Source organism: Heptranchias perlo, chromosome 17 (genome assembly GCF_035084215.1).
Source record: "Heptranchias perlo isolate sHepPer1 chromosome 17, sHepPer1.hap1, whole genome shotgun sequence".
NCBI classification, from domain to species: Eukaryota; Metazoa; Chordata; class Chondrichthyes; order Hexanchiformes; family Hexanchidae; genus Heptranchias; species Heptranchias perlo.
In genome coordinates, this window is record NC_090341.1 from 9,794,998 (window position 1) to 10,020,643 (window position 225,646).

At 41.7% G+C, this 225,646-nt stretch overlaps 5 protein-coding genes and 1 long non-coding RNA gene across 10 annotated transcripts; 3 read left to right on the top strand and 3 right to left on the bottom strand.

Annotated features, from left to right (window-relative positions):
- Nucleotides 1–18,607: 18,607 nt before the first annotated feature.
- On the bottom strand, nt 18,608–29,047 carry brk1 (BRICK1 subunit of SCAR/WAVE actin nucleating complex). Its single transcript, XM_067998446.1, has 3 exons — nt 28,890–29,047; nt 22,522–22,604; nt 18,608–20,476 (listed from the first exon to the last, which is right to left on the bottom strand). Exons 1-3 carry the CDS (start codon nt 29,005–29,007, stop codon nt 20,450–20,452), a joined length of 228 nt encoding a protein of 75 aa, XP_067854547.1. The 5' UTR covers nt 29,008–29,047; the 3' UTR covers nt 18,608–20,449.
- A 379-nt stretch (nt 29,048–29,426) lies between these two features.
- On the top strand, nt 29,427–34,349 carry LOC137334029 (FANCD2 opposite strand protein-like). Its single transcript, XM_067998449.1, has 2 exons — nt 29,427–29,810; nt 32,732–34,349. Exon 2 carries the CDS (start codon nt 32,732–32,734, stop codon nt 33,269–33,271), a length of 540 nt encoding a protein of 179 aa, XP_067854550.1. The 5' UTR covers nt 29,427–29,810; the 3' UTR covers nt 33,272–34,349.
- Nucleotides 32,700–97,332, bottom strand: fancd2 (FA complementation group D2). Of its 3 annotated transcripts, none has more exons than XM_067998448.1 (44): nt 97,233–97,331; nt 94,736–94,876; nt 93,583–93,650; nt 92,753–92,856; nt 90,367–90,427; nt 90,215–90,267; nt 89,388–89,466; nt 86,825–86,949; nt 85,199–85,286; nt 83,280–83,384; nt 82,717–82,811; nt 81,975–82,083; nt 80,861–80,896; nt 79,241–79,387; nt 78,187–78,321; nt 77,940–78,071; nt 76,506–76,613; nt 76,183–76,292; nt 74,942–75,002; nt 73,682–73,801; nt 72,117–72,190; nt 69,159–69,305; nt 68,918–69,018; nt 64,906–65,021; nt 63,780–63,888; nt 62,381–62,482; nt 61,410–61,528; nt 60,024–60,164; nt 59,568–59,684; nt 58,008–58,136; nt 56,599–56,717; nt 55,744–55,854; nt 52,053–52,180; nt 50,833–50,932; nt 49,369–49,491; nt 47,727–47,820; nt 46,880–46,951; nt 46,365–46,403; nt 44,201–44,275; nt 42,861–42,935; nt 41,100–41,246; nt 39,978–40,052; nt 38,516–38,605; nt 32,700–32,920 (listed from the first exon to the last, which is right to left on the bottom strand). In XM_067998448.1, the coding sequence occupies exons 1-43, from the start codon at nt 97,273–97,275 to the stop codon at nt 38,516–38,518; spliced, it is 4,323 nt and encodes a 1,440-aa protein (XP_067854549.1). In that variant the 5' UTR covers nt 97,276–97,331; the 3' UTR covers nt 32,700–32,920. The 3 variants fall into 3 exon arrangements, 2 of the variants coding, with proteins under 2 accessions (XP_067854549.1, XP_067854548.1); XM_067998447.1 differs by lacking the exon at nt 32,700–32,920 and adding an exon at nt 34,760–36,859; XR_010966045.1 differs by lacking the exons at nt 32,700–32,920; nt 38,516–38,605; nt 39,978–40,052; ... (1 more) ...; nt 42,861–42,935; nt 44,201–44,275 and having other exon boundaries at nt 46,377–46,403; nt 47,713–47,820; nt 97,233–97,332.
- Nucleotides 97,333–98,025: 693 nt separating this feature from the next.
- emc3 (ER membrane protein complex subunit 3) lies at nt 98,026–118,370 on the top strand. The gene is made up of 8 exons (XM_067998450.1): nt 98,026–98,193; nt 101,818–101,875; nt 103,515–103,608; nt 105,416–105,520; nt 106,230–106,311; nt 108,334–108,413; nt 111,801–111,883; nt 113,154–118,370. Exons 1-8 carry the CDS (start codon nt 98,039–98,041, stop codon nt 113,280–113,282), a joined length of 786 nt encoding a protein of 261 aa, XP_067854551.1. The 5' UTR covers nt 98,026–98,038; the 3' UTR covers nt 113,283–118,370.
- Nucleotides 118,371–132,277: 13,907 nt separating this feature from the next.
- usp4 (ubiquitin specific peptidase 4 (proto-oncogene)) lies at nt 132,278–209,176 on the top strand. 3 transcript variants are annotated; one of them, XM_067998451.1, is made up of 22 exons: nt 132,278–132,473; nt 141,024–141,151; nt 146,203–146,333; nt 148,541–148,667; nt 155,530–155,675; nt 162,407–162,468; nt 170,147–170,299; nt 171,571–171,697; nt 171,856–172,029; nt 175,231–175,389; nt 176,280–176,504; nt 177,335–177,418; nt 180,325–180,419; nt 181,280–181,480; nt 189,565–189,671; nt 191,270–191,521; nt 193,928–193,998; nt 197,254–197,369; nt 199,916–200,065; nt 204,130–204,233; nt 204,338–204,426; nt 208,267–209,176. In XM_067998451.1, the coding sequence occupies exons 1-22, from the start codon at nt 132,385–132,387 to the stop codon at nt 208,405–208,407; spliced, it is 2,931 nt and encodes a 976-aa protein (XP_067854552.1). In that variant the 5' UTR covers nt 132,278–132,384; the 3' UTR covers nt 208,408–209,176. The 3 variants fall into 3 exon arrangements, with proteins under 3 accessions (XP_067854552.1, XP_067854554.1, XP_067854553.1); XM_067998452.1 differs by lacking the exon at nt 132,278–132,473 and adding an exon at nt 138,671–138,733; XM_067998453.1 differs by lacking the exon at nt 170,147–170,299 and having other exon boundaries at nt 132,280–132,473.
- On the bottom strand, nt 150,408–219,123 carry LOC137334033 (uncharacterized). The gene is made up of 3 exons (XR_010966046.1): nt 218,801–219,123; nt 214,798–214,928; nt 150,408–151,938 (listed from the first exon to the last, which is right to left on the bottom strand). It is a non-coding gene; the product is annotated as an uncharacterized lncRNA (long non-coding RNA).
- Between the last annotated feature and the right edge of the window lie 6,523 nt (nt 219,124–225,646).

The following is a 225,646-nucleotide window of genomic DNA, read 5'->3' on the forward strand; positions in this document are numbered from 1 at the left end:
CACTTTGAGACATCCTGAGGTCGTGAAAGGCGCTATAGAAATGCAAGTTCTTTCTTTCTTTATGCAATGGCACCAGCCCCCTCCACCCTCCACCTCGCCACCACTGAGAAGCCGTGTGGCTTTCTTATGCTTCACTGACTGATAAACACTGCAAGAAATGTTTGGAAATTCGTTCTGCAAACAATAGAAAGAAAGGAAGAAAGACTTGCATTTACATCATGCTTTTCATTACCTCAGGACGCCCCAAAGCGGTTTACAGCCAATAAAATACTTTTGAAGTGTAGTCACTGTTGTAATGTAGGAAATCCATGAATTAGGAGGTGGGAGAGTATTGAAAGCTGAAAATGTTAAAAGCACACATTCCGTGTTTGGCTCAACTCGGGTTACGCGAGTCAACATTCTCAGCAATCACTTTGCTGAAGTCAAAACACCGTTCATAACTGCTGGACGAAAACCTAGAACATAAGAAATAGGAGCAGGAATATGCCATACGGCCCCTCGAGCCTGCTCTTCCATTCAATCAGATTGTGGCTGATCTTCTACCTCAACTCCACTTTCCTGCCCGATCTCCATATCCCTTGATTCCCTTAGAGTCCAAAAATCTATCCATCTCAGCCTTGAATATACTCAACGACTCAGCATCCACAGCCCTTTGGGGTAGAGAATTCCAAAGATTCGCAACCCTCTGAGGGAAGAAATTCCTCCTTATCTCAGTCTTAAATGGCCGACCCCTTATCCTGCGACTATGCCCCCTAGTTCTAGACTCTCCAGCCACGGGAAACAACCTCTCAGCCTCTACCCTGTCAAGCACCCTCAGAATCTTATATGCTTCAATGAGTTCACCTCTCATTCTTCTAACTCCAGAGAGTATAGGCCCATTCTACTCAACATCTCCTCACAGGACAACCCTCTCATCCCAGGAATTAATCTAGTGAACCTTCGTTGCACTGCCTCTAAGGCAAGTATATCCTTCCTTAGATAAGGAGACCAAAACTGTATGCAGTACTCCAGGTGAGGTCTCACTAAAACCCTGTACAATTTCAGCAAGACTTCCTTACTCTTGTACTCCAACCCCCTTGCAATAAAGGCTAACATGCCATTTGCGTTCCTAATTGCCTGCTATACCTACATGCTAACTTTTTATATTTCTTGTACGAGGACACCCAAGTCTCTTTGAACACCAACATTTAATAGTTTCTCACCATTTAAAAAATATTCTGTTTTTCTATTCTTCCTACCAAAGTGAATAACCTCACATTTCCCCACATTATACTCCATCTGCCACCTTCTTGACCACTCACTTAACCTGTCTATAGCCCTTTGCAGACTCTTTGGGTCCTCCTCACAGCTTACTTTCCCACCTAGCTTTGTATCGTCAGCAAACTTGGATACATTACACTCGGTCCCTTCATCCAAGTCATTAATATAGATTGTAAATAGCTGAGGCCCAAGCACTGATCCTTGCGAAACCCCACTAGTTACAGCCTGCCAACCTGAAAATGACCCGTTTATTCCTACTCTCTGTTTTCTGTCCGTTAACCAATCCTCTATCCATACTAATATATTACCCCCAACCCATGAGCCCTTATCTTGCATAACAACCTTTTATGTGGCACCTTATCGAATGCCTTTTGAAAATCCAAATATACTACATCCACCGTTTCCCCTTTATCTACCCTGCGAGTTACATCCTCAAAAATTTCTAATAAATTTGTCAAACACAATTTCCCTTTTGTAAAACCATGTTGACTCTGCCTAATCATATTATGATGTTCTAAGTGCCCTATTACCAATTCTTTAATAATGGATTCCAGCATTTTCCTGACGACTGATGTCAGGCTAACTGGCCTGTAGTTCCCTGTTTTCTCTCTCCCTCCTTTCTTGAATAGTAGGGTTACATTTGCTACCTTCCAATCCGCTGGGACCGTTCTAGAATCTAGGGAATTCTGGAAGATCATAACCAATGCATCCACTATCTCTGCAGCCACCTCTTTTAGAACCCTCGAATGTAGGCCATCAGGTCCAGGGGTTTTATTGGCTTTTAGTCCCATTAGTTTTTCAAGTACTTTTTCTCTACTGATAATAATTACTTTAAGTTCCTCACTCTCATTAGCCCCTTGGTCCCCCACTATTTCTGGTATGCTTTTTGTGTCTTCTACTGTGAAGACAGATACAAAATATTTGCTTAACACACCTGCCATTTCCTGATTCCCCATTATAATTTCTCCTTTCTCAGCCTCTAGGGGACCAATGTTTACTTTTGCTACTCTCTTCCTTTTTATATACTTGTAGAAGCTATAACAATCTGTTTTTATATTTCTTGCTAGTTTACTTTCATATTCTATTTGCTCCCTTTTTATCAATTTTTTGGTCGTCCTTTCCTGGTATCTAAAACTTTTCCAATCCTCAGGTTTGCTACTCTTCTTGGCAACATTATAGGCCTCTTCTTTTAAGCTAATACTATCCTTAACTTCTTTAGTTAACCATGGGTGGATCACTTTTCCCGTGGAGTATTTATTTCTCGATGGAATGTATATTTGTTGAGAATGTTGAAATATTTCTTTAAATGTTTGCCATTGCTTTTCAACCTTCATACCCTTTAATTTATTTTCCCAATCTACCTTAGCCAACTCGCCCCTCAAACCTATGTAACTGACTTTATTTAAGTTTAAGACTCTAGTTTCAGACTTAAGTACGTCACTCTCAAACTCAATGTGAAATTCTATCATATTATGATCATGCTTTCCTAGAGGATCCTTTACTAGATTACTAATTAACCCTGTCTCATTACACAATACAATATCTAAAATAGCCTGTTCCCTGGTTGGTTCCATGACATATTGCTCTAGGAAACTGTCTCGAATGCATTCCACGAACTCATCCTCCAAACTACCTTTGCTAATTTGATGTGCCCAGTCTATATGAAGATTGAAGTCCCCCATGATTATTGCATTACCTTTGTTACAAGCTCCTATTATTTCATGATTAATACTCTGTCCAATGGTATAGCTACTATTAGGGGGCCTATAAACTACTCCCACCTGTGTTTTCTGCCCCTTGTTATTTCTTATTTCCACCCATACTGATTCTACTTCCTGATCTTCCGAGCCAAGATCCTTTCTCACCACTGTCCTTATGTCATCCTTTGTTATTAGGGCTACACCCCCTCCTTTTCAATTCTGCCTGTCTTTTCTAAACATCATGTGCCCTGGAATATTTGGTTCCCAATCTTAGTCACTTTGGAACCATGCCTCTGTAATGGTTATTAGATCAAACCCATTTATCTCTTTTTTGCAACTAATTCATTTATCTTGTTACGAATGCTCCTTGCATTCAGATAAAGAGCCTTTCATTTTGACTTTTTACCATTTTTTCCTGCTTTGACCTTACTTGTTGATGCTTTACTATTGGTAAACTCTCTGTCCCTTCCTACTACAGTCTGCTTATCTTTACCCAAATCACCACACTGCTCTGTTGCCTTGACTTTTCTCATTAGATTTCTAAATTTCCCCTCAACTGACCCCTTCCGCCCCCTTTTTAGTTTAAAGCCCTATCTACAGCCCTAGTTATTCGATTCGCCAGGACACTGGTCCCAGCCCGGATTAAGTGGAGCCCGTCCCAATGGAACAGCTCCCTCTTTCCCCAGAAGCTGCACTAAGATGTGCCGTGTCTGATGAATCCATGACAGAATTGCAAACCTTGGTGAAAAAGAAAGACTGGAAAGTTTTGAACTGAACAGTGGTAGATATTCGTTAAGTGAATATACTTATTTGAAGTACATTTACCTGTATTTTCAGAGTCCACGTAAGGCTTTTTCCACTAAAATTAGCACATGTGGCTAAAGTTGTGTCACTGAACCCACATTCTATTGGACAACACTGCAGTAAGGGATGCTGTTCTGAAGTTGGGGGCCAAGTAAAGAAGCTTTAATTTGCATCAAACCAAATTATAAATCTCTGAGAATTTGTTCCTTTTACCAGCAAGATTTTTCTTCAGCTCTAATGTTCAGGAGTCAAGGAAGCTCAGATTGTTTAAGTGAGATGTCTGACTGGAAACAATCTGATAAATCTTGCTGCAACTTTTTTTAGACAGTCACTTTGCTGGGGTGGCTAGGTTTATTTTCTAAACAGCATGCAATTTAGAAGCAATACATCCCTATGAATCAGACTTAGGTCAGTTATCAACAGTGGAACAATGTGAATTACAGCTGCCCCCTCCCCCCACCCCCCACCTTTTTAGTGGACATTTGCTTGACATTGTGAGTCATTGCAAACTTACAAAAAGAACTCCCTTTGAATGCAGGCAACCTCCTGAAAGCCAATCAAGATAAAACGAGAGAGGAAAAAACTGCAAATCTGAAATAATGACAGAAAATGCTGGGAACACACAGCAGTTCTGTCAACTACTGAAAAGAGGAAAGTCAGGTTAATGTTTCAGATGGAGGCCCTTGCTCACAACTCAATTCTGATCAAGCATCTGTAGCTGAAATGTTAACCTGTCTTTTCTCTTTTCAGATGCTGATGGACCTTTCTGTATATTCCAGCGTTCGCTGATTAAAGGGTAAACTTTGTTACAGTTCAGGAAACTGTATCTGTGGAGGGGAGAGGCTGTAGTTAAAAGTAAAACAAAATGTTTCTTATCTTCATGAAGGAATTCCTTATCTATAGGTCCACTTTCTAATCTACAGATTTATTCTGAATAAGTATAGATTGCACAATGCCAGTTCTTTATCTAACTCACAATATGTCACATTAACACTAGAAAACAGAATGGTCTGTTAGGAATATGACAGAGACATAATCTTAAAATTAGAGCTAGACCATTTAGGAGGGAAATCAGGAAGCACTTTTTAACATAAAGGGTGGTAGAAATTTGGAACTCTCTCCCCCAAAAGGCTGTGAACGCTGGGACAATTGGAGATTTCAAGACTGTGATTGATCGATTTTTATTAGGTAAGGGTATCAAGGGATATGGAGCAAATGCGGAAAAATGGAGTTGAGGTGCAGATCAGCCATGAGCTAATAGAATGGCGGAGCAGGTTCAAGGGGCTGAATGGCCTCTCCTGTTCCAATGTTCCTAGAGAGCAATTTCCCTTTTGAGATTTTTTAGATCATTTCCTGATAAATGTTTGTTCTGGAGAGAAGAGCAATCTATGTCTTTGAAGCCCATGTTAAATTCATATAACATCTGAACACAAAGAAGTACAGATAAGGGAGACCATTTGGCCCATCTGGCTCATCCTTCCTTAGAAGCCAATGGTTCAGCTATTACAGCATCTAATTGCCTCTTGAATAATTCCATAGGTTTTCTCCTGCACCATCCAACCAAAACAATACCGGGTGCTGATCATTCTTTGTGTAAAGAATTGTTTTCTGATATCCTGAACTTGTTTTTTAACAGTTTTTAACCTATGTCCTCTTATCCTGCAGTTGTAGTTTACCATAAAATAGTTTTCCAGATATCCTTTTGCTATTCTGCATATTATATAGGCCCAACCATCTTCAGCTGCTTCATCAATGACCTTCCCTCCATCATAAGGTCAGAAATGGGGATGTTCGTTGATGATTGCACAGTGTTCAGTTCCATTCGCAACCCCTCAATTAATGAAGCAGTCCGAGCCCGCATGCAGCAAGACCTGGACAACATCCAGGCTTGGGCTCATAAGTGGCAAGTAACATTCGCGCCAGACAAGTGCCAGGCAATGACCATCTCCAACAAGAGAGAGTCTAACCACCTCCCCTTGACATTCAACGGCATTACCATTGCCGAATCCCCCACCATCAACATCCTGGGGTCACCACTGACCAGAAACTTAACTGGACCAGCCACATAAATACTGTGGCTACAAGAGCAGGTCAGAGGCTGGGTATTCTGTGGTGAGTGACTCACCTCCTGACTCCACAAAGCCTTTCCACCATCTACAAGACACAAGTCAGGAGTGTGATGGAATACTCTCCACTTGCCTGGATGAGTGCAGCTCCAACAACACTCAAGAAGCTCGACACCATCCAGGACAAAGCAGCCCGCTTGATTGGCACTCCATCCACCACCCTAAACATTCACTCCCTTCATCACCGGCGCACTGTGGCTGCAATGTGTACCACCCACAGGATGCACTTCAGCAACTCGCCAAGGCTTCTTCGACAGCACCTCCCAAACCCGCGACCTCTACCACCTAGAAGGACAAGAGCAGCATGGGAACAACACCACCTGCACGTTCCCCTCCAAGTCACACACCATCCTGACTTGGAAATATATCGCCGTTCCTTCATCGTCGCTGGGTCAAAATCCTGGAACTCCCTTCCTAACGGCACTGTGGGAGAACCTTCACCACACGGACTGCAGCGGTTCAAGAAGGCGGCTCACCACCACCTTCTCAAGGGCAATTAGGGATGGGCAATAAATGCTGGCCTCGCCAGTGATGCCCACATCCCATGAACGAATAAAAAAAATTATATATACTTCTATAAGAAAACCTTTCATCCACCTTTGTCCAAGGTGGAAGAAACTAAGAGGGTGAAATTCATCTTGGGCATTAACACAAGACGGGTGATAGTGAATCGGCAGCCTAGTTTACACTGCGTCTGATTTTCGTTTCCATTGCCTTCAAATCTGACTGAGCTTAATTCACCCCCTATGTGTCGCAGCAAGACCAACCCAACTGAGTCATCATTGGCAGCTCAGTGACATTTGTGTCCCGGATTCAACTTTGATCTAAAAGCAGTTTCCTTGGAGGTGATTTTAATCAGCTCACCCTGATGAAATCACAAAGAATATACTACTTACAAAATGGTCCAACAGGATAGTAAGGTATATCAACTTTTAACTGGAATCAAAACATTAGTAAGCCAAAACACTTTGGCTCCTTCAAAGAGGTACTGTAGTAAGCCGAACATCTAGATACGCGTTGTTGGTGGCTGAGACTCCATGCCAGAAGTGTGCAGTCAGAAAATCAGACCTCTCATCTCTTAAACAAACAGGCCAACTTTTAGTGAAGGTTTTGGGTGTGTTGGTTAAAACTGCTATTTAATACTAAGCAAAAACCATGAACAAAAATGCAATTTTTGGCACAGTAATAACATACTTTTTAAAAATTCATTCATGGGATGTGGGCGTCGCTGGCGAGGCCAGCATTTATTGCCCATCCCTAATTGCCCTTGAGAAGGTGGTGGTGAGCCGCCTTCTTGAGCCGCTGCAGTCCATGTGGTGATATAAATAGCAAATGCACACCTGTACAGGTATGTGAATACAGTGTTGTAGTAGTTGTGGCACTGGACTAGTAACCCAGAGATTGTGAATTTAAATCCCACCATGGCTAGTTGTACTACTGAATTGAATTCAATAAATCTGATAATTTGTAGACTGGTATTGGAAAAAATGACCATGAAAGCTACCTGACTGTTGTAAAAACCCACTAGTTCACTAATGCTGTTCAGAGAAGGGAACCTACCATCCCTACTAGGTCTAGTCTACATGTGAATCCAATTGGAGGGGGCAATTGCTGGAGAACCTATTCATCCAACTTGTATTATGCCACACAGCTAAAGTGACATAATCGTAAGTGAGTTCATTTGATCCTTCTACTCTTCCTGGAAACCCGTTACAATCAATTTTTTTTTAAATCACCTCTTTCGTTTTCTCCATTTTATGTATAAATTCCATGTTCAACAGGGCACTTTCTACCGGTGCTGTTCCAATGCTTCTATTTCGACAGTCACTAACAACTCTTCATGCAGTTTCCCCTTCTTTCATGTGGGGAAACGACCTAGCCTTCACTTTGTTCCTGATAGTGACGAACCGGATTCTTTCCCCTCAGTCTGGTTCAGCAAGAACTGATTCGAGTACACCGTAAAGTTCAACACAACTTTAATAGCAGGTCTTAGTCTGTAGCTTCAATTCAGATTCCTGAGAGAATCTGAACGATTCTAACAGAATAAGGAGACAAAGACAAAGACAAAAACTCATACCTTTACACGTAGGGATTCTCAATAGTATGGCAGACATCAGGAATTCATTACACGTTGAAACGTAGAACCGTAGAAGTTTACAGGACAAAAGGAGGCCATTCGACCCATCGTGCCTGTGGCAGTGATTTGCCAGAGCAATCCAAACGTAATCTCACTGCCCTGCTCTCTCCCAATCACCTTGAATCATTCCTCTGCTTAAAATGTTTATCTGCTCTTCCCTTAAAAGGGGCAATGATGTCGGCCTCAACTATTCCCTATGACAAGCATTTCATCCTCTAACAACTCTCCTAATCTCGCTCCTCGCTCTCTTAGCGACAATTTTAAATTCATGAGCCCCTGTCACTGACTCCCTAACTAGAGGGAAATAGAATTTCCCTATTCACCCTTATCAAAACCCTTCGGAATTTTCAAAATCTCTATTAAACCTTCGCTTATCCTTCTCTGCTCTACTGGAAATAACCCCAGTATCTGAAGTCGCTCTCCAAAGCTATAGTTTCTCATCCCTGGCATCATTGTGGGTATGAACCCATTCTCTGACATGGCTGTACCCACTTTGTCAACCACAAACTTTATTTCTCAAGCAATGACTTGAGTACATAACCTAGGCCGGAGCGAATATTGACACCACTGTGTCAGCCAGTGAGCGGAAACGGGACTTGTAGTTTTAATTTACAGAGTCTCCGAACTCGTGACCGAAATTACAGCAATTAGAATCTCCTGAGTACAGCAGGTTTATTTCTCCAGCAGAATGCAGTGAGTGGAGGATAGTTACATAATACAAATTGATGATTTCTCCAGCAGAATGCAGTGAGTGGAGGATAGTTACATAATACAAATTATGTGCGTAAAATCAATCCCAGTCACTTACAGCAGCGCAATCTCCAGGCATGATTGATGGGGGAGTTACCTAATCATCTCTATTCTGGCCGGGAATAGCAGTGTCACTATATGCTGCCAATCTAGGCTGATATTCCATGTGCAGTACTAAGGGAGTGCTGTATTGCCTGCGGTGCTGCCCTGGAATGATTAAACCAAAGTCCTGTCTGCCTGTTCAGATATATATTAAAGATCCCATGACATTATTCCAAGAAGCTAAAGAGCTCTTTCAGTGTCCTGGCCAACATTCCTTCCTCAATCCCATAAAGAAAACATTAGCCAGTCATTCATCTGATGGCTGTTTGTGGGATGTTGCTGGCACAGAATGACTGCTGCCTTTACCTACATAACAGTCACTATGTAAAGCGCTTTGAGACATTTCAATGACATGTTAAGGCACTATGAATGCACTACAGTCTATTGAGTCATTACCAAGGAAGACTATCTTTAAAAAAGAGCAATGCACTGCTATAATCATGCACTGAAAGTATCGAGTCACACCAAATCACAAAGACAGTTTTGTTAAACAAGTAAATATTCAGTCAGTCCGTCAGACCACTGTCGCAGATCAGACATGACTCTACAGCTCTAAACACTCAATTTAGAAACATACAGGCTTTAAAGGAAACATCGCCAAGGAAGAAAACATTTTATGCAATCACGATCACACAGGAACAGTGCCTAACTGCACTGGCTAACTGCAGAATTACTCCAGGGTTTTCTTGAGAATTTTTATTTTTTTGATGAACAACCAGCTTACCAGAGTTCAAGTGCAGCAATGAATGAAAACACTGGGACTCGCACAATCAGACTAGTGTTCAACGGGAGATATAATCTTCTCCATATCCAGGAAGTGGGTAATTTCCACCAACAGCTGCTGCGTGCACTGACCCCCCTCTCTCTCTCTCTCTCTCACTCTCTCTCTCTCTCTCTCTCTCGCTCTGCTGCTCTCCAGTTTACACTTTCACCTCTCCCTTATTTCATAATCATACAAGATTGTGATTTAAAGTGGCACCAACGAACTGTACTTCCTGACTTTTGAACAATAAAGTACCAATGTCTAGAAATACACTGCTGAATAAACATGTAAAGTTTCCTATTGCTCCACACAACCTTTCAAACACTTTAAAAAAATTGTATAAGAGCAATCATTTTTAAATTACCCTCAGGGCCCTTAACAAATATTATGTGCCAGACACTGAAATTTGAGCTTGACATGAAAGTGTAAAACAACACTTTGTTGGGAGGATGGTTTATTCTATTTTTCTCAATTTCTCTCCCAAAGGCCCGACCCTTTCTGAGGTGCAGTTCAATGTGTGTCACCAGCACTCTTGATACCCCTCCAAAGTGGGGCCTGGACAGTAAATGTTGGCAGGCTATTCAACCACAGAGGCATTACAGCTGAGCCTGGTCCTGCCTTCTCCCAATGGCCACACCTGCACACTTTGCAGCAGGAGTCGCTGGATAGCAAGTAGGAGCAGAATTCCTGGCTGATTTATCAATCCCCCCCGCCTCCCTCCCTAACCAATTGTAGTAAATCCAACTCAACCGTAGCTGAAATAAAAACAGAAAGTGCTGGAAACACTCGACAGGTCAGGCAGCATCTGTGGAGAGAGAAACAGAGTTAACAACGTTTCAGGTCAATAATCTTTCATCAGAACTGGAAGGTGTTAGAGATGAACAGCTTTAAAGTAAATGCAGAGCCAGGAAAAAAGGGGGCAGGAAAAGAACAAAAGGGGGAGTTCTGTGCTAGGATGGAGGGCAGGAGTGATTAAATGACAAAAGGGATGATGGTGCATGGCAAAAGGGGGTGATGAGGGAAGTAAGGGTGGAAATTGCAGAGGCGCTGGCCACAATCTTCCAATCCTCCTTAGACATGGGAACCATGCTAGAGGACTGGAGGATTGCAAATGTTACATCCCTGTTCAAAAAAGCGGAGAGGGATAAACCCGGTAACTACAGGCCAGTCAGCCTAACATTAGAGACAATAATCCAGAACAAAATTAAATGGCACTTTGAAAAATATGGGCTAATAAATGAAAGCCAGCACGGATTTGTTAAAGGAAAATCGTGTTTGACTAACTTGATGGAGTTTTTTGATGAAGTAACGGAGAGGGTTGATGAGGGTAGTGTGGTTGATGTTGTGTACATGGACTTTCAAAAGATGTTTGATAAAGTGCCACATAATAGACTTGTTAGCAAAATTTAAGCCCATGGGATTAAAGGGGCAGTGGTTGCATGGATACGAAATTGGCTAAGGGACAGAAAGCAGAGAGTAGTGGTGAATGTTTCTTTTTCAGACTGGAGAGAAGTGTACAGTGGTGTCCCTCAGGGGTGAGTGTTGGAACCACTGCTCTTTTAATATATATTAATGACCTAGACAGGGTATATAGGGCATAATTTCAAAGTTTGCAGATGACACAAAACTCGGAAATGTAGTAAATAGTGAGGAGGATAATAAGACTTCAGGAGGACATAGACAGACTAGTGAAATGGGCAGACGCATGGCAGATGAAATTTAACACAGGGAAGTATGAAGTGATACATTTTGATAGGAAGAATGAGGAGAGGCAATATAAACTAAATGGTACAAATTTAAAAGACATTCAGGAACAAAGACCTGGGGATATATGTACATAAGTCTTTGAAGGTGGCAGGACAGGTTGAGAAGGCTGTTAAAAAGGCATACAGGATCCTTGGCTTTATAAATAGAGGCATAGAGTACAAAAGGAAGGAAGTTATGCTAAACCTTTATAAAACACTGGTTAGGCCCCAGCTGGAATATTATGGCCAATTCTGGGCCCCAAACTTTAGGAAGGATGTCAAGGCCTTAGAGAGGGTGCAGAGGAGATTTACTAGAATGGTACCAGGGATGAGAGATTTCAGTTACGTGGAGAGACTAGAAAAACTGGGTTGTTCTCCCTAGAGCAGAGAAGGTTAAGAGGAGATTTGATGGAGGTGTTCAAAATCATGAAGGGTTTTGATAGAGTAAATAAGGAGAAACTGTTTACAGTGGCAGAAAGGTCAGTGAGTAGAGGTCACAGATTTAAGGTAATTGGCAAAAGAACCAGAAGTGAAATGATTAAAATCATTTTTAGGCAGCAAATTGTTATGATCTGGAATGCACCACAAAAGGGTGATGGAAGCAGATTCAATAATAACTTTCAAAAGGGAATTGGATAAATACTTGAAGGGGAAAAATTTGCAGGGCTACGGGGAAAGAGCTGGGGAATGGGACTAATTGGATAACTCTTTCAAAGAGCCGGCACAGGCACGGTGGGCCGAATGGCCTCCTTCTGTACTGTATCATTCTATGATTCTATAATGGGACAAGTATAGAAACAAAAGATGGGGTTATAAAGGAGGGAAGCCTAGAAAATCTGGCAAAGAGGAGAAGGCTCCCACGGCCAGGGAATGTGGCAGAAGAAAGGCAGGTAGACCTCAGGGGCACAGACCACCCTGCCGGCCAAGTACAGACAAGTACATCCCCACCCCCAAGCACCAACCCACACCTCCTCCACCTCCCATTGGCTCTGGTTCAGTCAACCTCCATTACCAACACCGGCTGTCCGACAGAAAGTCAGAGCAGCGGTTAAGGTCTAAAGTTGTTAAACTCGATGTTAAGGCCGCAAGGCTGTAAAGCTGAGTGCGAACCAGCAATCGAAACTGGTGTGTTCCCATTCCACAGAGCTGAGTGATACACCAGGCGGTGCATTCACCAACTAAACCATCAGGCTGCTGACACCTGGGGATAGATCTCCACTGGTGGTTCCCCCAATCATTCACTGTAACTTTAGCAAAAGAGCCACAGAAACCCCAGGGAAACAACCTAAATGCCGTTTACACCGTTTTCCTTGGGTTTCCACAGCTCTTCCGCCGAAGGACAATTGGGAGAATCCACGTGGAAGTTCACGTGTCGTATTTTTCTAAGAGTTTTTTAATCTACTCTGTGGCGTGTGGAGTGAACAGAAAAATGTTTGTTTTTGTGGTGCAGAATCATTTTTCATGCAACTTTTATCAACATGTAACACATTTACAAAGCATGACAAAGGGTTTGCCAGCTGCATTTCAGGGGAAATAGTGCCTTTTAAAAGCAAAGTACTAGAGAAAGAATGGAAAGGGCATGGTGTAAATGTTACAGATTTTCATTAATAACTTAATAATCATGAGTCCTAACTTTCTAAATCTTGAAGATTGTGTCTATTGTGCTAGTAGAGCTATGTCAAATAAATTCTGCTAAATTTAAAGACAATGGGTATTAAAGGGGATGTGTCAGGGACAGTAGGAGTTAAAGGGGATGTGTTAGAGGCAGTAGGATTAAAAGAAGAACTTTATATTGCACCTTTCATGACCTCAGAACGTCCCAAAGTGCTTTACAGCCAATGAAGTACAGTAAGAGTTAAAGGGATGTGTCAGATGCAATAGGAGTTAAAGGGGATGTGTCAGATGCAATAGGAGTTAAAGGGGATGTGTCAGAGGCAATAGGAGTTAAAGGGGATGTGTCAGAGGCAATAGGAGTTAAAGGGGATGTGTCAGAGGCAATAGGAGTTAAAGGGGATGTGTCAGAGGCAATAGGAGTTAAAGGGGATGTGTCAGAGGCAATAGGAGTTGAAGGGGATATATCAGATGCAGTAGGAATTAAAAGGGATGAATCTACAACAATGGGAATTTGAGTGCATAAATTTAGAGGCAGTGGAAGTATGAAGAAGTGAAATGTTTACGGAAATGGGAGGATGTGGGGCGAATTTAGAGGTAGCTGGAGTTTGAAGGGATGAGTCTAAAGGCAGGAGAAGCTTCAGCGAGTGAATCTACAGAGATTGGGAGTGTGAAGTGAGGAAGGGGTGGGGGGTGTAGGGGGAAGAAATTCAACTCGCGCTGGTTTCTGGTCCAAAATGGGCAGCGCAATCGAAATGGACGCCCAAAGAGGTTGGTGAGAGGCCCAAGCTATAAATTGCCTTGGGCCTCATTTGAAATAAACCAGTGAGCTGTGGATGCCAATTGGGCGTCCTGACATAGCGGGGCCATAGGAATTCCAGCCGGCTCCAATGCCAAGCCAGCCGTAAGTGGGGGGGGGGGGAGGCTAAACAGAGGGGGCTAGCCCAGGCCGGCAGTGACCTGCAGTATTTTCGTGTGGAGCAAGGAGAAGCACTCCTGCTCCACAGAAATTAAACTTTGAAAAACTTTTCTTACCGTTCTTTTTGAGCGGCCTCCAGCGGACCCTTTAAGGACTACTGGTTAGGCGGCTCAAGACCCAGAACAACCGGGCATAGCATGAGCTCCGTCCATTTGCTGACCAATTTCGATCGGGGGCCTACAACAGGCGCTAGGACACCGATTCGCGTTTGCCAGGTGCCCAATGATTGTTTCAGGCGGGCGCCCTGCACAGAAGTCGCCTGCTTCCAATGTGGCAGCCGGAGCACTTCCGGTGAAAATTGGGCGCGGGAGATCATGACTAAAAATTCGACGCCCCGCCCTCCCCAAACCTCGATTTAAGGGGCGCAAAAATGTTGAATTTCCCCCCTGGGAGTTTGAAGGGATGAATGTAGGGGTCCTGGAGTTTGAAGTTGTGTATCTTGGGGCAGTGAGAGTTTAAGATGATGAATCTAGAGATAGGGGGAGATTATGGGGTGATTCCAGAGATGGTGCAAATATGATGTAATGAATTTTAGGGGTAATTGCAGACAGAGAGAGTTTGAGAGGGGTTAATTTAAATAACCAGTGGACAACAAAAAATAAAGCAATCCTTTGGGCCGGGTAAAGAAAAAAACAGATGTTGAGTCTGAGTTTCCTTTCCACTACCCCATAATACGAAGCCACCAGATATTTCAAACAGTGTTACCTCTGTTCATGCACACTTGAACCATGCAATGAAGGTCTCTGCCACTCACCACCCACCCAGACAGTTTACCTGTTTCACAGATCACCAAGAGGAGGTTGCTGGGTCTCCACTCTCCCAGGTGAGACCCGAGTGCACGTGTTGGGTGAAGTTGGACTGTGGGGCTGTTCAGGTATCTGGACTTTAACAATTTCTTTGAAGCACCAAATTACAAAAATAAAGATTTGTCCAATATGGTGCGTAAGCAACACACACAAGGATTGGGTCCATTGCAATCAGGTAAAAGACTAAAGTTCATTCCAGATAAGCCAATACCTGGCCCAGGCATAGAATTCAATGGATCAAACTGTTTCTGTGGAATTTCTGGTCCAAGCATAACTAAAATTTTGTATTTAGAAAGGAAGACCTTGCATTTATATATCGTATCACATCTCCAAAATATCACAAAGTGCTTCACATTACAACAACTTGCATTTAAATAGCGCCTTTACCGTCCCAAGGCGCTTCACAGGAACATTATCAGACAAAATTTTATACCAAGCCGCATAAGGTGATATTAGAACAGGTGACCAAAAGCTTGGTCAAGGAAGTAGGATTAAAGCAGCAACTTAAAGGAGGAGAGAGAGGTAGAGAGGCGGAGAGAGGGGTAGAGAGGTTTCGGGATGGAATTCCAGAGCTTAGGGCCTAGGTCGCTGAAGACACGGCCGTCAATGGTGGAACGAAGGAAATCTGGGATATGCAAGAAGCCGGAATTGGAGGAGCGCAGAGATCTTGGGGGGTTGTAGGTCTGGAGGAGGTTACAGAGATAGGAAGGGGCGAGGCCATGGAGGGATTTGAAAACAATGGTGAGAATTTTAAAATCGAGGGGTTGCCTGAACTGTAGTCATTGTTACTGTACAGGCAAAGCTCAGTGCTCTAGATATCGTCCACTTATTGCTGAATTCAGCTCGTAGACAGTGGCGCATCTAAAAATCTAGAGAAATGAATAAACATACTGGGGAATTTCAAGAATGAAATATGAATATCTGTGTACACTATATAGTGACATTATACATTAGGATTAACAGTAGCAAATCTATGAGACTAGTCACTGGAGTTAGAGGAGTGAGCCATGAGAAATATAAACTGGGGCTCTTCAACATTAAAAAAGAGACATCTCAGAGGGGGCTTTATGGGATATATACTTAATGGGATATATGGGGCATAGAAGATGCTTAATGGGATGGAGAAAGTGAGTCCTGAACAATACTTTCAGATAACAGCAACAAGGCAGCAGGACAAGAGGGCACAGGGTCAGAGTTGTGTAGGACAAATGCCAGCAAGCATTTCTTCACAGTGAGTGATCAACATCTGGAGTGAGTTTGCTGGAAGTATGGTTGAGGCTGGGACTCATTTAAGAAACAGCTGGATGTTGTAATTGGAATGCTCTAGGGTGCATTTCTGCAAGGATGAGATCAAAGGGGCTGAAGGGCCGCCTTCATCTGGTGATCTTGCAATGCATTAGTACAACACATAACATTTGTAGTGTACTGTATAACATTTTTACTGAGTAATATTAGAAATAAAAAGAAATGGGTACAAATTTAATGATAGTATATGCAACTTGTATTGAGTGAGGCCAAGAGCAAAATACAGATTTCACTGGATTTTTGTAAAACAGTTGGTTCCGCACCAGAATTTTAATCCATTTTCATGAATCGTAAACATCTCAAAGCTTTGATAATTCTCATAATTTGACAAACATATCTGTGGGAAAAGCTTATACAGGAAATCAGAATTTCACAGCTCTTTTCCACTAGCCCCAGCTCATGAATTGCAACAACTTGCATTTATATAGCGCCTTTAACGTAGTAAAAAGTCCCGAGACGCTTAAGCATTGCCTTGCAAAGCAGAAATTCTCTAAAGTCGTCTTGATTTTTGAAGAGGAAAGTGGGTGAAAGTTCAAAAGGACACCTTTGAAAGTCAAGTACGTCTTTAGTAAACCTTTTTGATCTTGACTTAAGTTGCCCCTCTACTCATTTTTTTCCCTCTGGTTTGGTGCCTTTTTTTTCATGGCTCAGTGACTGAAGCATTTTTTCTATGATTATTATAGAAAAGTTGCCAAGTGTCAAGGTAACAAGGCTGCAAGTTATTTTTTTATTCTGTGTGAGAAACCCATTCATTCAAACAGTAGACTTCTATACAACTAAAAGCCCATCAGTAACATTATAATACGCATCTCTCTCCCTTTCCAGAATCGAACATTTTGATCGAGATATTTTGTATACACTCTCAAAGTTCAGGAAGACTTTTTTAAAAAAAATACTTTATTTCAAATACCACCGATGTTGTCATTTTTCCTGTCAGCTGATTGATTTGCTGTTTAGAAACTGACTGTAGTGACAATACGTTAAGAGGACTCAGGACTAAAGAGACCATTGCAGTCCAAAAACTACCATGCACAATCTCTCATGCTCTGCAATTGCTTTCATCCAGTTCCCTCTTGAATTTGTTACTATGCAGAATCAAAGGTTTCACGTACTCCCCATCGGCTGTGGTTAAATCTAATCTTCCCCCTTCCGTAGCTGGAGTCTGTACTCCCTTGCGGTAACATACAGTGCAAAAGGCATAACAAAAGCAATACATCAAACAGGCAAGAGGCAGAGATCATTGTGAATTCCCTCCTCACCATAATATTCTTATCCTTCATTCAGTCGTGCACTATTCCAAGCCCAGGGTATCGACTGGCAACCTGTTGCAAGGCCTCTGCTACCATCCTTCAGCCAACCTTTTCAAGGTTTTCAGGTACGCCAAAGGCCAGTGATTTCTTTCCCTCCCTGTGGGAATATACCCAATCTCAGCCTGCTGCCATTCCCCAAGAACTCAGAAACCCATCTCTCACTACTGTTGCATAATACATTGATGTACTAATAGAGTGCCTTTTTTAAAAAAAAAACAAAAGCAGTCACCTCTTATCTCTCTGACCCTCATTGTTTGACCAGTATAATCTCTTGGTCCCACTCAGCTACCAATAACTAATGGGTAGTTGCCTCAGGTTCCCTGATATCTAGTCACGTCAACATAATAAAACATTCTTTCCAGTGTTGTCACAGATAGCACTTGCTATTACTCATCTCTCCCTTCCTCAAATGGAGGAAAAATTCCACCCAGGATTTTGAATCAGGTCAACAGGCTGCTGGAGTGAAGATTTCAACACAAAGGCCTTTGTAAATACTCCGTAAGGATGGACTTCGATGTGCCCAACACGGAGAAAATGCCTTCAGGAAAGGAGGGGAGGAAAGAAAGAAAATGATTTTGGAAAAAATATTGCAGAACTTAAAAGTATTTCTATTTATAAAATGCTTATGTTGACAATGCTCATACACTTCCTGTCCATTAAAAACAATGGGCTGCACTGTAATAGTAACTATTTGCCGTTCCTGCACAGGATGGCATTACTACCGCTAGAAATATAAGAGCTAGAATTCTTGTTTGCTCACAGGGGTGGTGCTGTAACTTCTCAGGCAGTTACAACTAAACAAAGAGACATAACATTTCCACTAACTAACTTGAGTATCGCCACAGAAGATTCATTAATTATATTTTTTTAAAATTGGGTTGTCAGCATTGCAAAAAAAAACAATAGTTTTTACTCTCGGGTACCTAAAGGCAGAGGAAGTTGCCCTGCAAGTCTCAAAGCCACTTGGGTAAATACCACTGCCTTTAGTGGATGGAAGCCAATCTGTTACTCAGACTGTCAAAAGTGGTGTTCCATGAGGATCGGTGCTGGGACCACTGTTGTTCACCATTTACATAAACATCTTGGACTCGGGAATCAGAAGTACAATTTCAAAATTTGCGGACGACACCGAATTGGGGGAATATAGTTAACACCGAGGAGGACTGAGACAAAATACAGGAAGACATTAGTAAACTCGCAGAATGGGTGTGTAATTGGCAAATGAATTTTAATATCGATAAGTGTGAGGTATTACATTTTGGTAGAATAAGGAGGTCACATACTGCTTGGATAATAAGAGTCTAAATGGGGTAGAGGAGCAGAGGGATCTCAGGGTACAGATACACAAATCACTAAAAGTAGCGACGCAGGTTAATTAGGCCATTAAAAAAAAGCAAATCAAGCACTAGGGCTCATTTCTAGAGGCATGAAATTAAAAAGCAGAGAAGTTACGTTAAACTTGTATAAACCTTGGATAGACCACACTTGGGAGTAATGTGAACGGTTCTGGTCTCCATGTTATAAAAGTAGGAGAAGGTGCAAAAAAGATTTACTAGAATGAAACCAGAACTGGGATAAAAGAAAGTTATGTCAACATGGAACAGGCGAGATGTAATTTTTAAACATCTTATTTTCAGCCAGTTTTTATACTTTCAGACATTAGTGGCAAAATTGCTGCCACACTACTACATGCTTTCCACTCAGTATTTCTTAGTGTTAGCTGTGGTGCAGGGGGTAGCACTCTTGCCTCTGAGTCAGAAGGTTGTGGGTTCAAGTACAACTCCAGGCACTTGGGCATAAAATCCAGGCTGACAGTGCAGTACTGAGTGAGTGCTGCATTGTCGGACATGCAGTCTTTCGGAGGAGATGTTAAACCGAGGCCCCGTCTGCCCTCTCAGGTGGACGTAAAAAATCCCAGGGCACTATTTCGGAGAAGAGCAAGGGAGTTCTCCCCGGTGTCCTGGCCAACATTCATCCCTCAACCAAGAACAGATTATCTGGTCATTGCTGTTTGTGGGATCTTGCTGTGCGCAGATTGGCTGCCATGTTTCCTATATTACAACTGACTACAATTCAAAAAGTACTTCATTGGCTGAAAAGTGTTTTAGGACATCCTGAGGTGAAAGTCGCTCTAGAAATGCAAGTACGATCTTTAATCTTTGTGGAATCACTAGTACTGCAATTCGACTACCAAAATAAAAAAGTATATATTTAAAAAGGTAGGTACTATTCTTGGTGAATAATAAGCTATAACTGTGCACCTGCTCCACTTCCTAAACAACCGAGTTGCAGCAACACATGGGGCACTCCAGATGATCGAGAGGAAAGTGAAATTAGCCAGGTTTAGAGGTCATTAGAACTTTTCTAACAATTCCTCCTCTGCTCTGCCCTGTCCACCCCCCCTCCCGCCCCAAGAAAAACATTTCCTGCAGGTGGATGATGGTACAATATACCCATCTAATAATACAAAAAAAAGTTTTTTTTTCTACATTTTTATTTTCAATATATAGTGAACCACACTGGAGCAATGAAAATAAACCATAAAATGCTAATTTATTTGTAACACCCACCTTCCCCCCCAAAACCAGAAATTGTTACATATGTAATGCTTCTAAGAAACACTGCAGTTATCGCCTCATCCAGGAGCCAGCTGGATAACTGGCAGGCTTAACATTACAAATGGTTAGACATTATTTAATCAAGAATAAAATGGAAAGACAGGGCTCCACTTGCGTTACACTTGGTTAGAACACAGTTCTTGAAATCTTGGGGAAAAAAAAACACACCACAGAGTTGGCACAATTGTCCCCCTCCCTCCCCCACCCCATTCATTGTTTAATCCAGTGCTCCCTCTTTACAAATGTGGGAGCCAATGCAGCATGGAACTCGCAGTCTGAATTATTCAAACGCTCTTGTTAAAAGCTTTTAATGATCAAAGAGTTAGATAGAAAGGAACAAAGTTTGATGGCTAGGCATGTGATAGTATCCGTTCATCTCTGACATGATTACATCAAGTCCCCACTTCCAAGCAGTTCTTGAGACGCACTTGCTTTAGGTCAGGGTCTCCCCCTTGGTAACCTGCCAATCAAAACAAAAAAAAGTGTATCGTCAGCACAAAACACTCAGCGCAAACAATATCATTCATGGTTAAGCCGGACTCAGCTCCCCCAATGACTCTCCACCTCCCACCCAAAGAATGGTCACTTAGTTGAATATCTAAAAGCTAAGTTATAGTCCAGCAATTTTATTTTAAATTCACAAGCTTTCGGAGACTTCCTCCTTCCTCTCCGAAAGCTTGTGAATTTAAAATAAAATTGCTGGACTATAACTTGGTGTTGTAAAATTGTTTACAATTGTCAACCCCAGTCCATCACCGGCATCTCCACATCTAAAAGCTACACATTGAACCATGCTCCAGTGATGCCTTCAGAAGAGGAGAAAGGGCGGAGAAAATTAAAATAAAGCCAGTTAAGTCACACCACCATATTGTCAGTAGATTTGTTCTTTCCATTCAAAGAAAAACAGAAAACAGAAACATGACAGTAGCAGTCCTGCTATGGGGTTAACATTATTCCTACACCTGTGAGATCCGACTCTCTTACGGCACAAATGCAGCTTGACCCTGTTCCTCAGGTAGTTACAGACTGTGAGACACACGTTACAAGGTTCGCTGTAAATGCCTTTATCTTTTGTTTGGGTCTCGCGACTGTGGCCTGTGGTGTTAATGCACTGAAGTGAAGTCGGCCACAGTCTAGACAGGCTTCAGAAATAAAGACCCGTTGTGTCCTGCGCCCGCAGGGTCCCATCTACTGGCACTGTGCGCTTTTGGGCACTGCGCATCCACAATATTCTGACAGTAAAATGTCCCGCCATGCTTCCAACAGTGATGCAGATCATTTGAAGTTTAGGATGGGGGTGGGCCAAGGAACAGCATGTTATGAAGCACGGTAAGTGGGCCTGTTTGGAAATCTGATACTGAACCTCACGAGCACAGAACATTAAAACAGGTGAAGATTACACTTACAGTGTTAACATCTACACAGTTCACAGTTCAAAATGTGCCAGGTCACATACGTACATCCCACCCTCCCTCAAAACAGCGAACTTAACGAATGTACTGGGTTAAACCTTTTCTATGATTAGTCAACAACTTCATTATCATTGTAACATGCGACCACCAGGATGGCAGACAGCGAACTAAGTGGACCTTAGTAATTACTAGATGAGAAAAGACCATGTCTGACAGTATATATTCAGCACTTTTCTGCAGGATTACACACAAGTGATTTATTTTAATGAATTGCACTAATATTTGTTAAATGGGCTCATAAAATAGTCCTGCATCTCTCAAATTCTCTTACTCAGGATCAAGTGCCAACCACTTTTCGATGCTGCTAAGTGAGGTTGACGCTGAGTATTTACTGTCGGTGATCTTCGAAATGAAACTCTTTCATCGCTGGGATTTGAGGCCAACCCAGACCAGAGCGCTGAAAGTCCCCTTTGTCTACAGGCTGTCAAGGTCCTTTTGTGAACAGAGTTTGAGCAGTTGTTAGTGGGCAAGGACTTGCAGCACAAAACTATGCCAGAGACCACTGGGCAGTCAGCAATGGAAATGGGAGAATTTCACAGAGTGCAGGAGAGGTGCTCTTCTGCAGGTGAGGTTAAGACACATTGCTGGGGCAATAACTGCTATACTTGACTTGGAAGTGCTCGACGTCGATACCAGGTGCCCAAATCGAAAGTTCAATTTCTCATCAGCGAGCCCAAAATTCAAGAATGAAAAGGTTTAAGGGTATTACAAGAGAGGCGAAAATAATAAATTATAGGGGGGGGTGGGGATACTGAATTTCCAAGTCACAAACGCAATATCCTGTGAAGCCCTTAACATGTGACAATGCATTGAATGAAATGTCCATCACAATATCGGCTGAACTCATTCAAAAACCTCAATGGTTTACTAGAACGGATTTTGCAAAATCACAAAAGATAATTGTTTGCTCTGTGCAAATATGGAGAGGAACAATTGCTCAAAGCTACGATTTACTGTAGTTCCAGAGAATTAAACTTTTTCCACTCAATATAATTTTTCCATGGTATAATAAATTCAACTAGGTCCCTCTTACCCTTGCTTCGATGTATTCAATCCTTCGTTCTAGTGCTGTCAGTTTTTCATTCAGTGTAGCTAGCCGGGAGCGGCAGGACATGTCTGTAAAAATGAAAATACCACACTTTAGATTTCAGTGTACATGAAGTATTCCTTTTGTAGGCACAAGGCTCCAAATTAACACCAACACTAAACCCAAGTTGTCTATATTTTGTGTGACAGACACACCGGCAACACTAAAGTAAACTTGTTTAATACCTTAAGGCCAGTCAGTGGCCATGAGGACCCAGTAAAAAGAAACAAAGACTTGCATTTATATTGCGCCTATCATGACCCTACTCAGATAGTAAAAGATAGTAAAAAGAACCAGGAAGTTTATTTTGTGCTGCAACTGTAATTGTGAAACCCACGTGTCAGGAGCTGGCAGCACGAGCATGGCATTTAGAGCACTATAAAACCAGCTCTAGACTGCGGGAATGCAACTTGTTTCAATACACCAGAGTTCACTGCCATGTCAACGCATGCTCCCTGCACGCACCTGCCCCTCGTTGAACATGCACTTGTGAGGAATTGTATTTTACAAGAAAAACAAAATATAAAGAAAAGGATATTTTTCTAAAAATTTATAACCGCAGACCAATAATCAGTATCGGCCCTAGAATTTCAGTTAAGAGCAATGATGCGTGTATGAAATGTTCACACTATATTCACTTGGACTGTGGAAGAACTGATGTTAATGAGACTGATGGCGGTGGCAGTAATTTGAGGTGATGAATTAAGAATATTGCACAAGTGTAATGACACAACATTAACGTGCATTGGCTTTAGTATGATTTTTCTTGTTGAGTATTGGTGCCAATGTGCTAAATATGCTTAGTAACAGCACTGGTAACTGCTTCAAAGTTGAATTGTAAAGGGGGGAAAAGAAAGACTGCAAACAGATAGCAGAAACTTCCAACAGGGACAGAGGGGAAAAATCCTGGATGAATCATGTGCATCCCCAGCATTCCCGTGGCAGGTTGCGCAGCAACACGTGCTAAAGGCCTAGAATACATTGTGGTGTGAGATGGGAGCAGGAAAGTTGGTTGTCTCTCCATCTCAGTGAAAACAGGAAGATAGCTAAATACATATTTACATTAATTTTTTAAATGTCTGTCCGAAGCATTAAACACTTTTGATCTCCATCTCTCTCTTTCCCCCCTCCCTCTCAACAGAAGTATCAATTTGAAAATACCAAAATAATCCATTCATCTTGATCTTGTAACAATACACAGATTTCATGAAGCATCGAGAATCCATTAACTCACTCCCAGCAAAATCACAGCCTGTGAACAGGGTTTAAAAACAAAGTGTTGGAAACAAACAGCAGGTCTGTCTGCATCCATGAAGAGAAATCATAGAATGATACAGCACAGGAGGCGGCCTTTTGGCCCATCGTGCCTGTGCCGGCTCTTTGAAAGAGCTATCCAATGCCCTGCTCTTTCCCCACAGCCCTGCAATGTTATCCCCTTTGTGTATTTATCCAATTCCCTTTTGAAAGGGATTATTGAATCTACTTCCACCACCCTTTCAGGCAGTGCATTCCAGATCATCATAACTCACTGCGTAAAAAAAAACTCATCTCACCTCTGGCTCTTTTGCCAATTTACCTTAAATCAATGTCCTTTGGTTACCGACCCTTCTGCCACTGGAAACAGTTTCTCCTCATTTATTACATCAAAACCCTTCATGATTTTGAACACCTATCAAATCTCCCCTTAACCTCCTCTGCTCTAAAAAGAATAACCCCAATTTCTGTAATCTCTCCACATAACTGAAGTCTTTCATCCCTGGTTCCATTCTAGTAAATCTCCTCTGCACCCTCTCTAAGGCCTTGACATCCTTCCTAAAGTGTGGTGCCCAGAATTGGACCCAATACTCCAGCTGGGGCCTAATCAATGTTTTATGAAGACTTAGCATAACTTCCTTCCTTCCTTCTGTTCTCTATGCCTATATTTATAAATCCAAGGACCCCGTATGCCTTAACAGCCTCCTCAACTTGTCCGGCCACCTTCAAAAGATTTGTGTACACACACCGTCTCTCTGTTCCTGCACCCCCTTTTAAACAGTACCCTTTAGCTTATATTGCCTCTCCTCACGTTAGCTTAATGTTTCTCATGTAGTTCCTCTGGACTGCTGATCAGTGTCTAACCCCAAGGGACTACATCAGAAACATTAAAATCTGAAATGAAAAAAAAACAGGTTAATATTTCTGATGGGAATCCTTTAGACGAGAGCTAGACCCTGATGAACACTGATCTGCCTTCTCTCTTTTCAGAAGCCGACAGATCAGCTCTTTGCTTCCAGCACTGTTTATTTTTTGATTCAGATTTATACCCTTGTATTTTTTTTTTCCCTTTTTATTTCTACTGTAGACAGGGTCACTGCGACCGATCAGGCAGATGAATCTGTTAATTACAGCCTTTCACGTAATTCTCTGTCCTTTCATTTCGCCTTGTGCACGGCAGTTTCATCTAAAGCCAACACGAACAGAAACTTATTTGTGTTCAAATCCCTCCATGGCCTATCTCTGTAACCTCCTCCAGCCCTACAACCCTCCGAGATCACTGCGCTCCTCCAATTCTGGCCTCTTGCACTTCCCTGATTTTAATCGCTCCACCATTGGCGGCCACGCCTTCAGCTGCCTTGGCCTTAAGGTCTGGAATTCCCTCCCTAAACCTCTCCTACTTTAAGACACACCTTAAAACCTACCCCCTTTGACCAACCTGTCCTAATATCTCCTCATGCGGCTCGGTGTCAAATTTTTGATAGTGTTCCTGTGAAGCGCCTTGGGACGTTTTACGATGTTAAAGGCGCTATATAAATGCAAGTAGTTGTTGTTGATTTATTTACACCCAACAGATTCAGTCTCCTCATTCCCTGCACTTTATAAAAAAGTTAGAAACTTGTCCCGATAAGTCGAAAAAGCTTTTTCCATTAAGCCACACGGAAATAGGAATACCTCATTAAAAAAGAAAGTTTTGGAAACAGATGTTTTTGCAACAGAGCTTTGCTGTTTTTACAACTCAGTCACCCAGCACCACATGGTCGCAGTTCATATGAGGCTTTTTTTTTCTTTCAAAGCAGCTGCCAATATTTAAATACTGTATTGATGTCAATCTTTTCAATCAGGAATCATTTTTTTCCACACAAAGGGTAGTAGAAATCTGGAAGTCTCTCCCCAAAAGGCTGCGGATGTTAGGACAATTAGACCTTTCAAGGCAGAGATAGATTTTTGTTAAGTGAGAGTATCAAGGGATATCAGGCTAGGGCGAGTAAACGGAGTTGAGGTGAGGACCAGCCAGGCTCGAGGGGCTGAATGGCCTACTCCTGTCCCTACTGCAAGAACATACTGTGAACAGCTCAATGTAGACTGCTGGCTCCTCCTTGGGTTTTCTTTCTATGTAGTTACTGGAGAAACAAAATTAAGTTTCTTAAAAAAAAGTTTCACTGACTCAGTGGGTAAATGCCCTGCCCTGTGCAGTAGTGAGTAAAACAGGCTAGAATGACCTCGGGCTGAATTGCTGATCTGTACTGGGATGGCTGATTTTAGTCAAGACAGGAGCAGAGGCATTATACTGTCCTGAGCCTGGCAGGGCAAAATAAATCAGCCAGGGCTTCTGCTCTTGATCATTATCAAATGACCCTTGCCAGGAAATACTTGTGTACAGACAAGGATCTTTCAACTTTGGCAGAGGTGTAAAACGGGCGATAGTGGATTGGCCGCCCATTATATATCCCATCTGATTTTCCTTTCCATCAAAGTCCATGGGAGGGCCGATCCGCGGCCACCTGTTTTACCCCCTCACCGAAGCTGAAAGTTCTGCCCGCTGTCTACACATCGCACCTGGGCGAGGTGACAGAGAGCAGCGGTCGCCCTTGGAACTGTACCCTAGTAAGAATCAGCACTCTCAAGAGGAGGAGGAAAGAAAACTGGACAACAAAAATCATTAACTAGGCCTCTCTCTACGAGCCTCCTATAATCACTTACGAGGATGTCAGAGAGCAGAGCACTTTGCAAAGTGCCCATCCTTCTTTTAACACCCCCTCTCCCCACAGATACCGTACCATAAATTAATCTTGTTTGAAACCACGGCATTGTATCATTTCACGGTATAAAACAGTCAGTGCACTAATGCTCTTTTTATGCCAAAATGTAAATGGAGAACAACAGAAGACGTTCAATTTTTGGGGGTAGGGGTAAAATTGGGAGAAAAGATTAGGGATCAATCTTTGGAGCTAGAGGGGAGTCGAAAAGTAAGTAAATATTTGAATTTCTCTTACTGATTTGTAACCCCCTTTTTTTTTACGACACCCGAATTAACTTAAAAACTGAATACTTTTGTAGGAAAGAGATTAAGACATCTTTATTGCAAAAGACATCAAGACCTGTCTTGTAAGAATAACAGGACTTCTGCCCTGGTTGCAAGTTTAAAACATAGGATCGCCTGTTGTTTGCATCTGCCTTCCTGAGTCAGTTCTCAACACAACTAATGAGGAACTGACCCATATCGTTTCATGAGATAAAGTGAAATGAATTGCTTGACTGGAACCACTCCACTCCTCAGCGAAACACACGTCTCAGACTTCAGAGCGGCAAGTCACATGTCCGTGCTTATAGCTCACTCAAGTGAGACTCTCACCTCAGCCAAGTTGATGGAGGACAGGAGAGGGGAAAGTGGGGGAAGAGTTGGAAATCAGAGAGCAAGTCTTAATTGATTCTCACAAATATCCAAACAGTGTGCTACAGGAAGGTACAGGCAGAAAGACAACACTTCAAAACTAGGAAATTTCATTGCGACTAGGAAAGCAATCTTATTTCAAGACATGCTTTTCAAGGCCCTCTTTCCCGTATAGACCTTCCCTCGTACAACTACCACACTTCCTTGCAAATGTAAAACTCAGGATTCGAGAAACTTACACACTGTTAACCCAACGAGCATGCTCAATTTGGTGTCAGTTGATGGCACTTTCACCTAGAGTCAAAAGGTTGAGGGTTCACTAGAAGATCGATCGCATAATCAGCAGTGCAGTACTGAGGGAGTGGTTGGAAACTGGAGGCAAGAAATAAATGGATGACGAGCTTTTGTGTCCAGCCAACAGGGTGAAGTAGGAGCTAAAACAGCTTTTGTTAATATGGAACATTGGACACACTGGTGTTATAGAATTAAGAGAATTTTCTCTTTGCAGATACTCAGTTTGGTGGATCACAGTGCACTGCAGTTTAGGGCCTGGTTAACTTAAGGTAGCAGGCAATTCGGAAAACAACCAGCATTGGGACATTCAACAGGTTCTTTCATGTGTGAAAGAATCCCACAATGCTTCTGATTTTTTAGCATTATATTTTTGTATGAGCACGACTATCTCTAATATATACAGTTATTAAGTCTATTTATTACAGATAATTTAAAACATATTCAAGACCACCCCTCCCCACCTTAGTGAGTGAATGCACTGTGTGGTGCAATACTCAATGCTACAGACCAGGTAAGTCTCAGGTTTAATGTCTAGACCTTGTTGAATTTGCCGATCTCAGCCTGGGTGGCAGTTGGGGTGATACAGGGGTTGCTGAAGCCAAATGTATAAAGATCAGTTGCAAATAACTGCGATGCTGCCAGGGTCAAATAGAACAGTTGCAGCACGGAAGGAAGCCATTTGGCCCATCGAGTCCATGCAAGAGCAATCCAGCAAGTCCCACTCCCCCGCCCTTTCCCTGTAGCCCTGCAATTTTTTTCCCCTTCAAGTACTTATCCAATTACCTTTTGAAAGCCACAGTTGAATCTGCCTCCACCACCCCCTCTGGCAGTGCATTCCAAACCATAATCATTCACCATGTAAAAAAGTTTTTCCTTCTGTCACCTTTGGTTCTTTTGCCAATCATCTTAAATCTACATCCTCTGGTTCTTGACCCTTCCGCCAATGGGAACAATTTCTCTCTATCTAGTCCCTTCATGATTTTGAATACCTCTATCAAATCGCCTCTCAACCTTCTCTAAATAGCTGCTAACAATCACTATCTAGGTTCACACATGATGAACAGGTACTTGGGTGAGGTTTCAACGGGCAACTGATATCTAAGGAACCGTAACCGGACAAGACGTCAACAAATTGGAATTTCTCTTCCTTCCCCCTCGCCCAACCTCTGCCCCTTTAATCGATAACTGGAAATTAGATACAATTTTATTTTCCCACTACCGTCAAGTCAGAGACAAACTAACACAGGATATAACCCGAGCCAGGCCCTAGACCCCAGCACTACTGGGTCCCACCAGATTGAGTGGGTGTAATGGGGAAGCTCTCCTTTGGTGACTGCTGGTTATTTATTATTCACTGGCTGCTGCTCCTTACCGAATGAATTGAGGAAATCCGCTATCTTTTTGATGCTACTGGTGATAACCTCAATGTACTCTCTGTTGGCCCAGTCCTGGTGTATCTCTCTCTGCACCGGATCGCCCTGCCCCGCCATGTCTGAAGCACAACCACGTCCCCCGACCCCACCTGCAATCGCTCCGCTGATTGGCTTCGCATCGCCCGTCCAAGACACAGAATAAATCGAACAACCAGATTGGTCACATCTAACCCAGAAGTGCGGATTAGCCAAAGATTATTGGTCAGAAGAGCAGCCGGCGAGACGACGGATGAAACAGGAGTTTCTATTGGTTAAACGTGAAGGCGGGCGCAAAAGACTTTGGCGCAAAATAAGAATCCGATTGGTCAATAGGTTAGCAAGTGGTTAAATCTAGATTTCGATTGGTTTTATTGAAGAAGCAACAAGATTGGTTTAACTAGCGATTTAATGAATGGGTAATTAACAATGGGTAAAAGGCGAGAACAATTCAATTGGTCAAGTTGTCATTGGGTTAAACGTGGTGGTGGTAGTAGTAGTAGTAGTAACTGGTCGCAAGTTCATTCATAAACATAGAAATAGTAACACAGATTCATCCGACTAGTTAAACTCTCCGGCACCAGTTGAAGTCTGACGGGCTCTACTTGGAACGTTCGGTTTCTAAAATTTAGTATTAAAGTTCTAGAACGTTATAACACATAATGTTCCTCCATTGTGACGTCAGTGTCAATGTATCGAATTGTTGCTACAGAGTCAAACATTAACACTCTCAGTCTTCAGGTAACTAAGCAACCTAACAAAATTACGCCACGACTCATCGAAGCAGACAAATCTTATAAAGAGTCGTAGAAGGTGGGATTTGAAAAAATAGCCCTACCTTCTTTAATTTATTTTTTTCATCCTGATCTTTTGATCAATTAAAGGTGAGTGTTAACTAAAACGTTTATTGTTTCATGTCATTTCATACCGAATCGTGCTCTAATTTACTGTTTCTCGGTCCCCAAACCTACAACACTCCTTCCCCCCCCCCACCCCATAACCTGCAGACTTTTGAAATTCAAGCCACAGCATCACCTCGCCATTACTTCAACAACTTCTATAATAGCGCTTCTCACATAAGCAGAATGTCTGGGAGCGCTTTACAAGGGACACAGTTTGACAACAAGCAAGAAATGGAGAAATTTGCGGAAGGCGAACTGAAGCATGGCTAAGGAGACAGATTTGTAAGGAGGTTTTGAAAGCAGGGAGAGAAGTATTGAGGAACAGTGGTTTCAGAAGAGAATTCCAGAGGACATGGTTAAAATATCACTTCATTATCATGTCTTTTATCACAATCGTTTCGCACTTGGTGGTGTTCTGAATTTTTTTTATTCGTTCACGAGATGTGGGCGGCGCTGGCAAGGCCGGCATTTATTGTCCATCCCTAATTGCCCTAGAGAAGGTGGTGGTGAGCTGCCTTCTTGAACCGCTGCAGTCCGTGTGGTGAAGGTTCTCCCACAGTGCTGGCCTGAATTACTAGCCTTGACCCTTTATTTGGATTTGTCAGCACATTTAAACAAAAACGATTTGTAGCAAATAAGAAAGTACATTATTCTGTGCTTTATTCCCTTTCCAACTGCTTTTTAGATCTCCCTATAATACACAACACACACTTTAAGAGACAGGCTGGGGGTAACCTGCTCCCAGCCCTTTACCAGTGCTGTTGAATAAACAGTTGGCAAGAGCCTGAGTCACTTCCTCCCCCACCCCCATTTTCCAATTCTTTTTCCTAATTTTCTCTCATTCTCCCTCTTAGCTTTTCCAATTTCACTTTTGTAGCTCTGGTTTATACAACTTGCGCCTTTAACGTCCCAAGGTGCTTCACAGGAGCGTAATCAGACAAAAATTGACACCGAGCCAAAGAATGAGACATTAGGACAGATGACAAAACACTTGGTCAAAGAGATAGGTTTTAAGCAGCATCTTAGAGGAGAGAGGTGGAGAGGCAAAGAGGTTTGGGGAGGAAATTCCAGAGCTTAGGGCCTGGACTGCTGAAGGCATAGCTGCCAATGGTGGGGCGAAAGGTGTGGGGGATATTTATATTTGTCCTGGCTTTCCTTTAGAAGTTCTCCCTGGTTTCCTGTTTATTTATTTATTTATCCCTCAACCAATATCACTAAAGAGCAGATTGTCTCATTGCTGTTTGTGGGACCTTGCTGTGCACAATTTGGCTGCAGTGAAACCTTCCATTACAACTGTGACTATGCTTCAGAAGTGCTTCATTGGCTGTAAAGTGCTTTAGGACATCCTGAGGTAGTTAAAGGCACTACATAAATGCAACTTCTTTCTTTAAAATTTCATTTGGCATGAAAATATTCCATTGGTTAAAACGTTTCCAAGTTTCTCTCCTCCTTCCCCCATGGCATTGATTCCTTTCTAGTTATGCTTCCACTGGCACAATTCACCCAAGTACCAGTAATCTTTCCAACCCAGGGTAGCATCACAGCCACATCCTGTCCTGTCTTGTAGCAAAAACAGAAAATGTTGGAAACAACTCAGCAAGTCAGCCAGCATCTGTGGAGAGAACAGTTAAGTTAATGGACCATAATTTGCTGTGGCAGGGCATCTAAATTTTTGGCGTGGCAAGTTGCTGAAAGTGCGAGCTGATAACGTCGCAGTGAGGGAAACCGGGCATCTGGGACCCGAGTGAACAGGGCAAGCAACTGTGTATCTCCTTAACCAATCAGATTGGAGGATTGTGAAATTAACAGCGCAAGGAAGTGTAAATTAGAGAGGGTGAATTCAACGTCAAATCAGGTACAAAAAAATAAAAAGAGGGAAAGATTGGATTGAGAGAAAAAAAACAAAGGAAAAGTTTTTTTTTAATTTAAATTTTACATTTTAAAAATCTCCAACAACAATTAAAACCTGAAGGAATGAGACTCCACACATGTAATAGTTAATTTTCAGTGCCAGAGAGGTTGACTGGAGTAATTAACACTTATTACACCCTTAAAAGGGTACTTAGACTGAAATGGACAAGACTTGACTTTCTGTGGCGAGTTTAGTTCCTATCTACCGCGCAAATACAGCAACTTCACGCCATTCAATGCATTTCAATGGTGAGGCAGACGGCGAGATGCCGTTTTTGAAGCTAATGGTGGAGCGGTGCATCACGGACAGTAACTTTTGGATTTCAGCGTTTAACTGCGCATCTGCTCCTCGCCTGAAGTTGCTGTAGCATTTGCGCATAAATAATGGCAAGAGCCATTAGCCTCACCGTTATTTTGACAGCAAATTCTGGCCCAGTATTTCAGGTGTGGAGCCTTATCTTACCTATCGTTCACACGCGCACACACACACACACATCTCCAGCAGGGAGTACTGGATAGCAATCAAGAGCAGGAACTCTGGCTGATTTCCCTCTCCCTAATCCTGTATTGTTGCTACATTGTCAAACCTTAATACTCTCACATTTCAGGTCTGTTACTAATTCACCAACCAATGGAAACAATGTCACCATTCAGCCACTCAAATGTTTTAATAATTTTGAAAACTTCTATTAGATCCCCCTCAACTTACTTTGTTTGTGTAAAAGCCTCATCTTTCAAGCCTTTCTTCATAATTACAACTTCTCACCCTTGGTGTCGTTCTAGTGACTTCACCATGCCCTTTCCGTTGCTCTAATACACTTCTGATAAGGGGTGCCCATGACTGCACACAATACTCCCAACTATGGCATATGGTCAGTGTTTTTTTATTAGCTGCACAACCAGTGCAATTGTTTTTTTTTCTCATCACAAGCATTAAATGAAAAGTTGATAACTGACTTTTTTTTTCCTTTTCATGAACTTTACGATTGAAGATGACTGCATATCAGCTGTGGGATCCATGGACTCCATTTGAGGAGAGTTTCCAATGGGTCGGATACAGTACAAGTTCCCTCAGGGAACTAGATGGAGCAGAGACAGTTCAGATGCCCTCCCCGTCAGACCAGGAGGTGGCCCTCTACCTGCAAGATGACGTCGTAACCGATGACTGGAATCTCCTGGACCTACTTGTGGAAACAGGAAAAGTCACTCCCGAAACGTGGTGTTACACTTCAGAAACTGAACACAACACCACCACAGTCGTATACAAACCTCAACCCGTCAAACTCAGCTCTGTCGATTCAGTATTCGGGAGAGCCATCACCACCGGAGCCCCAAAACTGGCGGGGGGCTTCCAAGCTTCCGAAGGATCGGCTTTCACTGAGATTATCAGTGTTGGTTCCCCCACACCCATTTTAGCTGGGCGATTTAAAATTAATCTCATCGTGATGATTTACAAACAACTATTAAGGATTGTCACCTTGATTTATACAGCTTACCAGAAATGTTTTTACGTCTTACAACATTCAATTTGATACTGGCAAAATTTGTGTCTTAAAAGACATTTTTGATTTTTTTTTAAAACTTAAAATAAATATTCTTTTGTTCCTATTGCTCCTCCCTACAGATCCCTTCAGCTAGGGCAGCAGGATACACGTTGACCTTTTCCACAACTGCTGTAGCTAACAATTAGGATGGGCTGCCTTTTTCCTTACAGGGATACCAGCTTGTGAGGCAGCATAATGTTTCTGCTCGGTTTCCAACCGGGGCCCTTTAAGCATATTCCTTCAAAATAAAAATCATGAACAGCACTGGGCAGGAAGTGGCTTAACATTAAGTTACTATTGCCACTATTTGTGTGTTCAGGAAAAGTTTCATCAGGAGCTGAATGAGTTGTGTGATTTCATAATTCCTTTTTTTTTTCCTGAGAATCAACCGACCCTAAACCATAGTTGGCTATAACTACAATGTCCCATCTGTTTCTACACAGACAAAATACAGCCAATAGGGATGAAATTCAACAAATTATTAGATAAGACCATTTTTTAAAAAAATCAAGTTTTAGAGAAGACAGACTTTAGGAACAACCAAAATAAAACTGGCATTTTTATTACTTTTTATTTCCATCAGTTTTATGTTTTCTAAACATGATTCCAAGACATTGGAATTCATCCACAACTGAAAAAAAATCATTTATTAACAATTAGGATGTGGCTGTCTTTTTCCTTACAGGGATACCAGCTTGTAAGGCAGCATAATGTTTCCGCCCGATTTCCAATGTGCAATGCCAAACCAACTGTGGGCAGTTACCAGGTTTGGAGGCCGGGCATTCCAAGCATAAGGTGCTGAATAACCTCATCCATTCAATATTGAAAGTAAATGTTCTATATTTGCAGTAACACATTCAGATGAAATACACAGTACGGTACATTGGAATTTTACACCCATTCCCCATCTAAGTACATAATCAAACCTAAGCCCAAGGGGCAGCATTGTGTTGCAGTGCAATGTAATGTAGCTCCAATATATTGTGCTACGGAGCATCTGCACGATTCCCCACAGTGGTATATGGATAACTTGCCATTGTAAGACGTCGGAGAGAACAAAATTATAGGTCCACTAATAATTCTAATAAAAGTTCTGTTTTAATAGCACTCCATCACTTGCTGTGTGGGCGACCTGCAATAACCTTGCCTCCTCATAGCATTTCCTTGCTTCTTGTTGCTGAAGGGCAAGAAAAAGAGAAAACAGCACAGAGTTCAGCTGGGTCAATATTCCACAGCAAGGTGGCTTATGAGTGAAGGCACGTGCAAAGGTAAGTTTACCAATGGCCACGGGTGAAGGATAGATTGATCCCAAACAGGCCCTGGACTGGGTGTCACTGCTTCATGACCAAAATGCTCTGGTCAATGACCAAATTTAAGAAATAGTTTAGGAGTAATTTTTCAAGCAAAAAAATATCTGATAATGTTCATCCCAATTATTTGAAAGGGGATGTGCAAAAAAAATCTCAGATAAAAACAGTCAATTAAATGACTTTATTAATTTTTATACAGCAGCATAACTTAACAAAACATTAGTTTACAATTGAGTCAGATAACCCATACAATCAAAAACAAACACACTTTGTTGAGCAGCATAAAAGGGACTGCAGGACCTCATCTATTATTGAAAATAATTGTTCTGTATTTACAGTAACACATTCAGATGGAATTCAGAGGGCAGTGCAGTGGAATTTTGCAGCCAGTTCCCATCTAATCAAACCTAGTCCGAAGGGCAACATGGTGTTCCTGTGAAATGTAACTCCAATATATTACACTGGAATCCATCATTTTAAAAAATGTATATCAACTCCCCTGTCTAAGTATCCTCCCTAGCCTGCCCGATATGACCTCTGATCTCCAATTCAAATTAAATGAATATTTAAAATTTCAGGAAAGTGACTCTCAACAGCAAAATCTGATACACTGTCCTATGGTAAGATGGCAGCAATGTGACTTCACCAGAAACACGTCATTAGTTTTTAGTCTGTACAGTCTACTAATAATTCAGTCAGTACGTGGGCTAAGAAAATTTGAATTATCCAATAATTTGGATTAAGCAATGTAAATAACACAACAAAGTGGAATTTGGTGCTAAAAATCAGAATCATCAGATCACTCGAAATGAACTGACTTTAAATTAAGAGTAGATAATTAAAATTTACAGCACACTCTGTTTATACTTAGGTCACCTGGGTCTCCAAGACCTCTTTTTTTGTAAATTACATAATTAAGATTGGCTACATCCTGTGTAAAACCCTATGACATTATTTTATATAAACAACAAATATCAGGTCAGGGTGCAGAAAACATTTCACGAGTAGCTCAGCCTCAAAATCTACAAATTTATAATGTTTATTGATCTTATCTGTAATGATGTTGGGTCACAAGTGGCATATTAATACATCAAACAAATATGAAGTGTGCTTTTTAAGTCGCGAAAGAGCCACTTAATGCCAGTACTTTCGACTGTTCATTCCACAGTTCAGAACTATTGAACGTTAGTTAGTGAAGTACCATCCAATAGTGATAGGTAAGCTGCTCTGGCTGAGGCAGTCACCAGAGTCTGCCTCAAACTGAGGTTAGTTACCAAATCTTCAATGGATCTAAAGGAGAATAGGCCCATGGGAGATGGTCTGTGCACACAAATGGCTAGTTAGTGAGTCCATAGATTAAATCAGATTTATTTCAATGGTCCTTCCACACCACCCATGGCAGAAAGGGTAGGGCAGGAAAACGGCTCTCTCCCCTAAGGTACCAGCTGGTAGGTGGTGCGTGAACACAGATCAGGGATGACTCTCCCGTCAATTTTTCCTTCCTTTGTGGAAATGCTTGGCATTCACTTGGCGCTTGTCCATAACAGCAGAACTGAGAGATTAGCACGGGGAATCGTGGACAGAAACGCATACTTCACCAATTCATGCCAGAGGCATTTGTGCTGGGTGCTGAGGAGGCCCAATGGATTGGTTTATTGATGTACCACCATGTAGGAGGGAGGCAAGGAATACAGGCTGGGAGTCACTCCTCTGCATAAGGGAAAATCAGTGATGAGTAGCACCTGTCCCATGTTTGCACACCGCTTGCAGGCCAGTTACAGAGCAATGTAGGCATCATGGTCAGATGTGCTTTGCTCCCCACAGCACGGTGCGCTGGCACTCTGCTCCACACAGCCAGTGTTCTGCTCTCCACGCTGCAGTGCACCAGTGCTCCCATGGACTGTATTGTTTAAATGCAAAATTTCAAACATGAAATTGATGGCACAATAAAATAAATGCAAATGCTCTGACCAGAAGTGTAAGAAAAATTCATAGTAATAAAAATGGAGGAAACAGCAAGTAAGATAAGGAAGACAGTCCTTCACTATAGGAATTGAAGTCCCCTTCATGCTGCATTATATGATTTTACATATTTCACAATATATTAATTCCCCAAGTTGACTTTTTTCCCACTTGAGTGATTTGGCAAGTTCTCTTTTTCTGGGCATATTTACATGCAGACCAATGAGCTGCATTACACAAATAGAAGATGGGACATAACACTGTTGACTATTCCTTAGTCTCAATCCATAACTCCAGTACTGACCTGGAATAAGGGAAAGGAATACAAATGAATTAGGACGGTTAGTCAACAACTTTGAAATTAATAGGGGTTTCAGGTAAGAGAAAAATATTTTTATTTCCTTAAAAAAAGACCAGAAATTCAAACTAACTTCCTTCTCTGTTCTCTTTCAACTTCCCCACCTAAACACACCTTTTTGTTCACTCCAGGTTTCTGCCCTCCTTGGGATTCACATCATAACCTGACCATGATGCCTACATTGCTCTCTAACTGGCTAGCAAGCAGCGTGCAAACATGAGATAGGTGCGACTGATTTTCACTGAAATCCACTGATTTTCCCTTATGCAGAGGAGTGACTCCCAGCCTATATTCCTTGCCTCCCTCCAACAGCTTTAGCAGAGATTTGGGCCTGCCATGATGGGTTTAAAAAAACCTCCTTGGTGATACATTAATAAACCAATCCATTGGGCCTCCCCAGCCCTCAGCACAAATGCCTCTAGCCTGTCATCAATAGTTGGAAGTGTGACTTAGGGTGACGCTGGGTACAAAAATATATACTTTTTTCTTTGTCCTTCAGATTATGGACAGCACTGGCGATTCTGCATTTATTGCCCATCCCTAGCTGTCCTGAAAAAGTGATGTTGGGCCTGCTTCTATTGTTTTTACAACTGTGTGGCTTGCTGGACCACTTCACAGGGCATCAAGAGTCAACTATGGAGTGTGGGACTTGAGTCACATGTAGGTCAGACTGGATAGGGGTAGCAGATTCCCTTCACTAAAGGATATTAGTGACAATCCAGCAGCTTTCATGATAATTTTAATCTTAACGCCAGCCTGCAAATGACCAGATTTTTTGAATTAATCTCTCACATTGCCATGGTGGAATTTGAATTCACAATCTCTGGGTTGCCAGTCCATGAACAATAACATACACTAAACTCCTAACCCGAAGGAGGGAAAATTTAAATACATTATTTTCAGATTATTTATGGGGAAAGAGCAGGGGAGTGGGGCTAATTGGATAGCTCTTTCATAGAGCTGGCACAGGCACGATGGGCCGAATGGCCTCCATCAGTGCTCTATGATTTACTGGGAGGCTTGATGGTGCTTTCACGTGCTGTACCACCACATGATAGTTCTTGAACATCTGATCTGTGGTCTCCTACCTCAGTTGCCTCATCACAGAAAGGCATCCAGTGAAGACCAAACAATCCAACATGATACGGGAGGCAAGTCACCCCAGCCCACTCTTGATTTGGGTTTGATTTCCTCTGTTAGCGCACTACTCAACATGCTTGTATAAAATCCTTTTGTGCATTACTTCAACACAGCTGTTGACCCGTTTATTTTAAATAGGTGAGCGGTTGAGTTAAAATAGTCTATAAAGGAATTCTATAATGACTGTTACACAGTAAGGCACCGGCGGAAATTAAACCTTTTAGTAGTTGTTGAGATACGTCTCAGGAAGCCTACAGATGGCAAGGGGACAAAGAACTGTTGACCTCAAAATTGGTCCCAATTATGAAGAAAAAAGGAACCCCCTAAGACTTGAAAACTGTCCAGCACTTTAGGAAATAACCAGATGACATGCACCGAGTGATATATGTGCATTCTGAAATTTAATTAGTAAGGAGCTTCCAGTTGCTTTATGCAGTGGCGCTGTGTACAGTAAATACAGACCTAATCACTGTCAGAGTCTTCAGCACTTCCTTCATCATCCCTTGTAGCTTTCCTTGTGTCTGACTCACAATCCTCCTCCTCCTCAATCTCCTGCAAGAAAACAAACAAATTCTGTAAAGCTTTCTCCGTCCCCTCTGTAGATACCAAAGTAAACCAAGATTTCCACGTTTCAGTCGATATGTCTTTATGGATTACTGAAATATTAAATATTCAGACTGGAAGCTTTACTGACACACACTATTTTGCTGCAGTCTATCAGATAAACAAAAGTCCGAGGCTCTGATTGTCCTGGTCCCCTCCCCACAAAGGGCGCTCTGCTGTCCCGCATGAGCCATCGGCGAATTTGATGTACTGTGCTATTAACATGGCCCAATTGCAGCCCCTGGTGCAGGTACCACCCCCGGCAAAGCCTTGCGCCAGAAAACAGGGGAGAATAACGCAGTGCAGCTGCAGGTCTGGCCGCTGACTTCGGGGCCTTCTGGCTGCTGCTGGAAATCAGCAGCTAGAAGGTGTCAAGGCCCGAAGAACTGGTGGCAGTTTAGGAAAGAAGAATCTCACTTACCCTGGGTCTTCTCTTCAGCTTGCTGCAGGACCCCCTCAAATCTTCTGATCTGAGAAGGCGCCTGGCACAAGCCAGTGTGCCAGGGAACCCTTGCATCTGAACACCCCACGGACGCTACTCCAGGAAACTGAGATGGGAGGCTGGGAACATCCTCTCCGGCCTCATCAGCCCTACCCTGCAGCTCAGGGGAAGTCCCAGAAATTCTCAGGTGACATAAAAGGGGCAGAGACCCAATGTTAAGGGTCCCCACCCCCTTTTTCCTGACCATTGCTCTGGGACACGGGTGTTCCCTGGTGTGATTATCCCTCCCTCTCTCCACCGGAATATGTGGCCTCTCCTTGGCACCTTCTTTCCACTTCATGGTTGAGATCAGAAACGTATATTGTAGGAAATCACAGACATCAACCTGCATCCTTCCACTTAGTAGCGTGGAAAGAGCAAAACCAATTTGAGTGCCCTCACCATCACCCTGGCTGAGAGCAGCTAAAACAGTGACTAGGATCAAACCCTGGACCGCTCTAGTCTGCATGGCTTAGTATCACACTATAGGGCACACTTACCTGTACAGCAATTGTGGGGGGGGGGGGGGGGGTTCATTTTTAAAATTATACTATGACAAAGTAGCTGGCTGTTAATATCCCTCATTGAATCATTCTTGTATATTTAAGGCACCATCTGAACCTTTGTAACTTGCTCCCTGGTATGAATTATTCCAAATACAAGTCTTTGTAATCTACTGATTGAATTACTGTCTGATAACCATACCCAAGTTTTAATTGGTTTTAGTTCTCTTCCCATCAGCTGATGCAATATTATGCCTTGAGCAACACTAGTGTTTTTTGCACAATTACAGCAAGTTATTTTACTGTGACGTTCCCCCCCCCCCACACAAGAGATTACCTCTTCTGCATCATCTTCTGGTAACTGTGAGTCTTCATCATCCCCAATCTCCTGCTGGGACAAGATCTCTTCTCCCTGTGTGAAAACAAGAGTCAAATCAATGAACCGCGGAAGTGTTTGCTCCAGCGAAGATTTCATTCTAAAGTGTTGCTCAGGTCAAACATACACACAATTTTCAAGTGGGTAGACGGGGGTAACTGTCTCTCTGGAACAAGCCACCAGGACATGCATGAAAGCAACCCATGATGACCCATCCTTTGATTTACTCTCCAGCCCTGTTGTGAAACACCTAGCTTTTCGTCTTCGCATCTTCAACATCAGGAACTCACTATACGCCCATATCCTGCCAGCAAACCAGATTCCCCATTGGGCTGTCCTCCTGTTTTAACAACATTTTGATTTGATACCACACAATGGAGGAAACTTATTGTCCCATTTGACTATGCACAGTACAAGATATTGCGATTGTTTGCCACAGTTACACATCTGGAGTGTACCACAGCTTTAAGTTTTGCATCATTATTTAAGAAGCATGGGTAGTACAATGATGACATTACCGAGCTCCCCCTTGCAGCCAATTCCAGACCAATGCTGGAAGTGGCCTTAAACCCCCCCCCCCATCATTCAAATGATTTAATTAAAATTGAGAAACTTGAGGGGGGGGGGGTGACAAATGTCCATCATGCAAGTCACCAGCAAGGCTGAAAAGAATAAAACAAGATGATGAGGTAGATGAGGAAGTAATGATTAGGTGATGCCTAACATGATGTACATCTAACCATAGTCCATAATTGTTGAAAAAAAATCTGCAGATTGTAGAAGAAATGAAGATTGAAGGGCATAAGAAAGTCACCAGTATTGAGATGCTGGGGAGAGTTAGAGCAGAAGATGATGCAATGATTCTTGATTTCAACACAGCGAGGAGGGAGGGAGGAGTGTGTAGGAAGGAATATTTGTGGCTTAGCAGGAACTAGCCTAACTTTCTAACCCAGCAATTTTTACATCCAAAAGTATGGTAACAAAGAGCAACTGAGACACATTGATAAGCACGTGACAATGCAGCAGAATACCGTTCCACTTTAATGAACCTACAAACATAAATCTACGCTTACTTATTCTTACCTGCAGGTCTCTGTTTTTGAGGTTTCCTAGCCAGAATGCCTCTTGGCACTTGTTGATGGTTAACATTGCTTTGACTCGGTACACAAATAATTCCAACAACTTCTTCAGCAGTGGGACGTGATTGGTGAGACTAGTATCCTGGTTGATCTACAAATTAAGCCAGCAGGGATGGGAAGAAGACATTGAATTGACAGTAAAGCCCAGAAATCCACGTACTCCTGATTGACACTACAGTTATAAACATCAAAATGCACTAACAAGGCAACATTACCTAAAGTTTACTCACTATTAATGTTAGACGAGGTATTACCCTTGTACTAGTAGGGCACTCGAAAATATTAACTGGATTCTCACCCATTTTCTTGAGAAGTAACACCTCCAGCCCAGATGCTCTGTGGACATTTAACTGCATTACAGATTCCAGACAATAGGTTGGATTTTCTGATCCACGCTACTTTAACACTGATGGTACCTCATTTAAAAATTACCACTGACATTAAAATATGGCTGATTGGAAAATTTAGGCTAATGTAACCAGAATTCACTTGTGACTTATTCACCATAATATTCTGATTTCTTGGCAATTGTAGCCATTCTATACAGTGACACTTCCAATGTTTAGTCCGCTAGCACATCAAAATGTTTTTTCTGTTATAATGTAGCGACAATTATGTTAACAATAAAATGTCGAACCTTGCAATTCTCAATATTTATAAATCACTGGTTGGGCCTCAGCTGGAGTATTGTTCCAATTCTGGGCATCACACTTTAGGAAGGATGTCAAGGCCATGGAGAGGGTACAGAGGAGATCTACTAGAATGGTACCAGGGATGCTGGACTTCAGTTACGTGGAGAGACTGGAGAAGCTGGGATTGTTCTCCTTAGAGCAGAAAAATGTAAGGGGAGATTTAATAGAGACGTTCAAAATCATGAAGGGTTTTGATAAGAGTAAATAAGGAGAAACCGTTCCAACTGACAGAAGGGTTGGTAGCCAGAGGGCACAGATTGAAGGTAATTGACAAAAGAACCAGAGGTTAGATGAGGAGAATAGCTTTTACGCAGTGAGTTAAAATGATCTGGAATGCACCAACTGAAAGGGTGGTAAGAAGCAGATTTAGTAGTAACTTTCAAAAGGGAATTGGATAAATACTTGAAGGAGAGAAAATTTCAGGGCTATGGGGAAAGAGCTGGAAAGTGGGACTAACTGGATAGCCAGTACAGGCACGATGGGCCGAATGGCCTCCTTCTGTGCTGTAAAGTTCAATGATTAAATTTCTGTACATCTAACCATAGTCCATAATTTGAACAATCCTCAGTCTCTATAGAGCTCCATTCCATCCACCACCTTAGATGACGTGTTTACAATAACTTTGCTAGGGTGGCATAGTTGATTCAGACACTGAATTTCAATCCAGACTGATGAAGATTTTGTCTTTGCTGGCTGCAAGCATGAAAAGTGAAATGAGTTTTGGCAGTCTTGATGCAGAGGTAAAGGTAATGGTACGAACACAGATATATTTTCCCACATCTTCCTCATTGATATCACCGAAATGAGTTTCCAGGATCCTCATAGCTTGTAGTATTTAAATTGATTAAACTAATCCAATAAAAAAAATATATTGCAAAATAAAGTAACAGTGGAGGTTATACATTAATCTTTAGATATTCTTGAATTAAGTAGTTAATTCAAATGTGTAATAAGAAAGCTCGCTGATACCAACTATTTCCAACTCCAACAAGTCCTCTGTGCTACAGGCGTACCTTGGTATGTCCACACATATGGTGCAGCTGACGAGTGCTCAGCTGTAGGGTTTTCAGCAAACTCTGAACATCATCCTTTAAGGAAAAGAGAATAGCCTCAGTGTACAGATTTAAGTTTTGGGAAGAAAGAAGGGAATTTGTTAGAATTTATGAATCAGAGCAGGAGCTATATGAAAGTGAATTTGTAACATCGCTGTCCCCCGACCCCCCTTTAAACTACAATAAAACTCTTGCATCAAATTAAAATATAAGTCAAGATTTTTTTGGTCGTAACAAACAGCAAGAAATGTTCTACAGCAGCCCAATGAGACAACACAGAGTCACTTCTCCTGAGTTTGTGCACTTAGTTTCTAACCTCAGATGGCCTCTACAGAAGAGGCACTTCCCACAGGGATACAAGGAAATCTGTACGGTGAGGCAGTGCAGGATGTGGCTCCTAGCAGACAGTTACAGAGCAGTATTGGCAAAGGCCTGGGAGCAGATTCCCTGCTGCCTCCTGGCTGAGGGAATGGAAAGTGAAAATTGTAGGAATATAAAGTAGAAATACTTAATTATTCCATACATTTCTCCAATTCTACTTTTTAATGTGATGCAGAGATAATTATTGAATATCTAAACATAAACACATGGAAATTCTGCCTTGTCTGTAACAATCTTCAGCATTTGTTCGAACTTTGCTTGTATGAAACCCCGGGTTCAATCCCTGGCATCTCAATCCACTTCAACTCTCAAATTGTAGGTATCAGTCTTGGCTCATTGTGGCACTCTTGCCTCTGAGTTAGAAGGTTGTGGGTTCAAATCCTACTCCAGAAATTTGAGCACATAATCTAGGCTGAAGTGTCTGTAGTAGAGGGAGTGCTGCACTGTTGAGGTCCTATCTGCCCTCTCAGGTGGATGTAAAAGATCCCATGACACTATTCGAAGAAAAGCAGGGGAGTTCTCCCAGGTACCTTGGCCAATATTTATCCCTCAACCAACATAACTAAAACAGATTATTCGGTCATTATCACATTGCTGTTTGTGGGACCTTGCTGTGCGGAAATTGGCTGCCGCGTTTCCTACATTACAACAGTGACCACATTTCAAAAGTACTTCACTGGCTGTAAAACACTTTGGGACCTCCTGAGGTCATAAAACGTGCTATATAAATTCAAGACTTTCTTTACCTCACTCAGACATTAACTGCAGATTTCAATCAATTTCTGGTCTCTTTTGACCCCTTTTCAAAGTGTCCATTATTAGATTACATTTAAACCACCTGAACCTCGATTAGTTTATAGCTTTGTTCTCAATTCCTACTTATTTTCTATTGAACTTGCATTCTTTGCTGGAAATCATACCCTGTGCTTCTTGAAGCTGTAGTCGAGGAGTGGCATGCCTTGCTTAAGAAAAGATTCAATGAAGAGGCGTCCATGCTGCATCACAAAAATATAACCAGGCATTAGAATAAAATACTGTAACAATTTCACCATCATAGAACTAATCTCTATAAAAACTGTACAGTATGTGTAAAATCAAATAATTAATTTTTATGTTCTTTATGGCAGCCTGGTACTTTGGTGTTCCACTATGGCATGCTGCAAGTAGTAGTTAGGCCAACAGTTCAATTCCATAATCCCCACAGACATTCAAAATCTTGGTCACACACAATGAGGAAAAAACAGCAACTACAGTTCAGGCAGTATTCTCGGAGGAGGGAGCAGAGTCACTATCTCCTGTCTTCTCTCATTACTTCTAAAAGCAGGTTCAAGGCCAGTTTTGAGACATTACAGAACACTTGTTTGTCCATCTTAAGTTTAGACAACAGACAATTTACCTAGATGATAAGATTAGAACACTTCACTTGTTTTTCTAAATTATATATTTTTTAACCTATTAGCAGCATGGGACATTAATGTGAAGCATTAGACCGGTGTTACTAATTGTAGATACAATTGCAGAAGTGTCAGCAGTCTTACCTTTGGGAAGGAAGGTTTTGGTTTTGAGCCAACACCAAGACATAATCTAGGCTGATACTCCAGAACAGTACTGAGAGTGTGCACATTGTCAGATAAAACCTGAAGTTGAGGCCTTGATACCTGCTCAGGTTGAGGTTATAGGTGTAATTGGAAGATTATAGGATTGATCTTCTGGAAGGATAAGATTAAGTGGAACAAAGGGCCTTTTCCATCTGAACCTACTTCTGGTGGGCCTTATAAAGTTGGTTGCAAATGGGAAATGGCATGTATTGGGTGGGGGGGGGGGGGGGGGGGGGGAGTAGAGGAGAGACAAAAAGGAAAAAAAAACACCTCATCACCATTATAAGAACAAAAGAAATAGGAGCTGGAGTAGGCCATACGGCCCCTCAAGCCTGCTCCACCATTCAATAAGATCATGGCAGATCTTCTACCTCAACTCCACTTTCCCACCCTATCCTCATATCCTTTGATTCCCTTAGTGTCCAAAAATCCATTGATCTCAGTCTTGAATATTCTCAACGACTGAGCATCCACAGCCCGCTGGGATAGAGAATTCCAAAGATTCACAACCCTCTGAGTGATTGGTCAATCCTCTTTTGCGTGTTCCATTAAAAAAAGGGGAAAATCCTAGCCATTTCCTCTTCCAATTTTCAACTCATTGGCACTATTGTGAACTTTGGAAAGAGATTATACTTTAATGCCATAGCCACACAGTCGTAGTTATGTAAACTGTAGAATTTCACCTTTCGTGAGCTTTTTGATTACCATAACAATCACAGAGATCTCAATATCATGGGATGTGAGCTTGCAATCTGGTTGACATGCCAGTGCAGTACTAAGGAAATGCTTCATTTTTAGAGGCATATAGAAAGAAAGAAATAACTTACATTTATATAGCGCCTTTCACGACCTCAGGACAACTGAAAGTGCTTAACAGCCAATGAGGTACTTTTGAAGTATAGTCACTGTTGTAATGTAGGAAACATGGAAGCCAATCTATGCACAGCAAGGTCACAAAGACAGCAATGAGCTGGTGACCAGATAATCTGTTTTAGTAATTTTGATTGAGAGGTAAATATTGGCCAGGATACCGGGGAGAAATCCCCTGCTCTTCTTCAAATAGTGTCACGGGATCTTTTGCATCCACCTGAGAGGGCAGACGGGGCCTCAGTTTAATGTTTCATCTGAAAGACGGCACCTCCGACAACGCAGCACTCCCTCAGTATTCCACTGGAGTGTCAGCCTAGATTATGTGTTCAAGGCTCTGGTGTAGGTCTTGAACCCTCACCCTTCAGACTCAGAAGCGAGACTGTGTCAAGGCTGGTCGGTCATCTCACTGCAGTTTGTAGGATGTTGCTGGGGAGAATGGCTGCTGCTTTTGCCTACATAACAGACCCTGCACTTCAAGGAACTAAGTAATTCATTATATAAAGCGCTTTGAGATATTTCAATGATGCGATAAGGCACTATATAAATGGAAGTTCTTGTTTTCTTTTTAAAACTAGCACCTCATATATCAAAACCAAAAAAAATATAAGTTGATTACCTTGAGACAAACACCCAAGACAGGCCTGCTGTCAAACACCTGTATGGTAATAAAGCATTAATGAACATAAAAACAGATTTGTTCAAAGTATGACCAATGCAAACAGAAGACAATACAGTATAGAAACTAAAACTGGGGTTCACAATAAGAAGCCAGAGAAACAGATAGCACAGTCAAATGACCTGTTGTAGCATTAGCATGTGGCACCATACCAATGCTTCAATCTCCTACTCTCTTAGGTTCTTGATGTCACCTGCACTGGTGCAGGGAGAAAGTGAGTAAATAGAAAATCAGGAATGCAAGTCCCAAGGCTTGCATTCCTGATTTTCTATGTCATATGTCCTTGCCTCTGACATATGTCCTTGCAACTGGTTCAGAGTGACACAGGCAAAGACTTGGGAGGAGCTCAATCACCTGCGGTCTCAGCCAGATACTTTGTGACGATCAGAGGAATAGTGAGGCAAAAATAATGGGGGAATTGCATACCCTCACCAAAACATAAATCACTCTGTTACCTTTACAAGATTTACTAGAATATGGAAATCCCGTACAGCTACATTCCAACGCAGCAGCTTCTCTATCTGTACCTGAAACCAAATGCGAGTCAGTTAAAGTAGAAAGGGTTTTATAAAAAATATATAAATAGGTATCAAAACAGTCGCAATTTTCTCCTGTGCTATGTCATCCCTTTGTTAGGAGATGAACAGCTCCCTTCATCTCCTTCACATAACAACCTTGGAATACAGCCTCTTGCTTGTGAATGGCAGTAAATGCCTTCACCAATGCAGTTTTATGCTCATAACATATTTCTACTGCAAATATTATTGTACATCATTCCAAACCCTTGTATGAACAGGTTGCATAACAATTCAGTTGTCAATGTATGTCTGGTACACGGGGATGAGATCAGACAAAACAAATGAGACAAATGGGCGTGATCCTGTCTCACCCGGAGTACATAATATAACAAGAACCAATAGAAAAAGTTTACAAATAAAAATGTTTCTCTGCCTTCCCTTGATGTGGAGATGCCGGTGATGGACTGGGGTTGACAATTGTAAACAATTTTACAACACCAAGTTATAGTCCAACAATTTTTATTTGAAATCTACAAGCTTTCGGAGGCTTCCTCCTTCGTCAGGTAAATTCCCTTGATGTCATCTCCATGTCACATGCTATTCCTGTGAATGCCAAGTCAACCCTAAATGTATTAAATCCTTAAAAGACACTCCAACTGGTGGTCTTTTATTCAATTTTTACCATTTTGCTTTTTGCTACTGGCGACAGGTTTCATTCCACATGACCAGAACTGAAGTGCTAGAAGACTGTGAAATGTCAAGAGACCAACCTGGTCTGCATTACCTCATTTGAATCAGACTGCATGCCAGCCGGAATACCCTTTACCGACTTGTCCAGTTCCCTCATCATCACCCGGTAGAAGACCAGGAAAGTTTGCCTGTAGAGAAATTAAGCAGTTTATTTCCGAGTTTTCCTAACCTCAGTCCCCTTCTTCACCTTGAAGTCTTTTCACAACAAACACCGACTGAAAAAGGGTGGAAAACTGAATACAGCGCCTTCCTGATGGTACTCTATATGTGGCCACAATGAGAGTGGCCTTGGGACACTCATCCTCCAATTTTCCTTCCATTTCTATCAGTAAATGTTTGGATTCCACTTGTTTTCTCTCAATGGCCAGTGAGATTGGGTATCTACTGCAGGAGACCATAGGCACACGCATCAGTTTCCTGCCATTCGATGACACAGCTCAATTCAGCTCCGATGCACCCAGATTAGGCATAATTAAAGTGAACCGCCATACTAACAGCAAACTATAATTTAAATTGATTGCTTAAAGCTTACCACTATATATGCTCTTCCACTTGGGAGGGCTAGATGGTCTCAAGACGCATTCTTCTCTATGACCACCAATGCTAATTATAAGATATTAAGGGGAACAGATAGGGTGGATAGAGAGAAACTATTTCCGCTGGTTGGGGATTTTAGGAGTAGGGGGCACAGTCTAAAAATTAGAGCCAGACCTTTCAGGAGCGAGATTAGAAAACATTTCTACACACAAAGGGTGGTAGAAGTTTGGAACTCTCTTCTGCAAACGGCAATTGATGCTTGCTCAATTGCTAAATTTAAATCTGAGATAGATAGCTTTTTGGCAACCAAAGGTATTCAGGGATATGGGCCAAAGGCAGGTATATGGAGTTAGATCACAGATCAGCCATGATCTTATCAAATGGCAGAGCAGGCACGAAGGGCTGAATGGCCTACTCCTGTTTCTATGCTACTGTGATTGGCTGATAGCATGTGCAATTAAATCAAGTCAAGCCAACTAATTCAAGTTTACGTCATCGTATTGCTAGTATTCTCCACTTCCCATGCCATTATTTCAGAGAATGTAGGCAGGCAAGCAACTTATTCCCAGGTCATTCCACACCAGTCAATTAACCTCCTCCTTGGCAATTCTCCAGATAACTCACAGCTTAGAAACATATTGTGCTGGGAATGGCCAATGAGAGCTCAAGGTCTACCATTTTGCTGCTCAAAACCATGTTGCCTCTTCTGGTGTCCCCCCCTTGGCTGATAGGATTTGATTCCCACCACCCACTATTTTCACCTTAAGGTGTTGGCTCACAATGGGGTACAGTTTCACAAGCATCTTCAGCTCTTGGGTACTTCATCCAGGTGAGTCCGGAAGACGGTGAGTGTCGGTGTGCTGATTCTGTCCTCATCGGACATCTGCACACTTTCCAGCAGGTATCTATGGACAATGATCGGAAGCAAGAATATTCTCATCCCTCCATATACTTAAAAGCATGGAGGCCAATTGCAGCACCCCACCATCTCCCCCAGCTGAGATCAGCTAACTTAAGCACAGGCTGGGGTTTCAACCAGGCAACGCGACATCAGGGAGATGAATTGTGTGATTTTAACTAATGTTTACACCACAACTTCAAAAGCGCCAGTCTTGGCAGATGCAACACTCCATTCACACCTGGTCAGTGTTGGAAACGTGACTGAGTTGCCATCCTTGGTCGAGTTCAGTAGCTCGGGAATGCCCACACCAGCGATTTCCTCCACAGATTTCAACACGTCGCCCGTGTGCTTCAGGTAAATACTGCAAACACAGTAAAAACAAAAATTAGCCATCAGGTTACTGAACGTTCACCTGACGCTGGGTTACCTAACATAGTAATACTTTATATAATTTGAGAACTTTTTTGTTTTATTCTATTCCCCCTCCACACATTTCCCAGTAAAAGGGGGAAAGCAAGCAACGTTCTCTAGACCTGTGAATGCAGCTATTTAAAAGGAAATTAGCAGTGTGAGTGATAGGGAGCAGTGCAGTTTTCAAAATGTCCTTTATGGTTTGGGAAGTATATAGACGCCACATAACAAAAAGCAGATATTTACACATAGTTTCAATGAATGTTTCAGGCAAAAAATAAATTTATACACACACATCCCCCCAACCCACCCACAAGAGTATCTACAAATACACCAACTCACTTCTCCCAAATGTATGTTACGTACCCGAAAAGATATCACACAGATTCAGTGCCACAATGCATTGGTGCATGAACATTTTGGGCTGAAGGGTGGTAGAATGTGCTTCTGTCTAGTAACTAGTTATATATGGTAAGTTCCAGATCCCTGAAAGATCATCAAGTTGAAGGAAGGAAGAAAAACGAAGAAAGGAAGAGAAGAAAAAATACTAAAAAGTATTCGGGACTTCTTAGTTGCTGGTTAACAAACTGCGCCACAAGTTGCCACGATACGTTGGAGCCCCAGCATGCTATAGATTGGATGGTCCTGGGTGTATATCAGAGACCGATGAACACTAATTTTCTGATCTCAAGTAACAGTTTTGTTGTAGGACCAACCAGAGGTCCTGACAAATACCCACAAGGAGGTTGGGCACTTTCGCACACACCCTAGCAGCTGGTATCAGAGTGCCCTTCATCTAAACTTTTCCACTAACAAAACAGTCACAATCAAACTAACGTTTATCTCATAGGCACTAATATGGTCTGACACTTGCCTTCAGAGACAGACGAAAAGCGGTCCATTTTCATTGCCTGAGGGGGTGGTGGAGACAGATTCAATCGTGGCTTTCAAAAGCGAATTGGATATGTACTTGAAGGGGAAAAAAAATTGCAGGGCTACAGGGAAAGGGCAGGGAAGTAGGACTAACTGGATTGCTTTTGCAGAGAGCTGGCACGGGCTCGATGGGCCGAATGGCCTCCTTCTGCGCTGTAGCCATTCTATGATTCATTTTTTGGACACTAAGGGAATCAAGGGATATGGCGATAGGGCGGGAAAATGGAGTTGAGGTCGAAGATCAGCCATGATCTTATTGAATGGCGAAGCAGGCTCGAGGAGCCGTACGGCCTACTCCTGCTCCTATTTCTATATGTTCTTATCCCAGGTGATTAATTTGATTACTGGTTGTACTTACCATAGCAGGGTTTGCAGAGCTTCATTGTATTTATTGCCTTTCTCTTTTTCCCCACTGGGTAGAACCCAGGATTGGCACAAGAAGCCTCGGGCTATTGATGCTGAAAGTAGAACGTTAAGAGCAATTACTACAACCATTTGAACAATCAGGAAATCTTTATAATATAGATATACATATCAAAACTAACAAAATAAATCTCATCATATACGTTACTAGCTACAGGGCTCAGTGGTAGCATTCTCGCCTTTGAGTCAGAAGGTTGTGCGTTCAAGGCCCACTCCAGGGACTTGAGCACAAAGATCTAGGCTGGTACTCCAGTGCAGAACTGAGGGAGTGCTGCACTGTCAGGGGTGCGTCTTTCGGATGAGACGTTAAACGAGACCCCGTCTGCTCTCTCAGGTGGACGCAAAAGATCCCATGACACTATTTTGAAGAAGTTCAGGGGCGATATCCCTGGTCAATATTTATCCCTCAACCAACATCCCAAAAACAGATTATCTGGTCATTATCACATTGCTGTTTGTGGGAACTTGCTGTGAGCATATTGGCTGCTGCATTTCGCACATTACAACAGTGATTACACATCAAAAAGTACTTAATTGGCTGTAAAGCGCTTTGGGATATCCAGAGATCGTTAAAAGCACTATATTAAATGCAAATCTTTCTTAATTAACAAAATAAATTAAAAATGCACTCACAGGGACAAGAGGAGAAAAAAAGGCAAGATCTTCTCAGAATAAATCTGAAGCAACAGAAGGGAATGTTAGGAAGTGGATGCTGTGTAACTTACATCATCGTCGTACATTTATAACACCGTCAGGCCCATGAAATGCAGGATGTACGTGGCCTCACAGCGAGGGGAGCACTTAGGAAGTAGTTGAAAAAGCAAAACTGTGCACTGATGCTCAAAAATATTGCACTGTGAAGTGGCAGCATACAAACTTGCACTCATGTTGCATCAACGAGCCGAGACAAACAGCTGTGAAGAAGCCAGCTGCTTACCAAAAGAAATAGAGACACAGCCATTCCCCCATCTGATTGCACTCAAAATTTCAAAGCAGCACTGGCAATGGAACAGGCCTCTCAGAGATTGTTCGTGGTAGGAAAATACTTCAGGTTCCAGCTGCCTTCTTCCTTTATTATCCTACAATCTTGCACTCTCCTACCTCCCCAACCCAAATTGTAAACACGATGCCAAAGACAGAAGAGTCGGGACAAACCTATTTTCTCCTTGCACTGGTTGTCTGGAGATCTCTCTGCTATGACAAGCAGCAGCTGGGTAAGCATCACCGCAGAGGCACAGCGGGGAATGCTGCTGTGGAAATTCTGCAGGTACCGGAAAGTCTGCCTGTAGGGATAGAGATGGTATTTCGTTAGCTACACAAGACTGCATTTTCTAAAGGGACTGATAATGTAGATTTCACTTGCTTTGTTACCGGCAAAAAATTCCAATGTTCAACATTTTAAAAGTGAAATTAGAGAACTGCTCCGGTGAGGGACAAAAAATTGAAAATATAATTAGAGGGAAAGTCAGTAATCTCTAATGCACCACCGTACAGCCAGATTAACAGTAACTTTTGCATGTGGTGTAGAGAGAGTTGGAAGGATGGGGAGAAAATATCTTAGAGGAGGAAAATAAAAACATTTTAAAACTCGGTTACAGAAAGGCTTTTTTTTGTTTCTTTTAAATTAGATTTGATCTGGGTTTTCTTACGAACAGTGAAAATTATTGATCTCTGCTGGGCCACTGTGGCAGAGATAATGATTAAAACAAAAGTTAAAATTGCAAACTAGATCAAATTGGGAGCAGTGGCAAATGATGAATATCATTGCGCACAAATTCAAAAGAATTTCTCAGCGTATTATTAAAAAAACAAACAGAATGTTGGGATGCATAGCAAGGGGTTTAACGTACAAGTCTAGAGAGGTCATTTTAAAACTGAATTTAGCCCTGGCGAGACCACATCTGGAGCTCTGCATGCAGTTTTGGTCTCCCTGTTTCAAACATCGATTATTGGAGAGGTACAGAGAAGCACTACACCGTTGATTCCAGAATTTAAGGGAATGATGCATGAGGAAAGACTCTGGGTCTTTTCTCTCTTGAAAAGACTAAGAGGGTACATGATAGAAATGTTTAAAATTATGAAATTTAGTAAGCTTTTCTGTCATGTACAAAATTTAAGCAGGACCGGTCATATTTACAAATTAAAGACAACAAAGGAAAATAGAAAATGGAACACTTTTTTAAAAAACTAACAGGGTGACCACCGCACAGTCCTCGTGGAGACGAAGTTCCGTCTTCGCACTGAGGATACCATCCAACGTGTTGTGTGGGATAGATTCAGAACAGATCCAGCAGCTCAAAACTGGGCATCCATGAGGCGCTGTGGGCCATCAGCAGCAGCAGAATTGTATTCCAGCACAATCTGTAACCTCATGGCCCGGCATATTCCTCACTCTACCATTACCAACAAGCCAGGGGATCAACCCTGGTTCAATGAGGAGTGTAGAAGAGCATGCCAGGAGCAGCACCAGGCGTACCTAAAAATGAGGTGCCAACCTGGTGAAGCTACATATGCATGCTAAACAGCGGGAGCAACATGCTATAGACAGAGCTAAGCGATTCCACAACCAACGGATCAGCTCAAAGCTCTGCAGTCCTGCCACATCCAGTCGTGAATGGTGGTGGACAATTAAACAGCTAACGGGGGGAGGAGGCTCTGCAAACATCCCCATCCTCAATGATGGCAGAGTCCAGCACGTGAGTGCAAAAGACAAGGCTGAAGCGTATGCAACCATCTTCAGCCAGAAGTGCCCAGTGGATGATCCATCTCAGCCACCTCCCGATATCCCCACCATCACAGAAGCCAGTCTTCAGCCAATTCAATGCACTCCACATGATATCAAGGAACGGCTGAGTGCACTGGATACAACAAAGGCTATGGGCCCCGAACACATCCCGGCTGTAGTGCTGAAGACCTGTGCTCCAGAGCTAGCTGCGCCTCTAGCCAAGCTGTTCCAGTACAGCTACAACACTGGCATCTACCCGACAATGTGGAAAATTGCCCAGGTATGTCCCGTCCACAAAAAGCAGGACAAATCCAATCCGGCCAATTACCGCCCCATCAGTCTACTCTCAATCATCAGCGAAGTGATGGAAGGTGTCGTCGACAGTGCTATCAAGCGGCACTTACTCACCAATAACCTGCTCACCGATGCTCAGTTTGGGTTCCGCCAGGACCACTCGGCTCCAGGCCTCATTACAGCCTTGGTCCAAACATGGACAAAAGAGCTGAATTCCAGAGGTGAGGTGAGAGTGACTGCCCTTGACATCAAGGCAGCATTTGACCGAGTGTGGCACCAAGGAGCCCTAGTAAAATTGAAGTCAATGGGAATCAGGGGGTCAAACCTAGCACAAAGAAAGATGGTAATGGTTGTTGGAGGCCAATCGTCTCAGCCCCAGGACATTGCTGCAGGAGTTCCTCAGGGCGATGTCCTAGGCCCAACCATCTTCAGCTGCTTCATCAATGACCTTCCCTCCATCATAAGGTCAGAAATGGGGATGTTCGCTGATGATTGCTGATGATTGCAGTGTTCAGTTCCATTCGCAACCCCTCAGATAATGAAGCAGTCCGAGCCCACATGGAGCAAGACCTGGACAACATCCAGGTTTGGGCTCATAAGTGGCAAGTAACATTTGCGCCGGACAAGTGCCAGGCAATGACCATCTCCAACAAGAGAGTGTCTAACCACCTCCCCTTGACATTCAACGACATTACCATCGCCAAATCCCCCACCATCAACATCCTGGGGGTCACCATTGACCAGAAACTTAACTGGACCAGCCATATAAATACTGTGGCTACAAGAGCAGGTCAGAGGCTAGGTTTTCTGCGGCGAGTGACTCACCTCCTGACTCCCCAAAGCCTTTCCACCATCTACAAGGCACAAGTCAGGAGTGTGATGGAATACTCTCCACTTGCCTAGATGAGTGCAGCTCCAACAACACTCAAGAAGCTTGACACCATCCAGGACAAAGCAGCCCGCTTGATTGGCACCCCATCCACCACCCTAAACATTCACTCCCTTCACCACCGGCACACTGTGGCTGCAGTGTGTACCATCCACAGGATGCACTGCAGCAACTCGCCAAGGCTTCTTCGACAGCACCTCCAAAACCCATGACCTCTACCACCTAGAAGGACAAGGGCAGCAGGCACACGGGAACAACACCACCTGCACGTTCCCCTCCAAGTCACACACCATCCCGACTTGGAAATATATCGGCGTTCCTTCATCGTCGCTGGGTCAAAATCCTGGAACTCCCTTCCTAACAGCGCTGTGGGAGAACCTTCACCACATGGACTTCAGCGGTTCAAGAAGGCAGCTCACCACCATCTTCTCAAGGGCAATTAGGGATGGGCAATAAATGCTGGCCTCGCCTGCGACGCCCACATCCCATGAACAAAAAAAAAAATCCCACTTTCCAGCACTTGGTCCATGGCCCTGTAGGTTGCAGCACTTCAAGTACACATCCAAGTACTTTATAAATGAGTTGAGGGTTTCTGCCTCTACTATCCTTTCAGGCAGTGAGTTCCAGACCCCCATCAACCTCTGGGTGAAAAAATTTCTCCACCGTTCCCCTCTAATCTTTCTACCAATTACTTTAAATCTATGCCCCCTGGTCATTGACCCCTCTGCTAAGGAAAATAGGTCCTCCCTATCCACTCTATCTAGACCCGTCATAATTTTATATACATCAATTAAATCTCCCTCAGCCTCCTTTGTTCCAAAGAAAACAACCCATCGTATGTACTCCTGAGCTTGAATTGTCTTTTTGGGCCCTATTCCAGTGAATAGAATTCATGCATTTACGCTATGGTCATAACAATGAAATGTTCCTCATAATACCTGAAGAGCTCTTCCAGTTCCAATTCACCATCTCCTGCTTTGAGTCTGTTTGCCAGGACACCAAGGGCTAACTTCAGTAGTTTACGGTTTTCATGCTGGGCAAATCCATTCCTGTATGTTAAAAAAAAAACACTAACTTGGTTACTGTACCAGTAAAGTCTCCAGTTCCTAATCCTATCCCAATGAGAAATCAATTCTTGTATTTTGCCACTTCCTAATCGTAGAAACTCCATCTTCTCTTTACCTCTCCTTGCTCAATTTTGTGCAGATATTATTTTTTATCAGCTGTACTGATGGATTAGCAGATGTGTCAGTAAACAGATCTTCACAGTTCAAAATAAATTCTAAGATGTGGTTAGAATACTGTGGAACCTTGATTATCTGGTATAGTGGAAGAGACCACCACCCCCCCCCCCCACAAAGCAGATAACGGAATTTGCCGCCGCTCGGTTATGTTGTTCTGCTGGCAAGGTCCAGCTAGTGCTTGAACAGTTGATCTAACAGCTGATCACCCAGCTCAAAGCTTCAACTCCAGACCCAAGCAAGCCAGCCATAAGCACGGCAACCGAAGCCCCCAAAGTACAGGGATGATCAATATAGGTAGCGTGTGCTCACTTCCAGCAATCAAGTCTCCACACCACTGATCTCAATGAAGGTGCTAACTTTGAAAATTAATACACAGCCTGCCTTTTTAAGCACAGTACTGTGCCCATGAATGGAACACATGCTGAAAGTAACACCAGCCACTACTTGATTATGAGTTTTATTAAACTTCTCTGTATATTTCACTCACCCAGTGCAACTCGTCAATTCCATTTCAACTAGCCTCTACCACGTAGCAGACTCTGTACCTACCAAGCAAAGAGCGTGTTCAAGATCTGAAGTAGTAACTGGTAACATGCAGCCATCCGCTGATGTTCTTTCACATCTGCTCCCAGAACGTCCACCACACCATTGTTCTCAGCCAACATCACCTGCACACCAAAAACAGCGGCTAATTAAAAAGGAAAGCATTCAGTCTGGCATAAAAGAATCTTGTGCAGTCTTCAACACATTTCACAAATCTAAAATAAGGAATTCGCCTTTCTAAATATTCACTGAAGTTTCATTAAGATTAAATTAATTCCAGGTAACATATAAAGTATTAAGACTCCAGCATGCTGTGCCACTCCGTGGGAGGATTTGGCCTCGTGATTCCTAACTTGATAAATTTCCACTCTTAGTCACACCTTTTGCAGAAGACGCAAGCATCGACTTCCCACAGGGGCCACTTTCACACTCTACCTCACGCACAGTTAGAAAGTGGAACTGAGAGGGTCAAGGATGCACATTCCGACTTGGCTCAGATATGGTCTTGAGTTACAATTACCCCCAGCTTTCTTCCTTCATCTCTTAAAGGCAGTAACTCGTGCTGAGGTAGAGGTCCACCACCGGTCTTTGGTACCTGACTCAAGTTGTCCTGCGTCATGTATGAGCCCAGGTAGTGAGTGTCAGATGGTTGTTTAATCATGGGGACCTCATAATAAGCGTGAACTTGTCCTAACCTAACTTCCATGTATGTGTTTTCCAAAAGGGATCACTGGATTCCAATCAAGTTTGTCAAACCTGGCTGATTCTTCCTGTGATTAGCCCACATGTACTCAGATCAATTGTGGAGGCTCTGCTATCACCAGGCTACGATCAACGAAGTCAGCACAGAGTAAGAAATTAATCTGGGACTTTCTTGGAATGCACATTTCAGTACCACACCGTGTGGTGCAAATCCCTAATGAGCTATCAGTGTAATATTGTCTCAGCAGCATTTTCAGGTTTAAAAAATGTTTTTGTTTTATTCCATTCTTCCCTGAAGCCCTCCCGCTGATCCCAGCCACAAACACATGTCGGAGTCCTGGCCAGATATTTCTATAAATAGATACTGTAAACCACGCAAGAGCAACTTATGGCAAGTAACCCTTCAATTTTCCATCCTTTCCTGTGGGACTGTGCCTTCCTCTGCTCAGTCCCTTACCACAACAACACAACTGAGGTTGGAAAACATCACGTGGGAGAATCAAAGGAGCAAACTCACATCCTTTTAAATTAAACCTTTATTTTACGTTTTGAAGAAAAATCCTATATCCTACTGATCAGGGACAAACAACTCACGATTTAGAAAGAATTGTAACCCACCTGCCTTCAGGATTCATGAGCTAACTTCTTCAAATTTCAACATCCCATTGCATTCCCCTGGCTAATTATATGTCTCCAGAGACACCCGTCTTTACCTGAAAATAATTGTGAGCATTTTCCAGGTGGTTACACAAGGGATTGAGCAACTCTACAGTAAATTGAGCGAGTTCTTGGGGAGTCATTTGGCGCAAATGCGAAAATCCAACATCTCTGTCTCCTTTAACCTGCGTGAAGAGGAGAACACAGTACAACGTGCTTCTAAAGATATACAGAATTTAATCCTCATTTTTTCACAATGCAAACGAGACAGAAGGCAATACAAGCACATTGAAAGAAATAAAGACTTGCATTGATAGAGCACCTTTCATGACCACAGGATGTCCCAAAGCACGTTACAGCCAATTAATTACTTTTGAAACGTAGTCACTGTTGTAATGTAGGAAATGCGACGGCCAATTTACGCACAGCAAGGTCCCACAAACAGCAATGTGATAATGACCAGATAATCTGCTTTTTTTTTTTTAAAAGCAAAAGCGACGTTGGTTGAGGGATAAATACTGGCCAGAACACCAGGGAGAACTCCCCTGCTCTTCTGCCATGGGATCTTTTACGTCCACCTGATGGGACAGACGGGGGCTCGGTTTAACATCCCATCTGAAAGACGGCATCTCTGACAGTGCAGCACTCCCTCAGTACTGCACTAGGATGTTAGCCTAGATTTTGTGCTACAATGAAAATATACAACAAAGCAGCTTGCATTTTTATAGCTCCCTCACATAAGGGACTATATTGGAGCACTGAACATGATTGAAGAGATAGTTTTTTTTTTAAAAAAAGGTTTTTGAAGGAAGAGAGAAGCCACAAGTAACTTTGGTAGAGAGTTTCAAAGAAGGATTAATGACTAAAATGACGACAATTATATGTGAGAATGTTCAGGATCTTTTTGCTGCAATGTTAAAATGTAACTTTGTTTTTTCACTTCCTCCCATTTTTAAAGCTACTTTTAATGCTATCTATATTTTCTCCCCTTCTTGCTTTATTAAGTAATTCAACAACTGAGAGATGCAGGCAATCTGTGCCCAGACCGCTGCTATCGCCACTTGAGTTGGCTGCCTTCCAATTTTGGCTTTCTGGCCTTCTCAGGAGTAAGTGCATCAATCTGCCTTGAATCTCCCTCCCCTCATGCTCTCAGCAACAGCCTGGCTGAAATGAGGGAGTTATCATGTGGGAAATATTAAAAGATGAATCTATGTTCTCTCATAGGCACATGGCATTAGTACAGCAATGTGTTGTGGCCCTGAGCCACCTTTAATTGAAATAGCTAATGTGCAAAGTAAGTAGAACAAGTCAAGTTCAAACAGTTCATTAGTTCTAACGAAACAAAAGATGAGCGACTACAGCATCAGTCTTTCTCATGTATCAAGTAAAAATAGAACAAGGGACATTTGGAAACAATTTACAAAGCTGCACCCAAGGGTACATAATATTACAAGTATATTATAAACTATTTATGGCTGTAATCTGGTCTTATAGTTAACATGCTGTAATCTTTCTCATATTGTGCTTCCATATCCAGAGAACATATTTTATCATTAAAAAAAAATCAGTAATATACTTATTATCATGAGCTTTTCCAGTTTGAATGACATACATACCTTTAGGAAGTTTATTTTCTTGGTAGCAGTTGCCACCAGCATGTAGTCCAATTTACGAGACAAATCCTCCAGAAGAAACACTAGTTCTGCTGATCCCAGTTGTACAACCCCAGTAACCTACAAGACAAGACAAAACGATCTTCAATACTGACATTGACCTACCAATCAACTTGGAATTAGCAGTCATTTTTGATCAATTTAACCTACTCCTGTGTAACTAGGTTTATACTATTAATATGGTTAAATTGGCAATGTTACATTATACAGCTAATTATCTCAGAATTGGATTGTATCGGTCATGATCATAATTTTAATATTTGCTTGCTTAAGTAGAAGTATATTACAGTTAAATTAAAAAATGGAATAAAGTGCATAGAATCTTTTTTAACTGACTAATGAATTTCTAAAACAATTTTCCTGATTAGCAAACAATGTGAGGACTATCCATACACTGACCTTGGTGTGTAGCTCAGTGTCCAGCAGAGACTTGGTCAACAGGCCACATTCTAGGACAAAAAATATGTCTGTATCCAGCTCTCTAAAGTGAGCTCTGTAATTGGACAAGTTAACAAAGACCTTCCCCTCTTCAGTGTTTTCCTGCAGAATACATGATATTGTATGAAACATCACCCAGATATGTATAGAATACACACTCACAAATGAATATTTTTGAAAAGTGAATTGTGGATCATCACTCATTAATTTTCACTGTTTTATATTGCAACCAGTGTGGACATCTTCAATGATATATAAAGCACTGGCCAACAACATCCACCACGTTAATCGCCCCCCGTTCCAAAAGAGGATATAACCACTCCATGCAATCTATAACAATTATATTTTAAAAAAGGACATATGGGAGTCATTTCAAGGAAGTACATTGATCTTGGGCACATGTACACTGAAGCAGCAATACAATGCACCATGGAATGGTGGGACAAGAATTTACACCTGCAAATTTATCCAAGTGCGAAGAGGTGCTGAATGAGGCACACGGGGCTCGATTTTCCCGGGAAAATGCAGGTGTGTTGGGGGCGGGGGGCTCTGAAGATCGGGGAAATCCCGTTTGGGTTCGGAAGCCGGATCCAACCCGCCGACTTCCGTGTTCGCCACGGATGCACTTGTGTGCGCACGGGCGTCCTGAATCCAGAAGTCCCGCCGGCAATTAAAGCCGGTGGGATGATAGTTAAAGAGCCAAATGTACCTTATTGAGGTACTTAAGGCACTTGTGACATATTAGGTAGTTGGAACGATTTAACAACTTACCTGGGGCGGCTTTCCCACGGCTTCTGATTCAGCCGGATCAGGCAAAAAGAAACGAAAGAAATTAATTAAAAAACCACTGCATAAGGTTAAAACACAAAATCAACCCACTTTTCCACCCTGCCCCGATGTTCGATGTCTCCCTCTCCGATGTCCCCCTCTTCACCCCCCTGATCTTGCCCTCTTCACCACCTCCCCCCACCCCTGATCTTCCATTCCAGCACCGGATGACGTCTCACTCTCTCCCCCCCCGCCTCGCGTTGCAGCTCCTGATGGCAGCCAGCCTGTCAATCAGGCTGGCTGCCGGGCGTGAAACCCGGAGAGCACATTAATCATCATCAATCACAATGCGATCACGTCGGAAACGGTAAGTTTTGTTTATTCGGGTTTGCCACGTGCATCTTCACCCCCGCTCCCACTGCCAACCCGCCACCATTTCAAAATGAAGCCCACGATCTCACCACAGGAAAAGCGGGATAAAGAGAAAGGGAGAGTGAGAGTCACTGTTTCACAGCAGCAGGGTACCAGTGAAGTTCAGAGCCTCAGAGCCAAACACCTGCCTGCCCTTGTTAACTGTACCTTCCCTTGTGTACTCTCAGCTTGCACCTGACTTTCTTCTGTAGGCTCCTCAGTCTGAGAGCTGTCTGTAGAGGAGTTCTTGTTGCCCTCAGATTTCTGCTTCTTCTTACCCTTTTGATCTTGAAGGAAAAATACAAACAAAAAAAAATGAACTCCCATCAGGGTCTGAACTTACTGGTATTAGACTCTTACGCCCAGGAGTTTTATTACAAGTCTATTGGTACTTTCTTTTTGGTTAATTTCCCCCCTCACTCTCCTAAAGACATTGGTTTCTTGGTAGGCTTCAGTTCCAAAGGCACCAGCCACCCTCTGGTACGCTGGCCCAAGTAGCCAGTCCTTATCTGTGAGCCAAGACAGTGAGCACTGGCAGGCCATTCAACTGGGAAGGGGAATCACAGCAGAGTTCGATCATTTTCTCAACAACATCTACATTCTTTCCCACAAGAGTCATTGGATAGTGGTCAGCAGCAAGAACCTCTCCCTACTGCCACCTCGGCTGCGATCATCTAACTCAATGTAGCTGGTGATGGAAGCTTCGGATCCCCCTGCTGTATAGAGCTCAGCTGTTCACTGGATAGACTCACCGGGCAAGCAGGCGAACTCGCCTTTCATTTGGAATTAAGTAGTTACTTCAGAACAGCCTGCAAACCAATCCAGAGACACTTTACCCCCACTCCCCAAACATTGGTCTCTTGGTCACAGACGGAGGGGAGGAAGAAAATAGGAGATTGTGTCAACTGAAGTCACACTGGTAAGCTGGCACAGAGTGTCACTGCCTAAGCTCTGGGACTAGGCCATCGACCACCCTCTTGCCACAGATACTGCATAACCTGCATAAAAATGGGGATGGATAAGGGAGGCCATTTGGCCCATCATAGCTGCACTGGCTCGCAAAGAACTTCCTATTTAGTCTCATTTCCCAAGCCTTTCCCCAAACTACCAGAAACTTTACTTTTTCAAGCTTTGGTCACCTTTCTTTCCTTTCTTAGCTGGTGCTGCAGGTGCCACGGTTGGAGGAACCTCAGTGATCTCAGAATCAAAGTTTGCCAGTGGAGGGACATATCCAGGGGTTGCTGAATTGTTAAAGGAAATGGCTGTAGGTTAGAGCCTTCAAAATGAACAGCAGTAGCATTTTAAATACCAAAATAAAATTACGCACAGTTACAATGAGGAAAAAGAATAGCTTCTATCTGGTATCATTTTCAGATTAACCTCGGAGGACCACGTGTTCCAAAACATGTGCCCTTTTAACTCGGAGACGTGAATTTGTATCCAGTTCAAACTGATAGAACTAGTAGAAAGACTTCCATTGTAAGAATCTCAAAGTTTCAGACAGACTCAATCCAGTTCATAGCAGACATACTGGGTGCCCATTTTTATCCCCATGTGCTCAAAATCAGAGTGCAGAACTTACCACCCTGTTCCCTCCTTCATTACAACTGGTCCCTTCAGGCAAGTGACCAAGGCTCCCACTGGAAACAGGCAGGAGCTTCATTGTACAATGCAAATCGAAGTCCTAGGACGTCAATAGGAACCCAATCCATATTTTCAAGTACCAATGGGCTGAGTGCATGCTGGTACTTGATGTTGAGTGGTCTAACCAGCGGTTCCTTTAAGAAGGCTGCTCCAAAAGCAGGACAGGTAGGCTTTTTTTTTAAAAACGTGATCTTTGTGGGGCCAAGAAGAGGCTGATGCCTGACCCTTAGTGGCCTCCTCCCCCCTCCCCTAACTTGTCTGGCTCATCTCTGCTGTGAAATTTTCCATTCCTCCCTCCACACACCCACACCCCACCCCCAACAATTGGCGAGCTGTTCTGAATGTGCAGGCAGCTCACCACAAGTATAGTAATAAGGCCCACCAATCAAAACTGTTCAGGCCTCCAACTGCTTTCATCAACTGGTCAGCAGGCTCGTTCTGCTGCCTCTTGTCCAATAAAAGGAGTCACATCAAAATCGGCCCCACTGTGCTTCATTTGGTGCTAGCCAGCGATAAGTTGGCAATTTCAGTTTGAGATCACACAGAATGCTGAAGCTGAGTTGGTGGGACTGTAAACAGGAAGAATGGAAGAGTGACTGTAGGCTGATAGCCCATTGTCTCACCTGAAATACTGTGTGGAGACTTCAAAAGGAGAAAGAAATAAAATGAAGTAGTGTAATAGAAAATCTACATCACTAACCTCTTCATTTCAGGTCTAGTACAAATATGGCTTTCACACCACTCCACAAATACCAACCCATGCCACACACAATCATCCAGAAAACCTCAAGAGTGGTACAGATGCACATCCATATAAAATGTTGTGCACTAGACACTGCATGCAGGCAAAATAGCCCACCATGTGCAGCCAGAAGAACATAAACCATACTGAACCTGCTATACACTTCTCCAGCAACACTTGCAGCTGTGTAATGTTCTGCAACCGGAGGAGTACCTTTCCCTTCATCTCAGTGTCGTGCTGCTTACAAAACGCATTCACAACCTGGAAAGCAGACAGAAAAAATAATTTACTGGTGACAACTACGTAGTCCGACATCCAGTATTGGATGAGCAGAAATTGCCTCCAACTAAATATTGGGAAGACCGAAGCCATTGTCTTCGGTCCCCGCCGCAAACTCCGTTCCCTAGCCACCAACTTCATCCCTCTCCCTGGCCGCCAACTTCATCCCTCTCCCTGGCCGCTGTCTGAGGCTGAACCAGACCGTTCGCAACCGTGACTCCTATTTGGCCCCGAGATGAGTTTCCGACCCCATATCCGCTCCATCACCAAGACCGCCTAATTCCACCTCCGTAACATCGTCCATCTCCGCACCTGCCTCAGCTCATCTCCTACTGGAACCCTCATCCATGCTTTTGTTACCTCTAGACTCGATTATTCCAATGCTCTCCTAGCCGGCCTCCCACCTTGCACCCTCCGTAAACTTGAGCTCATCCAAAACTCTGCTGCCGGTGTCCTGACTCGCATCAAGTTCCACGCACCCATCACCGCTCGCTGGCCTACACTGGCTCCCAGTCTGACAATATCTTGATTTTAAAATACTCATCCTTGTTTTCAAATTCCTCCATGGTCTCGCCTCTCCCTATCTCTGTAACCTCCTCCAGTCCTACAACCCTCCAAGATCTCTGACAACCTACCTCTTTTACCAAGCTTTTGGTCACCTGTCCTAATATCTCCTTATTTAGCTCGGTGCCTAATTTTGTTTGATAATCGCTCCATTGAAGCGCCTTGGGACTTTTACTATGTTAAAGGTGCTATATAAATGCAAGTTGTTGTTGTGGATAGGAATATCTTCCTGTACACACTATTGGTCAGTTACACTGGAATATATCTTGCAATTGTCTTGCCTATTTTGACTTTGTAATTCAAGGAGTCAGATTAGTAACCAAATCCGTACACGACCATCACAGAATGAGCTTTTAGAGCTTAAAAACAGTTTTACAATCCACTATAGGCTGACACCAGACCAGCTCATTAATAATGTTAGGCTAGTTTTGTTACCTCTCTGAACCAGTTGAGGGCGTGAAACAGCAGCGAGCATAGAAGTTCCCGCTCCTGTTTGGACAGCGACTCCACCTTCTCCACCAGCTCTAAGTTGGTCACGTAAAGTGGACAACCTGCAATGAGATAGTCGACTGAGTAAAACCAGAGGCCCAACAATCATGGTGTACTCATTAGTCTGCTTTTTGCACTACATGCCTGTCTGTTTTCCACATTACATACCAGTTCACATTTTTAAGACACACAGAATCATACAACAATATTCACTTACCTATTATGCTATATATTGAAATTTTACAAATTATTCACCTGTTATGATCTGCACTATAATTTATACTACTTCTGTGCAATTCATACACAATCTACATCATGTGTGCTATTCATATTAGTACACTACATTACTACACTGTATTTGTTACTCCACAGTAATCTGCTGTAAAGTACATTGTTAATGTACAACACCAATCACATGATGTTGTTATTCTTCATCAGAACATTTATAGGCATTATATCAATATTGCTTCTGCACTGTGTTGGTCCTCCCAACACTGATAGTCTTGTTAAAAATTATTAAATCTACAGCTCGCCCAATGTCTCAGGAAGTTTATCTAGTGAGTGGCTGAGTGGTACAGATCAGGAAGGTCCCCGATTTGACCCGCGAACTGTGTTAAGTTAGCTGATTTCAGCTATGGCAATGTTAGTGGCACTGGCCTCAAGTTAGGGTGGGGAAAACTCAGCCCAGATTCCTGCTTTTAATCACTGCATAGCAACCGCTGCTAGTAATGTGCAGACATGGGCATTGCGAAAGGACAGAATCAGCGTTTTCCGCTCCTTCTCCCCCAAATGTAAGCATGCAACTCAAACATCAGTGCCTTGTATGAGGGCCTGGAACTTCCCTCTATTGCAGATGGGTTTATTGTCAGCTCCCCGCAGACCCGTAAATACTTCCTTTCAGCACTGTTGTCACTGTGCACTGTATCCGCCCTTCACCGTGTGATTGATTGAGGAATGTACAATGTAACAAAACAAACGTATCACCATGTGCTGATTACATTTCTTGTGACAACAACAACATGCATTTATATAGCGCCTTTAATATAGTAAAACATCCCAAGGCGCTTCATAGGAGCGTTATCTAACAAAATTTGACACCGAGGCACATAAGACGTATTAGGATAGCTTGGTCAAAGAGGTAGGTTTTAAGGAGCGTGTTAAAGGAGGAGAGAGAGGTAGAGAGGCAGAGAGATTTAGGGAGGGAATTCCAGAGCTTAGGGCCTAGGCAGCTGAAGGCATGGCCGCCAACGGTGGAGTGGTTAAAATCGGGGATGCGCAAGAGGCAAGAATTGGAGGATCGCAGCGATCTCGGAGAGTTGCAGGGCTACAGGAGGTTATAGAGATAGGGAGGGATTTGAAAACAAGGATGAGAATTTTAAAATCAAGGCGTTGCTGGACTGGGAGCCAATGTAGGTCAGCGAGCACAGGGGTGATGGGTGAACGGGACTTTGTGCGAATTGGGAAACGGGCAGCAGAGTTTTGGATGAGCTCAATTTTTTGGAGGGTAGAAGATGGGAGGCCAGCCAGGAGAGAATTAGAATACTCAAGTTTAAAGGTAACAAAGGCATGGATGAGGAGTTTCAGCAGCAGATGAGCTGTGGCAGCGGCAGAGTCGGGCGATATTACGGAGGTGGAAGTAGGCGGTCTTGGTGATGGAGCAGAATTGTGGTCGGAAGTTCACCTCAGGGTCAAATAGGACACCAAGGTCGCAAACGGTATGGTTCAGCTTCAGACAGTGGCCAGGGAGAGGGATGGAGTCGGTGGCTAGGGAACGGAGTTTGTGGGTGGCCCGAAGACAACAGCTTCTGAGTAGTATAGTTCTGAGTAGAAACTGAGACAAAAGTCCTAACATCTCATCACTAAAGTTCTCGCTTCAGAAAACCCGGGGGCTGTTGTAGCCCAAACTTGGCGGCCTATCTGCACTTTTATTTAGAGCAGCTGTTCCACACCATTTTACACATGGAAACTGCCTGAAAACCCATAACACTGCGTCAGTACACATTTGAATAAGCTCGGAGGAACCCAACATTACCACAAGTCTGCTAAAATTTATTTTTACAGAGCTTCCATGATGGTGCAGCTGGTAAAGACTGTGTGCAGCTGCACGGCACAAACCACAGTACCAGGCACAATTCCCCTAATAGGTTAGCTGATCTCAGCTGGCGGTAGAGATGCTACAATTTGATCTCAGTGCCCTGGGGGTGGGAAGGGAAAAGAAAAAAAATTAGCAAGGGTTCCTGCTCCTGATTCTTTTGCTTTTAAACTAAGCAGTGCTCCAGACAGAAACCTAAAATTCCTGATTTCAGCCAGTACACCAGTAGGCATTACAATTGGCCTCAGTACTGCTGGGCTAGGGAGACGAAAAAACCCCACAGAAGCCTGCTCCTGATCTGTATAGAGTGATCTGCTGGAATAGGTTAGATAGGCGGTTGAAGGAAAGGTAAATAAAAGGTAAAAGGTAAAGGATATGGGAACAGAGCAGGCACATAGGATTAGGACTGCTACTCATGTGGAGGATAAACATCAACATGGACTGGTTGGGCTGAACGGCCTGTTTCCGTGTTCTAATTTCTATGTAATTCTATGGAAAGCATGTTGGATAAGAACAGGATTGGCCTTAGTTGTGCTGCTTCTCAGAGTTGAAAAAGCCCCTGATACTCACTGTCTAGATTCACATATGAAGGTTGGTGACTTGGGAGAGATACTGGATAATGCCCATGGAACTGTACCATAACAAGATTTAATACCTTAAGAAGAGGGAGGGGGAAATCAATAAAACGAAGGTTTTTTTAAAAAAATAGGATTTTGATCTTCACACTTGTGAAACCGCAGATTTCTGTTTGTTAGCAAAACTACCAATCATAAGAGTCAGGGATAAAAAAGGATTGGAAAAAATACTGGGCCCTTAATTTGTCATGTTTCTAAAACATTCTACTGTGCAACACAAAGCTTATCAGTGCTACAATGCTGCAGTAATAGGTTTTACCACCAGAGAACCCTCTTGAGCCACAGAGGTTCTGTCAAGGTTCATGTCAGGTTATCCTTTTTGCACAAAATTCTGAATTCATGGGGGAAAAAAAAAGTAATATTGTTGAAGAGGTGCTTGGACACATTTTGTTTAAGCGGGAAGTGGGACGTCAATGCTGGGAAAAGGAACTTTATTACCTAGTCCATACTGGATCTCCTCCTGGCTTATTTCCCTATATGCACCTTCCACTCTTCTCATACTGGATTTCTCACCTCTCACTCTCTCTGATCCTGCACTGTGGAACTCTTCATTCTGTTCCCTCCCTCCCTACTCTCAAAAACCTCCTCCTTGACCATGCATCTCGATCCCCATCCTAGCATCTCCAATCCCCTGAGCTCAACATCCACCATATGCCTTTCCTCCTCATTGTAAATACATCTTCTTACATGTGAACAGCGTGATATATATGCAAGTTGGATTAGAGAAAGGTTGTCACCCACGATTGTCAAGCCCCTGCCTTGGAAGTACTTCCCCATAATATGCCACAGCGTATTGGAGCTCTGATGTGCTGCATTACAAAGTGACGGGACATAGGTCTGTATCTGCAATTCTCAATTAATATGTTTCCAACTATACGTGCCCTATTCACAGATAGGGACTAAGCAGTGATCAAGGAAGGGGAACAAAAATTAAGATTTGGGTGTCAGGGAGGGAAGTGAATTATCCTGGATCACTCTAGCACTCCTCCTAGCAGCCAAAGTTAGAGTGACATTGGCAACTAGCCCGTTACCCATAAATATATTTAAGATAACTACCAATTTTTTTTTTAAAAGCGTGTACTTGAATCAGGTTAATTGTGAAATTAGCCGAAATATCACGAGCCCGGAAACTAGCCAACTGTGGGAAATAAAAAATCAACTACCAATTTTCTTTTCAAAGATTACACTTTTTCTATTCAAACTCAACAGCGTTGAGCACTTCAGAGCCTACCTAACAAAGCATCGATCTCCTCCAAGTTTCCATTGTGTTGCACCTCTTCACAGAATCTCAGCAGACGGAAAAAGGAAGCGAGACACACGGGAGAAATACACCTAAAAATGACAAATAAAAAACATTTTGCTTTTACTAATTTTTTTTTTTAAGCGACTCATATCCATGTTTCCCATTGTTTTATGATGAAATTCTTGTTAAAGGAATGAAGACATTACAACTAAAGATTAATTCTTCTTACTTTTTGGTTCCTTGTTTGCCGGGTGCTCTTTCCAAGCCAGTGCTGATCACGCTATTGGAAAGCAGCGGTAGAAGGTTGATTACAATTCCACCTTCACTCTCCTCTTCATCCAGGTTATACATGGACTTCAGTGGTAGCAGGTATTTACTGAAAGAATCAACAGCATGTGTATTAACAGATGTGTGGCTCACAGAACTGCACAATGGGGAAGAATGAGTACAATATTGAATAAAAGGCATTCGATAAGGTGCCACATAAAAGGTTGTTACACAAGGTAAGGGTTCATGGGGTTGGGGGAAATATATTAGCATGGGTAGAAGATTGGCTAAAGGACAGAAAACAGAGAGTAGGGATAAATGGGTCATTTTCAGGTTGACAGGCTGTAACTAATGGGGTGCCACAAGGATCAGTGCTTGGGCCTCAGCTATTTACAATATTAATGACTTAGATGAAGGGATCTTGTGTAATGTATCCAAGTTTGCTGACAATACAAAACTAGGTGGCAAAGCAAGCTGTGAGGAGGACACAAAGAGTCTGCAAAGGGATTTAGACAGATTAAGTGAGTGGGAAGAAGGCAGCAGATGGAGTATAACGTAGGGAAATGTGACATTATTCACTTTGGTAGGAAGAATAGAAAAACAGAACATTGTTTAAATGGTGAGAAACTATTAAATGTTGATGTTCAGAAAGACTTGGGTGTCCTCGTACAAGAAACACAAAAAGTTAGTATGCAGGTACAGCAGGCAATTAGGAAAGCAAATGGCATGTTGGCATTTATTGCAAGGGAGTTGGAGTACAAGAGTAAGGAAATCTTATTTCAGTTGTACAGGGCTTTAGGGAGACCTCACCTGGAGTACTGCGTACAGTTTTGGTCTCCTTATCTAAGGAAGGATATACTTGCCTTAGAGGCGTTGCAACAAAGGTTCACTAGATTAATTCCTGGGATGAGAGGGTTGTCCTATGAAGAGAGGTTGAGTAGAATGGGCCTATTCTCTCTGGAGTTTAGAAGAATGAGAGGCGATCTCATTGAAACATGTAAGATTATGAGGGGGCTTGATAGGGTAGATGCTGAGGGATAGTTTCCCCTGGCTAGAGTCTAGAACTAGGGGGCATAGTCGCAGGTTATGGGGTCAGCCACTCAAGTCTGAGATGAGGAGGAATTTCTTCACTCAGAGGATTGTGAATCTTTGGAATTCTCTACCCCAGAGGGCTGTGGATGCTCAGCCATTGAATATATTCAAGGCTGAGATAGATAGATTTTTGGACTCTAGGGCAATCAAGGGTTATGGGGATTGGGCGGGAAAGTGGAGTTGAGGTCGAAGATCAGTCATGATCTGACTGAAGGGGTCGTATGGCCTACTCCTGCTCCTATTTCTTATGTTCTTATGTAAAAACACTGGCCTTTCACTTCTGGGACCTGTATGAAATTAGTTTTGGCAGTCTCAATACAGTTTCTAATGGACAAGGGCTCATAATCCAAAAGTGCCTCTAATTCAGCATCCATTGGTAATACATCTGCCACTGCACTTTGAGCAAATTAATATTTAGTGACGAAATTTTACACAACTTCACAATATTATAGAACCATTTCTTTTTCAAGCCATTTACAGCTGTTTCCATAAGCAGGCCATGTTTCCTACCATCCATAACCTGTGTCTGTTCAATAATTTGCTCTTGAAAAGTTTTGAGACCTGCAGGATTGACACTTATCCTATTAGGAATGATCTGCTTACTGGATGAACGGTATGATTGTTTTGGGGATGCTTGTAGATGGGCTACCACACACAGCTTATTCATTACATTTCAAAAATACAAACTGTTTCTCACATTTAATTAAACACGGTATCCTAGAGAAGCGAAGCCAGATTCTCTACGTAGCTTCACACCAAACAAATGCAAAGGATAAACCATTATCTCATTCTGTATCCATGAACAATCTGCTGTTTAAAATTACGCAGCGATTAGCAATTTAAACAAGAGTCATCATCTGAACTTGATTTTAAACTGTCACAAATTCAGACATTTGTGAAAGTAAGACGCTGTTTCTTCAGACAATGCTTATCCGAATCAACCAGTTACACGAACTGGGTGGACTTCACAGCATGCCCTGCATATACAATTATTGCATCATAGAGTTTCTGTGCTGAAATAATATTTATTCTACTTGTTTTAGGGAGCAACCAATGAACACACAGTTCATTAGTCACAAATCTGGATCAGGCCAAGTTCTTCTTTTAGTCTGGAGTCTGGGGGGAAAAAAACTAAGCACGTTCCAAACTTCCTTCATCCCTCTGCTCTCTGGAACTCCAATTACTTAGCTCCCAATAGGTGCGCATTGAAAGGAGTGCGCTGCTGTTGACTCCACTAAAGAAATAAACGAAAGAACTTGTATTTATGTAGCACTTTTCACATTCTCAGGACATCCCAAAGTATTTCACAGTCAATGAAGATTTTTTGAAGTATAGTCACTGTTGTGTAGGCAAACACGGCAGCCAATTTGCACACAGCAAGATCCCACAAACAATGACAAAAATTATCAGTTAATCTGTTTTAGGTGTTGGTTGTGGGATAAATCATGGCCAGAACACCTGGAGAACTCCCCTGTTCTTCTTTGAATAATGCCATGGCATCTTTTACCTGGAAGGGCAGACAGGGCCTCGGTTTAATGTCTCATCCTCCAACAATGCATCACTCTTTCAATACTGCACTGAAGTGTCAGCCTAGAGTCTCTGGAGTGGGACTTGAGCCCGTGACCTTTAGGCTGAGAGAGCAGAGTGCTACCACTAAGCCAGGCTGACACATCAATGCAATTAATATATGATCGGTTATTCTAATTATTCACTTATCCCCACAGGGGCATATTATAAAGTGGATAAATGGTGTCCTACTGAACTCAAATTTAACTTTGCCCATACATGAATCAGCAGTAATAAATACTAAATGTTTTTCATAGCTTACCTATCTGTTTCTGGTCCCAGGTCTACAACAAAGTCCTCTTGAAAATCATCAAGTACACTTCTTCCAATCAACTCCTAGAGAGATAAATAAATAAGAGAGGAGCAACAATGCCATTTTGTTGTTAAACAGCGGTCTATTATGCAGACACAAGAGTGTGGTATAACTCTTTCATACCAAGCCACAGAGTGGCAGGACGCAATTCGCAATTTCACACTTGTCATTCTCCAATCTCAGTTCTCTGTTTTTTGGGTCTTCTTACACATTACACTATCCTCAACTGACAGCGGCACACAACTTCCCTTAGGTGTCCCAAACCACCCGGAAACCAACCACTTGGAGCTGTGCTCGAATGTCCAGAGTGACTTCTCCTGCCCCATAGGAAAGTGGCAAAGGATTCAAAGGAAGGGGTGTAGAATGGGGTATGGGTGAGGAATCAGAAGCAGATGCACACGGAGGCAAGAAGGACAAAATAAAACAGTGCATCCTTTTAGGGATTCAGTATGCCAACAAACAATAGCTGAATGCCAGAGCATCTACATATCTGCTGATATGAAGCTCTAGGTTTACTTGTCCAGGATCAGTGTGTACAGAAAACCAATGGCCATTATTTGACCAAATAATTCATTATTTGAAAGTCAGTAACTCTAACATTATAATTACAAGGGGGGAAAAATAGAGATTTTAATTGTGGTTAATCTAGTACTCCCCCTACACCAAATTTTCAATATAATTTTCTCTTTTCACTTTCTCTTTCTCCCATCTCATTTTATTTCTCAAAGTCAATATATATTAATCTTAAACATAATTAGATGTTTAAAAAATTGCTTTTAATATGAAGCATACAGAAAGTCCTTTGTTTGACCATATGTATGCACATCCACTGGTCTATCAATCCACTAATGAATGTATTTCATGACCATAAGTAAACCATCTGGCAATGACCTATAAATAATTTGCATCAGGCATCTGGCCAGTTAATATTTTAACCATTACTCAGTTTGACATGTTTGTGAAAGTTGTGTTTCTACATTACAAATAACATGCTAAAATGAAAGGCTATGTATAATGAAATTATATGACAGGTAACCAATCTCCGATAGTGGTGTGGGGCCTGGAACACTGGGCATTGGTCAGTGGTCAGTGACTGGCAGGCTCAAGGACAGCACTGCAGAGGCAGAGTAAGCAGCAAATGGAGAGGAAGAGCTACCAGTTTCCCATGTTTGTTATGGTGGCGGTGGGAGGTTGGTGTTCGACACTCACACCTTGCTGTTCCACTGCCGCTTCAGGTTAGATACTCACCTTTTAGCCATCCAAGTCACAGAGGTGATGCCCCACAGGTGTGCACTGCAGTAACTATTATGGCCACTTTCTAGTTTTGGATTTACAAACTGATTGATTTCTGATTGATCCAGCATTGACCAAATAGAAAACCTACATCCATATAGATACAAAAATTTTTGATCAAGAAAGATTTGAAGGCAGATCTGAGAATCCATGACTATAGTTAATTGGTGAATGAATAAATGCTAATAGGCAATCAGAGTTTGAAAATTGATTGATTTTACCTGCACTTGTGGATCCAGGTTTCTTTTCTGCACCAAGTTAGCCAACTCATCATAGTAGAGAGCGGCAGCCTCTGGAGAATGCTCACTGCAGGTACGCACCAGTTCAAGCAGGGCTGTGGCCTTAATACATAATTTTTTTAAAAGATTAGTGTGATTACAAAACCAAATTGACTATCTTCTTGCTGGTCTTAGTAAAAGTCATATGCAGAATAGGTATGAAGGAGCAACAAAACAAGAACTCAGCAATCAATGGGTTCAGACAACAAGATATAGAAATAACATCCTGAACAGAGCTATAAAACCACAATTAAAAAGACTACAACTTCAGTCAATCAAAGGTCAGACCACATCTTTGGAAATTAAATTGATTTTACTGACCAAACCTTTTGCTAATAGGTCTCAGCTTGATTCAGTTGGTAGCACTCCCACCGCTGAGTTCAGAAGGTTAAGACTTCAAGCCCCACTCCAGGACTTAAGCACATAATCTGAGCAGTACTGGGGGAGTGCTACATTGTCAGAGGTGCAGTCCTTCAGATGAGATGTTAAACTGAGGCACTGTCTATCTGCTCTGGTGGTTTGGGTGGGCGTTAAAGATCTCATTAGAGTGTTCAAAGAAGGGCAAGGAGTTCTTCCCTGTGACCCAGGCAGCATTACCCTCTGCTGCGTTTGCTTACCAAGTAACAGTGACACAGTAATTTATTTTGTGTGAAGTGTTTCGGGATGTTTGAGAGATGCAATAAGAAGCATTATAAATGCAACTTCTTTCTTCTTTCTAACAGTCAGTTGAACACCAGAGTGGTAGACTATCCCAGCGAGTACTCAACAATAATGTTGCTGAAAAAATGGACTATGATTTAAAATGGTAAAAGGTAAGCATTTCACAGATACCTTTAATTTAAAAACGCTTTTGTTTCGTTAAAGTATATAGTTCCTTTAATTTACTTTCCATGCATTTTTTAAAATTAAAACTGAAGTGACAAATTCTTTTGATTCAGTAATGTTCCAGATCTTTGTGGAACAACATCAACAAGTGCTCATTACAAACACCATTGCTGTAAATAAATGAGAATGTGGAAAAGAAAATATCTCACTCAGCACTACAAGCCAAGTCACTTTGGACTGCTCACATTACCAAATAGCAGATGCTTGCACAAAGAAAAGGGGCCTGAGGTTAGTAAGCTGCCAATGCTTTCAGCCAAGCAATGTCATGCAACACCAAAAAGGGGGGAAAATAAAATCTAAATTATAAAAAGGTCATACCTGTCTGAATGTTTCCTTGCTCATGGATGCCAAATCTGATGAAGACGCTTCCATTTTACTTCTGAAAAAGAAGCACCTTTCAGGAATTTAGATATTGCACTTGGGCTTAAATCTAGCTACATAGATAACAATATCATGCCATATTCTTACAAACTGAAATTATATAAAGTGCTCAGTTTCACCAAGCGAAGTAGTTGGCTTGTGCCCTGTCGGAATCCATCCTGAGCTTTACAACAGTCTGTCACCCATAATTATACATAAATGGATGTGGTATTGTGCAGTAAGAAATCAACAGAATACATGTTTGTACACAACAAACCACCTATTTTTCATTGATGACATTGGCACCTCCACATCAGTGGTGTCAGGCCTGATGAACAGTGAGACCATGGGAAGTCTCAAACACACGGTCAGGAAGTTATAGAACTAACCCTGGTGTTTTGCTATGAACGGTGCCATTGGTACCAACTGTGCTCCCTATGCTCCTGTGCGCCATGCCAAGGATCTTATCATTTCATGTTATTGGCAGAGTCTCTCTTCCACTTCGAAGTTAATAAAGAAAGAAAGGAAGAACTTACATTTATATAGTGCCTTTCACGACCTCAGGACATCCCAAAGCACTTTACAGATAATGAAGTGTAGTGACTGTTGTAAGAAATGTGGCAGAAATTTGCACACATCAAGGTCCCACAAGCAGCAATGAGATAATGACCAGATTATCTGTTTTAGTGATGTCGGTTGAGGGATAAATGTCGGGAGAACTCCACTGCTCTACTTCAAAATAGCGTTATGAGATCTTTTAAGTTCACACGATAGGGCAGACGGAGCCTCGGTTTAAGGTCTCATCCGAACGACAGCGCCTCTGAAATGCAGCACTCCCTCAGTACCTTACTAGATTGCGCTCAAGTATCTGGAGGGGGACTTGAACCCACAACCTTCTAACTCGGAGGCAAGAGTGCTACCATTGAGCCGTGACTAACAAAGGAACGCTGGAAGTTTGTGAGGCACTCTGCTGCCCATTGTCTTGGCTGAGGAAGGCATGTCACACAGGGAGGCTATTCATGGATTAGACTTGCAAAGAAATACGGTCTACACATTTTTAGGCTTGGGGCTTCACATTTTTGTAAAAATCAGCCTCATTGAAAAAAAAGCCACCCATCCACTCTTTCAAAACCCTTGCTATAGCATTTGACCCCCAGAATCATTAAACATTATATGAGATGATATGTATATTACAATACCTGTCATAAGCCATACAGCCCACCATCATGACTGCCCCAATGATCCCAATCCGCTTGTATTTGGATATTGTACTGGACAGCTGTTTCCTGATGACAATGTGCATGTCATCCTGTGGAATAGGACAAGGCAACTGTTAACAATCCCTCTAATTAACATGGACCATTACTGCAGGGGCTAGTTTTTGTAGGTAAAGAAAATACTTGTCACGCGCACACAAATGCAGGTTTAAATCAGACCAACCATCCGAGCTTGCAAAAGGGCTCTAGAGCACAAGCATGAGAAACCAGAGTGTCTTCTGGGATTTTCAGATTCTCTGTCTCACCTGAATGTGGCTGCCTTCCTGTCCTCTACTAAAAGCCAGTGTGTTGAGGATGAAAAACAGCTTCCTAATCTGTTGGGGAGACAAGTTGTCCATGTAATCCAAGATGCCCTGTGAATTAAAAAACAAACTTACTAAAGACGCGGTAAAGAATGCCACTATAGACATTTTAAAGCGCTGCTAAGTTATCGGAGAAACGTGGGCTACCCTCATCGTTTCTGTGGATTAAAATGCAATTTAGAAAAGGAAACAGATGCAGGCACCATGCCTCATCGGTTTTAGAACTTTGTAAACAAACGGAACATTAAGCCATCATAAAATCCCGCTGTTGGGAGCAACAATCCTGCTTCACTCACAGCATTCCAGAGGCAGGTTATAAAGCAGCGCCTGTTCCCTTGTTATTGTACTGAAATCCTCACCGTCTCAGTGACAAGCAGAGGACCTTTTACTTTTGTCCTTTTACTTGATTAACTCATTGCATAAAAGGACTGGATTTAGAACTGGCTTAAAATACAATTCTGAGTAGCCGTCTTTTAAGATTTAACGAAGTTTCATACCACTTTGGACCTACAGGAATGCATCTTTCTTCCTATAGAAATTTCTACCCATTCTTGTTAGTTTTCTTCTGTTTACGTCAGGAAGACCACGCACTATTCTGCACCTAAGAAGGTGGGCAGGAGGCTAACTCCCGGGCATCTGTCAACGGCATTATGAAATATGTGAGCAAAACCCAGGGTGACTCACCTTAATTTGGATGGATGAACAGACAGATGGAGGAAGGGCAAAGAAACTTTATTTATGTAGCCATTTTTTGCATGCTGAGGCCAATGAGGTACTTTTGAAGTGTAGTCACTGTTGTAACATAGGCAAATGGGGTTGCCAATTTGCACACAGCATGGTCCCACAAACAGTATTGAGATCATGTTTTAGTGGTGTTGGTTGAGGGATAAATGGCCAGGTCACTAGGAGAACCCCCCCTCTCCACTGCTCTTCTTTGAATAGTGCCATGGAATCTTTCACATCCATTTAGGAGGACAGATAGAGCATAGGTTCATCATTTCATCCAAAAGATGGGAGTTTGACAGTACAGCAGTCCCTAAGTACTGCACTAGTGTCAGCCTAGATTATGTGCTCAAGTCTCTGAAGTGGTCCCATGACCTTCTGACTCAGAGGCGAGAGTGCTACCACTGAGCCAAGGCTGACAGTTAAAAGAAAAACCTGAACTCTGCTACATGCCTCCCTCGAAGACACAACTTAAATCCTAAACTCACTCAGTGAGGCATATTGGACTTTCTTTCATTCTACAGCATGTGATACTGGTATACTGAGAATGGAATACTTTTCCAGCTGTGCCACATTCTTGGATACTTAACTGTCTCAGTTGAAAGGAAAATGCAAAACAAAATTGCTTCTCTACTCAGAATTCCTTCTATCTACCTTCACAAATACAGCATAGACAGCCATTGCAGACGAGCTCTGGGAGACTAAGTCTGTAAGCACATCGAGCGAGACATCCACTTCTGCGGTGAATCCGCTACAAACGTGAGTCACCATTGCACCAACGACCTCCTGTACAGAGAGGCGAAGAATCACAACGTTTTCCGGATTCAAGAAAGTGCGACAATTTGAACATCAAATGTGTAAGATTCTAAAAAAAAAACACTCACAGAAGCCCTACTCTTACCTGCTGACAGTAGGAGTCAAACATCATAAAGGCATGTTTATACATCTGACTGCCAAACGACACCACACTCACATCTGGGGATCTCAGCAGGGTGTGAGCCAAGGACAGTACAGAGGGAAAGTACTCACGGACAACCTGGATTAAAAAAAAATGGAATGTTTAGCAAAGGATCGAGCTGTTTCTGGCCGAGAGGAACAACAGTGGCACATAATAGTGTGTACCACAATGTGCTATATACAAAGCTTTTAGTGAACCTAGTGCCTGTGGCACTGACAGGATGCAAAATAGGAATTAGGCCTCAGTTGCAAAGAATCATGCTCTCACAAATGGATGGCCTTGCACTGTAGTAGTACAACTTGAACCTATGCTTTTATTTAATTATGTATTTGGAAAGTTTATTGGCATTGGCAAATTTACTGCCAAGATAACCAAATTAAGAAATGCTGCTTCTTTAAAACATCCTGAGTCGTCAAGAGTTAATATTGAAGCAGTGAACCAGAATGTTAGCACATAATTGTTATTTGTCTGCAATTTTTTTTTTTCAAAAGCAAAAGAAAAATGCTAAATAGCAAATAAGTATGGAGATTGGGAATTCTTAGTGCTCAGGGCATTCCAGGAAGAATGGGTGGCTACTGTAACCTACGAAGATAGAGGTAGGCAATATGTCTGGGAGGAATATATAATACAGGGAGAGGATGAAGGACGAATGTACATGGAGGGAGTGAACAGAAGGTTAAGCTAACTTTGGAGGCTGGTTGAAATTATTGAAATTGATTAAGAAGGAATTATACCCCAGAAATCATTGCAACCAGTTGCATGTATGTCCCAAAACCTGACTATATTTGCAGAATGAAACATTTTTCAGTGTTAATAGCTGTAAAATAAAAATGTAATATGAATCTTTGGATCAGACTGATACACAGTGATACAAAACTTGAAAGCCGGCCCTAGTTTAAACTTTGCTAGAACAGTAACCATCGCAGATTTCAGCTGGAGGTTTAAGACACTTGACATCAAAGAAATAAAACCACCGCAGTCAACTGATGGTACTGACCACAGCATGACTCCGGAATGCAACCTGCAACAGCTGATCCCTGATATGGCCGAGACGGATCTTGCTGCGCAGCAGTTTCTCCACTTGTTTCTTGCTATTGCTGGTGCTGGTTGTGTGGAGGATCAGGAGAACCAGCAGATCTATAACCTTCAAAAGGAAACAAAAATGTTATGAAATACCAGCAGCTCAATACCATTAATAGCAAAGAGTGGGAGAATTCTGCAACCCCTCCGCCCACCACAGCAAGAAATATTCCACAGTACAAGGTTCTACTGAGTACAACGAATCAATCTGTGGCCTGAGTTTGAAAATGCAGCAATTCTTGCCAGTGGGAGAAAGAGGTAGAATGCAGCATCTCTCCCAATTCCACCATGGTAAACAGCTGTCAAGAACAGATATATTCTCAACAAATGCCCTCTGTACTTTTTTTGATACTGGAATTTGAAAGACTGCAAGTGGTAATGTATGTCTTTCTCCCTTCCAACCACTAACATTTCTCTCTCTCTCTTTAAGCTTCTCTAACCACGATCAGGATGCACTCCTGTCACTTAGTTAAAGGACGAAATGCATGCAGTGACATGGGCTTGCAATTTCTCAGATAGTGGGTCAAATGCTGCCAAATGCTATCAGATGCTGTTTCTAATCTGAAGCCATCATCCCTCCCACAGTGGGTGATGTGGTTTTATTAAGGTTCTCCCCTTTCCAAATCAAGATAGAGCACTACACATTTGCTCAGTACTCCATCAGAATTTTGTTTTCCATCAAAGAACAAAGCAAACTCATTCTCTCTTTGTTTGGAATCAGTCTACAGCATTGCTCTCTTACACATTAAATAAGGTCCATATTGACTATGGGGGGTAGAAGTTATGTTACAGCTATACAAATCCCTGGTTAGACAACACCTGGAGTACTGTGATCAGTTCTGGGCACTGCACCTTAGGAAGAATATATTGGCCTTGGAGGGAGTGCAGTGTAGATTTACTAGAATGATACCTGGACTCCAAGGGTTAAATTACGAGCAGACATTACACAAACTAGGGTTGCATTCCCTGGAATTTAGAAGATTATGGGGTGATTTGATCGAAGTTTTCAAGATATTAAGGGGAACTGATAGGGTAGATAGAGAGAAACTATTTCCGCTGGTTGGGGAGTCTAGGACTAGGGGACATATTCTAAAAATTAGAGCCAGGACTTTCAGGAGTGAAGTTAGGAAACACTTCTACACGCAAAAGATGGAACTCTCTTCCGCAAATGTCAGTTGACACTAGCTCAATTGTTAATTTTAAATCTGAGATTGATAGATTTTGTTGACCAAATGTATTAAGGCATATGGGGCTAAGGCGGGTGTATGGAGTTAGGTCACAGATCAGCCATGATCTCGTTGTATGGCGGAATAGGCTCGAGGGGCTAAATGGCCTACTCCTGTTCCTATCTTCCTATACTTGGCAGGCTAAAACAGTTTACACAGCACATTCCGCCTCTATTGAGGTGCCTGCTCTTTCAGTTCACTGGCATCATTTACTTCAACACAGGACAGAGTAGCCGACATGGTTTCCTTTTAAAACAAGCACCATTAGCAACAATGACAAGAAACCACAGATAGTAATGGGAATTAGTTACCTTGTGCTCTGCAGCAGAATCTACACATTCAATAGCCTGCAAGAAAAAGTAACAAGTCTCAGCCATTTTATTTTGCTGCACATCTGTACCTTAGAAATAAATGGTTAGGTTCCGTGTGATACTAAGCTATAAAGAACAAGCAAGTCCCAGGTTTAATCCTCGCTCTGTGCGTAGACAGACGATCCCAACTGGGGCAGCGGATGAGGCTCTATAATAGCCTCAGCACACCTGGTTTACCAGAACAGAGGTGAAAATCAGCCACAGTTCTGCTGCTGATCACTCTCCATTCAGTCCGACTAGAAAGAGCACGTGTGGGTGTTGACTGAGGACAGGACTAGGCTTGGCTATGTTTCCTTCCATTTTCCAATATCCTGCCAACACTCACGATTTGAGCTCACACATAAAGAATAGCCACTTGGCCAAAGAACTGGAGGGATGCTGACACTCTTGCAATTGTACCCCAGGAAGAGTCAATGCCTTCAAGGAGGAAAGAAGTTAATTAGTAGTTTCCCCTTTCTGTTGTTTATACTCGCTTTATCTAGTTCTAGTTCTCTCTTATGCTGCACACTAAGGTATAAGGAACGTATTACTCCTGACAATTCTACCACCAAGTAATATCTTACTGAGACCAGATCTGGCAAAGTGTTTAATGTGGTGCTGAAATTTAAGTAATATATTAAAGGAAGAAATATGTTTTTTTTTAAATCAAACCTTACTTGCAGGCCTTTTATTTGGTATCTTTGTTATCTGCAGGTGAGTGTTTCCTTGTACATTACCCCCATTTTAAAAGAAACAGCTGATCTTACAGCTTCCCACTCGATATCCAAGTTCAGGGTCAAGGATAGACATTATCACATCCGTCGCTGTAGGCATGAGAGAGAGTCAGACAGAATTTGTGGGAGATAAAAGAGAGAGGAACATATAGTCACAGCTCCCAGAATTGGCTACGTTCCACAAAGACAGGCCTGTGCAAGACAAGCAGTGTCCAAGTGGTTCACAGGTGCCCACAACCAAAATAGTGTCATACCAAACCATAGTAACTTCACTGTGTCAACTCATTTAATTTTTGATCTTGAAAACTTCTTCAGCATAAAGAATTGACATTTGGGATCACCTTAATCCAAGCTTCAGCTGTCGCTTTCTGAAACCGCACAGCAGCTTTGATGACATCGAACATAATCGCGACGCAGTCGTGACCACTGTTCTCCTGATTCACTGAGGTCCTAAACATAAAACCACTGATCAGCATCTGTTATCGTCCATGAGTCTTATCTTCAGAGTGAGTATTGCATTGTATTTAAGGAACTCCTGAAGTGGACGAAATGTAGACCATCAGGTGCATTTTGGTGGACTCCATCAAAATAAAATGATACAGCCTTGCATGTTGAGCATTACCATGGTTCCGAATCAACAATTCTTTAAAAGATTTTGGAAATTGGGAACTCATGGGTTAAAAATTAAGAAGCTTATTTACAAAAGGTTTGCAGCTTGATAGAGCTAATCGTACAGCTTACTGTGAATTGTTCCACTAGCTTTTGCAGATGGGGATTATTTTTAAAAAGTCATCTCCTCAGGGAATTAAAAGGTTTAGATGTTTCTATTCAGAGAGGCAGGGTCCATTTTAATCTGCCTTCTCCCTTCAGCTTGAATTTTATTTTCTGCTCAACAAGATGAGGGATCTCAACACTGGGGAATGGAACACTTTTCATAAAGTTTATTCTCAAATGGTCCGTTACAAAATGTCATATAAACATTAACATAAACAGAAATACACAGCATATCATCACAGCATTACAGGGTCTGTTAAAATTCCAGCTGGATCATTTATGCTTAATACTACTGTTTTGACATCGTACCCCATCTTCTGCTTCCGTTTGTCCTGGCTAGCCTGCAGTTGTGGAGGAAGCACACACGACTCCAATTCCAGATTCTTGCGCAGTTCTGTAATCACCTTAAAAAAAACAGCGCAAGTCCAAGTGAACCGAGTTCAAAACTAAGGCTCCTTCACTGTATCGATGAAAGCCACTCGGCACCAATGTCTGGTGCAGCTAAGTCCATCTTTCAGAATAAAATTCCTGATAGGCTAATATTAATTCTCCTACAATCTAATTCTGGAAAAGTATTTAATTGCCTCATCTCATTAGTTTGGCTCAGTTGGTCACAGTCTCGCCTCCAAGTCAGAAAGTTGTGGGTTCAAGCTCCATTCCAAGGCTTGAACACATAATCTAGGCTGGCACTTCAGTGCAGTACTGAAGAAGTGCTGCACTGTCAGAAGGGCAGTCCTTCAGATTAAATATTAAACCAAGTTCCACAAGAGCATGGTAAGTTGGGTAGTTTATATTTCGAGCGAAAGCCGACAGTTCATCATAGGTTGTGGAATTGTAACATTAAAGCGCACAAGAGTATTTATGTGTTTTACCTCTATAGCATCTGCTGCTGTGATGGCATGAAGAATGAACTTGACAACTATAGGGAGATCGTCAAGTTTCACTGCAGACAGGGTTGACATGACAGAGTGACGCACCTGCAGGTAAAAAAAGAGAAATGAACCACACATGAAGGTATTTTCTTAATGTTAAAAAGTCCTTTGGTTTTTCGATTCCAGAATATGCAATTACAATGTGTCTTAAATTTCTCATTTCAAATCCATACTTCAAACAAAACCATTTTCAAAGTAGCAGCACGCTATGAACCCATATTGCTCAATGAGTAAATGCATCATATGAATGTGACACTAAGCCATTTGATCAGAAAGGTCCCTGGTTCATTCCCCGAGTTACCTGATCTCAGCTGGGGCAGCAATTTGGCTGCTACAAATAACCTCAGTCTCCAGGCTAGGAAGAAGCTGCTAAAACAAAATAGACCAGCACTGCTGCTTCAGATTTCAATCCGGCAGTCCCGGCTGGAAGCACATGTGTAGATATTGATAAGGACTACATTGGGCTCAGTTGTAATGTTCCTCACGATCAAATACCCAGCTGACAATCATTGTCCATGCTCTCACACGAAGACTAACCACTCAGGTACTGATGTGCGTGTACAGCTGTACCCTCCCATGAGTCACCATTTTCAAAAGAGGTGGTTTATTGAAAAAGTACCAAGACACGGTACCTTAAAGTGCCAAAGGCAACTGATCACAGCCAAATTGACTTCTTAGCAGAGAATGTCTGAAGGAAGGCACTGTTTATGGAGGAGGAGTTTCTCAGAGATAAGAAGTGAGGGGGGAAATATCAGCAGGCGAGTCTCGTTCGCTCCAAGCAGATGGTTAAATAGTGGTATTGGCAGAAGACTAGGTCACACATCATGTAGTTGTCTTTCCACCAGGCGTAACATACGTAGACGGAAGAGTATTTATTATAAAACCTTCCCCTCACCCCTCCGCCTTAGTTCTGCTATTATTGGCGTGAGTTGGCTGTTGGGCGTCCCAAAGAGGCCTGCGGAAGACTTTCTTTCCAATGTATTCTTCCCGCCATTCCCCACTCTGCTCAATTTACAATTTTTCCTGTGCCAATGGGATAGGTTTCTAGAGGAGGCTAGGTGTTTATTCACTGGGCAGGGAGAATATATTGGAAAGAAAGTCTTCCGCAGGCCTCTTTGGGACGCTTAACAGCCAACTCATGCCTAGAATGGCAGAACTACGTTGGTTGGCCAATTCTCAACTGTAGTTGGTGTATAGCTTGTGGAGACTAGAAAGAAAGGTAAAGTTTACTTTCAAATTAAATAAATAAAGATCTCTTCTTTCCTGCCCCAACAACCATCAGCAAGTTATCTGACATCATAGTTGAGCCGGATCCTATCGTCGCCCTAAGTCATAGAATCATACAGCATAGAAGGAGGCCATTTGGCCCATCGTGTTGGTGCCGGATCTTTGAAAGAGCTATCCAATTAGTCCCATTCCCCTGCTCGTTCCCCAAAGTCCTGCAAATTTCTTCTTTTCAAGTATATATCTGATTCCCTTTTGAATGTTACTACTGAATCAGCTTCCACCACTTTTTCAGGCAGTCCATTCCAGATCAAGTCTATGTATACACTTTTCCAGCAGGAACATGCGTAATGGCTGACTTTGTCTCCCCCCCCACCCCCCAATTTGAGACATTTAGGCAAATTGTGGTGCCCCGACAATTACCACAACTGAAATGTATTTGTAATGCCATCTTGCTTTCTGTTCTCAACTGCAGCCCATAGAATCAATTTTGGAAGAAAGAGCAGTGCAAGAGATTCTATCCATTTTGATACTTTACAATTACCTGTCCTCACATTCTATAGCCGAGCAGGAAGCGAGGGAATATCATACTTTAAATATTGAAATTCTGTAGGGAGGGGGTGTGGGAACCTCACCTCTGTCAATAGCTCAGCACGTAGATTGAGGCTGGAGAGAGCATCCAGGATGGGCACTGTCAACTGGGTGTTCTGTTGCAACAAGGAACTGTCAGAAAGAATAAAAACATGTACAACTGGCTGGAAATATGAGTTAACTCAAAAATGAAAAACCACTCAAGATCGATATAGGTATATAGTAAATTGAATCAAATTTGCAGATGGAGATTTGTAAAGATTCTTGTGAATAATAACATAGACTTAACTTTCAATGTTGAGACAATATGGAAAAGCAATTAAAAAGAGCAAACAGAATGTGGGGATGAATAGGCAGAACAGTGCAATGAAGTCGACAGAGGTTATGCTAAGGCTTTTATTATGTACTGACCAGATCACACTTGGGGTGTTGTGTATAATTGCGGTTACATTAAAATTGGAGTGGAAAAATGATTTTCTTCTTCAAAAAAAAACAGAACAGCAGAAGGAAAAATATAAGTGCTCACCCAGACAGTGGAGAATTTTGTTACATTCCGATTGTCAAATTTGGTAATTGTATTTTACAGTTTGGACTATTTCTTTGGATAGTTAAATCTCTACTATTTGGATATTATCACAAATCTCTTGCCAGGTTAAGCTGTTACAAAATGTAGCTTATTATTAGGCTCACAGCTATGACAGTAATTTCTACAACTAGAAAGTTGTCACCACCACTGATTGAAATTCCAGTGTGAATATAAAACTTACTTTACCACATTTAAGAAAAATCCTGTTAACAGTACTTTAGAATCATAGAATGATACAGCGCAGGAGGCCATTCGGCCCATCGTGCCTGTGCTGGCTCGTCGAAAGAGCTATCTAATTTGTCCCTCTAATTTTCTCTTCTCCACTGGAGACACTGATTGGGGTATAGTTCCATGGGCTCAGGGTCCTCTCCAGTACCTCAGCCAATCCTAACATGGTGGGGTGAGGGTGTCATAGTGAAGCCCAGTCCTTCCTCACACATGTACTTTACAGCAAGAGTCATTGGATAGTTATCAGACGTGGGCACCAGATTGATTTTTCCACTCTCTAGCCCAGAGGCACTGACCCAACTGCAAACATAAGAAACATAAGAACTAGGAGCAGGAATAAGCCATACGGCCCCTCGAGCCTACTCCGCCATTCAATAAGATCATGGCTGATCTTCTACCTCAACTCCACTTTCCCGCCCTATCCCCATATCCCTTGATTCCCTTGGTGTCCAAAAATCTATCGATCTCAGTCTTGAATATACTCAACAACTGAGCATCCATCGCCCTCTGGGGTAGAGAATTCCAAATATTCATGACCCTCTGAGTGAAGAAATTCCTCCTCATCTCAGTCCTAAATGTCTGACCCGTTATCCTGAGACTATGCCCCCTAGTTCTAGACCATCTAGCCAGGGGAAACATCCTCTCAGCATCTACCCTGACAAGCCCTCTTAGAATCTTAAATGTTTATGATATCACCTCTCATTCTTCTCAATCTTTCTACTCAATCTTTCCTCATAGGACAACCCTCTCATCCCAGGAATCAAATGAGTTTTAAAACTCCTGACTCCACCCTTCCTGAAATTAGGTTGGTCAATATTTGAACAGGCATGCACCAAATATTCCAGATCTAGCTTACTTCAGTTCCTTGGCAATTTCATTGTGTTGAGCATCTTCCAGGATTTCTGGCAAGCTGGTGATGATGTCACGCTGGATTTCAAGGGATGCAACACTAATCAGCTGCATGATCTTACTAGTCAAATCCTGGAACAAACCATGCATGCAGGCAAGTCAGGAATGATTACACTGTGTCCAGTCCAGTACTTCAATACCATAAACAACATAATGTGGAGATGCCGGTGATGGACTGGGGTTGACAATTGTAAACAATTTTACAACACCAAGTTATAGTCCAGCAATTTTATTTTAAATTCACAAGCTTTCGGAGACTTCCTCCTTCCTCAGGTAAATGACATCTCCAACTGACATTTACCTGAGGAAGGAGGAAGTCTCCGAAAGCTTGTGAATTTAAAATAAAATTGCTGGACTATAACTTGGTGTTGTAAAATTGTTTACAATAAACAACATACAGATACAACACAAAGAATTTAATATATCCACAAACCCCAAAGTAAACTAATGTAATTAAACACCAGAATACAAAGAATAACCAGGAGCGATTACAAGATAATTATCTTCTTGAAAGATTCTGATAATTAACAGATTTGAATCTCAATAGATTATTAACATGCAATCAGTCCCAGGATCCATTTTAAATGACATATTCTGGGGACTTTTGTAGTGATGGCTTTATTTCAATTTTAAGTCCTTTACTCATGGCTGGTGTCACAGCATGGCACTCCGTGTAGATGATGTGAACCACAAAGTTTCTTGTGGAGCTGGAGTGGAACATAAACACTGGCACAGACCAGTTGGGCCGAAAGGCCTGTTACTGTGCTGTTAATTCTATGTAATTCTAAGTTTACAGCACAGAAGGAGGCCATTCGGCCTAACGTTTTTGTGCCAGCTCTTTGCTAGAGCAAGCCAAAACGAGTCCCACCGCCCTGCTTTCTCACCATAGCCCTGCATCTTCTGCTACACTTTCCTTAAAATATACAACGATCTCTGCCTCAGCCGACACCCTGTCGTAAATCCATGCTCCAATAACTCTCTGCATAAAAATTTCTAACTTCTCCTCGATCTCCAACTGACAATTTTAAATTGGTGACCTGTAGTCACAGACTCCCCAACCAGAGGAAATGGTATTTCCCTATTCACCCATCAAAACCTTCATAAAGAACATTGAATACAGGAGTTGGGATGTCTTGTTGAAGTTGTACAAGACATTAGTAAGGCCACACTTGGAATACTGTGTACAGTTCTGGTCACCCTATTATAGAAAGGATATTATTAAACTAGAAAGAGTGCAGAAAAGATTTACTAGGATGCTACCGGGATTTGATGGTTTGACTTATAGGGAGAGGTTAGATAGACTGGGACTTTTTTCCCTGGAGAGTAGGAGGTTAAGGGGTGATCTTATAGAAGTCTATAAAATAATGAGGGGCATAGATAAGGTAGATAGTCAAAATCTTTTCCCAAAGGTAGGGGAGTCTATAACGAGGGGACATAGATTTAAGGTGAGAGGGGAGAGATACAAAAGGGTCCAGAGGGGCAATTTTTTCACTCAAAGGGTGGTGAGTGTCTGGAACGAGCTGCCAGAGGCAGTAGTAGAGGCGGGTACAATTTTGTCTTTTAAAAAGCATTTGGACAGTTACATGGGTAAGATGGGTATAGAGGGATATGGGCCAAGTGCAGGCAATTGGGACTAGCTTAGTGGTATAAACTGGGCGACATGGACATGTTGGGCCGAAGGGCCTGTTTCCACGTTGTAAACTTCTATGATTCTATAATTTTGAAAACCTCTAAAATCTCCTCTTATTCTTCTTCTGCTCCAGTGGAAGTAGTGCCAGTATCTCGAGTAAATCTAAACTATAAGTGCTCTATGCTTTCAATATCCTTTCTATAATGGGGCACCCAAATCTGCACAGTTTTCTAACTATGGGCTAACCATTGCCTTATACAAATTTATTAACTCAAGTGTTGGTTACCAAATAATCATCCATATTATATTGATCATGGTCAATGATCAATTAAATTATAAGATTAGTATAAGATTAGTAGTTAAAAACAAAGCTAGCAGATACAACACTTTCCCATGGTGGGGGGGAGGGCAATCGGTGGGGGGGGGGGGGGGGGGGGGGGTGAAGAGAAGGGAAAAAACAAATCAGAACAAATTGTCTTTTAAGTGGTGGTCTCTATAAGGTATCCATCCTCCTTGCCACCAATTCTGAATGTAAGGAATCTTACAACACCAGGTTATAGTCCAGCTGTTTTATTTGAAAATCACAAGCTTTCGGAGGCTTTCTCCCACACTCACCTGACGAAGGAGAAAGCCTCCGAAAGCTTGTGATTTTCAAATAAAACAGTTGGACTATAACCTGGTGTTGTAAGATTCCTTACATTTGTCAACCCCAGTCCATCACCGGCATCTCCACATCACCGATTCTGAAGACAGATGTGTTCTAGACACACGCCTAAGCAGCAAATTAATCAATGAACAAACAACACAAGATGTTTCAATTATGAAAATATTTACCTTCATTTGGGAAAAAAGCTTTGAAAAAAAATCTTATATCCCCTACCTTATTATCTATGATCCTGTCCAACCATTTAAACTGATTGATGATGAGTCGCGGCATGTTAAACCCATCCTCTGGAACACTACAATTGAAGAAAAGAGTATAAAAGGGATTGTCCAACATCATCATACTGTAAGGACCCATTTATTTTCACAAGAGTATTTGGGGGGATATCAATGAGATGAGATTCAACAAGATCTGATAGTAGTTCAATGCTTAACCCACCTAATCAGTGCAAATGCTATGTTACCACATTACTCTTCACTAATCTAACACAACGTTAACTCGCAAGGAGATATTATCAAACCTTGTGAGCTACCAGCCTCCCTCAGAAAACCAAATGGCCATAAATGGAAAAATACCTTTATAAAAAGATATATTAGGTGTTGTCTCTGTTATTCCTACCTCCATTTTAATAGTACAGTTTTGTAATAAAGAACGAACTTGCAGATAGCACATTCTTACATCAGTCAGGACATCCCAAAGGATTACATATCCAATTCATTACTTTTTTGAACTGCAGTCACTGCCGTTATATAGGCAAAAGCATAGCCAGATTCCATAAGCAGCAATTAGATGAATGACCACCCAATCTGTTTTTGATATTGATTGAGGGAAGATATGCCAGAAAAACCTTGTGTACTTAATTCCCCTCTAAGTTGTGTGGGGATACAGCATCAGTTGTGATTTGCTACAGCCTTGTTCAATAATAAGTGCTACCCCTTTAAACCGTCCAACACGTATACAGGGCAAATACGTTAGTGCCAACGCGCCTGCTATAAGTGATGGGGGCTCTATAAACTGCACTGAAGAACAAAAGTGCGTCTTACCAATCATATATAAATTCAGGAATTTTTTCAAATAGCGTGTTCATAACAGGAGGCTAAAAGAAAAAGAAAAACAATAGCCTCATGAGTAAACCACAGGAAAAATGCACTTAGTATTCAGTGTGCTAACTACAAATGCTTGCAATTGCTCTTACCTGCAGAATCTCGATCCCAAGAAGCAGCTTTATGAGACTTTCCTGATAGTTCAAGGTGTTACTGTAATAAATAAATGAATACACCCGTAGAACATAAATAAAACTGCCAACAGCAAGTTATAATTTGATAATGGAAATTAATTTTTTTTTTTGCCTTTCACTGGGATATGGCTCCACAGTGCTGACAGCCCTACGACACGACTAAATGTCCATTCTTCATGTGAGTGTCACCAGGCTACATGACCGTGGAAGGCATCATAGCCTGATCTTGCCCTCAATCAAAACATGCACAATTTCCAGCAGGAATTACAGGATAGAGACTCTGAGTGCAAACCTTACCAGAGTTTTCCTTCCCTAGCCCAGGTGCGCCAAGCCCAATTGTCATTTTCCAATTGCTGCCCTGGCTGAGATCATCTAAAAAAGCACAGGATATAGGGTTAGCGTGGAGAGTTAAGGCAAGGTGCAGGTGCGAGTCAAGGTCTGGGAGCCTAGATATGGGAATGTGGGACCTGGGCTGGAGTGGGAGGAAATATTGTAGAAAAGTTCATTTCCCATGCAGTTGCTGACAGAATTGACTCCTACTGGGACAGGACATGGTCCACTGAATTGTCGGGATTAGGTGATGCCGGGATGTCACGAATGAGGTGCCCGGTGCGTAAGTCAGCGAGTGTGTTCGCAATTTATCCAGCAGATAGGTCTATTGTCACCTGCTCAAAGGTAACCCTTCCATCTATTTCTGGCTGTGGAGCGAGATATTCTTCCTGAATTTCCACAGGTTGCAAACTGGCAAGCTGCCATTATTAGTGCCCTAAGCTCCCAGCAATGCTTACTTCTTCACAGCCAAGGGTCTCTCTCTCACTCACTCTCTTTCCCATACCACAACAGAGTTTCTCATCTTTTCCCCACTCCCCTAAATGTGTCGTCTTCTTCTCCCTCTTCTCTTCCCCAAACACACTCTCTCCCTCACTGCAAGAGGGACTGTGTCTCTCCTTCACCCCTGCTCAGAACCCGAGGCCAGGAAAGTGAAGCAGTGAAGGGGCCAACAATGAAGCCACAGCACAGGGCAGATCCTACTGGACCAGGAACAAAGCTGAAGCACTCCGGAGCAGGAGCCAGCATTTTGTGCTGCAAGCTAGCCAAGTTCCACTGTTACTGCCACCATTAGCGTAAAAACTGCAAAGACCCCCCAATCGCTGCCCTTGCCTGGCCTGGCTTTATCCACATTGGTACAGAGCCAATCAGATCAGTAAAAAGGGGCAACACACCGTGGATCAGTCAATTCAGTAGAAGAGGACACCGTCAAAATTTTCAAACTGTGTTTAATATAGATTGATCAATAGGTTCTTCATTTGCAGAAACAATTGATCAATTTTAGATTATGTTTATTTAGATAATTGCTTCATAGTTGCAACAGGGTAAGTAGCTAGAAAAACTTATTGTATTGACCAATACTTGGGAAATAGTGCTGGAACAGAAGATCTTCCCCTTTTTCTCTGATGCATCAAGAAACATCCATTCAGCACATAGGAACTGTTTTTTGTTAAAAGAAAACAGTCAGTCATTCATTACTTTCTCCACATGTTCTCCTCTCCGTGCCTTTTGAGCACGATACCATCCCTAGGCAAAAGGCAGGTAAGTGACCTGGTTCCAAACCTTTGACTATTAAAGCCATTATTAGGTGCACTTTGAACAGCAGGGTGACTCTTGTTCCCCTTTGAAAAGAACTTGACCTCTAATTAGGCTTTCCCTCGACAGCCAGGCCTAAATTAGAAATTCACTGTGTGGCTAATCATGCATGTGAATTTGCGCCTTACCTCTGGGTCTTCCCAGGTTACAAATCACCCTTCAAATGATTTTATATTATTTTATTCATCAGATTAAGAGTGCAGTATCAAAGTACTCCCAATGACTCAATGAATTTATCCAGTCAGCAGCTAAGCCACGCAGACCAGGAAGGTCTTAGATTTGATCTTGATCTGTACTAAGTTAGCTGATCCTAGTTGTGCAGTACAATTCTACAATTGCTTTCATGCCTCTGGGTTAGAGAAGGGGAAATCAGCCAGGGTCCCCACTTCTGATCACTATCTAGTGAATCTTGCTGGAACCAAGCTTGGCTGTGTTGCAGTTGAATAACGTGCAAGCTCTCATTGTCTAGGCCTACACACCAATAATGATGACCAGCTGAGTGAGGCATCAGTGGGCAACCAGTGCCGTGGAACCTTACCCCAGCAAGAAGTCAATGCCTACAGGGGAGACTAGAAGAAAAGTAGCAGAAACTAAATGACCAAAAACTTAGAAACTTTACAGTGAAGCGTTTTAACTTACTTTATCAGGCACAGCACGTTCAAACATTGCAAGTTACGTCATTGATACAACTATGGTGTACCTTGATTCTCCCTCTTGGGATTGCCCACAGGGTAAGAGGCAGTTTCTGAACTTGTCCCTGTCCTCGATGTGTGACTCCAAGCCACTTATAAACTCCTGCACAACCTGCAAATAACACAGCTCACATTAGTTCTTAACAATAGGCATCCACTGTTCCTGCAGCCCAAGAATCTTCCAACCATCCAAACACACAGAACACCAAAAGAGCAGCAGTCATCTGCTCTCAGATTTCTGCTAACGATACTTTTAAACTAACCACAAAATATTCATGAGGGCAGTTGAAAGGTTCTCTTTCCAGACAATTTCCTACCCTTGTCCTCCTCTCCTAAAGGGGTTGATTACTTACTGGGGTACAGTTTCAAAGGCATTCTTCTACTCTGAGCCTAGACAGTGAACGTCTGCAGGCTATCGTACCGCATCACAGCTGAGCTCAATCGTGACCTCAACCCATGTCCACACTTCCAGGAGGGGTCACTGGACAGCAATCAGCAGCAGGCACCCTGGCCAACGTTTCTCCTTCTTATTGTAGGGGTGTTGAGTCCAACTGTGGCAATTCCATGGCTTCCCTGGCTAGGATCAGATAACTCAGCACAGACCAGAGACTGAAAAGGAATCTTCTTACTGCTACACCAGGCAAAGTATTTACCTAATGAGACTTCAAGGAACCAACCAGTCGGAAGTTCTAAACATTCATTAGAATGAAGTTATGGATTACTGCGAACCTAAGGATACTTGACATTAAATTTTCACTGACCAATTGCTTTTGCTAACAAGCACGTACCCAACCAATTACAGTAAAAGATAACAATTTGAAATAAGATAAAGTCTTACGTTAGGATAACGTGGGTGCTTCCGCAAAGCTTGATAAAGCTTCTTTTGAAAAACTGCTTGGTCCAAAGCTACAATGATTAAAAATCAAAATTATATTAACTCATTAAAGGATGATTTAAGCACACACAGAATTTGACAGAGTACAGATTCCTGTATGTTCTGGGGTTTTAGATCTTTGGTATTCAACAATTATTCCTCACTTTATCGCTGCCCTTTTATGCTCGCTCACTCTCTCTCCCCACCCACAGCTACAACACATGTCAGTCTGAAACCGTCAAGTCAAGAAACTAAAAACTAGGTTGAGACATCCCCAAATTTATTTCATAAAGAACCACTACAGCAATGAAGACTTTTATTTAGTCAGACCGAGCTGGATTCAAAGCCAGATGCCAAAAGTAAAAGAACAAGTGTTCTTAGCATCACCATTAAGGGGTCAAAAACATCAGTCAGTGGCCCCTGCAGGTAGTGTGCATGTGCAAATGTTAAGTATGGCCAGAATTGGAATTGGCTGTAATGTCCCACATGATTGACCAGATGCAGAAGGCACACCTGAACTGGGCAAGTACTGAGCAAGAAAAGAGCTTCAGATAGTACGGTCAATCTCCATCAGATCAACAGAGGCACTCACTTTTTCACACAAAGGGTGGGGGAAATTTGGAACTCTCTCCTCCAAAAGGCTGTAGATGCTGGGTCAGTTGTGTGGGTAGCACTTTGCAATGAAAAATTAATATTAGAAGACCATAATTAAATCTTTGTAATAATGTCTCATCAACTGTTATCACCCAATACATTTCCAATGCTGACATCAAATCTTTAGTCCTTCAGGGTGGATACCGACAGGACACTCAATGATTGCAAAGGAATAAAAAATAACTCCCAAAGTTTAAATGATAGCTTCAGTAGTTTATAACTTCGCCGTTTGAGATGTCATCTGAACACTTGGATATAATTACTGGTTTGCAATCACTCCCATGTATCTATTATATATTATTCTGTACATAAACCATCCAAAGTCCTGATGAGACTACTGCTTCAATGTCATTCCTGGGTATCCACTATTCTATATTTACTTGGGCAAATGAAAATTAGTAACAAAATTTTAAACACAAATCAATGTGAGGTTTTAGGTAGCAGTCTCTTTTGAACAACATACTTAGTTTATTTGGTTGGCTTCCATACTTCAGAATCACTCCAGATGTTTTCAGCAGCTGTACAAACACTGTATCATCTCCCACCTCTCCCTCCTGGGCACATGTGGTTCGTTCTCTCCCACCAATTTTGCTCTTCTTTGCCCCTGAGAAAAATCACCACAAAAAAAAAGCTCTCTTCATTAAGAAATTATTGTACTTTTTTTTTGTTCTCTTTGGAAGTTGTTGATTTTTTTTTTATATACAACACACTTTAGCATCAATTCATAATCTGCATGCCAACGACAGCAGAAACACTATGGTATTAAGAGCTTTGAAACTTTGTTATAAACCAGCCCAAACATACTTTAGTTTTCTGTTTCACAAACACCGATGAGGGTCAAACTATATTTCTGCCCTGGGATAATTCCTTTTCAATGCCTGGATTACCATTATCATTATGTATTGTAGAGGCTGGAACATTCTCTACTTTTGCCATCCAGTATCAGCATCAAGCACTCAAGTGCAGCAGCAGTATTTCCACCAACATATGAAAAGTTTAGGAGTTACTGTACTGAAGTCACAATCACTTACATTGACATGTGGTCAAATGTCAGAAATCTGTCTACTGTTAATTTTTAATGCCAATTACAAATTTTCAGAGAGAATGCTGTATCAGTTGGAGATGGAGGATAACGTATCAGTTGGAGATGGAGGATAACACTGCCTCTACACTGACCCCAACAAGGCACATTATAAACTAGATTTCTCCACCCATTCATTGTCAATGAGCAGAAAATCTAACCCATACGTAAAATTCAGAACAGCGCGCCCGACTGCATCAAGGCGCTACTTCTCATTTCTGACACCAGCCCAGAGCTTTTCTGCACAAGATTACGATTAATACCAAATTCTGGGTGATTTTGGGCTCAGTAGGAACTGGGTCAAGGCAATGCACAAATAATTTCATTGATGCTTATTCAAACTGCCTGGGTTAGATTCAAAGCCAGTTCTCAAGAGGTTAAAAAATAGGGTTTTTACTGGCTTTAACATTCACAGGCTTAACAAGAAAAAAGGTGCTGTTCCTGGTTTACTATCCAGTCATCCTGTTGCGTGTGTGTACACCATAAGCAAGATAGGGACAGGATTAGAATGGTCAATGGTGGCTCACATGACCAAATAGCTTACTGACACCATTCAAGGTCACATGCTCAGAATGGTAACTTGGGAGAGGGGCCAGAGCGCCAGAAATCTGTGCCACTATCTTAAGGAGTGATAGGATAAAAGGAGAAAATTGGATGGAAAATTGGATCAGACAAAGTTGTGACCATTGTGTATCCAGTGCCAACTAAGATATTCAAATCCCCAAAGCTTGTTATAGCTGCAAGACTGACATTACACTGGCATGTAGAAAGATGAGGTCCAATTTGAAGGTGAATGTCATTCTGGATGAAGAGCAGAGAATTAACGCAATTTCATTGTTATTCCTTTTACTCCTGTTAATTCAAAGACATTTTTGCACACACAAAAAATCTAATTATTCATTTGAATTAAGCAATTTAACTAAAACAGTACTTACCTTTTTGTGCTCAAAAAATTCAAATCAACAGGTAATTCAAATTAAACTTCAAAAATTAGTAGACTGCATTCCCCTTCCCAGCAAGACTGTGTTGAAATATTCTTTTCCTACATTACAACAGTGACTATGCTTCAAAAAGTAAATCATTGGCTGTAAAGCACTTTAGGACGTCCTGAGGTTGTGAAAGGCGCCGTATAAATGCAAGTCTTTCTTTTGCTTTTATCCAGAGCACTTTTAATTGATCCAGGACCAGAAGCAGACCCAAGTCAGTTGAGGCAGCCTTCAGCAGGTCTATTTTTTGCCAGGGCTGGCAATCATTTGAGCAAGAGTTTGCCAGCCTGGACTTCTGGGTGAAGTCGTGGAGGCAAAAACCTTGCGACAGCTGAATGTGGTGATGTAGCTTTTTCTAGCTGGATGTACAAAGATGGGCCAATGGCCTCACCCATCTGTATTTGTCCTGTGAATGGAAAAGGGGAGCATCCTTCTATCTTCTATCAGAGCCTAGTGACCACCTTAGATGGTTGTAAACAATTTTACAACACCAAGTTATAGTCCAGCAATTTTATTTTAAATTCACAAGCTTTCGGAGACTTCCTCCTTCCTCAGGTAAATGTTCAGAAGTCCGAAATGTTCAGGACTCCGAAAGCTTGTGAATTTAAAATAAAATTGCTGGACTATAACTTGGTGTTGTAAAATTGTTTACAATTGTCAACCCCAGTCCATCACCGGCATCTCCACATCACACCTTAGATGGGGCACTGCTGAAGGATAGGGGGAGGTGGTGTGTGGTCCGTGGAGATTAGAAAAATTAAGAAGATTCCCTCTGTGAAAATTATGGAAAAACAAAACAAAACAGCAAACGCAAGCGAATTGGTGTCAAAGACTTAAAAATAATGATAAGTTATGGATTTAGTTACTTGATATGTCTTTGAGATTAACCTCACCGTGATTATCGGCTGACTTAGAGTGTCTTTTTTTGGCCACCATGGTTCCCAAGCTCAGGCCTACTCTCACGGCTCCCCGCTCTACTCGCGGCTGACTGACATTCGCAATCGTCCAGCCCGCCACTGGAGCGAGGCCACCGCGCATGCGTCGCCGCCCATCGCCGCGGCACATTGCGCGTGCGCGGCGGGAACGGTGCATCACGGGACGTGTAGTCTTTCTTCGTGGAGGCGGGGCTGCCTCAGACTCTCTCATTTGGGATTCAAATTCCATGCATTTTTTTTTCCAATTTTTTTTTTAAAGAAACAGAAAATGTTGGAAAAGCTCGGGGTAGCATCTGTAGAAAGAACAGACAAGTTGATATTCCAGGAGTCGGAGGCTTCATCAGAACACCAGCTGAGTTTTTCCAACAGTTTTTTGTTTCAGATTTCCAGCAGTTCGCTTTGTGCATCGGTCTCCTCGTTTAGTTTGGCTTAACAAGCAACTGTCTTCATCCAAAAAGGGTCAGCATTTCGCTAAACTCGTGTAAAAGTTTTAACTTGTTAACCTTTAAAGGGGCAGGTGATAATCGTGATATTGTTTTATGGCAAAGTAATACAGCTATTAACTACCCTGCGACATGAAACTCTTATCAGAGCGCACGCTGAACTAAACATCATTCATCATTGTGTGGGGGGGAAACAGTAACTTAAATGATGAACTGCAGCTTTAACGCTGGTCACGTGCATGCACATTGCCTACGTCAGAGATGTTACGTAATTTTAATTTATGCGTGGGGCGGGGGGGAGACGTCATTTCCGACAGAAAGATGGCGGAGCCTGAGCTGTTGTTGGACTCCAATATCAGGCTCTGGGTGGTGTTGCCCATCGTCTTCATCACTTTCTTCGTGGGTCTGATCAGGCATTACATCTCCATTCTCTTACAGAGCGATAAAAAACTCACAGAGGAGCAGGTTTCCGACAGGTAGAGGAATTACTTTTAGACAAATAATAACCTGCCTCATCACCATGGAGACCATCTTCTTTGCCAGAAGCTCTTGACTGATTGTCAAATAATAAACGTTTAATTGTTTTTCTGGTTTTATTTTGGTAACTTTTTTTTGTGAATTAGTTTGAACGTTGTAGCGTTTGCATTTTTTAATTCTTTAAATATGTTTTATGGGTTTTATTTGTAATCTCTCATTTCTGGCCTTTGAATATCATTAATATACAGAATCTGTGAAGGGGTTGAAGTGAAGGGAGAGTCTGCTCCCTAGAGATCCAGATTTTCAACAATTAAAGCACAGTTTATTTTAGGCTGGTTCAGCCTGAGAGCTCCCACGAGCTGTTCCCATTTGTCGTGTACAAAGGAGGAGTTCTACACACAGTATGCACAATAGAAGGGCTAAGAGATGAACTTTGAATGTGTTGTGTATGCTTAGGTGACAAAAGCAAATCGGTATTGTGACTGGCTGGAGTCATACACCACCGTGTTTGGGGTTCCGCTTGCTTCTAATGACCCTCTACTTTGTAAGATACTTTATAGCTATACCAAATTTGTTATTGTGTTGAGAGAACAGTACAAATTGAGCTAGTTGTTTGTGCTCCACATTGATAGAATGGTGTGGGTAACATGTTTTGTTTTAAAAATCCATTTTAAAAAATGGTGATGACAGACTTATGACAGGACAGCCTAATTTCTCAAGAATCAGCTATAATTTTAATATACATATACAATTTGTACTTAATTTGCTGGTATAGTTTCATTTATGAACAAAATAAATACAGAACCTGTTATCATCCAAGATTTCTGGGGGCTTAAAGCTTTCCCTAGGTAACTTGGCCCTCCTTATGTTTTTGGTACTTTTTGGCCCCAAGATTTGATAAACTTAACAAACTCCCTCAAATTTTTGTTAATGTATAAATGTACTACGGTTGTATGTTGGGGTTTTATTTTGTCTTTGAACTGGGATGGGCTGGCTCCATTGTCCATAACCTTGACCGTAGCATGGTACTAACGGTTTGTCATGTTGTGATTGCAGATTTAGCCACATAATCTGCAGTGTTTCCTCTCCTCCCTCTGCTGTCATTTTAATATTTTTCTCCCTATTTGGGTTTATCCAAGAAACAGACCATTCCTCAATTTAAAGGGAACCACACCTGTCGGTGCTATTCTGTAACCAGCTATAAAGTGTACAAGGGTCATCTGGGATGATGTGTGCTCTGGTTAAATTACTTATTTTTAATTCCACCCCATTTCTTATGCAGAAGAGCCTAGCTTCCACTCAATACTATAAAGAGTGGGACGAAGAGGTGGTGACTGGTATTCTATCACCTCCTGGCACTGGTATTTGGCAGCACAGGTGTTTGGTGACCCAGTGCCATCTGCTGCAATAGTAATATGCCATAATTATTGAAATATTCTTGTCCAGTATTTACTGGTAGCTTGTTTAGAAAGTGTCAAACATACAATCTATGGGCACATTTAACGGGTGATTTAAAAAAAAAAAAGTTTTCCACAGTATCTACAAGTTTTCCATATTTTGTAAAAGCAGTTTTTCCTGTATATTTTAGAACTAGGCTGACCTAATGGTTTAAAAAAATTAAATCTGTTTTTTAAAAAAAATAAGATGACAGATGTTATATTTTCACTGTCTGGATAAATATCCAGATATTATTGAACAAGTTCCCCTGATGGCTTAGTTAGTAAATACACTGCCTGGTATATAACTCAGACATACAAACCATGAAGTTACCAGGGTGTTTGGTCTGTACTGGTTTAGCTGAACTCAGTAGGGATACTATAATTGGCCTTGGTGCCCCTATCATAACATAGTCAGCACATCTGCAGCAATAGCTGCGCCTCTTATCACCACCTTTTGCTTCTGACCTTCATCCTTGCCCCGCCCAATATCCTTGTTTTCACTTTGTTGCTTGATGACGTTATCTACGGTTTGGGCCCATTTCCACATGTTTGCTGATGACACCAAGCAGTATCACTCCACCATCACTCTTGACTCTGTGACCACCTCTGTGAATTGTCAGATAGCTTGACAGGATTAGGTGAGCCCAAACTGCCTCCATCTGAAGATCAAAACCATCTTATTCAGCTCCTACCAAAAACTAGCTTTACTTTTTTTAAAATTGATTTACTGGATTCATTTCTTCACTATAAGGTGCAACAGTGGCAAACAGCTAAGTTGAGATAATTTGTCTATCCCTTTTATCCAGGGAACATAACATAAGAACATAAGAAATAGGAGCAGGAGTAGGCCAATCGGCCCCTCGAGCCTGCTCCGCCATTCAATAAGATCATGGCTGATCTGATCCTAACCTCAAATCTAAATTCATGTCCAATTTCCTGCCCGCTCCCCGTAACCCCTAATTCCCTTTACTTCTAGGAATAGTGAAGGAATACATTTAAAATTGGGCCAAAGAAGTTATAGTTCATTTCTTATGTAAAGTAAAATAAATGTATTGAAAAGTAAGCAGTAGTATCATGCTCCCTCCATTTGTTTCAATTACATCCTATACAGTAGCAAGCAGATCCAGGCATTAATCCAAATTAATAAGCAAGTGAAATTGCTCAGTTCGGACAAAAGGAAAAACACTGCAGATGCTGAAAAAAAGGAAAATGGTGGAAACACTCAGCAGGTCCATCTGTAGAGAGAACTGACGAATTCATGTTTCAGGTGTTCAGGTTGTAATTAATATGGAGATTGTGTGCATTTGTTTTCCTTTTGAGGAGCTAATGAAGAGAATATTGTGGTTTATTTCCTTGTTTATCTGTTTTTAAATAAATTCACTTGATAGTCAAAAGTTTGAAACACGATCTGATGTTGAAGTGCTATCGCTTTTCATAGAAGAAAATCCTGTGGAGGCAGGTAATTGACAGAAACATTTTCTGTTTGTTATCCTGAGCATATGACTGAAAGCTTAAACTTAGATCTCCAGGGCTGATGACAATGCTCCCGTAGGGAATTTGACTTCCCTTGAGAGTAATCAAAATACGAAAGCTGAAAGATTTAAAGAGGGATAGAAAAAAAACCAAAAATCTAATAGTTAAAGGGAAATAAATTGTGACAGTAAATATGCGAATCAAACAGCAGCATAGATTTTCAAAACAATTATGCTCTCAAATGAGAGGTGGTGCAAAAAAATGAAGTAGTTGCATAAAATACCCACTGGATGGAGTCTGTGCCAACTGAAAAGAATTGGAATGACAGTATAAAAAGGTTAATAAGCTTATTCCTCACTGTACCCAGGGTGTCTCCCAAAACCAATCACTTTTTTTTACACACCATTGTTTTTTAGTGTGTAAGCTTCACCTGCTGCATGCATTTCTGATGTTGTAGTCAAATTGTTTTGATGTGGATATATAAAAAAAACTAGAAACGAGAAATAGTTGTTTTAATAACTTAGTGATTAACTGAAATACTGTGTTGGCACTTGGCCATGTGAAATAAGGACAAAACTCACCAGTTTCGAAGGAGATTATCAAACCACTGGTGAAAATGTTGACATTGCAGCCCGTCTGGTATTTCTTCTCTTTCCATTGCATTTACTGTACAGTCTGCTAAAGTATCATTGATTTTGTTTTCTTTTGCAGCCAAGTTCTGATCAGAAGTAGAATTCTGAGAGAAAATGGCAAATATATTCCAAAACAGGTAAAATTATATATATCACTCTTAACTTCTCTCCTTATCCCCATAAAATAACTTGTTAGCCCTCAGACAAGAATGTTGATGGTCAACTAGTTTGTGGGCTTGAGCCAATGTAGTTCATTGTTAAACTGAGTGGCACAAAGTGCTGGAAAGACTGTTGGCTTAACCACCTGATTTTATTTCCTGGACCATGTACCACTCTGCAGTCTGGAAGGTCTGCTGCTTTTGATCCATTACTAGGAGGAGGATGAGAGAGGCCCAAGGCATCAGTTTTTCATAAGTTTCAGTATGGTCATCTGTAATGTTCTCTTTTGGTTCAAAAATTTGAACATTTCAGATTCTTCTCCCTTTCTAATGACAGGCAAAAAAACTAGAGAAAAAGGTGACTTTGAATGCAGTAACTTGTGCTAGGATATGGTTCTAGAGGTGGCAACTGCACTCCAGTAACTAATCCAAGTTGTCATTCTTGACATGGACATTGAGTATTGGCAGGCTGTTTGATCGCAGCTAAGCACCATATTGTTCCCATTTAACATCCACGTACTTGAACTTGCAGTATGGGTCACAAGATAGTGATCAGGAGCAGGAAGTCTGGCCATTTTCTCATTCTGTAGTCTATGGAATGCTGAGGCCCATTGTCGGGGCCCCCTCACTGCTGTTACAGTTGAAGTAGGTTAACCCAGCAAGGGCTAGGGATTGATCTTGGCATCTTAATGTACATGGCTATCCTGTTCTTGCCCAATGTCCATACATGCACACTCTCAACAGGGCTGGGATGAATAGCAATCAAAGCTAGTAAATGATCCTGCTTATTTGTGCTCCCTGGCTGGTAAGGCAAACGGGTGACCTGGTCTTACTTTCCGACCAGTGCTGATCTGTAGCTGGCCACTTGAAGGTGCTCAAAACTTGGTATGCATGGCTTGCACTTTCACCTTCCCCCGAACCTGGGCAAGTACCTTTTATGGGGCCTTCCACCAATAGAATATAGATACATAGAAAATAGGAGCAAGAGTAGGCCATTCGGCCCTTTGGGCCTGCTCCGCCATTCAAAATGATCATGGCTGATCGTCTAACTCAGTACCCTGTTCCCGCTTTTTCCCCATATCCCTTGATCCCTGTAGCATTAAGAAATATATCTATCTCTTTCTTGAATTCATCTAATGACTTGGCCACCACTGCCTGCTGTGGTGGAGAATTCCACAGGTTCACCACCCTGTGAGTGAAGAAATTTCTCCTCATCTCGGTTCTAAATGGCATACCCCATATCCTGAGACTGTGACCCCTGGTTCTGGACTCCCCAGCCATCCGCAACATCCTCCCTGCATCTAGTGTGTCTAGTCCTGTTAGAATTTTATATGTTTCGATGAGATCAGCTCTCATTCTTCTAAACTCTAGTGAATATAGGCCTAGTCGACCCAATCTCTCCTCAGATGGTGTTGGGACCTTGGCCAATGGAGAATTTTTAAAAAATATTTTTGCATTCTAGATAGTTCAAAAATAATACATTTATGTAATTATCCAAATATGATTGGATTTCATTCTGTATATTTCTAACCCACAGTTATTTTTTTCCTCATGGTGAAGTTGCAACATATTTAAATTCTATTCGTTTTGACCTGTTTCCCTATTTTTAACATTACAGTCCTTCCTAACACGGAAGTATTATTTTAACAACCCTGATGATGGATTTTTCAAGAAGACCAAAAGAAAAGTTGTTCCACCCTCCCCCATGACCGGTAATGTTTTTTTTTTCTGATTATAAGATGTGTAGGGGATATATAATCTGTCATTTGTACGAGACCCTAAACCGAGGTGAACGTAAAAGATCCGGTGGTTGTATTCAAAGAAGAGCAGGGGAGCTCCCCCAGTGTCTTGGGCCAACATTTATCCCTCAAACAACGTAACCAAAAAATAGATCATTTGGTCACTTTTATCTCATTTCAGTTTGTGGAACCTTGTGTGCAAATTAAGCTACCACGTTGCCTACATAACAACAACAACAACGACGACTGCACTTCAAAAGTAATTCAGTGATGAAGTCCTTTGGAACGTCCTAAGGCATTATATAAATGCAAGTTCTTTCTTCTCTTACTAAATTTGGAGCATTAACAAATATTCATGGATCAGCTGGTTGAAGAATCCAAAAGCAATCAAGTTAAAATTGGATCATGTGGTCAGGTTGTCACTGAAGTTTTCCAATTTGCTGTGTACTTTGGACCTCACGATGTTATTGCAGCATACGTTTCTATCATTACTTCGATTTTTTTTTGTTCTTTGGAGATAACCCATATCTCACCACTTTGTGATGACAATGCATTGGCACTCCAATGTGGTATTTCACCTAAATCATCCTGATTTATAGGGGTGGACCAAAACTGTCAATTTTAAGCAGCAAGTCCATCAGCATTTTGAAAGATAGCTTTAACAATTCAGATGTAAACCCGGTTCTGACAAAAAGGCTACACTTTACACATTCAACCTGTTTTTTTTTCTCTCCTCTTTGTAGATGCTGATGGACCTGCTTTGTATTTCCAGCATTTTCTGTTTTTATTGAACCCTGGTTCATGAAGTCACAGGAGTGGAACTTCATGATGTTGTGTCAGAGAGAGTTCTACACAAGATTTCTCTTCCTGGGCAGCCTGTCATCAGTTTTAAAGAATAAACACAGTAACATAGGCAGTTGTAAGAGTCTGATCATTGTACATTTATCTCCATTCAGTCAAATGCACATAACCTTTTTAAAGAAAGTAATCTGCTGGCACTTTAGTTGTTAATCAGGAATATTTACAGGAAATTTAATTTCAACCTGCACCTCCTTACCCTGCAAGATACCTTTGTTGCCTTCAGTCAAGATGACGACAAAGCAGGCACTCCATGGTCTGTGAACAAAGGTTTGTTGTAGCAGGGACCGTGGGCAATGATTTGGAGTCCCTCCCACCCTCCCCAGATATGCAGTGTTCTCCTGTTGGTAAAAACACAAGACATGTTTGTTTTCTGTAACTTATTACAACTGGATTGACATGTGTGGACTTATAATGGGGCAGATTGGTGCAGCATGTTAATGTATCACATTACAATGTGGAATTGTAGGATGTTGGTTCATGCCCATTGTTTCCCACACTAAGTTATCAATTTTAGCTGATCTGTTGAAGGCGATAGAGAAAGGAAAAGTGAATGAAGGCGAGGTCCATTCTCTTTCCCCGCTGCCACCCCAGAAAATGCAAAATCTGAACGTTAATCAGCCCGGTATGCTTATATGCACCTCCTAGTGACTGGTTGGAATTAGGAAAATGTCTGACCATCTGTCTACTTCCTTCAGCCAAGGACCGGTGCATGATAGTCGGAATTTCACATCTGATTTTCTTTCTTCCTATTTTTGTATCTTAAGGGAAAACAATTTGCTGCTTAACAGGCTGATCTAAGGTATAACAATATGTCTAATAAATGTGGTAGAAATTGTGTCTGAACAAGAGTTCTTGCATTGCTTATGATAAAGGAGATGAAACTGAAACCTAGTGATTTTTCCCAATTTCATATTTCCAGACCCCACCATGGTGATGGATATGATGAAGGGCAATGTGACCAATGTGCTTCCCATGATTCTCATTGGTGGCTGGATCAACTGGACCTTTTCTGGTTTTGTTACCAGTAAGTAACACACTAGAAGAATAGAAATTAAATTTAATTGTTAATATACTGTATATAAATTGATTCTTTCTGTTCTTGGACAAACATCAACTGCAAGGAGGTGACCTGCTCCTTTTCACCAGAAACAGTAAAACAATTTCCTCCAACTGAACATAGGGAATGCAATTTATGGCTTCTGTCTTCCCATGTAATGACTCAATCACTCGACCCAGAACATGCAAAATCTTGGCACCCTCTTTAACTCAGAGTTGATCTTCAAACTCCACTTCCCATCCAACACCAAGACCACTTATTCCAACCTTCACAACATTGCCTGCTTCCATCTCTACTTAAGCCCTCCAGCACTGAAACCCTCATCCATGCTTTTATCACCTCTGGACTCGATTTCTCTAATGTCTTTGCTGGTTTACAGGAGATGCTAGAGAAGGGACCACATTAACTTTCCCTCTGATCTTCTTGACTTTAATCCACATTTTCCCTAACATGTCTGCAATGTTGAAGTGTTAGTACAGCTCTTTCAGCTGATTTCATTCCATTATACTGTCTCGGTGGTATTCATTTTGTTGTTCTGATTTATTAATACAAAGCAAATCTGCAGGTCTAAATGGTACTAGAAACACATCTTCACATAGTCCAAATGTTAATTGTGTTCAGGAAATTGAGGAAAGAATGTTTTTACAAATACTAAAGCACTTTCTTTTCCCTTTAGCCAAGGTTCCATTTCCTCTGACGCTGCGTTTTAAGCCTATGTTACAGCAGGGAATTGAGCTGCTCTCACTGGATGCTTCCTGGTATGTTGGAAAGTACACATAAGAAAAGTCAAAAGATCAAAAAAGGGTATTTGGCCCATCAGTACTCATCCCTTTAGTGCATGTTACAGATATGATGCACCAAAAGCAAGCAGGAGAGGTTGGGGTGGGGTGGGGGGGGGAGGAGAAACTGAATTTTAGAGAGGCTGTATGTAACTTTTAGAAGCCTTCTAAAAGTTGGAAGGGAGTTGCAGAAGTCTGGGCACAATGTCTGAAGAAATGGCTACTAATGGTGAAACCAAGAATAAAAAGAAATAAATAAGAAAATGGTGCCTTAAAATGCCCCCTTTTTCCAATGGATGGTCCCTGCCATAGGGATCATAATTATTTCTGACTGATAGCCTTTCGACCTATTCAGTACCACTTTAAACATCCATTAAAGCAGGGTAGGCATTGACAAAGGCTGTAAGTCGGGGTCATAAAACTCTTGAGACTCCCAAGTCTACTGAAAATTCAGTAGGTCTATTGATTTTTAAATGGAAACTAGATCATTTAGGTCATTGAAAACTCTCTCAAATCCTCATGAGTTTTCTATTAAAGATTCCTTTCTTTTCATTTGTGATTTTTTTTAAAAATGGCACAGCGTCTATTTCTTGTACGCCTTCCAATTGTGTTTTTTTTTCTCTGACACATTGCTAATCCTCCAAGAGCATGCACAATATGTCTTTGACCCCAGGGCTGTCATATTTGTTCAGGGTGAAGTAGAATGTAGTTTTTAATACTTCACCCCCCTCACCTTCCATCAACCCTCCTTTCTTTAGAACATAAGAACATAAGAACATAAGAAATTGGAGCAGGAGTAGGCCAATCGGCCCCTCGAGCCTGCTCCGCCATTCAATAAGATCATGGCTGATCTGATCCCAACCACAAATCTAAAGAACACAAGAAGTCGGAGCAGGACCCGGCCACATAGCCCCTGGGCCCTCTCCGCCACCCACAGGGCATTGACCGATCCGAACTCAGCTTCATGTCCAATTTCCTGCCCGCTCCCCATAACCCCTAATTCCCTTTACTTCTAGGAAACTGTCTATTTCTGTTTTAAATTTATCTAATGATGTAGCTTCCACAGCTTCCTGGGGCAGCAAATTCCACAGACCTACCACCCTCTGAGTGAAGAAGTTTCTCCTCATCTTTGCAGTAGTAGGTTGTTCATTTGTGAAAGGGTAGCTTGGAACCCACCAGTTACAATATGAATAATTCTGAGCAGAGGATATGTGATCTTGCCAAGCTGCACTTTCTTCCATTATGTTGACTCCAGGGACCTCCTTTTCAGATCCTTCCATGGTTACAACCCACCTTTACCAGTAGCACTTTCTAGCCTTTGGTTCCATACAACACCATCCACTCCTCCATCAGAGGCCAATCCTTTGTTCATTACCCTGATGATTTTTGGAATTTCCTCCTAAAATCTGTAGAGGTGATGGGCTCTCTTAGTGCATCTGTTGTGATAGAATTGTAGTCCTTAATCAAAGTCTAGACGGATGACGATACAATATACCGCTTTGTTAAAAATTGTCAAACACCAGCAGCTTACTCCACTTCTTGGTGTAGCAGTAAGCTGTACCAGGTTAATACCTGGACTGTAATTGTCACTGTGCAGGTTCGCAGGTAAAGTACAGCCAGTAATTACTGCCCATGGAACCATACTCTAACATGATCTGCCTTTTTAGGTGAAGAGTCTGTAGGGAAATAATATATGGGGAAATTGGAAGAAAAAAAAATAGAAAAAACATGAATCACATTGTTTGATTTTGGTTGGGTAAGTTCGATCAGGTGTTATTGCTGCTAGGTGGAGCACAATCTAGAAGCAAGATATAAGGAAAAAATACATAACTGGGGATGCTTTCATGATGTTCGAACACTCAGCACATTGACTGGAAGAGGATGTCTGGTGCAGCAAGAGGTATACAAAGTTGAGTAGGGCGGAGGAACGTTGTCACATTTGCTTTTAACAGGTTTTCCATTCCTTTCAAACTAATTACATTGTTTTTTGTTTTTACTTAGGGTGAGCTCTGCATCTTGGTACTTCTTGAATGTGTTTGGACTCCGAAGCATGTATTCCTTACTCCTGGGACAAGATAATGGTAAACAGTGACTTAAACACTTAGTCATTATGTTTTGATGGTGCATATTGTGCATTTGGGGTGGGGAAAAGAGCAAGGAGCAGAAGTGAGACACTTTCCCACAAGAAAGAAATATTAAGCCTTGCTGATCTACACATCTAGTGACTCGTTACATCTACACCATTTTGAGATTGGATAATCCATAAGGAGCAACAAATAAAAATACTCACGTTTTACTTGGATATGGGTGGGAAGAAGGAGAGAGAGTCTGAAATTAAGCATGCGCTATTTATAGTGTCTTTGATTGCCTTATTGAGGGGAATTTAGTACAAAACAGTAAGTCTTCCTGCTGCAACTTTTCAAAACTCAAATTGTGTTTTAAAGACTGTGTCCCAAGAGACTCCTCAACCCCTTCAGGCAATAACAGACTCTAACACTAGGAATAGATAACCAAAAAGAACAGTTGGGTTTGAGTGAGCTATAGGCTGTAACACAACTTAGTTCTAAAGGCTTCATAAACTGAGCTCTTTGACTTTATCAGACTCTCTAAGTTGTGTTCAAGCCTTTTAATGCATCACAATTCAGCTATTGTGCTTTAGTCAGGAGGGTGCTGAGGATCCAATGGCACCATTTGAAGGAAAGCATGGAGTTCCCCAATGCCTTAGGCAACATTCCTCCCTCAACCAAAAAGTTAATTGGTCATTCATCCAATTGCTATTCATGGGATCTTGCTGTATTTAATTGGGTGCCATGTTTGCTTACATAAATCACTCTGCTTCAAAGTAGTTCATTGCACACTCAGGAATGTGAAAAGATATATAAATGCTGTTTTTTTTTCTTTTAGATTTTGAACAAGTACATGGTACAATATTCAATTACAGTTTTGAAACTTTAAACTAGTTGATTAGAGAACTATTTTCTATGTTCTCTGGTAGTCTCTGAAAACCAGGACTCTTTAATGTGTTTTGCCAACAGCCTGTGGAGACTGAAGCTGGCAGGTGTTCCCTCGTCTGAATGCACAGTCTCCTAAAGCTGGTACCAAAACATATTTCAAAGTGAGAAGGAAGAGAAAAATAGACTGGTTGATGGTACTATTTTATTTATTTTTTTAAAAGTCATTGATCCTTTGCAGTGTATTTACCAAAAAAAAACGAGTAAAATAAAGATGAATTTATACAGCACATTATCATGTCTTTTAGAAATGTCCTGAAATCTTTCACATCGTTAACTACTTGGAGGTATCAAGTAGGCAAAACACAGTGGCTGTTTTGTGCACAGCAAGGTCTTGTAAACAACAGTAAACAATTGGCAGTTAATCTGTATTTGGTAGTGTGGGTTGATGTCTTCGTCAACAGTAACCATCAGGAGAACTCCCTGCCCTTGAAATAGTGCCATGGATCTTTGGTGTCCACTTGAACGTCTCATCTAAAGGATGGATGAGTATAGAAGATGCAGGTGTATACTAATGGTGCTAATTATTTTTGTTGAAGACTCTAACTTATGTGTTGGAGGGAACAAGCATCCAGCTGGTAGAAATGGCTGATTTGTATCTCCTGTTTTGAGGATGAAGGGAGAAAGCAACTTGCATAAGTTGGGGCTGGTAATTCAATGCCACTTAGTACATTTGGACACGATCGGTGGAAATCTCACAAAGATCATATTCAGTTCAGAACATCTGATGTAAACTTAATGTGATCTACTCTATGGGGAGGCAATACTCTGGGCTGTAATGTCAAATCAAAGTGAAGGCTGAGGAAGTGATGAGGATGGTGTATTATTTCTCACCCCTTTGATCTGTTTTAACCATGTGCCATTTTTGGAATGAAGAGGACAGGTAGTTGCCCTGGCCTCATGACTCTGATCTTGTTACTCCTGGTGTGGCTTAGGTTTGACCTCTGCTGAGTTTGCTGATTTGGGGTGGCAGTAATTGGACTAATCCACATCAATAACTCTGATAAGGGAAAAATTAGGCATGGTTCCTGCTCCTGATCACAGATCAGCAGCAAAGTATGTGGATGTTGTGAGAACAGGACGAGACTTGGCTGTGGTGCCCCTGTCCATGATAAAGTAGCCAGCTAACAGTCACTATTTAGCCTCATGATTTTGATTAAGTACCAGATTGTCACTGACACCTTTAAAACAACATGAGTGGCTTGAGGAAGGGATAAAATTGGGGAGGAAAATAGAAACTGGTTATATAATTGTGTATTACTTTTTAACCACATGCCAGTTAGACTATTCTAAAATAGTGGCATAACATTTATGCTGCAGAATGATAAAATGTGTATTTGAATAAACTGTGAATTTCCAACCTTAACAAGACCATCCAGAGTTGGGGTAGAAAATGAGATAGAAAATTGGTGGCTCAGTCAACAAGCAATAGTACCTTGCATCAGCAATTGGCATTGGCAAACTATTTGCCCACATGTCCGGAAGGGAGTGATGGGTTGTTGGTAGGTTGGAAATTGTACCAGGTGGAAAAATAATGAAGCAGCTGATAAAATGTAGAACAGTAATTTTATGTTTAACCTCTAACTTGTGTTAGAGGGGTGGAGACACAACCTTGAACTTGGGTATAAGTCATAATCATATTGAGAAAGATAGCCAATTAATCTTTTTATTTGTGTTCTGGATGTAGCTGGAGTTGTTCTCCTTTCAGAACAGAGAAGGTTAAGGGGAGATTTGATAGAGGTGTTCAAAATCATGAATGGTTTTGACAGTAAATAAGGAGATACTGTTTCCAATGGCAGAAGGGTCGGTAACCAGCGGACACAGATTTAAGGTGATCGGCAAAAGAGCCAGAGGCAACACGAGGAAATACTATTTTACGCAGCGAGTTGTGATGACCTGGAATGCACTGACTGAAAAGGGTGGTGGAAGCAGATTCAATAGTAACTTTCAAAAGGGAATTGGATAAATACTTGAAGGGAAAAAATTTACAGGACTATGGGGAAAGAGCAGGGAAGTGGGACAAATTGGCTAGCTCTTTCAAAGACCCAGCACAGGCATGATGGGCCAAATAGCCGCCTCCTGTACTGTACCTACTATGTGGGTTGATAATTTAACAAGGATTACAGTTTTATTTTTAGAGAGATATAACTTATGTTTACTTTTTACACTGGTTGCCAGTTTTTCCAGTGCATTTTTATTGTTGTTGCTTCAAGAAATAAATTGATTCTGAAAGCATCTCATTGATTGAGAGACTCATTGCACCTGAAAAGTAAACCACGTTTGTTTAGAACAGCTCACCAAATGCAAGAATGTGTTTCTGAAATGAATGGAGAAAAACCCATACATGGTTAACATTTGCCTTTATCAGACTTTTTAAGTGGTTTGGCCTGGTTTTTTTTTCCCACTTTGACATCTAATTCAGTGAATTCAAATGATCCGCTTTACCTCTTTTTGTAGCTGCAGACCAGTCTCGTGTTATGCAAGAACAGATGACGGGAGCTGCAATGGCGATGCCTCCCGATACAAATAAAGCTTTTAAGGTATGCCATATCATGTGCATTTTAATTATATATTCTATAGCATTGGAAATATCCCATTACAGTCCCTCTAATATTACCCGAAGTATTTAATTTCTATAATATCCTTTCTCTTTCATGATGTTGCACTTCCCCACAGGAAGGAAAAGAAAACTGATTGATCAGTTATCCTGAACCCCATTAACTGCTAATTTGAATGGTATTGGCAGAATCTAGGAAGAGGTAGTGGTCCTCCACTGGGGAAGAAGGGAAAATGCAAAATCACTTTTTTTTTTAGAAACTTCACATTTTAGGAGAGTTTTTGTTTGTAACTTTATTCTGATGAATCTTCCATCTTACTGAAACGGTGAGCAGGAGATTTATTGCCAGCCCTGCAACAATGCCATTTTTGAGCCATACGACCTTTGTGAGAATGGGCTGTGGTGATCGCTCTCTGCAAAGATTTTCTTTGCAATCACTTCGCACTTCCCCAAACCATGAATGTGCTGCATCACAGTGCCACTAACATGCCATGATCTATTGAGAGATGACGGCACAAAATTGAATCTTCACTAGAAGTGACAAATGTGGTACATGAGTTGTAGCAGCATCTGTGGCAGGAAATACTCGATGAGTAGAAGTTTGTGAGGCAATGATTGATGGCACAGGGCTTTCAGTGAGTAAAGCATTCTTCCTAGAACATGACTGCAATCTACCCATATTGTCTGCTTCTGTGTAGCTTGACGTTCCCCAATGTCGGAAGCTCTGACTAACTGACTGAAAAAATAATTTATTGAACATTGGTCCTGATGACCTCATGTTCAAATGCACCACACTGAATCATCCAGACCAGAAAGTCCCCAGGATCGATCCCTAGTCTGTGCTAAGTTAGTTGATCTCCGTTGGGGGAGACTACGTTTAGCCGCAGAACTCCTGGGACAGTGGTTCCTGCTCCTGATTACTATCCGGTGACTTCTGCTGAAAAGTGTGCATGTGTGGACAGTGAGAACAGGATTGGGCTCAGTTATGATGTTCTCCACATTCAAGCAGCTTGCCAACACCTAACTTGTAGGCTTGTACGTGAAGAATGGCCACGTGGAATGCTGGAGGCATCTGATGCCACTGAGACTGTACCTCAGTATGAATGAGTACTTTTAAGAAGAGGAGGGAGAAAATTGATGGGGAAGAAAAACTTGAATGCAAGTTGGAATAAATCAGGCAATTAGTAGTCTAAAGATGAAGGGCAAAAAAATGAATACTCAATTTTATGTGGTTCATGGTTTTTATTCTGTAGGCTGAATGGGAAGCTTTGGAAATCACAGATCATCAGTGGGCCTTAGAAGAAGTTGAAGAGGAACTCATGGCCAAGGACCTTAATTTTGAAGGGATGTTCAGCAAAGAGATGGAGACATCGATGTTCTGAGGCACCTTAACCAGTGACCCCCGATTAACCTCCTGCTACCTTAACTTGTGTTTGTAGTAAGACTGAGATATTTCTTCTGAAGTCTTAAAAATTCACTTGAAAGCATTAGAAATGTTTATTACAGCTTCAAGTTACACAAACCACTAACTTGATATTTTACTGTGAATTTGGAATGCATTAGTGTAAATCAGTATCTTGTATTGACACTAGACAAGAATAGATTGTATTGTTTCTTCTTACACCCTAGGAATTGACTCCCACTATTCATCCATAAAAGTGCAAGTTAGAAGTCCGTGGTGTCTGACCAAATGTATTGAACCCACTTTTTGTTCATAGAAGTGTGAAAAATAATACTGTTCTCATGTAGGCAATTGTGTGTTTTTTGGATAACACTTGGTGTTGCAGTATGTTGCATTGGGTTTATCCTGCGTTGGTTGGAATTCAGAAGTGAACTGCATTTAATGTTCACCTTGTGTCTATATTTTGGCATCTATTGAGTTCCTTTTTTTTGTATTATTAATGCTGAGGGAACTGGAGTAAATAGTTGAGTTTTTTTCCTTGGATAGCGTGGATATCTTGGTTGATGTAATGAAAAATTACAAGTGTAGCGTGTTGCATAATGCACAGTTTGGTTTCCCGATCTCCTCAAACCACCATTTTGTGTCCAGCATAACAGCCCCAATTAATCCAACATAGCTGGGTTTTAAAAAAATTTAAACTAAAGGTTTCTTGACCCTGCAAACTCATAGAAATTGAACTACCACAAGAAACGGCAATTAGAGTTGTCAAACAGAGATCAAATCCACAGATTTGCATAACCAGTACTATCAATGTAATTGTGCATCACCTTTTGGCTTTTCTGTTCCTGTAATTTCACATCTTATCGCCATCATGGATTGGTAACCCATAGATGGCTGATTACTCTTGTAGTGTAAAGAGGGAAGTCACAATTTGACTGTTCAAATGTTGAAGTACTGCCCGTGATATTACACATTACCATCACTTTATTTTTGCTTTGGAAATATAACCTTTCTGGAACTCTGCTTCAGACATTTTGAAATATCCTGTTTAGTAAGGACACGGTTTGAAGTTCTCATACTCTGTATATGTATTTCTTCTAACACATGAAACTACTCATTTATGCTAGGAACAGATAGAGAGAAAACTGGCTGTTGCCCCTAACCCTTCCATCATCCTGTAATCCCATATAGCTCAGTGAATAGCTGAGCCATCCCTACAGGGAAGTTCCAAGTTCAGTTCCAGCCTGTGCGGTTAGCTGGTCTCAGCCATGGTGGCAATGGGGAAATGTAACTTGGTCTCTGCCGTCTTCGTTCAGGGAGGGGAAAATCAGCTAGGGTCTTGTTTCTTATCACCATCTAGCAATCCATGCTGGAAACAGGCATCTGTGTAAGACTGGATATGGACAGGTTTGGATGAATCTGTGACTCACTCTATGGTGGAATAGCCCACTGACCTGCACTATCAAAGCTTGCATGCAAAGTCTGGGCATTGGGAAAGGATTTGTATGCTAACAAGTGAGAAATTAACTCTTTCTGAAGAGGAATGGGAAAAAAAATGGCAATATAAATGTATTTGACTTTGTTTTTTATTCAGCAATTCCCTGCATGGTAGTTCAGATTGGGGGAAAACTGAGTAGGAGGTTAAAGGTAGAAATTGTTTTTTTTTCCAAATGCACTTGGGATTAAGCTGTCAAGTCTGCACCCATTTTCTCCATATTTTTGAATTGGTCTAGATCTCAGACCTAGGATGGAGGTGGATCTGGACCAAACCAGAAATATGGGGTTCCCATTGTTTCCAAAACTAATATGTAAATTTAGACAAATTTAGTATGAATCCAACATTATTTTCATATATTTAATAATTTCAGTTTGTAAACAATCTGCTCCCTGAAATGATTTCTGTCATGCCTCAGATAGAAACCATCTGACAAATAGAAGTATCTGTGTGCGTTCTGGTCTGACTCGTAACAAATGTTGCACTTGACCCTTGGTTTTGCTTTACTGATTTTTTTTTCTCTCTCGATGCCCTCCCTCCCTTCCTCTCCCTGACTTACAATTGGATATGGTTTTGCAGATGCTGCTAGCCCTCCAGTGGCCATTCTTCACTTTTGAGCCCAGAGGGTGAGTGGTGGCAGGTTATTGGCCGATTGCTGGGAGGCATCACAGTTGAGCCCAATTCTTTTCTTTCCCCCACCCCCCACATTCAGTCTATCGGGGTGCTGAGGCACATCATGCCTCTATACTACCACAGTCGAGTTTGATTAATGCCAGCAATTGAACCTGTGGCATTAATGAGCATTATGGCTCAGTATCGCACCTGGCAATGCATTTGCAGACTGAGCCACTGGGGCAAGCTGTTTGGTCCACTTTTTTGCTACTTGTATAAGTGCTTGCTATTGCCAGATTTATTGGCAGTCATGTATGAACGGTGAAAGTCCCTTGTGTTTTTCTTAATTGCCAGTAGACATTACATTAGTGACCTTGTGACTGTGCACAGCCAGATAAGTTTGTGTGCATTTTGGTAACAATCATATTGGAGCAATGCATTAACATTCCAATTGAAATCTCCTTTAATTTGCAATATACTCAAATTTGGATGGCATCTTGCTGTAGTTGAGCATTGTGTTGTGCCATATATTCCAGCACAAGTGCACAAAGTTGCTCACTTGTACCTTGTGCAGCTGTTCTGTAAATGGGAATCATTTTGTACTGTCGGCCTCTACTTTCCTGCCCTGTCTCATGGAATCCAGGACCTGTGTCACAGATATTCTTAAGATGAAAGTAGTAATTTCATAAAGTGCAACAAGAGGCATGCAGAAAGCACCATGTGGCCTCCTCCTTAACGAGTAGGTCAAAAATGGGACGGTAGGATTCTTTTTGGTAAGAGGCAAACTCCTGTATTCCAGGTTTCTTTGGTCTTCCCAGACAACCAATCTCTCTCTGAACTGGCAATTAGATGATCAGCAAGAGCAGCCCAAGTACATTGACTCGCTCTGCGGTGAAATTTCATGCATGGTGTTAATACTCCTTTTTAAAATTGAGAATAACTTGTATAGCAGTGTAACTCGCAAACTGGGTTTGGCTTAATTAGAATCTTATATACTGTTGCTGGCGTCCTGATCAGGGCTATCCTTTTCTTGCTATTTCCAATACTGAAACATGGAGTTTCGGAGCTTAGCTTTCGTTCCAGCATCTCTTGCTGCTCCAGCGTCATGTTTTAGTAGTTCTGATAGGAAGGCCAAGAGCTGAATGGTTAACTTTGTATCTGTAGTTTTTTTTTAAAAACCCTCCCTGGAATACTCAGCAATATCTTAATCCTGTAGTTCCCTGACATGGCATCTAGTTATCTGCAGTTAAAATGTGTCGTCTTGTCTCAGCTCAATAATGTGCTTTAGTTTAAATGTGTGAGTTTTGACCATGTGAAAAGATGTTTATTGCCACTTCATCCCAGGAGCAAAAAAGGAGACATCTTCAAGCTGACCAAAAACTTGTCTTTATCATTGGTGTTTTACACTAGTTTCATGTCCACTGTTTTATAGTTTTAATGTTTAGTTGGATGTTTATTATAAAAATTACATTTATACAGCTGTTACTGGGTGTGGTCTAATAATTCATATGCTTTGTGTTATGAGTAAGTAACAGTAGAGACGTTTCTGACTGCCTCCTATTGAACCTTTTTGCAATTTAAGAATCTCACTCCTCCTTGACTTTCAAACACGTGTGCAATAACAATGTCTTTGGTTCGCAGCTTTCATTGTGAAACTACTTTTAAACCCATCCCACGAATTCTGTGGATGTAATTGTTGCATTAGTAATGTGACAAAAGATTGTGATCTGTTGCCTGTAGCATTGGTGGTTAAATGTACTTTCTGTATTAATACAGTATGGGTAATTGGGATTTCTCTGTAGATGTGTTTTTTTGCTCAAGTAAATACCAACAATAATACTGAGCTATGGTATTAAAACTAACTGCAATTAACATGAGCATTGCTGCAGCCACCTGGTAGTTTCTGTTTGAGCTCCTAAACACCTCCTAAGATTTTATAACTCATTTTCCATAGCTAACTAACAGACTTAATGAATTTTCATTGTTTTATTTTGTTTCTGGTTTGTGTTGTTTAAATAACTTAGGTTGCTGAGGTGACTCGCATTAGTCCTTCTGGAGTGGGAGTACACGTGAAAGTCTACGGTTTGATTGGGTTTTATTTCTTTTCCATCCCCACAAAGAAGTTTGTCAGTTGGAGTTGTAGAAATTCTTTGTTAAATTGCTGATTACATTATTATCTTGTTAAAAGTAACCAATAAAAATAGTCCTGAAATCTAACTTTGGCAAATTCAGAGGAAAGATAGTCAAAACTGAGCTTTCTTAAAATCTGGGTGGAATTTGTCAATGGTCAAATGCAAAGTTTAAACTCAACCAAGTTTTCTTAGAGTTTGAAGGTGGAAATTTGTTCAGGTGCATGTGGATACCATTTTATAGTAACTAAAAAGACTATGAATAGCTCACTGTCCAGGCTCAAACATGAAGAATGGCCACATTAGCAATGTACCAGAGGACAGCTGTTGTACCCCAGCAAAGGTCAGCACCTTCAGGAGAGGGAGGTTTTTTTTGAGCATGCAAATATATTACTGAAGCACACTTCATTTCACTCTGTTGTATGGCTGAGAATTACTGTTGGTACAACACCACGTCAGCTGCTGTTCCAGTAGTGAATCTGCAACTTTTGTGAACGGATTCAAGATCACACCCCGTTTTTCAAATATATTGTTAAACTTGTGCGTGCTCTTCAATTATAGGGCCTTCCCAAAGATAAAGGACATGAAAAGTGTTCCGTCCTTGTGGAACCTACATGGTTGAATGTGTACTCTGTTGTAACACGACTGATCCTTGTATGAATTTTGGACCTTTTTCAGTGTCTGGTTTACAACTCTTTTTATATTCACTCTGTAAAAAGTTGTTCCCATATTTAATAACGCTATCTGCGTGTTATTTTGCAGACAAATAAGCAGTTTTGTATGAGATGTTATTTTCAATATCTGTGTTTAATAAAGTTTTTGAGTAAGAATACTTTTTAAGTGTGACATGATTATTTCTGGTGGCCTCAAGGTAAGAAGTATGCAGTTTTTGTACAATACTGATGGAAATGGATAAACAAGTGATATATTGGTGGTCAATACTGTTCTCCGACCGACCATTTGGTTGCCAAAACTAAGACTAGTGGTACACGTTTTAAAAAGTCCTGGTTGTGCAGCGCATTGGTTTACTGATTAAGTCGCTCATCGAATCGATGGGTGAATCTCAGTTGTGGGTGCGCTAATGGGAGAAAAGCCCAATCCTGGACGCAAATGTACACATTTCACATTGAAAGCCAAATGAGGCAGGTAAATGAATTACCTTGTGTGCCAGGTGTTTGGCAGCCAGATCTCGCAACCTCAATTCACGCTGACCTTGGGGACGTAACGCCTGTCGGAGGCTGTGTTTTCCCAGGTGTCTGGGTTAACATTGCAAGATTTTAAGGCGGCCTTTAGGGTGTCTTTTACAGCATTTCATCTGTCCAACTCTTGTGATATCCGGACTGCAGCTCACCGTAGAAAACGGTTTTGGGAATTCTATAATCAGGCATGCAATCGACGAGTTCAGACCAACACAACTGGACCTTTTTGATTGTTGCCTCAATTTCAGTTATATTGCAGTGCTTGACAACATCGGTGTTTGGTATCTATCCTGTTACTTGATGCTAATGATACGTCTTAGACATCGCAAGTAGAAATAGTTAAATCACCTGAGCAAAGTAGTTGGATAGCAACTGGATGTCCTGGAGAATGTAAGCAAGTCATTGGCAAAGAGCATGTTGTGAACGGTTATCTGCATTACTTTCATTTTAGCACATAGCCGACGAAGAAGATGCCACCATCTGTGCAGTATCGAATATAGATTCCCGTCACCGTCCCTGAATGCCTCAAGCAGTACTGCAGCAAACGGTATGCTGAACAGCGTTGGGGCAAGAACACAGCCTTGTTTGTCACCATTAATGGTGATGACACACAGAAATTTGATCTTTTACTTGGGCCTTCATGCCAACATGTGGTTGAGGGGCAATGTTCACAAATCTGCCAGGACATCTGAACTTCAGAGGAATCTCCCACAGTCCATCATTGTTCACAGAATCAAATACCTGTGTCAAGTCAACAAAAACCAGAAAGTGCAGAAACGATTTACTAGGATGCTACCGGGACTTGATGGTTTGACTTATAGGGAGAGGTTAGATAGACTGGGACTTTTTTCCCTGGAGAGTAGGAGGTTAAGGGGTGATCTTATAGAAGTCTATAAAATAATGAGGGGCATAGATAAGGTAGATAGTCAAAATCTTTTCCCAAAGGTAGGGGAGTCTATAACGAGGGGACATAGATTTAAGGTGAGAGGGGAGAGATACAAAAGGGTCCAGAGGGGCAATTTTTTCACTCAAAGGGGTGGTGAGTGTCTGGAACGAGCTACTAGAGGCGGGTACAATTTTGTTTTTTTAAAAAGCATTTGGACAGTTACATGGGTAAGATGGGTATAGAGGGATATGGGCCAAGTGCAGGCAATTGGGACTAGCTTAGTGGTATAAACTGGGCGACATGGACATGTTGGGCCGAAGGGCCTGTTTCCATGTTGTAAACTTCTATGATTCTATGGTGCTCTTTACACTTCTCCTGGACTTGGGCTGAGAAAATCACGTTTGATCTGCTACCAACATGAAAGTTGCATTGGCCTTCTGGGAGAATTTTTTTCCACTTGTGAGATTCAGTGAGATTTACTGCTGCTGGAAAACATGATTTGATGTGACATGTTATCCCACGTCAGATCCCTCCAATTTCTTTGCCTGTTGTATGTAGCATGTTTTGTTACCGGAGTACAGCAGTCTGCCGTTAAAATTCTTAAGAGCTAATGTAAATGCTAGTAGCTGAGTGATAAACAAATCACTTGTTCTATTACTGTGTGCCACTAAGGGGCAAGAAATACAGAATATCATGAAAATTTCCCCATACACACACTAGCTGCAGATTCAGAGGAATATTAATTGGGCCCATAGTTTCCACTCAACTTCAGAATTTAAATAATGCCTTTTCATGTGTCTCTAACATCCAAAAGCAGCTCATAATTAATTTGAAGATTAGTCACTTATGTAGGCAAACTTTTTTGCATACAGCAAGGTCCCACAAATGGCAATGAGATGAATTACCAGTTAATCTGTTTTTGATGGTGTTGGTTGAGGGAGGACCGTTGGCCAGGACACAACTCCCTGCTTTTCTTCGAATATTGCCATGGGATCTTTTACATTTATGTGTAAAACTGAATTTCAGTTTAACGTCTCCTAAGGACAGCAACAATGTAGCATTCCCTTAGTACTAAATGATGTGTTCCAATTAATCCACAACCTTCTGCCTGAAGGTGAGAGTGCAGTTGTTGAGCAACCTCTTAGGAATACTAGGGAAGGAGGAGAAAATGATTTTGAAAAAGAGGAGTTTGCACCACCGTAGTTAAAAACCACGGATAGTACTCTTCCAATTGCAGGTGGAACGGGACATTCCACTTAGCACCTTGATGAGCACTGTCCAATTTAAGAATCAGAAATGTCAACATGATGAAGAGAAATTCTGAGCAGTCATGGATTATATTTCTCTGCTCAGTTTAATGTTTGCCATGTTGGCTGCTAGGAAATGTGCTAGCTTGAGCAAACTCTAGGTGCCACAGTGGGTTAGCACACTGCCCTTTGTTCTCCTGCAGCTGACCTCAAAGGAAACAAAAGCTTGCTTACTCATAAGGGTGCTACAGACAATGAGCTCAGCAGTCTTAATCCAGCCCCTCATATATTAGATCCACAGTATAAATGGCTGGTGTAGAAAGTGAAAATTTGCATCGCTGAAGCCAGGATCTCTCCCATGCTATACCTGACCTTGGAATGTTTGAACATACCCACATTCTGTTCCCTGGCACTGATGTCCCTCACATTGAGCACAAAAACGCTCCATTTTTAAAAAAAGTTTGGTTCTGATACATTTGTATTGTATCTTGCTTGAAATCCATGACTATACTGCTGGTGAGTTTCCTATCTTGGTCGTGCTGCTCTGGATGAGGAATTGGACAGAGTCGAGATACTTTCCCACAGAGAAAAAGGTGAAAATCAAATGGCCAGTAAACTCCTAAAGCTTCTATACCAGGTATAGAATGCATCGGTTTGCGCCAAGTGTGGGAAGACTTCGAAGACAAGGGAGAAAATAATGGTATAAAGTTTAATTCCAATAGCAAACTTGATTGGTAGTTAAATTTTGTTTATCATTGTTTCTAAACTTAGAAAGTGTTCCAAGATGACAATACCCATTTATTTTATCTACAGTATATGGATAACATGAGCAAATAGATTCTATGGCTTTCAAAGCTCTATTTAAAAAAAAAACCATTTGCAGCAGAAATTACTAACCTGCAATTTCATATTATGCAAATTGACCAAGATACTTTGACCTAGTCCAAATATATTGTTAATCTTAGATTGTCCAAAATTGTTTTTCTTTCCCCTTAAGTAAGTCACAATTGGCTGCCTCCATTCTTGTTAAGCACTTAAAATAGAGATTAAATCAGTACAAGAACCTGTAATGCATTGTAAATTGTTCACTAAATAGTCAGTTTCATATATGCAATTATGTGGTAATGCAATCTCATTTTTATTGATATATTGACCTTTCAGATGCTATTGATGGTAACTATTATGTCCAACTATTAAACACCTAAAATATACCATCACAATAATGCATTCCCCTATTGCAACTGAGAATCATCCACTCAAACAAATCGTCCAACTTCCCATAAGCAATACAATGATATCCACATATGTTTGTGCATATAGTTCTAAAGTATATTTTACATTAATTCCTTTTTCACTTCTGACAAATGCCACAGGAGTGCATAGATATATAAACTATACAGTTTTTATTTGAAAGTTTATGTAACTTTACATTTTTTTGTTTTTTAAGCTTGATCTGTTTGTGTTTTTGGGTGTTTTCATTCATTTCACACTAGTAGAATTGAAATTACAAGCAAACTCCCATTATGATTATGCCTTTATGCATTTTTTATACATATTTTTCTCAACATGTGGGCAGTGCTACACCCCCAATTCCCAAATGATGTTTTTTTATTCATTCATGGGATGTGGGCGTTGCTGGCAAGGCTAGCATTTATTGCCCATCCCAAATTGCACTTGAGAAGGTGGTGGTGAGCCGCCTTCTTGAACTGCTGCAGTCCGTGTGGTGAAGGTTCTCCCACAGTGCTGCTAGCAAGGGAGTTCCAGGATTTTGACCCAGCGATGATGAAGAAACAGCGATATATTTCCAAGTCGGGATGGTGTGTGACTTGGAGGGGAACATGCAAGTGGTGTTGTTCCCATGTACCTGCTGCTCTTGTCCTTCTAGGTGATAGAGATCGCGGGTTTTGGAGGTGCTGTCGAAGAAGCCCTGGCGAGTTGCAGCAGTGCATCCTGTGGATGGTACACACTGCAGCCACTTACGCCGGTGGTGAAGGGAGTGAATGTTTAGGGTGGTGGATGGGGTGCCAATCAAGCGGGCTGTTTTGTCCTGGATGGTGTCGAGCTTCTTGAGTGTTGTTGGAGCTGCAATCATCCAGGCAAGTGGAGAGTATTCCATCACACTCCTGACTTGTGCCTTCTAGATGGTGGAAAGGCTTTGGGGAGTCAGGAGGTGAGTCACTCGCTGCAGAACACCCAGCCTCTGAGCTGCTCTTGTAGCCACAGTATTTATGTGGCTGGTCCAGTTAAGTTTCTGGTCAATGGTGACCCGCAGGACGTTGATGGTGGGGGATTCAGCGATGATTATGCCGTTGAATGTCATGGGGAGGTGGTTAGACTCTCTCTTGGTGGAGATGGTCATTGCTTGGCACTTGTCTGGCGCGAATGTTACTTGCCACTTATGAGCTCAAGCCTGGATGTTGTCCAGGTCTTGCTGCATGCGGCCTCGGACTGCTTCATTATCTGAGGGGTTGCGAGTGGAACTGAACGCTGTGCAATCATCTGCGAACATCCCCATTTCTGACCTTATGATGGAGGGAAGATCATTGATGAAGCAGCTGAAGATGGTTGGGCCCAGGATACTGCTCTGAGGAACTCCTGCAGCAATGTCCTGGGGCTGAGATGATTGGCCTCCAACAACCACTACCATCTTCCTCTGTGCTAGGTATAACTCCAGCCACTGGAGAGTTTTCCCCCTGATTCCCATTGACTTCAATTTTACTAGGGCTCCTTGGTGCCACACTCTGTCAAATGCTGCCTTGATGTCAAGGGCAGTCACTCTCACCTCACCTCTGGAATTCAGCTCTTTTGTCCATGTTTGGACCAAGGCTGTAATGAGGTCTGGAGCCGAGTGGTCCTGGCAGAACCCAAACTGAGCATCGGTGAGCAGGTTATTGGTGAGTAAGTGCCGCTTGATAGCACTGTCGATGACACCTTCCATCACTTTGTTGATTGAGAGTACACTGATGGGGCGGTAATTGGCCGGATTGGATTTGTCCTGCTTTTTGTGGACAGGACATACCTGGGCAATTTTCCACATTGTCAGGTAGATGCCAGTGTTGTAGCTGTACTGGAACAGCTTGGCTAGAGGTGCAGCTAGTTCTGGAGCACATGTCTTCAACACTACAGCCGGGATGTTGTCGGGGCCCATAGCCTTTGCTGTATGCAGTGCACTCAGCCGTTTCTTGATATCACGTGGAATGAATTGAATTGGCTGAAGACTGGCTTCTGTCATGGTGGGGATATCGGGAGGAGGCCGAGATGGATCATCCACTTGGCACTTCTGGCTGAAGATGGTTGCAAACGTTTCAGCCTTGTCTTTTGCACTCTCGTGCTGAGCTCCGCCATCATTGAGGATGGGGATGTTTGCAGAGCCTCCTCCTCCCGTTAGTTGTTTAATTGTCCACCACCATTCACGACTGGATGTGGCAGGACTGCAGAGCTTTGATCTGATCCATTGGTTGTGGAATCGCTTAGCTCTGTCTATAGCATGTTGCTTCCGCTGTTTAGCATGCATGTAGTCCTGAGATGTAGCTTCACCAGGTCGGCACCTCATTTTTAGGTACGCCTGGTGCTGCTCCTGGCATGCTCTTCTACACTCCTCATTGAACCAGGGTTGATCCCCTGGCTTGTTGGTAATGGTAGAGTGAGGAATATGCCAGGCCATGAGGTTACAGATTGTGCTGGAATACAATTCTGCTGCTGCTGATGGCCCACATGGATGCCCAGTTTTGAGCTGCTAGATCTGTGCTGAATCTATCCCATTTAGCACGGTGATAGTGCCACACAACACGTTGGATGGTGTCCTCAGTGCGAAGACGGGACTTCATCTCCATGAGGACTGTGCGGTGGTCACTCCTACCAATACTGTCATGGACAGATGCATTTGCGACAGGTAGATTGGTGAGGGCGAGGTCAAGTAAGTTTTTCCCTCGTGTTGGTTCACTCACCACCTGCCGCAGGCCCAGTCTGGCAACTATGTCCTTCAGGACTCGGCCAGCTCGGTCAGTAGTGGTGCTACCGAGCTACTCTTGGTGATGGACATTGAAGTCCCCCACCTGGAGTACATTCTGTGCCCTTGCTACCCTCAGTGCTTCCTCCAAGTGGTGTTCAACATGGAGGAGGACTGATTCATCAGCCGAGGGAGGGCGGTAGGTGGTAATCAGCAGGAGGTTTCCTTGCCCATGTTTGACCTGATGCCATGAGATTTCATGGGGTCCAGAGTCAATGTTGAGGACTCCCAGGGCCACTCCCTCCTGACTGTATATCACTGTACCACCACCTCTCATAGGTCTGTCCTGCCGGTGGGACAGGACATACCCAGGGATGGTGATGGAAGAGTCTGGGACATTGGCTGAAAGGTATGATTCTGTGCGTATGTACAGTAGAGTGGCTTGCTAGGTCACTTCAGAGGACATTAAGTCAATCACATAGCATGGACTAGGTGAGAACATTAGTTAAACCAGTTGGGTTTTTACGACATGTTCGTTTTTTTCTTGTGCAAGCCCCAATATTGCCAGATTTCTTGAATTCAGATACAGAAGTTGCGATGGTGGGAGTTAAACTCTCAGCCTCTGGGTTGTTAGTTCAGTGCTATAACCACGACACTACTCTGCTCATGTAAGGAAAGTCCATGCTGTGTTGGCTGATGTTTGCTGGAGTGCTAAAAAATCTATTGTGCTTGGGTCTAGTGAAAGCAAAATCAATCATGGTTCCTGCTCCGATTCTTCTCTAATGACTCCTGGTAGAAAATGAGTGAATGCATATTAAGTGAGGACAAGAACGGACTTGTCTGTGATGTTAGTGGTGGTGTTAGTTGAAGAGGACTTTTGGCCAGGAACTCAATGTTCTTCAAACAGAACCACAAAATCTTTTATGTATTCCCGGGCAGGTAGACAGAGCCGTGGTTTAACGTTTCATCCGAAAGATGGCATCTTCAACAATGCAGCACTGCCTCACTACTGTATTGAAGTCTCAGCCTCTGTTATGTGCTCAAGTCTATAGTGGGGCTTGAACCCATAGTCTTTTGACTCAGGTGAGTTCTACCATCTGAGTCAACCTGAAGAGAGAAAATTATACAATAATGTGCACAAGTGAAAATATCAGTTACAGCTCCAGTCCTAACCACAGGTTGCACTGTGATCATTATTGGCCCTGTGTGACTAACTCACTTCAGTGTCTCTACAGCCATGAAAGTAATAAAACAAAGGACCATCAGTACCAATTGTATGTGGAAGGCTTTTAACAGTTGGACACAATATTTCTGTTTATTTCAATCAAGAGAAAATAAACCTAATTTTCTCATGCTTGCAATGCTTGTGAAATTTGGGTCTTTCACACTTTGTCCCATAAAAATATTGCAAACTGTATAATTTCATCGACATAACATATAGATTATGAACTGCATTGTGCTTTAAGGTCTTCTAAAATAACCACTTTATTATCCATCATGTTGTATACTAACCTATTCTCATGTTGGTATAAGTTGATGCTCCAACCTGCTGTGTAATGAGCTCAGTCTTGCATCATGCGATGTGCCAATCTGAGACCAGTCACTTCCTCATCAGGAGAAAAAACTAGATAACGTGTTTTACCCATGTCACTTTTGTGAGATCCTATCTGCTGGCATTGGCAAATACATGAGCATAGGTTGATTTCCCACTTTCACCCAGAGAATGGTGTCTAACCTGGGAAGCCTTAAAAAAAGGTGTCAGTGTTTTAAAAAAATCTACGAATAATTTATTGTGTATTGTGTAACAAAATCTTACTTTATTCTGTACTTTTACATACACGATTTAAGTTTTTTTCTATAACAGAAGGAATCAATTTGAGTTGCACTCCCTGGCATTGTGCTTTTGTCTCTGATCTATGCCACACATCAGTATTTGTGATTCAATAATATGACCTTGCTTGTTACTTGAGGTTTCCAAGGGGAATTCATGCCTGTTAGAAACCAGTTCTCCTGTACAGTAAGCTCTTGAATGTTTGATGATATTATTACAGGACATTGCAAAAGGAGTTTGCATTTTTGTTTCACTCAAGAGGAAGAGCTAATCTTTATATGTTACTGAAGCTTTTGCAATATTTAAAAGAAAAATGTGTATATACACAATTTTTTGTTTTAAATACTGCAAAAACATCAGTAAAGTCTAATCTGTTTATTCATATTTTCATTACCAGAAATGACGAGGCAAAGACTAAACTGGAAACTTTACGTTGTAATTCACATTACATAATAAATTTCAGGTTACAACCAAAATGGTTAGGTTAATATGGACTATATCTTAGAAGTTGTCACCATTAAAGTCGAGCAGTGACACAGATGACTGAAACACCGTAGCAAAGGAAGTAGTGAGATGTGGATTTCCAGCTGTGATTCTACATAGCACTGATTTTTTTTTTATTCGTTCACGGGATGTGGATGTTGCTGGCAAGGCCAGCATTTGTTGCCCATCCCTAATTGCCCTTGAGAAGGTAGTGGTGAGCCGCCTTCTTGAGTGGCTTACTAGGCCATTTCAGAGGGCAATTAAGAATCAAGCACATTGCTGTGGGTCTGGAGTCACATATCGGCCAGACCGGGTAAGGACAGCAGGTTTCCTTCCCTAAAGGGCATGAATGAACCAGATGGGTTTTTATGACAATCTAGTAGTTTAATTGAATTTAAATTCCCCAGCTGTTGTGGTGGGATTTGAACTCATAACTCTGGATTATTAGTCTAGGCCTCTGGATTACTAGCCTAGTAACATAACCACAATGCTACCGTACATAGGGATTTCCTAATCTCAATAACATCATTGGGTGACATACCAAGTAGAGAGACTGCACTGCATTTAAAAAAAAATTATAGCCTATTATGTTTTTATAGCTGGAATTTTGCTAACCAGTGATGGTCTGATAACACAGTTCATTACCTGGATGCAGCACCAGCTGCTGCCCTTTGCACTGCAAGAAAACAGGCAGGCAGGCATGCTAGTTGATTTAAACAGCAGAGAATCACAATAATAGGAAGACATAGGAACGGAAATTCCCTACATTAATGGGCATCAATGATACAGAACACACTGCCCTTTAACATACACACTATGTGTTGGGGGACAATTTGATTTATTCAGCTTGGCATCATAGAAATCAATGTTGTAAAATTAGCATTGCGTTTTAGGGATGATTCAGCCCATAGGGATTTTATTCATGGTTTCTGAGAATATGCATGTATTTATTTTTGTAGATCAGTAGCGGTTGTATGTTTTAATCTATGATGGCTAGACATCTGTTCCTGTGACCTAGTAGGTATTTCATTTTGTTTTGGCAGACGTGCAAGCAAGGAGTTCAGACAGGAGAATCTTTGGGAAAGATGGCAAAATTTTAAAGTTTTATTATGGTTATTAGGTTTGTAAGTGTCCGAGAAAGCAACTGCTGAGAAGCTAATGTTTTTTATATATATCAGTTGCATTTATGTATGATTTACTAATGGCATTTGTGAAGGAAACAGTAGTGCCCATAGGGAAGATGCGGTGAAGGCCATAAGGAAGGTAGTCACCAAAACTTATTCATCTGTACAGAAATAAATGAGACTTGATGAAGAGAATGAATGCTAACTCATGGAGTTGCCTGGGGAAAACAATGGTAGAATGAGGAAGGATTAACTTAATTCCAATTGGTGACCCTTGGAGAGGGTAGCAGTGAGACTTGAAGACACTGTAGACAGTACAACCACAAATTTTAATGGGATGGGTTGAAGAAAAATGTCAAAAACAAAACTCTCAATAATAAATAGGAACCTTATCTCATACTTATACTCATGTCTTCCTCCTTTATGGAAATGTGGATTGACGGCAGTATTCGGGGAATAGTCTGATGGAACAGGTTCATACTTGAAACATCTGCATCAGATTCCAATTTGATAGGTCTTGAATCTAATGGATCAATGCAAGGGTATTTACTTAGTCTACAGGCCACAGTTAAACAAGGGTAATATTACCTGTACGAAAAACAGAAAATGCTGGAAACACTCAGCAGGTCAGGCAACATTTATGGTGAAAGGAAAAAAGTTAATGTTTCAGGTACAACCCTTTCTCAGAACTGAGTTCTGACAAGAGTTTATACATAGAAACATGAGCAGGCCATTCAGCCCCTTGAGCCTGTTCTACCATTCCATTAGATCATGGCTCATCTGTACTTTAACTCCATTTACCCATATCCCTTGGTACCCTTACCTAACAAAAATCTATCCATCTGTTTTGGAAAGTTTCAATTGATGCAGCATCCACAGTTTTTTGGGAAAGAGTTCCAGATTTCTACTACCTGTAAAAGTGCTTCCTGATTTCACTCTTGAATGGCCTAGCTCTAAAAGTTAAGAAACATGAACTTTTTTTCCTTTCTCCATGGACGCTGCCTGAGCTGCTGAGGTTTCCAGCATTTTCAATTTTTTGTTTCAGATTTCCAGCATCTGCAGTATTTTGTTTTTTGTAATATTACTTGTTGTTGCTGGAGTTCAGAATGTCATAGCATCTGCATGCATAAGTTGTAGAGGGCAGCTCCTAGCCATGGAGAAATAGGGCAGTCGTATTGACCTTAAGAACAATATAACACTGACTGCCATAACCTAGTTCACGCTCATTGATCAGGAAGTATAGGCTTGTATCAAGAAGATAAGCTCACTGTGCATGAATAAGTATGGAGTTAGCATACCATCACATTGAAGACCAAGCTGAAGGTCTACAATATAGTAGTGCTAGCTCCATTGATGGCCCACTGGGTAAAGGCATCAACTGGTGAAACATTAAGTTCAATTCCCAGTCTGTGTTGAATTTGCTGAGCCTGACCCACGTGGGGGTTCTAGAATTAGCCTCTGGTCCCCTAGGCTATGAAAGGAAAAGTAGCCAAGTTTCCCTGATGGAAAGTATTTGTGCGGGATGTCAGATAAGTACCGGAATGCACCTGGCTGTGGTTCCTTGTCAAGATCAAAAAGGCTGCCAGCACACCTTGTCCAGGCTCACACAGGAAGAAGGCAGCCTGGGTAAAGTATGATGTGGAGATGCCGGTGATGGACTGGGGTTGACAATTGTAAACAATTTTACAACACCAAGTTATAGTCCAGCAATTTAAAATTTAAAATAAAATTGCTGGACTATAACTTGGTGTTGTAAAATTGTTTACAATGGGTAAAGTATCAGAGGGTGAATTATTAGAGTCAATAACTTCAGGCAAGGAAGAAAAAAATGCAGGAGTACTCCCAACATTAAATTGAAAATGGTAATTCTTCCTGTTGTGGGCAAAAAGAAGTGGTACAAAGATAGCTTGAAAAACAACCTCGAGCCATGTAATATCTCCACTGACTACTGGGAGGACCTGGAGAGGATGTGCCAGCATAGAGTGAACAAAACCTCAAAACCACGCAGCAGCAACTGACTGACTCCAACAAAACCATATTTGGATACAATCCAGATGAGAAGACCTGTAACTCACACAATGTGCTCATCAGTCACCACTGGACTCACAGGAGGACCTTAGAAACTTCTAATGATCTAGTCTTCCTTGATGTGAGGAATAACAATATGACTTCCATCAGAGGTGGCTCTTCCAGGCATTATGCTACTCCCTTTGGAACTCTCTCCCAAAACCACTTTGCCTTACTATCTCTCGCCATAACTTCCGAGGCTCCTTAAAACCTATCTTTTCAATTGTGCCTCCGGTCTCCCCTTCCCCACCATTACTTCCTGCTTGACATCCAGCACCTTGCCCCCGTGTAAAGTGTCCTGAGATGTTCTTTTACATCAGATGCTCAATATAAATGTAAACTATCCTTGCTGAGGCAGAAATGAAGATCGACAGGGTGAAAAAGAAGTCACAGACAAAAAGAACAAGCAAGAGTGCAAGAAATAAAATAGAAAACACTAGAAATTCAGAGCATGTCAGATAGCATCTGAAAAAAAGATATGTTAACGTTCTGGTTTGGGACTCTTCATCAGAACTCCTAAAACTGTTCCAGTACAGCTACAACAGTGGCATCAACCCGACAATGTGGAAAATTGCCCAGGTATGTCCTGTCCACAAAAAGCAGGACAAATCCAATCCAACCAATTACCGCCCCATCAGCCTACTCTCAATCATCAGCAAAGTGATGGAAGATGTCGTTGACAGCGCTATCAAGCGGCACTTACTCACCAATAACCTGCTCACCGATGCTCAGTTTGGGTTCTGCCAGGACCACTCGGCTCCAGATCTCATTACAGCCTTGGTCCAAACATGGACAAAAGAGCGGAATTCCAGAGGTGAAGTGAGTCTGGATGAGTGCAGCTCCAACAACACTCGAGAAGCTTGACACCATCCAGGACAAAGCAGCCCGCTTGATCGACACCATCCACCACCCTAAGCATTCACTTCCTTCACCACTAGGGCACAGTGGCTGCAGTGTGTACCATCCACTGGATGCACTGCAGCAGCTCGCCAAGGCTTCTTCGACAGCACCTCCCAAACCTGCGACCTCTACCATCTAGAAGGACAAGGGCAGCAGGCATGTGGGAACAACACCACCTGTACGTTCCCATCCAAGTCACACACCATCCCGACTTGGAAATACATCGCCGTTCCTTCATCGTCGCTGGGTCAAAATCCTGGAACTCCCTTCCTAACAGCACTGTGGGAGAACCTTCACCACACGGACTGCAGCGGTTCAAGAAGGCGGCTCAGCACCACCTTCTCAAGGGCAATTAGGGATGGGCAATAAGTGCCGGCCTCGCCAGTGACGCCAACATCTCATGAACGAATAAAAAAAAATCAGACCTCCTAAAAGCTACAAGGTCTATTTTAAATAAGTGTTATCAGCGAAGGGAGAAATGAATCACAGCTCCCACTCTGGACATATATGTTTAAAGGAAGCCTGTGACCTTCGACAAGTTATCTGTCAAACTTTTTTGTCGTAAGATACTTAATGGGACAGAAAAGATGCTTTCACACATGCCGCGCTAGCAGGACCAGTTTAGGAGCCGCATCAGGGAATATTTTATTGACAGATGCTGGTCATCGGTGCCAGGAAGAGTGGTTGAGGCCCAGGCCCAGAGATTCGTTTCAGAAACATCTAGAATCTTCTAGATGCTGTGGAAGGAAGGACGGTAGGGTTGGTATTGTGGCAGGGTGATCTGAGCCTACCTTCTTCATCGCAAACAGGACCAACGTGTTTTTATTCCAGCGACTAATTCGAGCTCAGTTTAATTTTTTCATATATATTTATCTCACCTGCCTGATGACAACCCACCACGTCACAGGGACCCGCGGGTTGCTAAGCAGCCGACGGTTTCTCCCCGCCCCCTCCTCGGATGACGCGACGACGTGATGACACGGACGTTCGTTGGCGCCGGGGGCGCGCAGGGCGGGAGCGGCGAGCGGGGAGCGGTCGCGGGCGAAGACGGGGACGCGGCTGGGCAATTCTAGAAGCTGCCGCGGGCGCGTTTAACGATCCCATAGTGCCCGGCGGCTGGTGTGCGTTCGCGTCACTCGCGCTCCCTCTCGGCGAGAGCAATGGCGGAAGGCGGCGTGCCGGATCTGGAGAGCCAGAAGAATGAGATCGGGAACTTGCTGAAAACACTGCTCAAGAAAGGAGATTCGTGGTAAGGGGTCGAGGCGGCATGGGTGGGGACGGTGGCGGGTCGGGTGGGGTGATAAGAGCGTGACGGGGAGAGCCGCCGACAAGGCCCCCCCCCCCACCCCACCATCATCATCTCCACTCGGGGTGGAGTACGGTGAAGTTAAAATGGGGCAGGGGGGAAACCGGGAGGGGAGTAAAATAACGGGCGGTGCGGATGAGGGTGAGGGCAGCGCCCGGTTTGAAAGGTATTTGCCATGTCATGGGGGTAGGAGAGAGGCTGCCATTACAGCGAGGCCTCAGGATTTAGGCGACGAATGTATCCGGGAAGCCGGCCACTGCAGCCCGACGCTTCGCTGTAGGCCGATCTTTACCCGTGCGCTTTGGTGCCCGATACAAGCCCCAGGTCGATGCGACAATGTGGCTTTAATGCGGAAGGACAAGCCGGCATCTTACAGCAGTAGCACTTTTTACGGACAATCTCAACACTTAGGTTAGAAAACAAACTAAACCCGAAAGAAGGCCCTTTAAAAGATTAGATGCAATATTAAGTGGATGTTTCGAAATATTAAGGCCTCTGATCCAACTGTGTTTATGTTGAGATCTGGCAGCCACAAGCCACCCGCAGCAGTCACACTTTGAACAACATTTTGATCCAAATGACCCACCAATTTTTAGACTTGAAGTTTATTTTCACAGAAAAACAGCTGTCCAGTCCCGACAATTATGTGCCTCTAAAAACATCTTATTTTCCGCCTATCCCTATTAAAGTTCCATAATTTTTCTAAGAGGTGCTTAAAAATCAGATTCATTTTTTAAAAATCTCGTATCTTTGAAAGAGGGCGACAAAATCATTTTAGGTCGTCTATTTCCAAAGGCCTTTTACTTTCGATTCTCAGTAATCAATTTAAGAATGTGACTCTGTTGCAGCAAAACCTACACGAATATAAGGGCACTATGGACACTGTAAACATCAGTTCATTCAATTTAGTTAGAGCAGGAGAGAAGAAAGTCTTTAGCTGGTTTAAAATTCCAAATGCATTTAAGAATTTTTAGTTTAACCACAGCCCTTAGCTGACCAAGCTGTTCCATTGTGAGAATTAAATCCACTCAGCTTATCAAAGCATTTGCTGTTATAGGATTTTTGTTTTAAAGCAGTGTGAAGGCATACATTAAAAAATATAATGTAAATATTCCAGAATGGATTGTTCTTGAAGTGGAATGCTGAAGTAGCATCATATCTATAAATCCTTAATTGGTAAGTTCCTGTTACTGTTGCACAAGATGCAAAATCGAGAATCGGTACTTTCCTACAGAGAAGGGGAAACTAAGGGCATTGCCCTGGGCCACACTTGTGCCCTTGACAGCTGTCTTTGTGTTCATCAAGGTGAGGACATCCACACTGGGGAGTGGAATGTTTTTCCAGTTTTGTCAACCATTGTCTATCAACAACCCCCAAGGTGCAGTTAGATGCAGCTCCAACTAGTGTGCCCCAAAAATACACCTTACTTAACTCTAGCTTGGCAGAGCACTTCTCACACCAGTCATTCATTGCCAATTAAGTGCCAGTTCATGCCAAATTGTAGATAGTTTTGTGCTGTGGATATGCACTGCCTCAGGAAAAGGGCTGAAACTATCCAGACAAACTTCATATAGACCCCTTACAATGAGCAACGAGAGGAGATTGTCATCCCATAAATTTGACTGGATTTGAACCCAAATTTCAGAGATGAAAGGGTGATATGTAAACATGTGACACTACCCAGCCATATGTGTAATTTTCATGTTGCATAAAGGATGGCAAAGAGAGAAAATATTTTCACTTTGCATCCTGTAAGAGAGAATTTTTTAATAGTAATTTGAACTGTTGGTCTGTGGATGCCAGCTTTGGCTCAGTGTTAGCAGCCTAGCTTCTGAGTCAGATGGTTGTGGGTTCAAGCTCCACTCCAGAGACTTGAGCACAAAATCTAGGTTGACATTTAAGTGCAGTGCTGCGGGGGTGCTGCATGTACTGCGTTGTCGGAGGTGTGCCGTCTTTCGGATGAGAAGTTAAACAGAGCCCCTATCTACCCTCTCGGGTATAAAAATCCCATGGCACTATTCAAAGAAGAGCAGGGGAGTTCTTCCAGTTTCCTGGCCAACATTCACCCCTCAACTGGTATCACTAAAACAAATTATCTGGTCACTTATTTCATTGCTGTTTGTGGGACCTTGCTATGTACAGATTGGCTGCTGTATGTGCCTACATTGCAACAGTGACTACACTTCATTGGCTTTGAAGCACTTATTTTTCTGTCACCTTGGTTTAAATGCATGAGCTGCTTCAACCCCCCCTTGCCTCTCTTAAGGTACTTGTACATTACTTTCACCAGCCCGATAGTGATTTTTTTTGGCCAGAGTCTCTTCTCTCATCCTTGCCTTTGCAACAAGTGACTACTTATCCTTGGTGAATTCAACCTTTATCCAAATTCCCTCTGCCGTCACACCCTTTGCTTTGTCTTTGCTCTATTGCATCCCCTATATAGCACCTATCCTATCCGCACCAATGGGCACAGCCAGCCCCTAGGTCTTGCCACTTATGAGGTTTTGATCAACAATAAGGCCATCGTGGATCACTTACTAATTTTGCTCACCATCCTCATCTCCCTGCTGGTCTTCAACCTGCTAACTTCAGTGACAGGTTGTGGGAGGTGGGAAAAACTTGATACCTTCTATGCGCTCTCATCAACATATTCTCAAGGTTCCCTCCCTCACCCCTTTGTCTCTCTTCCCTTTCCCCCCCCCCCCTTGTCTCTCTTCCCTTTCCCCCCCCCCCCCTTGTCTCTCTTCCCTTTCCCCCCCCCCCCTTGTCTCTCTTCCCTTTCCCCCCCCCCCCCCCCTTGTCTCTCTTCCCTTCCCCCCCCCCCCCCTTGTCTCTCTTCCCTTTCCCCCCCCCTTGTCTCTCTTCCCTTTCCCCACCCCCTTGTCTCTCTTCCCTTCCCCCCCCCTTGTCTCTCTTCCCTTCCCCCCCCCCCTTGTGTCTCTTCCCTTTTCCCCCCCCCCTTGTCTCTCTTCCCTTTCCCCCCCCCCTTGTCTCTCTTCCCTTTCCCCCCCCCCTTGTCTCTCTTCCCTTTCCCCCCCCCTTGTCTCTCTTCCCTTTCCCCCCCCCTTGTCTCTCTTCCCTTTCCCCCCCCCTTGTCTCTCTTCCCTTTCCCCCCCCCCTTGTCTCTCTTCCCTTTCCCCCCCCCCCTTGTCTCTCTTCCCTTTCCCCCCCCCCTTGTCTCTCTTCCCTTTCCCCCCCCCCTTGTCTCTCTTCCCTTCCCCCCCCCCCTGTCTCTCTTCTCTTCTCTCCCCCCCCCCCCTTGTCTCTCTTCTCTTCCCCCCCCCCCCCCGTCTCTCTTCTCTTCTCCTTCCCCCCCCCCCCCCCGTCTCTCTTCTCTTCTCCTTCCCCCCCCCCCGTCTCTCTTCTCTTCTCCTTCCCCCCCCCCCGTCTCTCTTCTCTTCTCCTTCCCCCCCCCCCGTCTCTCTTCTCTTCTCCCCCCCCCCCCGTCTCTCTTCTCCCCCCCCCCCCGTCTCTCTTCTCCCCCCCCCCCCGTCTCTCTTCTCTTCTCCCCCCCCCGTCTCTCTTCTCTTCTCCCCCCCCACCCCCCCCCCGTCTCTCTTCTCTTCTCCCCCCCCCACCCCCCCCCCCGTCTCTCTTCTCTTCTCCCCCCCCACCCCCCCCGTCTCTCTTCTCTTCTCCCCCCCCACCCCCCCCCCGTCTCTCTTCTCTTCTCCCCCCCCCTGTCTCTTCTCTTCTCCCCCCCCCCCCTGTCTCTCTTCTCTTCTCCCCCCCCCCGTCTCTCTTCTCTTCTCCCCCCCCCTGTCTCTCTTCTCTTCTCCCCCCCCCTGTCTCTCTTCTCTTCTCCCCCCCCCTGTCTCTCTTCTCTTCTCCCCCCCCCTGTCTCTCTTCTCTTCTCCCCCCCCCGTCTCTCTTCTCTTCTCCCCCCCCCCCGTCTCTCTTCTCTTCTCCCCCCCCCTGTCTCTCTTCTCTTCTCCCCCCCCCGTCTCTCTTCTCTTCTCCCCCCCCCCCCCCTTGTCTCTCTTCTCTCCCCCCCCCCCCCCCTTGTCTCTCTTCTCTCCCCCCCCCCCCCCCCCCCTTGTCTCTCTTCTCTTCCCCCCCCCACCCTGTCTCTCTTCTCTTCTCCCCCCCCCTGTCTCTTCTCTTCTCCCCCCCCCCCTGTCTCTCTTCTCTTCTCCCCCCCCCCCCCCTTGTCTCTCTTCTCTTCCCCCCCCCCCCCCCCCTTGTCTCTCTTCTCTTCCCCCCCCCCCTTGTCTCTGTTCTCTTCCCCCCCCCCCCTTGTCTCTCTTCTCTTCCCCCCCCCCTTGTCTCTCTTCTCTTCCCCCCCCCCCTTGTCTCTCTTCTCTTCCCCCCCCCCCCCTTGTCTCTCTTCTCTTCCCCCCCCCCCTTGTCTCTCTTCTCTTCCCCCCCCCCCTTGTCTCTCTTCTCTTCCCCCCCCCCCTTGTCTCTCTTCTCTTCCCCCCCCCCCCTTGTCTCTCTTCTCTTCCCCCCCCCCCTTGTCTCTCTTCTCTTCCCCCCCCCCCCCTTGTCTCTCTTCTCTTCCCCCCCCCCCCCTTGTCTCTCTTCTCTTCCCCCCCCCCCCTTGTCTCTCTTCTCTTCCCCCCCCCCTTGTCTCTCTTCTCTTCCCCCCCCCCCTTGTCTCTCTTCTCTTCCCCCCCCCCTTGTCTCTCTTCTCTTCCCCCCCCCCCTTGTCTCTCTTCTCTTCCCCCCCCCCCCCTTGTCTCTCTTCTCTTTCCCCCCCCCCTTTTCTCTCTTCTCTCCCCCCCCCCCTTGTCTCTCTTCTCTCCCCCCCCCCCCTTGTCTCTCTTCTCTCCCCCCCCCCCCCTTGTCTCTCTTCTCTCCCCCCCCCCCCTTGTCTCTCTTCTCTCTCCCCCCCCCCCTTGTCTCTCTTCTCTCTCCCCCCCCCCCCCCTTGTCTCTCTTCTCTCCCCCCCCCCCCCCCCTTGTCTCTCCTCTCTCCCCCCCCCCCCCCCCCCCTTGTCTCTCTCCTCTCTCCCCCCCCCCCCTTGTCTCTCCTCTCTCCCCCCCCCCCCCTTGTCTCTCTTCTCTCCCCCCCCCCCCCCCCTTGTCTCTCTTCTCTCCCCCCCCCCCCCCCCTTGTCTCTCTTCTCTCCCCCCCCCCCCCCTTGTCTCTCTTCTCTCCCCCCCCCCCCCCCCTTGTCTCTCTTCTCTCCCCCCCCCCCCCCCCTTGTCTCTCTTCTCTCCCCCCCCCCCCCCCTTGTCTCTCTTCTCTCCCCCCCCCCCCCCCCTTGTCTCTCTTCTCTCCCCCCCCCCCCCCCTTGTCTCTCTTCTCTCTCCCCCCCCCCCTTGTCTCTCTTCTCTCCCCCCCCCCCCCTTGTCTCTCTTCTCTCCCCCCCCCCCCCTTTGTCTCTCTTCTCTCCCCCCCCCCCCCCTTTGTCTCTCTTCTCTCCCCCCCCCCCCCTTTGTCTCTCTTCTCTCCCCCCCCCCCCCTTTGTCTCTCTTCTCCCCCCCCCCCCCTTTGTCTCTCTTCTCTCCCCCCCCCTTTGTCTCTCTTCTCTCCCCCCCCCTTTGTTTCTCTTCTCTCCCCCCCCCTTTGTTTCTCTTCTCTCCCCCCCCCTTTGTTTCTCTTCTCTCCCCCCCCCCCTTTGTTTCTCTTCTCTCCCCCCCCCCTTTGTCTCTCTTCTCTCCCCCCCCCCCCACCCTTTGTCTCTCTTCTCTCCCCCCCCCCCTTTGTCTCTCTTTTCTTCCCCCCCCCCCTTTGTCTCTCTTCTCCCCCCCCCCCCCCCCCCCGCCACAGTGCTATAAAAGTTGCTTGTGTCTTGCTATCTCTATCTCTTTCTGCATATAATTATTACAATCCCACAGACTATCACAACTGCTTGCAGCAAATACTCCCAACTGTTTCACTCAGTCTCCATGTCCATCAGATCTGCTTTGATGATTCCACTTTCTGTACAACAGTTTGTACAATTCCTTTTTTTCCCTATTCAAAAACTTTCCCTTTTGTTTGGTTAGCAAAGTTCTTAACCATGTTTGGCTCATCTCTGTACCTGCACGTATTAATCCTGCAAGGTCTCTTGGGTTGCCTACTAATTAAATCTCTTCACTTTTGTAGTGCAACATAGTTACTAAATTCAATTACAAATTTACTGACATCAGAAACTTTTTGTCCTCCCTCCTACAATTTTAACTACAGCATGTTTTGAAATTTCTGGAGAAATATTGGCACTGTGTCCACCTAAGCCTGAGCAAAGCGCACTCTTGCACACAAAGCATTGGAATAAAGGTATGAACATGAAACTGAACATACTTGCACTGTAACTACCGAACAAACTAGTTTAGATATTGCATGGTCCACAGGAACATAAACTTCAACCAAACCCTTCAAATTCATTACTGTATAGAGAAGTCAAAAATTCTGCTGGTCCCAGGAGGCTATCTTAGTTCAGAGGCAGTAGAACATTTTGTTACAGCATACCATGTTGTTCTAGTTTCATTTATGAATATATAAAGTGAAAGAAAACGCTGTGCGTGTGAGGAATTCTTCCTTCTCTCCCATTGCCTTTCAAAAAAGTGGAAGTGGAGGAAAATCTAAAGTTTTTTTTTAAAAAAAACAAAGATTGGAGTCCAGGCAGCCTTAAGAAAAACTGTGCATTTCCAGGGATGCTAATAACATTGAAATTAGGACCATTACATTTCTGTGCATATAGACAGTGGATCAGTAACTTGGGGAAGCAGGGGAATGGATGGATAGATAGATAGAGATAGAAATTCTTAGCAAACATTTGTGCCTTTATTGAGATTCATATGTATGTTTGATAGCATTAGGAACTGTAATAGTGTTTTGTTGTAATTTACTTTATCCATGAAAAGGAAATTTGCAAACATTACTGAATAAGGTATGGTAAAGTTCACTGTGAACGTTACAACAGTGACTACACTTCAAAAAGTATTGGCTGTAAAGTGCTTTGGGATGTCCTGAGCTGAAAGGCAAGCCTTTTCTGAGTGCCTTCTAATAGATTATTGCACAGTACTTCTTTAAAAAAAAATTAATTCTCAAGATATGGGCGTCACTGGCAAGGCCAGGAGTAGTGCCCATACCTAGTTGCCCTTGAGAAGGTGGTGGTGGGCTGCCGCCTTAAACCGCTGCAGTCGATGTGGTGAAGGTACTCCCACAATGCGGTTAGGTAGGGAGTTCCAGGATTTTGACTCGGTGACGATGAAGGAACGGGCAATACATGTCCAAGTCGAGATGGTGTGTGACTTGGAGGTGATGGTGTTCCCATGCACCTACTGCCCTTGTCCTTCTAGGTGATGGAGGTCATGGGTTTGAGAGGTGACGCCAATTAAGCCCTGGCGACTTGCTGCAGTGCATCCTGTAACCTGATCGGTCTTTCTCTCCCACCTGCTCCTTCTCTCCCTTAATGCCCACATCTTTCAGTTGATTACAAGTTTAAAAAAGAGGTAGAAACTTAACTTACTAATCAAGTGCATAGCTCTTTTTAAAATAGCATTAATTTCTGGTTACTGTGAAGTCCATTGCATAGTTTGAACTTGTGATTTTATATTTGTCACTTTTTTTCTAGACTATGTTCTATCTATTTGTGTATTATAAAATTCTGCATAAAGACTTGACTTGATTTGACAGAACAAGGGGCCATAATCTTAAAATTAGAGCTAGGTGATGTCAGAAAGCACTTCTTCACAAAGGGTAGTAGAAATCTGGAACACACTCCTCCAAAAAGCTGTTGAGGTTAAGTCAATTGAAAATTTCAAAACTGAGATTGATAAATTTTTGTTAGTCAAGGGTATTAAGAGTTACAGAACCAAGGTGGGTAGATGGAGTTAAGATACAGAAGAGCCGTGATCTAATTGAATAGTGGAACCGGCTCGAGGGGCTGAATGGCCTACTCCTGTTCCTTTGTTCCTATAACATGTCTTCCAGCATTACACTGGTGAAGAATTGTTCAATTCATTGAACAGTTTACTATTTAAGAAGACATTTTTCTGAGTTTCTAGAGCTTGTGCTAGATTAGAAAATACACATTTGTTTTGTTAATGTAATAATTGAATGTTATTGATACTGATATTAGAGGTCACAGTGCTGGCAGACAAAAATTGATTCTGTTGTCTGGAATGTATAGCTGGGAAGATGATGCTATGGAAAAAATTTTAAAAATCAATGCTGTGGGATTCAAGCAAAATGATCTGGTTTTTAACCTGTAACAATGGACTGTAATTATAATAACCTTACAGATGCGATACTTCAGATAAAGTAAAGCATTTATAAACTCTCACGTGAATAAGGGCAATTTGGGTGAGTTATAAGAGGGTTGCCAAAGCCCAGAAACAAAGTCAGTGCCTTGAGGAAAGGAGGAAAAGTGTTACAAGTGAGCTATACCTTGCTATATCTTCCTAACTTCAATCTTGTTTTTGTGACATTACCTGCCCTGTTGGTGCCTCCCCATGGCGAGGGAAGACATCAAAGTTTTACTTCCTGGCACAATGGGATGGGTAAGAGGAAAATAGTGATTTCATACCCTCAAAAATAACATGTTGGGTATTTTGTCTTTTAGGTACCTGATAGACAGTAGGTGGTTTAAACAATGGAAAAAATATGTGGGTTTCGACAGCTGGGACATGTACAATGTCGGAGAACGTGGAATGTTTCCGGGCCCGATTGATAATTCTGGGCTTTTTGCAGGTATTGAAATGTTAAATGCCAAGCTTTGATTTATTCGAATGCTGTATAACTTTGTTATCAATGCTAACGTAAGATTTGTTTTGGTAACTGACCATTTCACTGAAATTACATTAAGTTCTAAATGTCCCAAGCTTTTGGATAAATGTGGATTCATCATTTTGTAGAACAATGTACTGCAATGAACACAAGACATCTTGTGTATTTTAATTAATACATGTCTTTTGGGCAACCAATTAAAGAGCAAGAACCTGTTTTATTATTGTAATCCTCAGATGTTTCTTGCCTGGAAAGCTGGATAAGAACAACTGGATTTAATATTTGGGCGTATAATGCACTGTATGCACTGCTTAACTTGATCAATTTCCTTTAAAATCTAGGTTGTAATTGCAAATCAGAGTTTCCAGCACAGAAGAAGGCCATCTAGCCCATCATGTCTGCGCAGGTGCTAGTTCATATTGGAGCCAACTATTCTAATTCCATTTCGTTGCGCTTTCTCCTTTAATATTTGTCTTTGTGCTGTAGCATTCATGTTGTTGAATGAAAGGAGCTGCAAATAATGAGGGAAGATTGATAGAGTGGCCAGATCAATTTTGTATCTGCTACCAGGCTGTCTGGAACCCTGCTGTTCAGTGACTTTTTTTAAATAAGGCTAAAAATCAGGCAATTGCTTCCTTGGGCCATGCACCACCTGCAGTCGAAAGTGTACAACTTTGTTAATGCTACTAGGAGACATATGACCCTTGCAGCAGGTCAGTACTTCAAGAGCATGAGGGGTTGAACTTGTATGCTCCATTGCAACATGCTGATCCCATTAATGCAGCATTGACAGATTGTTGCAACATTAATAACTGAGTTTAAAGGAATAGAGTGTTGTATATCCAAATTTGCAAATGACACTAAGTTAGGAGGCACAGTAAGTTGTGTAGCTAGGAGCAGGAAATTACAATGGGACACAGATTACGTGAGTGACCATAAGAGTGGGCAAAAATTGTGGCAGATGGGAGTTTAAAGTGGGGAAGTGTGAGGTCATCCACTTTGGATCCAAGAAAGACAAATCAGGTTATTTTCTTAATGGTGAGAGCTAGGGATAAAGGGAGTTGGATGTCCAGGTGCACACATCACTAAGAAGCTAATGCACAAAAAGTAATCAAGAAAGGTAATGGAATGTTGGCCTTTATCTCAAGGGGGCTGGAATACAAAGGGGAGGAAATTTATGCTTCAGTTGCAAACAGCTTTTGTCAGACCCCATCTAGAGAACATAGGAACAGGAGTAAGCTATTTGGCCCACTGAGCCTGTTCCACCATTCAGCTATATCTTGACTGATCAACTCCATTTATCCACTTTTGATCCATGTCCTTTGATATCCTTACCTAATAAAAATCTGTCAATCTCTGTTGAAAATTTCAATTGACCCAGCATCTGCAGCCTTTTGGCGGGGGAGAGAGAATTCTACATTTCCACTACCCTTGGTGTGACACAGTGCTTCCTGATTTCACTTCTAAATGGCCTAGCTCTAATTTGAAATTGTGCCCTCTTGTGCTGGATTCTCCCACCAGAGGAAATAATTTCTCTGTATGTACCCTATCGAATCACTTTGTCATTGTAAATACCTTTTAAGTCCCGGTATCATTCTGGTGAACCTGCGCTGTACCCTCTCCAAGGCCAGTTATCTCCTGAGGTGCGGTGCACAAAACTGAATGCCGGTGATGTAAAGTTAGGAAGCACAGTAGGTTGTGGAGATGGGAGCAGGAAGTTACAAAGGAATATAGACAAATTGAGTGAATGGCAACACTGTGCCAGATGGGAGTTCAAAGTGGGGAAGTGTGAGGTCATTCATTTTGGATCCACGAAAGATCAATCGGAATATTTTCTTAATGGTGAGACACTAGGAACTGTTAAGGAGGTACACCAATCATTAAAAACTAGTGCACAGGTACAGAAAGTAGTCAAAAAGGCTAATGGAATGTTGGCCTTTATCTGAAGGGGGCTGGAATATAAAGTGATGCTTTAATTGTACAGAGCCTTGGTCAGAGCCCATCTGGAGTATTGCATTGTTTGGGCATTGCACGTCAGGAAAGATGCGACAGCCTTGGAAGGGATACAGAGCTGTTTCACTAGAGTTAAAGGATTAAATTATGAGGACAGGTTGCATAAACATGGCTTGTATTCCCTTGAGTTTAGATGCTGGAGGAGTGATCTAATCGAGATATTTTTAAGACTGAGATCGACAGATTTTTATTACGTGAGGGTATCAAAAGATATGGATTAAATGCAGATAATTGGAATTGAGGTACAGATTTTCCATGATCTAATAGAATGGCGGAACAGGCTCCAGGGGCTGAATGGCCTACTCCTGTTCCAATGTTTATTACCCAAACAATTATATTAAATTTGTCCTTGGAGGTTTATGCTTGTTCTGTACCAAAATCTAACTGAAACTTGATCATAATTATTTAAAGAACATAATTAAGTTTTGTACATTTAATTCTACTTTGATTGATAGACTTCAAAATCCACTTTGTACATATGTGAAAGAGATGCCTATTTTGAAAGCTAGAAGATTTTTCACAACTCAAAATGGCCATAAAAAATTATGGCGACCTCTTGGATATTCTGAAAAGGGTAGACTTCAGAAGTTTCTGTTGTGGTTTGTAATTTTTGTGTGCACTTTGCAACTAAATAATGCTGGACTCCAGATTTTTCCTTTTTAAAAAAAAATAAAGTTCTACAGAGCTATTTGCCATGATTTAAACTCACCCAAGTGATATGCCATTGTAGAAACACCAACTTGTAATGCAACAGCATTTGGAGATACAGGTTTGATCTCCAGGTTGTTGAATTCCCTAAGCTGAACTGTGCTGCTGTGGGAACGCACCAAATGAAGTCCAGGTGCTTTTCCCATCTTTACGGGATGGAGAGTTGCTCCTTAGCTGCTGTTGGGTGCCTCCTCTCAACCGTTTCAGGGGAGCATAGACACAGATGTGCAAGTAGGCCAGTCCCACTTTAGATGCAGGTCGTGCATGGCCTACATGTTAGGTTTAAAAAAAAAAGTTGCTAGAAATTTTCAGTACGGCATCTTCTATGTAGCTGAGGTTGTCAGTGGGTAGAATCTTTTTTTAAGGCAAGACAAATTTGTGATTCTACTTTTCTCTAAAGGTGCTTGTTAGCCGTCTACAGTATTTCTCCCCCTCAATGTCATTTGTGACTTACTAAAATAAGTTAATTACCTTTTTAGAGGTTTAAAAATGTAGGTATTTGTGCTTGTTTTGTGGGCTTGAAATATTTTCTGACATGGGCAACTTGCTTTCCAGATACCAATTATGTCCAATGAACTATGATCAGGTCTAATGTTTGCCTGCAAAATAGCTTTTTTTTTACCTTGCAGCCCGAAACATTGTTCCTTAGTTTCTGTCAGTTCATGCTGAGCGTCCTTTCTAAAATAGAACTGCTGAAACAGACTTCTTGGCTGAAATGCTCCTAGAACATCCAGAGGTCAGATTAATGCACGGTGACTGTCTGACATCCTTGGCTGCTGTTGATAGCCATCTGAGTGGTTCAGAATAGATGCAGTTGCTACCCATGAAATTCAGTTTGTTTTGTGAGAGATATCTGCCAACTGGTGATTGTCACTATGTGATCACAGCCGAGCCCTAATTTGCTAGTAAACCTCCAAGATACCTTTTTAAAATGTTAATAATACTACCAGTTTTTAATATTTAGAGACCCATGAATCAGTTTCTTGAGGAAAGTACTGTAGGTGGTTGGCTAGAATGCAAAGGTTAGATTAGTGGTGCCATCTGGCATTTTTTTGTTAGGCCAGGTAAATGGCATTTGACAAAATGTATGTAGAGGAGGTTAGCTCCATTTATGCAACTAGTCAAAACAGATTTACTAGAAAGTTCTAAAATTGACATCATGGCTGTCATAACAGATACAAATTATAGTATAGTTGTCCCAAGGAGATTCTAATTGTATGTACTCACTTGCTGTTTAGCAGCCCATAATTACTTCCTCCTATCACACACAAACTCTACCTACCCATACTTTGAGTCCTCACGGCTCCCAGTTTGTGCCTCCATCTTAGGTGCAGCAGCCTGAGACCTTCTGAAGTTTGGCTCTCAACCTGAGCCCTGAGACCCCATGCCCCAGGCTGGGAACCAGCTTTAAGTTGGTTAAGTGCTTTGAGCACTTTTAAAAGTAGCACTAAACTTTACAGATCAGCCATGATCTCATTGAATGGTAAAACAGGCTCGAGGGGTTAAATGACTACCCCTGTTCCTATGTTAAGAATACTTAAACTCCATTTACCACTGCCGAACTATCCTGAGAAACACCCTCTTGGCTGCGTTTTCCCTAGCATCTCACAACTGCCTTCGCTGTGTTTCCATCGCCCAAGGATCCCCTTCATGGTTTGCTGATCTGACTCCACCACTGCCATCCGGTGTTCCCACACACCAAATCACATCAGTGCTGGCGCAACCATGAACCCTCATCACATCCCACAACATACCACTGCCAGACCAACTCTCCCACTGCTTCCTTATCCCATTGCTGCTACTTGTAGTACCTCCAACCTACCTCTCATTACTTGTATTGTGGGACATCTTCCCAACCACCACCTCCTGCATACTGGACTTTCACAAAAAAAAATGTTGACAATAATTTATGTTTTTTACACACACACACGACACGGAATTTGAGCTGAAAATACAATTTAACTTGTCCAATCAGTCACCCTGAAGTATTGTACATTACATGGGATAAAACAGCTTATCTTTCATCTCACTATGAGCTATGGGATCTCCACTTATCTATCCATCTAGTTTGAGAGCGTTCTCAAAGATGTGATTTTTGAGCAAAGACTTGGACATTCATTACACAAAATGACATCCAAGCTACTTGTGTATTAGTCATGTGATCACAGTAATTCTGGAAAAGATTCTGTATCTTAATCATCTTCCTCTCCAAACTTGACTAAAGATTGGGGAGGGGCAGAGAGTTGTCAATATGATATTGTAGCATCTTGTAATCTGTTACTGTGTTTTTATAGAAGTAGAATCACAGGTCCTGAAAGAACACTTGATTGATGAGCTGGATTATGTCTTGGTTCCCATTGATGCTTGGAACAAGTTGGTCAATTGGTATGCTTGTGTCGAGGGTCAGGAACCCATTGTACGAAAGGTAAGTGTATGTTCACTGCAAGGAATTATAGGTTTTATTAGCAACTGAGTTTCAGTTTAGTTACTTTTTTTGATATTGAACTTAAAATTTTGTACTGAAGCTGTGTGGAATTATGTTTCCAATGCATATTGAAAATTGAAATGAGCCAGTGAGCTAATGTCTTGAAATATAATTCTACTAGACTAGTAATTCGAGAAAAGCTGAACAATTTGTTTTTTTTTAAAATTATTTTTAGGACATGGTCGATGCTGGCAAGGCTGCATTTATTGCCTCTCCCTAGTTGCTCTGAGTAGCTTGCTAGACCATTTCAATGGGCATTAAGGGTGAGCCATATAGTGTGGGACTGGAGTCATGTGTAGGAAATCAGTAAACCAGTTGGGTTTTTATAACAGTCCTACAGATTTCATGGTGCCAGCTCACAAATTACCAAATTAATTGAATTTAATTTCACAATTTGCCATCATAGGATTTGAACTCTTAGCCCCTGGGTTGCTAGTCCACTCACATACCCATTACACTACTGTTGTTTGAACATAGCAGCCAATAAAATTTAAGAAAAAGCTTTCTTAATACAGGTCTCAAGCACCTGAGGGCTACCTGCAATATATTCCCTGCCCAACAACAGGAAAAAAAATCACAAGAATAAAAATGGATTGTTGGATGGGAGTTGGACCGCAACCCTTTATGGGATATAATCTGACCACTGAAATTTAGTGGCCTTAAATTTTCAGCTATGTATGTATTTCAATTCTCAGCAGGTCATGTTACTAAAGTGAAATCAAGGAAGTTTAGTTTATATGGGTAATTAATTCTCCATGATGGGCTTTTACGATGTAAAAACTTTTTGGTAGAAACACAACTTAATGTATCACTGTAGGTGAGTAAGTATCTGCTACACAAATTCTTTATTGATTGTACACTTATTGAATGGAGGAGTTTTTAGTGTGGGAAGTTGCAGTTGGCAGACAATCTGACTTTAGAGAATGTTGCAAAGACATTAGTCTGGTTAAATTAAGCTCAGTTTTTAATTTCTTTTACTGCTATGAGGTTTGCTTACTCGGGCACAAGCAAAAGGATAGTAGCTTTTACTGTGCTATTTCTTGGCAGCTGCTTTTGTTTTTGTCAAGTGTGAAAAACAAACCTGGAGGATCTGAATTCCAAAACTTCATCTTTAAATTCCTTGGCATCGTACAGTGCCGAATACTGTTGCATACAGTGTTATATGTCAGGGGATTTATACAAGTGTCAGAACTCAAAACCCCAGATGTTGTGCTTATTACGTGTTAACTGTAATTTGGTATGACAAAAGAGGGGATGGTACATTGGCCTATTTCTTGAAGATTATCGAAGGCCTATCATTTTATGTTGCTTTAAGTAGAACCAAAGCAGAAGAATAGAGCTTGGTCATTACTTCATGTACCTTATGATTTGTTCTGCTTTACAATACTCTTTAGCTCCAATTAGAACTTTGTAGACAGAATAATTGAAACTGGTCAAAAGTCAGTATTATATCTAAAAGGACACGTATCTGAACTTGGCCGTTGAATGTGTGCAGCACTGCCCCTTGCTGCATCCATGTAGTGTTCACGGAATATTCTTGGAATGAGTATGAAAATCAGTTTTGAACCACCTTTCATTACCTGTTCATGCTAATTATTCAAAAAGTATTTGATATGTTATATACATTACAGCATGGTGCTTTAGACTTGAACTGATCTGAGTAAAGTCCCACTAAGTAGTTTAGGGAGCTTTGTTTTTAATCTGTACCAATTATCAAATATTTTAATGTCCAGTAGAGGAATAAGTCACAGGAGTGAAAACTTAAATTTATTCAGCCATCACACTCCAATGCAGCAGTTCCAATGTTGGTATGCAAGTGGTACAGTAATTCTTTTGTGTTTGATGCTTCGTGGATAACATGAGCTGGTAACAGAAGCTTGTAAGTTGATTTAGAGGGAGGGCAAATAAGGCTATTTGTCCAGAGCCACTTTAGTGAACCTCCTAGCAGCCAGTTTCAAAGCCCAATTAGCAGAGAGCTGGGAACATATCTTCGGGTATCTTGGCAAAGAAAGGTGCCTGTGCCAGTAGATTTGAAAGGCAATAAAAGGGTAATTAAAAAAAAAAACTTTTTATCCTTTGTGTACTTATCATGTACGTCCATGATCTGTTAGCCTTGTGTTTTCTAATGTAATGTATTTTGTTTACAGGTGGTTGAGCATGGAATGTTTGTAAAACACTGTAAAGTAGAGGTTTATCTCCTGGAATTGAAATTGTGTGAGAACAACAACATGGACAATGTGGTGACCCGCCATTTCAGCAAAGCGGATACCATAGGTAAAACCCTTTTCTTTATATGTTGCTTCTGGGACATCATTCTGGTGTGAAATGAAATAGTATGATCATTTTTTGAAATACTGTGCATCGATCCTGGCATTGCATCATGCAGCCGTTCACCTTGACTTTGTGCTAAATCGTGTAGAAGTACGTAGGGTTTTATAGAAACCAGAGTTTTTTTTCCCATGGCTTTGTTGTAAGTCGGTTCAGTTAAAGGTGAATTGTAAATGTTTCCACTTAACCCACAGTCCTAAAGGGCGTGCCTTCAAGCTTTCTTCTGACTTTTTTAATATTCTTCCAACACTGTTGGTGAGCCTGTTGGGAAGAGGTCGGCTGCACTCCATTAGTGATACCACAAGTGGAACTTTGCCAAGTTTGTACAGGCAAAATTTGTCATGCAGTCTCTTGGCTGCCTTTGACCAGTAATGTGAAAGCACATGCTGTATGAATCAGCAGCTAAAGGAGAAGCATCCCCATTCTAACATTGGTGGCATGGCTGTACAGATTAATACGGTTCCTATTTAAAGAAGAAAAAGTTCAAACCTCAAATAAAGGAAATGTAGATGTGATGCTCACTAATTGTTACACCTGTATGTGTAGATTTCAGCTTTGAGGCCTTTTTATTAAAGGCAGCATAGTCAGAGCCCCTAGACCTCCAGTCAATTTTTGCAGCAAACCCAACCATGTTCTGCAGCAAGACAATGCAGATTCTGCAGCACATTACCTACCAAATGATGTGCACGCATTTGTCTCAAGTGTAACAACATTTTTCAGATTTAAAAAAAGGCATAAGTTTAGAGACGCATATTATAGCCACTGTCTAAGAGTACCTAATTAGAAGGAGAGGAGACACAGAGAAGCAGCAACAAGAGCAGGAGCTAAGGCAGCGATTGCAACGGCCAGTAGCAGTACAAGAAATGGAGACTTGGAGCAGTCAGCCCACCACCGCTACCTGGCAACCACCATTCTTCCCAACCAGCAGATGGAAAGGGCTCAGGTTCTGCAGGTGAAGGACCAGGAGAGGCGGCAGAATTGGGAGAAGCTGTGGAAAAATCAAGGAGAGCTAGTAGAAGCAGGAGAGGTGAAAAAAGCACAAGATGTGCAGTCAGCTTTTACAGTAAACCTCTTGGTTAATATGGAAATCTAGCTGAGTGTCTGAGATTTTCATTAATGAACTTACTATAAAAGCCGATTCAAATTTCTTGTGTGCCTTTGGCTCCTGATACTTGCATCTCCTGCTCTTGCCAGCTCTCCTGTTTCTGACTCTCGCATTTTGTGGCAGGGAACATTATCTGCAGTTATTTCTGTGGCTGCAGACTCGTGGAGAACTGAGGGCCTTGAGACTATGCAAGAGGTCACGCTGTACATTATGACATTACATTGCAGCCTGGAAAAAGACATCTAGATTTTGAACTGTTCAACTGCAAAAACATTAATTTTTCAGGTCTACAAGGAATCTTGCTCCCGACTAAATAAACCACTTGGATTTGTTTCCAATATAGTCCCTGGCCCATGAAGATACCAGCTGCCCAGAGCAGTTGTAGGTTTTAACAGGTGGCAGCACACTAGCAGTCCTTGGATGGAAGGGGGATAATGTAAAATATCTCAGTTCGAGCTGTGTATTTACAATCCTTCAGATTCCCACATGGAACAGATCAGTCGTGTACTGCCATCTACAGTTCTGCATTCAATTCAACAGACTTAGATTTGCCACCAATTCATACTGTTAATGGGTGGAAAATCTAGCCCTCTAACTTTGAATATTTTTGGTCTTGAACAAGAGTAATTTCAATCTGAACCTATTTTTGCAAGTGAAAACACCATTAAAATAAAGCAGTAGCCAGTTCATTCTCAGTATTGAGAGTGGAAACGGGAGGAGGAACTCTAGTCACTTCTGGTTGGTTCTGGATAAGGAGGGTTAATCGTAATGCCAAACAGCCCCAAAACTTATGATCGGTGAGGCATATGGCACCTTGGTGGTCATACTTTATAAAACTGAAATGTGGAGCAACAGTGTTTCAAAATCCAACATCTTGGAATTTATTTGAACTTTGCAATCATTTTAGACTTGCATAGAGCGTTGACCGTACATTCCTTCAAATTCCTTCTGTGTGGGTACCTGCACCTGATTTGTCCTCCAACAGTTGTAATAATAGGATATGGGTTGCTGTCATCACGGAGCTTGGGTGATTTTAAGCTAGGTAGTAAATTTATAATGTAATCTAAGACCTAGGGAAGGGACAAAGAAAAATGAGTCACTCCTGGAGCTAGGAAAAGTGGACAATGTAGCAAAGGGAATGATGAGCATATTTGGAGAGGGCTGATGTAACTGATTTGAGCTTTGCCTGCAGTGAGGCAATTAATTAAAAAGCATTTGTGGTTTCCAAAAGGAGATATTTGCTATTGCAGTTTAAGGGATTATTTCCTTTATTTCCTAACATTTTAGCATGAATGGCTCAATTTAACTAACTGAATCATTGCAAGTTACTTGAGTTTGTTAGTACATGAGCTACAAATGAAAGTTTACTTAAAAACTGCATTCTTTATCAAGTAACGTGCTCAGTCCCTAAAATCATACTTTTTGCTTTACGTACGTTCGAACTTGGTTTCATTAAGTGTAGGAACAGGGAAAGACCTTTCACTCATCAAGCTCACCCATCATTTGAATCATTATCTCTACATGCTCAGACCATTTTCATCTGTCTCCTGCCTTAGAGCCAAGCCTCTACCCTACTTACTCTTGAATTAGGAATCCTTGTTTTTCCTGCAAGAAGTTATTAATTCTTTGTTTTCCCCACCCACTTCCTCTACTACCTAAGCTAGGCATCATTCCCTGACAGACAACCCCACCAGCTGTATGCTTGAGGATTAAGAAAGTTTTTTTTTTACCAGTTCTCACCATAAATACCCATTTATTTTGATTGATGCCTCGGTTTAAAGAGGTTTCTCTTCCGATTTTTGCCATGGAAAAATCTGAATTCTCTAGTCTCTGCTGAAAATCTGTCCCGAATTGTGCACACTTAATCGGTGACATTGTGTACACCCCCCACGGTGCTTGATAATGTCACTAATGCATGGCGCATTTATCTCTGGTCTAGTTTTCAATGGAAAAAGAAAATGGAGGCTTCAGGATTCATATTTTTTATGGGGATCCAGATCATCGTCATGTAGTCACAGCTTTGTAGACTGTCACCTGTATCTGCTTCTTTATTGTCTCTGTCGCCATTTTCTGATTGTCTTGTGTTTTTATGGTACCTCTTTAACAGTTTCCCTGCAGCAGAAAGAAAACCAAACTAATATGAGATCATTATTATAATAAATCATAGTTTTTTTAATTAAGTAATTTTAGGCGAAGGGCTCAAACCCGTAGTTATGGATCATTGAATCCTAGTAACTAGGATTGTATGCCACTGCATTTCAGATAATTGGTGTATTCTCAATGAATCTGTAATCTTTCATTTTACAACTTAGAATGTTCATAAAGCAATATTCCTTTCCCAGTCCCTTGTGTCTTGAGTTTTAATGTTCTAAATAAACAATGGGTACAGATTCTGTACAATCTCGCTACAGAAAGTCACAATAAGAATAAAACCGGACGGACCACCCGGCATCAGACCACTAGGCACCGGACACGACAAAGGCGCAGACCGAGCCCAGTCGACCCTGCAAAGTCCTCGCTAACATCTGAGGACTTGTGCCCAAATTGGGAGAGCTGTCCCACAGACTAGTCAAGCAACAGCCTGACACAGCCATACTCATAGAATCATACATTTCAGCCAACGTCCCAGACTCTTCCATCACCATCCCTGGGTATGCCCTGTCCCTCCGGCAGGACAGCCCCACCAGAGGTGGCGGTACAGTGGTATACAGTCAGGAGGGAGTGGCTCTGGGTGTCCTCAACATTGACTCCAGACCCTATGAAATCTCATGGCAGCAGGTCAAACATGGGCAAGGAAACCTCCTGCTGATTACCACCTACTGCCCTCCCTCAGCTGATGAATCAGTCCTCCTCCATGTTGAGCACCACTTGGAGGAAGCACTAAGGGCCCAGAATGTACTCTGGGTGGGGGACTTCAATGTCCATCACCAAGAGTGGCTCAGTAGCACCACTACTGACTGAGCTGGCCGAGTCCTGAAGGACATAGCTGCCAGACTGGGCCTGCGGCAGGTGGTGAGCGAACCAACACAAGGGAAAAACCTACTTGACCTCGTCCTCACCAATCTACCTGTGGCAGATGCATCTGTCCATGACAGTATTGGTAGGAGTGACCACCGCACAGTCCTTGTCGAGACGAAGTCCCGTCTTCACACCGAGGACACCATCCAACATGTTGTGTGGCACTACTACCGTGTTAAATGGGATAGATTCAGAACAGATCTAGCAACTCAAAATTGGGCATCCATGAGGCGCTGTGGGCCATCAGCAGCAGCAGAAATGTATTCTAGCACAATCTGTAACCTCATGGCCTGGCATATTCCTCACTCTACCATTACCAACAAGCCAGGGGATCAACTCTGGTTCAATGAGGTGTGTAGAAGAGCATGCCAGGAGCAACACCAGACGTACCTAAAAATGAGGTGCCAACCTGGTGAAGCCACAACACAGGACTACGTGCATGCTAAACAGCAGAAGCAACATGCTATAGACAGAGCTAAGCGCTTCCACAACCAACAGATCAGATCAAAGCTCTGCAATCCTGCCACATCCAGTCATGAATTGTGGTGGATAATTAAACAACTAACGGGAGGAGGAGGCTCCACGAACATCCCCATCCTCAATGATGGCAGAGTCCAGCACGTGAGTGCAAAAGACAAAGCTGAAGCATATGCAACCATCTTCAATCAGAAGTGCCGAGTGGATGATCCATCTTTGCTTCTTCCCGATATCCCCACCATCACAGATTCGAGTCACTCCACGTGATATCGAGAAACGGCGGAGTGCACTGGATACAACAAAGGCTGTGGGCTCTGACAACATCCCGGCTGTAGTGCTGAAGGCTTGTGCTCCAGAACTAGCCACGCCTCTAGCCAAGCTGTTCCAGTACAGCTACAACACTGGCATCTACCTGACAATGTGGAAAATTGCCCAGGTATGTCCTGCCCACAAAAAGCAGGACAAATCCAATCCGGCCAATTACTGCCCCATCAGTCTACTCTCAATCGTCAGCAAAGTGATGATAGCACTGTCGATGACACCTTCCAAGTGGCACTTACTCACCAATAACTTGCTCACCGATGCTCAGTTAGGGTTCCGCCAGGACCACTCTGCTCCAGACCTCATTACAGCCTTGGTCCAAACATGGACAAAAGAGCTGAATTCCGGAGGTGAGGTGGAGTGACTGCCTTTGACATCAAGGCAGCATTTGACCGAGTATGGCACCAAGGAGCTCCAGTAAAATTGAAGCCATTGGGAATCGGGGAAAACTCTCCAGTGGCTGGAGTCATACATAACACAAAGCAAGATGGTAGTAGTTGTTGGAGGCCAATCATCTCAGCCCCAGGACATTGCTGCAGGAGCTCCTCAGGGCAGTGTCCTAGGCCCAACCATCTTCAGCTGCTTCATCAATGACCTTCCCTCCATCATATGGTCAGAAATGGGAATGTTCGCTGATGATTGCAGTGTGTCCAGTTCCATTCGCAATCCCTCAGATAATAAGCAGTCCATGCCTGCATGCAGCAAGACCTGGACAACATCCAGGCTTGGGCTGATAAGTGGCAAGTAACACTCACGCCAGGCAATGACCACCTCTCCTTGACATTCAACGGCATTACCGTCGCCGAATCCCCCAACACTGGGGGTCACCATTGACCAGAAACTTAACTGGACCAGCCATATAAATACTGTGGCTACAAGAGCAGGTCACAGGCTATATATTCTGCAGCGAGTGACTCACCGCCTGACTCCCCAAAGCCTTTCCACCATCGACAAGGCACAGTCAGGAGTGTGATGGGATACTCTCCACTTGCCTGGATGAGTGCAGCTCCAACAACACTCAAGAAGCTCAACACCATCCAGGACCAAGCAGCCTGCTTGATTGGCACCCCATCCACCACCCTAAACATTCACTCCCTTCACCACCGGTGCACCATGGCTGCAGTGTGTACCATCTACATGATGCACTGCAGCAACTTGCCAAGGCTTCTTCGACAGCACCTCCCAAACCCGCGACCTTTACCACCTAGAAGTACAAGGGCAGCAGGCACATGGGAACAACACCACCTGCACGTTTCCCCCCCCCCCCCCCCCCCCAAGTCACACACCATCCAGACTTGGAAATATATCGCCGTTCCTTCATCGTGGCTGGGTCAAAATCCTGGAACTCCCTACCTAACAGTACTGTGGGAGAAGTTTCACCACATGGACTGCAGCGGTTCAAGAAGGCAGCTCACCACCACCTTTTGATGGGCAATAAATGCTGGCCTTGCCAGTGACGCCCACATCCCATGAACGAATAATAAAAAAAAAATGATTTTCCCTGAATTTACATGGGCTTTTTGGGTCCAATTTTTCCCCCTTGATTTTTCTTCCAATTCTTAAAAACAGAACCCGAACCTGGGAAAGAATGTTTTTAAATAGGCACTAAAAGGATCATTTTAATGTTCTTTAAGTATGTTGTCTGCACACTAGAAAATGCCTTGGGGGTGTCTCTTTTTTGCTTTCATACCCATGTTCTTTGATATCTAAATTAGCATTCTAATCAGAATTTTTTAAATTATATAATTATTGTGGTTGTTTCCAAACTTATCTTTTGCCTGCTGGTCATAGTTGCCCAATTAGAATTGTTACAGTTGATAACTGATGTTTCTAATAAATTCAAATTTTTAATTGCCATGTATTACATTTTGTGTCCTTTTTAAACAGATACAATAGAAAAGGAGATGCGAAAGCTGTTTGATATCTCAGTTGAGAAGGAGACGAGGTTGTGGAATAGGTACATGACAAATACATATGAGCAGCTTAACAAGCCAGATAATACTGTACAAGATGCTGGTCTGTACCAGGGACAGGTGGGTATTACATTCTGCTGTTCTGTATGGAGACGGTGGGGCTGGGAGTGAGGAGTGAGGGTTGTACAAGTTTTGGAAGAAAACAAAGCACATTTTGAGTGTGCACAAGGTAGAAACCTAACTATTAGTAGGAAACTGTTTTTACAGATCTGTTCCAACTTTTCTGTTTCTCTTTCTTCGCCCCCCCCCCCCCCAAATATTGAACACCCTGACAACAAAATGCAATTTAGTTCTAGTTTGGAGCCAACCACCGTCAGTCAGTTATATGCAGCCATCTTTAGCGACAAATGCCCAACAGACTGCAAAAATTCTATCTTGTACTGCTTCCTGTCCTCTCTCTTACCAGGAGTGTAAGTGGCGCTACTCCCCATGGCATAAACAGGATATCTTCACTCAATCTGAATTTACAGCTTTGTATTTGTATTATTATGCACTGAGTCTCCATGTAAACGTGACATCAGGTATAGGTTTGAAAAATAAGGGCACGGTATTTGACCAGCATTAAATCTTACATTCACACAATCTTTTAATAGGTTGCTAATTATATTATGCAACACAACATTTTTAGTTTTTATGACTTTCACTTTGGATCTTTGGTAAATGAAATCATGAAAATTCAAACGTGGGTAAAGTTGTATTTCACGAAACTGTTTTTATTAAAAAAAACAGAAAATGCTGAAAACGCTCAGCGGGTCAGGCAGCATCTGTGGAGAGAGAAACAGAGTTAACGTTTCAGGTTGATTACCTTTCATCAGAACTGGAAGAAGTTCAAAATTGTGAAATAGTAGCCATAGTGGAGTGAGTTTTCAGCAAAATACATGAGGTGAAAACAGTGCAGACGTTGCCAGGCACTGTCTAAAATAATCGTGTGTAACATTTGTTTTTGGAGGCTTGTAAAACTTTTAAAATCCTACATCATACAGTTAGTGAAATCTTGGATGATGCCCAGTGCTCAGTCAGCTGTGTATTGAAATGAGAAAAGTGTATTACATGACTAGAATTGCGCAAGACCAGGAAATTCATTATCGAGGGCAGCCTGGAAATGGAAAATAGCATGTATTTATTTGGCAAGTTACGGGAGGCCTTCCTTTTGCAACACAGCACTGAAGCCGTTTGTTGGATCAGGCGGGTAGGCCTACAGCAGCATTGGAAATAAAATGTTATGACAATATTAAGGCTCAGCAATGCAATTTTTTTTTAAAAAAGAAACAGCCAATTCTTTCACTTGGGACTTACTGTAAAATTATGTTGCACAGATTTAGGCTGCAAGATCTCTTTGTGGTATTTTTCAAAAGATGTAAGATGGCCTTGATTACAGAACCATAATCCATTTGAAGCACTTGCATGGTGCTACAGCCTGGGAATAAAAGCTGAGCATTGGAATTGGCTTAACATCTTGTAACTTATACAAGAAATTATATTTAATATGGAGTTAATTTTCTATAAGAAATTAATTCTGTTTTTCCTTTGGCTGCTGATTTCTTTATCCTCTTTCTCTTTTGAAGATAAGTGCCACATAGTGACTGGCTTTGAATCGTGAATAACAGAAAATATTGTATTATAACATCCCAAATTGTCCATGCAAGATTGATTCATTTGTATCCTTGCCTTTAGAAAGGACTAAGTAATAACTAAAGATAAACAAATTCAGAACTATAAACTTGCACCGCTGAAAATTGTATTTGCTTATGTTTTTTAATATCTCTAGGGGGAAAAAGTTGCGCGTTCCGATGACTTCATGCTGTATCTGAATCTCCCTCGCTCGCTCTCCCCCAACAGCTAAGCCAGTGGGAGATTACTGTTTTCATTTCAGATAGTGTTTTTGTTTTTCTAAAATATGCCAGCTTTTAACTTTGCTGCCTGAAGATGAAGTACGTTATGCAGCTTGGGAGGGGTCATTTAATAAATCACTGGTTCTGGGCATATCTTTGTTAACAACTACTGATAAGAAGCAGACAAGTAGATTTGTTTATTCAAGCACGTTCTCTGTATTCAAATACCTGGCTGATGTGGTTCTCCCCGTTCATATATGGGTGTCATTAAGAACGGCCATGAATCAAGATTGATGGCAGGTGAACAAAGGAATATAATCTGGAATTTGAGGTGACTGGTGAAAAGCAAGAAAGCTAAGGAAGTGGGGAAGATGGGAACTGCAGAAGCTGTGACAGCTTTTATTTCAAATAAAGCTTGATTTTTCAAGTGAGTCTGAACTAGCATGAGGTTTTAGTTTTGTGACTCAACAGTCTATAGAAATGTACTGAAGTTAAAACTGACTGCAATTGTACAGCAGATTTCAAGTCTGCAACTGCTGTAATGCACCAAATATGGCAGATTGATGGTCGTAGCTGGTGGTCTGCTGTTTGCAATTAGGATTATCGATTTCATATCTGAGTGACAGATGGTGAATTTCAACAGGTATATTTATTTTTAGTGCAAGAGCTGAAGTTTCGTGTTGGTTCCATGACTTGCTACTGAAACAAGTTTATATTTGTAACCAATTGGAACTATCTATTCTAATCTTATTTCCCTACCCTTTCCCCATATTCTTCTATGTCCGCCCTCTTCTATTACTAAACCAATTCCCTTTTAAATGATATAGTCTCTGTTTCAGTAACTGTTTATAGTAAAGCATTCCATGTTCTAATAATCCTCTGTTTCCCTCATTATTCATTGTGATCATGTTTATGTCACCTTATTACCAATTTGCCAACTAGTGAAAACAATTTTTCACATTTGAAAATGTCTGATAGAAATGCTTTTAACTGTTTCCAGTTAAAGCCCTAATTTTTCAAGCATTTCTTCAGTCATTATCATAGTACAGTAGTAGCAGGAAGAGGCCATTGGCCCATCGTGCCTGTGCCGGCTCTTTGAAAGAGCTATCCAATTAGTCTCATTCCCCTGATCTTTCCCCACGGCCCTGTAATTTTTTTTTCCCTTCAAGTGTTTATCCAATTCCCTTTTGCAAGTTACTATTGAATCTGCTTCCACCACCCTTTCAGGCAGTTCCAGATCATTGCAACTTGCTGTGTTTAAAAAAAAAAGTTTCCTCACGCCGCCTCTGGGCCTTTTACCGATCACCTTAAATCTGTGCCCCCTAGTTACCGACCCTTCTGCCACTGGAAACAGTTTCTCCTTATTTACTCTATCAAAACCCTTCATGATTTTGAACACCTACCAAATCTCCCCTTAACCTTCTCTCTTCTAAGGAGAACAATCCCAGCTTCTCCAGTCTCCACATAACTGAAGTCCCTCATCCCTGCTAGCATTCTAGTAAATCTCTTCTGCACCCTCTCTAAGGTCTTGACATCCTTCCGAAAGTGTGGGGCTCAGAATTGAACACAGTATTCCAGCTGAGGCCTAACTAGTGTTGTATAAAAGGTTAGCATAACTTCCTTGCTTTTGTACTCTATGCCTCTATTAGTAAAGCCCAGGATCCCATATTTTTTTTTAACAGCCGTCTCAACTTGACCTGCCGCCTTCAAAGATTTGTGTACATACACCTCCAGGTGTTTCTGTTCCTTTACCCCCCCCCCCCACCATTTAATTTATATTGCCTCTCCTCATTCTTCCGACCAAAATCTATCACTTCACGCTTCTCTGCGTTAAATTTCATCTGCCATTTGTCTGCCCATTTCACCAGTCTGTCTCTGTCCTCCTGAAGTCTGTTACTATCCTCCACGTTGTTTACTACATTTCCGAGTTTCGTGTCATCTGCAAACTTTGAAATTATACCTTCTATACCCAAGTGCAGATCATTAATATATATCAAAACGAGCAGTAGTCCTAATACTGACCTCTGGGGGACACCACTGTATACTTCCCTCCAGTCTGAAAAACAATTGTTCAACAGTACTCTCTGCTTTCTGTCCCTTAGCCAGATTTTGTATCCACTGTTCCTTTAATCTCATGGGCTTTAATTTTGCTAACAAGCCTATTATATTGTACTTTATCAAATGCCTTTTGAAAGTCCATAGACACATCATCAACTGCAATACCCTCATCAACCTTCTCCGTTACTTCATCAAAGAACTCAATCAAGTTAGTCAAACACGATTTTCCTTTTAATTTATTAGCCCATAGTTTTCCAAGTGCCAATTTCTTTTGTCCCAGATTATTGTCTCTAAAAAGTTTCCCCACCACTGACATTAGGTTGACTGACCTGTAATTGCCGGGTTTATCCCTGTCCCCTTTTTTGAACAGGGGTGTAACATTTGCAATCCTCCAGCACCATCCTCATATCTAAGGAGAATTGGAAGATTGTGGCCAGAGCCTCCGCAATTTCCACACTTACTTCCCTCAGTAACCGAGGATGCATCCCTGCACTAGGTGACTCTTCTACTTTCAGTACTGCCAATCTTGCAAGTGCCTCCTTTATCTATTTTTATCCTATCCAATATCAATACTACCTCCTCCTTTACTGTTACAATGGCAGCATCCTCTTTAGTGAAGACTGATGCTAAGTATTAATTTAGTACCTCAGCTGTGCCCTCTGCTTCCACAAGATCTCCTTTGTCCCTAATCAGTCCCATGCTTCCTTTGACTGCCCATTTACTATTTATATGTTCATCAAAGATTTCTGGGTTCCCTTTTATCTTAGCCACTAATCTACACTCGTACTCTTTGCCCCACATAGTCCCTTTTTTAGATATTCTCTGTACTTTCTGTATTCAGCCTGGTTCTCTACTGTATTATGAACCTCGTGCGTCATAAGCCTCCTTTTTCTGTTTCATTTTAACCTCTATCTTTAGTTATCCAGGGAGCTCTAGCATTCCCTCTCGTAGGAATGTGCCTTCTCTGTACCCAAACCATCTCCTCCTTAAATATCTCCCATTGTTCAATTACTGTTTTGCCTGCTTATTTTTGATTCCAATCCACTGGGGCAAGATCCCTTTTTAACTCACTAAAATTAGCCCTCCTCCAGTTAAGTATTTTTAGGCTTGATTGTTCCTTGTCCTTTTCCATAACTATTCTAAACCTAATATTATGATCACTGTTCTCCAAATGCTACCCTTCTTTGAGCCAGATCTGTTATTGCCACTATATCATAGTCCCATGTGGCAATTTGAGCCTGCAGCTCACCAACCTTATTTACCACTCTGTACATTTAGGCACATGCACTCCAAACTTATCTTAGACTGCCTCGCATTTGCCCCCTGTCTGATCCCTCCTATTTCTGAACTGTTCTTTACTCTAGTGCTACTTTTCCCTCCCAGTCCTCTGTGCACCTTGTATCTCCTCTAATGTTTCATCCTGGTGCCCACCCCCCTACCAAATTAGTTTTAAACCCTCCCCCACAGCACTAGTTAACCTCCCCGTGAGGACATTGGACCCAGTTCTGTTGAGGTGCAACCCATTCATCTTGTACAGGTCCCTCCTGCCCCAGAACTGGTCGCAATGCCTCAGGAATCTGAAGCCCTCCCTCCTGCACCACTGCTCCAGCCACGCATTTATCTGCCCTATCCTACTCTTCCTATACCCACTAGCATTTGGCACTGGGAGTAATCCAGAGATTATTACCTTTTGAGATCCTGCTTTTTAACTTCCTCCCGAGCACCTGAAACTCTGACTGCAGGACCTCGATCCTTTTCCTTCCTGTGGCATTGGTTCTCACATGGACCACGACTTCTGGCTGTTCCCCTCCCTGCCCCCCCCCACCCCCCAAATGTTCTGCGCCCTCTTAGTGATGTCCTTTACCTTGGCATCAGAGAGGCAACACATCATGTGGGACTCGACGTTGACAGTTGCAGCAACACCTGTCAATCCCCCTGACTATCTAATCCCCTATAACAACGGCATTTCTTTTGCTCCCATGTGCAGCCTAGAATCCCACGGTGCCGTGGATTTACTCCTGACTACACTCCCCCGAGGTGTCAACACCCTCACTGGTATTCAACACTGAGTATTGATTTGTGAGTGCCACACTCCCAGAGGACTCCTGCACTGCCCACCTTTTCCTCCTAGTCTGTCTAGTGGTCAGCCACTCCCTTTATTTCAGAACACTCTCTAGCTTTGAGCTCGAGCAGTTGGTAGCACTTCCTGCCCATGTGGTTTTCTAGGACACACTAAGTGTTCTGGAGTTCCCACGTGGCTCCATGAATAATTTTTCATTTCAGCTATTACTCTAGTGAATCTTCACTAGAACCTTTCCATGGCTTTAATATGTTTCCTATAATGTGATGCCTAGAACTTTGTGTAATGAATCCATCTTGTGATCGTAGCCATACTGCTGTGAGAAGGGCTAGTTGAAACCAGGCACCTCCCTATAGAGGAAACAAATAATTTGGCGTTTCTGCTATCTGCTTAAGAGTAACTTTGATGATTGGTATGGGATCAGGTTGTCTACATTTGGGTGCAGGAGGGCAGAAAATGAAGACTAAAAATAGGGTAGCAACGTACCCTCAAAAAAAGGTCTGGTGACATGGTATGCTGTACCAAATTCTGCATTACCGATTCTCACTGGCAATATTCGATATATTATTTCCCCATTTATAACTTTGAAGGAATGAGCCAATCAGAGGCCAAGTCCTTCCCTCCAGGGGCACAATGATGGCATCAGCGCACAAATGGGAGCAGGTTACATGTCTGCTGTCTTAGATGGGTAAATAAAATGCGGTAAAAGAGAACAAACGGGAAGCCACTTATTTTTAAACTAAGTCTGAGTGCAGACAGCCTGGCTGTGCTGTGCCACACTGATCTGGTGTTAACCGATTATAATACCTTTTTCTTTTCAGGTTTTAGTAATAGAACAGAAGAATGATGATGGAACATGGCCAAGACAAACATCTCAAACAAAGTAAGTTGTCATGATCATGTGGTATACCATAATTTCTTCTGAGGTAGTGAAAATGCATGTTTAACACTAAACCTCAAGGCAACTGGAGCATTTTTGCATCCTGTTTCGCCTCGTTTAAAACCTCGAGGGTAACACTTCGATTATTTCTCTGTGATCAATATATATGTACTTTTAAAGTGTCTATATTTTCTCAGTATATTTTGTGATCCTCAGCATTGTCTTTAAAGATGGTTTTAGAACAGGCTGCCCCAATGATTAAAGCAGTAGATACCCTAGGAATGACTTGAGTTCAATTTTCAGTCTCTGCTACATTCTCATCTGGGGCAGTAGAGGGTCTCAATGCCCTGATTTAGAAAGAGGGGAAATAAGCTAGGCTTTCCACTCCAGATTTCTGTCTGGCTATCTCCACTGGAAGTGCATGTTGGATGTCAAGTGATGACAGAATTGGGCTTGGCTGTTCGTGCTCCAGGTGATCGGATCACCTGCTGGCACTCACTAAGCTTATATAGGAGCAATGCTACTTTGGGGTATTGGGCTAACCAACATCAGTGGAAGTCGATGCCTTCAGAATAAGGGGAAAGGAGAAAATTGATGTGTTGAAAGCTAAGGGTAGGGTTATTGCCTATGAGTCGAACCCTAGAAAAGTAATAAAACTGCTCAAATGTCAGGAATAGCTTTATTGTAAAAGCTTCAACCAACTAACGAACACGGGGGGGGAGGGGAGAGAGAAGGGGGCATTAAGTACTTGTGCTTGCCTTGTCTTTCCCTCCTTTGTACTCCCCATGTCTTGTGTCCCCAGTCTATTTTAGTTTACCCTACCTTACCTTTTCCTTTTTTTTCTGACTTAAACCCCTAATTTAACATTTAATTTTCCATGAATATCTTGGGACTCTTTTTTTCCTTCTTTTGTTTTAACTCTGCCCTCTCATTCCCCGTCCCATTTTGGAGGTGAAATTCATATATATTGCTTCTGACAGGCTGGCTCCAAAAACTTTTTAACTTCGGGTGATGTCTTTAAGTACCAGCTAATATTGATGATGTACAGCATCAAACCCATGAGTGCTGGCTAACTTATCTCATCCAAGGTGCTAGCTGCACAATTGTGGCCAAATGAGAGAAGTAATCCGTAGTACTCATAAGGTCAAAATGAAAAAAATTGCTACAGTTGCAACAAGTTGACTTTTAAAATTTGAACTACTTTGTATTCTTGAGCACTTCATGTATCTTGATTTACATCCTTGTATGTCAAATCAGCAGTTTAAATAAGCAATCAACTTGCTTTAAGAATTAGCATCTTCTGCAGGTTTCATAATCCTTCACTTATTCGAGCAAACTGAAACCTCTAGCACTAGAGATAACATGCCCAAAAAAAATGTCAGCTATATTCCAATGCTGAATATTTTGAACTAGAATTTTGTGTAAAGATTGCAAATGGAAGAACACGAAAGTTGTTGGAATTCTTAATTTATTCTGTTTGTGAGCTGAACTTTGTAACAGTAGGTATTTAGCAGTATCACCCTGTGGATTTTATTTGAAAGAAAGAAAACTTGCATTTTTATAACTTATTTCACAACCTCTGGATGTGCCGGCGTGCTTTATAACCAATGGAGTACTTTTTTTTTCCAGTGTAAGTTTGGCTTTAGTTGGTATTACACTTCTCTTTTTGGTCACAAGTTTGAAGCCCCATTCCTGGCAATGAGCACTCAACCACCATCCATAGAGTGGGACTTGAACTTTGTGATCCAGAGATGAGAGTGATAGCAACAAGCCAGTGCAGAGCTAAGAGGTGCCACCCTTTTGGATGAAATGTTGCACAAGATCTCATCTGTCTTCTGGTAGTTCAGGTACACCTTAAATTCCACAATACTATTCAAAGACCGGTGTTCACTGGTGTCTTGGCCAACACCCCTTCCTAAACTAATCATACCAAATAAATTAACTGCTTGACCATCACATTGCTGTTTGAGATCTTTTGCACAAATTGGCTGATATATATTGGCTCCCGGTCTGGCAACACCTCAAATTTAAAATTCTCATCCTTGTGTTCAAATCCCTCTATGGCCTCACCCCTCCCTATCTCTGTAAACTCTCCCAGCCCTGCAACTCTCTGAGATCTCTGCACTCTAATTCTGGCCTCTTGCATATCTCTGATTTCCATCGCCCGACCATTGGCGGCCATGCCTTCAGCTGCCTAGGCCCTAAGTTCTGGAATTGCCTTCATAAACCTCTCCGCCGCTCTACCTCTCTTTCCTCCTTTTAAGACACTCCTTAAAACCTACCTCTTTGACCGAGCTTTAGAACACCTGTCCTAATACCTCTGGCTTGGTGTTTTTGTTTGATAACAATCCTGTGAAGCGCCGTGGTATGTTTTACTACATTAAAGGCACTATATAAATGCAAGTTGTTGTCCATATAACTTACTGCACCTCAATGTAATTCATTGTTTGTGAAATGCTTTGAGATGTGATACACAATATAAATGCAAGGTGCAAGGTTTATTTTCTTTTTATACCTCAGGTAAAAGTGTGGATGCACAAAGGTGATTTGAGGTTTGATTTGCCACTTGCTGAATTTTCAATGTCAACCATCCTGTTGTAGGGATGTTCTACAAAGGCCAGATGGCCTGAGCTGCCTCGTGTTCTTGTTAGAATAACTGTTGGCGAAAGTCTGCAAATATGTCACTTTATCTTGGGACCACGTGGGTTAATATAGTCTGAGGGAGCTGGGAAGAAAATAATTGTTTTTACACTGTGGCTGCACTTGCTGCTCTACCACAATTTACATTTCTACCTGGCACCAATCTCCAAGTACCGTGCAGTCAGCAAATCTGGTGGCAGCTCATTTAGATCCACGAAAAGGTGGATCTACACAGGCTGTCAGACTACGATAATTTGGGCAGTTTATATTTCCAACTACAGCTGAAGGCATGGCAACTGTGCCTTTGCCATCAGCTTTAGTTTTTAAACATAAAAGTGCCACGATATTATTCTCAAAATATGTTTGTTTCTAAAATTATTTTTGAAGAAATTTTGCTAGCGTTAGTATTTATAAAATCGCATAGTTAAATCAGCATTTACGTTTTTCTGTCTTGCCATTTTATTCAGATGGTGGATACTAATGACACTGGGGAGAACTGGTTGAGAGCAAATAATGAACTGACATTCTGGAGCTAAATCATTCTAGTCTTTTGAAATGCTACGATCTCTGAAGTAAATGACTAATACTGAAGATTCATTTTTGTGAGAATACAAATGTCTTGGCACTTTCATATTGTTTGCATCAGACTCTTCAGTCAGAATGTTGTCTAATGTTCAATTGAATTTTTAACGGCAAATCCAATGAAGACAATACGTTTAATTGCTCTGGAAGCAGTATTGTTGTGATGCAGATACTAAAGAATGTCCTATTTTTACTACTGAATGTGTCACTTATCATGGGATGTATGAGAGAGCATGATTATTTGAGGCTCAAGGTACATCAAATCATCATTTAATTTGTTGAGATCTGTATAGTTGTTTTGAGTGCAATAGACTCTTACATGTTATTTCATATTGAATTTTTGTAGTCTTAAAATAGCAGTAAATGTTTCCTTTAGCCAGGACTCCATTAACTTTTGAGCATTTGTCAAGGCAAGTACCTGTTGCTATCCATTGAATGTCTGCCTTGTTTAGATTTTACTGGCCAAAAAAACTTGTACCAGGCAGGTGTAGATTTTCAGACAGGTAATGTTGTGGAAAAACTTGCCTGGTCAAACAACATTGTTAAATATTAAGCGTATGCATAGTCAGCCTTTACTGTCTCAAGTTTTCTTTGGGGTATGGTGGGAGTCTGTTGAAGAATCTAAGCACTCCTTTGTCAGACTGTTAAAATGTGGACTATGTGAATTTCTCCCCTCAAGTACCTAGCAATGACAAACTGCATTTATATAGTGCCTTTAGTGTAGAAAAAACATCCTACGGTGTAAACAGACAAATGATGGACACCAAGCCAAAGAGATGAGTTTTAAGGAGGGTCTTAAAGGAGGAGAGAGAGCAGGAGGGTTTAGGGAGAGATTTCCATAGCATGGGGCCTTATTGCTGAAGGTGGATAGAAAGGAGGGAAGGATTGTTGAAGAGGCCTGAGTTCGAAGAGCACAGAGTTTGTTTGGTGGGGGGGGGGCTGGAGGAGGTTGGAGATAGGAAGGGTATCGCAGTCATGAAGGGATTTAAACACGCTGAGAATTTTAAATTGGAGGCATTGGGGACTGAAAGCCTATACCATCTTAATACATTTTAGAATGTGGAATTGTGCATGGAGGGGGTTAAAGTGAACAGGAATAGGTGGTCTTTCAATTTGAATCCTAAAAAGCTGCATTGGCATCGAATTGAACAGACTGGCTAGATACGTTATCGTAACATAATAAAAACATTGGGCAACTTTTTTTGTGCAGATAATCACTTTATTCTTTCTCTACAGTCATCATGCATCTTAAGTGTAGAGTATAGTCTATGTGAATATAAAAAGGGATTTTTCTTAATTGTGGACAAAACAAAGCATGTTTGAAAATCTAGACAAGTGTGTTGTAGTGCACGCATTTGGACAATTTAGCAGAGAAGGAACCAGTTTCACCCAAGGCAGTAGTCATTTTTGGGGGCCATTTTAAAGAGGAAACTGTCAATTGGAGCAGTTATCCCAACTTTTACCAAACAGCTGTTTTAATTCAAATCAGCAAAAAGAGATTTGCAGTTTGGCAAATTAGACTAAGAAGCAGGCATTGAGTTTAATACAAGATACTATTATTTAAAATCTGTGGTCATGAAATCAGGTAAGATTTTATTGGGTCAGTCTTTGAAGTCCATCCTTCTGTCCTATTTAGTTCATTTTTGTGGGCTAGCATGCATTGTAGTCAAGAAAAACAAGTTGGTGTACTTGTATACATGGGTTCAAAAAATAGTTGAACAAGCCCAAGGGAGTGGTAATTATGCAATCAAAGAGAAGAATTAAGAGTAATGTCTTGACGTTAGATTATTAAAGGAAATTTGCAGTGATTTTCTTTCCTAGCCCATTGGCAATCTGGACTTAATTGCATGATATATGGGGACTACATTTTTTTGAAGAATAAGACTAGCGTAGGTAATTTTTTGTCATTTGTAAAATTTGGGTTTTCTACAGCTGTATCAACTATTTTTAAAAATGCTTTTCGTTTGGAATCAATTCGTGTTTGCAAATTCTTCCATTTACATTTTGCCCGAGCACTTTAAACCTGTAATTGAATCACCCAGAATTTGACAGGCATTTTGATACCAAATCAGAAATATTACTGGATTGCAATTCTAGACACAAGGTGGATTTTGCTGTAACTCACTTCCTTTTCCAGAAGGCATCTGGATATTGTGTGCAGTTTTGGTCTCCTTATCTGAGGAAGGATGTCCTTGCCATGGAGGGAGTGCAACGAAGGTTTATCAATGATTCCTGGGATGGCAGGACTGACGTACGAGAAGAGATTGGGTCAACTAGGCCTATATTCACTAGAGTTTAGAAGAATGAGAGGTGATCTCATCGAAACATATAAAATTCTAACAGGACTAGAAAGACTAGATGCAGGGCGGATGTTGCGGATGGCTGGGGAGTCCAGAACCAGGGGTCACAGTCTCAGGATACGGGGTATGCCATTTAGAACCGAGATGAGGAAAAATTTCTTCACTGAGGGTGGTGAACCTGTGGAATTCTCTACCACAGAAGGCAGTGGAGGCCAAGTCATTAGATGTATTCAAGAAGGAGATAGATATATTTCTTAATGCTAAAGGGATCAAGGGATACGGGGAAAAAGCGGGAACAGGGTACTGAGTTAGACTATCAGCCATGATCATTTTGAATGGCTGAGCAGGCCCAAAGGGCCGAATGGCCTACTCTTGCTCCTATTTTCTATGTTTCTATCCGATAGGTTTTGGGATGGCTCAGGTGATTAACCCACTGAGTGGTTGAGCCATACAGATTAGGAAGGTCCCACGTTTGACCTCCAGTCAGTGTTGAATCAGCTGACCTCAAAGAGGTGGTTACAGTGTTGTAGTTTGCCTCAGAGTCCCTGGGTCAAGGAGATGAAGATCAGTGATTCTACCTGCTTCTGATTTCTAACCAATGGCCTGTAGTAGAACAGAAGCAAAATATTGCAGATGCTGGAAATCTGAAATAAAAACAGAAAATGCTGGAAATACTCAGCAAGTCAGGCAGCATCTATGGAGAAAGAAACAGTTAACGTTTCAGGTCGATGACCTTTCATCAGAATTGGAAGAAGTTAAAGATTTAACAGTTTTTAAGCAAGTACAGAGCTAGGCAAAGGTGGGAGGGAGGAAGGGGAGGGAAGGAAAGAACAAACATGAAGGTCTGTGATGGGTGGAGGGCAGGAGTGATTAAATGACATGAGTGATGATGGTTAGGCCTGTAATAGAAGTTCATATGTGTAGACATTGGGTAAAGGCAAGATCAAGCCCAGTTGTGATGTAGGGAATAACCTAACAGCTTCTGAGAAATTGATGGCGCCTGGCACCCATGGAACTATATCCCAGCAAGGAGTCAATGTCTGCAGGAGTGGATAAGGGAGAAAATTGGTAGAAAAAGGAGTGAGCAAAAAAAAAATCTGGTCATATTAATGGTCGAAATTTTCAAGATATTAAGGGGAACTGATAGGGTAGATAGAGAGAAACTATTTCTGCTGGTTGGGGAGTCTAGGAACAGGGGACATAGCCTAAAAATTAGAGCCAGGACTTTCAGGAATGAAGTTAGGAAATATTTTGCACGCAAAGGGTGATAGAAGTTTGGAACTCTCTTCTGCAAATGGCAGTTGATGTGAACTCAATTGTTCATTTTAAGTCTGAGATTGATAGATTTTTGTTAACCAAAGGTATTAAGGGATATGGGGCTAAAGCGGGTATATGGAATTAGGTCACAGATGATATTGAATGGCGTAACAGGCTTGAGGGGCGAAATGGCCTACTCCTGTTCCTGTGTTCCTCATGTCATAACATATAGCTTCATCTCAAACTTATTATTGTGTATCAGAGAAAAAATGTGTATTTAAATAAAAAATACCTGTGAATTTAAGACAATAATGTCTAATCTTCAGGTTTGAATGACAGTCCTAGACCATTCAAGCTTTTATCATTTGGATTACTGCTTTATAATTCACAGCAGTATACACTGTCCTATTTTCACTTTTTATCCAGAGGATTGAGCTGCACACTGGCATAATTGCTCTGTATATTTGCATTTGTAATGGGGCATGGGTCATCAATTTTCTTCCTTTTTCTTTGTTATAAGGTAAGATTGTGGGAAACCTACTGAGTTTTCTGGCATTCTCCCACTACCCTACAACACAGTGACCAAACATTACATTCTGTCCTTTTTTTCTCTTTCCCTCCACTGTTTATTTTTTCTTTAGTTTTATGCCCTTTTCTGAAATCACCGAAAGCAGTGAGGGGTGGCCCTCGTGATAGATATGCAACCTCTGTTCCAGTTAACACTCTGTAGTGATCAATTAACTTCTGACAGAATAAAACTTATAATCCCCCTTGCTTACCTTTTGAGTAATTGTATTGCTAGGCATGCAAGACTGCTCTAAAAAGCATTGACTTGACAGTGTTGCCTTGCATGTGGCAATATGATTTATAAATCCTTGTTCGTGCCTTTGTTTTTATGACAGATCCAGCACTGCCACCAGCAGAAACTTATCTACCTCTCCAAAATCCTCGACTAGCTGCAGCTCCTACTCGTCCTTGTCCTCCCCTTCTACAGTCTCTAATGGTGACAGCAACAACTCCAGCTACATATTAAACAGCTCCAGCTCCACCAGGGGGTGAGTGTGCCTGCATGGTGGAAAGACATTGCCTTAATTGACTATAGCCAGTTTTTTTTTCAAACTTAAAAAATGTGACCCAGTGGCTTTTAATTTCAAAATTTCTCTTCACTCACCCAAACCTATTTTTTTCCTCTTTCTGTTCAGTTATCCTACTCAACTGCAATACACAGTTTCACATAATGGTCCTAGCTCTATAAGGGTCTAGTCTGACAGCAGACCAAGGTTGTGTCTGCTCAGTTGACTGACTTAAAGTTAAATTAATGCTATGAACTAGAACTTTACATTTATTACTTTTTGAAAAACTGATGTTCAAAAGGTTCTCCCCTTTTTCTCCCCTTTTCCTCCCCTTCAAAAACAATCAGGGAAGTAAATTTCTTACTAAACTCTGGAGTTAAATGTTCTGGAGATTCTGGTTTTCTTTGTAGCATGGTCTCTTTATATCTGAAGGACAATTAGGCAACTGCTGCTATAGTACAATGACAAATGAAGATTTCATTCTAAGTTTTTCCACTGTAATCTTGGTCTAGCTCCTGGAAGTTTACCTGTTTTGTAAAACTATTGTTTCTTACCCCAGCGCTCTCCAGTTATGTGAAGAAGAAAATTATTTTGGGTTTGTATCTTAGACATTTTTGAAATATAAATCATTTAATATACTTCACTAAGTTGTGTGCATATAATTGAACCTGTGCATGCTGTATAATTAATAATAATGAACCCTTAGTTTGTGTCCACTGTCTCAACAAACCTTAACTAGAGTATACTGTTTGCAATATTTTCAGATGAACTTTTGGTGAGCAGTTCATTTTGGACAAGTTAAAAGTGGCATTCAGAAACTCCATTGCAAGGCCTTATTGCTTTGTCTGATTTCCTTTCAACTACAGAAGTGCAGAGCTAACTTTTACACCATTTTGAATTTGTAGGGAAAATCTCCATCAGTTTCTACAATTTAAGATAAAAATATCTCCGAATGGAGAATACCAGTTGACTGGTGGTGTTAAACATTTAATATTTTGTGTTGCTGGTCTTTTTTTCCTTAACACTGGCATTGTGGTACAGTCTAGTTTTGACACCCAATGATGATTTCTTGCATGATTATTCTAGATAGCAATGATTTTACTGACATTTTTACTGGATAAATTTCTATTTGTTATGAAGTCATTGGCCTAGAAATTTCCATAAATTTAGACATTTCATATGTTCTCCAGGGTAAAATATATAAACTTATTTTCCAAATTGCAAGTATTTAGATGATACTGTATTTTTTTCAGATCAAGTGGATATGGTTCTTCGTACAACAGTTCTTATAATTATAGGGAATCTCATTCACCAAGTCAAGCAGGCCTTTGTGGCCTTAGTAACCTTGGCAATACATGCTTCATGAACTCAGCACTGCAGGTAAGGCTCAATGAATTTTAAAAGTTTTCATCACAACTGAAATATTTGATTTATTACATCGTAAATTGTGATCCTGCTCGCAGCCAATCTAAAATATTAATTTCATAGGGACAGATTTGAACAAGTTAAGAATTTTCTCCATTTCAATCTCTCTTTAGTGTTTGAGTAATACTGGTCCATTGACTGATTACTTCCTACAAGGCAAGTATGAAGAAGAACTAAACCGGGAGAACCCATTGGGGATGAGGGGAGAAATTGCTGAATCCTATGCTGAGCTCATCAAACAGATGTGGTCGGGGAGAAACTCTTACGTGGCACCACGGATGTTCAAAGTAGGTCCTGTTAGATTGTTTTGGATCTCTTAGTTTCTAATGATCAGTGAAGTGTGAATTTTAAAACTAATTTAAGGACAGCACAGTACCATGAAAAGATGGGATGAGTTTTAAATTTAGACTTTCACGGTATTTAGTGCCTTCTTCTCTTGATAGTGTTTATGTAAGCAGAACTTTGTCCCTTTATATCTTTTGCCCTTCCACAATTTGAAGCAGATGGCTAATTGCCACACTTGCAGTAATCCATTTACTAGATTTAATCTCTGCTATGCTGTGCCCATTCTCTTCAAAATAGTGAGTATGCAAGTGAGACTTACTAAATAAAACCACTGACAAATTTATTCATGAATATTAATATGGAGCATATTGCAGCAGATGCTAAAATATAATTTCAATATAACATAAACAGAATGTCCACAGTTGGCTAATTGCCCACAATAAGGATGGCTTCTGATTTAGTTTGTGTGTATTTGTCCATCTGACAAAACAAAGACTATTATGTTGTACAAGGAATTCCACCTGTCTCCACTCTAGCCAAAACTAGAAAAGTATTCCATGCAGACCACCAGCTTTTAGAAAAACATCTTTATTGTCTCAGCTTCTATTTTTATAGGTGTTAAAACCAATGCCTGAGTATCTGTTTTCTTTCCTATGTCAAATCAAATATCTTGTGCAACTTTCTGATTGATGCTGCAACAGTGCCTTGTTGTTAAATATAATAGGAACAGGAGTAGGCCATTCAGCCCCTTGAGCCTGCTCCGCCATTTGATAAGGTCACGGCTGATCTGTGATCTAATACCTGCCTTTGGCCCATATCCCTTTATACCTTTGGTTTCCAAAAAGCTATCTATCTCCGATTTAAATTTAGCAATTGAGCTAGCATCAATTGCCGTTTGCGGAAGAGTTCCAAACTTCTACCACCCTTTTTGTGTAGAAATGTTTTCTAATCTCACTCCTGAAAGGTCTGGCTCTAATTTTTAGACTGTGCCCCCTACTCCTAAAATCCCCAACCAGTGGAAATAGTTTCTCTCTATCCACCCTATCTGTTCCCCTTAATATCTTATAAACTTCGATCAGATCACCCCTTAACCTTCTAAACTCTAGAGAATACAATCCCAATTTGTGTAATCTCTCCTCGTAACTTAATCCTTGAAGTCCGGGTATCATTCTAGTAAACCTACGCTGCACTCCCTCCAAGGCCAATATGTCCTTCCGAAGGTGCGGTGCCCAGAACTGCTCGTAGTACTCCAGGTGCGGTCTAACCAGGGCTTTGTATAGCTGCAGCATAACTTCTGCCCCCTTGTACTCCAGTCCTCTAGATATAAAGGCCAACATACCATTAGCCTTACTGATTATTTTCTGCACCTGTTCATGACACTTCAATGATCTATGTACCTGAACCCTTAAGTGCTTTTGGACATCCACTGTTTTTAACTTTTTACCATTTAGAAAGTACCCTGATCTATCCTTTTTTGATCCAAAGTGGATGACCTCACATTTGTCGACATTGAATTCCATTTGCCACAGTTTTGCCCATTCACCTAATCTATCAATATCGCTTTGTAATTTTATGTTTTCATTTACACTGCTTACAATGCCACCAATCTATTTGTCATGGGCAAACTTAGATATGAGACTTTCTATGTCTTCATCTAAGTTGTTAATAAATATTGTGAATAAAGGGATCACAAGGGATAGATTCTACCACATACAAATGGAATAAAAGATTCTGCCTACTGAGATATATTTGAAAAATGCAATTTCTGTTAATCAAATGGATTTGTTAATTGATCAAAGACTTCACAATGGCAGAAGCCAGTTCTTTCTCAGGAAAATCAACGAGAAATTAAATTAGCGAACATAAGGACATAAGAAATAGGAGCAGAAGTAGGCCATACCGCCCCTCGAGCCTGCTCCACCATTCACTAAGATGGCTGATCAGCTAGCTCAACTGCACTTTTCCACCCTATCCTCATATCCCTTGATTCCCTTAGAGTCCAAAAAAACAATATGATCTAAGATCAGAGGCTACTATTTGAATGTTAAAGTCAAGAAAAAAAACAATACAGAATGTCATAATTGAACCTTTTTTTAATATATATAGTTGCTTTATAAGGGCAGCTTAGTAGATCTCCATTTGAGGCCTTGTCTAGATTGCGGTCTGTATTTGTATTTCTCCTTGGGAATAAAGTTTTCCAGTCATCGATCTTCCCTTGAAGCTCACCTTCATCTTGAAGGTCAGACAAGGAGCAGGACTGACGGGAACAACAAATTGGATGTAATCTATACTCTTAGCTGAGAAAGAGTACTGATACAGGGAAATAAGTCTAAGGTCCAAGGAGAAAGAAAGAAATTGATGTATTGCTAGCCTTTATTGCCAAGAGAAACAATGGTAAACGGTTGCAAAAAGTGTTCACCACTTCAAAGAACTGGTGAAAATTTGGTTCCGGTTTAATGTTCGCTGACCCACTAAAATTTAGATTTAGTCGTGAAACCTCAGAATCTGCTAACTTTAAAAAGTATGTGGGTTTATTGTTTAAATGTCTTTGAGCATTCCCCTGTATTGCTGGAGTGACCCATCAGGTAAGATGGAGCTGAGGCAAAATCCTTTTTTCTCCCTTCCCCAAAACATTTTTAATAACTATTAATTGACCATCAAAAATATTTAACAATACTTAGTTTTAGCAAACTTAATTGTGTTTTGGTTCTTCTGACAAAATATATCTATGTCCTGATCCGTATTATGCTGAATTATCTGGTTTCTACCACAAGAGGCTTCAAGTTAACCATCTATCTGACAAAAATAGCTTTCAAAAGAACACAAGAAAAGCGATGATGGGTTTAAAATGCAACTGTGATGGCAACTAAAGTTGTGGAGCATAAAATGGGGTGGGGAGGGGGGATAAATACTATAATTTACACTATTGTTCCTCTTTCATAATATGTTTTCTCATCTTCAGAGTTGAGTTGTATGATTTAGATAGTAATTAACAAAAATCTTGCCCTCATTCCCGTGGATATTTAAGTTGTCCTGAGCTAGCGTGTTTCTGATGACGTTTGAAATAATTTTAGTAGGTTGTTACTACAATAATTGAAACTATTTTCAAATTTCTGCTTCTGAGCATTCCTTTAAAATAAAGTGCAAGTTTGAAACTAGGTAGTCATCCAGTTAAGTATGAAACTTTTTTTTTCTTTGTCCAGACGCAGGTTGGATGTTTTGCTCCCCAGTTTTCAGGATACCAGCAACAGGATTCTCAAGAGCTGCTTGCATTTCTTTTAGATGGTTTACATGAAGATTTAAATCGTGTGAAGAAAAAGCCCTACTTAGAACTTAAAGATGCCAATGGTAGGGAAGATGAGGTAGGTCTGACTGTGAATAATCCCGTTAAATAATGCAACTCTCCTTATTGCATCTTTAACATCTTGAGTAATACATTTTTTGCAACTTAAACATAGTGCCTTTCACATCCCCAGGCTGTCCTGAAAAGCTTCACAGCCACTGAATTACTTTTGACGGGTAATCACTGTTCATTTTCCCTCTCAAAATCATAGTTTGGAGATATATTGACTATTATAAACTTATTAGTCATGATTTTTCAATCATGGTGAGAGGGGTAGGGCTAACTGGACAGTGAATTTCATCTGCCCTTAAGTAGTTGGTTTAAAAGTTGTTGGGAGCAGGTGTGTTGTCAGCCCTAATGACTGAGGTATAGCAAAAATGTTTCTTGTGTGTTCATCTGTCAGCTTGGTTCTATTGGTGATGTTCCAGCCTCTGGCTCAAAAAGTTATATGTTCAAAGCCCCACGACTGACTTGAGCACATCATCTGGGCCAGCACTTCCGTGCAGTACTGAAGGACTGCTGTGTTGTCTGAGATGCAATCTTTTGGTTGAGGCATTAAACCAAACCTCTGTCTGGCAGCTCAGATGGATGTAAAAAAATAATCACTTTGTATTGTTCAGAGACGAGCAGGAAGTTCTCCTGGTGCCCTGGCCAACAAATCACCCTCAACAACACCACCAGAAAAAGATTTTAAGGTCTTCCTTCATTTGTTGTTTGTGGGCGTTTGTGTGCAAATTGGCTGCTTGATATGCTTACATCAGTAACAATCAGTGATTGCACTTTGAAAGTAATCCATTGGTTGTGAAGTGCTTTGGGACATCCTGAGGATGTAATGAGGCCTATGATAATACAAGTTCTTTGTGTGATGTGCAGCACAATCAAATGTTTTTGTCCCCTTTCTGGTTATAGGTAGTGGCTAAAGAAGCATGGGAAAACCACAGGTTAAGAAACAACTCCATAATTGTGGACATCTTCCATGGGCTTTTTAAATCCACCCTCGTTTGCCCTGAATGTTCAAAAATTTCTGTGACATTTGATCCTTTCTGTTACTTAACTCTTCCATTACCTATGAAGAAGGACCGCACAATGGAAATCTTTCTTGTAAGGGCAGACTCAAAGTCTAGGCCCACCCAGGTAAGATCATGTTCTCTAATAAATTATTACATGGTGGTTAGCACAGTAGGGATAGGAAACTATATAGTTATGAGGAGAGACTTGAGATACTGGGACTATTTCCACTGTAGCAGAAAAGACTAAGAGGAGATTTGATGAAGGTTTTTAAAATTATGAAGGGTTTTGATGGTGAATAGGGAAAGACAACTTCCTCTAATTGAAGATTCGGTGATGAGTAATCAATTTAAATTTCGCACTGAAAGCGACAGGTTAGAATAAATCTTTTTACACAGAGGGTTGTTGGAGTACGGAATGCTTTGCCACCGTGAGTGGTTGAGGCAGTGACCATTGCATCTTTTAAGGGGAAATTAGATAAATATTTGAAGCAGGTAGATATAGGCCTATGGGAAGAGTGCAGGGCAGTGGAATTAGTTTTGGATTGCTCTAGCAAAGAACCAACACCGACACAGTGGGCCAAATGGCCTCCTGTGCTGCAAATTTCTGATTTTAAGTGCCTCTGTATATATTTTAAGTGCTTCAGTGTTGTCATTTCTATTGGTACTTTGTTTAAAGTCACTAACAGAATTATTAATCTGAAAAGTTCTTGTGAGGGGGAGGTGGGGATACTTCTGTTTAAACTATGAATACTGATAGGGGAACTGACCTGCATGAGTAGAATGGAGTGGGGGTGTCGTTTGCAACCTGCTTTTGTACTTCCTGGTTGTCCACCCAGATGCATAGCCTGGGTATATTGCTGAGAAAATATTGGCATCTCCTACCCTCACTCAATACTTGTGGCTTTGTAAGGGACACTTTTGTGACCTGTTAATAATGGCCTGCTTATTTTACAGTATAGAATAATTGTCCCGAAGATGGGTGCAATTTCTGACCTGTGTACAGCCCTTTCTCAAATCTCAGGAGTTCCTGCAGAAAAGGTAATATGTTCCGGTCATGACTGGAATATCGCATTTAAAATTAGAATTTGTGCACTTATTTTAAGAAATTGCCTTCCTGCATTATGTGCATTCTGTCAGTGAGTTGTCATAATACCTAATTAATCTGACCTGGAGCTAGAATCAATGTCTTTGCATTTGGGGATACTGTTTCCTGTTTATGAAATAGCTTTGTTTCTACTACAGTGATGTTTCAATAACAGAGTATTTGGGACTCTGCTCCTAGATTCGACAAAGAAAAACCAGGGTTCCTGTTCCTACTTTTACTATTCATTGATACCTTCTGGAAAGTATGTCACTGTGGCCTCAAATGATTGGGCTCTGTAGTGATGTCGCCTGCAGTTTAATAGCTTATTAACACTCACTGGATATCTGCAGAAGGAATGGCAACTTAGGTGAGATACCAGAGAGTTGCCAACACCATGAAACAATACTTCAGGTTGAGTTAGCACCTTTTAGAAGAGGTGCAGTAGAATGTCCTGCGGCAAAAAAAGCTGCTACTCAAAACCTAGAAATTCAATTTGCCTTTTATACATCTGTCTGGAGGCAGTTTTAAAATGCTTGTAAGAAAAACATTCCAGTGATAATGCATCCACTGCCTCATTGGCCTAGTTGGACAATATTGCATCACTGATGTGTTAATACATTTACTGGTCTCCAGCAGATCAGTGGTTATAAAGTTTGCATGGCTAAAGTTTAAACATATAGTTGATTTTATACCAGCATTTTTTTTCAAAATTAACGTCGACGCTTTGGAAACTTCCTGTGTAATTCTGCAAGAAATAGTTTGCAGAAATCCATTCCAAATATAGAGGCTTTTAAGTTCTGACATTCAGGGTAGGGTTGGCGAAGAGACAGATTATGCATGAATCTTTACAAGTTGTGTGCTTGTGTGATCGAAAAGGGACTGCAGGCTTAGAAAGAAAGGTGTTGAAAGTTATAAAGCATAAATAAAATATTTTTCTTTCTTTTAAGATTAGTCTCCAGTTCTGGTTGGGTCTAGCATTTTAACAAATGTCTCAACTCTTGACTCCCCAAATGGTCAGATTGATATGAGAATGCAAGCAGCATTGAAAATTGTTGTGACTTTTTTTCCCTTTTCACTCCGTCCCTGTCCCTTTCCAGGTGCCACCTTAGCTTTGGCCTCTACCTAATCTTTTGTAACCACAATTGGATTTATAATAAGACCCTGAATGAATCAGTATGTAGCAACTGTTGAAACATTTTAAATTTATTCAACAACTCATCTGATTCTGTACTTGTGTGTGCACAACTTGTTTTTTTAATAATCCCAGACTTTTTTTAATGAAATCATTTTTAGGATGGTATTCCACTATTTTAGCCTCTGTTTTATAAATTTGGTATAAGCTAAGGAGCTGAAGGAAATATAGTGCTACTTGAAAGTTGAAAAATGTAGAACTTGGCGCACCTATTTTCCTGTAGCTTAAAAAAATGTTCTGTGCTGTAATTGGTGTAACTGCTTTGTAATTAAGCGGAGTCCTAGAAGTTAGACTGGTGCATCTTTTTCAATTTACTAATATTTGAACTTGAAATGTCCAAGATTTGTTGAGTTGTGCGGCTGATCATGCCCCTCGTGAGATCCTGGTACTTAACTGTCTGCTTAATGAGATCTCAAGCCCCCCCCGCCCTGTCAATTGTCCAATGGCAAATAGTTACTATACTCTCGGGAAGGGGATAGGTGGGGTTTATGGGGGTTCCCTAAGTCTTGGCTTGGCCAACTTGCACCTAAGCTGTCTGGGTAAGTAGAATGTCTCCCTGAGGGGAGAGAATGTGCACTGCAATACTGGAAAAACAGAATTCCTAGATTTCTCTAAGTTCAATTGGAAATTCTTAAATGTGTTGATGGATTTCCAGGCATGTCAGGCATCAAGCTGACCAAAAATATCTCAAACACCCCATTTCACACTACCAAGTTTGATGAATTGATATTTATAACATTTTCGTCTGTAAGTGAAACTTATTTTGTATAATTTAAATTTCAGTAGTTCTAAAATCTGAGACCTTTTTAAGGATCTTATACATCAGCAATGGTGGTGGATAAAGGAAGCGAGAACAGTGCTTATCACTGGGGAATAGACAGAAGATCCATAACAATACTGCTTTTTCAAAAAAAAATACTGCATTCCTTGAGCTTTCTTTTAATAAGCATGCAATTTGTGGGAGAAATGTTCAGTTCTAACTTCCCAGTGGCTCTGAGAGTAAATAGACCATGTGGTAGATCTTGGTCTAATCCATGCTTTGTCTGGTTAGCTGATCTCAGCCAGTGGCACTGATGGAAATGTAGTTGACTTGGTCAAGTGTGTTTGGGAGTAGAGGATGGTGAAATCAGGACTTCCACTTATGCTAGACATTCATTGTGCCTGGTTAGAAAGTGTGCTTGTGCAGCCACTGGTTGAGTGTTGGGTTACGCACAGCCATCATGGCCCTTATGTCTAGCCTAGTGACATTCATCGCTTGGGCTCTTGCATGAAGGATCACTAATTGGGGGAATAGTGCTGTGGAATTGCAACCCACCCCCTACAAATTCTTATCTCTCAGCCTTTGGGGGAGGGGGTGAGGGGGAGTTGATTGTAGAGGGAGAAGGTTCAAGCAAGTTGTCCATCTCAAATGGCACTCAAAGGGAATGTGACTACCAAAACTTGTTTCTCACCTATACTAACTATCCTCAAACATCTTTACTATGAAAAGTGGGTATTCTCCAAAAACAAAAATGCTAGTCACTTCAGTGTAATAGGTAAGGACAATGTCAAACCGCCACGGTCTCAGTGGTAGATGTATTAAGTTCTCAGTATAATTCTATTTTATCTCTGATAATTTTACAGCTTAGAAACAGAGCTATGTATAACTCCTGTATATTCCTTTTTCAGATGGTAGTCACTGATTTTTATAATCATCGGTTCCACAAAACCTACCGACAAGATGAAGCCTTGAACCACATTATGGACAGGGATGATATTTTTGTGTAAGTATACAAGCCTTCTGTTTCCACGTGCAACTTCCCATTTTGATGGTGACAGAAGTAGTTTGTAGCTCAGCATAGTCTAGATCCTTGCAGACTGGTGTTTGCTTCATTTTTGCTTTGGAAAATGCTTTAACAATTCATGAGTCAAAAAAAAGTTCATTAGCTTGTAATTAGTAAAAACTTGATGTTTTAAAATTGCTAAGTAAAGAATATTTACTAAACCCATTGGTAGGTTGCTGTAGTGATTTAGTGGGTAACCAGGCAATGTGATACTGAGCCATACAAACCAGTAAACACTTAATTAGATCAAAAGTCCTGCTGAGTTAGCTATCTCAGCGGGGAGCAAAATAATCACAGGGTTGCTGTTCCTGATTTCAAATAAGGGCACTGGGTAGCATAGTGTAATTTGATGACAGAAGTGATTATTTGGATGAGGTGCCACCAGAGGGTTACTGTGCCAGTGTGAGTTAAGACCTTTGGGGCAGGGCCATTTTAGGAATCTCATGGCAGAGAGGGTATACTGATCAAAAATCCACATCAGTTGACTTTGCAGATAGTCGTCACTCCATTTTTATTCTTCCCTTCTGTCTTTAAGGCATCCTCCAAACTAAGAGAGAGAGTAGGCAATCTGCTCACGCGGGTGGTTAGCAAGTTTGACAGCAGCTTGGAGATGACTCCTCCCTGTAACACCTCAATTTAATGTTGAATTATGAATCTCAATGAGGAGGGATCAAACCGTAATCATACCAGTCAATTGTACCATATAATGGTGCTGTATTACAGTTCACATTTTTTTGTTCTTGATTTCTGTATAAAGTTTATTTTCTTGCAGCTGTTGATCTGTTCCCTGCATTTTACAGTTATGAGGTCCCTGGTATTGGAGAGGAAGACTCCGAAAGTTCAAAATGCATCAATCTACCGATTTACTTTCGTGAGAAAAGGGTGCGATCCTCAAGTACACCTGCAGGCACTATTCTATTTGGTCAGCCTTTATTGGTCTCTGTTCCCAAGGATAATGTTACTGTGGATAACCTGTATGAACTAGTCCTTGCACGAATTTCGTAAGTTGACCAATATCTTTTTATTGAGAGGGGGGAAAAATCCTTCATGTGCGATGTTTTTTTTACATGTTTATTTGAGCAGATGTGTCTTATTTTTGCTGTGGTAATTTGTGGTTCCAATGTTGCAAGCCCTTGTGGTTGACAGCCTCCTTAAAATAACTGGCTGTTGCATCTCTTTTCACAATTGCATAAATGTCCAGTATCTTAACTGTTTCTGATTCATTTGCAAATGTACAAGTTTCCAGTAGTGTTATCCTGTTTGTGGTGGTAAGCTGCAGTTCCAAATCCTTCCAGAATGTTTTAGGTTGTACAGACATATTTCAACTGCATATTCACTCATCAGTGGAAAATGAAATAGTCAACAGTGCGTATGGAATGAACATGTGGAACAAATTATTTTAAAAATTAGTTGTAAGTATGTGGACTATGCTGTTATTGTCTGTCCATACATGTCTGACAGTTGTATGGCTTGCGAGCCTACTGAGTCGACATATAGACCAGATCAGGTAAGGGTGGCAGGTTCCTTTCTCTGAAGTGGACCACTTGGGTTTTATAACAATCCAACTGCTTTCACTGTCATTTTTCTGGTGCTAGCCCACAAATTACCAGAATTATTGAATTCAGCTTCACAGCTTACCATGAACGTATCACCTCTTGCTAGTTCAGCACTATAACCACTACATAGGAACAGGAGTAGGCCATTTAGCCCCTTGAGCCTGTTCCGCCATTCTATGAGATCATGGTTGATCTGTGACCTAACTCCATATACCCGCCTTAGCCCCATATCCCATAGATTTTTGTTAACCAAAAGGTATTATCTTAGATTTAAAATTAACAAACGAGCTAGCATCACTGCCGTTTGCGGAAGAGAGTTCCAAACTTCTACCACCCTTTATGTGTAGAAGTGTTTCCTAACTTCGCTCCTGAAAGTCCTGGCTCCAATTTTTAGGCTAGTCTTAAACTCCCCAACCAGCAGAAATAGTTTCTCTCTATCTACCCTATCCGTTCCCCTTAATATCTTGAAAACTTTGATCAAATCACCCCTTAATCTTCTTAATTCCAGGGAATGCAACCCTAGTTTGTATAATCTCTCTTTGTATTTTAATCCTTGGAGTCCAGGTATCATAGAAACATTGAAAATAGGAGCAAGAGTAGGCCATTCGGCCCTTCGGACCTGCTCTGCCATTCAAAATGATCATGGCTGATTGTCTAACTCAGTACCCTGTTCCCACTTTTTCCCCATATCCCTTGATCCCTTTAGCATTAAGAAATATATCTATCTCCTCCTTGAATATATTTAATGACTTGGCCTCCACTGCCTTCTGTGGTAGAGAATTCCACAGGTTCACCACCCTCTGAAGAAATTTCTCCTCATCTCGGTTCTAAATGGCATAGCCCGTATCCTGAGACTGTGACCCCTGGTTCTGGACTCCCCAGCCATCGGGAACACCCTCCCTGCATCTAGTCTGTCTAGTCCTGTTACAATTTTATATGTTTCGATGAGATCACCTCTCATTCTTCTAAACTCTAGTGAATATAGCCCTGGTCGACCCAATCTCTCCTCATGCGTCAGTCCTGCCATCCCAGGAATCAGTCTGGTAAACCCTTCATTGCACTCCCTCCATGGCAAGGATATCCTTCCTCAGATAAGGAGACCAAAACTGCACACAATACTCCAGATGTGGTCTCACCAAGGCCCCGTACAGCTGCAGTAAGACATCCCTGCTCCTGTACTCAATCCTCTTGCAATGAAGGCCAACATACCATTCGGCCTTCCTAAATGCTTGCTGCACCTGAATGCTCACTTTCAGCAACTGGTGTACAAGGACACCCAGGTCCCGTTGCACCTCCCCTTTTCCCAATCTATCACCATTCAGATAATCTGCCTTTCTGTTTTTACTGCCTTTCTGTTTTTACTATCATTCTAGTAAATCTTGCTGCACTCCCTCCAAGGCCAGTATATCCTTCCTAAGGTGTAGTGTCCAGAACTGAACACAGTACTCCAGGTGTGGTCTAATCAGGGCTTTGTATATCTGTAGCATACCTTCCTACCCCCTTATATTCTAGTCCTCTAGATGTAAAGGCCAACATTTCATGAGCCTTTGTGATTATTTTCTGTACCTGTCCATGACATTTTAATGATCTATGTACATGGATCTCCAAGTCTCTTCGGACCTCCACTGTTTGAAGTGTTTCATCATTTAGAAAGTACTCTGATCTTTCCTTTTTAGGTCCAAAGTGGATGACCTCACACTTGCCTACATTGAAATCCATTTGCCACAGTTTTGCCCATTCACTTAATCTATTAATATCTCTGGTAATTTTATGCTTCCATCCACACTGCTTACAATGCTGCCTATCGTTGTGTCATTGGCAAATTTGGATATGTGGCTCTCTATCCAGTCATCTAAGTCGTTAATAAATACAATGAATAGTTGAGACCCCAACACAGACCCCTTTGGGACACCATCAGTCACATCCTGCCAATTTGAGTACCTGCCCATTATCCATACTCTCTGCCTCCTGCCACTCAGCCAATTTCCTAACCAGGTCAATAATTTGCCCTCAATTCCACGAGCTTCAACTTCAGCTAACAGTCTCTTATCAGGGACTTTATCAAATGCTGTCTTGAAGTCCATATAAACAACCTCCATAGACATTCCCCTGTCCACTACTTCAGTCACCTCTTCAAAAAAAAAATTCAATCAGGTTTGTCAGGCATGACCTACCCTTTACAAATCTATGCTGGCTTTCTGATCAGCTGAAAATTTTCAATGTGTTCAGTCACTCTATCCTTAATTATAGAGTCTAGTAATTTTCCGACAATAGATGTTAGGCTAACTAGTCTCTAATTCCCTAGTTTCCTGCTCTCACCGTTCACAAATAGCAGAGTGACGTGCAATTTTCCAATCTAAAGGAACGGTTCCTGAATCGAGGAAGATTATAGTTAGGGCATTTGCAATGTTCTCGCCTTCCTTTAAAACCCTGGGATGGAAACCATCTGGTCCTGGGGATTTGTCACTCTTTAATGCCATTATTTTCTTCATTACGTTAATTATGATGAGTCCCCGTAACTGATTCAAAATTGTTTTCCTTGGGATGTCTGGCATACTACCCACTTCCTCTACTGTAAATATTAATGAAAAGTAATTATTTAACATGTCTGCCATTTCCTTATTTTCATTTACAATATCACCATTATAAGTTTTTAAGGGGCCCACATTGCTCTTGACCACCCTCTTTTTTTCCTAATATTGTAAAAAATGTGTTGATTTTGATATCCCTTGCAAGTTTCTTTTCAGTCCCTTTTTGTAGCTCTTACTGTCTGTTTTATCACCCTATGCTGTTCTTTGCATCTCTCCCAGCTGCCAGGATCTGTGCTATTTTTTGCATTTTTGTGCTTTTTTTAGTTTTATGCTGTCCCTTACCTCTTTTGTCACTCATGGCTGTTTTTTTGGCAAGTAGAGCTCTCGCCCCTTAGGGGTATAAACTGGCTCTGTATCACGTTAAATTCTTTTTGGAACACCTCTCACTGATCATCTGTCGTTTCACCCATTAACAGATTTGCCCAGTTACTGTGGACAGTCTCCATCTCATCCGGTTGAAGTCGGCCTTACCTAAATTTAGAATCTTAGTAGCTGATACGGATTTCTCCCTTCCAAACACAACACTGAACTTGATCTTGATCTGATTGCTATTAGATAGATGTTCACTCACCATTAGGCTGTTAACGAATAATGAGCCAGATTTAGTTAATAAATCTAATGTGGCCTGCCCCCTTGTTGGTTCTCAGACATAATGTTGCAGAAAGCTGTCTTGAACACACTTGAGAAATTCATTACCTTTCTGACATCAGCTCGAGTGCTTATCCCAATCTATTTGAAAGTTAAAATCCCCCATTAAAACCACTCTGCCTTTGCTACATGCTTGTCTAATCTCTGCATTTATACATTCTGCCACTTCACAGCTGCTACCAGGGGGGGGCTAAACACAACTCCCACTACAGTCTTAAATCCTTTTCTGTTTCTTAATTCCATCCATAAAGTCTCCACTGCCTGCTTACATTTCCATTGTATCCTATAATCATTGAAGTAATTATCCTTAATCACTAAGGCTGCTCCTTCTCCCCTCCCCTCTTCCCCCCCCCCCCCCCCCGACCAGTTTCCCTTTCCTTCCTATAGATCTTATAACCTGGTATATTCAGTTCCCAGTCCTGACTGTCTGGCAGCCATGTCTCAGTAATGGCTACCATGTTGTACCCTCTAAGTTGAATTTGCGCCTGCAATTCATTCAATTTATTCCTTATATTCTGTGCGTTTGTATAAAAAACACTTATTTGGGCCACACACCCATACCTGTCCTTCTGCTCTAATGTTTTTCTCACACATTTCTTATTTCTCTCTCCTGAATTAATTACTTTACATATTTTAGTTTTCCCTTTACCTGTAGTGCCTAAAGCATAATTTCTGACTATTACTCCTACTCTCTTCCTTTTTTGTTTGTTTTAAAATTATTATTTATGCCCCCCCACCCCCCCGCCCTTTACTAGTTTAAAAAGTCCTTGTGACCGCCTTATTTATTCTTTCCACTAGGACCTTGTTCCCAGCCCAGTTCAAGTGAAGCCCTTTCCAACGGTGTAGTTCCTTCCTGTCCCAGTACTGGTGTCTGTGTCCCATGAAATGGAACCCCTCTTTTCCACACCTCCTTCAGCCACATGGTCACCTCCCTAATCTGCTTATCCCTATGCTAATTTGCACATGGGTCAGGTAATAATCCAGAGATTGTGGTCCTGTTTTTAAATTTAGCTCCTAGCTCCTGGTAGTCTCTGATCAGGGCTTCTTGCCTACTCTTTCCTATGTTGTTGATCCCAACATCAACCACGACGACTGGATCCTCCCCCTCCCTCTCCAATACCCTTTCAAGCCGGTTCGAGATGTCCCTCACCCTAGCACCAGGTAGGCAACATACCATGTGGGACTCTTGATCCTGCTTATAAAAGATGCTATCTGTCCCCTAATTATTGAATCCCCTACAACTACCACATCATGCTTCTCCTCTTCCTCCCTTTGGACAGCCTCCTGCTCCAGGGAGCCACGGTCAGCATTCTGGCTGTCCTTCTGACAATCTTCATCCTTATCCTCACAGGTAGCAAGTACATTGTACCTGTTGGATAGGATCAGTTTCTGCGGATCCTCGTTCTCCATCTCACCTGGGTTCCCCGTACTCTGTTCACTATCGGTCACACCAACCCCTTTCTGATCCTGTACCTCGTCACAAGGTATGACTGAGGTCTGGAGCAAACTGTCCAGATACTCCTCCCCCTCCCTTATGTGTCAGTGTCTCCAACTCGCACTCCAGCTCAATGACTGAGCTGGAGAGATTTGAGATGGAGACATCTACTACAGATGTGTTTGCTCAGGATATTCTTGATGTCCACAAACTCCCACATACTGCAGTGCAGACACACAAACTGCTCTGCCATATCTATAGTCTATATTTATTTATAGATAATTACTTTTTTAGTCTGTTTTGCTTTTTTAAAAAAAAGCACCTAATTCGCACTCTCCCAATTCAAGATCCCACTCTGTGCTTCAGCAGATAACCACCTACTTTATACATCTTTTTGAGAACACCAAGTCACAACTGCTAAATCAGCTTCCAGCTCTCAGTAATTGGCCTCTATTCAGGCAATCACTTACAGCTGACTTGCAGTTTCTGTTAACTGTTAACTAACTTGCAGTTTCTTTTAAATTTTTGAAGTTCTAAGTTAAATTTTAAACTAAATTTTAATTTCAATTCTCCCACTCTCTCCAAATTCTCAAGTATCCAGTCTTTTTGCGATGCACTCTGTGCTTCAGCAGATACTGTAACCAAATATCTGACTCATTCCACAAATGAGGACCCGATTAATCAAGAGCAAGGCAGCTGGTTCTCAGTTTTCATAGAAATTTGAATGAAATTGCAGATATCCTTAGACCACTAGCATAAACCCATGTATTCAAAACAGAAGTTGACTGATTGTCACTGTAAACCAAGGTTCTGTTTACGAGTGTACACTTGTGGGAATAATTTTGAATTTAATGTTTTTAAAAAGAAAATTACTGGGGACTTATTAAGCACTGGGATATTTTAATAGTCCCATAGTATAATGCAAGGTACATCCAGTTTCTCTACAGGTATGAATGGCTTACACACTCAATTTCTTTAAGAAGGCATTGAGTATTTAAATAGTCATCTAGCCTCCAAATATTGCTGTCACTGTTGAGTCAGGCTGTTATGAATAACTTACTTCATAAGGGTAGATAGAGACAGGTGACCAAATACTTTAAGGCTGAAAATGATTTTTGTGATGTTGGGACCAGAGATATCACTTGTGGCATGCATCTGGCCAGCTTTGAATAATGGAGAAGTGAGTGTGGATAGATAGTGAAGTGAATGTAGATAGATATTGATTATGCTTGACTACTTTAAAAGAAAACAGATGTTGGGCTCACTTCGCATAAAATGAGTTACTTTGAATTGCAGTTGATGTTATGCAGGCAATATTTGTGCACAGCAAAATCCTGCAAATTGCAATGTGATGAATGATCACTTGATCTGTTTTTAGTTGTATTGGTTGAGGAAGGAATGTTGGCCAGGGCAATGGGAGAGCTCCTTATTCCTCTTCTGTTGAGATTTTTTATATGTACCTGAACTAGTGGAGCAGATAGACTGGGTCTCGGGTTAACATCTGATCCAAAGAATGGCACCTACAACATTCTAATGTCAGACTAGACATTTCTAGCGTTAAGTCCTGGAGCGGGGTTTGAGTGCATAGGGTGGGTAAGGAGGGCACTTGATGGCCAATAAGACTTTTTATTTATTCCATGCTTTGTCCTTAACCGTAAGAGTCTCAACCCATGACACATACAGGTGGAACTTGTGACAGTTGGTCTGCATTGTGTCTCCCCTCATCCAACCTATATAGTATTCACAGACCAAAGTTTTAAATGACTTCTTTTCAGAAACCAGGTATCTGTGACCCTGTAGGGTATTCTCTGCAACTTCCTTCTCTGGACATCTGTAGCAGAGTTTCTTCTATTTGCTTTGTCCATTGCAGTGTAGCTTGGATTTCAGGATAACTAGAACGGGATTGTGACATTTGTGTACTTTGTCCACTAAAAACTGTGGAAAAAGATTCACTCAAGTTTTCTTCCAAACTTGGTGTCTGGAGAAAGCATTTTGGTATATAACATTAGGGAAGCATACTGGTGGTTACAGATCGGTCATGGGTAATGGTGGAACAGCTTGAGATGACAAATTGAGATTGGCCAGTGTGATGCTACTGGGCCCACTCTTATAGCTGAGTCACAATACTACGTTGTAGCTAGCTCACTACAGTGATCTACACCATATCACTACAGGTTGGATGCTGACGTCTTTTCTATTTACTACAGTGCAGCCGTATAGCCGTAAATCTCTCGTATATAAACCATTTGTTTTTAATTACAAAAAAGTACTAACAAGGAGGGTTATGTGGGCCAATCAACTCAACAAGCACTCAGTGCTGCTTTTAGCTTGGCATCTGGGAATAAGTGTGATCAACCATTTTGCTCTTCAGTGCATTATTAACACCAAGCCAGTCAAGACTGGCAAACTGCTATCTGGGTATGAATATCGACAGAGGCCAAAATTTGGCTTGTGTGATCCATGCGTTACTTTTGAATTGCCATTAAATGTGGCAAAATGGTGAGACCCTGGTGCTTGTTTTGAGAGCTGTAAATACGGAGGTAGTTTTAATTTAATAAATCAAAATGGTACTTCCACGTGGGTGTATCTTGTCTGTACTCCACAGTAGAGTTAAGACTGGGTGTCCAGAAGGCAGATTTGTTAAAATTAAAACTGCCTTTTGATTAAGATTTTTAACCTATATGCGTTTTGTATTGGTTTCAGCAAAAATAGTGCTGCTGATCATTTTAAATGGGATTCCAATTAAAGCATGTATTATTTTATACTGTAAACTTGATATAATTGGCCTGAATAATAGCACATTGTGAATGAGATTATTTAATGAAAATACATCAATTCTATTTTTTTAATTTTAGTCGTTATGTGAAGCAAATGCACAGGGAAGTGTGTGACAACAATAGCTGTGGGAGCCAGAGCATAGACAACGGCCTGAGCAGTGAGCCAAATGGTATTAATGATGAAGGTACTGTTAACACAATTCTGTATTTTATAACACATAGGCTATATAATTTGTTGAGCTGGTACAGTAAAATGTGTCTTCCTAGATTGCTGGATCTTCCTGCAATGAAAATCACATCAGTTGACCAGGAGGGAGTAAGAACTACTGCATGAGCAACTTAGTTTCACTGTCCCTTGCTGACATTCTTCCCCAGCCCGGATGAAATTAGATACTCTTTTGAGGCACTGTATGGTGCTGTGCAATATTCTGCCAGCACACTGAAACACTGGCAAAACCTTCAGCTGTAACATTTCAAACATTAAATGGACTCAATTGTTAAAAAAATGTTTGGTTGATCTACCTTACTCAGCAATATGGATGATGCCAGGGATGGGAAATATTGTTGTAAGGAGAGAAATGAGACTGTTTCCACTAGAACAGAGAAAGTTAAGAGGAGATGTAATGAAGGTTTTTAAAATTCTGAAATTTTGAGGGGAAGACTTGTTCCTTTGGCTGGGGAGTCATTGATGAGGGGTCATCAATTTAAAATTATCAGTGAGTAGAAAGGTTTGGAGAAATTTCTTTACTCAGAGGATTGTTGGAGCATGGAATGCTTTGCCACAGGGAGTGGTTGAAAGAAAGAACTTGCATTTCATATAGCGCCTTTCACGGCCTCAAAACGTCCCAAAGTGCTTTACAGCCAGTGAAGTACTTTTGAAGTACAGTCACTGTTGTAATGTAAAGGCAGAAACTTTGCACCTTTTGAAGGAAAACTGGATAAATATTTGAAGCAGAGGAAGATGTAAGGCTGAGCAGAGTTTGGGCGGTGGGATTACATCGAAACTACAGCGCAGAAACAGGCCATTCAGCCCAGATAGTCTATGCAGGTGCTTATGCTTCACACGATCCTCCTCCCTCCAACCCTATCAGCATACCCTTCTATTCCTTTCTCCCTCATCTAGCTTCCCCTTAAATGCATCTATGCGATTCTCCTCAATTACTCATGTAGCGAGTTCTACATTTTAACCGCTCTTTGGGTAAAGAAGTTTCTCCTGAATTCCCTATTGGATTTATTAGCGACTATTTTATATTTATGACCTCTAGTTTTGGATTATTTTGGATTGGTTTAGCACAGAGCTGGCAAGGACATGATGGGCCAAATGGGTACCTCCTGTGCTGTAAACTTCTATGGTTCACATACATTTTTGCACTATGACTATTGGCATTTTGTATGTTTGAACTGAAGTTGAATTCATGTTTGTAGCAATCTCTTGCTGTACAAAGATTGTTGCAAAGCCTAGTTTTGATTCTTGCATGCTACGTTGCAAGTCATTGTCCTGTTGAATGGAAATCTGTTGATATTCCTAACTCAATGCATATAAAACAGATTCCATTATATTTAGAAAAGGCTTGTGATTCTCTTGTATAAACATTTAGTTGAGAATGCTAATGATTTACACTTTAAAACAAAGCACTCTATCTAGAGGACAAATGTTTTTGTTAAGCACGGTGGTACAGTAATGCTTTGAAACTTCATGTTAACAACTGAATTTTGTGAATTTGTTTCTTTTAAAACTTCTAATTACTTCTGTCTGCCAATTCTTGTGTTTTGCATTTTTTAGGTGAGGAGGAGATGGATCTTCAAAATGTAATGGGAGATAACGAGGAAACTAGCTCTGAACCTGAAAACAGCCAATCTGACAGTTCTGCAATTGATGAAAATGATAAGATGGAAAATGGGCCCACCAAGCACGCCACCAAAGAAAATACACAGAACTGTAGAAAAAAACTATTCAGCTTCAGTATGGTGAATGCCTATGGCACCTCAGATTTCAACTCTATTACAGAAGATGGGACGTTTCTCAAGTTAAACTGTAAGTCTCACAAAGTTTAAGACAACACTAAACTGAAAATATGATGTCCCTAGAACAGAAGAAATTGTTCAAGCCTCTTCCTTCCACAGACAATGTACAATAACCCAGCAGGAACTCCTCTCAACCCATTAATTTCCTGAGGGAGACAACTAAGTTTAAACCTTTGAGACAACATGTAAAATATTATTTAAAGGCATTACATGCATTACTTTATCAAGTACCTGCTGAAAATCCAAGTAAATTACATCCAATGGATAGATCTTGTTCCAGAGGGGAGGTGAGAGTGACTGCCCTTGACATCAAGGCATTTGACCGAGTGTGGCACCAAGGAGCCCTAGTAAAATTGAAGTCAATGGGAATCAGGCGGAAAACTCTCCAGTGGCTGGAGTCATGCCTAGCACAAAGGTAGTGGTTGTTGGAGGCCAATCATCTCAGCCCCAAGACATTGCTGCAGGAGTTCCTCAGAGCAGTGTCCAAGGCCCAACCATCTCCAGCTGCTTCATCAATGACCTTCCCTCCATCATAAGGTCAGAAATGGGGATGTTCGCTGATGATTGCACAGTGTTCAGTTCCATTCGCAACCCCTCAAATAATGAAGCAGTCCGAGCCCGCATGCAGCAAGACCTGGACAACATCCAGGCTTGGGCTCATAAGTGGCAAGTAACATTCGCGCCAGACAAGTGCCAGGCAATGACAAGAGAGAGTCTAACCACCTTTCCTTGACATTCAACGGCATTACCGTCGCCGAATCCCCACCATCAACATCCTCGGGGTCACCATTGACCAGAAAGTTAACTGGACCAGCCATATAAATACTGTGGCTACAAGAGCAGGTCAGATGCTGGGTATTCTGTGGCGAGTGACTCACCTCCTGACTCCCCAAAGCCTTTCCACCATCTACAAGGCATAAGTCAGGAGTGTGATGGAATACTCTCCACTTGCCTGGATGAGTGCAGCTCCCACAACACAAGAAGCTCGACACCATCCAGGCCAAAGCAGCCTGCTTGATTGGCACCCCATCCACCACCCTAAACATTCACTCCCTTCACCGGCGCACTGTGGCTGCAGTGTGTACCATCCACAGGATGCACTGCAGCAACTCGCCAGGCTTCTTCGACAGCACCTCCCAAACCCGCGACCTCTACCACCTAGAAGGTCAAGAGCAGCAGGCACGTGGGAACAACACCACCTGCACGTTCCCCTCCAACTCACACACCATCCTGACTTGGAAATATATCGCCTTTCCTTCATTGTCGCTGGGTCAAAATCCTGGAACTCCCTTTCTAACAGCACTGTGGGAGAACCTTCACAACACGGACTGCAGCGGTTCAAGAAGGCAGCTCACCACCACCTTCTCAAGGGCAATTAGAGATGGGCAATAAATGCAGGCCTCGCCAGTGACGCCCACATCCCCACAACGAATAAAAAAAAAGTAATGAAGTGCAGTCACTGTTGTAATATAGAGGCAGCGACTGCATCTTTTTGAAGGAAAACTGGATAAATATTTTGGGCAGTGGGAGTTACATCGAAACTATAGCACAGAAAGGCCATTCAGTCCAGCTGATCCATGCAGGTGTTTATGCTTCACACGAGCCTACTTAATCTACATTACAACAGTGACTGCACTTCATTACTGAACAACATTACTGAACAAGATCTGTCTATCCATTGGATGTAATTTACTTGGATTTTCAGCAGGTACTTGATAAAGTACTGCATATAAAGCCTTCAAAGAATATTTTACAACATGTTGTCTTAAAGGTTCCCACCTCAAAGATATCGACTAGATTTGTGCAGTATAGCCTGTTGGTTCTAAATGGTATCCACTATAGTATTATCACTATTAGTATATTTATTTTTATAAATAGTCATTCCACGAAACTTGCTTGCCAAGCTAATCTAATGATGCAGGTCCTTGATGAAAGGACAGTTACTACATGTTGCATGTTATCAAATTCCAATGCTTGCTATTTTCTCTCCTTCCACCACCTGCCATTCTGGTGCAAAGAAAATTCAAAGAAGTAACTGTGGCGAGGAAATTTGAGTAGCTAGAACTTACAAGTAGATGTAATTTCCTAATAGGAAAATTTGGTCTATTTAAAATGACTTCTTACCAGTTTTTGTGCCGATAGTCTTTCCCCTCACATTTTATAAACCTATGACTTGCTTTGCCTGTACTTGCTTTGTTACATTAAAATTTGGTGCCTAAGTTGCACATTTAGGAATGTAACTTGTGATTGCAATCTGCCATTTATTTGCTAGACATAAGTCATAGATGTTGATGCCTGTGACAGGTTTTATTTTTATATGTAACCACAGCATGAAGCTAGTCAGAACTGGCTTGAACCTTGAATTCATTTTGCTGATTTTCTCTTGGTGAGACTCATTGAATTTTTTTTTCTCCAGCACATTCCACAGTTGCTATAGACTGGGATCCTGAAATCAAAAAGATGTATTATGATGATCAAGAAGCTGAGGTACATAGTTTACCTTTGGAACTTTTTAACCACCATTACAACAAAATGCATTTTATGTAGTTTTCTGCAAGGGGGAGAGGTGAATAGCAGGAAAAGTCATTGGGTGGAAGAAAGAGACTGAATGCACAGTGAATAATTGTTTTTTTTCTAAGGAAGACTTTTGAAGGAACAAAAAGAGATAGCCAAGTAGTAGTTTTGGTAAAGAATTAAAGGGCAAGGATACAGTGACTGAAATACATGGAGCACTACAACACACTTGAGGTGAATATAGGAACAGGAGTAGGCCATTCAGCCCCTCGTGCCTGCTCCGCCATTTGATAAGATCATGGCTGATCTGTGATCTAACTCCATATACCTGCCTTTGGCCCATATCCCTTAATACCTTTGGTTGCCAAAAAGCTATCTATCTCAGATTTAAATCTAGCAATTGAGCTAGTATCAATTGCCGTTTGCAGAAGCGTGTTCCAAACTTCTACCACCCTTTTGTGTGTAGAAGTGTTTTCTAATCTCACTCCTGAAAGGTCTGGCTCTAATTTTTAGACTCTGCCCTCTACTCCTAGAATCCCCAACCAGCGGAAATAGTTTCTCTCTATCCACCCTATCTGTTCCCCTTAATATCTTTATAAACTTCAATCAGATCACCCCATAACCTTCTAAACTCTAGAGAATACAACCCCAATTTGTGTAATCTCTCCTCGTAACTTAACCCTTGAAGTCCGGGTATCATTCTAGTAAACCTATGCTGCACTCCCTCCAAGGCCAATATGTCCTTCCGAAGGTGCGGTGCCCAGAACTGCTCACAGTACTCCAGGTGCGGTCTAACCAGGGTTTTGTATAGCTGCAGCATAACTTCTGCCCCCTTGTACTCTAGTCCTCTAGAGATAAAGGCCAGCATTCCATTAGCCTTATTGATTATTTTCTGCACCTGTTCATGGCACTTCAATGATCTATGTACCTGTACCCCTACGTGCTTTTGGACATCCACTGTTTTTAACTTTTTACCATTTAGAAAGTACCTGTTCTATCCTTTTTTGATCCAAAGTGGATGACCTCACATTTGTCTACATTGAATTCCATTTGCCACAGTTTTGCCCATTCACCTAATCTATCAATATCGCTTTGTAATTTTATGTTTTCATCTACACTGCTTACAATGCCACCAATCTTTGTGTCATCGGCAAACTTAGATATGAGACTTTCTATGCCTTCATCTAAGTCGTTAATAAATATTGTGAATAATTGAGGCCCCAAGTCCCACATCCCTGCGGGTCTCCACTAGTCACATCCTGCCACTGTGAGTACCTACACATTATCCCTACTCTCTGTTGCCTTTCACTCAGCCAACTTCCTAACCAAGTCCGTACTTTTCCCTCAATTCCATAGGCTTCTATCTTAGCTAACAGCCTCTTATGTGGGACCTTATCAAATGCCTTCTAGAAGTCCATATAAATAACATCAACACTTGTATTAGTTAGCACTACAATGGTAAAATGCTGCTCCCCTGTTTTTAGAACATTGCAGGAGTACAAGGTTGATGGAAGTACCTGTGGGATAAAATTATTTCTTAGAAGTACTTAAAACATTACATTTTTAAAAAATTTCTTGGAACTATATTGTGGTATGGCTAAATTGAGCAGTATTATTGAATTTATGTTTATACCATGGTCTTCATTATTCAGGCTGAGATTTTTAAAGGATCTATTTTTTCATATATGGGCATCCAGAGCAGACTCATTGTTTAAACTCAAACAACTGTTTCAATTGTGTTACAGTAAATATTCTAGCAAGCCAGACCGCCAATGAACAGATCAGAATTAATCAATTAAATGGTACATGTAATCACAGCCATGAAGACCACAATTAATGGTGGTTGCATTTAAAAAGAGATCACATCTTCTGTGACTTAAATCACCACATGCCATTTTATCTTGATCCATGGTAAAAACACAGAAGCTTTTGTTACTAATTCACATTCTCTAACATTCTGAAAGTATATAAACCAAAACTTTGGTCCACCTATTGGACAACTATCCAACAAGTCACCAATAAATATTGTCAACTTGAATATTGGAAAAAAGTGTTTCTGGTGTAATTATCAAAATCAAAGAAGTTATCAGTTACAAATTAGTATCCAGAATCTTAAAGCGTCAGAGGAGTTTGCGGTGCTCTGTAGGTTTCAATGCAAAATATTTAATGGTGATCAGTAAGGGAAATTAATTCTTTTTTCCCCTGCTTCACTATTACTTGCAGATTTTTACAGGGGAAGAAAACTACACAAGAGAAAAGTTGTTTGGGTCTGTGGAGGTATATATCCCTCCTCAGCTGTCATCAGTTGGCTACTCAAAGAACTGTTTGGTAGCCTTTCCATTCCTGGTGCTGATGAGGGGCAGAGATTGATTCTCTGATCCTGTACTATTAGTAGTCTTTAAATGACAACTTGTGTACATAATCTCATAGAAATAAGAGAGATATGGACTGAACATATAATTAGCAGGCACCCACATGCAGAGTGATACATTTTCTGTGAATTGTGAAATATTCCTTGGTATTGTCACGATTTATAGATACAGAAAATAAAGAATGATGAACTTACTTTTATATAGCATCTTTCATGTCCTGATGGTGTCCCAAAATGCTTTACAGCCAATAAATTATTCTTGAAGTGCAGTCACTGCTGGTTTGTAGGCAAACTTGGCAGCCAATTTGCACTCAGCAAGGTCTGTTTTTAAGGCTTAAAATCCAAGCTTTGGATCACCTAATTACTACTTCCTGATTACTTTGTCTTCTAATAATTTTGACATTGGTGGTGACCTGCACTATGGGCCTCAGCCGTTCGTCATATTTTTTAAAAATTAAAAAAAACTAGTTGCTTAGTTCTTAAATGAAAGCTAATTACTGGTTGAATTGCTCTTGACATACTGCCAGCTTGGGGAGGAGGGAGCCTTGCAGGATGATCAAGTTGACAATCTACCCTTTTGGCTATGGAATGGTCCCTCTGAGGTGGTTTGGGGAAACTTCAGAATAAGTGCAGATAAATAATATCTGGGAGTTATTTTGTGGTGTAATCTAAATAGCTGGATTAGGTCACTATTAACTATTTGAGATTTACTTTCATCATTTAACATGGTGATCTCTTTGCTTTGTGATCTTCATGTTCACCTAGGGAATAAATTGGGACTAAAGAATTTTATAAAGATAGCACTCTTGGGCAATATATTGTGAAATGAATAACTTACCACTTCGTTATTTCTCCAGGCATATGAAAAGCATGAAAGTATGTCACAGCCTCAGAAGAAGAGAAGCTCAGTTGCATTGAGAGAGTGTATAGACTTGTTTACAACAATGGAAACCTTGGGGGAGCATGATCTTTGGTTAGTATAATTGATTTTCCCCTCTTTTCCCCACCCACTTTTTTTTTAAATCCTACCCAGATCCCCACCAGTCTTCCCCAGTGTTTTTTTACTTGAATGCTGTGACCTTTCAGGTCAAATCTGAGTTCAAGTGCAACTTGTAATCAGCTGAGGGGCAAGCTTTGTAACTTGGCAAAAAAGGCAAATTCAAATAATTGCAGCAGAGGGATTTCACCCAAGTGAACCATCATTGGTCTACTGGACCATTATATTTGGATAGCATTTTTATGTCGAGCTGTTATGCGGATACAAGTTAACCATACACTGAAAGCTCTAATGGATTTATGCTATTTTAGATACGGTTTACTGTTGCCATGTCTTTCACCATGGAATTTAAAATAATTGCATTATACAACTTGTTTTTAAAAATCGCTTGGACGAGAGATTTTATTAGCCTTTCACTGTCTTAATTTTTCTGCTCATCAAGGTGAAGGATGTTGGTGCTAGGGAATGGTAATCTTCCCATCTCGGGCAGTTAGTGTCCCATATCCAGTATAGCACAACCAGATGAAGAGGGAAGCGTATTCTATTTTGACCCACTATGCTTCAGCCCCAATCTCAGAAAAGTACTCCCTACTGCATCAGTATGACATTTTTTTGTTCAATTTCCCATTTCTGCTAGCCACCCAGTGGCCTCTGAGTGCAATTGCCAATTAATGCCAAATTAGGAACTTTCTCAAGACTGCTGAAACTCATTTCATATAGGGCCCTTACAACTAGTAGACAGAAAAGACTCCCATCCCATCAGTCTGGATGACATTTGACTCTTGGTCGCAGAAATGAAAGTCCAGAGTGACAGTCGGTTTTCCCAATGTTTAAATTTTAACTTAAATCTATTTTCTGGGTCTTTTTAAAGGTCTCTTTCTGTCAAGTTTGTTTATTTATAGCATGAGTAACAGTCATTCTAAATAGTACAAATGGAAACTTTCAAACTTAATGCTTTTGGCTGCCTTCCATGAACTCTGCACTACCACAACTATCTTAACTTATAAATATAGAGAATGTAAATGCAGAGTGTTGTAGAAAATGGTTTTCCATAAAAATGCAATTTCAAAATGAAAATGGAGGATTCGTTAGAAACTAAGAGTAAGTCACTGTCTTCTCATCTAGGATGTTGAAAGTTCAAAACCTAATCTTGGTTGGTATTTGAATTTGTTAATGTTCGTAGGAAGAGGAGGAGCTTGGGTAAACTAAAGAGTAATACTAATAGCAATATGTTTCCAGTGTTTATTATAAACAGACATTGACTGTTGGCAGTCTGCTATGGAGTCTTAATCAGAACAACTATTTTATCAGTGAAGTCTGTTGTGGAAACACTGAAGCACTATTCAGGATAGTGGGATTCTACAATGTCTTTGACATAAGTCAGCTGTATATCTTGCGTTAGATTGCCGGATTCCCAGCTGGCAATAGTTATTCAGGACATCATTTGGTCCATTTTGTGCAAGGTCATTCTCTATCTACCCTTGGGAGATGTTCTACTGTGTGTATGGGGTGGTTACTTAATACTCACTGCATTTGTAATTTCCATGATTGTTTAAATGTAGAATTATGGAAAGTTGGCATTGTTTACCTCAGGTGAGTTTCATTAATTATCATCCAAGTTATTGAATTTTTGGAGAAAATTATTCTCTTCCATTCTTTCCTCAAGGGGTGGGAATTCTGCAATGTCCAACTTTCCATGCCAGAATCTCCTTCAGAGACTGTCAAAAATCAAAACATCCTACTCTCTTGGCTGGAAATAGATGAGTATTTGGACACCGGTTCACGTCTGCAGTTTCCCATAGAAAAAATCCCCAATCTTATTAGATGAGTAAAAAAACTTCCTCACAGAAAAGAAAATCCACAAAATAAATTAGTTTAGCCACAGCTGGAGAGCATTGTATTTGAACCTGGTTGGTTATCTGCCTTTCGGTTGGAGAATGTATGCTTGGAACTAAAGGTGGAAAAAAATACTTGTTGGGGACAGAACTGCAGGCAACCTGCCATATTGAGTCGGCTGGTCCAGGCAGTGGATGTGGAGTGGTAACATACCCTGATCACTGCTGAGTTAACTGGTTACAATCAGGACAGCAGTAAGGGAGCAACAATTGGAAGCTCCCTGGGTAAGCAAGGGAGAAATTGCTCTGGATTCATACTCCAGATCAATATCCAGTGACTCTTGGTAGAAGTGCGTTTGTGTGGATATTGGGTTAGGACAGTATTGGGCTTGGATGCAATGCCTCCCAAGATCAAATAGGCACCTGATGGATACTATCCTGGCTCATATAGCAAGAATCTCTAATTTGCAAGATATTGGAGGGTGCCAGTGAAACTATCGCAGCAGGGAGTCAACAACAGGAAAGGAGGACTGAAGGAGGAAAAAAATAGTGGGGGCAGGGAGGCAAAAAGAGTGATCATCAATAAATTTAATATCCTGTGTACTGATCAATTTCCATGTCAAATTAAATGTATCCTTCAGGAAATATGGTATATTGGTATCTTACTACTACTACTTGTCTCCACAGGTACTGTCCTACGTGTAAAAAGCACCAGCAGGCCACTAAGAAGTTTGACTTGTGGTCACTACCAAAGATCCTTGTAGTACATCTGAAGCGTTTCTCGTATAATAGATATTGGAGAGATAAACTTGACACTTTAGTGGAGTTTCCTATAAGGTGAGAGCATATTACTTTGAAACATCTGAAGTAATTACAGGCTGGCTTGTTTTATGGTGTATTTGAGCAATAATTTTATATTCAAGTATTTTTCTAACGAAAACAATTACAATTGCTGTTCTCAAAACCTGGGCCACATGTCCACCACACCAATGTGCGATGCATAGGAGTATCAGATTATGGGTTCTCGCTTATAACCCTTAACAACATCCTGTCAACTGCCTGCCCTATTAATATGAAGTTGTATTGATCCAAAAATGGGGCACACGGGAGATTTTGGAGAACATTCTATTTAACAGAATAGCCTTCATTGGTGTATTTACCTTACCGCTGCTGCTCTAGAAGAAATGAAACTCACCTGAAGAGCGTTCTGCTCTGATCTCTTCAGAGCAGCAAGAAATATTTTTATGGCCAACATTAGTCTGCTCATGCAGACCACTAATGCTGTTCCCATTTGCTGGCCTGCACAAACGTTCATCAATTCATGAAGAATTGGCAACAGGGCAGATTCAATTGCATTTACAGCCTCTTGGTGTAGTTTTACACAGTATGAAACTGGCATATTAAATTGAAAAGAACAGGTGATCCCAGATAGTCTGAATCAGTATTTTACCACACATTGCATTACTATCAAATTTGACCAATGAAAGGGAAGAATATTAAATTTTCAGGCATCAACCTGCAACTCCTCCAATTCTGGCCTCTTCTGCATTTTCGCCCCCTCCCCCTTTGCCTCACTGTTAACACCCATGCCTGCAACCGTCTAGGCTCCATGTTCTGGAATTCTTTCCTTAAACCTCGCTTCTTTTAGGACCATCCTTAAGACTCATCTTTTAGCAGCCTTTTGGTCACCCCTCCTAATAGCTCCTTTGGCTCAACATTCATTTTTGTCTGATTAGCTCTGTGAAGTGCCTGGGACATTTTTCATGTTAAAGGTGCTATATAAATTCAAATTGTTATTCCTGCACAGTTGACAGTGGCAAACTCAGAGTCAAAAATTAGGATCTTTCTTGTCTGTTTAATCCTGAACATCTTGTAGCATTTATTGACTGAACCATAAGGGCTATCCATTACAAAAACTGAGTGGGAATAATTGAGTCTTCAAAGGGTTAAAACTGTCAGAAAAGTAAACTTTGCGGCAAAGTAGGGGAAAGATGACGTTCTAAGACTATGATCTTCTATTTAAGTTCATAGTCCTTTTTTGAATAGAACATGTTAAATCTGCAGCATAGGAGGAAGCCATTCATTTAATTTATTGAATCTGTGCCAACTCTTCACTAGAATAATCCAAAGCCAATCCCACTGTCCTACACTCTCCTATAGCCTTGTACCTTCCTCTGCTTCAAATATTTATCCATTTCCCCTTTAAAGATGCAAATGGTCTCTTCTCTCAACTACTCCCCGTGGCAAAGCATTCTATGCTGTAACAGCTCTGCATGAAATTTCTTCTAACCGCGCTCCTCACTCTTTTATTTTTGTAAATTAATGACTCATTATTAACTCCCCATCCAATGGAAATGGACTTTCCCTATTCACTATACACAGTATTCTTGTACAAATGTATCATTGCCTCTTTGCCCTTGCACTCTATTCCTGTTCATGGAACCCATAGCTTTATGTACATGCACTTTCAAGGAATTATGTATTTGCACCCCTAGGTCTCTGTTCATCAACATCTTTCCATTGTATATAATCCCATCCCTCCCAAAATACATTACCCACATTTCTGCATTTAATTGCATCTACCATTTGTCTATTGATTCTGCTAACCTATTTGTCCTCCTGATGTCCTCCTTGCTGCATACCAAAACCCCTATTCTTGTCATCACATTTTGATTGTGTTCCTTGTGCCCAAGTACAAATGATTTATACATCTATGCTACATTTAAAATCTTGCATCTATGTGCACTTCTATCAATGTAAAATTAAGGACAGAATATATGGCTTAAAATGGGGACTGAATTATATCTGGGTGCCCTGGTCTAATGATCCACTGCCCTCTAACCCCTCTTAACCAGAAGACTACACTTTTTCTTGACTCCCCGCGTGGAAAGTCGAGGGAAATTGACTAACGTAATTATTAAATACTTCCTTCACACAAACCTTACGACATCATGATTTTTGGTTGTGCTTTTGTGTTGACGTTTACCATTGTAAATGGCTGTGTTAATATTTCCCATTCAGTTTCACTGTCAACTGCAGTTACGCACACTAGTCAATGGCACTGTGGCACCATTTTTTGAAAAGCTTCTGAAACTGGCTGACATTCTCTTACCCGTCCTCCGTTTTTTGGGAGGTCTAAATCCAATTTTTTTTTTTTAGCTTTTTAATTAACTTAAGCAAGGCACCTATGGCCGCCTTTTGCCTCTGCAGGTGTACCCTCCTGTCATCAGCCCACGATTTTGGGTTGGGACATGCCAAACCCTGCTTCCCATGGTGGTATAGTTGCTGGCCTACCATCTCTGGGCTTGCACTAACCCCACCCCCCACCCCCCAATCAGCTTTTGCAGTTTCCCTACTTAACTGAGCCATTCCCCTTTCCTTGGTAGCTTTCCCCATAGCGACCCTTCTTTGTAATGGCTACGCCACTAATACATTTTTTGAAGTATGGGACTGCTTAGGATGATGTGAACTCACCACACTATACAAATATATACTATTAACTGTTTAAGTACCATAGTAAGCTAAAAGGCTCTTCAAGCTAAAACCCATTGCTTCCTGAATTTATTAATTCACCGGTACCCGCTAATTCCTCCTTTTTGTTTCTCTGCCCACTGCTCTGTGAATTTGTTGATTCACTATGCCTGCTGTCCCATTAACTTTTATTGGCTTGGTGTTTCTGCTGCTTCATTGATTTATTAATTCACTGGTGTCCACTACTCCATTAATTTGCTTCTGTGCTGATAACTGTACTTATTCATTTACTGGTCCCTTCTGTTCTGAATTTATTGATTCAGTAATGTCTGATACACTCTCAATTCACTGGTGCCTGTTTAGCTGGGCTGCAGTGGCCATGCATATGGTATTTGTTGCTTTCTGCAGGTTGGGTTTTTAATTTTCCTGTTGTGATTATGGAGTGTAAAACAAAACCAATAATGAACTTTGTAATTTAAGTTCTTCAGGTAATTCAGTTAATTTTTAATTTCCATGTTATTAAAGTGGCAGGGTCTGTTTCAAGGTGAATTATCATCAAATTCTTTGGGAACATAGAAATAAAAATTTTCACGGTTGTACAGATTTTGACTCCGTGTGCATTGTCATGTTATTTCATAGTTCCCCACTGTTGTTCTGTCATCCCATTTGCTAACTTTTCTACCTAGTTAATTTTGGCCAGATCGCTTATCACACTGAAAGAAAATATGAAGTTATTGAAGTATGAATAAACAGTTACCAATAGGCTTGCTTCAAGACCTCTTCTGCACAACTTGCATTTATATAGCGCCTTTAACATAGTAAAACGTCCCAAGGTGCTTCACAGGAGCATTAATCAAACAAAATTTGACACCAAGCCACATAAGGAGCTATTAGGACAGGTGACCAAAAGCTTGGTCAAAGAGAGGTTTTAAAGAGCGTCTTAAAGGAGGAGAGAGAGGCGGAGAAGTTTAGGGGGGGGATTAAAGAACTTACGGCCTAGGCAACTGAAGGCACGGCTGCCACTGATGGAGCGATTAAAATCGGGACTGCGCAAGAGGCAAGAATTGGAGGTGCCGAGAGATCTTGGAGGGTTGTAGGGGGTTACAGAGATGGGGATGGGTGAGGCCTAGGAGGGATTTGAAAACCAGAATGAGAATTTTAAAATTGAGGTGTTCCTGGTCTGGGAACACCATGTAGGTCAGTGAGCATAGGGGTGATGGGTGAACAGGACTTGGTGCAAGTTAGGATACGGGCAGCAGAGTTTTGGATGTCGAAAGGGACTTGTCAGGTAGTCCTGATAAAGTACTCTAGTTATAGCAATTGAATCACATGGATCCAGTGATGAAATACATTGGGTGCCTCTGTATATGCATTTTCTATATACTGTGGAACATTAATATTAAATATTTGTGTTTTTAATGTGTTTGTAGGGATCTGAACATGTCTGAGTTTGTTTACAACCCCAAGGCAGGTCCTTGCATCTATGACCTTGTTGCAGTATCTAACCACTATGGAGGAATGGGAGGAGGCCATTGTAAGTAACTTATCTTTACATTTCTTTACTGAAAAATGAAGGCTATTAACAAATGCATCTTTGTGGAAGAAAAAGTATAACTTGCTATGTCTTTCTGCCAACAGATACTGCATATGCTAAAAATAAGATTGATGGACAGTGGTATTACTTTGATGACAGTAGTGTATCAGGAGCATCAGAAGATCAGATTGTAGTAAGTTGCACTAGTTACGGTACAGAGACTATTATGGTTGTGTTTGGGAATTTCTCATTTACAAACAAATAATATTGAGTGAATGTTTGACTGCATACAACAATCATGTGTCCGGTTCCACTGACTGGGGACAAACCAATTTGCGAAGAATGTGGGCAGTTTGATTTTTTTCACATGGGAATATTACATACTCTGAAACTTCCTTCTGAAACCCCATTGTTTTAATACATCTCTCCCTACTTTCAAAATTCCCATTCACCTCTGCCTTTTGGGGACCTTCCCTAGTCCCCTTCCTCCTACTGACCACCATCTGTGAAATGCCTTGAATTGTTTTGCTTTATTAAATTATCCTTGCTGGTAAGATCGCATTTATTACCCATCTCTAGTTGATGCATAAAATACACTATATAAATTCACATGGTCGTTGTTGCTGCCAATGTGTCCTGCAAAGCAGTGATTTTTTTTTCCTTTAAAGGGTTTTACTGCTAAATTCCAGCAAGAAAAAAATCAAAATGAGATCTGTTTACTGACCTTATTTGGTGAACCATTATAAAGTAGTCTTCATTTTTTTAAACTTCTAATCTTGCACCTCTCACATCACTCCCTGTTTGAGTCCCTTCAGTCCAGCTTCTGTCCTAACCATAATACTCAGATGACCCTGGTAAAAGTCACCGATATCTTAGTGATTGCTACTGCAGCAAATTGGCCCTCCTTATCCTTTCTGAACCTTTTGTTATGGTCGACCACTCCATCCTCCACTACTGCCTCTCCTCTGTAGTCCACCTCTGGTCACTGCTCGCTAATGATTCCATTCCTACAGTAGCTTCCACTCTCATTCAAACATGGTCATCTCAAGGTTCCATCCTCTGCAACCTCCTATTCCTTATATACATATGTAAGCATAGGGTCAGCTTCTATATGTACGCTGACAACACTTAGTTGCACCTCTCTGCCGTTACCCTTAATACTATGAAACATTGTGCTGTGTGACTGCCTGTCCAACAACAACTACCTCCAACTAAACATTGGCAAGACTGAAGCTACCCTGTTTAGTTCTGCCAGAAACTCAGCATCGATTCCATCCCCCTCCTCAGCTGTTCACTAAGCTAAATCTGACACTGCGCAAACTTGATGTCCTGTTCATTCTGAGCTGGGCTTCAAATCTCTGATTCAGTCAAACATCAACACTGCCTATTTCCATCTCTAATGTTAACTGCTGCTGAAATTTTCATCCACCTTTTGTTACCTCAGTTTCTTCCAACACTCTCCTTGCTGGTTTCCTGAGCCCCATCCTACAGAAACTCCAACTCATGCAGAGCCCTGCTGCTTGCATCCTACTGTACTAAGACCCATTCACAGTGCCCTGGCCTCACCCACCTGCATTGACACCTCATCCGCCAATGACAATCATCAGCCATCTATAGATCCACGCTCTACCCTGCCTCTGCAAGCTGTTTTGATCAATGTTCCAGCTGCCATAATCTGCTCTTCAGATACTTGACCACTACATGCCCCTTCCTCTACCCTGAGTGGCAGAGCCTTTAGCCACCACAGCCTTGCTCACTCTAAATTATACATAGATAGAAGTTACAACATGGAAGGAGGCCCAACCAGTCCATGTCGGCATTTATCCTCCGAGAGCGCAAATAGTTCTAATCACATTTACCCACCCTGTTTCTATATTCCTTCAACATCTTTTCTTTCGTCCACCTGTCTAATCTAATGTTGACAGTTTTAGCCTCAACCACTAACCCTTGAGGTGAATTTTACAGCCTCTAAACTCTGTGTGAAGTTCTCCTACCCTCAGTTCTAAATCTTTCATTTAATCTTGAATTTATGGCCCCCCATTCTTGACCCTTAAATTTTGTAAACCGTTTGCTTCTATCTATCCTGTCCCATTCTTTCATAATTTTAAAACACTTGAATTATCTCTCCCTATAATCTTCCTTTAAACTTCTTTGCCTAGCTTTATCTTTCCCCACCTTCAAACGCCTCCTTAAAATCAACCTCCCCATCACTACCTTGCCCTAATTCTGCTCCCATTTTATGTTCCATGTCCCATGCTCTCCTTATGAAGCACCTTCCGACGTTCTACTACCTAAAGGTGCTATTTAAGTGTTGCAGTGTCAACTTTGAGTTTTTTGTGCAGGGAGCTTCTGTGACATTAAATCTGTTACTGACTATCATTTGGTTCCTCACAAAATGTGTAGGTGGTGCAGTGCACTAATGTTCAGAGGGTAGTACCTGAGTTCACAATAGTGAACTTCCATCCATACAACTGAGTGAAAGATACTTTCCTCAAAGGGCAAATCTGAGTGAGACTGTTGTGTTGAGTGCATTTCTAGTACTTACAGAGCAGTATTAGCAGAGTCCTGGATAAAAAAACAAAGTAGGTAGGAAATATTTTGTTTTTCTCTGCCCCATCCCAATTTTCTCCCTGCCTTTTTTCGCAGGGGTTCCATTCTAGCCCTCTGGTACCTCACTCAAGTAGCCATTCTTCTGAGTGTCTGCATACTACTTGACTATGAAGGGCATCACACCTGAGCCTGATCCTTTCCTTGCCTAACATCCACACCTGTGCTTTCTGTCAAGGGTCACTGGAGAGTAATCAGGAGCAGCAGCTCTGACTGATCCACAAGCCCAAGGGAAACACATCTACCCCTGCTGAGATCACCTAATTCAGTACAGACAGAAGGAAATATTTTTATTTTAAATGCATTGTTCTGCTGCATACTGGTGTCCAAATGTACTTTTTTGTAAGCTTGTATTGTGTTTGCAGAAAGCTGTTGGACAAATGTAAAGAATCACAGCTCTTGTATGATAATTTCTCGGTTTTTAGCTGCCATCATATGGAAAGTGTTTCCCCCACAGGAGCAGGAAAAAGCAATGCCACCTGCCATTTTGCACATGTTGTAATAATGGCCTCCAGAAGAGATACATGCTCCTTGCTTAGTCTCTCAGCTGGGAGTAGTGCGTAAAAGGGGAAGACAATATATTCAGAGCCACATTATTTATTGTGTTCTTGGTGAATTAGCTCAAATTCCTACCTTTTTTTATATATATATATATATATATATATAATAATATATGGACAAATCTGTTACCTCCTGTTATAAAAAGGGCCAACTACTTTCTCATTTAATTCTAGAAATGAGCTGTCAGCATTTAAAAAGTACTGTAGTGTTGTCACCAATAAAAACAATTATACAAAATGGTAGTATAGTTCTGAAAGTGTTGCTAAAGGGTAAATATGAACCTGTTATGAAATTCTATTGCTCCATCACTCCCATTTAGAAAGCCTGATTTTTAAAAATAAAATTGTACATCCTCCAGAGAATTGGCTTCCAAGTTCCTATCTCTTGAGCCAACTACTAGAAAGTATAGATGGAATGCCTTGCCCTATGCTCTGTGCAGAAGCAGCTAGACTCCAGTAAGCATTGCCTGTCGAGAGTTTGGGCACTTTGAACCCTGTTTTCATTTAATATAGCAATTTATAGCACAACTTTTAGAAATGGCATTACTTGGCAATTTAATTATAATATTGACTCTCCCCAGAAGTTTGACTCTTATAACCCCCTGCCCTCCCAAAATTGCTAGATGTGTGCAAGCAATGCACTTGTATCCTTCCTCCAGAGTTCCCTTCCCATGTAAAAGCATGTCACCTCTCCTCTCCTAGAGTGACTTGACTCTGGTCAGGAACTGGATTGGGAAGGAGTCATGAGGAAGAAGAATCAAATGTACAAAACCATGTCATATTGTTTCATGGTGTTGCAGTGCATTTCTCCCCCTCCCCCCCATTACTAAATATCTGATACTAATTGTGTTTTGTGTTTTTCCTAGACAAAAGCAGCTTATGTTCTTTTCTACCAACGCAGAGACCCCAATAGCCATCACAACAGCCCATCTGCTTCCCTCAGTACTCCTGCTGAAGAGAACGGTGAGAATAGAAAAAAGGATGAGGACAAAATGGACACCAACTAAGCTGGAAGTGCATGATTTGCCAACAAGAAATTATATCAACTGTTTTTGGACTATGCTGCTCTATATCATCAGCACCAGCTGCCTTTGGGGTGGGGGGGAAAGAACCCTCTTGATATCACCAACTTTTTAAAAACAAAATTGGTCAGATCTGGGTGAACAAAAATTACAGTTGCTTAACCTTTGTTCAGTTATGCTCTGGTTCAGAATCTACTGATTTCTGATAACTGAATTAATGAACGTCACTGTACTGTAAAATAAACTGCTTTGGAAATTTTTACGTGAAGTTCTTTTTCATCTGCTATTTGAGATCAGGGTTTTTGGTTTGGTTTATTTTTGAAAGTTGCAGTTTCCCCCAGTCCCTTCCCAGATTAATTTGCTACCCAATTTGGATTTTTAAGTTATGTCACAAACTGCTTGTATTGTTTCCTTATATTGGTATAATAGTATTTCTTTGCATGAATGACACCTTGCATCTTAACCTGGAAATCTTGCATTATAAATTTGTAGCAGAGCACTGGTTTATTTGTGGTTTGGCTACTGTGACTCATTAAAATTTGTAATATTATATTGTAATATAGGTGGCACAGGAACAAAGGTTTCCAGCCCCAGGTAAGATACTGATCCAAATCAGCATAAGCTTGCTGGTATGTATTGTAATGTAAATTTCACATCAGTTTCTTCTAGTCGTTTTGCCCAAACTGGCACTTTGTAAGTGGCTGGTTTTAATACATATCTCTACATAAATAAAGACCGGTGATTGGAGCTGTGACTTGTCTGTCGTGTGGGCTCACTGTGAAACTCAAGTGGAAACAGATTTGTGTTTTTTGAATACCAAATTTTGATTTTAAAAAATTGAATTAGAGCTATTATAAAGTTTATTTTATGACCTCTTTTTGGTTTGTAACACAAAAATTGGAAAATAGTTAGTATATAATGCAATAAACTGCTATGCACTTCAAGCAAGAACTTCTATAGAGAACACTGATTTTTCAGTCTTTTGTGGTCTCTATATTCCAGTATATTATGAGAATTATTCAATGTGTTTTTCTAAAGTTCACCTACAATTCTGTACTATCCTGAGTCTACCAATTTATTGTACATTAAAATTACTGAATAGGTCCAAATATTTCAGCTCAAAATGTATTAAAAAAAAACTTGTCAGCCTCTCCATGGCAAAATCTATTATAAGTGTCAATATTTGCCTGTAGATGATGCTGTAATTACTTTTTGCACCAATGTCCTTGTGCCCTCCTGCACAATTGTCTGCACTCTGGCTGAGCCACAGTACCCAGAGCTGTTGAAGCCAGTTGTAATGTAACTTCCAGACACTTGAAAAGTCTGAGGCTGAATTCCTGCCACCCCCCACCTCCCCTGTACTGCTACTGACTGCATTTGCCAATCAAAATCCTCATTATCACTCTAATCCCCCTCACAGCTGTTGAGTATGTTTGCTGTTTGCAACCACCCTCACTCCTCGCTGAAAGGCACTTTTCCATGCTGTCAGGTTGTTGTCTTGGAGCTGAAGTGTTCCTGGAATAAGACAGTGGATTTTCAATAGAATGTGCACCTTCCCATTCATCCTTCAGTGTCCACTACTTTCAAACCCCATCAGTCACATTGGAATTAAACAGCAACATCCTCCTGCTGCCCATCCTCCCAATCCCATCTGCCCTTTTCCCTTCACCACTCACCCCGCTTAATCTGAATGTGCAACACTACAGATATAGGCTGGTATAAAAAAAATTTAGTTCTGTATCCATTTCCCTGCTCAATGCTGAAACAGCCTTTTTTACATTCAGTTGGTGACTTCATCGTTACATCATTCCTAGGTAAAACTGTCATCTCCATTCCTTTCTTTCCGCCCAGCCCCCATGCTGTTTAATCTTGTGTCCTCCTATGTGGAAATAGCAAGCGAGCTCTTTCACATCAACCACCTGATAAGTTCTGAATTACTGTTTTGTTTTTATTTCAGGATCACTACAGTGGGTGGTATAACAGTGGTTAATGAGGGATAAAATTACTGCCATTTCCTATTAATGGCAAAAGACATTCTGTACCAGATAATGCAACGGGTTAATTCATCAGGGTGGCTGCAAATAGTTTAGCAAAGTGATTCTAAGCTCATTCTGACACTTTCCATCTCTTTTATCTCATTCACCATATGAAAACCAGAAGGATAATTGAGTTGCTTTCTTTATGGAGCCATTCCCTGATTAACTGGTTTCTTGCTCAGTCTGGAAACCTGAAGTGGTGGATCCACTTAAGGAGCAAGTTGCCGTTTAAAAATAAGAGATATTGGGTAGCCGCACTGATGAAGCATCTCTGCCTTTTCTAGTATGGAATTTCTTTTACCATTTATAAGGAAATGGTAATCATTTTATTCCTCACCAACCAATATTATACCTTACATTGCAGTTATCCTGAAGCGAACATTTAAAAAAAACTTATCTAGGTTTGGCAGAGGGAAGGGCATGAAGTACTTCACATCAGTTATTCAGATACATGACACATCAATTTTTCCTAAATGAGGTTTTACCTTAAGAGGACGGTATTAGAAGTGACTTTTTAAGACCATTTAATGCAACCTGCTGCTACTCAGTGTAGAATAGTGACCATTTTTTAATAGCATAGTGTATGGCTATAAATGAGTGTACGCAAAAATTCAAAAAGATAACCCTGACCATTTTTCATGTCTGCCCAAAAGGGTGGGCAAAGGCAACTGGATTATCCAGGCCTCATTTTCCTCCAGCTATAATTACGTGCTGCCTGACATCACAGCAGAAAACACAGTAAAAGTACTAAAATCCTCTGCTGAGGCTGCTGTTGTTTGAGCTCTTTCTGAATTATGTGTCTTCTATGAAATGGAGTTTCTAAAGGGAGACAAGCTGATCATAAAATCAGAAACTTACATTCTTGTGCATACTGTAAATGGAAGTATTGCTTGACAGGATTAAGTTAACCTGAATTATTTTGCACCAAAAGTTACACACTTATTCTTGTACTGATATTGCTGAACAAAGTTTATTTTAAATTTACAATATGTTGGCCTATGTAACATTTCAACTGAAAGATAAAATGCAGATTTTACAATTTGAAGCAAAATGCAAACTGCTTGTATCACACTGACGACTCAAACACTGACTTCACAGCATCGGCTCGCTCAAATCCAACTGTCAGCAGCTTTGTAACATCTGGTTTCACTAAAAAGTAACCAATATCCTAAAATAGAGTTCACACTTGCCTCCCAAGAACAGATTTAGACAGTCCTGTCTCTTATACATTACGCCTTTTCTACCCCTTCTCTACCCCCACGCCCCAAAAAACAGTAACCATAAATAAATACACTAGGTTTGATAATGCTCCTGTGAAATGCCTTGGACATTTTACTACATTAAATGTGCTATATAAATGCAAGTTGTTGGTTACTTATGCCTTGGAGCTAAAGTAAAGGTAGACTTGGCATAGGGAAGTGCACCAGTAATGCAACACTGCTTATTAGGATGTGTACAGAACATCATCTGACCATCACCAACACACTCTTAAGGCTTCCAAACAAATACAAAACTACATGGATGCACCCTTGTTCCAAACATTGGCACCTAATTGACCAGAAGGATGTCAAAGATGGTGAGATTACATGGGCCATGAGGGGAGCCCAGTGTTGAATGGACCACAGACTCATCTTTGCAAAACTTGATCTCTAGTTAGCTCCATTTTTAAGATGACAAGGTGAAAACCCTTCTGCCAGATTAAATGTTGCCAAACTTAAAGCAGCAGGAGTGGAAGATCATTTCAGCACTGTCAACCTAGCTTCTGGCAACATTGAAATTGACTAGAAAAACTTCAGGGATGGCTTATACTCTGCAGCCAGTAAGACCCTAGGGCCAAAAAACAGAAAACACAAAACCTGATATGACAAGAATGACATGGAGATCATTGAACTGCACTGTGAGAAACACACTTCAACCATGGTTGAAAGACCGGTCATCAACATCAAAGAAAGCTGCATATAGCACTAAACGCAGTGAGCTTCAAACAAAGCTGAAAGCCATGCAGGAAACGTGGTGGAGTTACAAAGCTGAGGAAAGCCAGGTGTACGTCACCATGCATGATGTGATAAGGTTCTATGAGGCACTACGAAATATCTGTGGTCGCCTATCTGGAAGCACCACTCTCCTAATAAGTGCTGATGGCTCCACCTTGTTGACTGACAAGACTCAAATCTTGGACAGGTGGGCTAACCATTTTAAGAATCTAAACCAGAAGTCCAGCATAGAAAATAAGGTCCTGGATCAACTACCTCAAAGTCTGACCATAGTACCTCTTGCTGAAGAACCTTCATTGTCTGAGACCATTAAGGCTATCAAGTCTCTCTCCAATGGCAAGACTGGTTCCGATGTTACACCTGCTGAGATATATCAAGCTGAAGGACACCAACTAGCTCAGTCTCTGACAGCTTTTCCAGCTGATGTGGTGAAAATAAATCATCCCTCAAGAGATGCATCCATTATCCATCTATTCAAACACAAGGGCAGTAGATATGTGTGATGTGTGTGACAATCATAGAGGAAATGCCCCACTTGTCATTGCAGGGAAAATCCTTGCTATGATTATCCTAAATCATTACATCGAGCTTATAGATGAGAAATTCTTACCTGATAGCCAGTGTGGATTCAGAAAAGGCAGAGGTACTACTGACATAGTCTTACTGCCAGACAACTTCAGGAAGTTTCAAGAACAAAACTTGGACCTTTGCTGTGCCTTTGTTGATCTCACAATTTCCTTTGATACAGTCAGCAGAGAAGGCCTCTGGAAACTACTGGCCAAAGTTGGCTGTCCCAAAAAGTTTATCGAGTTGAACCGCCAGTTCCATGATGACCAGAGTCATGGCAGATGGTGAAGTTTCCAACCCTTCCCTGTCCCCACTGCAGTCAAACAGGGTAGTGTTTAAGCTCCCATCTTGTTTAGTACCTTGTTTGCTTCTATGCTTACTTATGCCTACAGGAACTCGGACAAAGAAGTGTATATTCACTTCAGGATGGATGACAAATTGTACAATCTCCACCGCAGTCCAAAACTAAGACCTCTGAAGAACTTGTTCGGGAGCTCTTGTTTGCTGATGACTGTGCCTTTGTTGCCCACACGGAAGTGGACCACTACGTCATCATGGACCATTTCTTGGATGCTTGTAAGAAATTTGGGCTTACTATCTATTTGAAGAAGATGGAAGTTATATACCAGTTTGGTCCGGAAAACCTTGTGTCACCCAATATTACCATCGATGGGCACGTGCTGTCTGCAGTAGACAGGTTCACCTACCTAGGAAGCACCATGTCATGTGATGCGCTCCTAGATGATGAGGTGAACCACGGATTGTTTAAAGTCATTAGTGCTTTGGAAGACTCCATATATGGGATAAAAGTGGCATTAATCTGGTAACATAACTTAAGGTCTACAGGCAATAGTTTTAAAATCTTTACTGTATGTGTGCGATAGCTGGACCACTTACAGTTGCCACTCAGAAAACGCAATCATTTTCCACCTAGGCTGCCTCAGAAAGATCGTGAAAATTCTGTGGTGACACAAGATTCTGGATACTGAGGTCCTCAGAAAAGCATATATGCCAGGCATAGAGGCAATGATAGTCAAGGCGCAGCTAAGGTGGGTCAGTCACCTAGTCAGAATGTCTGATACAAGACTACCCAAGAAGCAATTCTACGATGAGCTGAAGCTTGGTAAACACTCCTGTGATGGTCAGTTCAAAGATATAAGGATTGCTTAAAGACCAATTTTAAAAATGTGACATCTAAATTGACACATAGGAGCATGATGCTTGTGACAGGAAAAAGTGACAAAAGATGATTCACAATGGCATGAAAAGCTTGAAAGGTTGTATTCAGATGGCCGAAGAAAAGACAGCCCAAAGGAAATCAAGGTAGCATCCTAGGCCCAACTATCTTCAGCTGCTTCATCAATGACCATCATAAGGTCAGAATGAGGGGCTGTTCACTGATGATTACACAGTATTCAGCTCCATTAGAAATTGCTCAGATAATGAAACAGTCAATGCCCACATGCAGCAAGACCTGGACAACACCAGGCTTGGGCTGATGAGTGGTAACATTGGTGCCACACAAGTGCCAGGCAAAGACCATCTCCAAGGGAGAGTCTAATCACCTCCACTTGACATTCAATGGCATTACCATTGCCGAATCCTCCTCCATCAACATCCTGGGGTCACTATTGACCAGAAACTCAACTGGACCAGCCACATAAATGCAGTGGTTACTAGAGCAGGTGAGAGGCTCGTGGCTCACGACCTGACTCCCCAAAGCCTCTCCACCATCTAAAAGCACAAATCAGCAGTGTTATGGAATATTCTCCACTTACCTGGATGGGTACAGCTGCAACAACACTCAAAAAGCTCGACACTATCCAGGACAAAGCATTCCACTTGATTGGCACCCCATCCACCAGTTAAAACAACCACTTCCTCCACTACGAGGGATCATGATACGCACCTATGCAATCCATAAATACAAACCCAATGTAGCTAAAACTGTATTACCATGGTACTTTCATGCTTTACAATCGATGAAATGAATCATTATTATTTGGTAATAAATAAAAACATTTGATAGATATTAAGCAAAGTAGGCAATAACTAATTATCTCAAATGTAAGGAATCTTACAACACCAGGTTATAGTCCAACAGTTTCAAATAAAACTGTTGGACTATAACCTGGTGTTGTAAGATTCCTTACATTTGTACACCCCAGTCCATCACCGGCATCTCCACATCATAATTATCTCAACTAATTTTCATTAAGCCAAAACCACATAGTTTTGGTAAAATGGCCTAACTCCATAGTGCTGACTTCTCTGTTAAGCTTTTCAGAACCGCAGTGATATTTCTGCACCAAAGTTTTATAAAAATGTTTATGTGCTCAACCATGCAGCTATACTGTCATGTCGTTGTAGGAGACTAATATCAAACCAGGAGCAGAAAAAAATGAACTTATCACGTGCTGCTATGTGCACTTGCTATTTATTAGCTAAAAACAGTTTTGGAAATTGTTGATGCAGACTATCTCAATTTTCCAGATTAAAGTGGTCACCAACAGTCATCAACTCCTATGATGAGATAAGAGAAGAAATCCACTGCTGTATGCACCAAATTAAAATTGCAATTTGTTGAAAGGGAAGGATAATATGGAAAAGTACTTCCCTTTTGCCAATATTTAGGCATTCAAGTTATCAAAAACCTCCAAAATGTTAAAAGCTTTCATTATTACCAGCAATAAACTCAGTAAGCGCTTCTGTTGACGCAATAGGTATTATTGGCATTTTCATTCCTGGATACTGATTCAAAAATCAGTCATGAAATATCTCAATGCTGGAGGTGGGTTTTTTGTTTCAGTGATTCTCCACACCAGGTGCCCAACCGTTGATAGCTCAAGAGCCATAAAAAGAAATTGTACACTGACTAACAACCACAAGTATTCACTATAGTAATGTACTATGCTCACTAATCTCACTGTAAACTACAAGTATACCATGCAAGAAACTCAGCCCATCAGTATGACTATATCTTAATAAAAATCTCACAACTGTGGACACTTTCTCTACAAAACCTTACTTCCTGCTGTCACTCCTCTTGTCACACTTTTGTGTCAACTTTTTTCCATTATAAATTCCTGTGACCACATCTACAACGGAAACCCCTTATGTAAACTCATCATCCTGTAATTGTACAATTAGGCCACCACGTTCCCACAAATCGCCGAAAGTGCTTTCTGGATAAAAACGATTCTCGGTAACTGAAATTTCTAATGTTCAACATAAAAAATGCACATTTCACAGTAACACTCTCAAATTCATCCACTGTATTGCCTTTTGTGTCTTTGAATCTTTTAATTTCTTCATACCTGGCCTCTCCCAAAAGCCTGGGCTTGGTCTAGATATCTTTGTCCAGAGTCGTGATGCCGTGATCTAAATTTGGATTGTGCAGTCAACCTAAATTTACCATTCAGTCAGATGTACTGATGGAAATTTTCTCTTTAGTTTTTAGCATGTTTCTGCTCAGTTGTTATACAAAATCATTTGAAGAAAAGCCAGAGAACAAATGTCAAAAGTTTTATTGAGGTAAAGGCTTGTATCGATTGTGCTTTTTAAACAGAGTCTTTGTGTCTTTGAGAAAGAGTACAAAAGGACAAACTACTGATTATACGCCTGTTGTAGCTTTAGCTTTGTTTTCTATAAACTCCAGAAAGGGTATTAAATTGAAAGAGAAAGTCTGTCTTTCTTCATCTTAATTTGAGTTTATTTTTCAAAAAAAACATACTGGTACTTTTCAATCCAGACCTGGTTTCCATATTTGTAGCTTCTCAACTTCAAAATTTGACATGTGGGATTGAATGTCCTCTTTGGTTATGCTGGTAAGCATAATCTGGGCAAGCAGGCCATAGAGTCAGAGAGGAGGCCCATTCCACTGGTTCCGCAGCAAGTTGTTGTGATCTAGAACGCACTGCCTGAAAGGGTAGTGGAAGCAGATTCAATAGTAACTTTTAAAAGGGAATTCAATAAATACTTGAAGGGAAAAAATTTACAGGGCTATGGGGAAAGAGCAGGGGAATGGGATTAATTGAATAGCTCTACCAAAGAGCCGGAACAGGCACGATGGGCCAAATGACTTCCTTCTGTGTTGCATCATTCTATGAACAACATCAATAACTTGTATTTATATAACGCCTTTAACGTGGAAAGAGTGCTTCACAGAGGCGTAAGGAAAAAATGAACGCTGAGCCAAAGAAGGAGACATTAGGAGAGCTGACCAAAAGCTTGGTTGAAGAGGTGGGTTTTAATACGGGTCTTAAAGGAGGAAAGGTGGAGTGCAGAGATGTTTAGGGAAGGAATTCCAGAGTGTGGGGCCTAGGCAGCTGAAGTCGCAGCATCCAATGATGGGGTAAAGGGTGGGGGGGAATAGAGAAGTGGCCACAGTCAATGGAACAGAGAGACTGATTGGGGGGGGGGGGGCGATGTTGTATGGCTAGAGGTTACAGAGATAGGATTAGGTGAGGCCATGAAGTGATTTAAACACGAGGATAAGAATTTTAAATTTGAGGTGTTGGGACATCGGGCGGCAATGTATGTTAGTGAAGACAGGAGTGTTGGGTGAGTGAGATTTGGTGCGGGATAGGACACAGGAAGCAGAGTTTTGGATTAGCTCAAGTTTACAGAGGTGGAGGATAGGAGGCTAGCAGGGAGAGCAACAGAATCTGGAGGTGACAAAGGCATGGCCACCATATATAAAACCCAGAATCCCATTTGCCTCTTTATGGCCTTTTATAGCCGCACTCCCACCTTTAAAGATTGATGTATCAGCACCCCTAAAGGTCTCTGTTCCTCCACTCTATTAAGAGTATGACCATACTTCCTTTCACAGTGCTTTTTCTCAAAATGTTCTATTTCACATTTCTCTGCATTAAAATTCATCTGTCATCTATCTGCCCACTCCATTAACCTGTTTAAGTCCTCCTGCAATCTCCTGCTTTCTTTCTTAATTTGCCAAATTTCCTAATTTGGTATCATTGCCAAACCACCAGCTATTCTAAGATTTCCAACAACAGGTTGCAACGCCAAGATCAAAAATGTCATACAAAAGCCCAATTTATTTCTGAGGCACTTGATAAGGCACTGTGTAAGTGCAGATTTTCTCTGGCTACCTGCAAAAGTTCAAACTGGAGCTTGCCAGTTGTCTAAGACCAACTACTGTCTTTCCTTCATGGGGGAGGTAGTGTTCTCTTTTGGTTAAGCTTGCTCCAAAACACATGGCAGATGAAATGTATGACTTCACATTTTTCTGCATTACACTTCATCTGTCATGTGTTTTGGAGCAAGCTGAACCAAAAAGCCGATGGGAGGACTCCTATGTGGCGAACTCAGTAATTTAATAGCTGAGCCAGGCAGGTCTATTATTCCAGTGTACTGTTGATGACTGGCCAGCTTGGCTGATTAATGGGACCTGGAGGTGTCGACCTGACATTTTTTCCACTCAGCTCCAACTAATCCAGCAAGCTTCGGCCCAAATAAATACGGCAGTCTTAACTGGTCAAGCAGCAGGAAGTTAACCAGTGTTGGTAAGCTGTGCAATTTCAGCTGGTTAAATTCCAGCAGTACATTCCTGTACACATTTGGGAGTCCCAATGCCTTGGCTCTTGCCAATCTTAACTAAGACCCTTTCAGTCTTCCCTGCCTCCTACAATCTACAGGCTTCTAAAGCACCAATCATTGATTTGTATGATCTATTCTTTTTGGCCTTGCTGGCAGTATTTGAGCTTTGACGCTTCAACCTTCTCTCAACAATTAAAAAATGATAATAAATAAACTCACCCATCCTTCTGATTCCTCCTCTACCATGGGATTGATAACCATGTGAACTTCGTGCACTAGAGCTATGGGAAAGATTACCTCTGTCCCGCAGGCTGAGGGAGAGGGAAGGACCAGCCGCCACAGAAAGTTCCAGGGTCGAATATTGATTTATTATCCAACGTTGATTTTTCATAGGAGTGATGATGAAGGCGCACTATAATGGGATGGGTTCCCGCCCTCCCGCTCGCACCCAGGGTCGAGCGAGCGCCGCTTTGCTCCTGGGCGCGCGTTACCCTCGTGCGGCGATGCTTCGCAGCAGTTTCTCCCGCGCGCCGCTGCGAGGGCTCGCGAGCGCCAGATCCGAGGTGGAGCCGAATAAACGCGCGATCGCGAGCTTCAAACGCTCGAGCCGGTGGAGTTTCAAACGCTCGAGCGAATTCACCAAAAAAGATAACGGGCACACCCACACCGTCATAGTACTGAAGGAGGCAATTCGGCCCTTCGTGCCTGTGCCGGCTCTTTGAAGGAGCTTTCCAATTAGTCTCTGCACCCCCCCCCCCCCCACCCTGCCCTTTCCCTTGTAGCCCTGTAAATGTTTCCCCTTCAAGTATTTATCTAGTTCCCCCTTTTGAAAGTTCTTATTGAGTCTGCTTCCACCACCCTTTCGGGCAGTGTGTTCCAGATCCTAAGGTCACCTGAGTGAGTGAAAACACTAAACAAAAAAAAGAGGATGGAGTTGGCAATAGCAGTTTCTGCTATTGACAACCTGGCGTGGCTGATTGTTAAAAAAAAATAAACAGTTTCTAACTAGCTCCAACCCTAACCCTTAAGTCTAACCCAAACATTTATTTGGTACGTGAGATGATGCGCCTTCATTCTCGTGCTCACGGTAATGTTTAAATCAACATTAAATCCAAGTATATGTGGTATGAAAGCAATTTGGTGGTTCGAGTTCCTTATAATCCACATACAAGATCCGCAGCCAGTGTATTGCACTATTTATACTGTAGGACATGGCTTCTTCACAAACTAGTCCCATCCAACCACTTAGCATTTTTAATTAATCCTATCTTAAATTGTCTGCTACAGTTTTTTTTCTTTTACGTTGTGCCACTACAGTGGCAGTAATTTTCAGAGACATCTCAGGGGGCACTTGGCCATGACTCGACCCCTCGCTTCATTTAAATAAAGTGGGCACACTTCTGGCAGGCAGACCAGGGTCGGGGAAGGGAAATCGTGGCATCAAATTTTAAACCAGGAGTTTCGGCAAGGGGCTTTCCTGCCCCATTTTACTCACGTGTTCACCTCTACAGCACCCAAAAATAGGCCATGTCCTCGTTGGGAGCTTCACTAATGCTGTGGGGGAGGGTTTAAATTAATTTGGCAGGGTGATGGGCACCAGGATGTAGCATTAGAAAGGAGAACCAAGGTGCACAAAGGATTGGGAGAGACAGATAAGAGTAAGAAATAGTACAGTATTAGGTGGGATCAGACTAAGAGAGTATACGACGCGGCGTGGTAAATAAGGTTGGTGAGATGCAGGTGCAAATATCCACATGGGAATATTATGTCCTGGCGATAACAGAGACCTGGCTCAAAAAAGGGCAGGATTGGGTACTAAATATTCCTGGATACAAGTTGTTCAGGAAAGATAGGGAAGGAAAAAAAGGAGGGGGATGGCAGTATTAATTAAGCAGAATATTGCAGTGCTGGAGAGAGGATGTGCTTGAGGGGTCAAGGACAGAATCTATTTGGTTAGAGTTAAGAAACAATAGAGGTGCCATTACATTACTAGGTATATTTTATAGGTCACCAACTCGTGGTAGGGATATAGAGGAGCAAATTTGTAGGGAAATTATAGAGAGGTGCAAGAACTACAGAGTAGAAATAATGGGGGACTTCAACTATCCTAATATAGTAATAGTGCAAAGGGCAAAGAGGGGGAGGAATTTCTGAAGTGTATTCAGGGGAACTTTCTTGATCAGTATGTTTCTGGCCCAATGAGAAAGAAGGCATTGCTGGATCTAGTTCTGGGGAATGAAGTGTGTCAAGTGGAGCAAGTGTCAGTGGGGGAACATTTAGGGAATAGTGATCATAGTATCATAAGGTTTAGATTAGTTATGGAAAAGGAAAAGGAGCAATCTAAAGTAAAAATACTTAATTGGAGGAGGGCCAATTCCAAGCAGGTGAGAATGGATCTAGCCCAGGTAAATTGGAATCAAAAATTGGCAGGCAAAACTGTAATCGAACAATGGGCAGCCTTTAAAGAGGAGATGGTTTGGGTACAGTCTAGGTACATTCTCACAAGGGGGAAAGGCAATGCAACCAAAGCCAGAGCTCCCTGGATGACGAAAGAGATAAAGAGTAAGATGAAGCAGAAAAAGATATATGACAGATGTCAGGTTGATAATACAAGTGAAAACCAGGCTGAATATAGAAAGTACAGAGGAGAAGTGAAAAAGGAAATAAGAGAGGCAAAGAGAGAGTATGAGAATAGTCTGGCGGCTAACATAAAAGGGAATCCAAAAGTCTTCTATACACATATAAATAGTAAACGGGTAGTAGGAGGAGAGGTGGGGCTGATTAGGGACCAAAAAGGAGATCTAAGCATGGAGGGCATGGCTGAGGTTCTAAATGAGTACTTTGCATCTGTCTTTATCAAGGAATAAGATGCTGCCAAAGTCACAGTAAAAGAGGAGGTAGTTGAGATACTGGATGGGCTAAAAATTGATAAAAATTGATAGAAAGGCTGACTGTACTTAAACTAGATAAGTCACCCTGTCCGGATGGGATATATCCTAGGTTGCTGAGGGAAGCAAGGGTGGAAATTACGGAGGTGCTGGCCATAATCTCGCAATCCTCCTTAGATATGGGGGTGGTGCCAGAGGACTGGAGAATTGCAAATGTTACAGCCTTCTTCAAAAAAGGGTGTATGGATAAACCCGGCAACTACAGGCCAGTCAGTTTAACCTCGGTGGTGGGGAAGCTTTTAGAAATGATAATCCGGGACAAAATTAATAGTCACTTTGAAAGTGTGGATTAATAAAGGAAAGCCAGCACAGATTTGTTGAAGGCAAATCATGTTTAATTAACTTGACTGAGTTTTTTGATGAGGTAACAGAGAGGGATGATGAGGGCAATGCAATTGATGTGTATGTGGACTTCAAAAGGCTTTTGATAAAGTGCCACATAATAGGCTTGTCAGCAAAATTGAAGCCCTTGGAATAAAAGGGACAGTGGCAGCATGGATACGAAACTGGCTAAATGACAGGAAACAGAGAGTAATGGTGAACGGTTGTTTTTCGGACTGGAGGAAGGTATATAGTGGTGATTCCCAGGGGTCCGTACTAGGACCACTCCTTTTTTTGATATTAATGACTTGGACTTGGGTGTACAGGGCACAATTTCAAAATTTGCAGATGACACAAAACTTGGAAGTGTAGTAAACAGTGAGGAGGAAAGTAATAGACTTCAAGAGGACATAGACAGGTTGGTGGAATAGGCAGACACATGGCAAATGAAATTTAACGCAGAGAAGTGCAATGTGATACGTTTTAAAGTAAATAAAGAAAAACTATTCCCATTGGCAGAAGGGTCGAGAATCAGAGGACACAGCATTAAGGTGGTTGGTAAAAGAACCAAAGGCGACATGAGGAAAAACTTTTTTATGCAGTGAATAGTTATGATCTGGAATGCGCTGCCTGAAAGGGTGGTGGAAGCAGATTCAATCGTGGCTTTCAAAAAGGAATTGGATAAATACTTGAAGGGAAAATTTTGCAGGGCTATGAGGAAAGAGCGGGGGAATGGGAATAACTGGATTGGTCTTACAAAGAGCCAGCACGGATTCGATGGGCCGAATGTCCTCCGTCTGTGCTGTAACCAATGATTGTGTGACTTGTTTTAAGGAACATCCAGGCCTAATTTGGGATGTGAATTACTGGGAATAAACTACACACTATGAATAAGAACAACTTCTTCACTGGTCCCAGGGAAGACTCCATTATGATCATTGAAAGAGTTCCAACCTCAATAAGTTGACCTGCTCAATAAACAGACTCACATCTTGACTCTCCAAAGCCTCTCCACCATCTGCAAGGCACAAGTCAGCAGTGTGCTGGAATACTCTCCACTTGCCTGGATGGGTGCAGCTGCAACAACACTCAAGAAGCTCGACACCATCCTGGACAAAGCACTCTGCTTGATTAGCATCTCATCCACCAGCTTAAATAACCACTTATTCCACCACAAGGGACGATGGTATGCACCTAAGCAGTCCATAAAGACAAACCCAATGTTGCTGAAACTATTACCATGGTACTTTCATGCGTTACAGTCGATGAAATGAATCATTGTTACTCGGTAATAAATAGAAATATTTGATAGATATTAACCAAAGTAGATAATAACTCTAATTATCTCAACTAATTTTCATTAACCCAAAACCACTGGAGAATGTTCGAGTGGGGACATGAAAGACGATCAACATTTCTGCACCTGAATTGTAATGCGCTGCCCAAGGAAAAGAATCTTTAAATGCCAATTTTTATTGCCAATTTAAAAACCTTGACTTTTTCAGGTTTCATTTTTGGTGTAAAAATGGATCCCAAAAAGCCCAGGTAAATGCTGAAAAAAATCAGCAAAAAGCAAATTTTAATTTTGAACATCACTAAAACTCAAAAAACAAGAGGGAAGGGTCTTTAAAAAAAGGATAGTCAAGTTAAATAATAATCCACAACTAATTACACAATTCACAGACACTTTGATGTGGCTCACCATCAGTCTCTCACTTAGCCCCTAGATAGTTTAATTTAATTAAAAGTTAAATTGAAAAACCTGAACTGAATACACAGACCTGCTCCGCCGGAGGTGGTGTAACAGTGAGGGCACTGGTGACTTCCACTCCTCACCGCACCAGACTATATGGGTTCATGAGGAGGTCATCTCATTAGCATGCAAGTGATGGACACCTGCATCACTATGGGGGCCACCAGAGCAAGGGCGCAAGAAAAGCGGTATTGACCAACCACTTGTGTAGCAGCTGATGCCACTGAAATGTTTATCAATTTCTTTTGGCCCAATTGTCCTCATATATAAGGAGGCAATTTCAAGGACAATTTTTTTGAGTATTGCAGTGTGGGAACATCCTCCCTTGGCCCTCCACCTCCAACGTCAGGGGCCATGTTTGGGGTAGACAAGGTTCTTTATCCAACCAAGCCCCTGCGCAAATTAGCAGCCTGGTCCAAGGCCTGACATATCCAGATCCAAGCTGATTTCACACCCCTGCCACTGCAATTCAAATCGATGTATTCCAAGAGTGCAACACCCACAGATTTTCAGCGTCACTATATTTATTGTAGCTCCAGCCATCTACCTGCCAGTATGATGGTGCAATAATAAAAATTGTTGGAGATTAGGCACAGGGGAACAGTTGCAATCTTTTAGTAAATAGTGCCGCGTGCCATAAGGACTTATGTTTGCCACAATGTGAAGAATATAGTCCTCAGTACCTAAAGAAGATCCCGATCCCCTTAAAAAAACACAAATTGCACAACTTTATTTCTTTTCCTGCTGAAGATCAGATCCAGAGAAGTGCTGCATCACATCTGTGGTCAGTACAGCACATGCAGCAGCAAATGTGTTTGATGAATATATGGACACAATGGGTAGATGTCTCCCAATCTGATTTTTGTTCAGAAAATACAGGGAAATTTCAGGGTTTCTTTCACAAATTCAGGAGAAAATCAGTTTTTACTGATTCTCCCCAAAAAATCTGGTAATTTATCAGCGGAAAGATTTTAACAAACCCTAAATCTGAGTTTGACATCCAATTTTACGTACAAGGACCAATGTCGACTCTCACCGAACGTCCCCAGACACCGTTACAAGCTAAGTTGCAGTCTCTTAGTATCAAATTTTGTTTGATAGGCAGATTTATGACAAATAAGAAAGTGCAATTTTTAATTTAAGTAATGACAGCATATAGTTCCTGCTGTAAAAACAATCACAGAATCATAGAAAGGTTACAGCACAGAAGGAGGCCATTCGGCCCATCGAGTCCACGCCAGCTCTATGCAAGAACAATCCAGCTAGTCCCACTCCCCGCCCTATCCCCGTAGCCCTGCAAATCTTTGCCTTTCAAGTACTTATCCAGTTCCCTTTTGAAGGCCATGATTGAATCTGCCTCCACTACTGCCCCAGACAGTGCATTCCAAATCCTAACCACTCGCTGTGTAAAAAAGATTTCATGTCACCTTTGGTTCTTTGGCCAATCTTTAAATCTATGTCCTCTGATGCTTGACCCTTCCGTCAATGGGAACAGTTTTTTAAAAATTCGTTCATAGGATGTGGGCGTCACTGGCGAGGCCAGCATTTATTTCTCTCTGTCTAGACCCTTCATGATTTTGAATACCTCTATCGAATCTCCTCGCAACCATCTCTGTTCCAAGGAGAACAACCCCAGCTTTTCCAGTCTATCCATGTAACTAAAGTCCCTCATCCCTGGAATCATTCTAGTAAATCTCTTCCGCACCCTCTCTAAGGCCTTCACATCTTTCCTGAAGTGCGTGCCCAGAATTGGACACAATACTCCAGTTGTGGCTGAACCAGTTCATCATGACTTCCATACTTTTGTACTCTATGCCTCTATTTATAAAAACCAGGATCCCGTCTGCTTTTTTAAACCACTTTCTCAACCTGCCCTGCCACCTTCAACGATTTGTGCACAAATACCCCCAGATCTCTCTGTTCCTGTACCCCTTTTAAAGTTGCGCTCTCTAGTTTATGTTGTCTTTCCTCGTTCTTCCTACCGAAATGTATCACTTCGCAATAGCTGAGGACTAAGCACCAATCTTTGCGGCACCCCACTAG

Bases quoted from the DNA above. Each gene is read 5' to 3' on its own strand.
- LOC137334029 (XM_067998449.1), top strand. From the start codon at position 32,732: ATGACTGCATATCAGCTGTGGGATCCATGGACTCCATTTGAGGAGAGT.
- brk1 (XM_067998446.1), bottom strand. From the start codon at position 29,007: ATGGCGGGGCAGGGCGATCCGGTGCAGAGAGAGATACACCAGGACTGG. The intron at 22,605-28,889 runs GTAAGGAGCAGC...TCATTTTTACAG, and splicing joins GGATTTCCTCAATTCATTCG to ACATGTCCTGCCGCTCCCGG. The intron at 20,477-22,521 runs GTAAGAGGGACC...TTTGATTGGCAG, and splicing joins TTGAATACATCGAAGCAAGG to GTTACCAAGGGGGAGACCCT.
- emc3 (XM_067998450.1), top strand. From the start codon at position 98,039: ATGGCGGAGCCTGAGCTGTTGTTGGACTCCAATATCAGGCTCTGGGTG. The intron at 98,194-101,817 runs GTAGAGGAATTA...TTTCTTTTGCAG, and splicing joins GAGGAGCAGGTTTCCGACAG to CCAAGTTCTGATCAGAAGTA. The intron at 111,884-113,153 runs GTATGCCATATC...TTTATTCTGTAG, and splicing joins ATACAAATAAAGCTTTTAAG to GCTGAATGGGAAGCTTTGGA.
- fancd2 (XM_067998448.1), bottom strand. From the start codon at position 97,275: ATGGTGGCCAAAAAAAGACACTCTAAGTCAGCCGATAATCACG. The intron at 65,022-68,917 runs GTAGGCTCTGAA...ATCTCATTGCAG, and splicing joins GGAGATCGATGCTTTGTTAG to GTTGTCCACTTTACGTGACC. The intron at 47,821-49,368 runs GTGTGAATGGAG...ATTTCTCTACAG, and splicing joins ACGTTTCCAACACTGACCAG to GCAAACTTTCCTGGTCTTCT.
- usp4 (XM_067998451.1), top strand. From the start codon at position 132,385: ATGGCGGAAGGCGGCGTGCCGGATCTGGAGAGCCAGAAGAATGAGATC. The intron at 172,030-175,230 runs GTAGGTCCTGTT...TTCTTTGTCCAG, and splicing joins TGGCACCACGGATGTTCAAA to ACGCAGGTTGGATGTTTTGC. The intron at 191,522-193,927 runs GTAAGTCTCACA...TTTTTTCTCCAG, and splicing joins GACGTTTCTCAAGTTAAACT to CACATTCCACAGTTGCTATA.